This window comes from Heteronotia binoei, chromosome 13 (assembly GCF_032191835.1).
Source record: "Heteronotia binoei isolate CCM8104 ecotype False Entrance Well chromosome 13, APGP_CSIRO_Hbin_v1, whole genome shotgun sequence".
Lineage (NCBI taxonomy): Eukaryota > Metazoa > Chordata > Lepidosauria > Squamata > Gekkonidae > Heteronotia > Heteronotia binoei.
Window position 1 is genome coordinate 50,289,183 of NC_083235.1, and position 243,793 is coordinate 50,532,975.

Here is a 243,793-nt window from a genome sequence, read left to right on the forward strand (position 1 = left end):
CATCTGGGGCAGAGTCCATCCATCCATCAAGTGATAGAGCTTAGTGTCATCTGCATATTGATGACAACCCAGCTCATACTTTCAAACCAATTGGGTGAGGGGGGTGCATGCAGATGTTAAACAACTTTGGGGAAAGGATTACCCCCATGGCACCCCACATTCAAGTGGGTATCACAGGGACATCCACTCCCCTAGCACTACCCTCTGTTTTTGTTTTTGTTCTAAACTTGGGGTTTATTTCGAGGAGAGGCAAATTTGGTGCCTCTGCCTTAAAACACACACACTCTCCCCCAGATCACTGAATATATCACTTGCCATTGACTTTAATGGTCTCCATAGGATATAATGGACCTGAATAATTTGGTATTCCTGAATATTTCCTGAATCTGAATACCATACCAAGATTGGGATTTGGAAATATTGGTAAATACCAACTTTTTTTTGGTCCAATATACCTGAATAAAAAAACCCATGTTTTTTCTTGCATTCCCCTAGATGTAACCACAGTCTTCTGACATCAAGCAGTCACTATCCATGTGCCAGGATTTAGGATGGGTCTCTTAATACCTGACTGTAAAACGGGTGCAGCACATTGAGGCATTTGGGGGGAGGGGAAGCTGTTACGTGTGGGCATTTTGTGTTTCTATGGGTGCACTAACTTGCATAAGTACAAAGAGGAAGGTGTTTCTCTTCCTAGATATTTTTCAGAGAGTGAACATTTCCAAAAACAAGAAAACTTTGGTTTAGAATGTTGTTTGTTACTTCAGTTTAAGCCAATTGATTTGAATTTGCTTAGCTACAACGTTGCTTAGCACAACACTGTAAAGCTTCCTGACTGAACATCCTTTGTTTTGTGGTGTTGTTCTTTTTTTAACTATTGATATGGGGAAATAAATGTCACTGAAACAAAAATACAAGTTAGAAAGTTTATTCCAGAAAACAAAACAGAGCTATGGCCATAGGTAGACCCTCTAGGAGAGGATCTTGCCTTGGTACAGAAACCAGCAGCTTAAATGGACCTACATCAAAGAGACCTGAATACATATACGCAGACACCTAAAGGGAAACACATCTAAAGGGTGTAAATTAATAGAACTATATCTTGTTTATTGCTCCAGAGAAAGACAAGATAAGGGTTGTTTACAGCTGGTTCCCTGGGGTCAGGAATGTCTTACAGGGTGTAAAATATGCAAGGCACTCTTGGTACCTCTGGGTCTTATCTGCCCCCTTTCCTTCACACAAAAGCTTACATTCTGAATAAAACTTTGAACAAAGCAGGAGTCAAGTTGCACCTTTAAGAGCAACCAATTTTTATTTAGAACGTAAGCTTTCGTGTGCCCTTAAGCACACTTCATCAGACGAGGAATCCAGCACAGTGAGCAAAGCCATACATAGCTGAGCAGAGCCATACATAGCTGGTAGGCAGTGGCCCAGAATGCAACATGGTACAGATTTAAGAACCAATGACAGTGAAGTAAAATTATCTGGTTGGCAGTGGTTTAGAATGTAAAATGGTACAATGACAGAATAGTAAAATTAACAAATTGAGCAAACCTTTGATCTGAGTAGCATGAGCATGCGAAAGCAACAAAACAGCAGTATGCAGTAAAATTAACAAATTGAGCAAACCTTTGATCTGAGTAGCATGAGCATGCGAAAGCAACAAAACAGTATTATGTCAAAATGTGAGATTGTCTGTCAACAACGATGGGAGATGGGTTCAATATATGTAATGGGATAAGCAACCAAAGTCCCTGTTTGAGTGTGTCAATACAGCTAAAAGAGAAATACATTGGATAGTGATGCTCTTGTCCACCTAATTTACTTTTTAACATGTAAACATAATTCTAGTTTGCCAGACAAGCTTCTTAGAATCTGTTGTTTTGCCCTATAAAATAGCTTGCTCAAGGGAATTGAGGGTGGGGGGAGAGGGAGCAGAAAGGACAGCCTCACAGGCACTTGCCACAGGTTCAGCTTGTGCAGCCATCTTGGGGATTGCATAAGTGCAATTATTTTCATAACTGTCCTAATCAGAAATGATAGTGAGCTTTACACCAGACTACAGAGACAGCAGTCAGCAACAGGAGGGCAGTGAAGAGACTGGTGATGAGAACATGGCGGCAAATAGGGGAACTTGAAGACGTGAAGAATCCCCACTCTTGCCAAATGGTGCCAAAGGAGTGACAAGTGCCAAAAGCATATCTACTGTCTGTATAAATATTAGCAGAAAGGGAGGTTGCTGATTGACAAACATGGGTAAGGACAGTTAACTCACCAGCCTGAGCACTGCAGACAGGGATGAATGCTGTTTCCACAACTCTGGTTATTGCAACCAGTGTGTCCCACACAAAGCAGACCAGTGGAATCACTGAGGCAAGAGCCATCTACATAGAAAATATGATCAGGGTTAAACAGAGGAGTATTGTAGAGATCAGGACTAACAGAGGCAGTGTGAGTGAGAAGTTCAGAGCAGTCATGAGGACCGATCCAGGGGCATTGCTGGGGTTTTTGCTGCCCTAGGCCGCCTGCATGGCTGTGAATCCCATGGGGGGTCTGAGTGCGGCTGCATGGTTCCTTTCGTCGGCTTGGCTGCCAGGCAGGGGAAAGGCAATACAAAGAACAAACACTGTGATAAACAGACTACAATGTTTATTAACTTTAGAAGTCATGTTAATCTGTTGTAAGTATTATATTATAAAGAAGTGCAACTTTACAAAAAGACTGTCTCCCTTTGCAGGGGAGGTAGCTTCAGAGCGACGCTGTGCCTCCTTGTTCCTTTGCCTGGCTGCTGGGTGGGGGAAAGGACCACGGGACTGCTGTACCTCACTCTGATGCTGTCTCCCTTTGCAGGGGAGGCAGCTTCAGAGCAAGGCCACTCTCCTCTGAGCCAGCTAGGAAGCTGGGCTTGGAGGAGAGCACAAACTGGTGTGCAGTTCTGCCACTCTCAACTTCTGGAGCCTGTGACTGGGGAAGCTGAGAGCAGCGAAGTGGTGGGAGAGGGCGCCTGAAGGTGCACTGTAGGTGAGGTAACACTCGAGGTGGCCACCTACCTTGCCAACTCCCACACACTAGCCCTTCCTATCTCATGGGGTTTCCCGTTAGAAGGAAGTTGAAGAAACAAGAAGGGTTTAAAATATTATAGCAAATAAAGGAGAGGTTGTCAGCTGCTTTTCATAATGAGGTAGGCAGGTGGAGGAAAGATGTTGGGTTTTGCCTCACTTAGGAAGAGCTAATATGGCATGTAGGACAGCTATGGCTAAAAGGTGCCTAAGAAAAAATGTTAAGAGTAAGTTCAGCCGTGGCTGCCACAGCCATTAAGCAAGGATAGTAGCCAGCGGCCATTGGGTCCAGTGCAGAGCTGATGTAGGAAATAGCATTATAAGTATTGCCAAAAGGCAGTGCAAGGACTCCAGCAGCCTTACCTGAGGATTCAGGACAAAATTGAGTGAATGGTTTACCATAATCAGGCAGACCCAGGACAGGGGAGGAAGCAAGAGTGACTTTCAAGGAGGTAAAGGCCAGATGTGTGCTCCTCCTCCCATGGTAGTGGATCTGGAGAACAATCATGAGTGAGGAGGAGAAAGGGCTTAGAAATCACAGCATAATTGGCATTGCTCTGACATGCATAATTTGCTGCTCCCAAAAAACTCTGCAGCAGTTGCTTGGTAACAGCGTGAGGGAGAGACAAGATATCATCCAAAATTCAAGGAAGAAGTGGTTGTGCCCCTGAGAAATACTGTGACCTAAATAGAGAACTGTGGTTTGACAAAATTGCGGTTTAGAATGAGAACCCCAGTGGCCTTTTCCATGCAGGGCTTTCAGTATATAAATGGTATCAGTAATGCTGGCTTCCCTAGTATCGGAAGCAATCAGAAGATCATCAAGATAGAAATCATCTAAGTCTATCTTTAAGTATGTGGTCAGGGAATCTCAAAAATCTTTGGGAAGGTGAGTAAAGGTATATTGCCATCCTTTATAAAGTAAAAGCAAACAAGTGATAACTGTTAGGAGTGTAGTCTAATAAAAAAGAATGCATTAGAAAGGTGTATGCACTAGGACCCCTTTAGTTGAGTGTGGGATCAGAGTAAGCAACACTGGCACTGGGGAGTTGGCACGAAGCCGGTGCCCCAGTCCAGGTGCCTTTGCCCCCCCCCTTGCTTCCTAAATGAGGGTGAGCTTGGTGCCGGTCATCACAGGGCTTCCGGGTTCAGTGTGCACATGCCGTCACTCCATCCCTTGCATCTGTGCTTGGAAGCACAGACATGAGGAGCGGAGCGATGGTGAGCAAGCAGTATGTGTGTACGCCGAGCCCAAAAGCCCTGTGGTGACGGGTGCCAAGCTCGCTATTTCCCTTGCCTTGGAGGCGAGGAGGGGCAGGAGAGCCAAAATTGGCACCTTCTCCCCAGGGCTGTCCTCCAGGCAGCTGCATTATACTGCTAATGGGTGTGCCGGCTGTGAGAGTAAGTATAGTCACTGGGTTGGGAACTACAGGATGCAAAGGAATTACATAGTCATTTGAAGATCTTGAACAAAATGATATATGAGCTTCCCATCCTCAGTAACTTTGCCAGGTTTTTTGACGGGCAGAATCAGAGTGTTACAAGGAGAGCGGGTTTCAATTAGGTCTCCTTGCTGGAGAAGGGATTCTATTACAGGAGCTAAGCTGTCCTCTGCCTCCTGGGAGAGTCACTACTGAAGCTCTGAAGGGGGAGACTGTCCTGATTTCACCTGAATTAATACAGGGTCAGCACTTTTCAACATCCATCCAAAAAATCTCAAGGAACTTGGTTCAGTGGTTCCAATTGCAGCTTGGAAGAATTGGACCTTTTTTCCTCTCTTTTTTTTGTAGCAGGAACTCATTTGCATATTAGGCCACACGCCCCTGATGATCTCTGCCAAAGGGATTGGAACAGATATAACTGTAGTGTAGAAAATGGATTGTTTGGTGAGTATAGGGTGGTAACTGGAGGTATGTAGATAAGTTTGGCCAGTATTCAGTTTCCAAGTGGTGTTTATGTGTCCATCATGTATTTGCACTGTAGGGTCTAGAAAATGTATTTCAGTTTACACAAGACACTTGTTGGGATGCATTACATGCTTTTTGTGTCTTCACCGTCAGTGACATCTGTTTGAGAATAGTTAGAATTGAGACCTGTAGCACTTTAGATATGTTTAGTGATCAGCTGGTTTCCAGCATAAGATGGGTTTTGTTGCTTCCATTATGTATTTATATAGGGGTGTCTAGAAAGTATTTTTCTTTCCTGGATTATTTTATGGCTAGGTTGATGGTGGAGTAGAAGCTGCTGGAGGCCTGGTAAATTTCTCCAGTGCTTCTTTCCCATGTGTCCACCCTCTACTTTGCCTTTTGAAAGCTTCCATCCTAACATTCATGGTTGGTCTCTAAGGTGCTACTGGACTAAAATCTAACTGTTCTACTGCAGACCAATACAGCTATCCTCTGAAACTATCTGCTTGAGAAGTGACTGCAAGAACAATTACCTAAGTTCACGAAGTCACTAATAGAGTCTGCCTGAGCAGAGATACACCTTTTTAAGTTCTCTGAAGTCAGTGGGCATAGAAGAGTTTGGCTCATATTAGAATTGCAATATGTTTCAACTAAAAAAAACCCCTCAAGCTGATTTTTATATATAAAAAAATTACTATGTGCCTGTTTAAAATGTGGTGCCAGCAGCAGAAGTGATGGCTGGATGGCAGCAACAACAAAGTTTAGTTCTGCAAGAAAACCAGTGTGATCCCACAAATGGACATTTAATCAAAGCTAAGCACTTTGCTAAACAATCAGTTCCCTTCTTGCAACCTGCAAGCAGGATGTGAGTTGACCCAGCGGGTGTCTGAGCATCCCTAGATTCTTCACAATTCTGCCATTGCTGTGGAACATTAGAAAGTTTCTGTGGGTTGCAAGCAAGGCTTATTCTTCTTCATTATTCCTTCCCTCTTCCCAACAGTTAACTTCAAAAGCAAGGGCCAACAGTCCTGGAAAACACCCTGAGCATGCAGCATACACTCTGTGAGCTTTCTCCAAATCTACAGAGTGATGGCATCAGTTCAGGAAAGGGGGAGTCATCAGCATGGCAGTTCTGAAATGATCAGACAGCCACAAATGGTAACTTCAGTAGGGTTGGCCAGCTGGCCGCTTGGCTGGGCCAGAGTGCGCACAGTTTCATTCTAACACTTTGAAGCCTCCTCATTTTTGAAGCCAAGCCTAGTGGTTTTCAGGGGATGGTAAAAGAAAAAAAAAAAAAGCTTTAATTTCTGCCCCCAAGAATGTTGTGATTTACTAAGACATGAGAAGTTTGTTGCTGGAGGAAGAATAGTGCTGGCATGGCATATCATGGAAGACATGTCCAGAGCACGGAGCAATAGGTTCAGGAGGCTCAGGAGTATTTTGCTTATTATTGTTAGCTGTTATGATTTCAAGCTATCCATCCTATTCCTAAATTGCCATTTTTTTTAGAAATGTCATCCTATAGTTTATCATCACCCACAGCCTCCTCCTTCTGATTAAGTGCAGACATGTTTACTTTGTCAGTCATTCTCATTCCAAACAAGAACTTACTTTTCTTTTCAGCAATTCACTGATTCTGATCCATTTAAAAGAGAAAAAAAAACCAGATCTGAGAATAGTCACTTTTAACTATTTTGTGTACAATTCTAACAACCATGATCTGGGCCTGATATCTTTGGAGCTGCTTCTAGTGTTACGGTTGAATTAGCTGTCTACTGCGAATCACAATATTCCTGTACTTGGGCCAGTTCAGGAAATTTCCCAGCCAATAGATTCCTGAAGAACCCATTTTGCAGAGGATGGCACAGCCCCCTCTCTCAGGGTTCTGAAGATGAGCTGGAAGCAGTAAGGCTTAGAGAAGTCAGAGGCATGTTCTTCCAAGGATACTAGGACTCTGTTGCTGAAGATTCATACAAGCCTGGAGTTGGTGCAGCTCCTATAAATCAGTCCTGTGTCAGAAAGAATATGCTAACATTAGAATGAGTTGTGTGTGCAACTTGAGCTGGGAATAGTCTAGCAGCTATTCTGGACCATTGTTTGGAGATGAGGACCCTGTTGGTGAGAGTTCATACAAGCCATACATAAGTTTCATACAAACCATATATAGGTTTCTGAGGGGGCACTTTATACATAGATATCTAATTTTTATCCTACCCATCCTCCAAAGAACTCAGGGTAGCATATTCAGTTCTCCATTTTATCCACACAGCAATTCTGTGAAGCAAGTGAAAGGAAGAGAGATAGAAAGAGAGTGACTGGCTGAAGGTCACCCACAAAGGGTTGCTAGGTAGTGCCTAGCAACTAGCAGGAGAGCTGTGGGCCCAGATATGAGGGGGCATGTGATGCTGGCTATAGTGTCATGGGTTTTTTTTTTTACTGGAAATAACATAGGTAGCTGTAAGAATTGCCAAAAACACTATGCTAAAACCACAGAGTTTCCATCACTTCCTAGAGCTATCCTGTGCCACCTCCAGTAAAAAACAATGGCACAGTAGCCAGCACTGTAGTCAGTACTGAGATTTAAAAAAAATATATTCTGCCTTTGCTACACAGGATGTTGGGCAATGGGAGGAGAGATGTGGCATCTGCTGCCACCACTTAGAGAATGGAATCTCGCTTTTCCAGGTTCCGTTGCCTTGAGCTCAGTGGGGGTCCGCGGAGCTTGTCTCTTGCGCCCCCCCTGAATCGGGCTGTTGGAGAGGTGCCATAGATGTGGTACCTCTAGGGGAGACCCTGGAGGGGTTTCCTTTAGGCATGGGCCTTTTGCAGGAAGACAGGGATACAGTGGCGGCTGTTCCTGTCCTTCTTGTGTGCTCCAGTTCTCCACGGCCATGATTGCCATTACGGCAGAAAGAGGTGAACACCCGACCGCTTGCTTTCTTTTCTGCTAACAAGCCTTTGATGCATTGCTTTCCTACCTCAAACATGGCAATTCTACTCTGCAAGTAAGTTTGCTTTTCATACCATCGGCTAATTGGTTGTTTTACATAACAACAAACGGGTCAGTTCAAAGGAAGGGAGAGAGGTGAATTCCCCCCCCCCTTTCCCGTGAATCCGGCTTCCAAAAGATAAAACTTTGAATGCCAGCAACAATCTGAATTTGACTGAATATAGATACTTAAATCAACATGGATTATGATTGAATAAGTGATAAAGAGACTATTATTTGGTTATAATTTGGTCTGAACAAATGAAATATATTCCAAAGAGATTGGTATTTGTCGTCCGAGTGCAACTGAAATGGCAGCAATCAAGATATATGGCTGGTGGAGATTTGGAAGGATAGACTAACTGGATCTCTGAGTTACTTTTCAATTTTGATTATTAGACCGAGTTATTCTGTGGAGTAAAATGGCATCACAAAGCGAAATGTTTCATAAAAAAGATACAATGGATATCATATTTTCTCAAAAGCAGGACCTTGGTTTATTAACAGAGTTGATAAAAAAGCAAATGGGAGCTTTTATGTTGAAAGCTAGCGAAAACTTGACTCTTCATGGGCAGAGTGATAAAGAGATCTTGGTGATGTCTGTGGAGTTGGAAATAGAAAAAGATTCGTCGGGAAATGAAAAGAAAACTAAAATGGAACCTTATGGCACAGTTACTAAGAAGAACTGGAAGTTAAGGCTGTTTGAAGTTTTTTTGAGAGTATCTAATGGCGTGGGATTTTTACTATCGTTATTGAGAGGGGTGCTTGCATTAAGGAGAAAGGATGCACATTTCATCAAAAAAATCAAAATGTGGAAAACTTGCAGGAAGAATGGATTTTAAATTGTTTTCCCTCTCTGTAGGTAACTGGATAATATGGAACTTTCAGCAAGATATGTGATTTTAAAAGGCAAAGTGAGATCTTTGGGACATAATAGGTTTGTTCCTCTCTGATTAATATGGACATAAGAGCTATAGGATTGAAAAGTTCTGAAAAGAAATTTAGATAAATAAACAGTTAACTTGGATTAATTTTTTTGGGAAGACAGACAACACAATTGTAATCTGGTAGATATGCTCTTAATATGTTTATTTGGAGAAATTGCTTATATTGAGATAAACTAATATGCTCCTTGTTTACCATTTTTCTTATCTCTCCACTTTTTATGTTATTTTAAATTTGATCTTTTTCTCAATCCGTTTGAAATATGTAAATTAGAAGGATAAAGAAATATTTGTTTTTTATGCCTATCTAAATGATGGCATTGTTAAAATAACAAGTCAGTTTGTATTTTTAATATGGTTAAGCTTATCCAGTTAGTTCTGTGTTGAGACCTTGGTGATTTTCTTTTTTTATATATCTATGTTTGCTGAAGAAGAATAGTTCAGACTTGTATTTTAAGTAATAGTTTAGTAAAAAGTGTTCAATGGAAAATGAAGACGGTAGAATATAAGGGGAAAACTCAATACTTGCAGGTAGAAAGGATGAGGTATTTTGTCTTGAGGTAAAAATGTAACTGATATATTTGCAGCTTTCTTTGTTTCTGATCTCCCACTCTGTATTTCCCCCTCCCTCTTGATGTTTCTGTACTTGTGCTAATGCTTTTTCTTTTTGTAGTTAAAATTAATAAAAATTATAAAATCGAGAATGGAATCTCTATCACCCAGGGATCTTCATGGCAGTGTGAGGATTTCAATCTTGGAGGAACATGCCTCTGACTTCTGACACAGTCCAACATTTATGGAAATTAGCAGGTACATACCTGTATACCATATGCACCAGTGGTGGGAAAAATACAGCATGCCTGTCAAACATTAAAGGAAACACCCAAACTACTTGTGCTGTAAATATTTGCAACTTTCACATACTAATTATTTCAAAGAGTTTGCACTTATTTAGATGGTATCTTGGCATTCTGATATAACATATTGCAGTTTAAGAAAAAAACTGGGAAAGAACCTTAAAATTCTTTAGCTATGCCACTTCCTTCTCTTCTTCTCAATCCTGGTTGCTTACTAAAACCTGTTTCTCACTGCCCAGAGCTGGATTTATGCACAAACTAAAGGTCTCTTTACACAAGTTGTGTTTCACACCTCGCCTTCTGGACTCTCCTTCAAAATAAAGGCCCTCAGGTGGTGGTTGCTCAGGGTGGTGTCTGCTTGTTTTGCTGCCATGAAATGAAAGTCTCTTCATGTCTGACCAGGACTCACCTTCAAAATAGTTTTTTTTTGGGGGGGGTGTCAAATTGGCTGCAGAGCAAAGCAGGGTGGCAGGTGTAGCTTCAGCCTTCCTTTCCTCCCACCTAGAGATGCCAGCCTCCAGGTGAGACCTGAGGATTTCCCAGAATTACAGCTCATCTCCAGACTACAGAGAGTGGAGAAAAGGATGCTTTGGAGGGTCCAACTCTATGGCATTGTACCTCACTGAGGTCCCTATCCTCCCTAGGCTCTACCTCTGATTCTCTAGGACTTTCTCAACCAGGAACTGAGAACCCTACCTCACAAGTCTTGCCAGTGGCCAAGGGGGACCTGGCAACCCTACTTCCACCCCATGCCACATTCAAAAGCAAAAAAATGGCCCAAGAGGGTGTCTGTTTGTTACGCTGCCAGGCCCAGGTGTCTGCCCAAGACATGTGAAAACATTTGAGCAGACATGAGGAATTGGCAGTCATGCTCAGCAGCCAATTTGACTCCCTATGACTATTTTGAAGGTGAGCCTCTGTCAGACATGAAATTTGAGTTGAGTTGGAGGAACATCTCATGTAATGAGAATCCAGTTAAATATACTTTAGGGCCTCCGATTATGAGGGGCCTCTAAATATATATATTTTTTAAACTATTTAAGTTGCTAAAGTACCATTTGGGGGAGTCATTCTATGGGACCTCTTAAACTTGACATAGCTTAGAGCCTTGGCATGTCTTAATCCAGCCCTGCGTAAACACTGGGAATTGTAGTTTTGTGTGGTGAGCTTTTTAGCCCCTTGCTAGAATTATTTGGGAGGAGGGCACCCTGACTCTGAAAGTTATGTAAAGCCTACATATGAAGTGTAGATATTGCTATTATATTTAAGTGCATATATACATTCACACACATGCATCTCTTCTCATGCATATGTTTTATTAAATACAAACACATGTACATTTACTAGCATACATGAGTACATGCATACATACAACATAATTTTTTTTAAGAACATGCCTTATTCCCACACTCAGTCTTCCTAATTCTACCGTTGGACCCCAAGTTCTAGGAAGGTAGTTGTGACCTTCAGTCTAGTGACTTTCTTCCAACCCTGAGTAAACTAGAACAAAGAAATGAGCTCTCAATGCCTTTCACTCAGACGCTCCATATGAAATAAAATACAGTGAAATTAATCCCAGCAGGCACTCCTTGCAGTAGATCATAGAGTCATACAGGCTGCAATAGAAAGAATGACTGGGATGAAGGAATTGTTGAAATATTAGTAGGGGGGGGGTGGAGGATAAACATAGGTACTGAAAATGAGCACCTGGTGGTGTTTCTTGGTCTGGAAATTTTAAAGGCATTAATCAGATAAAATGTTAGGGTGTTATATAAAGTGACTTCAATGGTCATTCGTATAGAATGGGCTTAGATAAGAAGGTTTGAAAGGAAGTCTGATATATCACTTGGGAGACCACCCTAAAGGACTGGGTTTGAACATAAGAAGCTGCCTCATACTATGTCAGACTATAACTCTACCAAAGTCTACCATTAAAAAGGACTGGTAGTGGTTCTCTGTGGTCTCAAGCAGACATCTTCCCTGTCATCGACTGCCTGACCTTTTTAATGAGAGATACAAGGTACCTTTTGCATGCAAAGCTGATCCTTTGCCTCTCAGCCACAGCCTATCCTCAGAATTTGGTTGCAGGAGGCAGGCTTGAGCCCATATCTGCAGACCTCACTGGAGTACATTCACTCCAGGACTCTTCCTGGTCTCACCACTGGCCTTCCTTGGCCTGTTTTGTCATATTTTATGGGGTACGTGAGATTCACAAAAATGGCCCTTCGGTTTCCACCCAGTAAGAATGGGTTAAATGCCCCTTTGCCCGTGAAAAAGGGGAGATGGTGACAAAGTTCATGGTGCAGAGTAATCAGAGTCTCTGACAGGAATTGTTGTGGAGGGTAGTCATGTTGGCCTGTGGTAAAACAGCTTGAGTTGAGTCCAGTAACACATAAGAGACCAACAAGGTTTTGAAGCTTTCCAGAGTCAAAGTCCTCTGTGCCAGATACTCTCAAAAGCTCACCTCCCCACCCACCCCCCAAAAATCTTGTTGATTTCTGGGGTGCTACTGATTCAAATCTAGCTGTTCTAATAGGGAAGACAATCTTCCTGCTACTGTAATCTTCCTGTAACTACTGTAGAACAGAAGAAGTTTTGACTGTCTTGTCTCTATGGTATCTTTCTTGTGACAGAGGATGTACCTAAAAACAGGAGTGAGCCACTAGGTATGAGATTGCAAAGCATTTTGTTTGGGTGTATTATACTTCCTTCATGCTCAGGGGAAACTGGTGCTGCTGGCAGAAACTGGCTGCATACAGCACTAATTGGATGGTGCACATGCTGTCTCCAAGGAACCCCTCTATGGAGTTTTTACCCAGCTCCACCTCGATTTTTCTCTAAACATTTTAAAATAACTGTTAAATGTACAATTGTACATATGTACAACTGGCATCTTAAACAATAAAAAGCAACTCCGCAGTTGGAAGCCTTTGCAGGTGTGTGGGGTCCTGGTGGATGAAATTTTTGCCAGTTCCAGGCACACCTGTATATGTCAAAGAAGCCTTAGAGATTTATAGTGCTCTATCTGCCCCTTCTCCCTCCTTCACATGCAGGAGTAGCTGATTTTGCAGAGCTAATATGAGGCAAGCTCTGCTGCCGCCTGGTGGAAGAATGCCTGTTAAACTTACAGGAGCAAGAAATGAAACCACATATCAAAGGGAAGTGACGCTAATGCTCAAGACCAAGTGGATGCACATGCACCAGCACTATCAGGACTGTGGACCTGAGATGTGTCTTTTTGTAAGGTGCGTAACCTTGGTAGGTAAATAATGACACAACAAGAAAGCTCGTCCGTAAAGCCCAGCAATGTGATTTGAGAGGCCCATATCAATTCATTCTGCTGTAATAGAGAAACAGTCCACAAGAGGTTCCTTCTGCAATCTACAGAGTGGTTAAAGCTACAACCAGCATTACACAGCCCTTGTTAGCCCTTGTTAAGGAACTGCATTAGCAGATCACATTCCAATATTTGCTCACAGCTGCAGGCTTTCTTTTGGTAGAACTGTGTGCAAAATTAGTAGATTCCAAACTTTTCAGATCCAGAAAGTACTGCTCAACTTAAAGTGCATGTTGGAAGTCCATCTTTCTTTTGGTTTGGAAGTCCATCTTTCTCCTTCCCCTCTCTACTTTTCTCTCTTATCTTTCTCACTGGTTGCAATTCACTTTAGTCTGGGTCCTATCTCACTTGTGGGCCTTTGGAAGACCAGTTGAAGACCTTGGTTATGAAGCTATGGCTGTTTCTATAGCTTGCTGTATAGCAATATGTTTGTCTACCACATCCAATCCTCATTTAGTTGTCCAAGACAATTAGTGGATCAATTATAACGGACACAATGGAGATCATTGAGATTTACTCTTCTTCAGAATAAACAAGAGTCTAGTGGTACCATAAAGACAAATAAAATTGTATTCTGGCTTAAACATTTATAGCCTAGAATCCAGCTCTTCATATGGAATGCCGTGACCCCCCACATAGCATCAGCAACTGGAACTACATTACAACTAGAACTCTCATGAACAGCCTCTACATAAAGAGATTGCCTAAAGAGGAGCCACTGCATTGCATCTAAAAAGTGGGCTCTAGTCCTCGAAAGCTTACTTGATATCACAAAATTTATGTTTATTTTTGCTGTGATAGTCCCTCTGGAACTTCTTCCTCAGAATCTCAGCCATAAATCTAAAAGAGAGACACAGTAATTTGCATGAGAAGACATTTTGGTTGACTGAGACTCACATACATTGATTTCCCTTCGTCTGAAAGAAGAAAAAAGAAGAACCAGAGACACAGGCAATTAACAGTTTAGAACATCTGGTGAACTTGGCATTGTACTAGTAGCAAAGAATATACATTGAATTTTACAAGGCAGCTAAGCCTTGCCTCAGAACACACACAAACACCACACACAGGCCCAGGCACAGAAGTAGTTGTCCTTGATTTCTACAAGTCGCCTTGATACCTATACGCAAAAATCCCCAGGCAGCTATCATTTGTTTGTTTGTTTTTCCCTTGATAAGAATAGTGAGTAATCCTTCTCTCAAAGCTTTGGCAAAAATATACTCTTAGCCTTTATTTTATGTTCATCCCCATGATCTCTCTGGTTAATTGCAACCAGCAGTTTTGCAGTCACTTCTCTGTCAAGCTGTGTGTCTGTCTCTGAGGATAACACCCAATCCAGGACCCACATTAAATGCTGCTCTCGCTTGGCTTCAACTTAATAACAGTCAACCTGCTTTTGAAGCTATTTGTCTTCAGGACTTCAGAAGCTGGACAAATTGCTCTATGCCTCCCTCTTCCTCCCCTGTCAGTTATATCGATTGTCAGAAACACCATTTACTATGGAGAGGAAAAAGCATTGAGAAGGCTGTGCATGACAAAAGGAAAATAATGTGTGGTGTAAAGCAGATTTGGGATTATGTGTACACAGAAGCTACGGTTTGTTGCTTTAAAAGGAAGCAGAATCCTAATTCTAGTGAAGACAGTGACCCAAATCCAGTGAGAGAGTTCTACATGCAGAAGAAGGCTTCAACAGAACCCACCAATGTTGCTGAATTAGGTGCACATGCAGACTGCACCTAAGACCGGTACACCCAAGTGTATTGGCACAACTTAGATTTTAGGATAAGGTGAGATTTCCAAATTGTTCATCACCTCTTCATGTGCCCCCTTCCTCCCCCCCCCCAACCCGTTTGTACCTTACAGGACAACCCTGCAGTGCCACGGAGCCAATCAGACTCAGCCATGTGATGATGCAACTGAAGAAGTGAAAGCACCTGACAGCAACGTAAATTAATATGCAAACACCTTCCCAAAGGTGATGGCAAAAAAGGGGGTATATGTTTGGGGCATTGTTTTCTGCATTGTTCATGAACAACTGTGGATAGTTCCAGCTCTGTTCCGATAAAGATTAGCATGAAAGACAGGCTTACTGGGAATATCAGGAGCCAAAGTCAGGAACTACTAGAAATGATGCCAAGGAATCAGTAACCCCACCTTTACTGAGTGAGTCCAAAAATCTATCTAGCTAAGCATCTTGTTTCTGGCCAACAGTGGCTACTTGTGAGGGAGGGGCCTGTTGAGTGCTTCTCCTCTCTTCCTTGTCCTAATTGCACCGACATGGAAATGACCAGGCCCTTACTTTTTCATATCTTCAAGAGGAAGGATGCTTGGCTTGGTAACAATATCCCAGTCTTAGACTGTATTGTGTTCTCAAGAATGCAATACTGTCCCTAAAGGGCTGAGGAGATGGTTTGTGGTTTCTGGGGGAGGAAATTTAATGCAGGTTTGTAGCACATTTTTTCCCTTCCTTAGTTCTTGAATGTGAGAATCTTCAGTCCCTGTGGCTGAGAAGGAAATCCAGCCTGTCTTTCAAAGAAACAGGACTGTGTGGGAAAGAGGAAAGAAACAAAACCAAACCATCTGTAACTCCACCGTGATATTTATTCTGTTTCCTGAGTAGGCTGATGCCATGTGCAGTGGGCTGGGGTATATTGCAGAAGTCTCCTTGTTATGCTGATCATACAGTCAGAGGCTCCTTTACTCCAGAGGAGTCCTACAAAAGTCCATGAGCCTGCAAGATTGTGGCATCTATTTATTTTTTAAAAGAGCTTTAAATGGCAGCCACAGAGAAGGCATAATACTAGCTACTGAAAGTGAACAGCCAGGATTTCTGGAGCAGGGTATACATATTTCTATTGTTATCAGCCAGAGCTATTGCAAGACAGCTAAATTCACAACATTTTTGCAATTCAGATGGATATCATACTACAGTCAAAACTACTGCTTTACCCTTCTACCAGTTTTTGAATGTGCCCCCATGTAGTTTATGTGTCAAGTAGCTTCTTTCATACTATCAAAGTGTATTATTTTAAACAGTCATTCCTTCCTTCTCTCTATTATTTCTGTGGCCTACCCACTGTCTAAGAAGCTAAGCCAATGTTCCCGGCCTATGTTTTCTGCTCTGGAACCCCATGGAAGAAAACAAAACTGGAACGGAAGGTGTTCATAGGAATAACATTGAGCTGTAGAAAGTTTAAGTAGGCTCTTCCCTACGTCATATTTAATGATGCAGAAGATGCTATGCAACTTAAAAGAGGCATTACACTGTTCTAAAATGTTTGTTTTCAGCTTTAGTGGATTCCTAGAGCCTGTAAGCTCATTGAGAAACAAGAGGTGGGGGTTGGAGTCAGAAGGCGGCTCCCAGGTTAAGACAAAAAGAGGAATCCCATTTAAGAAGCAATGTAGAGCCCCTTAACACCAAGAACTCAGATAGCACACACACTGAACATAGCTGGGTGGTGCCTCTGCCATGCAGGTTGGTTAAGAATTAATGCATCAGCACACAAACATATCCTGCAGCTAGCTTCAAATCTTGCAGAGCTGTCAAATATCCCAGTGCAATGCTGCACTGTTAAGCTGCCTCATAAGTATCCTCAAGACCTACAGTCCCAGCTAAATCCCAGTGCTGCTTGATAGCCCGTGATAGCTCTGGATGCCAACCCTTCTCTTTATACCTTATACTCTACAGGCAAAGGCCAGACCTGTTCTGTACACTCCTGTTTGTGAAAAGATTGCAAACCCCTTATATTACCTCCCCAGGCTATTTTTGTGCACACTAGCTGTGTCAGTCTGAAGCAACAGAACCAAGACAATTTAATACTAGGTATAAGTTTTTGTGTTCAAGCACACTTCTTAAACTTCTAAACAAAGTTTGTTTGCAATCCTGAACTCACTATAAAGCAGCACCTAGAAAGTAACTAAATTACTTCAGAGTTAATCAAGTTACAGTCTCAATGGTTCCTCAAATAAATACCCATACTCTCACAAGTCACTTTGGTTATAACCTCACAAACACTTTCCAGGGAGTATGCCCCATTAACTGAATTGGGATTGACTTCCGAGTAGGCCTGTTTAGGAGTACTCCAAAGAGTACTATGAATCTGGAAGTCCCTAGTTTAACCTGTGTTTCTGCCATGAACTTAGTAGCCAAAGCCAAGCCATTCTCTAACACATACACACGTCCATTCAAAGCATATGCCTACCATCAGGAGTGGAAGTTTATAATTTACATTTATAGTGCAGGAATTATGCAGGGAAAAAAAACATATGCCCCTTTTAGATGGTGTATGCATCTGTCAACATCACACCAGAAGAGGTATTCCCATCTGGATGTGTGCAAGAAGGGGGAATCCCTCATCTGAGGTGGCCATTGCTATATGTCAGGGATGACCAATGGTAGCTCTCCAGATGTTTTTTACCTACAACTCCCATCAGCCCCAGCCAGCATGGCCAATGGCTGAGGCTGATGGGAGCTGTAGGCAAAAAACATCTGGAGAGCTACCATTGGCCACCCCTGCTATATGGGATATGACTGATGATCTAGGAAGCATTTAAGGGGTGACAGCCCTAGTCATATTTTATATCCAAGACAAGCATCTTTGAGCACACACTGAATGATTTTCCCTGAGCATGCCATCCCCCACACAGTTGGCACTAAGGTCTAGGTCTGCCTTCCAGCAGAGTTCCAGGACCTCTCTTTTTAGAAATAGGTTCTCCCCGACTTCCTTGGCACACTTAGGTGTGTGTAAGTCAAAGTCATTTTTACATTGATCAAGCATGCACTGGTAGTCTAATACCAGCAGTGAAAGTGACACCTGCCCACTTTTCTCCTCTGCATGGGCACCTGCAAGTCCCTATAAAGAGAATAATGTTACAATGATCTCTGTATTCTAAGAGCATTTATAATGGCAAATGCTCACTGGGGAATTAGGAGCTTTGCTTGCCAGGGACTCTAATAAATAATTATCTACCCAGTCTTCACTCAATAGCTTTCTCTCCTGGTCTGATGGAGGATCTTATTTTTTTTTTTTTAAAGAAAAAAGCCACAGGTAAAAAAGCCACTTAGCATGCTTGTGCAGTCACCGCTTCCTGTATTTCCAGTTATAAGTTACAGTTCTGATCTATGTGAGCAGGCCTCATTTTGGGCAGGAGCTCAAAGGAACAGAGCTCCAGAACCTCTAAATGTTATTGTGCTCTTTCTTTCTTTTCAACCCTCCCCCCCTCCCCCCAAACACTTGCTTCTGGGTTCCATTGTTCAAATCCCTGTGAGAATTTTGCTGAAGATTTGACAAATATTCTAATATCCCCCCCCACAAAAATGGGAAAATAACCAAAACATATAAAGCAGACAGATGGAAATCTTCATCATGCCGCTGTGGCCACGCAGAAGAAAGTAATTGTAAAAGTATGGTGGGAGTAAGGTTTTATTATGACAATTATAATTCAAGAGGCATTGTAAGGTAGATGCTGAGCTGATATAATTTAGTACACCTTCCGATGATGTCAGGGGTGTGTAGCATATGCAAATGAGTTGTGCTAATGAGCTCCGGCACCTCTTTTTATATTAAATGACCCCAGTATGAGAGGATACTGCTATTTGGCCAAGCCTTGATCAGTCTTCTACATACAGGAGGGAAGAAAACATAGATTTCTAGCATAGAAAAAAATACTTACTTTGATCCAAACATCATTTTCCCACTGAAGACTGCATGAAGTTGCGTTGATAGAACTGTTCTGCACAACATCTGTTGTTTTTTTAAAGTTAGAAATTTGACATGCCCACTTGAAAGACACACCACCAACATACACAAACACAATAGGTAGAAATGATGAGAAGCTAATAGGGCAGCAAATATTCAACTGGGTTTTTTCATTTTGATAGCTTTGACATCAGTGACACCGTTAAATATATATATATCAAAACTTACACAGAAGGGAGCTGAACCTGAAAGTTTGAGTTGCCTAAGGCTTCCAAGTCAGTTCATTTCTGAGGAATGATTTTAAAGAAGTAGTTGCTGGTCTGATGCTTAGCTAAGATGCCAGTCTCCAGGTGGGACCTGGGGATCTCCTGGAATTACAGCTCATCTGCAGACTACAGAGGACAGTTCCCCTGGAGAAAACGGATGCTTTGGAGAATGTTGTACCCCACTGAGGTTCCTGTCCTCCCCAGCCTCCCCCCCCCCCAAGTCTCCAGTAATTTCCAAATCTGGGGCTGGTAACCCTGACCCTCTCACCTGCCACTGGTCAGGGGGACCTGGCAACTCTAAGGCTACTCCATTACATGACAGTAACCAGAGCTGCTTGTTAGAGTTTTGGATAGGAGTGATGTATGCAAACCTTTGATCATATACTCCTCCCCTCCCAAATGGTAGGCATAAAGGAACACAAAGGAATCCCAGCAGGCATAGACACCATCAAGATTTTTGTGGTATGAACTTTTGAGAGTTGAAGCTCCCTTCATTGGTTTCTAAAGTGCTCCTGGACTCTTCTACTGCAGACCAACACGGCTACCCTTCTGAAGCAGGCATGGAATGTATCTTTCCTATAGCAGCCCTTAAATGACTTGATTAGAAAACTATATGGCTAGATTAACAGAGCACATGGTTTTAGGGCACAGGTTTTCTGATTAGAAATGATGAGAGGGAGATCAGGTCTACAAAATAAATATCAACAGAATAACAGTGACATCTATAGAAAAAAGGAGACTGTAATACACTCTAGTGTGCATAGGACATCTTCAAGGGGCAATAAGAATTTCCTTGGATGTGGATTATTATCTTAAGCTTCTAAATTACCAAATTCCTGAAGCATAAAGAGCTGCAAATTCTTTTATGCAGCAAAAGGAATATGAGTACCAAAAACCTGGCTCCAGAGTTACCTGAGCTCAACTTAGGCTTGCAATTGCGTGTGACGTGAGAAAATAGCAACTGAGTCTTACCAGTTTGGGCATGGCTTTGAATGTTTAAGGGGAAAAACCAGATTTGTTGTGAATGAAGTGATATTACCTAACAAGCTTCCATACTAAAGCAGCCTGTGAGTCTGAGTAAGGATGGGCTAGAGGGAAATATGGTTCATTTGTGGATTATTGGCAGGTACTTTAATATTAAGATTTGAAAAAAACATTAAGATGTAAGAGTGCCAGGATAGCATCTGGAAGACCCAGTATAACAGCGCGCCTCGCAGTCTCACTGGATCGCTTCTATATGCGGCTTATGGCTACCCCAGCCCCTCTTCAGCCTCAGTTCTTCCTTTTGAATTTTACCTCATGGCTAGGAAACTCAAGGGGTGGGTGTAATATGGATTTCTCAATACTAGTCTCTTCGGGGTTTTTGTTTTGCTCTCAGATGGATATAAACTCAGTTTGTAGGGGACCACAGCAGCTTGGATAGTTTTCCCAATATACTGGCACCAGAGAACTTTAAAGTAAACCACAGAAATTTATTAACGTACACACACCGTCTTCAACTGGGGAATGGGAAATATATACATGGGCTATATTGTATCTCAAGCAGTTAACAGTTTCTTCGTAGTTCAGGCTTTATAATATCAATTTCGCTTAGGTCTTTCAGATTTCACAGATCATATAGATGTCACTCCCCAACACTATTCTTGGTTGGCCTCTTGGGTGTAATGTGCCAAGTCCCTTAAGTCGACTGGTGTCTCTTCTCCCAGCCCTTCAGACTTCTAGACCCACATCTTTCCCTCAACCACCTCTTTAGCTCTTAAGAGAAGTGTATCTGCGTCTGTGACCTCTCAGGTCTTTTACTGTGACTCTTCTCTAGTCACACACAGCCCCTTGGCTGTCTTTATAGAGTGAACAGTGAGCTTTGCTTCTCTCAAAGAGTCTCCTCAGCTCCTGTCTCAGATCCTTCTCAGACCAACTGCTCTCTTCAGCAGTCTCCCTCAGACTCTGTCAGACACTAACTGCCCTCAGCCGTTAGCTGTCAATCACCTCTGAGAGTTCCGAGCACTCTGGCCCCCACCCTCAGATCATCTGATGCAGGCTCTATGCGTCCTTAGTTTTCTTGTTAACCCATTCATTACCGTCACACCCAGTTTCAAATCCCTACGGTGCCATGGAAAGCTACCAGGCAATCTTGGGTCAATCAAACACTTTCAGCCTAACCCACCTCTCAGGGTGGTTATTGTGAAGATAGAATGGAGGAGAAGAAAATTATGTAAGCCTCTTTGGGTCCCCATTGGAGATAAATGTAAAATATACTTGAAATGAATAAATAACTTTATTTTCATCTGTGTTTGTGTGAACAAATAGCTGCCAATCTGATGAGTGTATTTGTGGGCCCCACCTATAAGGAATGAGAGGCTATCTGTGATTGCTGGTTGTCTATTTTCCTGTTGTGGTACTCAGGGATGGTTCCCATCAAAAATCTGAGAAGTCCTTGCAAGTAGAGGAGGTCCATCAGACAGTGGAGAAGGTCCTTCAGGCAGTGGTGAAGCAAAAAAGAAAAATATACCCTGGATTTTTAAAATAGGAATGGCTGAGCTAAATCCATAGAATTGTTGCTGGAGGACTTGGATGCTGCACACTTTTTCTCAATAGGATGTGATGCCTCCAGCAAGAGAAACAGGAAATTCTTTCCTGTGACTGTTAATTATGTTTCTGTGACAGAAAGAATTTTTAAAAAGGATTGCTTGACTTCTATAATGACAACAAGGAGACCAGTGAGGCAACTGCAGCACAGTTCTGGTCATTTTGCACAGAGTGCCATCTTCTGTTGCTGACAATGCTGCAGTGAATTTTGGGAAACACAAGTCTGTGTTTCAAAATGTTAAGCAGCTTAACAAGCAACTGATAGATGTAGGCTGCAAATGCCATGTACTTCACAATCGTCTTAAAACAGAAAAGAGAGCACAGAGTTCTAATGCAGAAATCTTTGTCACACAAATGTGCAGCATGTTCTCCTGCTCAGCCAAAAGTACAGACTCCCTGAGGACCTTCTTTGTATTCACAGATATAGACTATAGAGATGTGATTCGGTATGGTCCAACACAGTGGTTGTCACTTATGCCTGCTGTTGAATGGGTTCTTCAGTGCTGGCCTGCACTTCCAGTCATGTGGGAAAGAAGAATGTAAAACAAAATTGTGTGGGAAGAACTGAGAAATCATCTCTTCTTCTGTGTTATATGTACTGTCCAGGGGCAACCCCCCTCCGGTCATCCCCATCCTTGACATTCCAGGACGATATGCAACAAGGCACCAATGCCTGCCAGGAGGATGGATGGATGGATGGATGGATGGATGGACGGACAGACAGACAGATAGATAGATAGATAAATTTATTGTCATTGTTCTCCACAAAAAGAGAGCAACGAAATGAGGTGCTCTTCCACAAACATACCAACACATCAAACACACATATTCATATTCATACCATTTAAATACATCTAAAACCATTTAAACCATTAAAACCATTTAAATACATCTAAAACAGATAAACATTCATAAAACCATTTAAACCATTTAAATACATCTAAAACAGATAATCCTTCATAACCCTGCATTTAACCTAACCACAGCACTTGGATAGAAACTGTCCTTAAATCTGTTTGTCCTAGCCTTCAACACTCTATATCGTCTACCTGATGGTAAGATCTCAAATAGCAAATGGCCCAGATGTGAAGGGTCCCTTAGGATCATTTGTATCTTCCTTTTACATCCCATATTATACAGATCCACCAATGAGGGGAGAGAACATCCGCAAATCTTTTGTGCTCTTCTCGTCACTCTTTGGAGCACCCTTCTCTCTGCTTCCATGCAGCTCCCAAACCACGCGCAGAGGCAATAAGATAAAATGCTCTCAATGGAACTACGATAAAAGGCAACCAGCAGACTCCCTGACAGTTGTAGTGATCTCAAGAGTCTTAAGTAGTATAGTCGTTGCTGGGCCTTTTTCTCTAGAGCTAAAGTATTTGCCCCCCATGTTAGATCTTGTTTCATGGTAATTCCCAGAAACTTCCATTCTGTCACCTGTTCTACCATAACACCATCAATAGGAACCTCCTATCTTGCCCTGTGAGTGAGACCACAGTCGACTGGTGAAGGCAGATGAAAGACAGGGAGGAGAGGGGAGAGTTGGAGGCCTAGAATTAAATGTTCGGCTGAGAGTACCATGACCCCAACCCCAGTACCAGGGTGGAGGTGCCAGACAACGTGGCAAAACTGGATAAGCAGGACACCCTGCCCAATGCTGAGAGGTTAGATGGGAAGTGGGACTCTTCCTTGGGAATGGATATGACTTCTGCCCATTATCCTCATTGCTGTAATGCTGCCTTGAGATTGGTGGTGGAGGAGGGAGGTGGGAGAGGAGCATGGGATTTAATCCCATTGGAAAGGACCAGTCAGGAAAGAAGAGCCTGGGACTCCTACTAAGAATGGTATCCAGAGAGAAAGGGAGTCCAGGTGCGTGTGAAAGAGGGACTGAGGTTATTCAACCCCCCTCCTCCCACCTCTTGAAGCTGTGTCAGCAGACTGGAAGAAATCATGCCCTAACACACCAGACTCCCTCCTTGACTGACCTGGGGTCCCCAGAGCATGACAACTTCCTACACAATTTGATGGCATTGTTTGGTTCCCTAGTGAAAAAAATTGGAAAGTGCCACATTAGTGCACAGAACTCCATAAAGTCTTGGGTGACCTTCATGAAAGACTTAAGGAGAGGAGACAGAAATGGTTCTATGGAAGATTGCTACAGCCATTCTGGCCAACATCTCTGCATCTCAAAGGGCAAAATTCCACACAGAAGCAGACCAGACATTCTCAAGATGCACTGACTACCTTGAGAAATGGTATAATTTTAATATGTCAATTTTCAAAGCCATGGCGCTGCTCTTTTTTGACAGCCCTGTGATGTGGGATCCATTAGAGAATCATGTCAAAGCCTTTAGTTTTGGCCCTGATATAATAGACACTGACAAGCTGTTTGACAATTTCTGCATTGTGTCAAAATGCCAAAAAGAGTTTTTCTCACAGGAAGAGAAGATAGACCAGAGATGGGTAAAGATGCCCAGGCAGATTCCAGACAGTGGTGACAGCCATCAGTTGAAGTTAGTCTTTTTTGCCCTATCTGTATCCAGTGCTTACTGTGAGAGTCTTCAGCTTAATGACACAGCTCTGGAGCAAGGAAGGAAACCGGCAGAGTGATATCCTTGTCAAAACAGAATTCTAATGAAGAATTCTGTGAGTTTATAAAGTCAAGACCAGAGTTGCTGGAAGCAGCAAAAAGCTAAGATAAATATTGCTTTACTTTCCAAAAGCAGCATAACCATGAGTTTTTCTTGTTTTGTTCACTTGTTTGTCAAGTGCTGTTTGCTTGGGGGTTTTTTTGTTCTAATTGTTAAATGTTTAAATTTAAGTATTTTATCTTAAGACTTTTTGCACTGGAAGGAGGCCTAAAAGCCTACAAGTAATGTAAAGTGGGGAAAAGGAGAGGGGGGTGGGAAGTGATATAAGGCAATGTATTTAAATTTGAATTTTGCCAGAAGTTACTTCAGAGGCAGAGGTGGGTTTGAGGGAGTGCCCTGAAAGTGATATGACAAGAAGAGGGTGGGCCTTTTGTGCAGTGCACTGAATGTGGCATAATCAGAAGGGGATAGTGCTTGGGAAGTGCTCTCACTTGACCTTTGAACTGGATGTGACATCACAGGATGTGACATCACAACAGTGATGTCACATCATTGCTAAGCACTACTCCCAAAATCTCATACTCTGGTTCCTCTTCAGGTCGCATAAATCTTTCGCCTTTTCCAAAATCTCGAGGTATTTCCCAAATTGGACCTGGCAACCCTATTTTTATACTTTGTTTTTCTCTAACCTAAGGAGTCTAAAATGGCTTACAATCAGTTTCCCTTTCTCTCCCCACAACAGTCACCTTGTAAGGTAGGTAGGGCTGAGAAAGTTCTGAGAGAATTGTTACTGGCCCAAGGTCACCCAACAGGCCTCATGTGGAGTACTGGGGAATGAAAACTGGTTCTCCAGATTAGAGTCCACTGCTCTTAACCACTACACCATGCTCTGCTACACCACACACAGAGAGGGAGGAAGCATGATACATTTGCTCTTTAGGTAAGCATATTAGCAGCAGGCCTTTCCAAGGAGTAGCAAAAGAAAGGTCCCTCTAAGGGACCTCACAGCTCAGCAGGTAGGGTTTCACTTGAGTGTCTCAATGATGGGTTGAAGACCTCTGCCCAAGAGTGCCAGGGGCTGCTGCCCATCTGTAAACCCATGTGTTCATCAAGCAGGAAAAAGAAGAAATAGAATTTTGTTAGGTCCCATGAGGATCTCTCGATCTGCAATTGTGCAAGGAAATATCATTACACTATTATCAATGATTTTCTAAAAGGTATTGATTCTTTTTTTCTCTATTGCTAAATGAACTTGAGAAAACTAGTCTGTCAAGAATGTTTGTTAAAAGCAGGTCCTTATTATTCAGGAAGAACATTATGCTGACATTAGTATGCAGATTTTTATTTTTTTTACAAAATAATTCTCTCCCCCAAGATAGAGAGTAACATCATGACCATATAGCACTAGTGAATGATTAAAAATTTAGATGACTGTCTTTGAAACAATAAAAAAAGCTTTGGAAGCTCCTTAATGAGCCGCTATCAGAAATAAAGCATATAAAACTTCAGAAAATGCCTCTGTGGAAATTTCATTGTCTTTGATGCTGTAAAATAACTGCAGGGTGGATTCATTTCAAGTTCTTTTTAGCCTGCTGGTGGTTCAGAATTATTGGGAGATATCTTTCTTAGCAATATGTGGGGAAAACAATGTCTTGGTCTCTTTCATTTATCAGCAATTTGACAGGAGTGCAGTTTATTAACTTAAAAAGAGACAAATACATTATCTGAAACAGAGAGACTATCGAAGGTATTGCCTCCTTTTCATACCAGTAGGAGCCCATGACACTTTGAACTTGCTCGCCATTAAATGTCTTCCTGAGTTGTTGAAGAGCCTTTAAAAAGGAGGCCCTGCACATTTATGATGTAAATTCGTTATTTTGACAGTCTTTGAAATCTGTCAAATTCACATCCAATTTAATGCATTGCAAAAACCCTCATCTTTTCTTTTAAAATACTTTTTCTTTAGAGATTTTTTCAAAGCCATTTTCATGTAGAAAACTATTGTTATACCTAATATATCCTGAAAGTGGTTTAGCAAGGAACTTACATGATTCTGTTTTAAGTCATGTCAGCTTTTAAAACATGCCATTTCTTCAAACAAGCTTTGACCAGCCTGTCTCTTTTCTCCCTATTAGTTAAAGCCTGCTTGCTATCCATAGATAGAATTAGCTACAATAGATAGATAGTTCTCAGGATTATCAGTTAAATAAAATCAGAACTTTGGGATTTATTAGACAGGCTAATCACCTAGAGATATCCGAAGTCCTTTGCAAGCCCAAAATAGATGTCTGAGGGCATATTGCATAGCTAAAGTCAGACTCTATATAGCAAACCACCACCCCCCAACTTCATCTAATAAATCCAGAGAGTTGTCCCTCATTGATCCCCTACTTACTTTATATAGACAGATGCTCACACTAAGCCATTTGAAGCCTTAATGAAGACAAGGTATACTCCAAACTGCTGTTAAAATGAAACTCACTTTTAATTTGAAGGACTGGATATTTATTCTGAAATTCTGTTGAAGAAGGAATCTGAAGAAATCAGATTAGTTCTGATTGAATACCAGACTCCCATCTATTTCAAATAAATCCCTGAGTCAAGCAAGCTTCCTTGGTTTGCTAATCCGCATTACACAGTGGATGCAAGCTCTATCTTCACTTCTTTATCGCTTTGCAAGATATTTTCAAATTGGTACAGAGGTCTTCATGCAGATCTCCTTCAAAGCTACATCCAGAGGAGGCTCTGTTGAGAGTTTCAGAAAGTGTTTACAGATGTGTTATCAGTTTTTTTTTAAGGGGGGGGGAGGGAGGAGAGAGAGCAGGATGGTGGGCAGATGGAACACATTTCTCCAGAGCAGTCACATAACTATTAATCTGTGGAAGGCATCACACACAGGAGGTTCAAAGATCTTCTTCTACAAAGAAACCAATTAAGTTGAGCTGGTACCTGTTCACTGCAAAAATCAGTGGCTGAGTGTACATCCATGTGTACATATATGCTGCAATGTCGAGGCAAAGACATGAGCTAATCTGCTGGGCAACTTTTTGCTTATGATCGGCCTTTCTCTTTTTTAACAATAGCATTCATTACACTTGGTGGTTATTTCAGATACAGCAGTAAGAAGGAGAAACCCTTTAAGCTTATCCTGTGATGAGGGGAGACGATTGGAAGGGGGTGGTTTTACAAAATCATCCTGCTGCCAATCCCCTTGTTTTCAGGCTTCAGAATGCTGCTGTTGCATACCACTTGAAGCGGTAAAACCTTGGCTGCTTGCAGCAATGGCCTTTTCCACATGACACTAGTCACCGAGTCAGACTTTAAAGCTTGAGTCTAAAGGGACTGAAATCGTAACTGACCTTTAGAAACCGAAAAGAACTTGTCTAGGATGGAATCACTCTTGGATTTCCATCCGAAGTTTGACCTAGAGAGGTCAGATGAGATATTATAGTGATACACACTTGATCTTCTACCCAAAGCTATTAATCTTCCCTGGCTTGAAAAAAAACGGCAGCTTGATTCACATAACAAGGCTTTGACCACCACATGCAGCTTACTAAAATCTTACAATGTATTCTGGGCCTACAGTGATTTCTGCTGCATCTGTCCTCCACTCACCCCCCACTCCAAATTACCGTCAGCTTCTGCAGTGGCTTGATACATGGGGAAAAGGCTTTCAAATAGCACCTGATCAGCACATTTTGATTGAAAATATCCTCCCCCCCCCACCAAACCACTATGAAATCAGGCTGAGGGAGAAAGGATATATATACTATAGATGGATGTCCCTATATTAGATCTATCTATCTGCCTGTCTGTCTGTCTGTCTGTCTCTGTCCGTCTGTCGTCCGCCTGCCTGCCTGCCTGCCTGTCTGTCTGTCTGTCTGTCTGTCTGTCTGTCTGTCTGTCTGTCTATCTATCTATCTATCTATCTATCTATCTATCTATCTATCTATCTATCTATCTATCTATCTATCTATCTATCTATCATCCAGGCCCGGGGGCTAGGGGTGCCTGCATCCCTAGGCTGAAGCCACTTCTCTGCCCCCCCATTGTTATTTGTGTGTGCGCAAAGCACGTGGATGCACCGATGACATCACAAGGATGTCACTGTCACCTCCCACCCCCTGATTTTGTCGAGGCCTCCTGAGGCTCAGGAGGGCAGTGAGTGCACTTACAGCGTGCAAACTGCCCTGCCTCACCACTTTGCCGCGGCCTCCTGAATGCCGAGAGACCTCGACAAAGGACAGCAGCGGCGCAGGCGTGGGGAGAGGGGGCACCTTGTGGCACCCCTAGGCCAAGTGGTGCCCTAAGCGGCCGCCTACTTGGCCTACTCCCACGCATTGGCCCTGTTATCATCTATCCATCCATCCATCTATGATCTATCTATTACATACTCAAGGGTCATGTGCAATGGTCAAGTCTTCTAGGGTTGCCAATCCCCAGTTGGGTTTTTAGTATCTCAATAAAGTATTTTCTTGCAAAAATAATAAATATTTTTGTTATTTTAAAATGTTTTTTAATATTATAATATGCATATCTTATAAACGGATGTGTTACCCCAACCGTGAATACTTCACACAAGCTCTCACACACTATAAACACACATTCATAACAATAAAATAAATTCCACAATATCTATGTTTTTCACAAAGGAGTAATAATCAGCAATCAAATAAGTGTGCTTGGTCACCAAAAGTGCTTGAAAAAGTTCATTCAGAAGTGCTTGGAACTGTTCATTCAAAGTGGACTTCTTATAGCCACCTCTGCTGGCTTTCATTTGATGCACCATTTCAGTACTTTCTCCAAGAGGGGTCCTGGAAGTCTTGCATATGATGTCTTATATCTTAAGCCGCATTCATAAAAGTAATGCTCAAAACAAGCACACAAGTCTCCTAGATGGCATATCCAACAAGGCACCATGGTCTCTAAACGGAGCAAAAACAACCATAAGACGATGCAACTTACAAATGACATACTGGTATATTATTATTATATAGAACTACAAGAAGATATAACAGTACAGTCACAGTCCATGAATGGTGAAATACAATTCCAGTCCAATGTGATGTTCTATAGATGCAGTCCCAGGATCATACCAAATACAAATAGAGAGTTCTTTTCCCTTTTTTTCCACAGGTACCAATGGGATTTCTCTAGAACAAGAGACAAGCTTCTATATAGAAGAAAGGGATCCCTGAGCCTGACTTGCTATTCGAATATAAGCAGTTTTGTGTATTCTTCAAAAGCCACATCCTTTTCCATTAGTGTCTCCTGCAAATTTTCTTCTGTTGGAACATAGTAGCCTCCAACAATAACACAGAGCATAAGCTTCATCAGCATCCTTAGGCTAATCATTGCAGGTTCCTACGTGTGTGTGTGTGAGAGAGAGAGAGAGAGAGAGAGAGAGAGTCTCTTTAAAGCCACTTGATTGTAACTACCCACATTTACAAATACTATATGGTAGTGGTGACCAAACGTGCTTAATGTAAGAGCTACATAGAATAAACATCAGATGTTTGAGACCTGGAAGACATGAATATCAGATGTTTGAGAGCCACAGGACAGGATGGACGAAAGGAAGGAAGGAAAATAGATGAGGGAGGGAAAGGTGGAAATAAAGCAACTTTAGCTTTAAATGCATTCTTCAGACTGCCAGCTGAAAAGAGAAATGGGGCAGTAGGGGCTTCGAGAGCCACACAATATATGTGTGAAAGAGGCATATGTAGCTCCCAAGCCACAATTTGTCTACCCCTGCAATATAGTATAAGTTCCAGTTGTGTGTGGAAATATACTATTAGTACCACTATTCATTGTGAAATCACCAGATCCTGCCTTATGAAATTTCAAGGCCCACACTATGAGTCTGAATGTTTGCAATGCTTGGGATGTGGCACCCATAAAATGCAAAACAGACCAAGCCCAGTTATAACTTCTTAACTTAGCCTCTTGTGCTGCATAGTAAACAGCATTTGAAACTGAAGAGCATTTCAAGAACACTCTCAGAGGTCAGATGTTCAAATTCCATTGGGTTACTGCAAGTTCAATATCTGAGGCTAATGTAGCTTTTTGGATCCTCACCAAACTTCCGTCTAATTGATACAACTTCTAGTGTGCTAGGGCTGCCAAGTTCCCAGGCCGGGCGGGGGTTCTCCTGCCCTGGAGGTTCCCAACCCACCAGCCCACATTAGGCCAGCGGGGGGATCCTCCCCCAATATCGCCAGCATGATGACATCACTTGGAATTGTTTTCTGTGGCCCCAGAAGGTAGGACCAGAACCAATGGGTTGAAATTAAATCAAAAGAGTTTCTGGCTCAACACTAGGAAGAACTTCCTGACCATTAGAGTGGTTCCTCAGTGGAACAGACTTCCTTGGGAGGTGGTGGGCTCTCCTTCCTTGGAGGTTTTTAAACAGAGACTAGATGGCCATCTGACAATAAAGATCCTGGGAATTTAGGGGGAGGTATTTGTGAATTTCCTGCATTGTGCAGGGGGTTGGACTAGATGACCCTGGAGGTACCTTCCAACTCTATGATTCTATGAAATGGCAGGGGGTGGGGATACAGATTGGCTGCCTTTGCCATTTCCCCACATTGCAAAGAGGTGGGAAAGGCAGGCCCGCAGCCAGTTTGGTGTAGTGGTTAAGTGTGCGGACTCTTATCTCGGAGAACCAGGTTTGATTCCCCACTCCTCCACTTGCACCTGCTGGAATGGCCTTGGGTCAGCCATAGCTCTGGCAGAGGTTGTCCTTGAAAGGGCAGCTGCTGTGAGAGTCCTCTCAGCCCCACCCACCTCACAGGGTGTCTGTTGTGGGGGAGGGAGATAAAGGAGATTGTGAGCCACTCTGAGACTCTTGAGTAGAGGGCGGAATATAAATCCAATGTCTTCTTCTTCTCCCCATTTAAACATCCCGGGGGGGGTGTTTAAATGGGGACGGGGAAGCAGATCGCCTGCCTTTGCTGTCTCCCCGCAAGGTGGGGAGGTGGGAAGGGAGCCCTGCGGCTTCCCTCCCCATTTAAACACCCCTCCCAGGGTAGGGGTGGGGGGAGGCAGAGCACCTGCCTTTGCCATCTCCCCACAAGGCGGGGAGGCAAGAAAGGTAGGCCTAAGGCTTCCCTCCCCGTTTAAACACCCCCAGGGTGTTTAAATGGGGAGGGGGAGGCAGATCGCTTGCCTCCCGTATTTTGGTTTTGCCTCCACTAAAAAAAAAAGTAGATCTGGCCCTGCCACATGGTGCAAAACATCACCACTATGTGATACAGAGAAGCCTCAGGGAGTGGGTTGGGCAGTGGTAACATTTTTATTTATTTATTACATCATATTTATATCCTGCCCTGTTTGCAAACAGACTCATCATCCCTGGTCCACATTCAGTCAAGGCACCCAGTAGCTAAGCCCTTCTGCTCAGCATGGGCAGGGAGATGGGGTGACTCAAAGAGCCCTGAGTCCACCTAACACTCAAACTCCAGCAGGGAAGAGAAGTTCACCATCAGGAGAGAATAAGTGAATGTGCTTTATGTAAAGTACCAGACTTGGAGACGAGCGTAGGGCAACATAGTTTATTCCATGGTACTATACAAGATGGAGAGAGAGAGCACGCGGGCCGGATCCCGCATATATACCGTTGCCGGACTATTCTCCCTGCTGGCCGGTCCAATGCCGGCCAGCCGTATTTCCCGCCACGAGCTGTGATTGGCGGATCGTTGCGCCCAGCGCGGAGGCACCTGGATGTTTCTCAGTTGCCTCCGCGGCTGATGTCATTCTGCTGTTGTGGCCCTTATGAACTGGTTGCGTTCTGCGAACGCCATACACTACACTCCTCCCCCCTTAGTTAGTGACATAGTCCTGGAGGTAGGCGGGAGGTCGGCGCTCCCGTGTTGAACGCCTGGGAGTGGCTTGTGGTGCCGGGGCTACTTCCGCCTCTGGGGTTTCCCCGGGGGGTTGAGCGTTGTTGGGTTGTGGGTCGGGGTCCGAGGGTTGGTCCGCCTCTGCTGGTGTGTGTGGCCGTGGTGTCGGTGCAGGTGTCATTGGGTGCCCCTCGGACCCTGTCCCCTCCCTCGTTTCCGTGGGTACCTCTGGGAGAGTCCGGCGGCGTAACTGGTCGATGTGCCGGTGTAGGATCTGGCCCCCCTCGGTGGATACCTCATAGTGGCGGGAACCCACGACCCGTAGTACCCGCCCGGCTACCCACTCGGGGCCTGAAGCATAGTTGCGGGCGTACACTGGGTCCCCTGCGAAGAACCCCCTAGCCGCTTCTCTGACCTCCGGTGACCCTCGCACGTCGGGGGCTCTGTCGGGGTTTAGCCGATCTAGCCTTGTGGTGAGCTTGCGCCCCATGAGGAGCTTGGCTGGGCTGACCCCGGTGACTGGGTTTGGGATGACCCGGTTGTCGAAGAGGAACGCGGCTAGCCGGTGGTCCCAATCGCCTTGCACTATCCTTCCCAGGGCCTCTTTTGTTGTTCGGACCATCCGCTCGGCCTGGCCGTTGGTGGCCGGGTGGAAGGGGGCTGACCGGATGTGTCTAATGAGGTACCTCTGGAGGAACGCCTGGAAGTCCCCCGAGGTGAACGCTGCCCCGTTGTCCGAGACTATGGTGTCCGGAATACCGTGGGTGCACAGGACCCTGCGTAATGCTCTAATGGCTGCTGCTGACGAGGTAGACCCTACGGGAACGACCTCTAACCATTTTGTGTATGCATCCACAATGATTAGGAAGATCTGTCCCTGGAACGGCCCGGCAAAATCAATGTGGAGCCGGGACCACGGTTTCCTTGTGGTCTCCCACCGTGTAGCCGGGGCGCTGGGTGGGTCCGGCCGCGACTCCTGGCATGTGCTGCATCTCCGGACCCAGTTCTCTATCTCCCCGTCCATCCCCGGCCACCATACGTAGCTCCTGGCCAGGGCCTTCATTCTCACTATGCCTGGGTGTGTTTCGTGGAGTGATTCTAAGACCCGTTTCTGTAGAGGGGGGGGACCACTACCCTGCTCCCCCATAGTAGGCACCCTTTGTGGGCTGTGAGTTCCTCCCTTCGCATTTTGTAGGGTTTGAACTCTTCCCCCATGTTCCCCTCTGGCCACCCCCTCACCACCCAGTCGAGCACCCGTGCTAGGGTTTTGTTTTTCCCGGTGGCTCTAGCCACCTCCGCCACGTGGAGGGGCTGCTCCGGAAGCGACTCGATCGACATGACCTGGTGTGCTGGGGCTGGATCTGGGCCTGTGTCAGGGAGCGGCAACCGGCTGAGAGCGTCTGCATGACCCATTGCCTTGCCCGCCCTGTGTACCAGCGTGTAGGTGTACGAGTTGAGGAATTGATTCCACCTCAACACCCTCTGGGACAGGATTTGGGGAGTTTGTCGGTCTGGGGCCAACAGACCCAAAAGCGGCTTATGGTCCGTCGCTATCGTGAACCGGCGCCCATACAGATAATCGTTGAATTTATGGACCCCCGCTACTATGGCCAGGGCCTCCTTGTCGATTTGTGCGTAGTTCCGTTCTGCCGAGGTCAGGGTGCGTGAGTAGTATGCGACCGGAACCTCCCGGCCATCCAGTAACTGGTGCCCCAGGACTGCGCCCACCCCGTACGGCGATGCATCGCAAGCCAAGATGACCGGAAGGCGCTCGTCGAAGTGGTGCAGCACCCCGTTGGAAACCAGAACGTCTTTAACTGCCTGGAAGGCGGCGGCTTGCTTCTTCCCCCACACCCATGGAGCTTTTTTGTCCAGTAATCGGTGTAGGGGTTCGGCGAGAGCCGCCTTGTGGGGTATGAACGTGTGGTAGAAATTGAGGACCCCCAGGAAGCTCTGTAGCGCCGCTTTACACGTGGGGGCTGGGGCTTGAACAATGGCCCTGGTCTTTTCCTCGGTCGGGTGGATTCCCTCCGCGTCCACTGCGAAACCCAGGAACTCCACCCGTGGCACCCCCAGCATACACTTCTCCCTCTTAACTTTTAGTCCAGCGGCTTGGAAACGGCGGAGCACCTCTCGCAGGCGGTTGCGGAATTCCTCAGGGTCCGGGGCGGCGATTAAAACATTGTCGAAAAACGGCTGGACTCCGGGGATCCCTTTAAGGAGGGCATCCATTATACTCTGGAAGATCCCCGGAGCCACGCTGACCCCAAACTGCAACCGGTTAACCCCGAACGCCCCCCTGTGGGTAACTATCGTCTGCGCCTCGGCCGTTTTAGCGTCCACTGGGAGCTGCTGGTAGGCTTGTGCCAGGTCCAGCTTCCCAAAAATCTTTGACCCCGCCAGGGCTGCCAGGACGTGGCTGACTACTGACACCGGGTATGGGTTGTCTTGGAGCGCTTTGTTAATTGTGCACTTGTAATCGGCACATATCCGCACGTCCCCATTTGGTTTGACTGGGGTCACTATGGGGGTCTCCCACATGGCGTAATCAACTGGCTCCAGGACCCCTTGGGCTACTAGGCGGTCCAACTCTGCCTCGATCTTGGGCTTCAAGGCGAAGGGGACCCTCCTTGCCTTGAGCCGGATCGGTCTGACCGTCGGGTCGAGCGGTAGGGAGATGGCCGGGCCCTTGTAACTACCCAGCGACCCATCGAATACGTCGGGGAACTCTCCGCACACCTCCCCGAACCCTCCTGCTGTGGCTGTGCGCGCCACCTCTACTCGGATTCCCAGGGGGCCAAACCATGCAAGACCCAACAGGGTGGTAAGCGGCCGCTTGACTACCAGGATGTCTAGGGGCCCTCTGAAGGACCCCCGCTCCACCAGCACCCATGCCCACCCCGCTATTTGGACCGTGTTTTGCTGGAAGTCCCGCAATATGAAATTTGCCGGTCGCAGCTGCAGCCCCTGGCCGGGGCGTAGCCTTCTCAGAGTCTCCTCCGCAATTATGGAGATGGAGGAGCCTGAGTCCACTTCCATGGTGCAGGGGGCCCCGTCTATGAGGACCGCCATCGTTATCTTGTTGGGGGTGGTCAGGGGTAAATTCAGTACCTGAAGTGAGGTGGAGGCTGTGGAGTGGGACTCGGCGGCCTCGTGGTGCGCGGTCGGCCGCGGGCGGTTGGGCTTGGCTCGGCAAGCTCGCGCGATATGGCCGGTCTTCCCGCAGCTCCTGCAGTCCCAGGTCCGGTACTGGCAGTCCCGCCGATCGTGGGGGTCGCCGCAGCTGGCGCATTTAGCCCTTTCGCTGGTGCGCTGACTCTGCCGTTCATGGGCTCGGGGGCGCTGTGGAGCTCGGGCGGCGGGTCCTGCGGCGCGTCGCATCTGGAAGGCTTCTCCCTCGTCCTGGTGCTCGGGGTCCAGCTCCTCGTGGTGAGCGGTCTCGGTCTTGGCCCGGGGAAACGTCCTGGCGGTCCTCTCTTACGCTACCGCCTCGCTGAAGGCGCCCTGGAGGGTGAGCTCTTCTTTGGCGAAGAGCTTCTGCTGGAGCCTTTCATCGCGGAGGCCCCACGTGAATCGGTCGGCCAGGGTTTCCTCCAGCTGGGGAAAGTTGCAGTTCCCGGCGAGCTTGCGGAGGGCCGCCAAGTAGTCCGCTGCTGACTCTCCTGCGGTCTGGTCCCTTCTGTGGAACGGGAATCTGCGAGCCACCCGTGAGGGCTGCGGCAAGAAATGGCCCGTGAGGAGCCGGATGATCTCCTCGTAGGATTTCTCCGCCAGGCGGGCGGGCGCCGAGAGACCCTTCGCGATCTCGAACGTGGCTGGCCCGCAAACGCTCAGGAGAACATCCCTCTTTGCTCCGGCGTCGGTGATCTTGTTGGCCCGGAGGTAGAACTCGACCCGTTCCGAGTAGGACTCCCACCCCTCTGGATTTGCGAGGTCGAAGGGCTCGAGGTAGCCGGTGATCCCGCCCTGGTTGGCCATGGTGGCGGCGGCGGTCGTGTCCGGTCGTTCGTTGCCCAAGATCTCCGTCGTAGCCGATGAGGCTAGGATCCCACCTTCGTCGCCACTGTAAAGTACCAGACTTGGAGACGAGCGTAGGGCAACATAGTTTATTCCATGGTACTATACAAGATGGAGAGAGAGAGCATGCGGGCCGGATCCCACATATATACCGTTGCCGGACTATTCTCCCTGCTGGCCGGTCCAATGCCGGCCAGCCATATTTCCCGCCACGAGCTGTGATTGGCGGATCGTTGCGCCCAGCGCGGAGGCACCTGAATGTTTCTCAGTTGCCTCCGCGGCTGATGTCATTCTGCTGTTGTGGCCCTTATGAACTGGTTGCGTTCTGCGAACGCCATACACTACACTTTACTACTTGGCTTTTAACAAGTGCCCTTCCTCTCTGAAAATACCTGACAATAGGGTATGAAGTAGGCTTCCCAACCCCCCTGCCCTGCTGGGGGACCCCTGAATTAGCAGCCTAATCCCCCGCTCCCTAAAAATCTGATAGCGGGGGTGGGGGGGTGGAGGTGGAACAGCATCGTGTCTCTTTCCCTGCCTGGCTTCAGGCTTCTCCATTCCTCTGAGTGACAAAGACCCGCCCACCGCCGGCCTGCTGTTCGCTCCAGTCCAGCCTCCCTTTGCGAGGTGCATGCTGGGACTTGTAGTCCTTGCATCCTCTTACATCTGCTGAGCATTATTCTCTATGTGGAGATTGATTCTCATAGGGTATAATGGGGAATTGATCTGGAGGTTTCGGGGGCTCTGGGGGAGCTGTTTTTTGAGGTAGAGGCACCAAATTTTCAGTATAGTATCTAGTGACTCTCCCCAAAGTATCTCCCAAGTTTCAAAACGATTGGACCAGGGGGTCCCATTCTATGAGCCCCAAAAGAAGGTGCCCCTATCCTTCATTATTTCCTATGGAAGGAAGACATTTAAAAAGGTGTGCGGTTCCTTTAAATGTGATGGCCAGAATTCCCTTGGAGTTCAATTATGCTTGTCACACCCTTATTCCTGGCTCCACCCCAATGTCTCCTGGCTCCACCCCCAAAGTCCCCAGATATTTCTTGAATTGGACTTGACAACCCTAGTATGAAGTTGGGCTGGGCTGGGCTGATATATAGCATTCTGATCCCATAGAACAGAATGATAACTCTTTATTAGCAGCCAGCAGTGCTTGTTAAGCTTTGGCGAGCCCCTATTGCTGTTTCTGAGGCTGGAGAATTCCACTACCACCACCACCCCCGATTGCCTTGGAGTTTTGGAAACAGTTTAATTAAGCAGAGACAGTTTGTCTGGAAATGTATGCATTCATGAACCACTACAAACTGCCACAAACAGCACCAAAGTTTGTGGAATGTGCTGGGTGCTCTTCCACGAACATTGTTTCATGAATCGGCCAAAATTTTATGATGTAACCCACCGTGAGCCTGTCCTATGGGAAGGGCGGGCTAAAAATTGAATAAAATAAATAAATAAATTCATGACAATCTTTAGTTTGTGAGCCAGTCTGCGCACATCCCTATTTATAGGTTACCACTTAATGTTTTTGACATTGGTAAGTATTTCATGTTTGGGACAGAGTGGGTATCCATGTAGATTCAAAGGCTTTCTTTCCCTTCCCATCAATTGCCCATATTCTTTGGATGCAGTCCTGAAATACCCAGAGTAGTTATGTTGAACTGATGTTATATTTATGAAAGATATGACATATAAATCAAAACTTTAAGTAGAGGGTTACCGAAGTAATTCTTCCAACCATTTGTGTGTAGCAATCATTTAGGTGATAATTGGGTAGGAAAAACCCAAGCCAAAATTGCTCCTAAAGATACTCTCTTTTCCATTTACTGGTTTTACATCCCAGGGCTGTTGAGGAGGACAAGAGTGCAGTCATACTTCAGGAACAATATTGTTTTGGTTTAGATATTCTACTGTACTTAGACGTTTACTGAAGAAAAACAAACAACCCAGTCTATTGTATGGGAAGAGGGACCACCCAAGAGGCTATAGAGAGAAAAGTGGGGAGGTTTAAATAAAATGTTTTGAAAATAATTTTCTTTAGGGTGGTTTGCAAAGAGATCTGTGCATTATTATCTCATTTTAAATTTGCTTTTAATGGGGGAGGTCATGCAACAGACACACCATTTTCTAATTACAGTTGAGCAGACAGGTCAACACCATGGAGTTTTCTGAAAGAGAAGAAACTTGGAAACTATATATGGTACAAATGATTAGTTGCTTTCAAAATAATGTACACCTTTAGTATAGAGGCACTAAATAGAGGAAAAAAACATTACATGGGGGCCAAAGTTAGTCAGAAGCAATAGGTCAGAATGTTTTTGCTGTTATTTAAAAGAATAACACAACGAATTAGATTTATGATGGGAATTTGCAAGTTTTTAAAAAGTCTAGGCAATTCTACTTATGCAGCTCAGTTAAAGGGCTGCTAAGTGAATTGGGACCTGGATTGTTCATGCCACTTTGTTCAGGCTGTTAAGTATACTGTATACTGTATAGCCCATGCCTAGTTCAAATTCACAAGACTTGACTACGCAAGACCAAGGGAGTAATCTTCCTAAATACGTCTAACTTTTCTGAGGTACACTCAGCACAAACACCATTACTTTTAGTAGAAATTGTATGGCTGAGTAAGGAATGGAATTTTTAAAAATATAATATACCATTTGAGGATACAAGGTTGAACTCTATTTTAAGGGGCAGTTCTGTGTCATCTGAAGTTCAGTTGTAACCACCCAACTTGTATGACTCAACTAGGCCTGTTCAACAGCAGCCACCCTTTGAAAGCCAGTGTGGTGCTGGTGCAGCAGTTAGAGCCTTACTGGGAGGCCCCGATTTTAATCCCCATCTTGCTGTGGAAACCCACTGGGGGATTTTGAGACAGTTACATACTTTCAGTCCAACTTATCTCACAAGGTTATTGTTCAATTAAAAAGGAGGAAAGGAGAATAATATATGCTCCTTTGGTCCCTATTGTTATTATGATGTTTTTACAATTGATGATTTTTACAATTTTAACTTGATTTATGTTATAATTTCGTACATTGTAACCCACCCTGAACCCATTTGCAGGGAGGGTGGGATAGAAATTAAATAAATAAATACTGTGGGGAAAGGTGGGATACAAATGAGGTAAATAAATAATAAATATAGTTGAAGATGGGAGGTAGGTAAAAGGTAGGTTGGTGAATGACTGAGAAGAAGAGAATAAGGCAGGGAAGGGGAGAAGATATAGGGATTACCAAGGGGAAGGAAAGAGGAAATAGTATGGGGTGGGGAAAGTGAGGTGCCCCCCGCCACAAGTCCATGAAGGTTCCCTAACATGCAAGTAGGCCTGGCCCAGTGGCTGGCACAACAAAACTGGGTCATACTTTTCCTAGGTAGAATCTGCCAGGGTGGAGGGTAAAAGCTGGGGAAGGTATGGCTTGAGGAGGGAAGGGACCTCAAAGGGGTATAATGCCATAGACTCCACCCTTCAAGGCAGCCATTTCCTCCATAGGAATTAGGGTTGCCAGACTCCAGGTGGAGGCTGGCAATCACCTGGAATTATAATTGATCTCCTGATGACAAAGAATAATTCCCATTGAGAAAATGGCTACCCTGGGGGATGGATGCTATGGCATTATACTCTGCTGAGATTGCTTCCCTCATCAAACTTTACCTCCCAAGGCTCTATCCCTAGATCTCCAGGAATTTCCCAAGCTGGTACTGAAAACCTAAAGGAGAGAAGGAAGCAGGAAAAAGGAAGAGTTTATGGGGGCTTTTATGAAATGGAACGAGGGAACAGTGGGGGACAGGGAAATTAGATACCTCCTCAAAGTCTTTGCGAGTTCCCACTTGTTAACATATAATATTAATAAAGTACGAAGTATCACAGTTCCACAGCATGCATTCTATTGGGAATCCTAACCACTATTTTTCCATATGTGTAACAACAGCTGCAGACTGAGAATTCACTTGATGCATCTGATAAAACAGATTCTAACCATGAAAACTGGAACTAGAATACATGTATTTTAAGCAGGCACAAGATTCCTTTATGGTTTTGTTGCAGCAGACAAACATGGCTGCTCCTCTAGAATCTGTCTTTTCTGGTCATTCAGTTTGTGCAAAGATCTCACTAGAACTTAGCCTAAAGGTTTGTTTTCAGCACAGGCTGAGTTCTGGAGGAAAAATATTTCTGGGCGTGCACAGAATTCTTTTCCCATCAGCGTTAAAAAAAACCCTACAGTTTCCTTTCTTCCCAGAGACTTTAATAATTCAGTAGTATACTAAGAGATGCGGAGAAAGTAGTGGAATCAAGGAATAATGTTTGTAAGTCCCTCCATAAAAATCAGTATAGAATAACTACAGAAGAACAGAAGAGAAGCCATGTAAGCCAATGGCCCATCCAGTCCAATACTCTGTCACACAGTGGCCAAAAACCAGGTTCCATTAGGAGGTTCACCAGTGGGACCAGGACTCTAGAAGCCCTCCCACAGTTGCCCGCCCCCCAAGCACCAAGAATACAGAGCATCACTGCCCCAGAGAGTTCCATCTATATTTTGTGGCTAATAGCCACTAATGGACCTCTGCTCCATATTTTTATCCAATCCCCTCTTGAAGCCCTCTATGCTTGTAGCTGCCACCACCTCCTGTGGCAGTGAATCCCATGTGTTAATCACACTTTGGGTGAAGATGTACTTCCTTTTATCCATTGTAACATGCCCTGTACAACTTTTGTGAGAATAAACTAAGAGGCTTGTTGAATCACACCAGAGATTTCTCTAGTCCAGTGTCCTGTTTCCCAAGCTAGCTAGCCAGCCAGATGCTTCTTGAAACACCATCAGTAGGGAATAAAAGCAACAGCCATGTCAAAAAATCCTCCCCCAAGCTGGCTTTTTCAAGAGTATCCTGCCTCTGGACATGGAGGTTCTAGTTGGTCCTCATACTAATGGCAACTCATGGATGTTTCAACCTCCATGAATCTATCTAATCCCCCTTTAAAGTTTCCTAAACCAGCAGATGTAACCTCACAGTAGTTTATTCAATGAATTATGTAGTATGTGACATAAACTGAAACTAAGGCAGGTTAATATAGATCACAATGCATGTAGAAAACTCACCCTTTCACTACTTCAGTAGGTCCCTAGGAATATTAATTTGACACAGACATTTTCTGTTCTACTATCAAGTATGTTTTAACTCCCCAGCAAGGATAGGGACATGAAAGAATGGGGCTGGAAAGCAGGGGGACAAACACAGAAGAACCAGATGGTGGAGGAGAGTGAAACAAAGGTATATTAAGTTTGTTGATGGACTTAGAAACATCTTATGATAGGAAAATGTTTTCCTTAGCCTCATAGTTTAAAAATAGCTTTCTTTAAAAATCACTGCTAACAAAAGTAGCAAACCATCATCAGTCTGCCTTGCTTTTCCCCTAGTGGCTGCAGTGGGAAACTGTACTAAAAGGACAAAAGTGCGGAATGATTCTAGCTTCATTGGGCCCTCAAGCTGATTTGGTCTTGGGAATTTTGTACCCCTGGTCCTCCGTCCCCAGTCAGCAGCCCAGGTCCAGTGGGGGGAGCTTTTAAGTTTGATAGCAGCCCTTTCCACACTTGGACCTCAGTTCAGGTTTTCTCTAGTTTGACTCATATCCATTTACCTTGCATTTATCTCTGGTTCTTACAGCATGCATATACCCCAGGACAATTGTGGAGCAACACTGGGGTGACCTCAATTATATGTGGAAATGAAAAAGATGGAGATAAAAAAGAGGGAGATAAAGATGGGTGATCTTTAGTGTAGTGTAGGATGTCAGTTCAGGGAGAGGGCTGGACCAGGATGAAAGGTCTAGTGCAGAAAGGCCCACCATGTGCTTTAGGGGAAGATGAATTCAGAGCTTTTTCACTCTGAAAAGGAATGAAATGCTGTGCTTCTGCTGAACCTTTCAGAAGAAAATCTCTCTCTCTCTTAGCCCATATATAAACTGTTTCTTCATCTGAGCATGTAAACAATTCCACAAAGCATAAGGTGCACATGTTCCTCCATTCTGCATTACAGTAGAAATGACAAAAATAAGAGCCATGGGTATTCCTGTTCCCTCTCTATCTGCTTTGCTTGATGTGTGTTATTCTTAAACTCATGAAACTGCCTTAGAGCAGGCCACACTCTTGGTCCATCAAGCTCTGTGCTGTCTACTTGAAAGACAGCCACTCTCTATAGTTTTAAGCAGAGTTTGCCAAATGGAGAGTGGCCAAAGACTGGAGCTGGGGCATTTTGTATGCAAAGCAAGGACACTGCCAGAGCACTCCCTCAAAAGTCAAACCCCGCCCCCCAGTTGGCAGGTATATCTGGTACTTTTCAGTCATATTAATTAACTTAGCGAAACTCAAGAAATGGCATGGGAGAATGGTATAGGAGGGGCTATGGTTCAGTGGCAGAGCATCTATTTAGCATGCCGAAACTTCCAGGTTCAAGAGCAGCCTCTCCAGTTCAAATGATCAAGATATTTGCCAATGATCCTGAAAAGTCACAGATTTGTCCATAGAGCATGACTTCCTTGCCTCCTTCCTCCTGCTGACAGTGTCAGATCCAAGTATATATTTGAATGTAGATGCTAGATATACCACGGTGAGACAAGCTGCTGGTTTAAGAACTCTAGATGGATTTAAAAACAAGAGATTAAAAAAAACCCAAATCAGGGCTTTTTTTGAGCAGGAACACACAGGAACATAGTTCCAGCTGGTTTGGTATCAGGGGTGTGGCCTAATATGCAAATGAGTCCTGCTGGGCTTTTTCTACCAAAAAAAAAAGACCTGAAAAATTAATGAGAAAAACATATTGAATGTTTAAAGAACATGTTTAAAATAAGGTGAAGATTGGCCTCTCCAAGTTAAGCAATCTCAGAAGTACCTTTTTTATAAGAACAGGCCTGGAGCTCACACCTGTGAGTTTGCATGGCTGCCTCCCAGGACAGGGATGGCTAAACAGACACAAGACATCTTAGATTAGTTTCTCTGCAGCTGGTCTAGAAAGGAAACCAAACACTTTTCTTGACACTGAACGAAAGCTGCACTACTCTGGATGAAAGTTACATCTGTTTGAGAGGGTCTGAATAGTGATTTTTATTTCAAAGGACTGGCCTTGCATCTCTGCCTGTCCTCAAAAAATCCTAGAAACTAAAGGAAAGTGGCTTGCATGAAATCTTTTGACATCAAAGTCAGTTGGACTCAAAATTACATGCACAAATCTTTTTTAAATAAAGAAAATTAATAGGGTGTCTTTTGCAAATCACCCCTCAGGCTCAATATTTTCAATGCCTTGCGTCTTAATAATCTCATAGTATTTGAATGGTAGAAGTACTAGCCGTTGCTTGGCTGACTGGTACTGACTGATTATGGTCATGTAATTTCTCCTATACTAACAGGTAGGGTACTATTCACACAAATTATACAGAAGAGGAGGCACAACTATGAGCATATGCTTTGTGTGAGCACCCCCGGCTGATGTCTTCTGCCATCAGCCCTCCTGCTACTGGGGATTCTGGTTCCTGACCAGCCTCAGAAATGGATAAGGAGAGGGATCGCATAATCCTGGTTCCTAGGGTTGCCAAGTTTGTGTTGGAAAATACCTCAAGACTTTGAGGGTGGGAAAGGGCAGGGTTTGGGGAGGGGAGGGGACTCAGCATGGTATAGTGCCATAGAGTCCAGTCTTCAAAGCAGCCATTTTCTTCAGGGGAGCTGATCTCTGCCAGCTGAAGATGAGGTGTAAAAGCGGGAGATCTCCAGGCCCCACCTGGAAGCTGGCAACCCTACTGTTTCCTGATTCAGTATAAGCTATGTTTATATGATCTGATGATATATTCTGATGTTTTTATGGCCTAACTAGATAAAATGGCAGCAACAATCAAAGTTTTTGATTGGCAGTCCTGTCAAGTTGGTGTAAGGAAAGAGGACAAGTGATTTTAAGTGGAACAGCAATTGGACTGAAACTTCCTCTGTTCTCTCTCACACACAAATACACATACACACACACCCCACACCTCCCAGAGATGTGTTTCTCAGTAGGACTTATTTTGGGTGACAAATCCAATGTGGGAAAAACATCAAGATGTTTTTAGCATCTCACCCTTCCTGTCTTTCAACTATGAAATTGCCCCGCCAAAGCAATTTTAGTGAAAGGCTCCACCACTATTACCCCAAGCTAGACAGACCACTCCATTACTCATAATCTTTCTGTTTTTTCTTTTGGAAAACTTTGGGCTCTACAATCCTGGATAATACTGCAGACAGTGATTAAAGCTTTATTGTGAAGTTACTGTTCCAGTATACAATGATCTGTAGTTTGATACTCTCTTAGTTTACAAAATACGCAATGAGGATATGGTAACTTACCATACATAACATACATACTATCATTTACTGGGTATGTGGCCACTTTTCCTTAATCCCTTTCCCTCCCATCATGTAAACACTGCTGAGTAGTGACAGTTATGAAGATACCCATAATGTCTAGCAATGACGGCATATTGACCAGACTGAAGCACTCCAGAACAAACCAAACTTACTGGATCTAATTCTGAATCTGTTCTGGTCAGAGATATGCCTGATTGCAATTTCTAAGTGGCATTTTACATTTTACTGTTCAAGTATTAACTACAAATGCAGAAAAATAAGGTAAGTATTAGAAGATGGATGGTACATCCATTTCTGCAGTTTCTAGGAGCTTTTGAATAAATTCTTCTTGCTTAGGTACTTGTTGTAATTTCCACCACCTTGCATACACTATCCTTGCTGCTGTTACTGCATGAATCAAAAACTTGATTATTGGTTTCGGTAACGAGTTCTGACAAATATTTAAAAGATACATTTCTGGCTTATGCTGTAAATTGATACTTTCTAATAAACTAAAAGAGGGCAACATACAAGAAAACAAAAAGATCTGGCAACCAATATATGATTGATTAAGTAATATATGAAAAATAGGGTATGAAATAAATTTTCTACAATCTTTATAATCGGGGAGATAATAATAAAGAAGTCTATGTATATAAGATGTATATGATTGGATAAAAGTATATTAGATAAGAGGTTGACAGGATGTGTTGCAACAATAGTAACCTGTAAGATGTAATTACAAGAAAGATGAAAATGTGAACTACAGAAGAGTATTAACAAAATGTTTGGATGATATAAGAGATGAAGAGAAAGAGTAAATATAAATATTAATGTTATAAAGATTATGAAATAATAGTAAATATCAAGTGATAAATGAAAGGAAAATGGAAAAGATATGTACTCCCTCCAACCCCCTTTTTCCTCTCCCCCCCCATATTTCTTCTTTCTGTCCCCATAACTGAAAATTTAATTTAAAAAAAAAGATGGATGGTACAATGGAATGCACAACTTCAAAATATGAACATATATGAACATTTGAAGCTGCCTTATACTGAATCAGACCCTTGGTCCATCAAAGTCAGTATTGTCTTCTCAGACTGGCAGCGGCTCTCCAGGGTCTCAAGAATGAGGATTTTCATGCCTTCTTGCCTGGACCCTTTTTGGAGATGCCGGGGATTGAACCTGGGACCTTCTGCTTACCAAGCAGATGCTCTACCACTGAGCCACCGTCCCTCCCAAAATGATAGACTCCACCTCTAAAGGTTCATTTGCACAAACCAGAGATGGTTTTCGGCAGGATAAACAAATGCTGCAATGAAATTCTACATAAATTTAAAATGTGGTAATTTAATTCAAACCTGAAAATTATCAAAATTCATAGTTTTGTGCTTTTGACATTTAGCTTTTTTATTTATTTTATTTACATTATTATTTGTAGTCTGCATTTCTCACATGGACTCAAGGTCCATGTGAGAAGTGCATACTATAAATAAGGCAGATTACACATAGTGAGTCAGTACAATCTACAAAATAGCATAATCAATAACAAAGGCATTAATATATTAGAAGACTGGAACCACCAGAAAGAACAGGAACATAGCATAAGTATTAACATGATACATTAAGTGGTACCGAAAATACCAATAGGATCCTACTTACAATACTCAATACACAGCAGTAAAGATAGTAAGTACTGACCATTTATCCAATTTATGAAATCATAAGTTTGTGAAATCATTTTGTGTTGTGCAGTCTTTTTACTTGTGCAGAAAAGCCCTCTTGAATAGGTCAGGAGAATGGGAGCTTTCCTGACCTCTTTGGGGAGGCCATCCCAAAAGGTGGGGTCACAACAGAGAAAGCGTGTGTACAGGCAGTTGTTGACTTTGCCTGTTTGCAGGCTGGCACCTGCAGAAGCCCCTGTTGATATGACTGGAGTTGTCATGGTGCAGCATAGAAAGATAGGTAGCCTCCTAAATAAGAGGAGCCAAAGCAATGAAGGGCTTTATATATGATGGCCAATACTTTAATCTGAGCTCAGTAACAGATGGGACAACCAATGGAGGCTTTGCAGAATGGAAGTAATAGGCATGCTCTGTCTAGCTCCTGCTAGTAGTCAAGCTATAGCTTTCTGAACCAGTTGGAGTTTTCGAACTGATTTTGAGGGGAGACCAATGTACAGTGCGTTATGATAATCTAGTCTTGTTACTGTGATGTGGATCCAGGTGGCCAGGTCAGGTGTGTGGGGCCATTTTACAGGCTAGGCTGAATCGGAAGAAATCTTTTTTTGTAGCTACATCAACTTGCTTCTCCAGTAATGAAGCTGGATCCAATATAACCTCAAGGTTTTTAAAGTGAGTCATCAAGGGTCAGCTGAATTCCATCAAAAGAACAATGTCCTTCAAGGCACCCTCCTTCCCAACCAGCACTACCTCTGTCTGTTCGAGGTTTAGGTTCAATCTGTTGACTTTTAGCCAGTTAACCACAGTGGCCAGGCAGCAATCCAGGACCTCTACTGCATCATCTGGAGATTTGGATATAAAGAGCTGAGTATCATCAGCATAGTGATGACAACCAATCCTAAAACTATGCATGATTTGTCCTAAGAGCTTTACATAGAGATTAAAAAGCACGGGGAATAGAACTGAAGCCTGTGGAACACCACAAGATAGGTTTCAAAATGATGACAACTGGTTTCCAGTGACAACCCCTTGAGTCCAATCCATGAGGAATAATTTGAACCAGTTTAGTGCAGATACCTGCTTCTGCCTCCAGGGACCTCAACAAAATGGCATGATCTACTGTATCAAAGGCTGCAGACAGATCCAGTAAGTGCAACAGAGATGTTTAACTTTTGTCTACACTCAGATGGAGGTTATCAACTAAAGCTAGAAGAGCTGTCTCTGCGCCATAGTTTGGCCTGAAACAAGACTGAAAAAGGTCTAGAGCAGAAAACTTGGAGATGGTTTGCTACTGCTGTCTCAATCACTTTCCCCTAAAAGGGATGATTAAAAACTGGGTGATAATTTTCAACATCATTTTTCTGTAGGGATGGTTTTTAAGTAGTGGCCAAATAACTGCTTCTTTGAGTGATCGAGGGAAGGTATCCTGAATTAATGATTGTTCTATAATAGATGTTAAGGGTTTGTTGATATGGTCCAGCCAGGATGGACAAGGATCTAGGGGTACAAGTAGTGGCCATCACATATCCTAGGATCTTGTTCACATCCATCATGGAAACTGCATCAAAATGATCCATAAATAGCCCAGGTGGTGTATTAAACCTTTCTTCTGGAGTATCTATGTTATAACTGACATCCAAATCAGAACATATTCTCAGTATTTTATCAGCAAAAAAAAATTGGGGGGGATATGTATTGTTTGTTCCTGGGTCATTAGAAACTCAGATTTAGGTAGCAGCACATGCTGCACTATCTTGAACAGTTGGGATGAACGTGAATATATCTTTGTATATATCTTTCCCTGTTTAGCAGGTCACTTAATTGAACACCATCCATTCATGGGAATGAAGGAGAATATAATGTATAGATAATTTTGCAAGCAAATGTGATTTCAAAGAATTTGCTTAATTTCTTTTTCTCCAAAATTCATTTCAGGTCCAATCTAAATACATGGTATCACTGTTGAATGTTATGTAGAGTCCATGTCTGCATTACTCGCTGACTGTGAGCACGTGAAATGCAGCCATCTAATGATGATTGCATGAACTGCCCTTTTCACCCTTCCTCCCAAACACTCCCAGGAAAGATATCACTGAAATATATGCAATATAAATGTGTTAGTTATGACATGTGTTAATAATCTGATTGGCTGTTTCTTTAACCCTGATCTGAGATTATTCAAACTCCATCCGTACTTTTGTTGACAGAATCTGTTCCTAATTGTAATGAGGCCACAAGTAACTTTATTCTTTTCTTTGGTTCTAATCTTTTTGAAGAACAAAAAGGAATATGAAAAGTAAACACCATATCTATTGTAAATTGGTGACTTCTGTATTAAAATGATCAAAGCATTTTTCCTGTACAATTGAAATACGGATGCAGAAGGGATTTTTGAACTTAAATAAATAAAAGATTGGGTTTCTTTGTTTTGTGACGTGAATACAGAAAGAGCAATCCACCTACTACACAGTCTGAGGCTCCATGAGCTAGTTGTTCAGAAGCAGTTCTCCTGTAGTTATGATGCAGATTCTTTTGATTTCTTATTCATGATGCCTTGTTGGTCTTATCTACACAGTAAACTTAGATGTAGTATGATTTTAAGTGGCTCTCACAATAAAAGCATACTAATTTTGTTGTTCTGGAAGCTTGGAATCTGTGGGCTTGCCTGGTGCCTGAAATTAGTGGGGCTGGAGGACTTTCTTGCAGGTACTCTAGGGCTTAGAAATGTTTACAGTAAGTTTCCAATCATTGTGATCTAAATTGGAACTAATGTTAGAATAAGACGTGGATGCCTTTGAAAAATATTAGAACAAAGTTTGAGTCTAGTGGCACCTTTAAGACTACCAAATTAAACTTTAATTTTACATAATGAGGTGTGCATGCACACTAAAACTTATACCCAGATTAAACTTTGCTGGCCTTGAAGGTACCACTGGATTCAAACTTTGTTCTATTGCTTCACATCAACATGGCTACCCACTTGTGAAAAGTATTGTTGCATTTTTTTCCTAAGCTTGTTATTTCCAAAGGTACAAGTCAAGATATTTTGAGGACTAGTTCAGGAATTCTACATTTTAGGGTTATAGTTTCAAAATATTTTACTATTCAGGATGGATGCCCACCAACTGTATTTGAACATTTAGCAACTTCACAGAAATGATACAAGCTTCCAAAAATCATAGTCTGCAATTTGGAGTTCTGTATAGATGGGACTGAGTCTTCCAAAGTTACAAATGGAGTCGGGGAAACCGCTGGGGGTTGAACAGAAGACAGAGCTTGCAGGGGCCCAGAATGTTCCGACATTGTTGCTTCCTTTTATAATTGTTTTTACTTCACTGGTCTGTAGTGTTTGTCATGTAAGGCTAGTTAATCTGAAGTTTATACACAGAATGCTTTCACTTGGAAAAATGGTATTCACCTGGAAATACGTCCTACTAAGCATCATGTGGCTTGCTTCCAAATAGAGATACATAGGCTTGTGCAGTGTGTTGTGGCTGTTTAGTGTCAGCATATGCTTGCTAGTAAGACTTCAGGCTGGAGTCTAATGCAACTGACAGTTCCTGATCTATGACAGTTACTGACAGCTTCCCTTAGCAGGTGCAAACCAGTTCTATCCAGAGGACTTGTGCTTAAGCAGAATGACTCAGCACTGTGTGCTGATTGGTGTTTGTATATAGCCATGTGTATATAACTGAGGAGAGTCTGTATAGTATATCCTCTGCTATCGTATGTATTGTCTGGCAAAGCACTTTGGTTCAGTGTATACCAGGACAATTATAACTTATATATCTGTAAATAAATGCATATAGTTTAGCACAAGTCAGTGTGCTGTATATTCTTAAGCCTCTTGAACTCAGAGCATACCAGCGAATACGCCAACTGTTTTCCACAGGTTTATGCAAGAGCAAGCAAGTCCCATGACAAAGCTGTATATGTCCCAAGAGGCCATGGGAATGCAGAAACATTGTAGAGTGTGCCACTGGACATAGATTCCACATTCCATATGCATACAGTATATGGGAAATCCTAGAGGCTCTCAGAAGCCAGAAGAGTTGCTGAATATGTTTTCTAATAGTAAGAAGGCAAAGCTCTTTTTTCTTTTCCTATGGGAAAAAAAATTCAAAATAAGAGACATGTTGCAAATCATGTTGCACTGTTGCAGAATATAGGTTGGGCTGTTGTTTTGATGTGGACTCACCTAGAAATGTTGACTGCCACTTCCAGTGATTACACCCTGACTTGGAGCATCCAGAAAAAGCTGCATCACATGATTCTACTGCACTTGTGTAAGTACCTCTGAGTTGCACTAGGAGTGACTACCTACTATGCCACAAAGGCTGTCATGGGGTGGAGAGGGGGCTGCTGAACAGTAGCAAGCAGCCAGGCCTAGGGTAATCAACCTCCAATGAGGCTTCCAGACATGCTCTGAGTAATATTAGATCCTATCCATCTGAAATTGTAACTCATTTCTCACACTGCAGAAGAGAAAGGTAATATGAGAGACGGGAGAGGTGATGTGTCCAAGGTGTCAAAGTGCATCCAGTGGCACAGCTGGAAGTAAGACATTGGCATCAGGCCCCCTGCTCCTATGACTGGGATCGACAACCAGCATTTGTGCTTCTCCTTTTTATTATGCTTCCTCCTCTGTTTTCCCCCCTTAATGATAGCTGCTGTTTGTTCCATCATACTGTGAGCAGCCCTACTAGATCAAAATAGCTAGTCATCTAAAAAAATCCCCCCCTTGGGCCTTTGTTCTTCAAAGAAACCAAGTAATATCAATTCTCTAAAAAGCTCAAAGGGTAAAGGCAAAGTATCAGGGTTGAGAAGAGCAATGGGGGTGTTTCTCCCAGTGGAGATCCGTGTCTGCATCTCTGTGTGGTTATTACAATACAATACAATAAAATAACAGCCCTTGTACTTAAAAAAATTCCTAGGTCAATTACTGTCATCCCAGGAAGATTTCCACGTGTTTATTTTATTGTTTTTAATAATTCTGTATAGCTACACATACACAAAAATGTGATTTTTACACTGTGTAGTGAATACTGTGTGAAAGATTAGAGGAGAAAGAGCTATGTCTAGAACACTGGGTTCTGTGACAGGTTGCATGAGGCCCCAGTTGATTGATTTCACTAGGATAGGTTTGCATAGCTGAGTGCAGGTTTTCAGGGGTGTGTTTGCCACTTTAAGGGAAGGTGACAGAAGAGATTGTTTCAGCCAACATTTTGACATTCAACCCAGTTCTAAACTTTTGGTCAGCTTGAGCAGGGATCTCTGAGGTATCTGGAACCCTCTGCTTAACTCACTTCCTTGTACTGATGTTATATTCTTCTCACCAACAGGATTAATTGGGAGGCATGGCTGTCCAAACTCTTAGGCCACCCACCATCACAGTTTAGAAAAGTTACTCTGCATTGAAGTGAAAGAAGAACATTGAAGCAGATGGTTTAAGTTGTATCCAGTCCCATTGAGCCGCCCTGAGCCTGCTTCGACGGGGAGGGCGGGATACAAATTAAATATTATTATTATTATTATTAAGAAACAGCTTTGATAAGTATCTTCTTTTTGAGGTATTGGCAGTAACTACAACAAACAAAGTGTGTGTGTGTAGTTGCATGGTTCAAATCTGCATTGAACTCTGGGGATGAAATAATTCTGTAGAGGGCCTATCATATTAGGAAATTTGGATCTGAAAATGGTACCAGATACTAAAACAATGAGTAGAGCCCCGTGGCGCAGAGTGGTAAAGCTGCAGTACTGCAGTCGGAGCCTTCTGCTCACAACCTGAGTTCGATCCCAGCGGAAGCTGGTTCAGGTAGCTGACTCCAGGTTGACTCAGCCTTCCATCCTTCCGAGGTCAGTAAAATGAGTACCCGGCTTGCTGGGTGGAAAGTGTAGATGACTTGGGAAGGCAATGGCAAACCACCCAGTAAAAAAACTGCCGTGAAAATGTTGTGAAAGCAACGTCACCCCAGAGTCGAAAACGACTGGTGCTTGCACAGGGGACTACCTTTTTACTAAAGCAATGAGCCTCAAATGATCCATGAAAGTAACAGTGCCATTCTAAGCAGAGTTATACCTTGTCAGCTGAAGTCAGTGAGTTTAGAATGATGCAACACCGCTGAGGATACACTAAAAAAGTCAAATCTTTGGGTGCTAGTTAATGCTGGTACTTCTAAACAATTTAGTTCACTGCAACAGGGCAACAAACATCCTATATGGATATTAAATGGGAAGAAACAGTCATGTCTAACAAGTGAACGCTCTTTGATCATCAGCAGTCACTCATTATTTACACTTCAAAGGAGGATGCTCCAGGAGGCTCCAAGTCAGTCGAACAGAGGGAAATGACTGGCTGAATGTTTATATCTTCAAGAAGTACAATGGTTTGTTTTTTTTAAAGGAAAGGAAGAACTACTCAACCTCCCAAAGGTAGCTGCATCTTGTGCTCAGACAATTTATGTATATTTCATTCTGTCTATTGCTCCATGGTTTTCCACCTTAATTGCTAATGTCGTCAATTAATTCTACCTCTGTTACCCTTTACAAAATTATCCCATAGCATATATATATTCACAAGCTCATACTATGGATTTATCAGATGGCTGTAGAATACAGACTGCTTTGGAGGGGAGGAAAGCTAATCATATTGTGTTTCAAACCAAAGAGCTCCTACAACTTAGTTGTACTTTTCTCTCTTTTTTTGCAATCCACTTTCCCCACCCATCACCCAGATAATGGGTTGTTCTGGAATTCTTGGCCCCTTGCAGAGCAAATTAGAAAGGAACTGGAATGAGGGGTGGAGAGGAAACGTTTGCCTTCATCCTCCTCAGTATCAAGGGGTGATGAGAAGAATACAACACAGACATTTGTTTTGCTTATACAAGCAAAACAGAAGGCAGGAAAAGATACAGTGTGGAATGTTTGGGTTTTAAAAGCCTTCAGGAAGATTTCCTAGAAGGTCAAGTTAAGTATGATGTGCCTCTCTAGAGGAAAAATGGCCAGTCATTCATATGTATGGCTGAAAGACGCAGTCCAGGTAAAGTTCAGAGCAAGTGAAGTGTAACAGATTTCAGCCACAAATTTCAAGAAGATATGTGTTAATTTTTGACATTTAGTTTCCATTTGCCTCTTTCCCTATATCTGTTTGCATGGTATTCTGGTACAACTGGACCGGACGACAAGTTAAATGTGTTATATTGGGAAGTTATCACTGAAACCCGTGATATGTAGCTTATCTTTTAAAACCAGCCTGGGGGAAGGAATATGGATCAGAGCTGTGGTTCTGATTGAGGGACGTTTTTCTCTCATCCTCTACTATTTCCTTGATCAAAATTTTCTAAAGAACCCCAAACAACTATAACTCTGGTTGTTGTAGATTTTCTGGGCTGTGTGGCTGTGGTCAAGATTATAGCCACACAGCCTAGAAAATCTACAACCAATGGACTCTGGCCATGAAAGCTTTCAACAACAAACTATAACTCTGTGGCCATATACTCCATTTTAACCTTGCCAAGGACCTTTAATTGACCCCGGAGGAAAGGAAATAATATAAAATGCCAGTGAGGTAATGGATTCCCTGAGAAACTATGCAAACCCTCAAGGCAAGGATTTGTGTTATTATTCCAGGAGATCACTCTAAAAGTAGACTAACACGATGCCTGGTGCTTGTGAGACAATTAAACATTTCAGTATCCTAAATAAATCTCTAAAATAATACTTAGCCATCAGATACAGCAACCCAGGTAGAGATAGGACCATCCGGGGGGGGGGGGGGGGGAATGTCGAGCTGAGCTGCTTCTCATAACGGGAGCAGGCTGGAACTTCTGTTCAGGGTAGTGGAAGGTGATTTACTGCCTACTTTTCTCAGTCAGAGATTAGTCCAAGATATGCACAGGAAATTTTGAGGAGATTTACCTTGGCTAAAAGGGAGTCCCGAGGGGGCTCCTTTGAGGCTTTGAGGGGTCTCTGGGAAGAGTTGCATTTTCATCATCTGCAGAAGTTTTCAGAGTCATTTATTTGACATAAGCTTGACAGGATCCTAACCTTCTTGGACATTGCTAAACATCTAAAGCTTTGTAAGACTGGTGGGAACTTGGATAATTGGAAGAGAAGGTACAGATGACTATCTTTCATTCCGGAACTATTTACAGCTTAATGGAATAAATTTAAAAGGTGGGAAAGGAAAGTCTAGAAAGTCTGGAAGAAGACAGGAGGAAGAGGTGAAATTTGGACTTTATAAATATAAAAGTGTTAAAAAGTGCTAAAAAGTGGAAAGGAATGTATTGTTTAGTCTACTTGCAGTTTTGAAAAAAGAGCACCATCGTCATAGAACTGCAGCACATTCAAGCAAGACAGGAAGTACGTCAAGTATCGTGAGATCTCCTTACCAGTGTGAATGAGACTTTGTGGCAATAAAAGCAGGAAGTAGAGGAAGGAAAACCTACTCTAGGAATTTACTACCATTGAGAAACATCGGCAGCCATTTCTGGGAGGTCAAAATAAAAACAATGTTTTTAAAGAATTTGGGACATTAAAAATTATTGGAGTTAACTGAGAAGAGGGTAAGAAGATAAATACTATTGGTTATATTATTTGTGCGGACCTTGGATGTTTTTTAAAAGGGGAAAAAATTGTAAGGAACAGTAAAAAGTTGCGACCACCATTTTGGAAGATTTAAAAACTTTAAAAATAAATATCTTGACTTTGGGAGCTCCGAGGATGGCAAAATTGGGCTTGTTATAAAGGGCAAGTCCTATTCTTTTGAATCTGATAGTCGAATTGGAAATTGGCAAGGTCCAAATTTTCGCTGTTTTTTAAATGTCTGAACACAAGAAGCTCCGTACAAGGCTACTTCATTGAAAAAAACGCAGGACCAACTGGAGGCAATAGAGGCCAGAATGATGAAAGGGGTGAGAGAGATGATAAATGAATCAAAAAAAGAAATTATTGCAGAAATTAAAAAAGACATGGAAGATCTCAGAAAGGAAACTGAGGAAACATCTAAGGAGGTAGAAGGCAGAATGAAAGTATATGATTCCACCTTGTTTAAAATGCAAGAAAAAGTGACAATCCATGACTTTCTCAATCTCAATCCATGCCCTTCTCAATCCATGAGAAGGGCAACTAGAATGATTAAAGGGCTGGAGCACTTTCCCTATGAAGAAAAGTTGAAACACTTGGGACTCTTTAGCTTGGAGAAACGTCGACTGCGGGGTGACATGATAGAGTTTTACAAGATAATGCATGGGATGGAGAAAGTAGAGAAAGAAGTACTTTTCTCGTGGGCATTCGATGAAATTGCTGAGCAGACAGGTTAAAACGGATAAAAGGAAGTACTTCTTCACCCAAAGGGTGATTAACATGTGGAATTCACTGCCACAGGAGGTGGTGGCAGCCACAAGTATAGCCACCTTCAAGAGGGGTTTAGATAAAAATATGGAGCACAGGTCCATCAGTGGCTATTAGCCACAGTGTGTGTGTATATATAATTTTTTTTGCCACTGTGTGACACAGAGTGTTGGACTGGATGGGCCGTTGGCCTGATCCAACATGGCTTCTCTTATGTTCTTATGACTGCAAATTGATGGAGACTCAGATACGTCTGAGAGGAGTACCTGAGAAGGAGGATGGTGATTTAAAAGAATATATAATAAAAATAATTGCAGAATTTTTAGAGGAAGACACAGAAGAGACTAAAAGCATGTATGACTATATGTATAGAGTGAACTCACTTTATGCCAAGAAAAATAACTTACCAAGAGATGTTGTCATAAGATATATGACAAAGGAAATGGTGGGAAGGATCATGAATAAAAACTTTGAAAAGACATTGATAGTGGGAGGCAGTAGAGTGAGAATCATGAAGGACCTGCCAAGGCAAGTGATAAATGATAGAAGAACATATAAAAAGTTGACAGAAAAATTGAGAGTCAATGGAATGAGGTTTAGATGGATAATACTTGAAGGTCTGAGCTTTGAACTCTAGGGGAAAAGAATCACAATTACAAATGCACAGGATATGCATAGATTTTTTGAAGAAAATAAAGAATTTGCACCATGATGGATTACAAATTATTGTCTTGGAATGTTAATGGACTAAATTCACCACAAAAAAGAAGAGCAACATTTCATTGGCTTAAGAAACAAAACTGTAATATAATTTGTTTGCAAGAAGTGCATATCAAACAAAAGGATTATAATTTTTTATGGAACAAACAATTGGGAGTGGAATTTTTTTCATTGGCTGAACAGAAGAAAAGGGGAGTGGTTTTTTATATTAAACAAAAATTGGAGCCAAAATTAGTGTTTAAAGACAAAGATGGAAGATTTGTAGCAGTAGAGACAATATTAAATGGGAAAAAAAATCGTTATTGGGATTGTATGCGCCTAATGGTGCAAAGGATGCTTTTTTAAAAGACATTATACAACAGCTCAATGAATTGACTTATGACCATGTTTTGATCATGGGAGATTTTAATGGAACAGTTAAGAACTCATTGGACAGGTCTGGAGGGAAAAAAAACAATAGTAAAGAAGGAAAATTGCCAAAGTCTTTTTTTGAACTGGTTAAACAAGAAAATCTGGAAGATATATGGAGGAAATTTAACCCTGAAGTTCAGGACTATACTTTCTTTTGACATGTTGTGGGGAACTAAAGATTTAGGTCTTATAACAAGGAAAATAGAGATTTTTCCTAAAATTGTTGCTGATCATAACCCAATAATGTGGATTACAAAACTGTCCAAGAAAGTGAGAAGATGGAGATTGAATGAAGATTTGCTACAGAATAAAGAAACAGTGACATACCTAGAAAATGAAACTAAAGCTTTTTTCCAAGTGAATGACAAAGAGGATATTGACTTTCAGACGGTCTGAGATGCCTATAAAGCAGTAATGTTGATTACTTTGAATAATAAAGATTAGAGAGTGAAAGAAAAATGGTTGTTGGACATTCAAAATGAAATAAAGAAAAAGGAAGGGGAGCTGAGAAAAAAACAGGGAAAAAGAAAATTTTAAGGGAAATTACAATATTACAAACTCAATTGAGACATTTGTTAAATAAAGAAGTGGAATGGAGTTTGAAAAGACTTCAGCAGAAATCCTTTGAGGGAGCAAATAAACCAGGAAAGTATTTGGCTTGGCAATTGAAGAAAAAGAGAGAAAATAGACTTATTAACAGAATTGTGGTAGATGGAAGAGAAGTGATTACTCAAGAGGGAATAAAAAGAGTTTTTTTTAAGTACTATGCCAAATTGTTTAAAGGTGTTAAAATAAAGAAAGAGAAGATGGATGAGTATTTACAAAAGATAAAAACAGAGCCCTTAACTGAAAATATGCGAAAAGTTTTGAATGATCCAATTGAAAAAATAGAAATTGAAGCAGCAATTAACACAATGAAGAATGGAAAAGCACCTGGGCCAGATGGATATACAGCTAAATATTTTAAAACTTTTAAAGATGAGTTAATACCAAAACTGCAGAAGTTGATGAATACGATAAGAATAAAAGGGAAAGTACCAAACACATGGAAAGAAGCTGTTATTTCGTTGATACCTAAGGAAGATAGAGACGTCACGAACGTAAAAAATTATAGACCAATTTCACTATTAAATAATGACTATAAAATATTTACAGAATCTTGGCAGAACAGCTTAAACAACATTTGATAAACTTTATAAAGGAAGATCAAGCAGGGTTTCTTCCCAAAAGACAAATAAGAGACAATATTAGAACTGTTGTAAATATTGTAGAATATTATGAAAGACATCCAGAAAAAGAAGTAGCATTATTCTTTGCAGATGCAGAGAAAGCATTTGATAATTTAAATTGAGGCTTTATGTTTGCAGTAATGGAAAAAATGGAGCTGGGAGAAAACTTTATAAGAATGATAAAATCAATATATTCTGAACAAAATGCAAGGTTGTGTATAAACCAGCTCTATCTACTGATGGACGGCCGGCCGGTCTGCGCCCCGGAAAATCTGGACCGGGCATTACAGGCCGTGGCTGAGTGGCTCAGACTGAGTGGGCTGAAGCTAAATCCTACGAAGACAGAGGTCCTTTGCTTGGGTCGCCGCGGCCCGGGGGGGGGGGATCCCCCTGCCAGCTTTTGACGGTGCGCCGCTGATGGCGGCAGACAGAGTCAGGAGCTTGGGGGTGCTGTTGGAGCCTTCCTTAAAGATGGAGGCTCAGATAGCAGCCGCTGCCAAGTCCGCATTTTTTCATCTTAGACGGGCAAGGCAGCTGGCCCCCTTCCTGGAGCGCGACGACCTAGCAACAGTGATCCATGCTACGGTCACCTCGAGGTTGGATTACTGCAATGCCCTCTACATGGGGCTGCCCCTGTCCCGGACTCGAAAGCTGCAGCTGGTGCAGAATGCCGCGGCCCGGCTGTTATTGGGTCTCCCAAAGTGGGGACACATTCGGCCGGGTCTTCGGACTCTGCACTGGCTTCCAGTGATGTATCGAGTCCGGTACAAGGTGCTGGTTATTACCTTTAAAGCCCTATATGGCCTGGGACCTGCCTACCTGAGGGACCGTCTCTCCCCATATGTTCCCCAGAGAGCACTGAGGTCAGGAACACAAAATCTCCTCTCTATCCCCGGGCCAAAAGAAGCCCGCCTGAAAGTCACTCGAGATAGGGCTTTTTCCGTTATGGCCCCCACTTGGTGGAATCAGCTGCCGGAAGAGGTGAGGGCCCTGCGGGACTTGGCTCAATTCCGCAGGGCCTGTAAGACGACCCTCTTCCGGCTAGCTTACACCTAGCCGGGATGGAGCTTGACGTAACTGGCCTGCCATCTGTTTATATAAAATGATATGTTATTGGTTTTAAGCTGCATTGTTTTTATGAATTGAAATGTATTGGTTTTAATGTTTAAATGTGAAGTATTTAATTGTTTATATTTAAATTGTTAAATTGTTATTGTTGGAAGCCGCCCTGAGCCACTCCTGGGAAGGGCGGGATACAAATCCCGAATAAATAAATAAAATAAATAAATAAAAAATAAACACAGATCTTACAGAAGATATGAAAATTAGCAAAGGTACTAGACAAGGTTGTCCGCTTTCACCATTGTTGTTTATAATGACTCTTGAAATATTACTGATGCAGATTCAAGAAGAAAAAGAAATAGAAGGATTAAGAATAAAAGGATTTACCTACAAATACAGAGCTTTTGCAGATGATATAATGTTTATAAATGAAAACCCCATACAAGTAACACCTTTGCTGTTAGCTAAAATACAAGAATATGGGGAGTTGGTGGGACTTTGTATTAATAGAGTAAAATCAAAAATTTTGTGTAAAAATATGCAGATGAACAAGCAACAAGAATTACAGAGACTAACGAGTTGTGAAGTCACCTCTAAGGTGAGGTACCTAGGGGTGGAGATAACAATGAAGAATATTGATCTATTTAAAAATAATTATGAGAAGTTATGGCGTAAAATGGATGAAGACATGTTAAAATGGAACAAGCTTAATTTGTCATTGTTGGGTAGAATAGCTGCAATTAAAATGAATATCTTACCAAGAATAATGTATTTGTTTCAAACTATTCCTATTGTGAAGGATGGCAAACAATTTGATAAATGGCGACGGAAAATCTCAGAATTTGTTTGGGCTGGGAAGAAACCAAGGATTAAAATGAAAATTTTGACAGATGCAAAAGAGAGAGGTGGGTTTCAACTACCGAATTTAAAATTATATCAGGAAGCAGTTTGTTTAGTGTGAATAAAAGAATGGATAATGCTGTTAAACAAAAAACTCTTAGTGCTGGAAGGTCACAGAAATAAATTTGGCTGGCATGCATATTTGTATTATGGAAAAAAGAAGATGGACGTTTTTTTCTCTCACCATTACATAAGAAATAATTTGCTAAATACATGGATGAAATATAAGAAATATGCAGATGAGAGAAGACTGTTATGGATAGTGCCAGCTGAAGTAATAAAAGTAACAGCTGAGATAGGTGAAAAAAGGTGGTTGTCATATAATCAATTATTAAAAATACAAAGTGGCAAAATAGAACTGAAAACTGCTGAAGAGTTGAATCATAAATATGATTGGTTTCAAATGCAACAAATAAAGAGCTTGGTGGAGAATGATATCAAAACTGAAGGAATAAGGAAAGAGCAAACAGAACTGGAAAAAGTTCTGCTTGGAAACAATGATAAATTAATTTCAAAAGTATATAAATTACTTCTACAATGGTCTACAGAAGATGAAGTAGTGAAATCACAAATGATTAAATGGGAAATTAATGTAAATAAAGAAATACAGATGGAAACGGGAATATTTGTGGAAGAACTCTATGAAACTTTCAACATGTCAAAGGATTAAAGAAAACTGTTTTAAGATGATGTATAGATGGTATATGACTCCTAAAAAATTGGCAAAGATGAATAACAAGATGCCAGACAGATGTTGGAAATGTAAAAAGCATGAAGATTCTTTCTACCATATGTGGTGGACTTGTGAAAGAGCTAAAATGTTTTGGCAGATGATTCAGCAAGAGATTTCTAAGATCTTGGGATTTGAGTTCAACAAAGTTGCAGAGACTTTTCTGTTGGGATTACAAATGGAAAAATTTCCAAAAGAAGATAGAACTTTAATCTGGTACTTGCTCTCAGCCGCTAGGACATTGTATGCGCAGTTGAAGCAAGAAAAAATACCAGAGAAATGGGATTGGATTATAAGAATATTAAGAGACTATGATTTAGAAGTTTTTAAGACGGAGTGGAAAAAGTTTAGAAGATATGTAGAAAAAGAGTGGAAAATAAAAGGACATTGGACAATTTTTGATAATGATTAAGTTTTAAAAAGAAGAATATAAATTTTTGTTAAGGGTACCTTTAAATATTTGCATTTTAAGTAAATAACACCAGTGGGGGTCAAGTAACGGGGGGAGGGGTGGGTAGAAAGTAATATATGGGGTAGATAAAAGAAGTTTTTAAAGATGTAAGATATAGATCTATTGCCATATGTTACCAAAAAATTGTTTTAAATCGAGATAGGACCATCCTCTACTGGAATTAACATAGCCACCAGAATTGCCTGTAACATTGCCTGTAAAATATTTACTTGTCACTGCAGAAACAGCTTGAATCTAAAAGATAAAAACAGCAGTCTTAGAAGATTATTTTAGGTTCATTTTGCAGTCTACTTTCCATCTTTAACAACAAAACATTTATTTCTCAGAACAGGCAACATACAACTGTTTGTTGACTTCCTTAATCTCCTTCAGCCACACTGCCTTTATCCTAACTGATTCTTTCCCTCCCTTCTCTTCCACACATTTAGGGTGGAATCAGAATTGCTGATTGCTGTGGTGGTCTCTCAGCTTTTAAAAAGCTCCCGCAGAGATGCACTGTGGCAATCAGATGGTGCCCACCTGGCAGCTGACGCAGCCCATGGCCACACACATGCTGAGAGGAGCATTCACACTGCTCGTGCCTGTGCGCAGCGCATCCATGGCTCACCCAGACTGATCACGTGGCTGGAAACATGCCATGGAGTTTTAATGTGGACTTTTAATGTGAGTGGGAGTTGTCCTACCACCAGGTAAGAATGAGCAGGACATGGGGAGCAGATGTGCATTTATGATTGCACACATTAAATCCAGGGATGGGAGTGCCTATGGTGGGCAAAAAAGCCTATCTGATCGCACCCTTAGTCTCTGCCAAACCCAATTCCCAGCCTCTTTCTGGATCTCACTTTCCTTTCTCTTCAGCTCCCTTCTTGAGTCTGCTCAGCCACTTCAGATACTTCTCCAATATGCCCCCCAGCCGTTGTCACTTTTGTGCCATCTATTTCTCTCTAGTCTTATCCTCCACTTCTTTTAAACTTCATTTCACCCACTTCATTTCACCCTCTGTGTTCTTTGTCAGATGGGCCTTTTCTTCCCCCTTTCTTTCTCCCTTCTGTATTGGAGTTTGTGTACACTAACTCATAGCTATGGGTGGAATAACACAACTGCTGATACTCTGAATTATTACAACTGAGTACATTTTAATTTTTTCTCTCTTTCATGCTTTTTCTAATTGACTGACCAGAACAAGAAGAAATTGAAAGCTTTTATGGAAGTATTCAGAAAGAAACCGATCACGCACATAAGCAAGATAGGCTAATAATTGTAAGTGACAGGAACACAAAAGTAAGAAACAGTACAATCAAATATCATCAGAAATTTGAGTAAGGACAAAATGAAGCAAAATGAAGCATAGAATTCTGTGAAGACAACGTTGTTCATTGTGAACACATGTATGAAGGACCATCAAGGGTTGATGCCTAATGGAGTCTGAGAATCTTTGATGACAGGCTGTTCAGACAGAATTCTGTCAAGGGAGTCAGCTAAGAAATGACAGTCGGGAACTGATAGATGAAGAAGGCACAGTTAAGCACTGTCTGTGGAGTTAGAGGATCAGACAGGATCCCCATTCAAGCCTAAAAAGAAAATTGCTTCTAGTTAAGAGAAGTAATCCCTGCCCAGTGAAAAGGGAGATAGCTCTTAAAAGAGGAGTGATCCCTGGTCTGTGTATATAGAAGGATTCTGGGAACTTGGTTGTATGTTTCTGCCTTCTGTATTTTAAGAGTCAGTGAAACTCAGAAGTCTATGCTTGTTTAAGCAGAAACTAAAAAGAAAGCCTTTCTCTTCAAAGTTTTAAAAGACCTTTTTGAATAGTAGAAACAATTACTTGTTGGCAACAAATTATCTGGACTTATTTTTATTATTGGTTCACCTCATACATCCTATCAATGATTCCAGCTGACCTCTAATGCCATGGACAGCTTCACTGGCTCCCAGTGGAGTACTGACTCAGGTTCAAGGTCCTGGTATTCACCTTTAAGGCCTTGAGCAGTCTGGGACCAATGGATCTGCAGGACTGTCTCCTCCAGTATGTTCCCAGGAGAGTCTTGCACTCTACTGATAACAACTTGCTGGTGATTGCTGGCCCTAGGGAGGTCTGTCTGTCCTCAACCAGGGCCATAGCCTTTTAGGTGCTGGCCCCAACCTGGTGGAACTCTCTGCCAAATGACACCAGGGCCCTGTGGGATCTTACACAATTCTGCAGGGCCTGGAAGGTAGATAAGTTCCACCAGGCTTTTGGTTGAGGGCAGCAATGGTTTCTATTGGCTGACACCCTCCTTTTGCTATGCCTCTGGACACTATGTCTTAAATTCTCCCCTCCCCCCACAGAAGACAGCTTGGTGTTCCAGAATGGGAATATAATACTCATAGGACATCATATGGGATCTTTTTACTCTTTTCATTTTGGCTTTTAATTCCTATGTATAATGTATTCTAGTTTCTAAAATTATGTATTGTTTTTATGGGATTATGCCCCTGCACATCACCCAGAGCCTGGTGTAAACTGAGATAGGGCAATTAATAAATCAAATCGTTGTTGCTGCTGCTGCTGTTAGCCTTTTTGAGCAGGAATGCACAGGAACACAGCTCTGGCTGGCTTGGTGTCAGGGGGTGTGGCCTAATATGCAAATGAGTTCCTGCTAGGCTTTTTCTTCAAAAAAAGCCCCGATAACAACATCAACATTAAATATAATGTTTTGTTTATTTTGAACTTTCAAAAGCCTCTCATTTGCCATTTCAGAAGTTGAATATAAGAAGGTGATGGGGGGGAGCAACTGGGTGGGACAGCCTTAGACAAACAAATAAGAAGAAAATAGATAAAAAGACTGCCCAGCAAGAAAGAAAACAGAAGGGGAAATCTTATGTGTGAGGGAGGAAAGAGGGCAAGATCGCCATAACATGTTTCAGGCAACCAAACTATCTATGTAGACATCACCGGATTACCAGTATGTAAATCAAACAGGTTACATAATAGAAGCAAAAGATGGAGAAATTTTGTTCTCTCTGCTAAAACAAGACAAGGATATGACTGTGGTATAGACCATGAATTGTTAATATTGAAAATCAGAATAAAACTAAGGAAAAACACCAAAACATTCATAGTGCCAAAATACCATCTAAATGACATTCTTGAAGAGTTTAAAGTTCATGCAAGGAACAGATTTACATTGCTAAATTCAAGTGAATAGGAACCAGAAGAACTATGGGTTGAAACCAGAGATGTTATCAAGGAAGAATGCACAAAGACTAGACAAAAGAAATGAAAAGCTTTTATGGATGACTGACACAACTCTTAAAATTGTAAAGATAAACAACCTGGAACTGGCAGCCCTAGTCAGGACTGGCCCCAGTGTGTTCCCCTTCAAAGGCCAAAATAGGTCTGCAAAGGGCCTCCTCCCACAGCCTTTTACTGACAGAACCAAGCCTGGCCATAGGGTTGCCAGGTCCAACTCAGAAAATACCTGGGGATTTTGGGGGTAGAGCTCGGAGTCTTTCCCATCCCCCCCCCCCAAATAAAAGTACAACAACACCATTCCCCTGAATACAGTCTTCATTTCCTCATCCTCCAGCAGCTGACTGTACTTCCACTAAATGAAAGAGCTCAGGGGAACCAATTTCAGATAGGAAAATGGAGATAGAAGTTAAACCCATCCTTCCCTGGCACTGCAGCCCAACCCATGCTCAAAACTAACAGAGTTTGAACTAATGATCAAAAATTATGATGGTAGGATTAAAAGCCTAGTTTCCAATCCACAAAGGATCCTAACTAAAACCCACTATAAAGGATCCTTACTTTATCAGAAAAAGTGGCAATCAGATATTGATGAAGAATGGTCAGAAATGCACTGGCAAAAAATATGGAACTCAACAGCTAGCACCTCAAAAAATTAAATATTAATCTTAATTTCTTTAAGATGAAGACCAGAAGGTATTATACACCAACCAGACTAAACAACATAAATAAAACACTTAGTCCAATGTGCCGGAGAGCCTGCAGTCACCCTGAAACATTTTTGGACTGCTGGTGGAGATGCAGATATGTACTAACATTCTGGCAAGAGATAGCACATATTATTAGCAAAATTACAGAACAAAAGGTTCCTTTCACACCTAGCTGGAGCTGAGGCCTGATTCACCACCAGTGAAACAGAAAAAAGTAATAATTTCCATCTTATTAGCTGCAGTAAGGCTCACTATAGCCACTACACAGAAATCCAAGTTAGGCCCAACACTAGACAATATGGAATGAAAAATATTGGACTTAGTTTATTATGGGGGAAAATAGCAGATGGTTTGACATATTTAAACTCTGGAAACCATCAAAACACATTTGTATCTACATGGTTCCCTGTGATTCAGTTTTTAACAGATAATAGTATCATCCCTCTAAACTGCAGTTATCATTAACTGGATAAACTTTTAAAGCTGAAAACGGTATGGCAATCACTCTCATACTTACTGTGTGATCAAATTTAGTACAACTGTCTCACTGACTACAGTTTATCTTGTACTCCTTCCCTCACAAGTTTATGCAGGGCTTTTTTTGGTAGAAAAAGCCCAGCAGGAACTCATCTGAATATTAGGCCACACCCACTGATGTCACCATTGTTTCACATAGGGCTTTTTTTGTAGAAAAAACCCAGCAGGAATTTATTTGCATATTAGGCCACACCGCTTGACACCAAGCCAGCCGGAACTGCGCTCCTGTGCATTCCTGCTCAAAAAAAGCCCTGAGTTTATGTATTAGTTTGTTGATTGTTCTCAAGGCATGGCTACATGTAATATGTTTTTAAAAGTCAGTTTTTTTTAAAGTGCCAGTCTGACATGAACCAATCATCTAGCCTGTTTGGTTTGTGCTGAACAGCCACAAAGACCCAACAAACAGGCTGGCATCATTTTTTTTTGTAAAACTATGTATTGTACAAAGACACTGTCAATTTTAAATCCTCTGCAGTAATTAGCATCACTACTTTGAGATAAATATCAAAGGATAGGGTTTATTTTTAAAGAAACACCATTTATTCATGGCTGATTTGTATTATTTGTGACTGATTTAATTGTCTATTTAAGTAATTGCTTGGTGAGCAGAGAAGACAGACCATAAGGATAAGTAGCATAAGAGAATTCAATTGGGCTGTGTGACAACACAAATGAGTAAAAATCCAGTTGTGCCATACTAGATAGGAAGAAATACAGTGAAGTAGCATGCCAAAAAACCACAAGCAAGCTGATGATCAGTTGAACCAATCAATGAAAAATCAGCTCCTTGCTTGCAGAAGGTGAATAGTATGTTAGGCCAAACAGAGGATGTTCTGGAATGACTAATCTGCTTTTTAGGGTCAACAAACACACTGAGAGATTCTTTGATAGTTTGATTTCCAGCTTCTCGGTTGAATCTGCATGATCTGTAGCTGTTGCCACCACACTTAGACTAACCAGACTCTTGTATACTTTCCAAAATTATGTAGAATGAACTTCTTCAACATGGAGTTTCTCATTCCCTATCTGACAAAAGGCAGCTGTCAAAATTCTCTCTCCTACACAACTGTTAAGTACATGGGGCTTTTGTGTGCTAACCAGATGTATTCTTTATGGTCTGACATTTTGGAAACCTGGGAAGTACATACAAGAGATTAGAGGCCTACTGGTTTCATAAAGACTTTTCCAGGAGGCAAATTACACTGTATAAAAGTAACAAATATGAGACAATCCTGATGAATTTTCAGCCTCTCAAGGGGACAGGTAATTTATAATCAATTAGACAGTTTAAACCCTAATATGTCTATTACAGACAGAACTGGCATGATTTTGAAAGGTGTGGTGAGGGCCTTAACTTTAGATAACTTTAAAAGGGGATTAGATAGTATTAATTGAACCTCCACAATCAGAGGCAGTATCCCAGGCAAACTTACTCCAAGGTGCCTGCTTTGTCCTGCAGGATTCAATATTACATCACTATGTACAGCATAAATACCTAAAGATGATGAAAAATTGAGCTGCACCTGGCAATGGGCCAGCATAACAAAATGTGAAAAAATGCCAGGTGATAGCTGACTGGTTTATTATCATACAAAGGCTTACACATTCCACCATGCAGGTTTTGTCAGGGAGAATCAGAGAATTCACCAAGTGCTATGCAACACTAGGTGAATTCTCTGATTCCCAATGAAGTCTGCACAATGAAACAGGTAGGGGGGTTTGTATGATAATAAACCGATCACCTATCACCTGACATTTTCCTCCTTTTGTTCTGCTGGCATAAAAATCTCCAATTTAAATCTGCAGGGAGATATGCCAGAAATAAAGTGATGTAATATCAAGTTGACCACTTGAAGGAGCAACACACTTGCAGAAGGGGAGGGGGGGACCCTAAAACAAAGGAACGTACACCCGAGGAAAATGAGAATGTGGTATGAAAACGCAGGAAAACCCCTAGATTAGATCAGAAGGAGAATGTGGGAAATCCCTAGATTAGATAAAACACTGGCCTGATCCTGCGGTATTATGGGTTGTATCCAAGCAAAATGTTCTATCAGAAAAACAGAACATCCCTGCCCAGTGCAGCTGTAATGTACTGAGTTACTAGACTTGTAGAAGGCAACATGCTTTATTGGCGAGTACATCACAAAGAGAACATGGCGGGGCCAGGTCCCTGATTACATACATATCCCAGAACAACCCTCTTACCTGGCCAGGACCAATCCTGGCCAGTTAACTTCCTGCCACAGATCTTCATAGGCAGAGTGTATCTTTGTCCTTATGTCCGGCGACCTGCGGTCTCCCACTGGTCACCTCTGCATGCACGCACGCTGTGTTGTACATTCAGGGACCGAATTGCAAGACACAACACTCCTCCCCCCCTAGTTCAAGAAACATAGTCTTTCAAGTAAGCCGGTGCCCTTTGTTCTCTGCTCGACCTCCTCGGTTTTATCTGGGGAACTGGAGTCGCTGCTGTGGCTGCAGGGGCCGCTGGTTCCTCATTGTGGGGCGAAGCCAGAAGAGTGCTGTCTGGTGCCTGCAGCCGCTCCAGGGCCTCTCCTTGCACCCCCACTGGGGAGGGGTTGCTCCAGCCGCTGCTGGGCTCCTCCACCCACAGAGCCAGCAACGCCAGCACTGGTTGGGTGGTTTCTGGTGGCTACGGCTATTACCCCGCTACTTGCCCCCCCGGTCTCTGCCTGTTCTTCTGGCAAGGTGTGGCGGCGCAGCTGATCAAAGTGCCTCCTAAGGATCTGGTCTGACGAGACCTCATAAGAGCGGGACCCGGTGACCCGCAGCACCCGAGCTGGTAACCACTCCAGCTCACTTGCAAAGTTATTCACGTAGACCGGATCCCCTGGAAAGAATTCCCTAGTGGTTTCTCTTGTTTCAGGAGAGCTGCAGAGGTCCGGGACCTGGTCTGGATGCAACCTATCTAGCCTAGTGGTCAACTTCCTCCCCATGAGCAGCTCTGCAGGGCTTAAACCAGTGACTGGGTTGGGATCCCATGGGTGCAAAAGACCCTCCGTAGGGCTCTGACTGCGGCCGTGGTGGAGGTTGGAAGGGAGTAGACCATATGTGCTGGATGAGGTACCTATTCAGGAACTCTTGGAAGTCCTGGGAGGTAAAAGCGGTCCCGTTGTCCATGATTATGGTCTCAGGGATCCCATGGGTGCAAAAGACCCTCCGTAGGGCTCTGACTGCGACCGTCGTGGAGGTTGAAGCTATGGGAATCACCTCCAACCACTTCATCTAGGCGTCCACAAGGATTCCATGGGTGTAAAAGACCCTCTGTAGGTCTCTCACCGCGGCCACAGTGGAGGTTGAAGCTATGGGAATCACCTCCAACCACTCTGTGTCCACAAGGATAAAGAATATTTGGCCCTGATATGGCCCCGCGAAGTCTAGGTGTAGCCGGGACCACGGCACACGATTGAACTCCCAGCGGTGGATGGGGGTTCTGGCCCTAGTTGAGGCTAGGTGGACATCCTTTGGGCCAGGGTCAACCAGGAGATGTTGCTCAGCATTTTGGGGGAGGGGGTATATGGAGAAAGGCAGTTCCTTAGATATGCTGGTCCCAGGCTGTTAAAGGCCTGGAAATGGTAATGGTTAGGCTGTGTGAGAAGGAACTGAGAGATCGAGGTTCAAATTCCCACTCTGCTATGGAAGTTTGCTGGGTGACCTTAAACCAGTTACACACTCCCAGCACAACCTACCTCTAGGGTTGCCAGTCCCCAGTTGGGGGCAGGAGATCCCCTGGTCAGGGTCATCAGAAAGGGGGGGAGGGAAATGTCTGCTGGGTACTCCAATATTCCCTTTGGAGATCAGGATAACAGGACATTTTTAATACACCATCTGACTGTTGCTTTGTGGGTTTAATCAATATTTTTGGAATTTAATGTAGATATTAATTTTTTTTATGTTGTAACCCACTTGTGGGGAGGGTAGGATAGAAAATGGCAGCAAGAGGATGGCAGAAAGAGCTTTTAATACATCATTCTTCTACCTTAATCATTGAAATACTACCATGCAAGTAAGTTTATTTTTTAATACTACCAACTAATGGATTTTCTACTATAACGGCAATTGGGACTGTTAAAAAAAAGGGGGAAGAGGAGGATATCCCCCCCTTCCCCACAAGGGAGACTTCAAAAAGACAAAGGACAAACTTAAGAATTCTCAATAACTTAAATTGGACTGAAAATAGGTATTCAAACGGATTTGGATTACAATTAAACAAGCTTTAATGAGAACATTATTTCATTACAATACGGTCTGAATAAAAGCTGGATATACCTTTAAGAGAAATGCATTTGATACTTGATCGGGACTGAAACACAACTGGAAGAGAAAAGCACATGGCTGGAGGAGATTTAGAAAGATAGACTATCTGGGACTTTGAGTTATTTTTTAACTTTGATTATCAGACTGAGTTATACTGTGGAAAAATGGCATTGTAGCTTGAAGCGCTTGATAAAAAAGATGTTATGGTTACCATATTCTCCTTAAAGCAGGAAATCTTTCTGATGGCAGAGTTGATACAAAACAGGGTGGAAACTTTTATTTTGAAATACAGCAAAACTGAAACTTTACATGAGCGGAGTGGTAAAGAGACCTCAGTGATGTCTACGGAGTTGAGAGAAGTGGACAAAGATCTGTTGGGAAAGGAGCCAAAAGAAATCAAAATGGAGACCTCATACACAGTTACAAAGAGGAGGCGGAAATCAAGACTGATTAAAGTTTTTACAGGAGGAAGTGACGGCTTGGAGACCTCATCACTTTTAGCAAAACAGATGAATGTGCCAAAGGGAGAAGAGGCAGACTTCATCAAGAAGATCAAGACTTGGAAACCTTTCAAAAAGAAGGGATTATAAACTGTTTCTCTTTTACATAATTGGTCAACATTGAATTAATAAAAGGAAACTGGTGTGCAACTTTGAAATGGCAAGTGAGGTTTTTAGAATCTGGATGTTTCTCTTCTGTTTGTTACTTTCATATTTGGATTATATAATTTAAAAGCTAAATAGAGCAATTTAATAGAGAGTGTGTTATAGAGACTGTATGATTTCTTCCCTAAGCAAAAATAAATAAGTTGGGAGGTGAGGCTGTTACTGCTTATCAAACTTGTTTTTCTTAGAGTAATATGAAAATAGGAGTTATAATCTCCAAAAGTTTTTAAAGAATCTTAAATCTTCAAAATAGACAAACAAGTAATTTGGGTCAATTTATAATAAGGTAGATAATATAGATATTTTATATTTTTAAAGATCTGCTCCTGATATTTTTGACTTGAGAATCTGTTTATATTGTAATAGACAAAGTATTGTGTTTTCTGTTTTTTTTCTTTCTCTTCTGCTAGAAATAATTGTTAGTATTAAGGATAAAGAAATTATATTCATCTTTTATGCTTATGTTTATTCCCAACATTGTCAAATTAACTAATTAGTTCTTATTTTTAATATTGGTACAGTATGTCACAGAACTGAGTACACTCCCTCACATTTTGTAAATATTTAAGTATATCTTTTCATGTGACAACACTGAAGAAATGACAGTTGGCTACAATGTAAAGTAGTGAGTCTACAGCTTGTATAACAGTGTAAATGTGCTGTCCCCTCAAAATTACCAACACACAGCCATTAATGTCTAAACTGCTGGTAACAAAAGTGAGTACACCCCTAAGTGATAATGTCCAAATGGGGCCCAAAGTGTCAATATTTTGTGTGGCCACCATTATTTTCCAGCACTGCCTTAACTCTCTTGGGCATAGAGTTCAGCAGAGCTTCACAGGTTGCCACTGGAGTCTTCTTCCACTCCTCCATGACTACGTCACGTAGCTGGTGGATGTTAGAGATCTTGCACACCTCCACCTTCCATTTCAGGATGCCCCACAGATGCTCAATAGGGTTTCGCTCTGGAGACATGCTTGGCCAGTCCATCCCCTTTACCCTCAGCTTCTTTAGCAAGGCAGTGGTCATTTTGGAGGTGGGTTTGGGGTCATTATGTTGGAATACTGCCCTGCGGCCCAGTCTCCAAAGGGAGGGGATCATGCTCTGCTTCAGTATGTCACAGTACATGTTGGCATTCATGGTTCCCTCAATGAACTGTAGCTCCCCAGTGCCGGCAGCACTCATGCAGCCCCTGACCATGACATTCCTACCACCATGCTTGACTATAAGCAAGACACACTTGTCTTTGTACTCCTTACCTGGTTGCTGCCACACATGCTTGACACCATCTGAACCAAATAAGTTTATCTTGGTCTCATCAGAGCACAGGACATGGTTCCAGAAATCCATGTCCTTAGTCTGCTTATCTGCAGCAAACCATTTGCAGGCTTTCTTGCGCATCATCTTTAGAAGAGGCTTCTTTCTGGGACAACAGCCCTGCAGACCAATTTGATGCAGCATGCGGCGTATGGTCTGAGCACTGACAAGCTGACCCACCACCCCTTCCACCTCTGTAGCAATGTTGGCAGCACTCATACGTCTATTTCCCAAAGCCAGCCTCTGGATATGACGGTGAGCATGGACACTCAACTTCTTTGGTCGACCATGGCGAGGCCTGTTCTGAGTGGAACCTGTCCTGTTAAACTGCTGTATGGTCTTGGCCACAGTGCTGCACCTCAGTTTCAGGGTCTTGGCAGTCTTCTTATAGCCTAGGCTATCTTTATGTAGAGCAACAATTTGCTTTTTCAGATCCTCAGAAAGTTCATTGCCATGAGGTGCCATGTGGAACTTCCAGTGACCAGTATGAGGCAGTGAGAGCGATAACCTGCTCCCCCTTCACACCTGATACCTTATACTGCTAATGAGTCACATTACACCAGGGAGGGAAAATGGCTACTTGGGCCCCATTTGGACATTATCACTTAGGGTATACTCACTTTTGTTGCCAGCAGTTTAGACATTAATGGCTGTGTGTTGCGTAATTTTGAGGGGACAGCACACTGTTATACAAGCTGTAGACTCACTACTTTACATTGTAGCCAAGTGTCATTTCTTCAGTGTTGTCACATGAAAAGATATACTTAAATATATACAAAATGTGAGAGGATCTACTCATTTCTGTGACATACTGTAAGTTTACTGGTTAGTTCTATCTTGTGGTTGGTTTTTTTTCTTTCTGCTTTTCTCATTTGTATGTACAGAAGATGAATAGCTTGAATTTATATCATAAGCAATAAATAGTAAAAAGTATGTAATGAAATTATTTCTGTAGATTTTAGGTCCCCCTCTGGCCTCTAATAACCCATTCCAGAGCAACTAGCCACTGTATTGTTTATATATGTTAGAAAGCTTCAGAGCATGTCTTAGACAAAGCCTTTTTCATGAGACCCATTCATCCAACACCTTTACAAGGGTCGTGGTCTTAGAAAGGGGGCAAGTTTACACAGATGCTAGCATCCCCAGGATATGCTAGCAGGTGCCTCCTAACTTTTCATAGGTCACCCCCATGCTGAAGGGACTCTTTCACTTTGAGTTTGTTTCAGTTGTATGATGGTGGTCTTTTCATCTCTTTATTGATAATACTGCTGGGTGGGGCAGTTAGCAAAATAGGCAGGTTTCATAATGCCTTTGAAAACCAGAGATTTGACAATGGCAGTTTTGTTCACTGAGAAACTGGTATTGGCATGTATGAAATAGGAATAGAAAGGAATGAAATCTACTAGGATGGTTAAATACTGCTGGAAGGTGTGAATTCAAAGACTAAGAACCTCCCCCCCCCCCCGCTCCCGCCACCCCACATTCAGCTGTAACAGTGCTGGGAAAGGAGCAAGACTTTCTCCGTAGACTCACACACCTTCTCATGATCATGATTGCAAAGGGGATTTGCAATTCACAATATTAGTGTTCATCTCCCTGGTAAAATACAAACTCTGTCAAGGAATTCTGCGAATCTTTATCTACTTTACAGCAGAGGTAACATGAGTCAGGGGATTTGCTGAAATAGTGTGTAAGCCTCAGGATAGAATTACACTTTGCAAAGAAAGGAGATGGTTCCCATTCCTGCATTTTTCTTGTGATATCAAAGTGCAGGCAGGGAAAGGTCACTTACTGTGAAAAACTGGTGGGTGGATGGGGAAACTTAACCCTTCCCCTGCAAATGCCTCCAAGTAATTTTTTTAAAATTCCCAAAGAACTCGGGAGTGGGGAGGAATTTGCACTATCTTGGCAAATACAGGTTTGAAAAAGCATTTGCTGAGATGTCTAGTTCCATCAAAATTCTGTCCTACATGCAATGAGCTGAAGAACAGCTACTAGATATCCTACACTGCATTCAGAAAACAGATGTAGCATTAGCTCTTCTCGGGTACACCAGGGAGCATTCCATACCATCATAAGGTGCACTTAAAATTGTTAATTTTGTTATTTTCACAGCTCATGGCTTAACTCCTAAGAATACAAGAAGAATCCAGGTCCATCTAGTGCTGTATCCTGTTTTCCAATAGTCTAATGCCCTTTTAAAGCCATCTGAGCTGGTGGCCATTGCTACATCATTCATTAGTGAGTTCCACAAATACATAATGCATTGTTCAGTGCATTTTTCATTTCTTTATGTTCTAATGAGCAAAGAAGCAAATAATGTGGACTTGCATGCCAGCATGTAAAAGTATATGTATATTACAATATTCTGCAAAAGTCTTTTTTTCCCAACCTCCCTCTCTTGCTTCCCAATATAAATCTACTTGACATATACTAGGGATGGCACAGGCTATGCACACCTGAAGAGCTTCCTAGCCAGCTTTCCAAAGCTGTGTTCCAGGATTGCCAAAACCTTTTCGAATGAGCCAAAGGGGCTTGAAAGAAGATGAAAAAGACCGTTCCTGAGCCAGCCATTGTTCCCATGACTGTGTGTTAAATTACAGCCCAGTCTGTTCACTTTGCATGCCATGGCACACAGGTGCAAGCAAAAGCCTTGGGCTTCACCACACTCCATTTTCCCAAAGTATCACAGTTACAGAGCTGGGGGGGGAGCATTCTTGTTTATGCAGCAGAAAAATTAGCACCTGCAACAGTTCAAAAGTCCTTTCCATCCTTTTGGTTTGATGGCTGGATGTTTCCTATCCTTGCAGGAAGAATTTCAGCTGCTTAGAGTTACAAGTTTGGGGGGGGGGGGGGGTTCAAGTTCACAGGTGGTAGGGAAGGGATTTAGAGCATTAATCTGGAGCTTCCCAGTTACCTATTTGATCTTGAGAAGTCACTGATACACAGTTCTATATAGGATTATCTGTCAGGGAAATCCTTAGGTTTGAAGAAAAATCTGGGTATGTTGGGAGAATGTGTGTATTTGAAAACACTTCTGGAGATATCACAAAACCAAAGTGTTGGAGTTTAGGGCAAGTATGTAACATTGGATGCAAGCAAGAGATAGAGGTAAAGGGAGGAGGTGGCAGTAAGTGATGAGCAGGATGGGGAAGTGATAGTCAACAGGAGGGAGAGGAGGACATAAAGGGGGATTTCCCCTCCAACATGAGTCTTTCTTGGGCCCCTCCTTGATTAGTTTTAATCAAAACAAATGCAATAAATCTGTGTAAATTCTTATCAGCTAACCATAAGAAGTGCTGTACTTCCAACTTGATAATGGCTCAAACACTATCCTGAAAAGCCAGCTGAGCTGAAACTGAAAGTTCTTATTGCAGTTACAGAAGCATTTCAAACTTGGGTTTTGAGTTTTTGACAATTCATTGGGGAAGAAGTTCACAGCTGGGGGATCAGGGCAGATTGACACATTTGCAATAAGTACATGTATAGTCCCCTGACCACATTAGGCACTAGGTGGGAGTTCTAATATTTAAATAAATCCAGATGGGCAACTGTGTTGATTTGAAATTATAGAACAAAGTGGGAGTCCACTTTGTTTGAGGAAATGGGCATGCACACAAAAGCTCACACTTCAAATAAAAGTGTTGGTCTTAAAGGTACCACTGGACTCTCACTTTGTTCTAATATTTAAATGCTACTGAACATTTTAAAAAATGTTAAGAGGGAAATATTCAAATATGCAGTTTCTCACTTGTACTCTGAAGTGGTATGACTTGCCTTTCCCAAATATAAAGAGCAATCCTGATTTGCTCAAAACAGCACTGTGTTATAGTGTTTCTAAGTAAGCTCCTTTGGAAATCATTATAGGACACCCAGAAAGAGATAGTATTGGATAGACACCCTGGAATACCCATAAGCACACTTCAGCCATGTATTTGCAGTGGTGCTGTAACATCACATGGGGTTATTTTTCCACTGGCACAATGCTGTGCATCAGCTGGTGTAAAGCAGTATGCCTCATTGTTGAGGTGTAGTTTTAGGAACACACCCTTAGTGGTTCTTTACTTGTCAACCAGCATTTGTATGGGAACAAAACATCTATAACCTTATAGTATTGTATGGGAACAAAACATCTATAACCTTATAGTATTGAGGTGGTTAGATATTCAAGTCTACAAGACTTCCAAGTATCCTGGGCTAAAAAAACTGAAGGAAGAACTATACTATTCTGAGTTCCTGGCAGGAAGGGCAGAGGAAGAAAGCTACATAGAACCCTTGGGTACAATCCTGTGTATCAAGTGGTGTGGGTAGTTGTGACACATTGCATTTAGTTCAGGAACCAGGAATGAAACCAAGATAAACATACAATTTCGTTTTATGGAATACAGCTAACATAAGAGAAATCAGATTCAGGTGGGGTAGTCATGTTGGTCTGAACACATAAGGCAAACACATTTGAATACATAACATAAGAGAACTCAATCTTGCTCAGGTTGTACTTTTATAATTTTTATTGATTTTAAGTACAAAAAGAAGCAGCATACGCATAGATACATAAAAGGGGGGAAGGGCATATACAGGATGAGAAAAGCAGAAAAAAAGAAAAGTACAAATATATCAGTTATAATTCTACCTCCAAATAAAATACCCAATTCATTCTACCTGCAAGTATAATAGTTATAATTCTACCTCCATGTATTTTACCATCTTTATTTTTCATTATAAAACATTTTTACTGAACTATTACTTGCAATACAAGTCTAAACGATTCTTCTTCAGCACAAATAAGTATAAAAAAGTCAGAGCAATCTCAACATGGAACTGGCTGATTTAGCTTAACCATGTTGAAAACACAGACTAGTTTGTTAGTTTAACAATATCCTCATTAACATAAACACATAAAATTTATATTTTTATCCTTAAGAAGCTAAAAAAAATACAACATAGTATTTTGTCTATCTCAATATAAACAGTTTCTCCAGGGGAGCGTATTAAAAGCAAATCTGCCAGATTACAAAATAACTGTGCTGTCTGCCTTTTTAACAATTAATCCAATTCTTATATCCCTATTGGTCTAGAAAAAACAACTTTAACCCAAAAATAAAAGTCACATATCTGTTCTTATTGAGAGTTCCATACCCAACTACCCACAAAGATAGAGACATTTCAAGAGACCCTTCTAGCTAAAAAGAAATCTATCTCCTGATTTATAACTAAAATGCACCTTCTGTCTCCTTAATACAGTCTGAGACCAATATCTTTATCCTTAACAGGCTAGAAATAGAACACAATAATTTATCTATCTTATTATAGACAACTTCTTCAAACAAACATATTAGAAGGAGAGCTACTAATTTACAAAATAATTATGCTGTCTACCTTCTTAACAATTATAGACTAACTTGTAGGATTCCCCATATCGATAGCAAACATAAAAAGCTAATATCATTATCTGTTAAAGACAAGTTTACCAATTTACCAAATAATTATGCTGTCTGCCTTCTTAGAAGTTGATCTAGGTTAACTATTTTTATATAAAATTCTTTTCAAAAACTTTTAGTCCTTTTGCTTTTATGTCCATATTATTCTAGACAAGACAACTTATTATAGTCCAAAAAAAGAAAAAAAATCTCACTTGGCTTTCTAATATCACATATCAGATTTTCTTGCAAAGTCCCTATCCAACTATCCACAGAGAGAGATCTAGTTCAGGAAGCTCTTCTTTCTGAAGGATTTCCATATCATGATTTTCTGGTTAAAATGCACCTTCTTAATGCAGTAATTCCTCTCGAAGAAAGTGGGAAAAATTCCACAGCCTTTGTTCCTCTCGACATAACTTCAGTCAATCTCCATTTCCGGTCTTTTTTAACTATGCCATAGGGTTCTATTTTGATTTTCTTTTGTTCATTTCCCAACAAGTCACTCTCCCATTTCAATTCCACAGATGTCACCGGGTTCTCTTTAGCACTCTGCTCATGTAGATTTGAGATTTCGCTAGCTTTCAGCACAAAAGCTCCCATTTGTTTGTTAACCAACTCTGTCAATAAACCAAGATCCTGCTTCAGAGAATTCAAACTGCTTAAAATATCTTTTTTGTGGAAGTTTTTGCTTAGCAAAGCCATTTTTCTCTGTCAGCAAACCCAGTCCATTAATCCAAGTTGAAAAGTAGCTCAGAGTCCCAGATAGTCCATCCTTCTCAATCTCCTCCAACTGGAGTTTTGAGTGTTAGTGTATTAATTTCAATCAAATGACAAGGAGAAATCCCTCTAACAAGTATCTCATTTTGTTCAGATCGTATTGCAGACAAATAATAGTCTCTTTAACAAATATCCAATTATAATCCAGGTCGATTTAAGTATCCATATTCAGGTTAATTCAAATTATTTCCAGTAGTTAAGATGTCCTTTAGCTTTTCGAGGCTTCATTCACAGGGAAATTGGAGGTATCGACCTCTTTCCTTTCCTTTGAACTGAAATGTGAAATGACCCATTAGCCATTGGCATTGAAAGCACACTTACTTGCTATGTAGAATTGTCATGTTTGAGGTAGAGAAGCGATAGATCAAAAGCTTATTGAAGAGAAGAGAAGCAAGCGTTGGGCGTTCACCTCTTGCTGCTGTAATGGCGATCACGACAGGGGGAGCTTTGGGGCATACAGAGAGAACAGGAACAACTGCTGTTGAGCCCCTCTTTTGCTGTAAAAGCCCCATGCCAAAAGGAGACCCCTTTAGGGCCTCTTTGGGGGTGTCACATCCATGGTACCTCTCCACCTGCCAGATTCAGAGGGGCCGCAGGCAGGAGAACCCATGGACCCTGCTGAGATCAAGGCGACATAGCCCAGAAGTGCCTGTACTTTTTAAAAATCATGTGATTTGAACTTTTTTTTTTTTGCCAGAATGCCCCAGTACTGATATTCAATAACTATTTACCACTCTGCAGGACATAGGGTGCCTTCCGTTTATAGCCACTACTGTTAAGTATGCACTGAGCAAAACAGAGGGTTTACGAATATGAGGCCCATTTTACTGCAATGTTATTTAAGTATTGCTTGTTGCAGATAGACCCAGTTTAGCTTGGGCTGGTGCTGTAAACTGCAGTAGCCAACTAGCCATGTTAGACCAAAATATCAGGCTGCTGGTTTCAAATTCATTGACTTCTGATTTGTAGACTTCATTGATGTAATTCCAATTAAATTGGTATAAAAGCCAGAACTGATAGGTAAATGGATGCAAAACAAGATTGCCAACCTCCAGGTGGGGCCTGGAGTTCTCCTAAAATAACTCCACACTAGAGAGATCAGCTCCCATGGAAGAAAGGGCAGATTCAAAGAGCAGACTCTATAGCATCATGTTAATCCAGTACCTTTTTGGCCCTGAACTTGTCTAGTTGGAGCCTCCATCTTTGAACAAAATAGATTTCAGACCCTGATTCTATGTAGTTTGTCATCAGAAACTGTAACATTTGCTGGTAATTTATGTAAGATTCTGAGTATATCTGCTTACCCACAGTTCCCACACTCAATCTATTCTCAACTGCTACACTTTGCCTCTCCAGTCTTTGTCCTAGTTTATCAGTAAGCTAAACTCTGCATACCAGAGCCCATACTGCGATCAGTACCATTGTCACACAAAAACTAAATAATTACCATCCGCCTTATATTTTAGCCTTGCTACAAATCCATGAAAACCCAGTTTGTTCTTTGCCAGTTGTATAGGCTTCCCCTCACCAAAGCTTGCCAAATAATTCCTCCACACACACTTGAATAACTCTTCAATGTGTTTGAAATTCAGATGCAAGCTTGTTTTTCTGTAGAAATGGCATGATTGCAAATGATCAGGGGATTAAATTTCACTTCAGTCAGCTCAAATGCAATCCAGTGGGAAATGAGGTCCCAGTGGAAAATATACGCAGAGTTCCTTAGCTTCCTGATATGAGTAACTTAGTTTTCTTTCCAGACTGAGGCAGGGGGGGAGAAAGAGGAAAATATAAAAGGGGGAGGAGACAGAACTTGGCCTCAAATGAAATATTTTCTTTTTAAGTTGAGCACTTGAAAATAGCTCAGAGGTAAGATTTGGATCATTATATATAATACCAGATACTGATGAGTAAATGAACAGGCCAGAATGTTCTCTTTCTGAAAAGAGAAGCCAAGGAATGAGTGATGGCCTGGAAACAAAATGCAGTCCCAAAGAAGGAGAAGATTTGTTATATTTGATCTCTTCAGTCATTGAAACTTCCTGATTAGCTCCTCTGGGACCTTCCCATTCTTTTCAGTCCACTGGGATAACACAGTCAGCATTGCAGGCAACTTCAGACGCATTATCTCTTCCTATGTGCTATCTACAATAGCAAGGGCTGATTCCAGTATAATATTTCCTGCTCACACTGTCCTTCTGAAGTCCTCCCATTAAGCTACCCCTGAAGAAGTGACAGGGGAAAGGATTCATTCTCACCAAACTATTCCACAAGTATGTAATAACATGAGCAAGGAATGCTACATAAGTATTTGACCTGGATTATTATTCAAATACACACACCTCCCTCCTCCTCCTTTTTTCTTTTGCTGCTTCTGTCACCTATGACGTGTGAATAATTTCCACAGTTTCTTCCTGTTAATAAGGTTAATTGGAAGTTGTGACTTCAATGGCATGCCTCCATAGTAATCCTTAGGACATTTTTCCATGTCCCAGGTAGGGAGCCCCTGCTGGCTGTTTCCATTAACACTCATCTGGGCAGTGGGAGAAAAATAGGGGGATAGGGGCCAGTCAGCATCATTGACAATGCAGTAATACAGACAATGCAATAATACTTGCTTAACGGAAGGAAGGAAGGAAGGAAGGAAGGAAGGAAGGAAGGAAGGAAGGAAGGAAGGAAGGAAGGAAGGAAGGAAGGAAGGAAAATAGATGAGGAGGAAGAGGTGGAAAGAAAGCAAATTTAACTTTAAATGTATTCTCTAAGTCACCATCTGGCTTGGCTTGGAGAAGTGATTTAAAGAGACAAATGCCTTCTCCAAGCCTGCCAACAGGGTGGTGGGGGCTTCAAGTGCCACATAAATATATGTGAAAGAGCCACATATGGCTCCCGAGCCACAGTTTGGCCACCCCTGCAGGGCCGGATTAACAATTAGGCCTAGTAGGCACTGGACTATGGGCCCCCACACCTTTAGGGGCCCCAGGCCAGCTTTCCCCCCAGTTTCTCTCCTGCTTGCAGCCCTTGGAGCCTGCACATGCACCCAGCAACTGAGCTACTCTTTGCCAGATTTGCCTGGTGAGGCTGCTGCTAGCGCCAAGTTTGCCTCTCCCCTGCAGAGGGCTTTTAAGAAAGTGCCCACAGACTGCAGCAGGGAACACCAGCAGAGGGGCAGGCGCTCTGTCTCTGAGATAATTTGCAAGGGGCCCCCCCGAGATTTTGACTGCCTAGGGGCCTCCACGGGGTTTAATCTGGCACTGCATATGTGAAATAATATCTCTTCCCATGCAATTGGCTACTGCCAGAGTCATAGATAAAATACCCAGCTTGATATTTAGCTGGGGGTGGGACTAAAACTAGCAGGAATCCTCCTGGATACTCTATTTTTATTTTATTATGTTTATATCCTGTCTTCCCCCTGACGGGCTCAGGGTGGCTAACAACAGTTAAAGGTTAAACAGTTAAACCCACCAGCTGAAATGCTCTAATGAGTACATTGATCAAAGAACTCTTGTCCCAAGCCTCAAGAGCTCCCTCACACTCTGGCTATGAATAACTGATTGAAGCTTCCTAGACAACAATTGAGGCTCTTGACTTTGCCAGAACCCCTCAACTCCCCTGTTTGATTCAATCAAGCTCCTAGGCCCAACTTCCAACCCAGTGCTGCCAGCTATTGTCAGTCTGGGTTCATTTCTATGACATCCCAACTTTTTAAATACAATTTGATCATTGGTTTCATCATCCACCACCATAGCTTATGGGATAACTTTAGCAGTTATCTTCAAACTCTCCAGTAGATTTGAAGTTTCAACCCTAATTCCAATACTTCCTTGTGGACGTAATTAAAGTTGTATAGAAACCACCCTCTCTGTCTCCTACCTTTGTAGGTGGTTTCTGGATCCTAGCAGTTATCCCAACCTTTACTTCCTCACTCTTGCTGAAATCACTGAACCTTCCCATTTTGGACCTTGCTCCTCACACCTTGTAGCTGGTTTTCTGGATCCAAGCCTGTTATCCTCAACCATATGGTTGGTTCACTTTCTAGACCCCAGTCTTTGGCTGAAATAACTGAGCTCTCCAGTCCTTAAAACCCTGAAACTTTATCATCAGACCTGCTTTTCATTACCCTCTCCTGAACTAGACTCTCTCACCCATCTATTCTCTTCAGGATCAGCCTTGTATGTCTTCCTTCTCCCTTTTATTCACCCAAAGCACGATTGGCTTGTCTAACTGCTACCTAGTCCCCCTTTACAAGGTGTTTCCCCAGCAAACAACACCTCATAGTCAGTAGGCTTGTGTAAATGTTTTGCATTTGTTATTATACTGTCTGTTTTTACTGTTATTGTCATCTCATTTTTTCTTTATCTTGCCAGGGGAATAAAGATCTTTCTTATTCAAGAGCTATCCCCCCCCCTCATTATTTGGATTGCGACCCTAAATTGGGATCCTAGTATACATAGGTAGAAGATCCCAAAACTAATTGTCCAGGTGATGTGTGTTAGATCTTACACATGGAAAGGATGCTTTGCACATTATAGCCTCTGAACAGGTACCTATTTAAATATTAGCACTGCTGGTGATGGCCTTGACTCTATGGTAAAACCACATTAACTCAATGGTTAAAAAAAAAACCTTTAGGTTTTTTTTTTGTCAAATAATAGTCAGTCAGTCAAAACCTTTATTGGCATAGGTGATAGAGTGTCATTGGTGATGTGATGATGTCATTTCTAGTCACACAGGAATGACATCCTTGTATTGCTGACAATGTCACTATGTCACTGGCACAGCCCTTCCTTTGACTGGTGAGTCTGCCGCTGGTTGCCACCCTCATTTTTCCACTCCCCCACCACTTTCCAGTCTGTCCCACTTTCTAACTGCTTCACTAAGGTTCACAATGTTGCCTTGTGGTTGTTCTGTATTTAACTTTTTGTGGCCTAGATTAGAGACCTGTGCTATTTGTAAGTTGTTAATGTTTATTTCAAATGTTGCATTGCCCATGGCAACAAGGATCTCTAAACCAGGGCTTTTTGTGTGCCAGAATGTACCAGTGCAATGTACTGGCATCTCTTACAGCCAGCAGGCCTTGGGCCATCTGTTCTGGAATACCAGCTCCCCCCCACCCCCCAAAAAACCACATCGCACTGGAAAGAGATACACATACACAAATGCCAGTAACCAAATGGCCACATCTGACCTGTCCTAAAAGAAGCTCCTAAAGCCAAAATACTTAAAAAAATATCTAGCAGTTGCAATTGGAGCACTGTTAGTCCCTTGTCCATTCAGGATTATTTGTTCCTCACTACCAGCAGAGGTGATTCACCAGCAATACAAGCTAGCTTGCTCACCATGCATAATGGTGAAGAGATTCCAGCCTGCTCATCTACCCACCATGAGGTTGTTCCCTGTCATTCAACACTGTCAAGCCTGTCCTACAATAGGTGCCCTGCCTCACCTCAAAGGCATCAAAGCAAGCATGGATGAGCCAAGCAAAGCCCAACCTCAAATTACTCAAAGGAGCAAGGAAGAGGAGGGAAGAGTGCTGGTTTACCTTAGTTTGCTTTTACACATCAGGAATCCATATTAGGTGCTCTTTTGTTGGGGATGGCATATCATGCATTGCTTTTACAAATTTTGAGAGCAGGTGTATGTTTATTTGGGGCTTCTCTTTTCCTTTCCCCCCTTCTGTCCAGGTCTCTCTGTGCCTTTAACAGTTGTGTGGGGAACAGAAATTCAGCAGGTGAAGCTTCTCACTGTTTACCACCCCAGCCAGGATTGCCAAGATTTGGTATATCATAGCAATAGGGTGCATGCGGGTATGGGCTAGTGCGGCATAATCCTCTTTTAGGCTTGAGCTGTTGGTGCTGGGGTATTTGCACTATTTTAATTAATTAACTATAGTCCTCCCTTCACACTGGGATTCAAGGCAGATAACACAAAGTGTGTCAATACTATTAACAGCAAAGGCAATGAAAAATTATTTGGGTTGTTGAACCAACCAGAAATTTTAAAAACAGAATGTATTATTTATTTATTGCCCTTGTATCCCGCCCTCCCCAAACGGGCCCAGGGCGGCTAACAACAGTCACAATTCGATGACAGGTTCACACTATAACAATAAAACATTATTAAAACATTAAACTATTAAAACAGTTTAAATACAGTTCAGATGGCGTTCTGTCTGTTTTGAATTAATTTATGATGATACTGTGGGGTAGATAGTACACATCCCCGTAGATGTTAAAAATATCTCCATTTAGTTATTAAAAGCCTGCCTGAACAGATATGTCTTACAGGCCCTGCGGAATTGTGATAAATCCCACAGAGCCCTCGTCTCCTCAGGGAGGGCATTCCAATTGAAGCAAAGCTTGTTAACATGACACACAAAATGATGCAAGAAATACATAGTAGGAGCCAACTTACCGCAAACTATGCACAGTACTATAATAATATAATTCAGCCGTTGTTTATTGATGGGGTTATGGTAGAACAGGTGACAGAATGGAAGTTTTTGGGAATTACTATGAAACAGGATCTAACATGGGGAGCAAATACTTTAGCTCTAGAGAAAAAGGCCCAGCAACGACTATACTATTTAAGACTCTTAAGATCACAACAACTGTCAGGGAGTCTGCTGGTTGCCTTTTATCGTAGTTCCATTGAGAGCATTTTATCTTATTGCCTCTGTGTGTGGTTTGGGAGCTGCACGGAAGCAGAGAGAAGGGTGCTCCAAAGAGTGATGGTGAGAACACAGAAGATTTGTGGGTGTTCTCTCCCCTCATTGGTGGATCTGTATGATATGGGATGTAGAAGGAAGATACAGATGATCTTAAGGGACCCTTCACATCCGGGCCACTTGCTATTTGAGATTTTACCGTCAGGTAGGCGATATAGAGTGTTGAAGGCAAAGACAAATAGATTCAAGGGCAGCTTCTATCCAAGTGCCGTGGTTAAGCTAAATGCAGGGTTATGAATGGTTATGTGTTTTTAGATGCATTTAAATGGTCTATGTATATGTCCTTTTGTGGGTATTGATGTGTTGGTATGTTTGTGGAAGAGCACCTCATTTCGTTGCTCTCATTTTCTTGAGAACAATGACAATAAATTTATCTATCTATCTATCTATCTATCTATCTATCTATCTATCTATCTATCTATCTATCTATCTATCTATCTATCATCTATCTATAATATAATATAATTATAATTTGTCCAGGTAATTTTGTGCAGTGTCCATGTAGGACAAGACTCTTGAATACTTCAATTTTGCATAGTTTTCAGAAAGCCAGGAAAATAGGAGCTTTCCTGACCATTCCAAAAGGTGGAAAACACAGCAGAGAAGATGCATGTAGAGACAGTTCTTGATTTTGCCCATTTGCAGAAGGCTCACTGACTTAAGAAAACAGGGGAACAACTGAGATAAAAACAGGGGTGAACTCAAGTGTAGCACAGAAATGAAAAAAAAATGAGATAAGAACAGGGGTGAACTCAAGTGTAGTGTAGAATATCAGTTCCGGGAGTGAACCAGGATTAAAGTCTAGTATAGAAAGGACCATAGTGAGCTCTATAACATGATCTGTCAGAATCAGTACCCCACCAGCACCATTCTAAATGTCCCCCACCCTTTTCTACATTACCCAAATTGGCAGTAAACTATGGGGGAGAGTAGTATCCTCCTAAGGGTAGGAGAGCTTAATAGCTTCAAGGAGCTTCAACTTCTACTGTAACCTTAACAGAGCAGTTGTTTGGAGTCCTAGGTGTAGTTCTATGTATATAACAATAAGCAGTCATGTATATAGCAGTATACATAACAGTAATGTATATAGATCCAAATAGACAGCCATACTGGTCTGAAGTAGTAGAACAAAATAGGAGTCGATTGCACCTTTAAGACCAAATTAGTAATGTATATAATAGTGTTGTCCAACAGGTGTAGTTCTATGTGCTGCTCTTAACTCTTATTCAGACTTTATAGTAAAGCATTAGGATTGCCAGTTTCAGAATGCAAATCCCTGTGGATTTCCCTTGGTTTTCAGAACCCTGAGAGATAATCCCAGATTGCCCCATTACCAGTCCTTCACCATCAGATACAGCTGCATTCCTGACATTCCAGTGGTCTGGCAATTAGTTGTAATTTCATGAGACTATTTCTTAATACTTGTTATCTCCACAGTAATAGATTTCACCAAGTGCAGTATTTTATGAAATAACTGAAGCCGTAATTGCCAATAAATTGCCTGCTACCCACGTTTCATGTCCAAACTATTCACATCACACCTCAACTTTCTAATGCAGGAATCAAGGAGAATACTTTGTTTTTTTAAAAAAAATTAGGAGCATTAGATCCAAATCAATTCAGTCTCTTAGGATAATAAAGGCTCTGAAAAGATGTATAAATTTAAATAGGTTTTGAATAAAAGTGTCATTTCAAACAGCTGCAGGGTTGTTGCTTTGAAATAAGCCATTATTTCCCACTTTCAAAAATTTCTGTCTTTAATGGGCAATGAGATCCAGAAGAGACAGAGTTTGTGATGCAAATGAAATTGGGGGTAGCGGGTGGAAGATATATGCTACAGGTAGGCACACATTTCTGCTGAAATTTTAGGGGCTTTACTGAGACTGAGGGCCAATTCATGCAGTGCTGTTAAACTAATATGCAATCTTTAAAACATATCAAAACCTTTCAGTGTGAGGTGAATCTGTTGTCCCTGGTAGAAACACAAGCAAGGGTACTAAGGCTAAAGCATCCCCCTGTTGTTGTCCCAGAACAAATGGTATTCAGAAGTATGTTGCCTATGAATATAAAGGTTTCCTTTGATGTTTATTGATGAATCTATCCTCCATTAATTTGTTTAATCTTTTTTCAAACCATATACCCTGGTGGACAGCTCTTCCTGTTGCAGCAGTGAATTGCATAGGTAAAAACATGTTATGTGAAGAAGCTTTCTTCTTTCTGTTAATACATTTCTGCTAGTGAATACTCTGAAGATTGAAGGGAAAGAGGACTCTATAAAGGAGAGATAAGATGTCACTGACAATTAGAGTAAATATTTCATTTATGAATGAAAGGAAATACTTCCTCCCTCCTCTCTTTTCCTCACAACTACCCTGTAAGGTTGATTAGGCTGAGAATGTACGACTGGCCTGAAAATTATGGGAGCATTTGTTTGGTTGGCAGCAGGATTACGCCAATTTCCACATTTGGAGAACCAGCTTTGTCTCCCTGCCCCCATGTACAGAACACAGAGACACAGGCCACCATTTGGGCCACAGGCCTCTGGTTCCCCCACCCCAACTTGCAATAATTGGGCAATAGGCTTTTGGACCCCACCCCCAAACACACCAGTCTAAATTTAAAATGGAGATGTAATTGCAATATTTCTTTATTCAAGGAGGCCCTGGATAATACAATAACCTTGCCATCTTTGTGGAACCATTTGTACTATTATCACATGCTCTCCCTTTTACATGTATCCTTAAATCATGCATGGACTCTCTAACTTGCACCCAGAACCCCAACCAAATTCAGTGTTGGGGGGTTTCCAGCTTCCCACTGGCTACCCTGGAAAACTGACACAGTTGACAGTGGTGGAAGGGGTCAGGACATAGGGATCTTTACCTGGATAGTATGCAGCTCAAAGACTCCCTAATAGACTACAAGTAACCATGAAACAACATTCCAAAAAAGGTTTAGAGCAGGAATGGCCAAACTTACTTAACATAAGAGCTACATAGAATAAAAATCAGATGTTTGAGAGCTGCAAGACATGAACGTCAGAGAGCCACATGATGGGAGGGAGGGAGGAAGGAAGGTATGTAGGGAGGGAGGTGGAGGTAGAAAGAAAGCAACTTTAAATGCACTTTCCAAACTGGCTTGGCTCAGAGAAGTAAGTTAAAGAGAAAATTGCCTTCTCCATGTTGGCTGACAGGGTGGTTGGGGCTTCAATATATATGAAAGAACCACATGTGGCTCCGAAGCCACAGTTTGGCCACCCCTGGTTTAGAATTTATTTTAGGAAACTATAGGGGTACAGGAATTGAAAAGGTATGACTGTTAGTATGATGGACCCCTGTATCTCCCCAGCTCTCAGATATTTCCCACCAAAACTACAGTTCCCCTCAGTAACTGAGTTGCCCTACAGTAGTGTGTATATATTATTTACTAAAACAAACTTAAACTTTCCTAGCCTTTTTTTAAGATATTGGTTTAGGCTTTTACTCAGCACAGAAACTCAAGGGAAAATACATGAGCTGTCTTGTCTTATATTTAAACCCTTTTTGAAAATGGCACTTGAGGCAGGTAAACTTTCAAAAACAGAACAAAGATTTTATTAAACAGGCAGGGAAAATATATATACTAGAAGGAGAAGGTATAGAGATTGCTGAGGTAAAAATTTCCTCATATATACAGATCTGAATTCTTAGAACATTCAAGAGAGCATATTTATAGTTGTTTCAAGGTTTTAGTTGTTTTCTCCTAGAGGTACTTTGCCTAGTATAGTTTAGCTCTAATACTAGGGTTCCCAAATCCCCCGCTAGGCCTGGAGACTCCAGATTTGGAGCCTCCTCCCCCCGCTGGCCATAAAAGGGAAAGCGGGGGGAGGGGAGGGAGGAGAACGGCAGCCAGAGCTCTTCAGTTTTCTCAGGCTGCTTCCCGCCCCCAGTCAGCTGGCCGGTGAAGGGAGGGGAGCCCAGCCACGCCCCCAAAGGACCATGTGCCTTTGCACCTCCGGAGGTGAGTGAGTTCTGTCCCCTGCATCAGATTTCCCAGAAACAGGGGGGGGGGGGTGGAGGGGGTGGAGAGGGAAACGTCTTCTCATAGGGTATAATGGGGAATTGATCTGGCGGTTTCGGGGGCTCTGGGGGAGCTGTTTTTTGAGGTAGAGGCACCAAATTTTCAATATAGTATCTAGTGCCTCTCCCCAAAGTATCCCCCAAATTTCAAAACGATTGGACCAGGGGGTCCAATTCTATGAGCCCCAAAAGAAGGTGCCCTTATCCTTCATTATTTCCTATGGAAGGAAGACATTTAAAAAGGTGTGCTGTCCCTTTAAATGTGATGGCCAGAACTCTCTTGGAGTTCAGTTATGCTTGTCACACTCTTGTTCCTGGCTCCGCCCCAATGTCTCCTGGTCCACCCCCAAAGTCTCCTGGCTCCACCCCCAAAGTCCCCAGATATTTCTTGAATTGGACTTGGCAACCCTATCTAATACAGTTCTTAACAAATGTTTCTTCTGGAGAATAGCATTTGCTTTTTTCTTCCTAGATGTCTCCCCTTAGAAATCCAGTTTCTCCCTTTAAATATTACAGCTTCCTAGTAACTCCTGAAGTTGTTCAAAGCTTATCTCTTTCTGCTCCAGACTCAGGTTCTCCTCAAAGCAGCCATATTCACTAGCACGAATTATTCTTCTTTTCCTAATAAATAATTGTTGTTGTTTAATTTATACCCTGTCCTACCCCACAAGTGGGCCCAGGGCAACTTACAATGTTAAACCATCAGACAATTAAAAACAATAAAACAATAAATGGCAGCAACAGATGATAACAAAAACCCATGCCTTGTGTCAGCCAAGGGATATCAGGTAGCCCAAGAAACTTCAGTGCCCAAATAACACCCAAAACAGCAAGGGCACTTGGAGGGGGACCATGGACAGAGAAGGCCAGAATGGTTGAACATTCACCCTTCCTGTTTGGAATAACTCTTCCTATTTGGCTTGATTGGGAGCTCTTCCACCTGTCTGCCCAGTCAACTCTTGCCAAATCTATTTCCAATAATATTGCTTGAGCAAAGCAGCACTGTAGATTTCTTGACTGAGAAACTGAATTCTCCCTCAGAGTAGCTAAAATATAGTAAAGACAAAGGAGACTCTCTTCTTTCTTCAGAAGAACCTTTCTGACTATCCCCTGTCAGAAAACACTGTCTCCAAATGTCTCCTCCCTCAGAAACCAAGCTTGGCTACTGAGCCAGAGAAATACCAAATGCAAAAGACTCTTTTCCCCTCTAGAACAGCTGTTTTTTATTTCTCTAGGATAGGAGTGTCGAACTCATTTGCTATGAGGGGCAGATTTGACATAAATGAGATCTTGTTGGGCCGAGCCATGTCAGGCTGAGCTGTGTGTGTACCTATTTAAGATTAGGTAGCAGAGATATAAACTTTAAAAAGACACAGACAAACTTTAAAAAGACACAGACAATTAAAGATTTAAAAAAAACCTTAAAATAAAGCATACTTAAAACATTAGCACTCATTGGTTTTAAAGGTGCTTTCTTTGTAACTTTCCCATGTGATCCAGGGAACTGGACAAAGGAAGCTCTGGCTCTTCCTTCCTTTCCCGGGAGACCAGGAGGGAGAGGATCCTCAGCCAATGGAAGGAAGAGAGGCTTGGCTCAGTAGCTCTGCTGTGCAATTGAGAGAGCCTAGCAAAGCAAACTCTTCCTCCCCCCCCCTTCTAGGAACAATGGACATCTAGGAACAATGGAAAAAATAGAGGTTTTGTTCTGTAGCTCCTGTGCGATTGAGCAAGCCTTGCGAAGCAAGCTGTTATGCAGAAGGAAGCAAGAGAGAGGGAGAAGGAAGCCAGTTGCTCAGGATCCTGATAGGAACCCGCTGGGGGCCTGATTTGTCCCTCAGGCCGCATGTTTGACACCCTTGATCTAGGAGCTTCAAAGCAGGCAGTGAATGACTCACAGGCCGTTTTCCCACTTAGCGTTTGCTCCCCTTATTCCCCGGCGCAATTATCTCCGGATCATTTTTCTTGTTTTCCCACTAGTGACTCTTTGCGGAGTCGCCTTCCCTGAAGCCCCGGCTCAAATCGTTTTCCCACTGGCATCGGCTTGAGTTCGATGCCCTGTCAATCATTTTTTTTTTAAGCGCAAGTCTGGTTGCGTAATGACGTACTAACGTACTAACGTACTAACGTAACATTGAGCTGTTCCCTCCCCTTCATTTCGTGGACAAACCGCATCACGTGTGCTGCTGCTGCTCATGGATTGGCTGCAGCTGTAGAGTCCTCCACAGTCCTTTATGTATTAACAGAAGCATTCCTAGCACTATATTCCCCCCCCCCAAATTCTGAATTTGCGAAATATCGCAATAACGAAGAGAGAGAAATCGAGGGGTTTGTGTGTGTGTGTGTGTGGCAGCTTCTTCCCTTCGCTCCCTCCCGGGTGGCGAAGCTGGGATTTCCTCCGCTCTCTTTCCCCTCTCCGGCTGGCGCTTGCAACGGGGGACCTGACTGATTCCTGCTGCCAGAGCCCCCCCCCCACCCCATTCTCTCCTTCCCCTTCTGTGGCGGGTGTGAAGAGCGAGCTCTGTCTATTTTCTAACCGAGCGGAATGTAGCCAGGGAGAAGAATGCAGGACTCCAACTTCCCATTTTATACATGGCGATTTTGTGCAGGTCCAGAAATCCTGGTGGCACAGCTGAGGGAGGCATTCCGTTTTTAACACACACACATGAACGCTTTGGCCCGCACCGGCACTAGATTCCCCCCCCCAACAATGGAGAAGCGCCGCCGCCGCCAAATGTCTCTGGGCGGCTGGGCTCCCTTTGCCAAGGCGGCGGCGGCAGCGGGAAGCCGGCGGGGTCAAGCGGGGCGCAAATGGAAGTGAAGTGGGGGGGTTTGAGCTGGGGAGAGTCGAAGCTGCCGGGGCCCCTCCGCCGGCCCGCTGAAACCGCCTCCTTCCCGCTCGCCCTCCCCAAACTAGACCCGAAACGAACTGGCTGGAAAAGGCCTGCTGGGGGGGCTGCCGCGGTCCCCCCACCGGGGCCCCTAAAGGGAGAAGAGGCAGGGGATAACGCAACAGCGAAATAACGCAACTATTCCAGGTTTTTTTTTTCCCCTTTGTTAATTTCGAAATATCGCTATTACGCAAAACTGTGAAGTTTAAAAAAAAAAAATGGCCGCGCCGGCACTTCGGGGAAGCGCCGCGAAAGGCTGATGATTGGCCAAGGGGGTGGATGGGGTGGGAGGACGGAAAGGGAGAGGGTGCCGCCCACAAAGCAGTCGATCCGGCGTGGATGGATTTCCCACAGCAAACTCCGCTGAGTGGATCCGGAGGTTTTCGGAAACTCCGGCAAAATGCTGAAAAACATACTCCGGCGTAAAATCCCTGTAGCGCCGGAGCAAACCGCAGCGCTGGAGCAAGATGTGCGAAATCCAAGAGAAGATCCGGAGGTAAATGGGGCGCTACGACGGAGCAAACGCTAGTGCGAAAACGGCCACAGCCATTTTAACCTAACAGCAGGAATGATGCCCATCAGCTGTTAGGTTCAACAGTCCATTTTGCTTCCCCTTGCTTTGAAGTGAGAGGAAGCAAAACCAACCAGAGAAATGGCTCACAGCCATGTAAGCCTAATAGATCAGCTGTTGGCTTGTACCACTCCGCTGTTAGGTTTAAATGACCCCAAACAGCCAAACTGAACCGGACAAAAGTCTGGTCAATGTTCAGGGAAGGTGCCTTCCCCAATGTTTGGGGACTCTAAAATGGCCTGAGTTCATGCTGAATTTTGGCTCATAAGCCAGTTTATGCCTATCCCTCCTCAGGTGGTCTCAGGGCTCTGAGCCACCACGTCCACATACATTGTTGAATGCTTTTGGGCTTGGGTCTCAGATTGTCTCAGAGCTTCAAACCACTACATCTACATACATCATTGCATGCTTTTGGGTTTGGGTCTCAGATGGTCTCAGAGCTTTGAGCCACCACGTCTACATGCATCGTTGCACATGGGTTTGGGTCTCAAGCGGTATCAGGACTTTAAGCTACCATGCCTATGTATAGCATTGAATGCTTTGGGTCTCAAGTGGGTCTTAGGGCTTCGAGCCACCATATCTACATACGTTGATGAACATTTTCAGGTTTGGGTTTCAGGTGGTCTCAGGGCTGTGAAAGCAGCTGTGCCTCCCACCTGATCCAATCATTGGGCTCCTTTTCCAGGCCACCATTGGAAACATTTCCACATCCTGACTGTCCGTTCTTCAGAACCTGCCTTTGGAGATTTGGGTATGTGTGAGCATATAGGGAATGCTTAACTTGCTTCTAGTGTCTGGCGGGGGGGGGGGGGCGGGAGGGAGCTGCCCAGGTGAAGTTTCCTGTGATTTTGGAGTCACTGGCTTGTTTCTGAGACATTGCATAGACTCTTGTAACTACAGTTGCCTTTTCCAGAGAGAGCACCTGGGAGACCTTTCTGTGGGTCTGTAAATTGGACCCCATAAATGTAATCCACGTTCAACTTGGAGAGATTGTAGAGGAGTGGCAGTGTGTGTGTAGCTTGCTGTGGGGGTCCATTCTACTGACATTTTTGAATTTGTACCTGATATTTTCCCAAAAGGTCTTTTCCTGGGGGCATCTTCTTTGGGGTGCCATAACTCAGAGACCCTAAATCCAATCTTCACATAATTTGGAGACCATGTAGAAGAACATCAGGGGGAGGTCCCCTTTATGCCTCTAGCTTGCACAGAGTACATTCTGTACTCCTGAACTTGCATCTGTCATTTGTCCAGAAAGCACTTTTCTGGGGGCACCTTCTTTGGAGGTTTGTAACTTGGAATCCCTAAGTCTAATCCTCACCAAACTTGGAGGCAAGGTAGAAGAGAGTCACCTGAAGATCTTCTGTGGGTTTGGTGTCTCTAGCACATCAGGAAAGCATTGTACCATGTCATGATCTTCACAAACTAGTTTGGTTCATATGAAGCCTTTAAAATTCATCTGAACCCTTTTTAACATTAAAACATTATATTTAATTATATACATTATATTCATTATATTAAATGGTAACCATATAAGCCAAGCTTGTTATTCCTAAATCTGATAAATATCTTCATTATATTGCATTCTGATTTACTGCTCAACCTCTGCCTATATGTATGGACTGATAAATTTTGTTTTGTTGTATCTGAGAGAGTGCGTGTGCACATGAAAGCTCATACACTGAATAAAACTTTGGTGGTCTTAAAGGTGGTCTTAAAATAAAGGACTCATACTTTATTTTACTTCTTCAGACCAACACGGCTACCCACGGGAATAAATTTATATAGCATATCAGTTCCATGTCTATATACAAGTAGAACATTAATATGTTCTGTAGAAAATACAGATTTCAAATTGACAGGAAGGAGGATGTCTTATGTTTGCTCATGTTTCAGAAGTTTGACAAAGCATTCTGCTGTTTAGGGTTTGTAGAATCTTTCAGGCTCAAGTGCCGTGTTCTATTGGAGAAAGTTTTCCTTCCAGACGTTTCGTTCTCAGCTGCGGAGAACATCCTCAGTGGCGTTGCAGCCGGAGCAGGCGCTCTGACCTTCTTGGCTGCTGTGCATTGAGTGGGAAAGATTCCCACTCAATGAGCCTGAAAGATTCTACAAACCCTAATGATGTTACCAGCCATGAAAACCTGAAATCTTTGATAACATTCTGCTGTTTCACACCCACTTTGGGCACTCTTACCAGATTCTCTAGGTTTTGATTCTGAGCTCCTATTTGGATTTTAATATCTGCTGTTCAACCTGTTAGGCTTCCTATTTGGACATGAGCAAAATCTTTTCTTTCTCACAGATTGAAAATTTTATTCAGTTGTTTCTATTTTTAAAGATGCTTTCCCTATGCAAAATCAATCTAAGCAGCCAAGATACCTTCTTGTTTGGCAGGACTCCCTGATGTTTGGGGTAAGCCAACATTTTCCCTCTTTCTGGGACTTCAGCTCAAATCAGCTTCATTGGTTATTAACCAGCTCTGCCTTCTCAGAGATCAAGCAAAACCTAAATAGTTATATCATTACAAATACTGATGTTAGATCTTTCTACAAACCCGCCCCCCCCCCCCCGCCCCTCTCTTTTTCATCCATCTGCTTAGGGTTTTTATTAAAGGCTAGGGTATATTAGCAATATGCAAGAGAAATGTGTTATTGTCAAGCAAGCTCCAACTCCACCCCCATTACTTTTCTCTGGCAGCAACTTCACATCTTTGTTCTGTTTACTCTAGCCTGATGTTTACCCAACTTTGAGCCCCTGGAGCCTCTGCCAATGTGTTTCATCACAAAACAGCAAAATGGTGCATCTCTTTTCAGGCTTGTCTAGGCCTCTGGTTCTCTAGCCCTCTGGCTTTTCTCTGGCTTAACTTGTCTCAGGCCTTCCCAGCCTAACAAATTCAGTTCTGCCTCAGGGAGAGTGCAGTGATAGTTCGGGTTTGCCTCAGTGAAAGAGCAATTTGAAGGGTAGCTCTGCCTCGTGGCCCAGCAGAGTGGTTTAACTTTCTTTTTAGAAGAAAACAGAGTACCCATTTAAAACTCGTGTCTCTGGTGATGAGCAGACCTTGCACCATTTAGGAGCATTGGCCCTGGCTCCTGGCCCCACTCAGGCTTCCCACATCGCAGGAAGTCTGAGAGGGGTTCTACTGCGACACTTGCGTAGCATGCTCCTTGCAAGGAGCGCGCTACACAAGTGCTAACCCCGGCCCCACTCAGTATTCCTGGGTTGCGGGAAGCCTGAGTGGGGTTGGGGGAGTGCTACAATGCTAGTATAGCATGCTCCTTGCAAGGCGCATGCTATGCAAGTGCTGGCCCGGCTCCTGGCCCCACTCCTGGCTTCTGACCCCCCCCCCCATGACGCTTGCATAGTGTGCTTCTTGCAAGGAGCGCACTGCTCAAGCAATGACCCTAGCCCCACTCAGTCTTCCTAGGTCACGGGAAGCCTGAGCAGGATTGGGGGCATCGCAAGGGAGAGAGGGGGCGCCCAGCAGTGCCCCCAAGGTGGCGTGGTGCCCAAGGCAGTCGCCTACCTTGCCTACTCCCTCATGCCGTCTCTGACTCCTGGAAAAGGGCAGGCTGGTCTGGTGGAGTCCTGGATGGAGTGTGTGTATGAAATGATCCAACCTAGTGGCTAGTCTGTGAAAGCCTGTTTGTGCTTGTAAGCCTTAAAGAGAATTCAAATCATACTTTGAAGCTATGACTAGCTTAAATTTATGTGCCTCAGTAGACCTTTCTTTTGACTGTCTAGAGCAGGGGTCCTCAAACTTTTTAAATAGGGGGCCAGTTCACTGTCCCTCAGACTGTTGGAGGGCCGAACTGCCATTACTGTACAAGGTCGCGGGCCGTCAGTTCTCCGTCTTCTGCATCTCTCTCCCTTCCCCACACCATACACCCCGGCCTGGGAACTCACCTCACCTCGGTATCACCTCACACTCTGTCTCCGCCGCCTCAGCCCAGTGCCGGAAGTGTGCATTGCTAACGCGAGTTTAGGTCGAACGTCACTTCCGGTCTGATTTTGCCATAACCCGGCAGGCCGCATAAACGTCCTCAGTGGGCCATAGTTTGAGGACCCCTGGTCTAGAGACTCGTGCTGCTGATCTATACAGCCCCGGCCTCAGTGATATCCATGTTTTTCTGGCTCACTACAAATCTTACCTCATGGCCCTGAACCTGAAGTCTTTACAAATGCTACCGTAAGGACATCTTGTAACTGAGAGTAAGGTTTACAATTTAAAACAAACCTTGGTCCACAAAATAATAAAACTGGCTGTGTGGATCCCCTGTTGGTAGAAAAAGCCTGTCACTCCTAACACCTCCATTCGTAAAAAGACTGCAGTAACGGTGTTTGGAAGAATGTTGCCTTAGACCAGATGTGGCCAAACTTGCTTAACATAAGAGCCACATAGAATAAATGTCAGATGTTTGAGAGCTGCAAGACATGAATGTCAGATGTTTAAGAGAAGGAAGGAAGACAGTGTCATGAGCCCTGATGAGGAGGAGCTGGAAGGGTTAACAGACCTGGAAGAGTTGCCAGCCAGTTCCTCAGCTGAACAAACAGCAGCTGGCCCATCAATCACTCTCCAGGCACCAGTGTCAGCTGTTGAAGATCAATCTCCTCCAAGCTCTCCTCCTCCCATCTCAAGAGTTCGAAGCAGGCTCCGGAAAGAACTTTCAGAGCAAAGATATGAGGCACGTCGATGCTTCAGATCTCTCAGCCCTGAGTTCTAGCAGAGTCACTGCCACCCAGGGAGCAGGCTGATTGAGACTCCCATATAGCTCCCACCCAGGACCTGGTAGCCTTGTGGAAGCAACAAGTCTATTCTCTGGCTTGCATCCACACTCCTTCCTGATCCTGACCTGATTTCCTTGGCACCCTGACCTTTTGGCTTTTGGACATTGACTTCTGATTCTGGTTTGTGATTCTGCATTGGTGACTTGGCTCCTGCTTGACTTTCTGGACTTTGACCTTGGACTGGCTTTGGACTCCTGCCTGCCTGCACCCTGAGAATGTGACAGACAGTGAGGGGAAGGAAGGAAGGAAGGAAGACAGTGAGGGGAAGGAGAGGTGGAAAGAAAGCAACTTTAACTTTAAATGCGCTCTCCAAGCTGCCAGTTGGTTTAGCTTGCAGGAGTGATTTAAAGAGAGAAATGCCTTATCCAAGCTGGTTGACAGAGTGGTGAGTGGTGTGAAAGAGCCACATGTGGTTCCCAAGCCACAGTTTGGCCACCCCCGCCTTAGACCCCCAATTTACTACCAGAATAACACCAAGAACTGTGTATAGTTCTTCAGTGTTCAAAGTATTTCATATTCATTCGTCATCCTTCAGTGGCCTGGGCCTTTATACCAAGTCACTGGACCCTAAAGGGCAGCTGAGTGGCCACTATGTGAAACAGGATTCTGGCCTAGATGTGCCAGTAGTTGGATCCAACAAGGCAATCCTCATGTCCTGCTCCTCAAATGGGCACATCCAGCTCCCGTACCCCACTCATCTTTACCTCATGCTAAAATGACTCTCGCACAGATTAAATAGCCATCAGCAACTTCCAGTGACTACCTTGGCAAAGTGCTTCCATGGCAGGTTTCCAGGCATCTGATTAGCTAGGCGTACCATGGAAATGCACGAGTGGTGTGATCACTCCACTCCGTTTCCAGTATGTCCTTTCCCCTCCAACCTTACTCCAATGTGCACTTCAGCAACCCCGTAGAATGCAGCCAGGAGAGCATGAACACTTGTCTGTTTCTGCACATGCACAGTGGGAATTTGAGGGGGAGGGAAACAATCCAGCCACGGGTCTGTGGTTGCAGTGCATTAGCAGTGTGGACAACTAACCACAGGCCTGCAGTGCTGTGATGCCAGCTTATGGGTGCTAACTGATGGATATAAACCACCCCAAACTCAAGCAGCTTATTTAAAGTTGAGAAACTGCTGCAGTATCTGATACTGCTGCCCATCTGATCACACCCAATCAATGTTTTGAATAGGTGCTGGGGTCATGAATTGGGGGAACAGGGACCAATTAAGCAAAGTTAAATCCCAACTAGACTGATGGATAATCTGCTGGATCATAGAGAAGTCTAGATGGAGGATCATGAAGAACTAAGGATAGATGGGAGTTGCTCACCCTCCTAAAGATGTTTTCTCCTAGGGGTGCTTTAGATTCTGCATTGTGTATGAACATAGAAACAGCTCTTGTAGCTCCATCCATCAGTTTTAGTAATACTCCAATGGCAGCCCCTTCAAGGAAAAGATGGTCTTGCTCTAGTTACCCATGCATTAGTGACATTCAAGCTAAACTACTGTAATATGTCTGTGAGAGGCTACCTTTCAAGAGTCTTTAGAAACTTCATTTGGACTAGAACATAGCAAGCCATTTTGTTAACAGGGACACATCACAATCAGCACATTTCCTAGTTCAGTGATCTCCAGTGCCTTTCCATTTGTTTCTGGACATAATTCCAAATGCAGTGTTGGCAGTCCCAAAACTCCTGGAGCCAGGAGGTTGATGGTGTACTCTCCTGTAATGATCAAAAGTTGAGGCCTAAAGAAGAAAAAAGAATGTAATAAAAAGAGAAAAATAATTATTCTGTAAACGAAATGGAATAACTTCACATATTTTTTAACATTATTTCTTGTATGATTTCTATTTTGATTATTTGTGTTTAGATCTAATAGATTTAGTTATGGTATTGTATTGTTTTAAAAATTAATCAGAATATTATTGGATTTTAAAAAAAGCTGAGGCCTTTCTTCAAAGGTTAGGAGGGTATCTACTAGAGAATGGACCACTGATATACACTACTTATAGAAGGGATATAAACCAAGCATAAATTTTGTCAATCTGTTGTGCACCAGATGAAATCTGTCCCATTCTGCTGAACTTTTGGGGTCTGAATTTTTCTTCTTTTACACATGACTTCCTTGATTCAAACTATGTTGATGTGTTTTATTACTTTTTATTGCTCTCAATGACTGCTACCATTTAATATTAACTGGTGTTTTAAATGTATTTTTACATAATGGGGCTTCTTCCCAAATATTTAGAATTGTAGCCGTAAGACCTGAGTAGGATTCTGAGTAGTCCTGTTTAGGATTGCTCTCTTAAAACAGAGTTATCCCCCCACCCCTTGTTCAATCCCCTGTTTTCACATTTGTCTCCTGTGGCATTTGTGCTGGATTATGGAATTTTAGCAAATCCCTAAAGCCAGTGGCTTGAAAAAGGCATCCATTTAGCTCTATCTAAAAAGGAAGAAAAGTTAGAAGGAGGAAAATCAAAGAAAATTTGAAGCCCAAAACTCAATTTGATTCATATACATCCGTTTAACAAGCAAACTCATTGATAAGCAAGCCACCTGATGCTTGCACAGCAGAAAAAGAAAACACCTGGATCTGCCCGTGGCATGATAAGCCAGTAGCTTTAATCTCAACCTTTTTTCCCCACCCGTTGCCTCAGATGACTGAAGTACACATTCTGTGAGACCCTCTGCTCCAGCCACGCTGGTAATAGTGACAAAGCTTTGATGTTCCACTCATTCAACAGAATGTTGTTTAGTTCAAAGCCAAGAACAGAGAGGCTTCTTTGCTTTTAAATTATTAGCTCCCTAAGTCTTCTGTAATGATATAGTTTGACTGAAGTGTGCAGTTTATTAACTACATAAAGATGATATTATTAGAGCAGAGAAAGGCAGTGGAAAGTTTTGCCTTTCACCTCAGCAGCAGGGGTTTTAAATACTTTGATCTCAATCTATGCTAAATGTCTGTATGAGAGAAAGCCACCAAAATTACCTTTGGCATCAGAACTACATCAATTATTTAGCCCTTTTTCTTACAAATTAAAGACATCTTCAACTTTTGACTTAATTTTTGCTTCAGTTTCCTTCCCTTCCTGGAAGACAAGTGGGAGGAGTTTAAAGTTGGCAGTCATTTTGCTGTGTATGCTGAGAACACCAACATTCTTTTTCTCGTGCCAACCTTCCTGAAACTTTCCTTGTCCCTTCTCAGGATGGACTATGGCCGTCAAGACCTTTGCTTGTTCCTTAATATGACTGCGATCCTGCACTTTATCTCTATTCACAAACACCTTATACGCCACATTTACCAAGGCAGACGTATCCTTAGTCTGCCAATCATCCAATTTCTGCAACTTTCTCTTAATGTCCTCCATCGCCTGTTCTACAAACATGGCATTTAGCATTCTACGATTCTCTACTGCTTTAGGATCCAAATTGCCAAACTTCTAAAACGCCTCCATTAACCGACCTAAGAAAACTGAGGGGGTCTTCATCCTTCCCCTGTCGTATTTCATACAACTTCCCAAGATTTATTTGCTTTGGGACTGCTTCTTCTATTCTTTCAAGCAGAACCTCTCTGTATCTCTAATGTCTTTCTCTATCTACAGCACTACGGTGACCCCATTGTTTTTTTTTTTTGTTATTTATACTTTATTAAGTTTTTCATAAAGCATATCACAGACATTCATTCCGTTGAACAAACAGCGGCACTCATCCTACACCTTGTGCACCGCCACCATATATTCTTCTAATCTGAACTGCCTGAACTTAATTGAGTTAATTAGATGCCGGCATGCCAATTCCCCAGCCCAAGCGGTGATCCCATTGTGGATCTACTATGGGCACTGTCTGGTCAATTGGGATTTGGTTGCCTGCTGCTGTCTGTGCTGCTTGGGTAATGGAACATGCCTTCTCTATAATCAGGCAGTGTTCTTCGGGGGTTAAAAGAACAGTCAAAAGCTGCTGGAAGTCTTTCCAAGTGGGCTCATGAGTGTTAAAGATCATAGTGAATGCCTCCTTCACTGCGTGGGTATCTTCGCTAAGAGTTGGTAGATTACGTTTCCAATTGTAAAGGTCTGAGGTAGTGAATGAAGCATACACAATAGCTGTTTGACCATTTTGCCCTGGGACCTCTCTCAAAGGGCAACAGTTAAAGCGGTCAGAAGGGAGGATCTGATCCCTTGGATGTAGGTGGGATGAAGCCTCAGATCCAGTCCTGTGCTGGTGTCCCTCAGTGGTGGAATCAGCTTCAACTGCTACTGCCTCACCATATTCTGGAGGGTTTTCTTGGGGCACTGCTGGAATTGCTGCCAAAGCATTTCCATTCTGGGCTAAATTCTGTTGAAAGGGAGCAACCTGAGGTGGCAGCAGCAAAGGAATAGGGGGTCCTGGAAGACGTAGTTGAGGATACAGGCTTCAAGTAGGACTAGCAGTTCCTCTCAACCCATCTAAGGGGTTCATATCGTCTTTCCCTGGAAGTGGGGGGGGGCGCTAGGGACATTGAGGTCTTTCAGGTTCTGTTCCCTTGGGGAGCATATTCCAGGCATACATTTAAAATTCCTAGTCAACACTTCAAAAATCTGCTTAGACTGAAAATCACACCCATTTAACAAGCCAGGAGATGATATTGCATACATCCAATAATTCACATATTTCAATTCATCTTCCTTTCCTTTCCTCCTGCACACATTGAACAAGTTACGTACAACATCAAAATCAAAAGATTCCTCTTCAGACCATTTTCCCCCTTTATCCAAGGTATAAAAAAGCAATTGAAGGGTACAATAATGAACTAAACGATTGACTGACCAGGTCAACAAATCTTCATCATTTCCCACAATTGTGGACCAATTCTTAACCATTGACTCCAAAGGAGTAGGGTCCCTTTGCTTAGAAACCTTAGAATCACTTTTCTTCTTGAAAACGTTTCCACCCATGCGGGTCAGCGTGTTAGCGCTCTTTTTCGGAGTCTTTATTCTAGACTTATTCACTGGCCCCTACCTTTTCCTCCACTAGCCCCTTTACTGGTTTTTCAGTCACTACTCACCAGCTGGCTTGGAGGACCCTTTCTGCGCAGTCTTCTCACCCTTTTTGCTGCCTGGCTCCAAAAAGGAAGGACAGCACTCACTTGGCTTTCCCAGAGACAGTGGGTGGGTCTCAGTCCTAGGGACTCAATGGGTCCTGGTGTGGCTGCTGAAGGTCCTGAGCGTCGTCCACCCATGCCCTGGTGCAGCTAGCAGTAAGTCTTGTCCCATCTGGGGTGCCAAAATTGAAATAATGCCCTCAGGGCACCAAGTTCTTTGACTTGTGTGGCTAGCCAATTACAGTCACACAGTGAGACAAAATCCAGACAGCAAAAAGAGGTAACAAAAGTTTTATTTGAATAAGGAACAAGGTTCAGCTCAGTTATTCACTGAGCTCCAGTTGTGTTCAAACTTTTATATTCTTCATTGTTCCTGCCCTTTATATCATTAATCTTACGTCATCAGGCATGCGCTCAAGGATTAACATTCATTAATCTTACATTTGACAAACAAGATGTTCCTGGCTTATTTTCAACTTTACTGACCTTCTCATTCACAGGTGTGTTGTCAAGACTTCCTTATTAAAAATGAAAATGTAACATCTTTCTAGACACTGACCTTCCTGCTAACTCCACTTGGCTACTTTCCTAGACATTCCATCTCTCATGAACTTATGACCTAAAACTCATATTACAAGCAAAACTTAACTTTATCTAGCAAAACTTAACTTTATATAGCAAAACTTAACTTTATATTGAATAATCTTAATTCTACATATATTATTATTTTTTTATTATTATTAATTTTTTATTTGTATCCCGCCCTCCCCGCCTGGGCAGGCTCAGGGCGGCTAACAACATTCAATAGAACATAATATAAATACAATAATTAAACCACATTAAACACATAAAACACATTAAAATTATAAAACAGCATAAAATTTTTTTAAAACAACACTAATCCAGCATATATAGTCTATAACATATATAATCTATAGTTTAACGACAGCAGAGATGTTCCGGGCGCTGTTACATATTTAAATATTTAAATAGTGGCAAGAATCATGAAGAATCACTTTATTGGATCCTCCGTTCAGTCATCCTCTGTCAGCATTCTGAGAAAGCCTGCCTGAAGAGGATGGTCTTGCAGGCCCTGCGGAACTGATCTAAGTTCCGCAGGGCCCGCACCTCCTCCGGGAGTTGATATATAAAGACATATAAAACTTGTTTATTAAGCATTCTGACAAAATATATGAAAAGAATTGATAAAAATACCACATCAGTCATTTCTTAGAAAAATTGAACTTCTATATGGACTTCTCAGCTTTTAAAATAACATAATCTGAAAGAGTTTATTTTTCAATCTTGAATGCTTATTCTTGTTTATTCTCTAATTGATCAGAAAGCCTTTATTTGATTTTTGAAATATTTAAATTTATATATTTACAAAAACTGTGAATAAAACACTTTTCTTCTTAACCACATGAGGGCCTTCTTTGTATAGAAATCATTTTTGTCTTTCCTCATTATCCTAATTAGTTGTCAGAGTTTGATAACTTACTTTTACCTAGGTCAAAGGTTTTAGACAAGAGTAATAAATTTTAAAAACATCTGTTCTCTTAGAAGTATCTTTATTTTGGCAAAAATCCAGTGTATTGGCCTTGGCTCTTATCCTAGCTTAATTGGCTGAAAAAACTTTTCAGTAACAAGGTTCACCTTTGCGTGTTAAAAATAATGCTGATTGCAATAGGGGTTTTTTTAAGTCCTTGCTACTATCATAGAGTCTAAATGGTCAAACTGCTTATTTATGCATTTCTTTAGCTAATAATCCTTTAACAATTCAATTTAACACAGTATTAAACATTTAGAAGCCTTGTAATAAACATACACTAGAGGAAAGCTATTCCACATTTGAGTGCTAATAAATCATATTAACTAGCAAAGCCTCTTCTGTTGTCTTCCTCATTCAGAAACTTTTAATTCAATATTTTTTAATTCATAATACTCAAACCTATTATTTTATGAACTTTCTCAGAATCTAAACTTTAAGCAACAAACTTCTTAGCTAATATTAAAATATTGTGAGCTTATAAAGCAACATTTTCAAAATTTAAACTTTAATTGACCTCAAACAAAGAAAGGGCATTTTGCCAAGTGAATTTTCTCTGTTCAGAAACTTAAACCATAATTTTCCCATTTTGACAGCTCATTAGCAGATTCAGCTGTATAGCTTGTAGATAATTAGTTTTGACAAAACACAGATTGCTTCTATCTTCTATTGTTGTCAGCTGCTTTCTGGAAGCCCAAAGCCTGCTCCAGGAGATTTCCCAAAGATCTATGAAACAACACTCATTTAGGCCTTGGCTTAACTCTACAACATTTAAAGGGATCTCACACCTTTTAAAGTGCCTTCCTTTCATAGGAAATAATGAAGAATAGGGGCACCTTTTTTTAGGACTCATAAAATTGGACCCTCTAATTCAATCTTTTTGAAACTTGGAGGGTGTTTTCAGGAGAGGCACCAGATGCTATGTTGAAAAATTGTTGCCTCTACCTCAAAACACAGCCCCCACAGAGCCCCAGATACCCACGGATCAATTCTCCATTATTTCCTATGGGAATAAGTCTCCATAGGGAATAATAGAGTTCACAGTAGCCATTTCCCTTTCCTCACGCCACTTTCTGATGATCCTGAAGTGGGCCTCCAAACCAGGGGATCCCCTGCCACCACTTGGGGATTGAGCAGCCAACAAAGAGGTACGTGGATAATGGAGCAGGGAAACAGGGGAAAAAACCCTCTGCGAAAACCAGCCTCACAATTATAAACAAATTTTGTGTTTCATTGACAATTCTAAAAATACAGATTCATCACAAATTTTCAATATAACAAGAACAGTGTATAAGGAACAAAGTCACTTCAAAGGCAATAATTGTCCAATATTCTTCCACAGCTGGGCGTTGGCAAAAATTCCAAAGGAAAAATCCTGTGTGGAGATCCACGCTCCAAAGAGTAATAATCCAGTAAGGCAGTTTTTCAAGGAGACCTATGCTCCATAAAATTCCTCTTCTGTACAGCATGGCACAGACAGTAGAACGCAACGCGGCAGTACTTTATCCAGCGTTCCATTTTCACTTCTACAAGCTTTCAAGAAAAATTACAGTCTCATTCAAATGCTGATGCTTACAGTAATTTCTGGTTAGTATGAATAATCTTATTCATAAATCTGGGGGTGGGGCGAAGCCTGTAAAACCGGGGGATCCCCCGCTGGGACCTGGGGATAGGGACGCCTAAGACCATAAGATCATCAGGAACCTGCCTCTATTATTTTAATTTGTATTCCACGAAATGTAAGGCAGTCTCCCACACCAATACTGATCAGACTCAGACAGACTAAGCTTGCATCATGGTTCAAGGCATTTGGCTAATGTCAGGTACAAATTGTGTGCGGGCGGGATGTTAGATAATAACCTTCAGCATTTTTACACTTTGAGGTGATATTTTCTGGTATGAATGAATGTTCAAAAGCCTTTTAGTTCAGTTTTCATTTAATGCTGAATTCCTAAGAATGTGTGACAGGAACTCAGTGCATATCCCACTGAACTCTGTGAACTACTTTGGAGAAATCCTATTTAGGATTTGGTTGTGCAGTTCTTACAGATCAAAGATCATATTCACTTTGGCCACCAAGCCTGCAGCTTTTTGGAGACATGGCTTCTGTGCCTTTAACAGTTGTATATTAAGATGAAATTCAGTAGGTGGAGCTTTTCCTGTCATGCAGACCCAAGTGATCAAACCAAGTTTCATCAAATTTCTGCTAGATCTGCTTAAGGTATTCAGATTGAGCAACAGAAAATGTGGATTTGAAAAGATTTGAATAAAAATCTGAAAAAGCTGGAAAATGCTGAATCATTGCCCTGTTCATTTATAGAAGATAATTGTGCCATCACCACCATTTTCTGCAGGTGCATTTTGCTCTGCTTTCATGAAGTAATAGCTGAACATATACACCAAAGGCTCAGCTCTAAATTTTTAAAAGAATGGGAAATTGGATTGCCATCTATCTTTAAATATTCCAATGCCATGATTATGCTGGGAGCTGAAAGTTGCAGAACCTCAAATTACATTGCTTACTGGATAGTTCGGAACAAACAAAGGTTTTTTTCTGTAACTTATGAATTTAATTGAAGATCAGTTTTTTAAAAATGTCAACCACATTTTGATCTAGGGCAAATTTGTTGACAGGGAAAAATTCAGATACTGAAAGTTTCGTTCAGAAAAATAGCGGTTGCAAGAAGTTCATATTTTTAAAAAATACCTTTTCACTAATAGAAGGGCAAACCCTAGCTTGAAATACATTTGGTTTCTGTCCATCTTCACAGCCATAAGATCTAAATAATATACACTAACATTAACCTAATATCCACAGATCAGATACTAATGTTATTGTAAGGAATGTAAAGGGAATATTCTTTCCTAAAAGCTTGGCCCAAAGTGGCATGCCTTGAGCCATCCATAGCCTGGGACAAAATAATGATAATAACAGTAAATATCCCCTCAATGGACCTTGAAAAGGTGACTCTATTTTTCCTAGATGAAGGGAGGTATTTGTGTGGAAAGCAAGTGCAGTCATGATACTGAGAGAGATGACCAGATGAACAAGGCTGTTAATTGGTTGAAGTACCTGGAGCTTACAGGATTTCTTTCTGGATTTTTGATGTGAGGTAATTGATATGCTGTCTTGCAGGAATGCCTACACCTGTATTCTATCTATATATTTATGAATAAAATTAATTCTACAAAAATACCTTGAAGTCTCCCATGGTCTTTTCCCCAAAATAAGTGCTGTTTTTGGAACTTCTGACCACTCCACACTTTTACAATTCCAACACAAGGGCTAATAACAGGAACTGTATAGTGTAGTGGTGTGGTATAGAAACTAAAAGGAATGTTGTAGCAGTGTAGTATAGAAACTACTACCTAACATTAAATATGCTCCAGACTAGATGTATCTGGTTTAGAAGCTCTTAATGTATCATGTTTAGAAGCTCCTGCTCTGCTTGCAATTTCTGTTTTCAAATTTCTATAGTCCAAAGCCTATTGTATTGTTCATTGGCTGCCCCATCCTGTTGATTGCACTTGAGTTGCACATAAGTACTCCACCTTGAGTCACAGAGAAAGGCTGATTAAAAAGAATAACTTTATAATAATATCTGTATGATTAATAACAGCAAACTGTGAGCCATCTGTAAGCTTCATAGACATGTCAGTGTACTCAGCTGCATTAGAGGAAGGTGCTTGGAGCTGGGACAGAACTGCTGGTAAGGTGAGTGTTGATTTGCTTTTCTAAAACTGCTGGAGAGCATTACCTAGAGTTGCTGTGGGAGGGAACTGTGTGAGTGCTTGGTGCCTGCTGGAGAGGGGTTTCTGATTGCTTTTGTGTGTCTTTTATGTAGCTGTTGCTGAGAGAGGAGAGCCTGTTTGCCTGGGGATGGTTGCTAGCCCCACCCTCTACTGTTGCTCTGCCTGTTGAGTCAGACGTGGGTGGGGGCTTGAGCCTTTAATTTGCAAGGCTCATACTTGCCAGAGAAAAGTTAGGAAAGCTAAAGCTCAATATGAGCTTAGACTGGCCAAAGATGCTAAAAACAACAAAAAGGGTTCTTTTCTTATATTCAGAGTAAGAAAAAGAGCAAGGACATGGTAGGCCCACTGCGAGAGCAGGAAAGTGAAATTGTAGCAAGTAATGAAGAGAGGGTGGAACTGCTCAATTCCTACTTTTCCTCAGTCTTCTCTTCTGAGGGAAAGTGTTCAACATGGCAAAAATAGAACATATAATGAGGGTATGGAGTTCCAACCTAGGGTCAGCATAGGGGTAGTACATAAACACCTCGTTTCTTTAAATGAAGAAGGGTTTCTTTAGAAGGGTTCTAAAAGAGCTTGCAGATGTAATTTCTGAGCCTCTAGCTATTATTTTTTGAGAATTCTTGGAGAACAGGAGTGGTGCTGGAAGGCTGAAGGCGGGTGAATGCTGTCCCTATCTTCAAGAAAGAAAAAAGGAGGATTTGGGTAACTACCCAGACGTCAACTTGACGTCTATGCCTGGAAAAGTTTTAGAACAAACCATCAAAGAGTCAGTCCTGGAACATTTAGAAAGGATGGCTGTGATTACTAAGAGCCAGCATGGTTTTTTCAAGAACAAGTCATGTCAGACTAACCTGATCTCTCTTTTTGAGAAAGTGACTATCTTGAAGGCTCAGGGGGATGCTGTAAACATAGTTTATCTTGATTTGAGTAAGGCTTTTGATAAGGTTCCACATACTATCCTTGTTGACAAGTTGGTAAAATGTGGTTTAGATCCTGTTACCATTAGGTGGATCTGTAACTGGTTGACAGATTGCACCCAAAGAGTGCTTGTGAATGGTTCCTCATCCTCTTGGAGAGGAGTGACAAGTGAAGTGCCTCAAGGATCTGTCTGGGATCTGTTTTGTTCAACATCTTTATAAATTATTTGGATGAAGGACTAGAGGGAATGCTTATTAAATTTGCCGATGATACTAAATTGGGAGGGGTTGCAAATACATTAGAAGACAGAAACAGGATACAGGATGACCTTGACAGGCTGGAAAACTGGGCTAAAACCAATTAAATTAATTTTAACAGGGATAAATGTAAAGTTCTGCATTCAGGTAGGAAAAATCCAATGCATGGTTAGGATGGGGGAGACTTGTCTTAGCAGTAATATGTGCGAAAAGGATCTAGGGGACTTAGTGGACCATATGCTGAACATGAGTCAACAGTGTGATGTGGCGGCTAAAAAGGTAAGTGCAATTTTGGGCTGTATTAACAAAAATATAGTGTCCAGATCACGTGAAGTTATTGTATCACTTTATTCTGCTCAGGTAAGACCTCACCAGGAGTATTGTGTTCAGTTTTGGGCACCACATTTTAAGAAGGATATAGACAAGCTGGAACAGGTCCAGAGGAGGTTGACAAAGATGGGGGGGGGCGGGTCTGGAGACCAAGTCCTATGAAGAAAGGTTGAAGGCGCTGGGGATGTTTAGCTTGAAGAGGAGATGGCTGAGAAGTGATATGATCACCAACTTCAAGTACTTGAAGGGCAGTCATATAAAGGATGATATGGAATTGCTTTCTGTGGCCCCAGAAGGTAGGACCAGAACCAATGGGTTGAAATCAAATCAAAAGAGTTTCCAGCTCAACATTAGGAAGAACTTCCTGACCGTTAGAGTGGTTCCTCAGTGGAACAGGCTTCCTTGAGAGGTGGTGGGCTCTCCTTCCTTGGAGGTTTTTAAACAGAGGCTAGATGGCCACCTGACAGCAATGAAGATCCTGTGAATTTAGAGGAAGGTATTTGTGAGTTTCCTGCATTATGCAGGGGTTTAGGCTAGATGACCCTGGAGGTCCCTTCCAACTCTATGATTCTATGATTCTGCTGTGAAAAACTCCATAATGCTATCTTTAGGGAGTGTAACGGATAGAAAAGGGCCATCTGTATTACTGTATTAATGTATTCATTTTTAAAGAACACTTTCAAAATTGTGCTAAAAATGATCTGTTCATTGTTGGGAGTGTAAGTGTGTGAATTATCAAGGACACCTAAGACAATTACACTCAAATGTACACATGGTTTGTATGGAAGTGCCGGATTTAGTTCCTCTCCTGTCTTAAACAGCTGATTTACATTATCACCAATTTTCTGATTAGAACTGACTGCATATACCCACATGTAAGGATCAGATTGGAGCAAGGGCAAGCCTACTAAAAATGAATCTGTGCACCATCCTCTTCAAGTTCTCCCCACGGAGCAATTGTGGGAAATAGTGACAGATCTATTTGAGTGGTCCACAGCAGGTGAAGACCATATGATTTGCATGTAGAAGGAAAGGCTCAGGTTCAGTTCCTTTATCTGGTCTTTAAAAGATTCAGGTAAAGGAAAAACCTCTGCATGAGTTCCTTGGTATCAGAGTATACAGTGCTAGGCAGGATTGCCCAGTGGTCTTCTAGGGTCATGTGTGTTGTCAAGCTGCTTTGCTTCTCTAGTGTTGGGGACTAAAAGGGGAAAGGGAAGCCCTTTGGAAAGCAACCACTCACCCTGCAGCCCTGCTGTCCACTCATGGCATCATTCCTGATAGGGAACAGTGATAGTGGAGAGAAAAACAATGAACAATGATTAAGACTGGATCACACTCAGAGTCATTAAAATTAGATTTTATTGATGACCCCTTAGAACAGACAAAGGAACTGCTTCTAATTTGAAGGAAATCACCAGCCTAGGAGAAAACCTGTTGTATTTTGTAAGACAAACACAGTGCTCAAAAATATTTCCAAAGAAGATGGAAACAAATATATGAAAATAGAGTGTAAAACTAGCTATGCTGGTTTAGATAAGGTGACAAGGTTCAATTAAACAAAGGTCTGTTTGGTGTCAGTGAAAAAACTCTGGTCGTTTTTGCACTCACCTTCCGCCGGCGCAACCCCCCTCTTCACCGCGCAGGATCTGCGCGGATTTTGCACTAAACGCTGCAGAGCAGCCAGAAAAGCCGGAAGCTCCCGTCGCAAAAGCCGCGCAAACACCAAACTGCTTTTGGGCGGTTTCAGTTTGAGCGGCTTTTGCGCCGGGAGCTTCCGGCTTTTCTGGCTGCTCCGCAGCGTTTAGTGCAAAATCCGCGCAGATCCTGCGCGGTGAAGAGGGGGGTCGCGCCGGCGGAAGGTGAGTGCGAAAACGACCTCTGTGATAAAGCGTTCAGAATGAATCAGTTCATACACAGCATCTTCATATTTCATAAGAATACAGGTCCTATCTGTACATCTCAAATTGGCTTTAGATCACTTTGCCATGACTCCACCAAATGAATTGTAGTGTTTGAACTCTGTACAGTAGCTATGCCTTTACCTTCTATCATGGGTGAAGCAATCTTTGAGGAATTTTCACATAGCTTTACAGCTGCCGGACAGAACCAGACTCAGTTATGCAACTGGCTCAGAAGTGATGCTGCTGGTTATACTGGTGATGTCCTCATCCAGCAGCCTTGGAAATGCTATTAAGATATCTCAGCACAACTGCATAGAACCATTAGCTAGTCCCAGGATTCAGGGGCCATGGCCTGAAGAATGATTCATATTACTAATAATTCTCAGGACAGGACTATCAGTAGCTACAAAAAAAAAAATCTTTGGCTTTGTTAGGATTGATTAATACACAAGGTAGCTAATGTGAATTACAGACTCTCCTACCAACACATTTCATCAGCCTTACAATTATCTAGACAGGATTGTCCAGAAGTTTTTACTATAATTTCACTGGACGCTAAAAGTCATTTATCAGAATGCACTTTCATTGTTATCTGGAACCATAAGTAATTGAATTAAGATATCTTTCCACTGCAAAATTTCAGTCTGGATCGATGTTAGGTACAAGGCTTGTAGCTCAACAGAAAGTGCAATGATGCTACAGTATTATACTGCTTGGATAGGAAACCACTAGGAGACACATGTAAATCTCCCTAAAAGAACAGCAAGGTATAAATATATTAATACAAATATAATAGTTCCAAAAAGCTAAGTAGGAATTTCTTAGGATATGCTTGGATGTAGTAAAGAGTTACCAAAAAGTAAGATAGGACAACAGGAGGGGGAAAAGTCAATAGACACTTTCGTAATCTTGAATTTTAAATGAAATGTATATTTGAATTCATTATATATAAGCTACATGGTTTAATGCTGGATGATTTACATTATGGTTCATCGATCAAATGGTAGGCAAGTTCAAAGCCAGGAAGAATTTAGACATTTTAATGAAGGTCACACCCAAACAAGCCTACAAGGCTTCTTGTTTTTCTTGTTTTCCCTTATTCTGTCTGGTTCTCCCATGGGCAAATAACTTCTTTTGTTGAATCCTTGGAAGCACAGTGGCTGTTCTCCTCTTCCTCCTCAGAGTCTATGGGGTAGATTTTGCTCTCCAAAGGGATGTCTACTTTTATCCGGAAGAAGCTGGAGTGCAAAAAGAAAACATACACTCATTGAGATATCTTCCATAATGCTTTCAAAAGGCGCTTTCACACATGCTAAATAATGCAGTTTCGATCCGCTTCAGCAACTGTTTGCAAGTGGATTTTGCCAGTAAAATCCAGTTGCAAAGTACATTAAAAGTGAATTGAAAGTGTGTGTGAACACTGCAGACAGTAGACAAGGTAAAGAGTTTGGTCTTGTTGTTAGGAAGCCATCAAAATGTAGCCATCTTCAATACACTAATCTATTAGATCTCAGCTTCTACAATTAATTTTTTTCTAAGCCAACTTAGAAGGCAATGGCTTGCATTTCGATCCTATAAAAGGTAAAGGTAGTCCCCTGTGCAAGCACTAGTCATTTTCGACTCTGGGGTGACATTGCTTTCACAATGTTTTCACAGCAGACTTTTTACGGGGTGGTTTGCCATTGCCTTCCCCAGTCATCTACACTTTCCCCCCAGCAAGCCGGGTACTCATTTTACCGACCTCGGAAGGAGGAAGGCTGAGTCAACCTTGAGCTGGCTACCTGAACCAGCTTCCACTGGGATTGAACTCAGGTCATGAGCAGAGGACTCCGACTGCAGTACTGCAGCTTTACCACTCTGCGCCATGGAGCTCTTTGATCCTATAGGTATTACTTATTTATTTTATTTAAATATTTATATGCCATCTTTACAGGTCTCCAAGGCAGTGAACATTAAAATATGAGAACATTTCAATCATTAAACTGCATTAAGAGCCAGTTTAGTGTAGTGGTTAAGTGTACGGACCCTTATCTGGGAGAACCGTGTTTGATTCCACACTCCTCCATTTGCACCTGCTTGGAATGGCCCTGGGTCATCTATAGCTCTGGCAGAGGTTGTCCTTAAAAGGGCAGCTGCTGTGAGAGCCCTCTCAGCCCCACCCACCTCCCAGGGTGTCTGTTGTGGGGGAGGAAGATAAAGGAGATTGTGAGCTGCTCTGAGACTCTTGAGTGGAGGGCGGAATATAAATCCAATGTCGTCTTCATCTTCTTCATTTAAAGTACAAATATATATAAAATATTTTTTAAAAAATAAAACAAAAATACACAGTTGAAAGTCCCCCTGATATCAGCATGGCTTTGAAGAGCCTGTGTGGCATAGCAATTAAAATGTTAGACTAGCAGATTGAGTGACTAAAGTTCAAATCCCCACTCAGCCATCACACTTGTTCGATGACCTTGGGCCAGTCACTGTAAGTCTCACCTACTTCACAGGGGTGTTGTTAGAAGGACAAAATAGGGAAGGGAGAACCAGATGTTCCACCTTGAATTCCTTGGAAGAATGCTAGCTTAAAAATGCACAAAATATATTTGGGATGCAGGTATTGCTGATTTTTGCATAAATAAACTATATAGCCTTGTGTGCTTCATCAATATCAAGCCACAGTGCTTCTGCACATCAATAAAAGCATCAAATGTGCATGGAGCACTGAGGGGCATGAGTGGAACAAGGTCATGCAGAGGGTTTGGGCAGAGAGGTTGTGGAGCACACATAATTGTGTAACTAAGAGAAAGAGAAGGTGAGCTGTTGTCATTCATCCCCTCTTCCACTCCTTAGGTTGGATCAAGCAGTAGATCTAATGGAAAGTGATTCTCATCTTCCACTGTAGACCTTTGTGAGGGAATCTTCTGTGGGGGGATCCTCTGCCCCCTAGGAGCATCTCAGGCTGCAGAAATCCAGGGGCATCTCAGGCTGCAAGTAGTTCCACTGATAGGCACCCCTTCCATAGTAGAAATTACCACTGGACCCAATTCCTTGGGGCTTAACTGGACCCAAGACTGATCAGTACTTTATGGATGTTATCTTCTTGTTTTCTTTGCCCAATGGTAAGAAACAAAGCAGGGACTCCCAGATGTGTAGTAGCCACTGTAATATTCTACCCTGCACATAATTTCCCTTCTTCATCGTTAAGCAAATACATGTTGTTATGTTCTCTTTGGGGAACCCTTCTTTGGTGTCTTGCAGGCCTTTATTGCAAAACCCAGCCATTCAGGGACAAACGGCATATGATGATGGAATTCCATCACTAGAATGCCCAGCATGTCTTAATTATAAAATCCAGCAAAGGTGAAGGGGGACATTAACTCTTCTACCCCCACTATTTCCCAACTTGAAGTCTCTTAATCATATGCATGACATTTTAATCCTGACTCCCCTCCAAGGACCTCAGGGCACAAATGTAGTTCCTTCCTCCACCTCATTTGACCCCAAAAGCATCCCAGTGAGGTACATTAAGCTGACAGAGGTTGAGTGTCCCATAGTCTCCCAGGGCATAGCAGTGAGGGACGTTAGAACTCAGGTCTCCTGTAATCTGACACTCCTACTATTGGCGGTGGAAAGTATCATCAAGTCAAAACAGACTTATGGTGACCATATTGAGTTTTGAAGGCAAGAGATGTTCAGAGATGATTTGCCATTGCTTGCTTCCGTGTAGCAACCCTGCACTTCCCTGGTGGTCTCCCACCCAAGTACCGTACAAACCAGGGACAATATATAAATAGCTTCTGCGTTATGCTGAAATTGGGCTAGTCTGGACCATCCAGGTCAGGGACAGCATAATATAGATATGACCAAAAAACCCCAGCACAACTGGGAGGCTGTTTTTGATCAGGGAACTAACGTGTGGGGAGACAGTGACCATATTCGCTCTACACCATAGCCTTACTCCATGTCTCCACCCCACCACTGCTGTTTAAGACCCAAAAATTATATCTGGAACTCCAGTCATGCATTCCTGGACGTTCACTAGCAGCCTTTTATAGTGTAAAGGGGTGGATAGACCTGTTCTGTGGAGGCCAGGTCTACCAATATAGTAGAAAGGGGTGAGTGAAATTTGACTTGATTTTGTTTTCTTTTATAATGTTTACATTATTATTAAAATATAGTTTTAAAATAATTTAAAAGAATTTATTCTGGGATTTTTACAAGGTTGTGGAAGTAATCTTCTAAATAACAAATTTATGTGATAGTCATATGTAGACCCACTCATAACTTTGATGCTACTAGCTTAGGGTTGCCAAGTCCCCCGTGACCTCCAGCGGGGGACTTTTTTCATGTGCACATTGTGTGCGTGGTGCAATGATGTCACCCAAAAGTGACATCATTTTGCCACCACTGCATGCCAGCCACTCTAGACGCTCTAGCAATTTGGGAGGGAAAACTCTATGGTACAATATGTACCATAGAGGTTTTACCTCCCAAATTGCTAGAGCATCCTGGAAAACCATAGTTTTCTAAAAAATGGCTAGAGCGGCCAGTGCGCGGTGTTGCCGGTGCGATGACGTCACTTCTAGGTGACGTCATTGCAGCAGCAATGTCATGGGAGGTTCCCCCCACCAGCCCAATGTGAGCCAGTGGGTTGGGAACCTCCAGGGCAGGGGAATCCCCGCCCAGCCCAAGGGCTTGGCAGCCCTATACTAGATTTTTTTTGCTCATGAGATAGAATTTCTGCTCACAACACTGTGGAGCTTAGATGGAACATTGTGATGAATCTTACAGGGAAAGGAACTCCGTATAGGCCAGGTTGGCAGCGCTAATTATTCTACTCCTAACATGATTGTAACTCCTTGGACAAACACATTTGAAGCCATACAGCGGCAAAAGCCACAGTAGAAACTTGGAATGAAAAAAAATTTCTGTTGCAGAAAAAAATGAAGCCTACTTTCCTGTCAAGACAGAGACCATCTTGCAGGAATCTTCCAGTCTGTTTCAGCTGAAGTCACACAGTTCCCTAGATTAACTCCACTGTTCTACATTGTTCCTTGATTTACTACAGGTGTTGGTCACCTCCCACATTAGCAGATATTCAGCAAGTTCCTCTACCTGGGCCTCAATTCAGTTGTGGATCTGATATGTGAGGGAGGAATTTGCTCTCACCTGGAAGATTCCACAGACACTAGCCAGTGGTTGGTTGAGAAGGTCAAGTGGCTATGGCCTGCGGTTTTCTATAAAAGTAGCTAGTGAGGAGAAGTGTTGTCTTTTCTCTTTTGCTTATTCCATGCCTCAATGGCACCAAGAAAGTATGTATTTTGCTTAAGGATTCTTTGGTTCCAGAATAAAATGTGCTATGTTAGGACTCCAGTAAGAGGTATCTACTTAGCATTCTTATTTTCTATTATTTTCTTATTGAGCCTGCTTTGGCAGGGAGGGCGGAATATAAATAAAAAGTTATTATTATTATTATTATTATTAGACATTTTTACTGCCACTGAACTCTATGCCTTGTTTAAAAATATATATTCAATTTCTTCAATGAAGCTCTATTTTACTTTATTGTGTGTGTGTTACTCAGGAAGTTTCTGAGACCAAATCTTGGTACAGATTGATGATGTTACTGCACCAAGGTAGGTCAGTCTTGACACTTTCCTACTTAATTCCCCTCCTGGAAGCTGCTTTCCTTTAAAAAAACAACCCCCCCTCAAAAAAAGTGGGTCTCTGTTACATGGGGTCACATATAGTGTTTAGCTAGCCTCTGGTCAGTTGTCAGTAATGCCTCAGTGACCATAACAGTCAACAGCTGCTAATGCACTGTAAAAGTAAAAATCAATTCTAAACTTTCAAGATGGCCATTTTACCAAAACTGCATGAGAATTACTTAATGTGAAACATCCCTTCTTGTTTTAAATAAGCTTCATGTTCAGGGCACATTACATGATCTCAGTTCCACATCTATTTACTAAACCAAAGTGTAGAAAATAAACTGGGAACCATTTTAAAAAAAATTGTTTTTGTATATTCAGGGTAATCATGCTAATTCTGTACATGATGCTAGAGAACTGAGTGGTGCAGTCCTCCACAAAGGCTAAAAGCCGTGAAAGGAATTGGGCCTGAGGCCATGGTACAAGGCAAGAAAAGTTTTATGGTACAAACTAGACGTCATGGTGAATGGTATTGATGAATGTGGCTCCTGAAGGCTATAAAGGCTTTAAAATAGGCATTAAAACATAGAAAATAATAACTTGGTGGAGGGACAGTGATTTCTAATCCTTTCCTGTCATTTCCTGCTCCCCTCCCCCCCCCCGCCATTTAAATCACATCTATTGGAGCTACTTGCCCCATGAGAGAAAAACTATAGGGACTATATGGAGACGTGTATTTTCCCCCATGTGGCAAAGAAAGATGTCTATTCTAGGAGGTTCTCAAAATTGTATTGGGTGTTCTGGAATAAATGTTCCCATCCTCAAGCTCAAAATTAGCTAGTTACAAGGCAAAGCCAAAGGGAATAAGAAGTACTTACTTGGACATTTTTTTGTGCTTTTGTTGCAGTTCTTGTTTCAGATCATCTAATGGCTGCACCTCCCCATGAGTCACTGCAGAGCACTTGGGGGACAGTGTGGCAAAAGCTTGTGAGTTCAAACATCCACGTTTCAAGAACCTGCTGAGGGACAAGTTTGCCCAGGATTTGGGTGGCAGTTTGGTTTTGGAACTCACTGGATCCAGGGAGCAGGTACCTGATTCAGAATCCATGGAGATCTTGGTGCTTTCATTGACGGAAGGAAAGAGGTTAGAGCTGGTCTCATTGATGTCCCAGTTCTTATCCATGGCCGAGGTGTTTTCTAAAGCTACATTAATAGGAGAGGGGCAGCTGGGGCTGTTTGGCAGAGTAATGTGTTCAGGACATTGAAGAGGAAGCTCACTCAGGACATGGCAGGAGGGAGGAAAAGGCTTGGAAGGAGATGGATGATCAGAAGTACCAGTGTAAACATCCAGGTGGGGAACTGGAGCAGTAAACTGGCACAGCTGCAGGAAAGAAAAAAAGAGCATATACAGCACAGGAAACAGCAGGGATTTCTATGAGGCCTTATGGCCAAAGCGCAATACTATTCCTTCACTTTTGGCCATCTCACTATTGACACCTGTCTGTTCTAGTCCAATACAGGGCTTCTCTCTGCCTTCAAGAAAAGCACTGGTCCCAATATAGATCTTACAGCTTATGGTTCTCCACTGTGAAAATGCTGATTATTTCTTGCCTTTGGCTCACATACAGTTAAATAGAAGTTACAAATGCAAAAGGACGGGAATACACACAAAAGAGGTTAGGGTTAGGGTTTTTTTGTCATTTAAAAGTTTTATTAAAGTTTCAGAAATTAAATTAGGGAAGGGAAAAGAGACAAAGAAAACAATGGGGACAAAGAAGACAAAGAAAAGAAAACAAGACATTATTAACACAGACTCAGCTAATATATAGAACCTAAAAGATTACTCTACATATGGACATCACCTGATGGGCAACCCAGAAATCAGATTGATTATATACTCTGCAATCACAGGAGAAGAAGCTCCTTACAGTCAGCAAAAACAAGACCTGGAGCTGACTGTGGCTCAGATCATAAGCTACTCATTGCAAAATTCAGGTTTAAACTGAAAAAAAATGGGGAAACCATTAGGCCATTCAGGTTTGACCTTGATCACATCCCTTATGAATATACAGTGGAGGTGAAGAATAAATGTAAGGAACTAGAGTTGGGAAACTCAGATGCTGAAGCTCAAATACCTTGGCCACCAAATGAGAAGGGAGCACTCACTGGAGAAGACTGATGCTGGTAAAGACAGAAGGCAAAAGAATAAGGGGGATGGCAAAAAGTGAGATGGCTGGACAGTGTTACTGATGTAACTGACATGAATTTGAATGGACTTCGGAGGATGGTGGAAGACAGGAAGGCCTGGCATGACTTAGTCCATGGGGTCACAGTCAGACTCAACTGTGTGACTGAACAACAAAAAACATATAGAATATACTAACGTAATAAAATATTTTTATAGAAGAGTAGGTTTTCACAACACATTTTTCTCTACTTTAAGGTGTCTCAAAGAGGCTTAAAATCACCTCTTCCTTTCCCCACAACAGGTGCCTTTTGAGGCAGGTGGAGCTGAGAGAGTTCTGAAGGAACAATGACTGCCCAAAGATCACCCAGCAGGCTTCTGTAATTGATATATTGATGTAACATTAAGCTATAGTGATGTGTCAATTACCAGTTTAAAAAATGCAGAAGTCTTCCAGTGACATGGGGTGGAATGGCAGACAGGAAAGAATGAGAAACAGAAAAGGATGCTGATGTGGGTGAGGTTGTCTGAAAACATGTGCACCTTCTTATCCACACAACATGCAAAGACATTTTGACTGTGATCTTTCTTCAAAAGATCATGCCAAACCAAATTTGTATTATGTATTTGTGTTCTGCCTTCACAAGTGGACTCGTTACCAGTTTACAGCGTGCGCAGGCACCTGCTTAGCTGTTTTGGCCAGGGCTTATTTTGTAGAAAAAGCCCAGCAGGAACCTATTTGCATATTAGATCACACCCCCTGATGTCACCATTGTTTTGCACAAGGCTTTTTTGTAGAAAAGTCCAACAAGAACTCATTTGCATATTAAGCCACATCCCCTGACACCCAGCCAGCTGGAACTGTGTTCCTGTGCATTCCTGCTCAAAAAAAGCCCTGGTTTTGGCCCTTGGAACTGCTTGGGGAGGGGGGGGAGAGCTTTGCACCACAGCCCACAGTGAATCAGGACACTGCAGCATTTTAAAATCACCTTAAAATGGTGATGATGAATTGATACTGGCTATAATTTGTTCTTTTTGCTGGATTCAGCAGAGGGCATCACTGTCTGTATCTGTACAGGGTAGCAGAACCCAGCTCCCCTTCACATCTGCATAAAGCAAAAAAGCCATCCTTCCTCTTCAGGTCAGGCAGGCTGTAACTGCAAAGGAAGAGAATGTGTGCACATGTTCAGTAGGGCTGCCAGCTCCATGCTGGGAAATTCCTATAGATTTGGGGGATGGAGCCTGGGTAAGGAGAGGGAAGGACATTAATTAGATATAATGTCATAGAGTTATAGGAAGTGATCTCTCTAGTCTGGTGATCACTTGTAATTCTGGGAGATCTTCAGGCCCCACTTGGAGGTTGGTAACTATATTGCAATCCTACCTGAGTGCCTGTAGCTACCCTTGACTTTTCCTATGGCAAATTACGTGGAGTCAACCTTGAGCAAGGTTTCGGACTTTGGGTGTGTGGGGGAGGGGGGGAGAGATGGTGATGTGAATCAAATAGGCCACCCATCTAAGAAAATATATCCACTTCTGTGACCAAAGCTTCATTTTATGCTCAGAGGAAAAAACCAGACACTTTTATGATGATACATGGGGAGGGGGGGCCGGTTCTTACTTTGCACACTGTAACCTAGGAAAGCAGAAGTGGGACAAATAATATGGGGTATTTTTATTTATTGATTTCATCCTACATTGCCCAGAGCTTGTGTCAGGCTCTGGGTAATGTACAATAAAGGCATGCAGTCATAAAACAGATTTAGAAAAACATAGAATCATAGAGTTGGAAGAGACCTCCAGGGTCATCCGGCCCAACCCCCTGCACAATGCAGGAAACTCACAAACACCTCCCCCTAAATTCACAGGATCTTCATTGCTGTCAGATGGCCATCTAGCCTCTGTTTAAAAACCTCCAAGGAAGGAGAGCCCACCACCTCCCAAGGAAGCCTGTTCCACTGAGAAATCGCTCTAACCATCAGGAAGTTCTTCCTAATGTTGAGCCGGAAACTCTTTTGATTTAATTTCAACCCATTGGTTCTGGTCCTACCTTCCAGGGCCACAGAAAACAATTCCACACCATCCTCTATATCAGGGGTGGCCAACGGTAGCTCTCCAGATGCTTTTTTGCCTACAACTCCCATCAGCCCCAGCCATTGGCCATGCTGGCTGGGAATAATGGGAGTTGTAGGCAAAAAACATCTGGAGAGCTACCGTTGGCCACACCTGCTGTATATGACAGCCCTTCAAGTACTTGAAGATGGTGATCATATCACCTCTCAGCCTCCTCTCCAGGCTAAACATCCCCAGGTCCTTCAACCTTCCCTCATAGGACTTGGTCTCCAGACCCCTCACCATCTTTGTCGCCCTCCTCTGGACCCGTTCCAGCTTGTCTGTATCTTTCTTAAAATGTGGTGCCCAAAACTGAACACAATACTCCAGGTAAGGTCTTACCAGAGCAGAGTAAAGTGATACCATCACATCATGTGATCTGGACACTATACTTCTGTTGATACAGCCCAAAATTGCATTTGCCTTTTTAGCCACCGCATCACACTGTTGAGTCATGTTCAGCGTATGATCCACTAAGACCCCTAGATCCTTTTCGCACATACTACTACTACGACAAGTCTCCCCCATCCTATAACCACGCATTGGATTTTTCCTACCTAAATGCAGAACTTTACATTTATCCCTGTTAAAATTCATTTTATTGATTTTAGCCCAGTTTTCCAGCCTGTCAAGGTCATCCTGTATCCTGTTTCTGTCTTCGTTTGTGTTTGCAACCCCTCCCAATTTAATATCATCTGCAAATTTAATAAGCATTCCCTCTATTCCCTCATCCAAATCATTGATAAAGATGTTGAACAAAACAGGTCCCAGGACAGTTCCTTGAGGCAGTCCACTTGTCACTCCTCTCCAAGAGGATGAGGAACCATTCACAAGCACTCTTTGGGTACGATCTGTCAACCAGTGACAGATCCACCTAATGGTAACAGGATCCAAACCACATTTTACCAACTTGTCAACAAGGATAGTATGTGGAACCTTATCAAAAGCCTTACTGAAATCAAGATAAACTATGTCTACAGCATTCCTCTGATCCAGCAGGGTGGTCACTTTCTCAAAAAAAGAGATCAGGTTAGTCTGACATGACTTGTTCTTGAGAAGACCATCCTGGCTCTTAGTAATCACATCCATTCTTTCTAAATGTTCCAGGACCAACTGATGGTGATTTGTTCTAAAACTTTTCCAGGTATAGACGTCAAGCTGACAGGTCAGTAATTACCCGGATCATCTTTTTTCCCCTTCTTGAAGATGGGGACAACATTCGCCCGCCTCCAATCTTCCGGCACCTCTCTTGTTCTCCAAGAATTCTCAAAAATAATAGCTAGAGGCTCAGAAATTACATCCACGAGCTCTTTTAGAACCCTTGGATGCAATTCATCTGGCCCTGAGAATTTAGTTTCATTTAAAGAAACGAGGTGTTTATGTACTACCCCTATGCTGATTCTAGTTGGAACTTCATACCCTCCTTATATGTTCTGTTTTTGCCATGCTGAACACTGTTTCCCTCAGAAGAGAAGACTGAGGAAAAGTAGGAATTGAGCAGTTCCCCCTCTCTTCATTACCTATTACAATTTCACTTTCTTGCCCTCGCAATGGGCCTACCATGTCCTTGCTATTTTTCTTACTTTGAACATGAAAAGAACCCTTTTTTGTTGTTTTTAAATTTAAATTTTAAAATTCAACAAGATAACTTTTATAAAAGTTAAAAAGGCCAAATTAAAAATAGGTCCCAGATGACATCCCTAAGGTTTGCATCTGAATTCTGGCCTGCTTGGCCACTTTATGAGCAGGCGAAAGAGGAAACACAGGTCAAAGTTTGGGGTGTGTGGAGATGGTTCCAGCCACAATAAAGAACCATTGCTGTCCTCAACTGAAAGCCTGGTGGAACATTTCTTCTGTACAGGCCCTGTGGAATTGCTGCACCTGTGATTGAAATCAATGTAAAGTATTTCATTTCACTATAAGGGTTGTGATTACAGATGCAGAGCCAGGGCTGGCACTAGGCTTTTTGACACCCTAGACGAGGCCCTCCCTCTCCACTGACAGGCCTTGCCCCTGACTTTAGGGTTGCCAAGTCCAATTCAAGAAATATCTGGGGGCTTTGGTGGCGGAGCCAGGAGACATTGGGGCGGAGCCAGGAACAAGGATGTGACAAGCATAATTGAGCTCCAAGGGAGTTCTGGCCATCACATTTAAAGGGACAGCACACCTTTTTAAATGTTTTCCTTCCACAGGAAATAATGAAGGATAAGGGCACCTTCTTTTGGGGCTCAAAGAATTGGACCCCTTGGTCCAATCGTTTTGAAACTTGGGGGGGTACTTTGGGGAGAGGCACTAAATACTATACTGAAAATTTGGTGCCTCTACCTCAAAAAACAGCTCCCCCAGAGCCCCCGAAACCTCCATTATAACCTATGAGAATCGATCTCCACATAGGGAATAATGATGTGCTCAGTTTCCTTCCCTCCCCACCCCCCACTCAGTTTCTGGCAACTCTGAAATGAGGGATTGGCCTCTCTACTCACGAGTTGCTGCCAACTTCTTCAAAGTAACACAGACACACCATCCCATGAGGAAGCCTTTCAATTGGAGACTGAAGCCTCCGGAGGTGAAAAGACACATCATCCTCTGGGGTCGCGGCTGCCCCCCCACCGGCCAGCTGAATGGGGGCGGGAAGGAGCCTGGGAAAGCGGAAGAACCACCACTGGGACCTGGGGATTGGCAAGCCCACCTGACTTCCTGCTCCACTGCCCTGCCCACCTTGTTGGGTGTGGCTTGCTGTGCCAGTCAAAGGAGGTGCAGATGAGTGCTTGGGAGCGCCTGCCTCCATGGCATGTGTGTGTGTGTTCTGCCTCACCCCCCTCAATGGTGCTCAGTGGTGCCCCTCACTGGGCCTCCCACTGTAACAGCAGCTGCATGAAGAAGAACCTCCACCACCTTTCTCGCATTCTCACCACCCAGGCCTCTCCCTGGGGAGTCCTCACAGCCACTGCCATCTCCCTTCCCTCCAGTATGGCCTGCAGGGGGGGAGGAGGAGGAGAAGGGGAGCTGGGAGAGCCCCACAAAGACAGGCTGGCCCCATGAGGTGTGCAGCTCCCCCAGAAAAAGCCACTCTTCCCCAGCCACTGTGGAGGGGAGCAGCAGCAGCCTCCTATCCTGAGCAGCAGCCTCTGCCATCTCATGCTCAGAGCAACCAAGCCCACCTCCCCTGCTCAGGGACCGGTGGCTTTGCACAGCTCTCTTTCCTTTTCTTCATTGGCAGAGGGTGGGTGGCCAGGCACCACCTAAGCTGAAATGGGGTGCTGGGAGCATTGCTATAGCAAAGGTACAGCCACCACCCCAATCCCGTGTGGCTGCTCTTAGTACCTCCTCCCCTGGCAGCTGTTGCTGCACTGGCCCTCCCCACACCCCCACCAATCATGTGGGGGGCACCCAATTTGACACCCACCCAAAGGGCTGCTGCCCTAGGCAACAGCCTAAGGTCACCAAGCGGGTGCACCAGTCCTGTACAGAGCTCCTATTTAAATCACAGGGATTGACATTCCACTTTGGGACCTGACATGGTCAGTCTGTGCTGGTAAAGACCAGGAATTCAGTTACCTCTGCCTATACCTTTAATTGTGAACAGCTGACACAGAGCAGAAATAGCTCAATGCTACTTGGTGAAGCTCCAATATTTGTACACAAGAAGACAGATTTTTTTGGACATATTGTACTTTTTAGGATTACCAAAATCTGAGATTACATTCTGAGATAATTTTAAATTGAAGTTCTATGATGAAATCCTGAGGAAATTATGAACATATGAAGCTGCCTTATACTGAATCAGACCCTCGGTCCATCAAAGTCAGTATTGTCTTCTCAGACTCTCCAGGGTTTCAAGCTGAGGTTTTTCACACCTATTTGCCTGGACCCTTTTTTGGAGATGCCAGGGATTGAACCTGGGACCTTCTGCTTCCCAAGCAGATGCTCTACCACTGAGCCACCGTCCCTCCCCTAAAATTAATGTTTTTAATAACATTCAAAAGCTGCACATGACTTTTGTAACCCTAATAAACTGGGTATTTTTCTATTGCTTCTAATTGATTTTTTAATGAACTAGCATGCCCCATGAGATCTAATTTTCACATTCTTTTCCATGTCATAATAAAACACTCTGCTGTAATTACTAGCCTGTGCATTGGTTTACTTACATGTGCTATATGGAATTGAAATGTGATTAGTGAGAACCACTTGATGATAATGGTAGAGATGGACTTTTAAGCCTACATTTTGAAATGTTCATAACTCAGCCTTAGTCTAGGCTCACTGTGTAATTTTCACCAACTCATTACAGCTTTTTCTAACCTACCTGTCAGGGTTTGAGATATTTATTTACTTCATTTGTACTCTGTCTGTCTCTGTCTTTAAGGGACTTAAAGTGGGGAAAGGGACCCAGTTATATGCTTCTGCCCAGGGCCTACAAAAACCTGGAACTGGTCCTGCAGGGGTGTTGAAAAATCTCTACCTTTTGGGGGGATTCACTCCCCAACTATCCAGAAAATGTGTTTTAAAAAAGAGAGAGAGACCGAAAGAAGAAAAGCCTTTTAAAAAGCCAGCCTGATGTTCCAGAAAGGATAGAATGTGAAGGACAGCTGTGGAAAAACCATCCCACTCAAGACCTTGAGAGAACTCAGAAATGTTAGAAGGTATTTGGGAAGTGTGGTAGGTTTACAAATTGCGCCCCCCCCTCATTCTTTGCATGCTTCCTTTTTTCTCTAAGCTTTGCGTCCACCATATTTTACTTTGAACAGCTTATATTAATTATCCACTCTATTAAGACATACTTCCTTTGGTTACCTTTCATCCTCATCTCTAAGAATTGTATGAGTGAATACACAATTTGATTCTTATACTATAATGCACAAGAGGTTGTTCCCTGGGACCACAGGGGAGAAAGGTTAAGATAACATCCCACAAGGGATTAATAGGAAGAAAAGGACATAAAGATTTGTTGCATCAGCAATGCAATGTTGCACAGATATTTCTCTCACCATGTGATAACTGACACTCGTTTATCAGTGAGGTGATTTTTAGGCAATCAAACCTGGTCCTAGATCCAAGCGACACTGTACTTTTCTATGAGTTCATTACATGCCCTACAGTAAACATAACTATGCATTCAGCTAATTTGATTTCTTGCCATATGATCATGGGGTAGGTATTGTAGAAAATTCAACTGACAAGAGGGAAAGCGTTGCTTCCCTGCAGGAAACCTACAATTTTATACGCTTATGGGGCTCGATGGGATTGACTTGTTAAGTCAACGTGTATAAGATCAGGTGGTATGTGCACTAAATAAGGAGCACTTGAATACTACTTGGCCCTGTTATTGCTGTGTGGGAATGGAATTAATTAAACCTTAGTAACTATATTTCTAAAAGGTGGTGCCCTGTAACGGATGTATTTAAATTGGTTACAACTCTGTCAAAACAAAACTATACTTTTTCTAGCTCACTTGTAATGTCTTGCCAGCATGGTAGAATGGTTCAAGTGTTGGACTAGGATATGGGGGAGCCAAGACTGATTCCCCACTCCACCATGCATGCTCACTGAGTAACCTTGGCCTAACCTACCTCACGGCATTGTGAGTATAAAATGAAGGAAGGGAGAATGATACTGTAGGTTGCTTTGAGTCCCATTGGGGAGAAAAATGGGTTATAAATATCTAAATAAGTATTCTACATACATATTTTAATAATGTTTTAACAGTGATAAACTATTTGATATAATGTGAACAAGTCAACAGCATGAAAACAGAACTGAATAAAAAAGCAAAGACATGACACAAAAGCACAATGAAATTTTCACCTGCTAACTTTATTGGACATGAAGAAATAAATGAAATGAACTGTGACAAATCCAAGTGTGAATACAAACAAATAAAAAGAACACAATTCTCAAACTCATGGAAACCACAGCTTCTCAGTTAACCAGGGGGGAAGTCTAATTCATGCTGGGCGTTTAACCGAAAGCTAAAAATAATGACACTATAAAACTTGCTGGTATATTTTATCTGAAAAAAGCAAAAAATAAAATATTTGAGATTTGAAGCCAATATATGATTTCTGTTATGTTGTATCCTGTAGCCTAGTGGTTTTCAAATTACCTTCCTTGAGGGAACCCTTTCTACACTGAATTGTTGTAACATGTAGGGTTTCCATAGTAAGGAATTCTAGGATATGTTCTAGGAGGAGATATGCTTCCAAGTGACAGTTTGAAAACCACTGCTTCAGTTTATTCCATTCTGTTCCAGTATTAGTCTTGATGAAACAGGGAAGCACAACAAGATGGGGTGTGTTTGCATTTTGCTGAATTAAAATCTGTAATGGCATTTTCAGACATGAGAAGTTTATACAGGTCTGCTTGTGGAACTAATGCTTAAATTATAGCACAATTTTTTGATTGTATTTATCTGATCTTATAAAAATCACTCCAAAACTGCTTTATGATCACATTCTTTGTATTTTCTCATGGTCTTCCTGGCTACTAGGACACATTCTTTGTATTTTCTCATGGTCTTCCTGGCTTCTAGGACACTGAGATTATCACAATGATTCACAAAGGTTTTCTGATCTTTTGCAAGAAAAATGACAAAATGATAGTGAAGCAATCCAAATAAAACCAAAGAAAGATGGATCAAATAATAGAGATGGAAGCTGTAGAACTGAACTAGCCTGGTGGAAGAAGAACTTGCAAAGTCCCTTCCCGCCCCGCTTTGCTTGGATTTGTTGTGATTGAGCTTTGAAAGCAGTCCTTTTATGTTTGCAATGTCAGTGACACTGGGTTCTGCTGGGCATTCTGCACACAGTAACTGGTTGTGTTGGGCTTGCAAACACCCCCCCCCCAAAAAAAAACTTGGATTCCTTGTGACATTGTGCTCTGAGATCAGGCCTTTTAAGTTTGCAGTGCCATCTTTTATGGATGTTTTTCACTCTGCTCATGATGGAGACAAAACGTCAGCCATCAACTGTTTTTGGTTTTGGGGTAGGGACATGTGTGGGTATATCTGTTCCAGACAGCAGACTTGATACTCATTGCCAGACAGGTGTCATTGTCCCAGAGCACACAAAAGACACCTGCCTGGCAAACCAAGACCCAGCTCTGCATCTCCAACTGATGTTCACAGACTTTGATACTAGAAATATATTTCTCACATATGAAGGCCAGTGATGAAGAGAAAGAAATCCACATTCTATTTTCCAACTTGCCAGTACTCTTCTCCTGCCAAGGCCTTCCAGTTCCACTTCCCCTTTCCTTATCCCACCAGAAATATACATTCAGTGCCTCTTCTTACAGTCATTTTATAGAAACACAGGAAGGTCCTACTTGTATTGGTTTTAGCCTGTGGCAAACTGTAAGCCACTGTGACTCACAAAATGCACCCAACTGGTTTGCCTTGGGTTGGAAGCAGAGACAACACAGGCTTGGCTGCTAGCTGTAACCATCACAAATGGCTCCGAGAAGTGGCCATAAGAGAGCTGTGCTGTGCTAAAAAAATAGCAAAAAAATTGCCATTCTCAATCCTTCCTCCAGACTTCCTCACACTCTTGAAGAGGCATTATTCCCCAGTTTGGGAAAGTCTTTTCACAATGAAAGCCAAGTGGCCATCTGTGTTAGGAAGAGGGGTGTCTTCTGTTTTTTAGGAAAGTGGATGTCTTCCATTTTTCAGCATATATTTTATTTATTTTATTTATTTTTATTTTATTTTATTCGATTTATATTCCGCCCTACCCCACCGAGGTGGGCTCAGGGCGGCTAAACCACATTTTAATGCAAAACCACATAATTCTTGAAAAATCCTGAATACCTATGGCATCCCCATTAAAATAATAGATGGCATAGTGCAGGGTTGGCCAATGTTAGCTCTCCAGATGTTTTTTGCCTACAACTTACATCAGCCCCAGCCATTGGCCATGCTGGCTGGGGCTGATAGGAGTTGTAGGCAAAAAACATCTGGAGAGCTACCGTTGGTCACCCCTGACATAGTGCCAAAATCAGTTAGATTTTGTGGCCAAATAATACTGAGCATGTTCAGTAGCAGCAATGGAAGCTCTCTATTAGTTGCCCCCAGTTGGTATCAGATTAAACCATTTGATGGAAACATAGAATAAATCTAAATTAGTGCAAAGAGGCTGAGAGACCATGCCATGGGCTATTTTGACAAGCTGTCCTAAAATAAAACTGGAGATCAGGGTCACCTTAAACAGTTATAACACTTATTCCAGCATATGCCATAGAACCCATGTTAGTCTTTAAGATGTCACTGGACTCATGTTTGTTTTGTTGCTACAGCCCCAAGAGAAAATGGCACTAAGTGGCACGTATTGACATTACAGTCATTACAACTCAGCCACACCCCTACGTGATACTCATATCTTGCTCAGAAGGACGGACATTTGGGCAGCTGAGTGCTTTAGATTTCTTAGAAATTTTCAGATTTATCACATATGTAAGATATACTTATGTACTCCATGCTAATGAAATAGGACTAAAAACTGCAACCTCTTAACAATCACTACAACTGCTTAGAATCCCTGCATCACCCACAAGCATACATTAAAAAGTAGAGGGGGCATCTGTCTGTCCTACATGTAGGTATGACAAAGTGATTACAGAGAATCACTTAGTAACTAATCTGCACAAAGTTCTTGCTCTTTTGTAGAAATCCATTTTTCATTATGTTCTCTCTATCATATCTGAACATTGTTACAGTTCTTTGTCTACAACTAACCAAAAAAAAAATAAACCTCTTGGCAATGGGCAGAAGCTATATCAGGAAAATAAATTCAGTTTTGCCTTCAGCCTCATAGCAAAAAATTGTTTAGCTTTCTTCCTCCATCACTTGCAGGCAGTGAGAGAAGAAGCAGCCAGTTGCCATGGTATCTAGATCTTTGAATTTTTGTTCTGGGAAGGACGTTTTAGGCAGTTTACAGAAAACATTGTTTCTTTTGCTTGTAAAATGAGCCCATTTGATATGGGAGAAGTCACTCCAATGCTCACAATGCAACTCTTCTGCTCATTTCTTCTCTCAGATTCTATGAGCAACCAGTTATGAAGTGACACTACTGTGAATGCCATGGCAACAACATACTCCTGTCCTAAAGGGAGGGGTGTCTGAGAAGGCAGAAATGGATCACTAATAATGAAACACCATTGCCACCTTCAGGTAGGATGGGAGAAATGCGGCCTAAATTCAGCCAACACCCACACAACTGTGCTTAGCCTTTTCCCCTGCCATGTGATTTACAGCCCGACTCTCCATAATGAACCAGGACTGCCTATCTTTGCATGTATCTACGATCCAGCTTGCTCAGAACCTGAGTGATATCCACAAAGAGTTCTGCGTCCCTAGCCGCCTCTTCTTCTTCCAGTAGCCTCACAATGACAGGGCTGGGGCTAGAGCGGAGTTGTTTGCGAGCAAATGGATTAGACGAGCTAAAGAGAAACAGAGGGAAGAGGAAGAGAGAGAAAGAGAGGGTTACTGTGGATGGCAGTGAATAACAAGTACATCTGAGGCCAGGAAAGAGAAACAGCAAAGAAGCTTTATGTCACAACACCTATGTACAAAAGCAGCTGTCCTATTCCCTGCACTTGTTTATTTCTTTAAATAGCAGAGATGAAACCGAAGGTGGATTAAATTAAAAGAGAGACCCCCAACTTTGGCTAAGGCTGGGACTTCTGACTTGCCTCTCTTTCAGCTTGGGGTAAAGGCAATTCCAATTTTTTTACAGTGCATATGTTACCAATGTTCACTAATACACCAGTATTACCTGCCTCAAATGTAACATATGGACAAGATGTATGTACATGGGTATATATGCCACAGTCTGCAGTGTTTGACTGGGACAGGATCCCCAAGATGTGCTCAAATTGAAGTTTACAGATGTATGAATAAGTGTACATGCTGTCTACTTATTACATATTGTTGGAAGGGAGTCAAACATCAGGGCACAAGCAATGTGTATGTTTGTCGTGAAAAATTTGGAGCTGCTGTAAGTGCTTAGGTTCTCAGCTCTGATGGAAGATGGTCATTGTTTTATCTGGCCTGAACATTAGCCAAAACAGCAAGCAAGGAGCTTTGGTTGAAACATCCTGGAATTCCTTGACTGGGCAATAAGAAACTAAATATTGTGAGACAATCCCTGAATGCTGGTTTCATAAATATAACTTTGATTGCAACCCTCTGGAATAAATGAACCCCCTTTTCAAGGTATAAGTACTAATTCTATAGAACAGGGGTGGCCAATGGTAGCTCTCCAGATGTTTTTTGCCTACAACTCCCATCAGCCCCAGCCAGCATGGCCAATTGCTGGGGTTGATGGGAGTTGTAGGCAAAAAAACATCTGGAGAGCTACCGTTGGCCACCCCTGCTATAGAACTGTGTTCCCAGATCCTCAGCAAATCTTCTAATATTCTGTCACTGCTTTTATTAACGCTAATTGCTGGATGCTGTGGAGCATAATTTGTCCTCCAGTGAAGCTAAACAAACAGGCCCTCAGCTTGCAAACACTCTCAGACACTTCCATGCATTCAGTGGGCTGTATCCTGCCACTACAATAAGGAACGCCAGAAGCCTTTCTCCAGTTTAAGTGACTCTTCTTCTTCTTCCTCATGTAGAGCTGCTCTGTAGTACCCTCCATACTTGTAAGCCTTTCCAACATGAAACTGAGAAGAACATTTTTATTTGCAATGAGAACACAGCCAGCTCCTTTGCTGGAGGCCAGTGTGATCTATACACAATGGACAAGGGCCAGAAAGTCTATTGTGCTGTACTAAAGGATCCTTTTTATGAGTGCACCTGCTCCATAGCCATCTAGCAGTAAGGGCTTCCCAGTTACTGAGCAAGTGCAATCAGGCAAAACATTGCATAGAAATACAAACATAAAAACATATATATTCCCTACAGTAAACATCTGACCATAACTCAATTAACATTTGTTTGAACTAATCACCTGCTGGCTCACAGAGTATCCACTAACTAGCTTCAATGGTTGTCTTTGAGCCTCCCATCCTCTTTCCTTTGAAACGCTTCAACCAAACTCATGTTGATTTTTGATGCAGTAAATTTAGTACAAGTTTTAACATCACCATGTGCCAAATGTTTATGCAAATGTACATGGTTAAAAACAACAAATCCTTATTGCAGTAGAGCTGCCCATACCATTTCAAAGCTCACCTAAACTATTGGATCACCTTTGGGAAGCGTCTGTTCTCAGTCCTCCCCAAAGATGTAACATGAGGATAATAAAACACAGCCTAATCTACAGGATTGTTTGCGAGTTTGAAGCTCTTAGTGGAAAGTGCTAGATGAAGACTAAGTATTATTATTGCTCTGCCTTAGTTTCAAACTGGGCTACCCTGGATGGTTTCTATGACAACTCAACCAATAAAGGTACAAGGTGCAGCTGTTTCTGTTCAGCTGAGTTTTAACTGAGAAATGTCTCTAGGAAAGGAAAAGATGTAAAGGAGGCAGAGCAAGAAAAAGCAGCAGTTGTTGTGGCAAAGGGTTTCTCTACAGTGGCCAGCACTGTTCTTTGCTGAAAGCAAGTCTCTGCAAGCCTGCTCCCTCCAAAAGGTACTCATCAGCTTCTATGCCAGAGATCTTTTCAGGGGAAGGCCTCCTTTTAATTAAGCAAATATCTAAAGCACAGCCCTTTTTCACACAGGCCCTGACACTTTGTTTTTAGTGCCCTTATTTAAACCAAGAGCAAATAACCCCCAATTAAACCCCAACCCACTTGCCTTTTTTTAACTGATGGTTGTGGCTCAATTGCCTTGGACAATATTTCCTTGTATATTGGAGACTTCAAATAACGACCATAAGAATCCTACTGGGGGAGAAGAAAAGAGAAAACTGGTAGTTATGGGCTTACAAGCAGCCTTTCCTTATAGCTGTTGTGAAGTCAAAGAAGCTGGGCTGGCAAGACCATCTCATTCAGTAGCACAAGAGAATATCTTTTTCTCTGTGTTCAATATGCATTAACGCAAACCGCTGTTTACATGAATTTCCATGTGGCTACAAATCACGACAAAGCCAATGAAGTCATTTTGTCAGATGCCAAGGAGCACAAGAAGGTCTGAGAATGAGATTGCAAAGAGGTGGAAATGGCAAAGGCAAAGGCCATTCAGGTTAAGCTTTCATGTTCAAAATCTGCCTGAGGCAGGGGGATGAAGTCTCATGAGTTATGAATGAAAAAGGACTATTTTTATTTCTGAAGTTAAATAAACCTATTGTAGCCTAGCGAAAGTTCTGAAGACTAGGTCAGGCCTTTGGACACTTTGTGCCGTGTATGCACCCCTTCTTCTTCCACCATGCTTAGATTTTATAGAAGTACCTTGTCCTGCAGTACTAAAGCTTCAGTTCTTTCATCATTAACAGGCAACCTTTGCATGATCAAAATCTGGCTCAAGTCAGCAAATCAGCCAGTTCTCCAAAACTAGGGATGATGCAAATTTCTCAGCAAACCGGGCCAGAACTCAAACTTATGTTTGAAACTCACATCAGACTGTGGGCCAGTCAGAGATACATTTGTATTGCATCAAGCAACTCAAACAGCTGCTGAACAAATTTGCAGCTGCCTGTGTGTCAGAAGTTTGTCTCTGTTCAGCAGTCAGTTGCAAAGAAAGAAAGAAAGAAAGAAAGAAAGAAAGAAAGAAAGAAAGAAAGAAAGAAAGAAAGAAAGAAAGAAAGAAAGAAAGAAAGAAAGAAAGAAAGAAAGAAAGAAAGAAAGAAAGAGATTATTTCTCTTCTCTCCACTCCAAGCTGAGCAGGGGAAAAAGAAATGCTTCTGACATTGCTTTTGTTTTAAGTTGCTGGCACCTATATATAAAGTTGCACCCATTTCCCCCTCAGGACTTGTGAAAGGCCCCCCCTCCCCGGGGGCCAGTATTCAGTAAAAGCCCTAGCTCCTGAGTTTCCCATTATGCAGGGGAGGAGAAAGAGTTATTTTCTTTGGGGAGAAGATACATCCCCTGTTAAATATGCTGCATCTCAGCAAGTCTGGGAGGCAGCCAAGTTTCTAGGATAGGAGATCAAAAGAACCCCAGTTACAGTTTATCAGCTGGGACTGGGTTCCTAATTTCCCACTCAACCCCCTAAAAACTTTGCTGAGTACAAAGGAAAACTTCCCCCACAGGAGATTAGAAGTCAGTTGTTGGTAACTGCAAGTAACTTGCTCCTGCAAATACACACAAACAGGCTGCAAATAGCCTGGGAATTATTTTGTTGCCTGATCACCCCTGAAAGTGAGCCAAACAGGTGTTCAAGCATCCGTACCCAAGACTAGATTACTTTCATGTGTACTCTTTGAGTGCATATAGACATATAGATAGATTCACATACTAACATGCAAAATATATTGAGAGTGTTTTTTCCACATGGGTTTTAGAGCATTGTGACGGACTCAGGCCCTTAGCCTGAGTAGCTGAGAAACAAACTTGCAGCGATTGGCTGGAACATTGCCCAAGCAACAGAAAAGTATCCTTTGGAGGTTTGCTCAGCAGAAAATCACTTCAGGATTTTTAGTCTGAGCCAGGGGGTCTTCGAGTGAAGTCTTCAGTATACCAGTCTGAAGTGAAGACAGTGGGCTTAGGCCAGGCAGTTGTAAAACCAACTGGACGAGGGGCTGAGAGCAGCCAGAGTGGCTGAGCTCCTTGTGGGAGACAGAGCTGAGTGGACTCTGTCTGGAAGAGGGAGTTTTCAGACGGTTTGAAACTCTCTGAGGGAGATTTTGCCAGCGCATCAGGCAATCTCCAAGTACAAACTAGATTACACAATTACACACTGAGGGGAGAACTGGATTCTGGGGGTCAGCAGAGGTACCCAAGACTCAGACCAGAGGACTAGCTGTGGGGCTGAGACGCATCGGTATTGAGGGGTGCAAGTCCTGGAAGATAGCTAGTGTAAAAGGGTCTGTGAGGGAGAATACTGACACCAGTCAGGAGCTCTGTGTGTGTGTGTGGAAAGAGTGATTGAAGTTTGTCATTTATATGATTTGGCACTGCCTTTTAGGGTAAAACATCTGAAGAAACAGCATTCTGAGTGCCCAGAAGGCACAGACAGCCTGTGTGAAGTAGAGTGTAGTGGGACTCTGAAACCTGCCTGGTTTATTGTTTATTTTAAGGCTCATCTGCCGAAGTCTTGTTATATTTTTACCTCAGCCTGAAAAAGTCTCTACTCTCTGTAATTATTTTATTCTGCCAACCAGCTGCCAACTGATTTGCCTTTTAATATTGAACAGTTATAAGCAATATTATTTCATCCCCCTCCTTGCCTTTTGTTACCTAATAAATATTTTGTGGTTGTTAACTTTAAAACCATTCTGGTGCCAATTATTACTAGTTCTGACAGGATTTCTGTGAGTCTGACTGAGGGAAGGTGACCAGGGAGAAATTTAAAGTGGTCGCCCTCCTGAGTAAAGTCTCTGACCGACTCCCTCACAGGCATTCCCTAAAGTAAGTACAGTACGTACATCTGGAAAACATGCATTCTGGATTTATAAACAAAAATAACAAACCTTTTTCATAAGCATATAAATATGAGTTTGTGCAGCATCTAAGACGTAGCGATGAGGGTGTTTGAGGCCTCTGACTGTGATGCCCATGGTGGTACCATCAATATTGATCCAGCGCCTTGCTCCTGGTGCAAGGAAGGTTCTGAAATTGAAAATAAAGGGGAGGAAGATATATATGGGAAGAAAGAATGTATGGAGACCCTTCCAATTCCATGGAATTTACAATGGAGAGCAACACACACACTTCACATGTACACCAAAAATCGTGCAAGTCTTTTTGGTGGCTTCAGCAGATCTTTCAGTCAGGATATTCTAAATCCTTCTTAATATTCTAAAGCCTCCTCCTCATTTAGCTAGTTAAATCTCCAACTCTGAGGAGAAAAGAAACAAAACTAATGATGAATTGCTAAGTTCTCTATCCTATATTCCCAGGTAGGTATGCATATGATTACATTATTAGGATAACATTATGTAGCTATTCTTCACATTAAGTAGCTTTTTGAAGTCACACATTTGCAGCAGAGATCCATATGCTCAAAAGCTGCAAACTGCTTGACAAAGGTGTTTAAAATATTGGTAAGTCCAGGAACAAAACTTCAAGCTTGCATTTAAGTTTTGTTTTTTGTTTTTTACAAGAAATAGTATCAAAACAAATGAATGGTGCTGATCAAGTGCCTGTGCCAGATGTGGTGGTATCACTCCTGAGAGATCACGGCCTGGGGTGCTACTAGATCTGCTTCTGAAGATGAATGTCCAAGTCTTCCAAGTATACACAATACCTGTAACCAATTTTGGCTGAATCACCAGATACAGCTCTTCCTTGACAAGCATGATATAGCCATAATTATCCAAGCTGTGATATCCTCTAGATTAGATTACTGAATCTGATTTAAATGCGGCTGCCCTTGAAGATAGTACAGAATCTCCAGTTGGTTCAGGGCACAGTAACAAGGCAATGTATTAGACCAGTGACTGAGATTGCCCGTTTGTTTCCAGACAGAATTCAGTATTAGGGTTTGTAGAATCTTTCGGGATCAAGTGCCGTGTTCTACTGGAGAAAGTTTTCCTTCCAGACGTTTTGTTCTCAGCTGCGGAGAACATCCTCAGTGGCGTTGCAGCCGGAGCAGGCGCTCAGACCTTCTTGGCTGCTGTGCATTGAGTGGGGCCAGGGCTGCTGGAGAGCTGCTATTTCTAGGCTGGAGGGGGTGTGATGAAAGGGCAATTGGTTTGTGGATGTGTTACCACCCATGAAAACCTGAAATCTTTGAGAATTCAGTATATTTGTTCCTACTGTTTAAAGCCCTAAATAGAGTGTGAAGGGAATGAAATGACTACCTGCTCCCACTTGAGCCTACCTAACTTTTAAGGTGCTATTCTGTGCAGGGGTCATTTTGTAGAAAAATAGATGGTAGAGCTCATTAGCATAACTTATTAACATATGCTGCCCCCCCAGCCAAAAGCAACCCGATGCAAGAAAGGAGAGCCCCGAGCGAGCAACACCTGCTTGCACTAGCTAGAGATCCAGCCAGCCCACAGGCCTCGCTCACCTGGAGCTCTCCTTGGCCAGCTGCCCACCAGTCAAAAGGCCAGCAAGGCATAAGAAGTGGAGAAAGAGTGGTGTGGGCTTCTCCAGGGGTTAATGAGGGCTGCTGGGGGCATACCAAAATCCCTGGTGGCTGGCTGGCTGCCCACTCTCCGAATCCAGGGATTGTTATGCAGCTGCAGAAGGGGAGTCATCAGAAAGGTTCTGGAGCTGCACTCCTGTGAGCTCCTGCTGAATCTGAGGCCTAATTCTGTGGGCCTTTATCTTCAACAGTGAGGTAGATTGTCAGGGCCTTTTTTTGCTTTATAGAATAATCTTTGTTTCCAAACAACAAATTTTCTAATTTCTTGTACCAATTTATTTACTTATTAATTTATCTAGATATTTAACTTTATTAACTGCAGATTAGGAAGCCGGATGACTTTGTTGACCAGGATATTAAACTTTTAGACTTACATTTTATAGCTACGGGTTTTTGTTTAGTTTGCAGCTATATTCTCTATTCATGCTTATAAAGCTGATTGACTATTTTAATTGTTAAGATATTTTATTATGCAATGTGATTTCATGTGTTTTACTGAAAACCACCTTGAACTAAATGGAAAGATGGACTATAAATATTTTAAATTAATAATAAACAAATAAATGGGGATAAGGTAGCAGGAAGTTTATTCTAACATAGTTCTATGCTCACTTGTAAATTTCCTGTGCTTTTTCCTTCACCTTGGATTGATCTCCATACTTCAGATCTTCACAAGCTTCCCAGAAGGCCAGGTTCTCCCCTGGATGCAAAGAGAAATGAGCTTGTTGTCCAGTACAATAAACTGAAATAATCTAATTCTAAGTAGGTCTGATGTAGAGGACAACTGTTAATAGTTTTCTGAAAGAGGGAACTTCAGCACATGCAGCTTTTCTTATTCCTGAATGATAAGATGCTCTTCCCAGTGTGGTATAACCATACTAAGATCCAGGAGGAAAGGAAAGGAAAGGTCCCCTGTGCAAGCACCAGTCATTTCCAACTCTGGGGTGACATTGCTTTCACAACGTTTTCACGGCAGACTTTTTACGAGGTGGTTTGCCATTGCCTTCCCCAGTCATCTACACTTTCCCCCCAGCAAGCTGGGTGCTAATTTTACTGACCTTGGAAGGACGGAAGGCTGAGTCAACCTTGAGCCGGCTACCTGAAAACCCAGCTTCTGCTGGGGATCGAACTCAGATCGTGAGCAGAGCTTAGGACTGCAGTACTGCAGCTTTAACATTCTGCACCACGGGGCTCCAGGAGACCCAGATTTAAATCCAAGGGTGATCATAGATCAGCCTAACCTGCCTCGCAGGGTTGTTGTGAGCATAAAATGGCGGTGGGAGAAAACTGAGCTCCTTGGAAGAAGGGCAGGATCAAAATGTGCTTCATAAATAATAAACATTAGTTGGGCTGTCCTGTCTAACTCACTCTGAGTGTGGAATCTGTCAGATACAGATGATCTGTAAAGTTTAAACACTGAGTTTCCCAGCCAAGCCATGTTACATGTCATAGAACACCTTTGTTTGTACCACTAGATGGCTTAGAACACACTTGCTTCACAGGAAGGCCAAATGTTTTAGTCTGTTTGTGAGTATACACCTCTTACCTCAGATCACCTCATGTACTGTAAGCAGAGGAAAAAGAAGGTGTTTTGTTTGGGGGGTGGGGTTTGCCAATGAAGCTAATTTCAGTTAACCAAGTTTGACAGGGTGCCCCAAAACAATGCAAAAGGGAATTAAAAAGGTGGGGGGAAAGACACAACTTCATACCCACCGCTGAACTCTTTCTGCAGGAACAGCCGGAAACTTCTGCGGCCTTTGTAATCCCTCATCAGCTCTGCAAAATTCAAGGCCCATCTTTCTACCCGTTTTTTGGTGGGAGTTTTTACCCTGTAAAAGTTTTATAACAAATAGGTGACCTTTCTCTGAAATATTCTGTGAGATTCAAGTTGTCCATCCATCCTTGTGTGTTTAGAAAGTAGAAGCCCCCTCTCTACTTGGTTGTAAAGAGAGTTTTCCATTTCTTTCCAATATACCATATTGAATTCCTAAGATCAGGTCACTAAAAATAGCTGATAATTAAGCATCATTGTATGTGACTGGATACAACTTTGTTTTGCAAGACAATGCTTCACTCACTTGGTATTTCTGATTTTCACTGTCAGAGAAGAAAGTCTAAATCCTCATTACATTTTTCAGAGCTTACACAGCGTGGCAAGATACATCGCTGTAGTTCCAGTTCCAGTCAACAGTACAACATCCTTTGCTCAGCTCTTAGGGCACCACAAATGATGCTTAAACTGGCTCTTGTTTAACTTGGTTTGTAATGTGAACATAAAACCTGGTTTAAGTCAGGACCAGGGGTTGTTTTGTAGGGAAAAAAGGTGCAGGAGCTCAGTAGCATATCTATTTGCATATGCCCGGAGATCTGTGTGCAGCGGGGAGAGAACTCCCAGCTCCATGCAGACCCTGGCTGGAGGTTCAGGAGCAGCCCTGGTCAGGATTATCCTCCACTTAAAGAAAACTATGCCCAGCGTATCTGGGCATAGCTGGTTAAGAGGAGAGAAAAATCACATCAGTGTAGCTGCCAAGATTTCACCCTGGCGCCTCTTCTTTTAAAACTGCCAAAGGACCCCAAAAGGGTGCTGTTACTTCATCTCCGAATGTTGCTGTCTTTCCCACGACACTAAGCTCTTGGCTGCTGATGTAGGCAGGAGACGGATGAACAGTGGAGCATCCTGGCATGAAGCATGCGGGCTGTGTCTCCTGTCCATGCCTTGAAACTTTTAAAGAGTTGAGCATCTTCTCTGGGTGAAGATAAATAAGGCTTTTAAGAATTCCACAGTAGTTCAGTAGCCCCGTAAAAGACTAACAAACATTTTCTCAGCATGAGCTTTCTGCGACTCAGAGCTCACTGCCTTAGACACCTCACTGCTCACTTCTAAACAAGATTCCATCAGCAGCTATAAATTCCTCAGAGTACAGATGTCAGTCAGTGTACCTCATAAGCTGAAGGGAAATGCCATACATACATCTTGGCATTGAGCTCCCAAAAACCAACATCATCGGTGATCCAGGGGTTGCTGGGGAGGCATCCTGAAATGATGGGATCACTGGGCTGGAATTGCTCAGAGTACTTCACTAATCTGGAAGCATTGAAGCAGAAAAATGGATGGTCATCTGTAGGCAATTATTTCAACCACAATGGAAGGGAGGAAATAAAGGAAACTATGACACAGGTCTTGGATGACTTCACAAAACAATGAGCCTTTTAGCACTAATGTGATTCAAATTACACTGCTTGCAATTTTCCACATATCCTACTCCAACATGGCATGGAGAGAACCTGACTGAAAAAAATTATGGTTTTTTTCCCCTAAAAGTACTCATATATAAAGATGCACTGATTTCCACCAATCCCCATGACTGCAGATCCCTCTAGGCTGTTCCTGAGGGTCCACTAACTATTACTAACCCACAAGAACAACATTTTGGAACAGACAAGGAAAAAACCTGACCTAATAAGAGGCTGATTCTCAGAAAGCAGCAAAGCCTTTTCACAATGTGGAAATCAGCATTAATGTCTGCAGAGTGAGCTGCACTTAAAGACACAGGAGAAGAAGGAGATGATGAAGAAGATATTGGATTTATATCCCGCCCTCCGCTCCGAATTTCAGAGTCTCAGAGCAGCTCACAATCTCCTTTACCTTCCTCCCTCACAACAGACACCCTGCGAGGTGGGTGGGGCTGAGAGGACTCTCACAGCAGCTGCCCTTTCAAGGACAACTCCTGCGATAGCTATGACTGACCCAAGGCCATTCCAGCAGCTTCAAGTGGAGCAGTGGGGAATCACTCAGAGCGGCTCACAATCTCCTTTACCTCCCTCCCTCACAATAGACACCCTGCGAGATGGGTGGGGCTGAGAGGACTCTCACAGCAGCTGCCCTTTCAAGGACAACTCCTGCGATAGCTATGACTGACCCAAGGCCATTCCAGCAGCTTCAAGTGGAGCAGTGGGGAATCACTCAGAGCGGCTCACAATCTCCTTTACCTCCCTCCCTCACAATAGACACCCTGCGAGATGGGTGGGGCTGAGAGGACTCTCACAGCAGCTGCCCTTTCAAGGACAACTCCTGCGATAGCTATGACTGACCCAAGGCCATTCCAGCAGCTTCAAGTGGAGCAGTGGGGAATCACTCAGAGCGGCTCACAATCTCCTTTACCTCCCTCCCTCACAATAGACACCCTGCGAGATGGGTGGGGCTGAGAGGACTCTCACAGCAGCTGCCCTTTCAAGGACAACTTCTGCCAGAGCTATGGCTGACCCAAGGCCATTCCAGCAGCTGCAAGTGGAGGAGTGGGGAATCAAACTCGGTTCTCCCAGATAAGAGTCCATACACTTAACCACTACACCAAACTGGCTCTCAGGGCTGGTTGAAAAGTTAGCAACCCTTTGCAAAAGATACCTTGAAAAGGAGTTCAAAAGTGGGTTTTTTTTTCTTTTAGGAGGAGGAAATCTCAGTTCTCCTACCCAGCAAGGGAGGGAAAGACCACCAACTCCTCTTGCAGTAGACTTTCTCCTCATCGCCTTGCCCTGCTCTTCCCCTGCCAGCCATGGGGCAACGTTGGCTCCTTGTCTGCCTGGGGCTGCAGCAGTTTGCCCCACTGCCTGGGCTGCCTTCCCCTGCCTGGTCTTCTCCTTCCATGCCCCCACAAAAGAAGGAGGAAGAGCAGGTGGCTGCCAGCCTCTTCTCTGCCACTGACCCCTTCCTCCCCCATCTGACTTCTTCCACTGCAAGCTCTTCCACTGCCACTGCCAGGCTTGTGTGGCAGTTTCAGCTTCTTGCTTGCTTAGGCTTGTGGTGACTCACCCTGGCCTGCCATCAGCCAGCCTGCCCACACTCCATAAAGGAGGAAGGAAGAGAACAGGCAGCTCCCCACCCACCCAGCTCACAGGATGAGGTGACTGTAGTTCACACCTCATCACAGTAATGCAAATATCTGTATTGAGTAACTGTATTACATTCTAAATCATGAATTGGGAGGTTAAGACTTCTGGGTCAGAAGGTTCTGCTCAAGGCAGGCATCAGTAAGGTCATCACAACTTTTAAATACATAATCATTGAATTTGTGGATAGGTAACTGATAAGCATGTAGAATGTCAGAACTTACCCTCCCAGAGAGACAGAACACTTTACTCTGGTCTTCCTCAGAGACTGCTGGTAGTACATGATCTACAAAGACATTTTTGTGTTAGTAAAACAGTAGACATTTGAACTATTAATCCTTCGGCTGGCCCATTTCTGAATTGTTTCTTTATCAACACAGTGACTGTTTTACTAAATTAGATCATATTTTCATCCTGGTCCTCCTTCAAGGAGCTCAGGGTGATGTACATGGTTTCTCCCACTCCCTTTTATTCTCACACCTGTGAAGGTAAGTTAGGCTGAGAGAGGCAGACCAGATTTAGAACAGTGAGCTTCATAGGAGAGCAGGGATTTTATAATTTTATGCCCCCCCCTGCTCCAAGTTCAACCACTACACCCCACATTGATTTCAGCCATAGTTTGCTACTGTTTATAAAGATTTTTAATGTAATGTGCAAACAGTTTATTTCAGGGCTTTTTTTGTAGCAGGAAATCTTTGCATATTAGGCCACACACCCCTGATGTAGCCAATCCTCCAAAAGCTTAAAGGGCTCTTAGTCCAGGGCCTACTATAAACTACAAGAGGATTGGCTACATCAGAGGTGTGTGGCCTAATATGCAAAGGAGTTCCTGCTATAAAAAAAGCCCCAGTTTATTTGTTTTGCAGAGATCATCTCTTTGTGTAAAGGAACACAGTGATGCACTTGCAGGGAATTTGGGGGGCTATTACTTTCAACTTAGTGCAGCTATAGAAAAATAGAAGCCTGGATAGTCATTCAAAAATTCAGGAACCCACACAAATAGCTCTGACATCAGCAGACACATGATGCTTGTCAAAGCCAGGTCCCATTGAACAGACAATGCCATGAAATAAAATTAGCATGCTAAATTACAACTAAATTTGTGAGATGGGTTCTCAAAATGGACAAAACATCAACTGCCTATTAAAAAATACATACCATGGGAAAACAGAAATGAATGTGTAAGTGCAAAATCTATATTAGAGCTTAGTTATACATCATGATTAGGGGAAAGGATGTTTTTATTAGGGCTAGACATTTAGAATTATTGATGCAAATAACAATAATACATATTTATTATGAAAGTGAAGGAGAAATTACCTCTTTCCTGTAAATATCTATTGTTTTTTTCTGTAAAACAAAGAAACACAATGGAAAAAAAACAATCTTGGAAGGGATATTCAAAACTTCAGTTGCAAATTCAGACTAGCATCAACCCCAGCTCAAAGCATACAGTGATGTCAGGAATTTCCACCCATCATGTGATTTGGTGAGGTTTATTCAGCACTTGCTTCTTCTCAGCCTGTGTATGTGTATGTGTGTGTGCGTGCATTTAATTACAACGTTATTCTAATAGAGCTAATATAGATTCACTTAGGAGACAGAGATTAGATCATTCAGTGTTCTTTAAAGGCAACAGGAATTGACACAATGCAAAACATAAATAAAAGCCTCAGAAATAATTTCTGCTAATGCCATGATTTAAATAGCTCTGATGATGTTCCATGACATCCAGGAGCCAGTAAGCAACTGAAAGCTAGAAATTAACTCCAGGCTTTTCTCAGGCTCCCTCTGAAGTTTCATTTGTGATTTTGTTTGGAGGGGTAAAAAATGATGGTGACAACAGGGAAATCACATGGAGCTCAGGCTTTCAGGGAAGTCCCTACATTCTATGGAGGCCCTTTTACTCCTATAGCTCTCCTTCGAAGGCCCACTAAATTCAGAAAGGAGAAGCTACCTACACAGCATATGCAAGCTAATATGTGAAAGAGAGCCCCAATGCCAGTTTTATCTGGTTTTAGTACAACTGCAGCAAAGAAGTGTGAGGGGGAGACACTGCATCATCCCTTCCTCCCCAACTTTTTCTACTCAAAATCATCATTACCCAAACTGCCTTTTCCCCTGCCTGGGTTCCAGACAAATGGTTATGAGAGGCAATTTCATGCAGAAAATAGTAGACATTACTTCTTATGCATGCTGAGGTAGAACATGTTTTTGTCTACCTGTACAATCCTAAAGAAAGTTATGCCTTTCTAAGTCTATTGAAGGCTTAGGATTGCACTGTAAATCTCTAGTAAGCCACTGAATTTTGGGTTTTTATTTATTAAGACAATTCATTATCCAATTAGTGAGGCCACAGTCCCAATTAAACCTCATCAGAGTTCCTAACAATCAGCCAAATGACACCTCCTAAAAGTGTCCCTACTTCACAGACAATAAACTTGTACCATTATAATACTAAAAGGCAGCAAAATAAAAATAGACTTATCCCAGACTGGTATATCTTAAAGGCGCCATACAGTTGCCTAAGGAGAGCAGCACTGTTATGAACAGGCAAAAATGAGGTGTTATGGTGCATTAATCTTCTACTGAATAATTGCACATGGACTTCACAGACAGGAAGGTCAAATGAACATCAGAGAATAATAAACTAGGAAGAAAGAGAGGAAAAAGAAAAGAAGAAAATGATTAATTATTTCAAATAATAAAGCGGGCATCATATTTGCTCTTTAGAACTAAATGGTTTCATCCATCTATCTACTTTTGCTTTCTAATTTTACACCATTCAGTTTTTTTGCTACTCTCTCATTCTCTGTTCACAGTACAAAATACAATTGGTTTATTGTTGTCAACTCATGTTTCCACCAAATTGAATTAACTCAAGATCTTGATAAACATGCAAGCTGTTTACAGTGTTTTCATCTATCAGTACAATAGCTCGTGGTTATAGTTCCTGCTCTGACTTCATTCATTCATTAAATGGATAGCATGCTGTTTCATCAGTCTGGCATTCAAAACAGCTTACAACAATAAACACAAAGCATACAAAATCTTGAAGTATAAAATATAATTATAAGCATAAATATAAGCATAAACATGAAAAAGTGTGGAATATATTGATCTGTAAAAATCCATAATAACATTCCCTGTGATATAACTTCACACTCCAAATGCATCTGAAGAAGCAAAGGCTGTTTGATTCACAACAGATTATGCTGGAATAAACTTATTTAGTCTTTAAGGTGTCTCTGATCTTCTGTTTTATTTTGCTGCAGCAGACCAACATGTCTACCCAAATGGAATTCAGAACATCCTGGAAAGTTGCTTTAGTGTTTCTAATTTGGGCCACAGAAAAACTAACCAAACACATCTGGGAAAAGCAAGTAGTAGGTTTCCTGATGTGCAGTTCAACAAAAAGTGTGTCTAAACTAGATTTGTGGTATTCCTAACAAGAAAATGCATGTTGTCCTAAATCCATAGTCAAACAAAGGAAAGAGGTAAGTAGGAAAGAAATTTCCTTACTTGACTAACATGTTGCAACATGAACAAGCATACTTTTTCTTGTATTTAGCTAAGGATGTGTACCAGGAAAAATGGGATTTTCAGACAGATTTCAAGGAGGGCATAAATAACAGTATTCCAAATTATTCAAGTCCCATATTGGGGATTGGGGTTTTTTTGGGGGGAGTGCCTGATATTATTTGGGCCTATTGTTCTCTATAGGGATATTTCCAGAGCAGTTGTCTGTTTTTGCACAAGTGACATCAAAATTGCAATTGAATTAACACTGTCCTTTCACTAAACTTCCCCCCGCTCAAGTTTCATGTAAATTGGACCACAGGGTCGATTGCTATGGGTCCCTGAACAAGGTATCCAAGTCATCCTCCATTGTTTCCTATGAGGGAAAAAATCTATGCTTTCTCCAGGTGAAAGAGGAAGCAAGCACTGGTCAATTGAACAAAAGATCAATGTGGCACACATACATACATGCATTCATGCAAGCATGCATATATACATACATATTTACAAGAAGCAAAGCTGAAAAGCATTGACACATTTCACCTTCCTCACCTTCCTTTACCAAAATATCGCCACAAGCAGGTCTTTTTGTATACCTGCCTTTTGGTGAATTCCTAATAAAATGTATGGAGTTGCAAGAAGTACCTTTTTAAAAGAAAGCCCATCCCAACTTACTCCCTGTTTTGGTCTACACTCAGATGTATGAATGTATTACAAGTGGTTGTTATGAGGCTTGAAGAATTTAGCTTTCCTTTTCAGTCTCCACAGCAACCAAGTCCACTTGGCCACAGCAGTTATCCACCTATGACAGCTGGAATACTTGAGAGAGCCCTCACATGAATGAAAAGTGTAGTAGACCAGTGTTCCCACTAAGCTGAGTTTGCATCAGCTAGCTCACATTTTTTTATCCTCCAACTCACACATTTCTGTCTTAGCTCAGGAAGGATGGCCCCAGAGCAAACTAATATACACAGTAGCTTGCAACTTTAATGCCAGTAGCTCATGAAGTAGAATTTTTGCTCACAAGGCTCTACAGCTTAGAGGAAGCATTGTTGGGACCTACTGAGATTGATGAAAACAATTGCCCCAAGGAAGACTTTGGTTTCTCACACCAAACAACATCCAAGCTTTACCTTTAGCAGGGAGGCCAACTGACCTGTAACAATGGTCTTGCTTAGTCTCTTCTGTCCCTTCACTCTCAGTAAAGTGATATGGCACCTGGCCAGAATGCACTCTTGGCCAGTCTTCCAAAGAATTATTCATTCTCAGACTAGTTGCTAGTAACAGCGATCTAACAAGGATTTAATTTTCATTGAGAACAGACCTTTGGATTGTGTCACTTCAAAAACAAGTCAGGGATGCAGACTTCTCAATTTCCTGGGGTGGGGCGAGGGGCTGAACCTGGTCCAGGCCCACACTTAGTAATCTTTATTAAATTATTTAAATATGCAATTAATTATATTTCTAAAAACCATAAGCCATCATATGGGTTCTTTTTTAAAAAATCACTCATAATAGTTTGAAATCTCAGTTAAAGAGGACTGTGGGGAAGCATGAAGTCTTTCACTGAGACAACTGGAGTAACTATTTCAGTTATCTTTTCCTCACAGTTTTGGCTGAGTGCATAACTGGCCCAAGGTCACATAGTGTATGTTGTGGCTAAGTGAGGATATGAACTCTGGTCTCCCCAGTCTTGGGTTAGTGCTCTAATAACTAGACCACTTACATACTGGATACTCGACATTAATGTCCAGCTGCATCTCAGAATCTACAGTAAATGCTGGTTTCTCAGATACCCTGACCTGAAATTATGGGATCATTTTAGGGGTCCCAAATCCCCCGCTAGGCCTGGAGACCCCCGATTTGGAGCCTCCTCCTCCCGCTGGCCATAAAAGGGAAAGCGGGGGGGGGGAGGGGGAGAACGGCAGCCCTTCCCACCCAGCCCCGATCGCAGCAGCCAGAGCTCTTCCGTTTTCTCAGGCTGCTTCCCGCCCCCAGTCAGCTGGCCGGTGAAGGGAGGGGAGCCCAGCCACGCCCCCAAAGGACCATGTGCCTTTGCACCTCCGGAGGTGAGTGAGTTCTGTCTCCTGCATCAGATTTCCCAGAAAGGGGGGGGCGGGGGGGAGGGGGGTGGAGAGGGAAACGTCTTCTCATAGGGTATAATGGGGAATTGATCTGGAGGTTTCGGGGGCTCTGGGGGAGCTGTTTTTTGAGGTAGAGGCACCAAATTTTCAATATAGTATCTAGTGCCTCTCCCCAAAGTATCCCCCAAATTTCAAAACGATTGGACCAGGGGGTCCAATTCTATGAGCCCCAAAAGAAGGTGCCCTTATCCTTCATTATTTCCTATGGAAGGAAGACATTTAAAAAGGTGTGCTGTCCCTTTAAATGTGATGGCCAGAACTCTCTTGGAGTTCAATTATGCTTGTCACACTCTTGTTCCTGGCTCCGCCCCAATGTCTCCTGGCTCCACCCCCAAAGTCCCCAGATATTTCTTGAATTGGACTTGGCAACCCTAGATCATTTGTTTGGTTGAAGTAGGCTCCAGGACAACAGAATCGCCTAAATTTCTATATTTGGTGAGCCAGGTTTATCTCCCTCCCACCCCCTTGTTCAGACACAGTGAGATAAAAATAGTAGCTATTTCCATTTCTTTTTTCTCTAAAGCTGCAAGTCTCAGGATACCCAAATCACCTTAATGTACAGCATTTAAGCCACAGGCCTCTTCTTCCCCCATCCCTCAACACAGATGGCTAAAGACAGTAATATCCACATGTCCTCCATTTCTTTTTTCCCCCAAAGCTGCAAGTCTCAGGATACCCAAAAAACCTTAACTTACAACATCTGAGCCACAGGCCTCTGCCCCCCCCCAAACATATGTGGCTAAAGACAGAAAAATTCCCATCCCTTCAGCTTTTTTTGCTAGAGCTACAAGTCCCAGATTACCAAAACCATCTTAACTTCCAGCACATTGTCAGTTTTGATTATCTACAGGTTGAGAGTTTTGTTGTTGTTCAGTCGCAGGTTGAGAGTAGGGGCTTCCAAAGATCCCAAGGAAAAAAATAACGTAAGGCAATGGAAGGGTGCTCCTGAATGGCAAGTAAATGTCCCAAAGTCCCAGAGGAAGAAAGTGGAGTTGGCAGCCTCTGTGCAAGTGGAGAGGATGAGACTGCACAAGTTTATGGGTGTTTTTACATTCAGTTTTAGAGTCTTCAAATCACCTGCCACCGTTCCACTTTAATTATTTTCCTTTTGCATTTGTGGATTTGCTCTGCTCATTTTGCATAGCCAAAGTTCTATATTGCCTGCTGAAAGCGTTTCAATTTGGGGGGGGATCAGAAGGCAGCTGGAATACCAGTGCTTAGTTAAATGTATATGATTGCTTGGAAATCGTGTCAACACTGCAAAAACAATACAAATTTAAATTACAAGATGAGGCAAGCAATGATATGTAAAAATTTCAAGTGCTATCAGTTCTCATGCAAATTACTGCACCTTGTGGCTTTTGGCGGAGTCTTTTAAAACGTATGAAAACTTCTACAATACAAGTTTGAAACAAATGTAGATGCTTCGTGTAGCAACGATGCAAAACAGTTCTGAGAATGTTAAGTAATGTAAAAGGTGAGTTTCCAGTGCGGTGATAGAGAGTCACAAACTCAGTGTAAAAATGCCCAAGGTCTATGCAGTTTCATGATGCTACCTGGCAGCCCAGGGAGACATGGCCCCCACTGAGAAATCCCAGGGGGGTTCAGCCTCACCCCCCTAGTTTACACCTCTACTGCAAGAGGAAGTTTACATGATAAGAGCACTCCCCACACAATATTTTTTTCATCTAGAAAAGTACAATATTTGGGGAAAGACTAGACTAGGACTATTTTCCCTATAACTGTTTTATGGGCGGGGGTTGTTTCATTTTATTTAATGAAAGAGCATGTGAGCCTTTAGCTGCTGTAGAAAGACTCAGGTTTACCACCTCCATGAAATCTAGGCCAAGAAAGCCACGTGTGTTAGCATTCTAGATTTAGGAGAAGAAAAGGCACAGATCTTCCACTCAGTTGTGAAGCTGAACTACTTTGTTTGAAAGAAATTTCCAGAAGGGTAGCTGTGCTTGTCTGTTACAGCAAAGCAAAAAATGTCTTGTGGCATCTTAAAGGCCCTTTTGTTTTATTCTTTGCTAGTACACTAAGCTCAGTGATTGATATGAATGCAGTGCTTTCCAAAACATGTTTCTGTGGTACTTTACACATCATGATCACTTTCGCCATTGGTTGCTGGACTGTGCTTGGCTGAGACTCCTTTAGGCCACAAACACACATCTACCATGCAGGTTTACAGAAGCCCAACATTTGCTGAAGAACATATTAAATACTGAAGGACAAAACTTACCTGGTTTACCTTAATGTCATTGGGATCATAGACTCGGTTTAGCCCATACTCAAGTCCATCTTGCATCCCTGGCTGTCATAAACAAACCCCACAACATACAAAAAAAAATTACACGTTTGCACCAATTTAAAACATAAATATATCAATGTATCTAAATCTCGATGCAATCCCATCTGTGTGAGAATTTCACAGATCTGGGACAACCAGATTCAAATCCCCATTATGGATACCAGCCTCCAGGTGGGACCTAGGGATCCCCTGGAATTAAAGCTCATCTCCAGATTACAGAGGTCAGCCCCCTTGGAGAAAATGGATGCATTGGAGGGTGGACTCTATGGCTCTGTACCCCACTGAGGTCCTTGTGCTTCCCAGGCTCCACCCTCAAGTCTCCAGGAGTTTCTCAGTCTGGATCTGGCAACCCTACCCCCCCCATCATGTGTTGGTGGCAGGGGGGGACATGGCACCCCTAATCCCCGTTCTGTCATGGAAGCTTATTGGGTGACTTACAGCCAGTCACATACATTCTGGCTAACCTACCTCACAGCATTGTTGTGAGGATAAAATAGAGGAGAGAATTTAAGCTGTTTTGGTCTTCATTGTGGAGAAAAGCACGATATAAATGAAAAAATAATAAATATAGCTGAAGGTGGGAACAGATAAAAGGTAGCTTTGATGGGTGGTAAGGTGAGAAGGAAGCAGGGAAAGGGATACCAGGAGGGAAAGGGAGGGAAGTGTGGGGAGGTTCAAACAGGAGCAAGTGATGTGCTCCCTGCAAGTCATCATATGTTCCCCACCATGCAACTGGGCTTAGCCCAGTCCAGCGGACAGAACTGTGCAGTTTTCTCAGGAGGAAGCTGCCAGGAGGAGGGAAAGAACAGCTGAACACAGGGGGGCAGAAAAAAGATAGGCTGGCTGGTAGATGGGTGGGAAGGAAACAGGAAAAGGAACGATGCTATGGGGGCATTCGAGAAAGCGAAAGAGGACACAGCCTGGGAGGAGAAAATGAGATTCCCCACCCCACATAAGTCTTTGTGGGTCCCCCACTTGTGCTCCCATTTGACCTTGTTTCTACCGTAAGAAGCATAAAAAACACCCTTGGCCAGGGGAGCAGAATGAAACAGAGAAAATCCTGCCCAATGAAGGATGCCACATCTTGACATAGCAAACAAACTAAACCCTTCCTCAAACCTAATATTTACGCAAGGCCTTAAGGACCTTTATCTTCTTCCCTGCCCTTTGTTACTTCCTTTATGTAAAATTTTAGATTGTAAGCTCCTCAAAGCAGGAGTCCTGTCTTATTCCATTCTGTAAAACACCTTGCATGTTTACAGAGTTATATAATAAACATAATAGCATAGCACAACTGCATCTGGTTTAAGCACAACGCAGTCTTGATCTAGTGTCTTAATGACTCCTGAAATTTGGTCATCAATAATTAAAGCTCAGCTGGAGGTCTGCCATCTTAAAGGGCAAAAAGAGGAGAAGGAGCTCAAGAATGCCCAAATTTGACTTTGGTGTGATCAAAAGAGCAGCAGCAGGGAAGATGAAGTGGAACCAAAGACACTTTGCAGTTAGTATTTCAACCCACCCACCCACCCCCCAAAAAAATTATACTCCAATTATAGTCTGACATTTGCCAGAGGTGTATACCTTCTCTGTATGTTAACTGCTGGACTCTCACTTGGTCAGATTGGCAGGATATAGTTCCTGAAACTTGTACCCACTGGTAGCCTAGTGTTTTTTATGTCACAGTAAGAAGAATCATGCAAACAGCCCTAGACTGGTAAATATATCTGCACTTACAGGTGCTCGATGCACTAGCCAATATGCCTTTTCCTGACAGTCCATAGCAAACCGGTCTTCCTTCTTTCGTTCTTTTCCTGTCCTACAAAGCCAGAGACATGGTTACATTTAAACAAATCACAGCACAGGGATACTCCCCATCCATGGAACTATTTGCATATATTTGACCCCAGTTCCTACAAGCCAGCTAAGCACTTGCCATGAATTTCATTTTTAATGCTCATGATCAGCAGTTAGCCACTACTTCAGGTTTTACTGTCCTTGGATATACTTAGCCACAGTTTTTCATCCTTGTTCTAATGCACACATTAGGTTACCAACCTCATGGTGGAGGCTGGAGTTTGCCTGGAATTACAGCTTCACTAGACTAGTGAGATACCCCTGAAAGGAAGGCAGGTTCAGCTCTCTAGCCCAATCCCCTGCCACAAAGGAGCACTGTACCTCTATCAGTCAACCCTCAAATGAATCTATACAACCAACCTTTCAATGTACAAACAGCACAAACAGTGCAGTGAAGAGACCAAAAAGCAACAGCTCTGGAAGATGGAAAGAAACAAACCAAGTCCCACCAAAGTGGTGATAGGAAAGCAAACAAGCCATGATCACTGGCCAACCTGATCACTGGGATGAGGGGGGATTCTTTCCCAGTCTCAGATATGAGAGTAAGTTAGCCTTGAGTGGGAACAAAACCCATTCAACTGAATAACTCTCCCAAGGGAGGCTTGAGTGGGAACAGAACCCATTCACTGAATAACTCCTCCAAGGGAGAAGCCTTCATCCAGCCCCAAGCTTCAAGAGATGGTTGTCTCAGTTTGGCTCAGAGGGCAAACCCCGCTACATAATTCAGTGTTCCACAGAGGATACGTAGGTATTTAAGAAGAACTGAATCAAAGTACTCCCCTGTTTTGTCAATCCAGATGCCAGCCCCATATAAACTTTGAGCAGCCACCTTGGCGTTAAACAGTTTGATGGTGGCTAAAATATGCAAAGCCCCAGATTAATAAAAGAAACAACAGATGTTATTTGATGCCACTGCAACCAGTCTTTTAAAATGAGCAGTTTATACTGACAAGTTAATGTGTGGTCAAATCAGGCACCTATGAATTTAAAATGGGGGACTTCTCAATATCTTTACCTTGAATTTTTCACATAATGTACATGAGATCTGCCCCCCCCCCCAAAAAAAAGCTGAATTTTTTTTTATATAGTTAACTATATCAGTAAGGTGAGTTTTGAACCTGGCATTTCCCAGCTCACCTGCTTGGCTATTATGCTACATTTGGGGTGGTCAATTTCCAATTGGGAAACTCCTGATGATTTGGGGAAGTGAAGAAGACTGTAAAAGAAGACCACAGATTTATACCCCACCCTTCTCTCTGAATCAGAGTCTCAGAGCAGCTTACAATCTTTTTTATCTCCTCCCCCCACAACAGACACCCTGTGAGATGGGAGGGCCGGGAGAGAGCTCTTCCAGAAGCTGCCCTTTCAATAGGCTTCCCAACCCTCCCGCCCTGGCGGGGGACCCCAGGATTTCCACCCTCTTCCCCCTCTCCCCACAAAAAAGGAAGCGGGGGGAGGGGGTGGAAACGGCACCGGGGAGCATGGCCAGCCGCCCCATCCCAGAGCGGGTGAGGCCGCCGCGCCGCTGCCGCCCCCTCCCTGCCCACCGCAGCTGCTCCTCCAAGATGGGCCCAGGCTGAGCCCATCTCAGAGGAGCAGCCAAGAGACGTCAGCAGCGCAGGGAAGGGCGAGGCAGGCCAGGAGCCCTTCTAGGACCTGGACTCGTGGCTCGCCACGCCCCCAGCCCGCCTCCACCCCCCCTCCGATTCCACGGCAGAGCGGAGCGGCGAGGCCGCCGCTGCCGCCTCTTCTCCGCTCGCCGTGGCTGCTCCTCCGAGATGAGCTCAGGTTGAGAAGAGGCGGCAGTGGCGTCGCCCACTCCGAGACGGGGCAGCTCGCCACGCTCCCTAGCACCGTTTCCCCCCTCCCCCCTAGCTCCACCCCAGTGTCTCCTGGCTCCACCCCCAAAGCCCCCAGATATTTCTGGGGTTGGACTTTGCAACCCTACCTTTCAAGGACAACTCCTACAAGAGCTATGGCTAACCCAAGGCCATTCCAGCAGGTGCAAGTGGGAGGAGTGAGGAATCAAACCCAGTTCTCCCAGATAAGAGTCCGTGTATTTAACCACTACACCAAACTGGCTCAGGCTGAGGGACCTCATCATGGTACAATGCCACTGAGTCTACTCTCCAAAGCAGTAATTTTCTCCAACACAGCAGATCCCTCTGTTCTGGAGATCAGTTTAAATTTCAGGAGCTCTCTAGGCCCCACCCAGAGACAGGCAGCCCTAACTTGTTTGATAGTTAGGTGTAGTGGTTAAGTGCGCGGACTCTTATCTGGGAGAACCAGGTTTGATTCCCCACTCCTCCACTTGCAGCTGCTGGGATGGCCTTGGGTTTGCCATAGCTTTCATAGGAGTTGTCCTTGAAAGGGCAGCTGCTGTGAGAGCCCCCTCAGCCCCACCCACCTCACAGGGTGTCTGTTGTGGGGGGAGAAGACATAGGAGATTGTAAACTGCTCAGAGTCTCTGATTCAGAGAGAATGGTGGGGTATAAATCTGCCATTCTTCTTCTTCTTCTAACTACCTCAGCTCGCAAACGTCCCATTGAGAGTGTCCAGGTGTGGCAAGACAACCCTGCACTCACAACTACCGAGGCCAGCTAAGTCGGAGGACTAGCCTGCATTGAGCCCCTCTGAGGTTAGGGAAGTAAGGGAGGCTAGGTGGAATCTCCCACCAACTGCTGTGGGTTTCCCAGAGGCTAGTGAATCTGGTCAGATGCCCACAGCAACAACAGCAGGCAGACAGGATGCCTGGGGAGGCAAGCCAGCCTGTGGCTGCACCATGAGTGCTTGGCATTATTAGCAGCCAGAAGGTGGGCCAGCACAACTGGGCCAAGCCAAGGAGCAGCCAGACTGGCTAGGACATTGATGGGGAAGGACTATGGGCCAATCAGACTGGCAGAATTGGCCTGGGAGGGAACCAGGTGGGCCAAGGGAGAGGAGACTCAGGACAGATGCCCATTGAGAAAGGAGTGCACACCTCTGCAGAGGCTCCTCCTAGCTCATGAGGTATTGGAAGTGCCTGGGTATGACCAGCCTTTAATAAGTAAACTAAGATCATATCAGGGAGGAAAGCCAGACCTGCCCAACATAGCCAAGGAGAGGAGGCCAGCTAGAGAGAGTGTGCCCTGAGGTATGGTCATCCTCCTCCTCTCCAGATTATGAGACTACTGTATGCTCAGTGCTGACAGCAACAAAAGTGCTCCTGGAGGGCATGTCAGCCCAGCCCAGCCCAGCCGAGGCAGAATTAGACAGGGGGACACTACAAGAATGCCTTGAAAATAAATTTCAAGAAGCCAAATAATCAGAGGAAGGTGGAACTGCATTTCTAGATAGCTAATTGTCTTTCAAGCAGTCTGTGCAAACTATCACCCATTTGGTTAGTTGTACATAGATCTGTAAATCAATTTAATGATGCTTCCATGTAAGAGCAAAGGTCAGCTCAAGAACTCTCCTTTTAAAAAGTGCGAAGGGATTAAAATGAGAACCAATGACTTGCTTACTGCTCTCCCCAACACCCAAGCAAAGCAAAGCGAAACAAACAAAAAACACACACATTCAGAAATGTCTCACCTATATTGTTCCTTGGCTTGCATAATAACAAAGTCCCATTTGTGGTTGATTTTTTTGTTCAGCATGTTATATTGTTCCTGGAAAAAGCAACAGCAGCAAGACACCAGTGAAGGCAGTAGGTTTCCGTTATTCTCAAGGTGTAGAATGTGACAAAATGTCACAGTATACAATTCTGTGTTAAGCATAGATCAAACTTGCAAGATAAGATATTAACATAAACCACAACGGTCATGAATTTGAAACTGTACATTATCTGAAGCAGAGCTCTTGCTAAACATGGTAGCTGTGTGTCAAGCTTTGCTTCTCTAAACTTTTATTCAAGGTATGAAATTGAATAAAACTTTGTTGGTTTTAAAGGTGCCACTGGACTCTAAGTTTGTTCTGTTGTTTCAGACCAACATGGCTAACCACTTGAATCTATCTTCTCTAAATTGTAGGTCAACTTACTTTGCCCCCTGATGCCATTATACTATATGCAGACAAGAGGCCTGAAACTCTCTTTTGGGATCAGACCAAAGGTACATCTAAAACTGTGGCTGACCAACTGCCTCTGAAAAGTTCAAAAACAGGGAATGAGGTCAACTGTTGTAGTTATTTTATCCTCAGTATCAACTATATATAGGGAGATTCTATCACAAAAAGCTATTGCTTGACCTAGCCTACATGAAATTATTTACTCCATTTCCAAAGTCATCTAAGTGAATGTCATCACCACATCTTTTTGGCAGTGAATTTCATTCACAAATAATATGCTTTTTGAAGAAGTACTTTCTACTGCCCAAGTCACTGAGTAACCCTGAATTCTACTGTTATGAGAATTCCCAGTCCCTTTTCCACAGCACTGGGTAGTGAGGACAGGGAAAGATTCAGCATAATGATTACAGGAAATGTTGGTTTGTACTATTGAAGGAAATCTGACTTGGGGGCTCTGTTTTTATTGGAAACTCTGAGATGCTGATAATATGTAGTCCCACTCTTATTCTGATATTGCAAGGGTAACTATACCTGATTTGAAACTGGATTCCTGGTATTGATCACCCAGTACTAGCAACATACATAGACAACAACTTGCCCAAATTAGAATACCTTGTTACCTTTTCATATTCTTCTAGGAGTCCTTTCTTTTTAATATTTTTCTTCGCTAGGTAAATTGCTGGAGAAGGAGAAAAAAGCAAATACACTGTTTGCTTATTTCAAAAAACAAACTTGCATAATTAATGAGATGATCCCTTTGGCATAGGCTTGCTAGTCCCCAGATCCCATTGGGGAATTCCCTGGTTTTGCAGGCTCCTCCCCATCACCAGCCAGCTGGCTGGCAGGGGAAAGCCCTGCCCCAACAGCCACCATGTGTCTTTACACCTTGGCAGACTTAGAAGATGCTTGCAACCATTTGTGTTTTGGAATGTATGTGTGCCTTTAAATCTCAGCAGTAGAAAAGCAGGGGGCAGGGTAAGCAGGCAGAGCCACTAGTGTGTGAAGCTGTGAGAAAAGCAGTGAGCAGAGCCCCTCTGTTTTTGCATTCACTTCAGAAGTCATTTCTGTAGAAAAATGAATAGGAGATACCGGGTATGTTGCCTTGAGCTCAGTGGGGGTCTGCAGAGCTTGTCTCCAGCGGCCCCCCTGAATCAGGCGGTTGGAGAGGTGCCACAGACGTGGCATCTCCAGTGAGACCCTGAAGGGGTTTCCTTTTGGCATGGGGCTTTGCAAGAAGCCAGGGGTATAGCGGCAGCTGTTCCTGTCCTTCTTGTATGCCCCGAAGCTCTGCCGACATGATTGCCATTATGGCAGTAAGAGGTGAACACCCAACCACTTGCTCTTTTTTTTCTTAACAAGCTTTCTGATGCATCGCTTCCCTACCTCGAGAACGGCAAGTCTACTTGGCAAATAAGTTTGTTTCCAATACCACTGGCTACTGGGTCATTTTACATAACAACAAACGGGATAGTTCAAAAGAAGGGAAAGAGGCGAATTCCCCCCTCCCCAACTTTCCCGTGAATGAGGCTTCGAAAAGACAAAGAACAACTTTGAGCATTGGCAACAATTTGAATTAGACTGAATATAAATTCAAATTGACCCAGATTATAATTGAATATGTGTTAATGAGACTATTATCTGGCTATAATATGGTCTGAACAAAAACGAGATATATTTTAGAGAGATTTGTCTTTGCCGCCTGAGTGCAACTGAAATGGCAGCAATCAAAACACACAGCTGGAGGAGATTTGGAGAGACAGACTAACTGGGTTTCTGAGTTACTTTTCAACTTTGATAAATAGACTGAGTTATTTGGTAGAGAAAAATGGCATTACCAAGCAAAATGTTTTATAAAAAAAATACAAAGGTTACCATAACTTCTCTAAAACAAGATCTTGGTTCATTAACAGAGTTGATAAAAAAAAAGCAAATGGGAGCTTTTATGTTGAAAGCTAGCGAAATCTCAAATCTACATGAGCAGAGTGTTAAAGAGATCTCAGTGTCGTCTGTGGAATTGGAAATGGAGAGTGATCCGCTGGGAAACGAACAGAAGAAAACCAAAATGGAACCTTATTGCGCAGTTAAAAAGAAGGACCAGAAATTGAGACTGATTGAAGTTTTTTCGAGAGAAACAAGTGGCGTGGGATCCTTACTATTTTTACCGAGAGGGATGACTGCACTAAGGAGAGAGAACATAAGAACTTAAGAGAAGCCATGTTGGATCAGGCCAATGGCCCATCCAGTCCAACACTCTGTGTCACACAGCGGCCAATATATGTGTGTGTATACACACACACACACACATATACACACACACACACACACACACATACTGTGGCTAATAGCCACTGATGGACCTCTGCTCCATATTTTTATCCAGTCCCCTCTTAAAGTTGGCTTTAAGAAGGTACATCTCAGCAAAAAAATCAAGATGTGAAAGACTTTCAGGAAGAAGGGTCTTTGAACTGTTTCTCTCTCTGTGGGTAATTGGATATGGAATTCTCAACAAGAACTGACATGTGATTTTAAAAGACCAAGTGAGATTTTTGGGTCATATTAAATTGTTCCTCCTAGAGCAATATGGATATAAGAGTTAAAGGACTGAAAAGTTTTGAAAATAATTATATATAAATAAGTAGTTAACTTGGATCAATTTTTAAGAAGGCAGACAACACAATTATTCTTTAATCTGGTAGATCTGCTCTTAATATGTTTGTTTGGATAAACTGTTTATACTGAGACAGATAAATTACTATGTTTTTTTCTTGCTTATTAATTTTTTTCTCTCTCTACGTTTTATGATATTTTAAATCTGATTTTTTTCTTTCTGTTTGAAATAAGTAAGTTAGAAGGATAAAGATATTTGTTTCTTATGCTCATTTTAATGACGACATTGTTAAAATAACAAGTTAGAATTTTTAATATGGTTAAGCTTAGCCAGTTAGTTCTGTGTTGAGACTTCTCTGACTTTCTTATACTTAAGTGTGCTGAAGAATAGTTTAGACTTGCATTTTAAGTCATAGTTTAGTAAAAAGTGTATAATGAAAGATAAAGGTGGTTAAAATATAAGGGGAAAATTTAATACTTGCAGGTAGAAAGAATTGGGTATTTCATTTGGAGGTAGAAATGTAACTGATATATTTGCATTTTTCTTTGTTTCTGGTCTCCCACTCTGTATCTACCCCTCCCCCTCTTTAATGCTTCTGTATTTATGCTTATGCTTTTTCTTTTTATAGTTAAAATCAATAAAAAAGTTATAAAACGTGAAAAATGAATGGGAAAGAGTTAACTAGAACCTTATTATGGAATGGAGGAAAACTACACCCCCTAGGCTGCTCTCCTTTCCTTTTCCTGTCTGAAGAAGCTGGTTGAAATACAGCAGATTGTTACATTCAACAACTCCCATGAATAAATTGCCCCAGTGAGATCACAAAAGTGTGGGCTTGCAAACTCTGTTTATATTGGCTGCTTTGTGAGTTTTTGTGTGTGTCCCTTTAAAAAGCCATGCTTTTAAATACTTCCAAAGCCTGATAAGGGGACTTGTGGGGGTATGATAAATTTCACTTTCATTTAGTGGAAGTGCAGCTGCCAGGATAGGTGAAAAAAAAAAGAGGATGAGGAAATGAAGGTTGTATTCAGAGGAACTGCACTGCTGTATTCTTATTTATTTAGGAAATGGAAAAGTCTCCTGGCTCCTGACTCAGCCCTGGCAACCCTACTTTGGCAGAAGAAAACAAATATCCAGCACAACCTTTTTCCATAGGGAGACCCTGCTGTGGGCACACCCATAAGACATTTTTCAGGGGGAGGGGTATATGGGAAGGAGGAAATAGGCTTTTTATTTGGGTTGAGGTTTTGCTCCATTCTTATTCCTTACCTATATCTGTGGAATGAACTAAACATGTGCTTATTAAAATTGGTTTGTTGACACTTGTGTCTCAGCAGCACACGCCCATGGCAGCAAGTACAGAGAAAGGTGAAGCTGGTGAGAGCTGAAATATCTCTGACAGTTTGAACCACAAACCAAATAAAGCTGACACTTGGATGTGGGCCCACTTAGTCCCAACATTTTTCTTGTGGAAATGTATTATTTTCTGTTTAATGCTGTGGGAAAACCAGTGGGGGGGGGGGGATGCTTTCAGAGTGCATCAAACCCAAGGCAAATTCCCTGTGTTCAAATGGCTATTTCTGGCCTTCTGCAACCTGACTTCTGTAAAATGGAATTCTCAAATCTTGATAAAAGTTGTTGTTTTAAAAGTTACAAACTCCTCCCCTTTTCCTATTCAAGCACAATTTTCTAAGCATGCCCTGATTCAACTAGAAGGCAAATTCAGCCTTTGAGTGCAAGTCTTAGGTCAAAAACAGACAATGATGCAGTCATTCAGGCATTACCATACACATCTGCCTTGCTATGGATGACTGTGTGTGCAAATGAGAATCGGCCTTCACTTCTTTTAGGTTTCATCAAGAAGACAGAGAATGCCTCACAAACATTATTGCTTACCATAATCTGTATCATCTGCTCCCCATCTCTGCGTTGGCCAAAAGTAGGGTGTCTGCAGAAAGCCACACAGAAACAAAGTTATCTTATCCCCCTAAATCATACCTGCTGACGTAACAAGGAATACTTTCAACACTTAATCCTTTACTTATTTTAAAAGGTACATTTAAAACAAAATATTGGTGCTTTACAACATATTATAAGCTTAGGCAGCTCAGATCGTACTAGGCTTTGCATTTATCTGTTGGTGGTCCTGCTGGTGGAGTTGCCCAGCAGCACAAGAGTGGCAGCCTTCTCCCCTAGTTGTTATAGGCTTGTTTAAAAAGTTCGGTTTTACAAGCCCTGTGGAATTGGAAGAGATCCCGCATGGCTCTTATGACCTCAGGGAGAGCATTCCACAGCACTGCTGCTGCCACTGAGAAGGCCCTGGCCCGTATAGAGCCCAGTCTGACCTCCCTTGGTCCAGGGATGAACAGTAGATTTTGAAACTGGATTCCTGGTATTGATCACCCAGCACAAGTAACATACATAGACAACAACTTGCCCAAATTAGAATACCTTGTTACCTTTTCATATTCTTCTAGGAGTCAATATATTATATTAAATTATATTAGACACTATGAAAAAAAGGGAGGTTACAGAGATGGTAGTACAAAAACTTGTGGTAGTACAAAAAGATAATAGAGAGTGCCATGCATTACACCAGGAAAAAGTCAGGGTGCAGATTTGTAGTGGTGCAACATGAAAAAAGAGAATATACTCGGTGGGTGGATCTCTTTGCCTTTGATTAGATGTGAAGAGACAGCCCACCAACGAAGGGAATTCCTTAACTGTGGATCAGCTAGCTCTCAGTGTCAAGTGGCAAAGAGAATATACTCTGTAGAGTAAGGGTCAGACTAAAGAGTGACTTACTTTCATAGGAACTTGCCCCACCACTCAGATCATCTTTGCAGGTCCTGTGCTATAACACCCACCATCTGACTAACAGAGGGTGTATCAGGAGATATAACGCTTTTCCATTAGTGGTGTTGGGGTTCTAATATTCCCTCCTTAAGGAGATTTGCCTAGCTTCTTCTGTAATGAGTAGCAGATTATAGGGCAAAATCACATGTAATTGTAAATCAACCATCCTTTGTGGTCATCAATCAATTTGAAAACTTCATACAAATGTACACGTGCATACCCAAAGCAAGAGAAGGGCTTAAAAGTGCTCTAAATTGCATGCGTGAACTCAAGGACCTTGTTTTCCATGGAAATTCCTGCCCCCTGCAGCATATTTTTCATTAATAAATGTTGTTATCTATTGTTATTTGTTCTGCACCACTGCTGTATCTCTGTGAAAGTTTCACTCTGCTTTCATCTTTCATTTGCCGCAACAAATTACAAACACAAACACACATCACACTAGACTCTGCTTCTTGTTTTGGCTATTGCTCTGCTCACCTGAAATCTGTAGAGGCTGCTGTCTGATCTGAGAGTGAGATTTCTGGTTTCTTGAAGAGGATAGATATATCCATACTTGATAGTCATACTTCCCAGGTTTAGTGCCTCTATAAAGGAAAATATTGACTGCTATGGCTGGTACACACATAGTGAAGCCAAATATTTTAAAACAATCCACTGTTTAACAGAGGAGAATTCAGATTTAAAAAAAAAACATTTCCAAGTGCCAAGTTTTATGTCTCTTCCTACCTTCACCACTAATCTGCAGGCGCTGCATAATCCAATTGCATATATCAGAACCTGCAAAGCAAAGACAACAGCACACCTGTAAAACAGAGGTGCAGGAGTTGCACAAAGCTTCACTTTCTGACCTGCTAATAACAGTAATCATCTTGAATATAAACCTTGAGGAGGCTACAGTTCCAAACATATAAAGCACCGCACTAAGCCACTGACACACTAAAACCAGTTAAAAGACAAAAGTCTTTTTAGAGAACTAAAGGAAGTCTGGAAAAGGAGCTGCTGCTCATGGTGTCTGCAGTCATCCCAGTTTAGTTTCTAATAAAAGGTTTTAATGTTACCCCCAAAACAGGCAACATCTGTTTGTAGAGTTGTAGGTGAGATATGTCAATGTACATACCAGGAAAGGAAACAGCTTTCAGACTGCAAGGATGGATGAAGATAGATAATACTTCATCCTAGCACATACATGCATACACAAGTGCTTTAAATTTGAAGCACTTCTCTGGATGAGGGAAGAATGGCTTCATGATTGCCACTAAGGGTGTGCATACACAAAAAATGGGATTTTTCAGATTCAGGTATATTGAACCCTGCCAAAATTCAGGATTTCAAACCCCTCACCCTGAATTCAAGTACCAGTATGGTATTGGGATTCAGGCTTTTGGGGGGGACAAATACAATAAAGAACACAGAATAAAGCACTCAAGGAAAAGAAAAAAATGACCTAAAGCAGGGGTGTGGAACTCATTTGTTAGGAGGGCTGGATCTGACATAAATTGGACTTTGTGGGGCCAGGTCATGTGTGTCATAAAATGTAATGGCAGGTAGTGGAGATATAAACTCTATAAAGGACACAGATAAACACAATTAAAGTTATTTATGACTTAAAAATACAAATATGCTTAAAACTCTTGAAATATTTTGTTTAAAATGGAAAGGTAGAGGAACAGGAGGGTTTGGCAATGCAGTTTTAAAAATAAAACATCAAGAAAAAGGACAAGGATACAGCAGAAACTAAAAATATAAAATGCTCTCAGCCTGGGAAAACATGAAATGGTTGGGCATTGCAAGCTTCTCCCCACCTCCCCAACTGGCAATGGCTCTCCAGTGTAATATCTCCCTTTGGCTGTGGGTTCCCAGGTTAGAGTAATTAGGCATCAGTTCTCAGGTCCATTTAGCAGAGACAAAGCTGGCTCAAAGCATCAACCCTTTATTTGTGAGGATGCAACTCAGCTGGCCATAGGAACGTTGAGAAGTTAAACTGAGCTCCACACTATTGAAACATATTGCAATGCAGACAAAGTTGAAAGGAAAAAGTGGAATGGATTTTCCATTAAGGTTTCTGTGCCCAGAGACCTTAATGGAAAATCCACTCCACATTTTCTTTGCAACTTTGCTTCCTGCTGCAGCCAGCAAACACAAGGGAGAAAGAAGGGAAGTTCAGCAGCCTCAGAGTTTCAAAGGGTGAGGACAGGATGGGAGGAAGAGGGAGAAAAAAGCCCCTCAGGCCTGATTGAAGCCCTGGGCGGGCTGTGTGTGGCCCACAGGCCAGACATTTAACACCCCTGCCTTAATGAAAAATTCATGCCACATTTTCTTTGCAGCTTTTCAAGCCCAGAAGAGCTTTCTGCTGCAGCTGGGAAAAAAGTCCCCCATCCCCAGGAGCAGCATTTGGGGGCTGGCTGGCTGCCACATAAGCGGGAAATTGGTAAAAGCTACTCCCTGCTTTGTGCCAACAGACATTCTGAATGGGATCCAAGCTAATATAGAGTATGTACAAAAACAGAAAATAAGATTATGAAATAAAATCAGCAAGTAGTCAACATTGTGTGAGAATACAGAGGCTTGTTCTTGTCCCAACCTATTGATTTGTATTAATGTTGAAATAGTCTCTGAAAGCCATCGATTTCCCAGATTTCATTTTCTTGACTGGCTGCATCCTTAATCAATGGATATATGGGGAAGGTGAATGCTTCTGTTCTGTATTTTAATTCTGTAGCCATCTTGATAGTAAAAAGGTCACCTGGAGTGTGAAACATGACTATAGGCTAAGATTGTGTTTTCTGCAATAAGAGTCCTTCCCAGCAAACTACATAGTTGTAGCTCTTTTGTTGTATGGAATTTGTCACTTTCTCAGTACTCTATTGTATGGCCAACACAAACCAGTAAGAGATAGATCCATCTATATCTGATTACCAGCCATCTCTCATCTTTTTGGTTTCTGACACAATATTCCATGAGTCCTTGAGAGTTCAAGAAATTTTCAATAAGACATTTTCCTACAATCTCATGGTCATTTATTGATGGTAGACAGCAACATGGATCCTAATTTTGGGAACAGCTCCACAAGCATTTTGAATGAGTCCACACAAACTGAGTAATCTTGAAAAACTTAAGGTTGCAAGGCTGCCACGCCCAGCCTGTGGTGCAACTGGGGCATAGAGAGCTAAGCCACATATGAGGGGGCGGCACCAGGGGCGTGGCCAGTGTTAGTTGGCTCCCTAAGACCTTTCAGCCTGGGAGCACTCCCCCCCCCCCCCCGCGAGAGGCATGAAGTTATGACAAGGAAAATGCTGGCATATTCCATAGAGACCCATGTATCCCGAAAACAAATCCCACTCCCGGTGCAGCCTTGAAACCCTTTAGGGAACCAACTAAATGGTGCACCAATCCCCGCATGCCCTGGACAAGACGAGCTCCTTCTTCAGTACCCAATCACAGCCCCCCCTCCTACAAAGCCCTTTGCACCGGCCCCGCACAACTCTTTAGGTAGGGCGCGCATGCGGACGTAGAGTGAGGGCCAGTGCACTTTGGTGGTGGACGCTGCACAGTGAGGGCACTTAGACAGTACAGAGCAAGCTCTTTGACTTGCGGGGAGGAGGGTGAAGTCTCTCCTCTGTGGCTAACCTTTCCTGTTTCCAAGTCCCAACAGATACCCGGCCTCCGGGGGTTCAACATACAAGGGTGGTCGCACATGGATAGGTAAGTATGACTGCGCCCTCCAAAGATGCTCCCCTCTCCCTGCTTGAGGCAAGGGCAGCATGGCAATGTCTCCAGCACTTGACCTGGGTAGGGAGCTCAGGCAGGGGGTGGGTGCTATGGCCCTCGTGTGCTGCTGGTGCCCCCCCTTGGTCTGTCATCTGCCTTCTTCCCTCCCCTGGCAGGGCACCGGGGGGGGGGGGCTGGCAGATGCTCCAATTCCTGTGGGGAGGTGAGTCGGAGACTGTCCCTTTAAGAGAGTCTCTGGCCGAAACACAGCCTCATGCTGCAGCTGCTACCCCTTCAGGTGCTCTTGGCCTCTGTCTCTGTTTTCCAGCTGGGGATTCAACAGAGAAGCTTCTGTTTGTGGCGATTCAACCCCACCCCCCCATCCCGCTCTACTCAGTCAGCTGTTCCTGCCCTTCTCTCTGAGTGGAGCCTCGTGCCCTGCAAGACTGTCCAAGTCGCACCCAGGATGTTGTTGCATATGGTTCCAGCACAAAAAAGTCTGAGATGTGCCTTACTTTGTCTCTCCTGCTTGGTATCTGCTGCACATTCCCTGTGCCCCTCTCCCTCACCACCCCCTCTGCCACTCTGTCAGTGGGCTCCCCAAGGGAGTGTCTGGGAGGTTTGTTTCTTGGGGAGTGGGCTTGCTTGTTTCTTGTGGAGGGGGAAATTATGAGGCACCTTGCTGCCACAAGGCTAGACAGGGGAGGGGGAGTCTTTGCCTCACTCATCCCATGGGAGGGAGGGTAGCCTTTGGCCAGGTGGCGCACATCAGCCTGGTTGGCCCAATAGCCTGCCCAATCCCACAGGGTTGTTGTGCTCATGGCAGAACCCACAGCGGGGGTGGGGGAGCACTAATGGAGTGGATGCATGGCCATTACCGCACATTCTGAGATCTGCGGCCCACAGAGGAGGAGTTCCATGCACACAGCAGGGGGTGTCAGGGCCACACGGAAGGCCTCTGTGGCCATGTGGGTGGAGCCCTGGCAGGAGGCAGACTTGCATTCTTCACCAGGAGAATGCCCATGTCCCGTGCTGGCATGCATGGAAAGCAGATGACTGTGGCTGCCTGCCTGTGATTGGCTCAGTTCTCTGTCAGGGGGTGGGGTGGGAAAGGCAATTAGCCTCTCTGGGGCTGCCTCTCCACAACCCTAAGTGTCAGGTGCCACAGTGCCTGCACCAGGACTGGCCAATCTGGGGGGCCTGGGATGCCGCTCCCCTCCTGCTGCCTCCGCCTTGCCCCCCCCACACCAGGAGTTGCAGTCCAGTGGAGTTGCCATGGCAACCGTCTCACATGCGGTGAGCTATGCTTCTCTCCCCCCCACCCCGGCTCAAGTGGAAATAAGCCCTTAGGGAGTGAATGAGCAGCGCCTCAAATACGCCACAGTCAGCTGCCACAGAAGTTAGGATTGGGCTGCCCATGGCTGAAGATGCAAAAAAATAATTACATTATTTAGTTAAGTAATTCCCTCTTTTAAGCATAGTTGCTTCCACTTGGGAGACTGTAGAAAAGGAATGACTGAACAAAGTGCCTTTTGCTTCATTTACAGCCTATTTAGTTACTTCCTGAAGCCAAGTCATTCCTGAATCTATCCATAATTATCAGTTTTTCCCAATTCAAGCACTGCTTTTCATTTTGCAGGGTTGTCAGCTTTTAAACTTGTCCTTCTACATGTCCCTTTTAATACTGGTTTGATCTGCAACGATTATCTGGCAACACTATTTAGTTCCATGCTGTGAAAAGCTTCAGTGGCTCATTTCCCCACATTTAAAAGGTAAAGGTAGTCCCTTGTGCAAAATTTGCATTAATTGATTATAATTGTATTTTTTTATATTATTGCAACAGCATGTTTGCAAAATTATAATTAATAACTCAGAATTAATCATGGATTCTGGAATGCTATTACTGCCAAAACAGGAATTAACGAGGAAGAAAGTGGGAAATGCTATAAAGTAGATCTGAAAAAGAAAAGATAATTGGTTTTATTGTATTTTTTGTTGTACATTGCCTAGAGCCCAGCATTTGCTGGGATAAGGCGAAATAATAGTAATAACAATAACAACAACAACAATAATGGAATGTACCAGGATGATAGGGATGCCATATGGATTCCTTGTTAAAACTGTACATATAAGTTACAGCAACTCCAAACAAAACAGCTTGTATGGAAGCTACACATACTTAGAAGAAGAAAAAGACTGCAGATTTATACCCCGCCCTTCTCTCTGAATCAGTCTCAGAGTGGCTTATAATCTCCTTTATCTTTCTCCCCCACAACAGACACCCTGTGAGGTGGGTGGGGCTGAGAGATCTCCCAGAAGCTGCCCTATCAAGGACAACTCCTACCAAAGCTATGGCTGTCCCAAGGCCATTCAGCAGCTGCAAGTGGAGGAGTGAGGAAACAAATCCGGTTCTCCCAGATAAAAGTCCACGCACTTAACCACTACACCAGCTGGCTCTTACTTACTTTAAAGAACAAGCTCCTCCACCTATATTTGCCTTGGCCCTTGGGAAGGGCATATGACAACACAACATGTCCTATAGGGGATTTTGTTTTGGAGAAGCAATGTCTGAGGGTATTTTGAACACTTTGGTGGCCTTGATTGGGCAGGAAGACAAAACATAAATTCTGTATCTAAAATAAAAATTTAACACCTGGAAAATATCTACCTTGTTAAGCCAAATCAACCCTGGCGATCAATGGAGTGACAGATGTTGCAGTCAGATCGCCCTCACATCCTGCCTGCTATAGCATCTGAAAGACTCATTTTACTGCTTCTCAGTTTTAAGGTTTTGTTTTAACTTGTGTCTTGATGTAATCTCTTATACTGAACATATTATGACAACTGTCCATCCTAATACTTATTATAGTATAGATTTTATCTTCTGTGCTTAAGCTTTTAAATTCTTGGTTTTTTACTTGGTTTGTGACTGTAAATAAATTGAACTGAACTGAACCTTGTTAAGCCCAAAGTCATATGTTTTGGGTTTGGGGAATTTTTTGGATACTTGGTTATCCAACCTAGGTATGAATGAATCTTCCAGTTTGTTTCAGTCTTAAAATCAGCTACTGGGAGGCTGAGGAAATACTAATCATAATAATCATCCAGAGTGAAAAAAGTCAACCCTAAGTTCCTATTTGCTCAGTGGCGGGGCAGGGTGGGGAAGAGGCACATACAGGCTTAGAACCTATGTCCTGCTTCCCATTAATCGCTCTTCATCCACTGAGACAATCAAGGTTTGGTTTGGTTTTTTTGTAGCAGGAACTCCTTTGCATATTGGACCACACACCCCTGGTGTAGCCAATCCTCCAAGAGCTTACAGTAGGCCTGCAATAAGAGCCCTGTAAGCTCTTGGAGGATTGGCTACATCAGGGATGTGTGGTGGCCCAATATGCAAAGGAGTTCATGCTACAAAAAAAGCCCTGGAGTCTGGAGACAATCCTCCAGTATAGAGTGTGTTCCTCTGCCACTAGGTGTTTTCTGTTCATTGAAGTCACTGGGCTTGTATGAACAGTGCCCTGCACTGTGGAGGAATAGCTCCAAGATGAAGGATCACCTCTGCAATGGAAAACAACACTGTGCAAGTGGAAGCAGCACAGAATCGTAAGCCATAGGTACCCCCATGTGGTTCCTGTTTGCTTCTTTCCTCAGCTGGGCAGAAGGCTTGGTGCAAGGGATAAACAGTAGAAAATTATTTACAACATGCTCTGTTCTTTTTAAGCAGGTGAAAAGGTGATGCCTTGAATGAACATAGCTGGCAGGCACAAAGGGGGAATATAATAGTCATAAGCACACTGTAATGACAGATTCTATACATCAAAGCACTGCTACCTGCCTATTTCTTATTCAGTGTGTTTGAGGGAGGGAAATTTACAGTTATAGAAATAGGTAGGATATTGTGCTCTTTTTCTGTGAATCAAGTATAATGGAAAATTTCCTTGTCATGATTTTCCATTCTTTGTGTTGTCAGGATGACAGTCCCAGCTGCCTGGAAGAAACCTCCTCTTGGCTGGAAGGACTGGATTGTTGTGACCACCCTCCTAACACTACAGGGAGAAATAAAATTATTATTAACTGTCACTGCCCTTTTATTTGTTTGTTTATTTATTTAAAACATTTTCCTTCCCAACCAGTCAGGGTCCACAAGGTGGCAAACATTAGAACATTTAAGAAGTTAAAATATAAAATTAAATCAAATAAACACTAGAAGGAGGAAATGCCAGATGAAACAAAAAAAGTGTTCAACTGCTGGCAAAAGACACCAGTAGAGAGAGAGAGATGAATCTCCCTTGGGAGGGAGTTCCAAACTTCTGGTGCTACAACAGAGAAGGCCATTTTTGGGGTTGCCACTCACCTACCCTCAGATGGTGGGGCAACTGAAGCAGGGCTTCCAAGGATGACTGGAATGAGGAGAGAGGTTCATATGGAGTAGGCAGTCCTTAAGGTATTTTGGTCCCATGCTATACACAGGGCTTTAAATACCAGTATCTTGAATTTAAATAGCAGTACCTTGAATTGAGCCCAGAAGGAAACTGGAATAAGTAGGTAGAACAATATTGAAGTGATATGGTCCCTACAACCCACTCCAGCATTGTAAGGACCCCACCACCTCCTCCAGTTGAGACACCCTTGGTTAGATATTTTGGACCTAGTTGTTTTAATAGGCACCCCTTTTACAGTCTATATGCAAAAGGGATCTGAAACCTGAGGAGTTTCAAAGGCACCTGGTATAGCCATGGTACTGGAAAACTGATTGGCATTACAAACTAAGTGTAATCTCTGTCAGCTCAGAGTTCTTATAACAAAAGACTTTCAACAGTGGAATATGCCGGCATACTCCAGAAGGATCTGCCCACTCCAAGGAAGTTGCTATTACATTAACCAATGCCTGGTTCCTCTTTTTATTTTATTTTTTACTCAATAAAGAAGGGCACTCAAGCCATTAATTTATGCTTCATCCAGTTTCAGGAGCTATCTTGACTCACCCAATGTTTTGTGTCAAAGTAGATCTGGCTCACTTCAACCTAATTAAAATTTGTTAATCATATTATATTATGTTAAAATATGTTCATCACCCAAGATTATTGTGCCCGTGAAGATTCAGCTCATAATGGCCTAATCAAAGTATTTCCCCACTTTTTCCCAAGAAAGTTTAACAGCACTTAGCTTTAAACCAGCCAGTGAGATTCAAACTTTTTATCTTGACCCAATCCAAAACCAGGATAGTCCAAATTCCATCTACTCGGATATAAACAGACTTACAAGGTCCTGTGTTATTCCTTTCTCGGACTCAAAGTTAATCAGTTTGGGTAACAGAACTCTGGCCACATTCTGTAACAACGGTAGCTCCCAGACAGCATTCAAGAGTGAATATAAGTGGCTATTACATAATGTATGCTATTGTCAAAGGTCTCTTACCAGTCATAGCATGTGGGATGTTAGAGATCATGACCCTCTGAGTGATCATTTTGATGCCAGAATTCAGATCCTGCATCTCCACTAGCAGAACTTCAAGCTGCAAATTATAGCAAATGCATGTTATGAATGAAACAGAAGGGAAATAAGAAAAACAGCTTGAGTGTGAAAACTAAACACTTAACATAGGAATAAAAAAAAAAATCTGCCAGCTTTATTCACCCTTACTGGAGAAACAAAATGGACTACATATTGTAGATTCTATTGCACTACATCCATGCTGAGCCCCCTCCTCATACTTTACCTCATACCATGCAGTCCCTGCCCCCAAATCTCCAGGAATTTCCGAAGCAAAAGTTTTGCCCTCAAACCAGAATGTCCCTGCATGATGTCCCCAGCATGATGGCATCAATTCCACATGACATCAATGTAAGCCAAAATGCCCTCAAAACGAGGTTGGGGAATTGACAGGTGGGCACCTGGCTTAAAAAGGATCTTGAATCTATGTATACAGGATACACGTCCAGAAATTATTGCTTAAATTTACCAAAAACACTAATTAAGTAAAATAATTAAAATTTATTCCAGAAAAATATAGAATCACACATACAAGGTAATGAATACATACAACACACATACAGTCCTAATAAAAATAGAGAGAAATCCCCCAGTTCTTCTGACCATTGCATTAGTTTCAATTTAGGTCTGTCTTAGTTTTGTTTTGTTTTTTGGCAGCACAAGAAATTTTTTATTTATTATTTTTGAAAGTACATCAGTAAATGGTATTATAAGAATTAAACAAATTAAAAAAAACAAATAGCTGCTGCTTGAGTCACATAAATACAGGGCTAACAATGATCTAATATGCCAGATGCAATTATGAAATATTTTGCTGATATTCTTCTCTTCCAACCCCAAGATGTTGAAAATAGACAACAAATTTAATACCATCATATCTGAATTTCCATCCCTATTTTCTAGATGCTGGTTCTTGGGCCTGTTTTCTACCAGTTTCTTCTCTGGGATCTTTACCAGTCTCTGAGACGTCGTCAGTTAGGGAATATTCACAGATTCATTCATTTGAGCTAGTTTAGACCTAATCTAGTTTAGACCAATAGCTGTACTTTTTGATTTCAGACATATCTCCTTACTCTTATCCCAATTATCATGAAAAGCAAACAGTGTCTTATCCTGCTGGACTGTAATGCAAGGAGAATTCTCTGGAAATACGATGGACTGTTTAATATCTCAACTTGTTTCAAACCCAGTGTCAGGTTCTGTTCAGCTTTCATCTACTCAGCCTCTTTGATTTGAATCAAATAAGGAGTTTATTGAAGAGATATATGTTCACAGCAAGACATTCTTGTTAGAACTGACCTCATAGGATAGGGCCAAATACTTATACATTAGGCATGGCAGTTAATGACATAAGCAATCCAAGGTGCAAAAAAAATATATGGCAGTAAAGCATTTGAAATATATGTACACAATTTTTTCCCACAGTTGCTATGTGTCTTTTCTTTGGGAATGAAACTCCAAAGCATTATTTCCAGCAGTTCTGATAAGGCACCTGTTTCTCAAGGTCAGAGAAACGAGAGGCCATGGCTCTCCAGTGAATCTGTTGTACACTCCATTCCATTCTAAAATTACATGCATTAAACAATGAGCAAAGCCAGGTAAACCAAATCCAGAACTGATCAGCAAAATGCATTATAGAAGGCAAAATCATGTTACATATATCCAGATCAACATTGGAGATTAGCTGACATACGATCATTGCCAAGAAACCCTTGACACCCAGGCTATGTGGTAGAATGTTTACCAACAAAGCCAAATGATTACTAGCCCATCATCTAGTTTTCCATCTTATCAGTCCATTCTGATAAGAATATATTTCCAGAACCATCATTTGTGTTTCATATTGTAGAACTTTGTTGTCTTGCACCCCATTCATTATTGTTCCTATTTGCCCAGCCATTTGTCTTGGTTATTTCTCTGTTTAACTTCCGCTACACTCTCTCTTGCCCTTGCTGACAGATTGCAAACTTACTGAATATTCAGTACCAATTTTACATAAATTTTCTGCAATGTATTGGCAATTAAATGAGTTTGTTTCACCAGGAGGCTATTATTCTATGAATTATTGCGTTTTCTGCAAGGAGAAGAAAGTGATGGTCCTACCAGACAAAAATACCTATTTAATTCTTTAGATACACTATGTACAATGTTTTCCTTGAGTTCTGAAGCCTTATCCATTAAAGGGGTTAATGACTGGAATTGATTACGTAAAGACTGTATCTACAGGGCAAAAAACAGTCCTCTAGCACCTGGAGCTCTTTCTCTCTCTTCTCTAGCTCACCATGCAGCTACTGGTGGCTGCTTTAAATAGAGAGCTGGGGGCCTAAAAAATGGGCTGCCACAATGTGCCTGCCTCCAGAAGAATGACTCAGCCAGCTAGAAAGGTAATCCTTAAAAGCTATTTTCAAATGTATCCACAATATTCAAGCAGGACTCAACTGCAATTATATATAAATATAAAAAGATAACAGATGAGGGAAGAATGTACAGTAGAGTGTAAGGAAGTTCAACAAAGTTCTGGTTTTCCCCACAATAACTACTTTGATGCTTTTGTTGTTGTTGTTGAAATATCAAATACTTTTTTTAAATTCCCTTTTTGGTGCCCTATGCACATGGTGAGTCTGGTGACTGGGTGACCCAGCACTGGTTTTACAGCTCCTTGATATTACAGGTCCTTGATATTATTACCCAGCACTGATTTTACAGCTCCTTCTACTATTCCTGTCAGCCTGCTTAATGGCATGCCATTGGAGTGGATGACCTCTAAAAATGCTTTCTAGCACTAAAACCAATTACTTTATAGACAAGAGAACAAAATTCAGCTAAAATGAAAATAGGGATGAAAACCAGAATAGTCTTAGGCAGGGGATATACTTCTATATTTCAGGTGGCCTGGAACCAGTTTGATATTTCATTATGGAAAGGGTAAAGGAAGATTGGTGATATATGGTAACTACCACACAGATTGCTAATTTACTTTAAAATTAGGAGCGAGTTTACAGACAAATACATCAAAAAGTTAAAACCAAGTATTTGTAATTTCAGCTGATTCAACTGAAATCCAAGTGGATTAAATGGTTTGTGATGTGCCAGATGCTGTATTGTCTCCATGTACCTTGTGCTCTGGAGCTCTCATGCTTGGCTAATACAGACTTAGTTTGCGTGTACAACATGTGAATGATCTAAAGGTTGTGTGTACACTGGCTGGATCCCATGGAGCTTTCCACTGACAAGAAATTTCTCATCAGCAGAGAGCAACTATCTCACCTTAACTTTCCCACTGAAACCCAAAATGCCTAATTCCCAATTCTGTTTCTGGTATTCTTGTGTCCACAAGGAACAGCAAGGAGCACTAGGAGCTGCAGCAGCAGGATGAGGGAGGCAAGAAAGTTAAGCTTTGAAGATGGAAATCCTTCCATCAGCAGAAATGCTTCATGGGAGCCATTGTTTTGATATTGAATTTCAGAGACCTTGGGACAGCAGCAACAACCTTCTGCCCCAGGGCTATCCCAATCTTCCTATGGTAGCAAAGAAACTTTAAGCACAATTCTATCTGCAAATGTTTGCCATTTCTTCCCTACAGAAGAATCTCAGTATAAATTACTGCATGTGTAGAAACAATAGTCGTGAAAAATAAACCTTTCTCTGTTGCCTTCACCACCATTGTATAGGCTTTCAAATGGGCTCTATATTGCGTTTAATCCTGGTCTTACACTACCTAACCCCTTCCCTTTTATGACCCTCCTGTAGAAAAACAGGACCACGAACTGTCCATTGTTTTAGTGAACTGATCAGTAAACCCAATCAGGTTACCAGCATCAGAACCTGAAAAAGCAGGGAGCTTCACAATGAAGTCACCAAGACAATGTTCATAGATAAACGTGCAGTGATACAGCAGTCAATGACCTGTTGTTCCCTAAGAAGTCCATCACAGATCCACCTTGTATTATTTGTGCAAAACTCACCTTTTATTTGGCTACTGGCCCATTCCCCCCTATAAATGATTACCCACTCTTTTCTCCCGCATCTTCTCCATTTGCATTTGTTTAGATGAAAATCCAAAATTTATATGCAATAATAGTATTTCAGCTATCTATCTGCCTCCCAATTACGGTAAGCAATAAAACTTGGCACATGCATACTGTCAAGATCAAACCATGCTTTTAAGGTTAGTTCATTAATTAACCCTCAAGCCTTGGGTTAGAAAAGTAATCTGCTGCTGAAAGTGTATTTCCACATCACCCAGGTCAAACCCACCCCAACAGTAACAGACTACTGTGCATTGTAAACCAAGTTCTACACCCCATAGCACAAAAAGTCTACAAATGAACACTTAATGGATTCAGCCAATACACAGCATTCATATCAACTTTTGACACATTATAATTATCCCCACATTGCTGCCTAATGAGGCATATTAGACACTGAGGTAGCAAATGGGTAACAATTTATATTTTAAGAGTCCTGTTGAACAAAAAAAATAGAATTTCACAACAGTCTCAGTCATGAGCCATAGTTCTGAGGATAAAGGTCAAGTTCAGACAGAATAGTTAATGGGCTTTCTACAAACCCAATTCTCTTTTTTGCTTAACCTCCTGTCTGCAAGAAAAAGTATAAAACATGTCAGCCCCATTCTATAATTACATTTTTCCTGGTGGTCCCTTTTGATTTTCTATATGTGCTTTCTGGGAAATCTCTGGGTACTTCTGTGACGGAACCGGCCCGATTCTGCCTTCAGACCCGGTCCCGTCAGCTCCCTATTGAGTCGCCAACTCCTGGAGGGAGCTATTTGGAGTGTGACGGAACCGGCCCGATTCTGCCTTCAGACCTGGTCCCGTCAGCTCCCTATTGAGTCGCCAACTCCTGGAGGGAGCTATTACTCCTCCTGCCCCTTGGGCTCGCTGCCACCACCTGCTCAGTCTAGGGGTTCAGATTGAGAGGAACAGGACTCCCAATCCCCCTCTCCAGCTATGAGGCCCAGCCTCAAGGTCCTCTGCCACCCTGCACTTGGGTTTCACAGAGACCTCAGCACTTCTTTGGGGCACCCCTGGAGGATTGGCACCTTATCCAACTGCATGCCTTCCCCCTCCCCCGGGGCCCCCTTTTATAACGCAGCATGGTCTAAGCGGTTTGGGGATCTATGTGGTACAGAGATGGACTGCCAGCATTTAAAACAGTAAAAATATTTAATTAAAAGAGAAAAAACAAAGAACAGAAGAACAAAACAAAAACAGTTGCATTTAAAAAGTTAGCACAGCACAGCACCCGTACAGCAAACAGCCTGACAAACAAAATGTGGTTTTAAACGCGTCCTATTGTCCCTGGCCTAAACACGCCCTGCCTTTTTGGATGACTTACTTGGTCTTACTGCCTGGAGGCCTCATTTTCCTGACTAGGCCGCATGCACAGGCAGGAGCCCCCACACTGGCAACCTCTTCCTTCGAGCTGCAGCTGAGAACTGAGAAACTCCTCCTCCTAACTCACATGCAGAGAACAAAAGAACTTCCTGCCTCTCTAGGAGACTTTCCCCCTAGAGTTGTTGGTTTGGCTCTGGAAGGGAGGGGGGGAGGAGGGGAAGGCTAGGCCCAAGCCTGCTTGGCAGTTTAGCGATCCCTCCCAATGAAGCACCAACATGGATTAAAATGGCGTTTCTCCACACGTCCCCCTCCTTAAATTCTGAGCCGGAGGGGTTGCCTCCTACAGAGGTGACCCCGTAGCAGAATCCAACCAAACAAGGAGAAACCCATTAATCAAAATATTACACAAACATTCAGGTATTTCTCCAATACATGAAGGCTGACATCTTAAGCATCACCATCCTTTCTGGACAGAAAGTCTGCGATCACATTGTGGCATCCAGCAATGTGCTCGATCTTCATATTGTACTCCTCCATTTCCCAGGACCACCTCTGGAGTTTGGTGCTCTCCCTCCATTGCCGCTGTTGCTGGGGTGAGTGGCCCATCAAAGGAGGAAAGTCCTGGCCCCACATATGAGGTTGGAAACTGCCCAGTTCCCACACAGTTGCTTCTTCTTTATCCCTCATTGGTGGAATGTTCCCTCTGTCCACTCTGACCTCCCAGAAAACCACCTCTGGGGCTCCAAACAATTGCTGTCCCAGCTTCTTTTTGTCTCCTTCCTTCCTACCTATATGCAACACCATGGACCTCACAGAGAATGGCTGTGGTATATTCACCTGCACCACTTTAACTGCCTTTCCTGTCTTCTCCATAGCCACCACATAAGTAGCATCGTCCAGGTCATCCACAATCACATGGGGTCCCCCCCATTCCACTTTCCGTTCACCAGTATGAAGGGGCAGGAAAACCATCACCCTATCCCCTGTCTCAGCTTCTGAGAACTCCACTTTCTGGTCCCTTGCCACCTCACACAGTGGTTCCAGCCTAGGGTCACTTTGAACCTCAGACAGGAACATTCCTGGCTCCCCCAGACTTCCTATCATCTGTTCCTCCAAGCCACCCCTAGTCCCACTGTTTCCAGGACACTCAGCCAAAGTTTGATCTGGGTTCTCCGCCCCCTCAGTTGGTTTTTCAGTGTCAGCCAACTGAGCTCCTTCCTGCCTGGAAGGCTCCACAGCATCCTGCTGCCCTTGCGGAAATTGGCACCCCTCTTTCCATTGGGCACACCCTCCTGCAGGGCTTGAGACAGGCTGGTCCTCCCCCTCCCTGGTTGGTGGTGAGGTGGCTTCCCTAACGTTGCCTTCCTCCCCCCACCTTCCCCTGAGGGTTTGGCTTGGGTTCTCAGTCCCCTCAGTTGGTTTTTCAGCACTACCAAACTGACTCCCCTCTTGCCTGGAAGGTCCCACAGCTTCCCAGGACTCCTGTCTGCCCTGCTTCAAGACAACCTGTTCCGAGAGAGTCTCGGACGATCCCACTTCCTGATCCACAGCTACTTGGTGAACCGGTTCCAACCTAAGACCGCTCAGGACCCCCTTCTGGAACCGCTCCCGTTCCCCCAAGCCTTCAGCTATGTGCTCCTCTGAGCCCACATTAGCCTTGCTGCTCTCAGAACCTCCTGTGAAATCTCCACTCTCCACCTCTGTCTCTTCAGGTTGCACATCCTTTACGCTAGACAGGTTCCCTTCCTCGCTAGGAACATCCACAGCCTCTTGCTGCACTTGGGGAAAGCTACACCCCTCTTCCCCTTGGGAACACCCTCCTCCAGGGCTTGAGACAGGCTGGTCCTCCCCCTCCTGGGTGACTGCCCTCTCTTCGTCCTCAGTAACCTGGGCTATTTCCCCCTCCCTGGTTGGTGGTGAGGTGGCTTCCCTAAAGTTGCCTTCCTCCTCCCACTTTCCTCTGAGGGTTTGGCTGCGGGTTACAGCATTGATAGAGTACTGGCCAACCAACAAATCCCGGCCCAATAACACTGGAACTGTTTGTTCCTTCATTACCCCACATTCAGAATAGGATTTACCTTCTTGTGGAGCCAAACCCCTGAACTGCTTTCGGGAGTGGTCTGGCCCCAGTTTAAACCTTTTAAATACAGTGGCTTTATAGGCCGCAAAAGTTATCCCCCCATCTTCCATAGGCATGCTGTGATAGATGGCTGAGAGTTCTCCAGTCAGGATGCTACAGAGGTAAGACATATAGTCTTCCTCTGCAATCCCCCACTGTTTGGCTGCCTTCTCAAAGTTGGAGAGGTATATGGAGGGGTCTTGTCCCTCTTGGTACACTGCAAAGTCTTTGGGGGTGACTTTGATCTCTTTGCTTAGTTCAGCTTCCAGACGTAGCACCTCAAGCTCATGGCGATGTTGCTCTTCCTGCTCCCGTCTGCGGATCTCAGCTTGTCTCAGCTCCCTCTCTGCTTGTCTTTCCTCTCTCTCTCTTTCCTCCTGTCTGCGCATCTCATCCCTCTCTCTTTCCTCCTGTCTGCAGATCGCAGCTCGTCTTTCATCCCTCTCAGCTTGTCTTTCCTCCTTCTCTCTTTGTCTTTCCTCCCTCTCTCTTTCCTCCTGTCTGCGTTCTTGGTACGCCTCGATACGTATTCTCTTCAGTTCCAACTGTAGCCGCAAAATTGCTTCTGACTGGGTAGGGGGCACTTTTGCAGGTGCCCCTGCATGCTGATGATGCTCCAACAGGAGGTCTTTCATATCTACTACAGTCATGTTGTCACACTCCAGCTTGTGCTTTGCACACTCTTCCTGGAGCTGTGGCTTTGTCATCTGCAGGATTTCCCGCCTCTTAGCACGCTCCATCCTAACTAACTAAACTGTCCCTATTCCAGTTGACCCGAAAATAAAACCAAACCTCTGTTGCTTCCTCTGGGTGCTTGCACGTATCAAAAAAAAAAAATTCCTGGCCAATCAAGTTCTCTGTTTGTTCTTATACCACCGCTGCCGCCAAGTGTGACGGAACCGGCCCGATTCTGCCTTCAGACCCGGTCCCGTCAGCTCCCTATTGAGTCGCCAACTCCTGGAGGGAGCTATTTGGAGTGTGACAGAACCGGCCCGATCCTGCCTTCAGACCCGGTCCCGTCAGCTCCCTATTGAGTCGCCAACTCCTGGAGGGAGCTATTACTCCTCCTGCCCCTTGGGCTCGCTGCCACCACCTGCTCAGTCTAGGGGTTCAGATTGAGAGGAACAGGACTCCCAATCCCCCTCTCCAGCTATGAGGCCCAGCCTCAAGGTCCTCTGCCACCCTGCACTTGGGTTTCACAGAGACCTCAGCACTTCTTTGGGGCACCCCTGGAGGATTGGCACCTTATCCAACTGCATGCCTTCCCCCTCCCCCGGGGCCCCCTTTTATAACGCAGTGTGGTCTAAGCGGTTTGGGGATCTATGTGGTACAGAGATGGACTGCCAGCATTTAAAACAGTAAAAATATTTAATTAAAAGAGAAAAAACAAAGAACAGAAGAACAAAACAAAAACAGTTGCATTTAAAAAGTTAGCACAGCACAGCACCCGTACAGCAAACAGCCTGACAAACAAAATGTGGTTTTAAACGCATCCTATTGTCCCTGGCCTAAACACGCCCTGCCTTTTTGGATGACTTACTTGGTCTTACTGCCTGGAGGCCTCATTTTCCTGACTAGGCCGCATGCACAGGCAGGAGCCCCCACACTGGCAACCTCTTCCTTCGAGCTGCAGCTGAGAACTGAGAAACTCCTCCTCCTAACTCACATGCAGAGAACAAAAGAACTTCCTGCCTCTCTAGGAGACTTTCCCCCTAGAGTTGTTGGTTTGGCTCTGGAAGGGAGGGGGGGAGGAGGGGAAGGCTAGGCCCAAGCCTGCTTGGCAGTTTAGCGATCCCTCCCAATGAAGCACCAACATGGATTAAAATGGCGTTTCTCCACAACTTCAATGGAGAGTCTATGGTGAAAGTAGTTAAACACAACTGGAGTCTAAAGGGCTAATACAGGAAAAGGGACTATGGTTAGGATGGTATTGAATATTCAATGGTTTCAATGTTCACATTGAAACTATTCATTTCAGTTGAGTGGAATTCCCCCCTCTCAAAAAAAGAATCAGTTAGGTTATAATTTGAACTTATCCATTCCCCCCCTCCATGTTTCCTGGATTGGTGGTCCCAACTAACTATCACATTGTAAATTAAATAATGTTACAGCACTATGTAGCCAATCAGATTTGGCAACATGATGATGTTACAGAAGACAACTGATGGTTATTTCAAAGAAAAATTAAGCATCTAATGAGAAATAACAAAAATGAATGGAAAAGACATACTTTAGCACTGTCCAAAACATTCAAAGGGAAAGGGAAGTGCTTTCTGCTCAGCCATTTTCATAACACATCATAGCCTTTCATTAAATTGTAAATTGGCAATTGCCTTTATGTAAATGTATATTGTAAACTGCAAGAATGTTTGTTCTACATTATAAACTATGTAGTGCTAAACACTGAAGATAATGAGACATCCTGCATTTATTGCATCTAGTTTTCAGAAGTATATTCTGCAAAGAGTTTCAGCATTGTTCAGAAACAACTTCACATAACTAATTTATTCTTTAGTAGAACATGGTTCTCTTCTGTTCCTAACCTCAGTGTTCGTCCCTCTTGGTTTGCACAACCTCCAGGTGGGAGCTGTTGTTCTCCCAGAATTACTTCTGGTCTCCAGATTAGAGACATCAGTTCCCCTGCAGCTTTGGAGAGCAGACTCTATGGCATCACATTCCTGCTGAGCTCCCCCCCTCCCCAAATTTCACTGTCATTAGGCTATGCCCCTAAACCTCTAGGAATTCCTAAGCCAAAACTGGCAGCCCTAAGGGAACAAGACCATTTCTTCAGCCTGTTGCATGAATACAGCTCTGCTCACAGAAAAGAGCAACTCTGACCCCTTCCCCCTGCAACAGCCCAACCCATGTAGCAATTAGCACACAAGAATTCCTCCACCCCAGGAATTAACTTTCCCAGAATTGGAAGGGCTATGGAGGAGAAGCAGAGGAGGTCTGCACTCCTTGCATCCACAGATCATTAGATCCATCTCCATGTGATGCTTTAGCACTGTGGTACAGCACTACTTAGTACTAACATCATAGAGCCTTTTCAATGTAGTGTTCACTTGTATGGCCCTTGAACAAAACACTGCTGGAACAATGTTCATGACCACCCCCACCACATGCTGCATAACCCCCTGCCAGGTGTCATTACCGTCCTCATCAAAGATTCTTTCAGCAAGGGTAAGGAAATGTCAGTGTAGTTTGGGGAGCAGTGTTTAGAAACATACAGACAGTGAATTAGGACATGCTGGAGGTGCTGCTGCTCGTGAAAGTGAGACAGAATGATAACCTTCCCACCTGAGCACATTAAGTGCCTGGACCACTAACTGTCCACTGTTTTAGCAATCTGACCAGTGAACCCACAACAGGTTACCAGCTACTACCATAATGCACATGATGCACATGATTCCTACCGGTATTGACATGGAAGCAAACTTCAGCTTTGTGCATTAATGATAGCTTCTGAATCATGTGCATTATGGTAGTTATTCCTCAATGTTACAAAAGAATATATTAGTCTGGCTTTTCTTTCCCAAAATGATGGAGCCTGTATAGTAAATGTGCAGCAAACTGAGGAAAAAGTGTTCCCATCCACTGCCACTACTTGCTATCTAGGAGCAGAGCAGGCTTTATGCCTGCAGTGTCTTGGTGAACTCATTGTGATGCTCGCTGATTTTTCAGGTCTTGATGCTGGTAACCTGTTGTGGGTTCACTGGTCAGATCGCTAAAACAGTGGACAGTTAGTGGTCCAGGCACTTAATGTGCTCAGGTGGGAAGGTTATTATACACAGCTCATTTTGAGGCAAGAATATTAGCTGACGAAAAGCTTCCAGGCCCAATTCATAGAACTGATGCTTGCTCCAGTCCCTTACTGCCTGCAACCAACATAACTTACAACAGCAGTCTCCAACAGGCAGCTTGTGAACTACTGGCTGCTTGCTGACTGCTGCTGAGTAGCCTGTGCATCCCTCTAGGATAGTGGTTCCCAATCTTTTTAGTACGGTGGCTCATAAATCTAAATTTACCTTGTACAGTGATCCCTCCAGGGCTGACCCAAGGCTTTTCAGTGCCCTGGGCAAACTATGACCTTGGCATCCATTTATTCCAGCATTCCATTTTCTACAGTGCGCAACCAGCTGTTTTTGAGAAAACAACAAATATCACACTAAAGGAGCAGCTGCAACCACTATCAATGCCAAGCAAATGGAAGTTCATCTCCTCTCCCTCAGTCAGCTGGGCCAGAGCTGTGGGCTGAGGATGGACGCTTGGGGTGTGCTTGATTGTGGAGATATGTGAGGGCAAATGGTGGTTGGCAACAAGTGGCTTGGAACAGTACATCTCCCGAACTTCCAGGTTACGTCATCTTGCCTTCAGGGGTGTCCGCAGATCGTCCTCCTGCGGCACCTTTTAATCTTCCTTGGAGGAAGACCCTGAAGGGGTTTTTCTTTGGCATGGGGCTTTTGTGGGGAGCTAGGGGTACAGTGGCAGCTGCTCCTGTGCTTCTTGCATGTCCCAAGGCTCTGCCACCATTATAGCTCGTGCAGCAGCAGAAAAAGATGGACGCCCGACTGCTTTCTTTCGCTCTTTTCAGTAAGCCTTTGATGTATCGCCTTTCTACTTTTAGCGTGACAATTCTACTTGGCAAGTAATACCACTGGATGGGTCGTTTTGCATAACAATCAGTGGCTAGCTCAAAGGAAGGGATAGAGGCTGATTATACGCCTACTTCTCTTGCAAATGAGGCCTCAAAAAGTCTATGAGCAATCTTAAGTATCGATAATTACTTGAATTGGACTGAATATAAATACTTAAATCGACCTGGATTATAATTGGATATATGTTAAAGAGACTATTATTTGGCTGCAATATGATCTGAACATAAATGAGATATATTCTAGAGAGATCTGTTCCTGTCGTCTGACTGCAATTGAAATGATAACATTTGAAGTCTCAGCTGGAGCTGATTTGGAATGACAATTTAACTGGATCTTTAAGCTACTATTCAACTTGAATTAAGAGATTGAGTTTGCTGACAGAGAAAAATGGCACTGCCAAGCAAAATGTCTTATAAAAAAGATATCTTATGGAATATCACTTCTCTGAAACAGGATCTTGGCTCAAAAATACAGCTAATTAGAAAGCAAATGGGAGCTTTTATACTGAAAGCTAGCGAACTTTCAAATCTACAGAAGCTGAGTGCTAAAGAGATTCTGGTGATGTCTGCGGAATTAGAATGGGAAAGTGATCCGCTCCGAAACAAACAAAAGAAAACCAAGATGGATCCTTATGGTGCAGTTATAAAACAAGACCGGAAATTAAGACTGAGTGAAGTCATGCTGAGAGGAGGAAATGGCGCTGAATTCTTCTTCCCATTAACGAGAGGGCAGGCCACATTGAGAAGAGAGAAGGTGCATCCCGGTCAGCAAATTAAGATGTGAAAACCTTTCAGGAAGAAGGATTCTTGAACTTTTTCCCTCATTGTGGATAGTTGGATATGGAACTCTCAACAAAAACTGGCATGCGATTTTAAAAGGCAAAGTGTAAGGTCTGGGTTACACTAAGTTGGTTTTCTCTGGTATAATATGGATATAGAAACTAAAGGAATCCAAAAGTTTTAAAATTTTAGGAAGAAGGATGCCTGAGTTCTGGTTTTCCTTGTGGGTAAAAAAATATGGAATTAATAATGAATCGGTATGTGATTTTAAAAAACCAAGGGAGATTCTAAGGAAAGAAGGGTGTTGTTAAAATTTTAGTTAAACATACAGTTAATTTGGATCAATGCTAAAGAGTGCAGACAACACATTTATTTTTACATAGCAGATTTATTCTTAGTATGTTTATTTGATGAAATTGCTCATATTGATATAAGAGTTGGATTAATTGTTAAAAAGGCAGATAGCACAATTATTTTATAATCTGGTAGATTTGTCTCTAATATGTTCCTTTGGAGAAACCGTTTATATTGAGATAGACAAATTATTATGTTGTATCGTTTTTAATTTGTTAAGGCTAAAGATATGATTTTATGTGCTTATTTCAATAAGGATATTGTTAAACCAACAAATTAGTTTGTACTTATAACATTGTTAAGCTAAATCAGACAGCTTTGTGTTGAGATGGTTTGAAATTTTTTTTTTCTTTATATATACCTATTTGTGTTCAAGAAGAATTATTTAGATTCATATTGCTAGTATTAGTTTAGTAAAAAAAATTCTATAATGAAAGACAAAGATGGTAAAATATAGGGAGAACTTTATACTTGCAGGTAGAATGATCTGGGTATTTTATTTGGAGGTAGAATTATAATTGATATATTTGTACTTCTCTCTGTTTAGTTTTTTTCCCACTCTGTAAATCCCCTTCCCCCCCCCCCTTTTTATGTATCTTTGCTTTTGCTCTTTTCTTTTGTAGTTAAAATTAACAAAATTATAAAATATGGAATAGGGCATCTCCCATAGCAGGTGGAGGGCAGCGTGGCACTGCAGGGGACTGGATAAGAGGTTGGTTGCTGAAGGAACAACAGACACAGGCCATACATGCAAATACCTCTTTCTATTCTCTTCTGGTTTTTCCATGGCATGCTGGACAGCTCCCATCAACTCTCCAACCTCCCCTTCCCTTCTTTCAGATGCTACCATGAAGTCAGCCAGATTGCTTTTTTCCTCCTCATTATTTGTCACAAAGATAGAGGGGAAGATGAAAATGTGAGAAGCTGGCAAGCAGGAAAGAAAGATATAAGTGCAAAAGGCAGCAGCTGCCACTTGGGAGAGCTGCAAGCCAGTTTCAGAGTCTTTGTGACCCACTTTTGGGTCCTGATCCATAGCTTGGGAAATACTCCCCTAGGAGACCCAAGACAAGACCACTAAAACTGCTCTGTTATTGTTGTTCCCCTCCCACAGCCTCCAACTCTTAGCAGCTTCCAATTTGTGCCCTGGTGATTTTTGCAATCAGCTACTTGAGGCTACAAGCAGAATGTTTCCCTATCCTCTAATACTTTCTCTGACTCCAAGGACACTCCACCCACTCGCTTGTGTTAGTAGGGCTATAAAAGCTTCCCATTCCTGGTCAGGTGTGGTCTTTCCCTGGACAACACTCATTTTTAGGCCCTGGAAAAAGCTGGAGACCAAGGCCGGGTCAGTGCTGCTATTACTTCTTGATCCGACAGCAGTGTTCCACACAGTCAATCATGATCTTTTGGCCCATTCTCAAGTCTAGCTCCAGCTTGGTGGAATGAGCTTCCCCAGGCATGCAAGATGGAGTTCTTCCACCACACTTTTGAATGAGGAGGCAGGTGTCATTTATCCATCAGTTCCCTCCTGTTGCTTTCTCTACAAATGAGCATACATGTAGAGTCGATCCCTCAAAAGCTGAAGATAAGTTATGCCTTACTAGATCGACTAGAACATATATTAATTTTAGTCACCATCTCTGTATTATTAGATTGTGGTTTTAAATGCTGATAGTTTTTAAATTTGCTTATATGTATATTTTATTTGTTATGATTATGTTGTAACCCCTCCCTGAGCCTGTTCATGGGAAGGACAGTCTAAAAATTTGTTATTATGTTGTATCCCACCCTCAGCCAGTTCGCAGGAAGAGTGGGCTAAAAATTGAATAAATCAAATAAAAGATGAAAATCTGAAAGACCCATAACCAGCTTTTCCGATTATTGAAAAGGATATGCTGGCATACTGGGCCCAGTTTGGGGCAACAGCACACAAGCAGATTGTTTTGCCAATCAAAGCCTTTTATTAGCTTTGTAACAGGAAAAAAAAATAGACAAAGTGAGTGTGCCTGCCTTTTTTTCTTGCAAAGTCTAATATTAGTATGGTATCCATGTAACTTTAGACTGATAGGATAGAAAGGTAAATCCCCTGTATTGTAGCTGTAATCCAACTATTAGTCTTGAGGGCACAGACCTGACCTTGTCTTTCCTATTAAACTGGGGCGGCGGGGGGGGGGGGGGGAGAGATCACATAAGATGAGCTCAGGTGAGCCAAAGAGGGAGGTGAGAAGAAATTCCTGCTCAGCCCCAAGGCAGGACAGCAAGGAAGCAGGAGGGGGATGGGAGGACCAGAGGCAGGGTTGCCAGATTTGTGTTGGAAATACCTGGAGACTTTAGGGGTGGATCCAGAGAGGACAGAGTTTGGGGAGAGAAGGGGCCTCAGCATGGTACAATGGCATAAGAGTCCCCCCTTCAGAGCAGCCATTTTCTCCAGGGGAGCTAATCTGCCAGCTGGAGATAGTTGCAAAACAGGAGATCTCCAGGCCCCACCTGGAGGCTGGCAATCCTAGGTGTATGCAGGGTTTGATCCTCTGCTTTAATCACCTTGCAAAGGTGTGGTAGCAGGACTGGAATGGCCCCAAGGCCAGAAGAGTAGGACCAGAGTAATTAAAAAGTGCATCTCTTGACTGAGCAGGGGAAGAATTACAGATTGTGCTACAGTGGCACAACAGAAAGTTGAAAGGGAGCCAGTCTTGGGGGGAAAGTGGTGGAACCCTGCTCCTTCTCATGTTGAGGGAATATACCTGATCCCAACTAGGACAGCAGAAAGCAGGAAGTCTGTGTCAGGATGACAGGAGGTTCACAGCATTAATGTGAATAAGTAATCATGAGGGTTTGGGTGCACCGCCTACCTGCCTGTCCAGTGCTGGATTCCTTCATGCCCTGGGGATTTATACTTGTTGCTTCCCACCTTTCTGGCTCTCTAGGCTGCCTATGGCCCAGCATCACAACAGGAAGTTACTGGAACAGGTAATTACTAGAACTGCTACATGTTGTTACTCTGAAATGATGGACAGTTTTTGTTTTTCAGGATGGTTTCTTTCTACTGTAAACCATCTTGAACACTGTGAGGAGAAAGGTGAAGAAATAAATCTAGAAATAAACAAATACAAAAGTAATCTGTCAATTTGTCAGCATGTTTGCCTCAAAATTCATTCGTCTTAGCAGGATCCAGTAAGTCATTCTGCTGAGGGTCTGCAACAATCGGTCTGCTAAATGGGAAAAAAATATTGGAGAAAAATTATGTTTGAGAAAAGCAGTGGGCAGCAAAGCAGGCATGCCTTGTTGTAATGTGGTCAATGAGTGACAACTTTATTTAGTGAATGAGTGTGGTATTTCAACCTGTTTTGTGTAAAAATATGTTACTTGCCTTTAAACTGATATGTTTATGGCATTTTATAGTGGGCTATTGAATACCCAGCTTCCTGGGGGGAAAGTGTAGATGACTGGGGAAGGCAATGGCCAACCACCCTGTAAAAAGTCTGTTGTGAAAATGTCATGATGCGACATCACCCCAGAGTCGGAAATGACTGGTGCTTGCACAGGTGACTACATTTATCTTTTACTGAATTGACATAAGTATAAAAGGTAAAGGTAGTCCCCTGTGCAAGGACCAGTCATTTTTGATTGCAATCTTAAGTGAAGCTGCACTCTTCTAAGTGGGCACAGAACACTAACTTTTCTCAGAATTGCACTGCCAGTGAGCCAACCCCAATGTCAACCTTTCCAAAGGGCAGATGGAAGGGAATGGTCCGAGTGGCACAGTTTACATGGAGATCTGCCATGCAAAATCCCCAGCAACTTATCACATCTCTCCACAGTGTTCACCAGCTTTTTACATGCCTGGTTTGGTAGTGCTCTATAGAACAATCAGCAAGAAAAGCTCTTATGTGGACATGCTTTAGGCCACTTATTCATGGGAATAAAAGCCAGCTTACAAGTTATACCTCACCATGAGGAGGCTGGTTGAAATTGCTCCACGTGGCAGCTTTTATCACTTGGTGATTCACTCATGGGCAATGAATGTCCAAAAAAAGGTGTGTGGCAGTGAGGTGACACTTTGTATGGTGAGCCAATGCAAATGAATAGTTCTCCATATCTTCCTTACCCTCTCTCAGCACAGGAAGGAGACAACATTTGATGGTAAAGCACATGTGTTTACACACAGTCACAGATTTAGGGAGCTAGAGTTTTCTGTGCCTGAGATCCTGGAGGACCACCACCAATCAAAGCAGCCTATAGTGTGGTAGATGGACCAACGGTATAAGATGAGTTTACCTTGTTGTTATGTCATCATGTCCTATAACTGACAAATGCCGCATATTTCACAGAACATCCCCTTTTTCAGACCACTGCAGCTCCAATGAACTAAGCAAAACAGAAGCCCAAGTTTTGCAGCATCCTTTATAACTTAAATGTTGATCCTGCAATCCTGTCACATCCTCTGTTGGTGGCCCTCTATCCCAAGGTAACAATATGGCCCGCTAGAACATCAATTTGATGCCATTACAGTACAGAGCATAATTTTACAGTAGGCTCACCTTTTTAGATGCTATTTTAAAACCTTTTAGACAAGGGTAATGGAAGGCTACAAGCGTAGATGTTGTAGTGATGTTACAGGAGCTCAAAAAGACAGAAGGGAGACCCAACAAACTCTTTTACATATTACTGCGGGGAGACTCACACAAAAAAGAAAGCATAGCCCTCCACTATCTCTGAGGAATTTTAATAACTAAAATGCACTTATTCTCTTTTGCTTTATAATCAAATAGGCAAGGCAAATATATTACTGTGGGAAAACTGGAGTCTTGTTTCAATGAAAACAGCTTCCTGTAATGCAAATGACATGTAGCACATTAACTGATCTTCTATTGTGATCTTTCTGTCCTCTGTTGAATTTGCAGGCATATAAATCAAAAGGGAATAAAAACTAGGTCTTTATTTTTTTAACAATAAATCATATGCTTTAGGTAAAACAGTTTCAAAGGAAAATATTTTGGAAGCCTCCTTTGAGTATGAAAAGCACAAACACTGAAAATGGATGACAAATATTGTGACACAGAATAAATTCACACTTCCTCTCATCTCTCCTTTTCTCACTTGTAATCCTGCCACCTCCTCCTGTGTTGATGCTTAAGCTGAGAGACGAATGTGTACATATGTTGTGCTGTTCCCAAATGTGCAGAGTTTAAATGCAGCACACAGACCTGAAATGGGCAGCTGTATGTGTTACCGGCAATCCAGCTAATTCTGATTACCAGGATAAGCCACAGACAAAAAAGGCAGAACACTCTTGGGAGAAAAGCTGGGTTAATACCTTCCCTATTAAAACTCTGTTCACATGCTGTGTGCTATTAAAATGCTCTTTATGTGGACCCATGCAGGAACAAAGGAAGACCTATTTCTAAACACAGCTATCTGTCTTCATTATATCTGACAGACTTGTGTGCATAAAGTGCAGTCCAGTCGTAGATGATATGGGAACCCCAGAAAGGCAAGTAAGAAGCACAGGTGATTTGCCTTCCTCTGCAGTCTTCCTTGATGGTCTCCCTTCCAAGTACCAAACCTGCTTAGCTTCTGAAATCTGACAAGATTGAGCTATACCATGCTGCCTTCCCTCCCCCTGATAGACTTAAACAATTCTAGAAGCACATATATCCCAACTGAATTATAAGCAGGTAGGTATCAGAGTTTGCGCCATATTTTGAAAAAGACATCATAGGCAAGTCCTTAACGGTGCATACTTAAATAAACAAATACTTAACAACACTTAATATGGATTAGTTACTCCCTGAAAGAAGGTGATGGGTGGATTTTCCTCATCCTTCCTATGCAAGCAACTGGGTCAAGTTAGGATTCCAATCCATGTGAAAGGTAGTGAGTACTGGGATGTTAATTATTCTAGATTGACAATCTTTGTGTGCAAACATCAGATCTTGCATGTCTATGGCCAGGATCCACAACAATGATGGACTGCTGAGGCGCTTTGGGAATGGAGAGAAACTAACCAGATGTAAACCAGAATGAACAGTACAATCCTATGCAAAATTACTCGCCTCTAAGAGCACCTTTAACAAATAGATATAAAATAGTAAGGAGTAAAATTTGAATTAATACAATATATTCATGCTTGTAACCTCCACCCTGGCTCAGTTTCATTTCAAGCAGTTCCTACTACTGCCATTTGAACAAGGCTATGTAACAGGTTGCTTTCCTTTGGAGATTCTGGAAATCACAGGGTTTTGTCTCTAATTGCTTTAGAACAAAAGAGCAGAGAAAGAAAACAATCATATTTCAGTGTTAAACTAATGGAATCACAACATTCTTAGACAATAATTCATTCTAAAAACTAACAAAGGCACACCTATCATGATATAATCTCTGTCACCTGCATACAGAATGTCTATGACGTGTAATTCTTGTCAAATGATAGAGACTTTACAGATGCATTCAGGGTTCCTCCAACAGATGCTCCTGCAGAGCTGTTTACCAGATAAATTTAAAAAACGATAGAGTTACCTTTTTCAGGAATGCCATTCTTGGCCTGTGACGCTGGCCTTGATCTATGTTTCGTCTGATGGTCATTGTGCTCTATTTACTCAAGACAAAAGCTACGAAGGAAGATTTTTCTTTAAAAAAAATTAGACTTAACCAATAGCAGAGAAGGTGGAGGTGGTTGCTGCTGCTGCCGTTACTGGTTTCAAGCAAACTGCATTAGTGGAACTCCCCAGTCTAGAAAATAAAGGCAGTGGTGGAATCAGACACTGCTTTGCCATAACCAATCACTGAGAAGAACAGGGATGTTATTTGCATAGCTTCCAGAGCCTTTCCAGTTACTAGCATTAGAGGGAGCCTCGCTCATGTGCTGAGGGCTGACAGGCTCAGAAAAGAGTATGTATCTTAAGCAAATCCCTCAACATTCGAAACTATCCAAGGATCAGAAGTTGTTAGAAGGGTTAGAAATTGTTAGAAGGGTAATCCTCATAACTGGCAAACAAACAGACTTAAAGGGAATCTCCTTCCTTTCTTCCTATTCAAAGTCACTACATATATCTGGTGATGCTGAGTTTATTTAGAGTCACACCTTATTCATTTTATAGACTTGGGGCAGGTAACAATAAAAAACCAGCCAAATGAAAGACATAAAACCTGTATTAAAAACTGTGCACTCCATATCTTGCTAAAAGATCCTCAGGCATGTCTCCAGTGAGAAGTGAAACCCATTTTTGGAAGCTGGGCTAAGAGTACCTCAGTCTTGCTAAATAAAGGTGGGTTTGTAACCTACCAACCTTAGCTCCAGCTGACACTTTATACAGCTGTCATGTTTGCCATGGATGCACTGAGGTTTAACTCGTGTCACAACAGAAAAGAAACATGGTCCACATGAGCCAAAGGTCTACCACAATGCTGCTGGCATTCACTATGACTTTCCCCTGTGTTTGGAAATACACATCTCCCTTTTATCAGAGGGGAGCAGCCTCCCAAAGTGGTGTGTCTCAAGATTCCACCCAGCTCTGCCTTATACCCCCTTCATTCTACCTCAAACAGCAGGATGGTAAGCTCCAGGAAATAGCTAGGGAAAAAAAGGAACAAAAAATGGAGCAGGGGGAAAGGTTGGTTGATTGCCTCAACAGTGGCTGGGAAACCTTACACAAAAAGGCATAGCAAGTAGAGCTCTTCTGGTATATTCACCCCCAGTTTCACTGGGATGCCCTGTCATGGCCCACAATCACTGCTGCACTCTGCAGCACCTGCTATAGGAGCTGTATCAGCTACCGGGGTCTGTGGCAAAACAAGCTCCCACACAGGGATATTTCCTCTCTTCTTGACAGTGCTGCAAACCATCCAGCTAAGCATATGCAATATTAACGACTGTGCAGCCAGCCAGGAACCCACAGAAGCCACACAGTTTATCCAGCAAAGCAGCCTGTCCCTCCAGGAACAATACCCAGATCTGTAATCCTGGGTCAGTTACTTGTCCTGTAAGGTAAACTTGGTGTTCCTAGGACACCAGCTAGCATCCTGAACATGGCCTATGCAGGGGACAGACCATGGCTCCAGGGACATACCTTTGCACCTTCAGCTGGTTCGATATTCCTGAAATGCAGTCTCTGCTGCACCCCTGAGGGCAGGCATGCACTTCAAAGCAGACCTCCTTTCCTCCTCCTCTACTGTGGATCAGTGACAGTGACAGGCCCGATGATCCCAGGGTGGCCATCAGAAATCTCACTATTATTCCCTTGAAGGAAGCCCTAGATATGCTAGTAGTCAAAAGGGAAGGAGTCTGTCAGGTCATTCAGCTTCCCAGAATTATTATTGTATGGCAGTGCATGTAGTATAGCCAAGAGATCCTAAGGTTGTCTGGTACCAAAAGTTTGAGCTTTTAGCATGATGCACCACTAGGTAGCAAGCTAGGCTTGTTTTAAGGCAAGAGACTTTCTGAGGTGGCTTGCCATTGCCTGCCTCTGTGCCATGCCCCAAATACGAGCCAGGCCAATGCTGCTTAGCTTCTGAGATCTGATGAGATTGGGCTAGCCAGGTCAGGGCTAGCTTCCCAGAGTCAGAATTGAACACTACCAGCAAACTCCAACTTCTCCCCAAGGCTGGTGAATGTACTTCCCACACGTGCTGAGCACTCTAGTTCAGCTTTGTTTCAACAGATGAACCTTAAGAAAATAAGAGAAGCCATGTTGGATCAGGCCAATGGCCCATCCAGTTTAACACTCTGTGTCACACAGTGGCAAAAAAAAACCCAGGTGCCATCAGGAAGTCTATCACTGGGGCCAGGACACTAGAAGCCCTTCCACTGTGCCCAAGCACCAATACAGAGCATCACTGCCCCAGACAGAGAGTTCCAACAATACGCTGTGGCTAATAGCCACTGAAGAATAAACTCAGGTAACTATTACAGGGCCAGGCAGTTTGCATAAATCAGCTGCTCATTAGAGACACAGGGTCAAGATGGGGGAGGGAGAGACTAACAGTATTCCCCAAACACTCATGTGATAGGCCTATACCCTTATGCCCATGGAAAGGAAATCAAGGAGCCACAACTTTTGTGACGATAACAGGTAGTGAAGTCAGTTCCCAGGTAGCGTTTGGGGTTCCCGGGTTTTAGAGGGCCCCCACGCCAGCCAGCTCACCATCGGATGGGGGAAACCTGCCCCAACAATCGGCAGGGGCCCCGTTTGAAAAGAGCGGGCGCCGCCAGCTCCCGCCTTGCAAGAGATGATTTGCTTCTAGCAGGGCGGGAGAGCGGACAGCGCCCGCTCTTTCCACGCAGGTGCGGCCAGCTCCCATCACGCAAGGCGGGGAGCGCCGGGCGCCAGCTCTTTCCAAGCGGTTGCCGCGGCGCGGGCTCCTCTCTGGCAAGAGGCGGTTGTGCCTTTTGCATGGCGTGAGAGCACACGACAACCATTCTTTCCAAACGAGCGTCGCCGGCTCCCACCTGCCTTTTGCAGGGCGTGAGCTGGGCGGGTTCACCGTCCAAGCGAGCCAAGCAGCCGCTTGGGACGCCAAAGTAGAGAAGGGCGTGCCTTTCACCGTTGCTGCCTCGCAGGGCTACGTCCCGCGGCCTCTGTCAAACCCCGCACAGACGCGGGAGGGGACAAGGGCGCTTTAGGACGCGCTTGGTTGGTCCGCCGTCACGTTATTCCTTTCGAGCCGCGTCTCGCGTCACGTGGTCTCCTGGAAGGGGCGGCGCTTGGCTGGCCACCCCGCCCCACTGGTGATGCGCAGTCGCAGAGCAGCGCAGGGCCGCGGCGGCCGCTCCCTGGCTGGCAGTGCTCGCTAAGATGGCGGATTTCCTGCCGTCGCGGTCCCCGCTGTCGGGCTGCTTCCCCGGCTGCCTGCTCAACAGCAGCGAGGCCGAGCAGCAGCGAAAGTCCAAGGAGATCGACAAGTGCCTCTACCGCGAGAAGACCTACGTCAAGCGGCTCGTCAAGATCTTGCTGCTGGGCGCGGGCGAGAGCGGCAAGAGCACGTTCCTCAAGCAGATGCGCATCATCCACGGGCAGGACTGGGACCGCGCGGCTCGGGAGGAGTTCCGAGCCACCATCTATAGCAACGTCATCAAGGGTGAGTGAGGGGGCAGCCCTCGAGGGCGAGGGGGGCGGGAAGCCGAGACCCCTTGGGGTGGGGGAGGGGTGAGCCGTGAAAAGCGAGGGGAGGAAGAGGCGGTTGGAGGGGGAGAAACTGAAGAGGCCGCGGGGCACGCTCGGGAAGGCCTGGCTGCCGCTGCTGCTGCGGGGGGGGAGGCAGGAAGGACCAGGAAGTCGCCGGAGAGCTCAAGGCCGCGGAAGTCGGATGTGGAAGGAGTAGAGGGCGGGCTGTGGGGAACGCTTGGGTGTGGAGAGACAGGCAGGGGACCATCCGTTTGTGTCAGGCTGTTAAATGTTTCTGTTCCTCCTGGCTCAGCGCGGGATCCCCTCCCTCGTCGCAGTGCTGCTGCCCTCCCCCACGTGTGTGTGGTGGTGTGCTTTTCGGAGGGTTTCCTCGCTGGAGCTGTGGCTAAGAGGGACTCAAAGTAGGGTCGGCTCTAATGTGCAACATGGTGAGTAGGGGCAGGAGGGCTTGAGTAGGAAGGGAGGGTTAGAGTAGGGGTTGGGCTGGGACAGAGAGCCTGCAAGGATGACATAGGTGGATGGTAGTCGCAAGCGTCGTGGTCTTTTCTGGAATGGCAGCTTGGGAGTGGATGGGTAGCCAAATGCCAGAAGATGCTTTCGTATGCACGGTGTTATTTGATTAAGGAGGGTGTAGCTAAGATCTTAGGGGTTTCCTGTTGGAGCTGCTGTTATGGTATGTCATGTCAGAGGATAGATTTATAAATCATGACACTGGCACATGTAGAGAGAAGAGAATGACCAGTAGGCTATGGAAGTAGGAGTTACGATGGCTAAGTGAACACACTGCAGCTAATTGTGGCCAGGAGAGTGTAGCTAGAAGATTATGAATGTAAAAAAAGGAAGGACTTGATCATGGAGTTGTTGTTTTTTTTAATTTGGATGCAGTGGAAGGTTTACAGGCATGAGTTGTGCATGGCTTATATTTGGTAATCAAAAGGATGTCTGAAGCCTCAAGGGTCCATGGCTCAGTAATAAAGCATACAGTTTTGCATACAGTAGAGCCTAGGTCCAATGGCTGGTATATCTAGCTAATGAAACTTGGGTAACAGCTGCTGGGAAAATCCCTCTGCATCTGTGATTCTGGAGAACTGTCATCAGTTGGTGCAGACAATACTGAGCTTCAGTTAAGTTTATTGTTCCACAAACTAACTTTTTGCAGCCATTGTCAGACTGCATCATGAGAAATAAGACTTGGAGGGAAAGGAGATCAAAAGATCCAAGATAATGGGGTGGAAACTCAGTAAGGGATGCACAAATGATGCCCTGTATTAGAGTCAGATGCAGTCTCAGTAGAAGGTGCAGTCAGAAATTGCATTGTGTTTGTTTGCCATTTTAAACAAGTGTTATCAGTAACAGATTGCTAAAAATGTATTAGCTTGTTTGGTTTGTTAGTTGCATACAGACAGTTGTGTCAGATTGTAATAATCTACAGGGCTTTTTTGTAGAAAAGCCCAGCAAAAACTTATTTGCATTTTAGGCCACACTCCCTGACACCAAGCCATCCGGAACCACGTTCCTGTGTGTTCTTGCTCAAAAAAAGCCCTGATAATCTGTAATTATTATATTAGGTGAAAAGATATGAAAACGGGGGCCAGAAGAATAAACAATGAGAGTTTTCAGGGGTTATGCAGTTGGGAGGCTATGATGAACATGTTACAAGGAATGTTAAATAAATGTTCTCACAAGGAGATGAAACATAAGACATTTGTTCTGAGCATGTAAGGTTTTGGATACCTCTTTGTCATTGCTTAAAGTGTTTTTATACTTTCCTGTGGTACAGAAGCAAGTTAAGTAGACTTATGTTCTACATTGACCATTCTTTTTGACACTACAGATTAGATGCCATCAAAATTTACTTTCTTGAGTTCAACATTGCAAATTGTTAGGTAGCAGTGAAAGTGAAAACGAGACTCAACAGGTTTAAACTGGAATCTTACTGTATACCATGTCACTATTTGTAGCTCAAGCCAAGCCCAATTTTTTTCGGGAGGGGGAGAAGAATACAAGCTAGCTGACATGTGAAAACCCACTGATTTCCCAAAGAAATACGTTATAACACAAAAACTGTCCTTTACAGTGGTCTGAAAGATACTCAGGTCTCTGGCTGCTCCTGGCCACATAATACTCCAGGAGAGATGAACAGCTTTAGAGTGGATTAATTCTTGGTACATTTGTTCAGTATATAGTCACTTGTAGCCCTATACTGTGAGAGCTAGTCCTGTTCTCTGTTTCTCAGGTACCTGAAGCTACCATTGTACATATCCAAATATCTTTACTTGGGTCTCTGAATTGAGTTTGGGGCTCTGATATTGTTCCAGACTTCCTAGAGATGGTTACTATTTTATACACAACCATGAGGGTTAGAAATTCTCTGAAGCTTATATATAATTGGTCACATTAAGAGTTCTGTCCTAGGAAAATCTGCCTTCAGGGTAACTGTTAAACTCCCACACAGATTGCATGTTTCTCTTTCATGCATGCAAGTGCCATCAGGATGTGCTTATGTTATAACCAATTTAATTGCTATCATTTGGTTGCAGCTTTTCCCAACCCAGTTATAATACTTGCTAATCTAAGGATGTAGAGACAATATTACATGACTGATCTTTTTGGGAATTAAACAGTGCCACTTTGAATTATTGATAACATGGCATCGTTTGTTAGTTTGTTTAGAAGAATCAAAGAAGAAAAGTTTTTTTTGTACCCTGTTTTTCTTTACCATAAGGAGTCTCAAATGAGGTTACCAGGATTAACTTTGTTCCTGGAGGGGGTGTGTGCTGGAAGGGGCATGGCAATCCTCAATCTGATGTCATCACACAGAGTGATGTCATTGTGCCCCATTGCAGATCCTGCACCCCTCCCCCTTTCTCCTACCATTAAAAAGGAAATGTCCCTTTAAGAGACTGGGAGGAAAAGTGGGGGCCACCAGCTCCTGCCCTGCAAAAGGCAAAAAGCTGGCTGGCATGGCGGGGGGGAGCTCTAAAACCTGGGGACTGGCATCCCTAAAGCATCTTACAATTGCTTTCTCTTCCTCTTCTCACAATAGTCATCTTCTGGGTTGAAAGAAAATAGAGACTGTTACAAAATAGAGACTGAGGAATTGCTGTTTCATCGTTATGCCCAGAGGTGGCCAAAATGTGGTTCGGGAGCCAGATGCGGCTCTTGCACACATATTGTGTGGCTTGCGAGGCCCCCACCACCCCATCAGCCAGCTTGGAGAAGGCATTTGTCTCTTTAAATCACTTCCCATGCCAGCCAGTGGTCTGGAGAATACATTTCAAGTTAAAGTTGATTTCGTTCCACCTCTGCCACCCTCCTTCCTTCCCCCATCTTCCTTCCTTCCTTACAAACATCTGATGTTCATATCTTGCAGCTCTCAAATGTCTGACATTTATTCTCTGTGACTCTTACATTAAGCAAGTTTGACCACCCCTGGTTATGCCTGTAAATGCTTCCTTTTTTCTTTAAAAATTCTTACACTAGAAGACTCCCCAAAACAACAGAAAAGCTCTTTAATTAGTTATCATTATTTTCTATTTTGCATTAAGAACAGCATTCAGTAGTTTCTTGATTGCATACTAAGACTGCATACTAACATACAATATGCGGCAAGGGAGAAAATAGTTTCAAACTGTATATGTATAATTACTGTCTGATATTGGACAAGCAACATCATATAATGGAGGGTAGCTGTCAGTTTCAAGTACAATAGCTACATTCACATCTAGTAGACATTTTAGAAACCAACAAGATTTTGGGGGTATAAGCTTTCAAGAGCTGAAGCTTTTTTCATCAGATACATGCATTAGAAGACTCTTAATAGTATATATGTATTTTAAAAACTGTAGATGAGGTATTTGTTTACACCACAGTAGTTCAGAGTGTTCAGGCACCATGCATGTCTTTTACCTTGCATCATGTTATAATCTTGCTGTAATCCTTAGAACAAGATTACAGTAGGATTATGAATGTGAAGCACCTTTAAAAAGTTATGCCAGTATCTCTCTATATCAAGGAAAGATGCTGAGACTGAGAAAAGAGCTTGCCTTGGTTAACCTAATGAAATTGTAGATGGTTACCACCTGATTCATAGTTTTGTCCTTAGCCACTGTATTGCATCAACACTCCTTGGTGTTTCATTTCACCTTAGTCTTGTAGCCATTAAAACACTTTCTGCTTTTGATTTTATTTTCAAATTAATGTCATGGTATGACATGAACAAGGTCTTCCTGTGGGAGCTGCATCATCTAAACTGAAGTTGTCATGATCTCACATGAGGATTTTTATAGCTGTAGTTCCCAGATTATATAACTCTGTTCCTTAGAAGTTTAGAATGGTACCACCTTTGTAGGCTTTCGATTGAATATTGAAAATGTTATTATTCTGTAAGGCCTTTGAAAATGGATTTAGGTTGATGATTTTTATGCTTTATGATGGCGCTTTAAAAAGGGTTTTTTTGTGGTGAGTTTGATTTTTTTTACTTTTATGCTGTCACCTGCTTTGGGTATCATTTTAAGAATATAAGAACGTAAGAGGCCTGCTGGATCAGAGCAGTGGTCCGTCTAGTCTCACACAGTGACCAACCAGGTTTTCTAGAGCACAGGTGCCAAACATGTAGCAGGCCTGTGAGCAGCTCGCTGTCATCTGCTTCCTTCTTGCTTCCTTCTGCATCACAGCATGCTTTGCCAGGCTTGCTCAATCACACAGGAGCTACAGAGCAAAGCCTCTGTTTTCTCTATTGTCTGGCCAGCACATGACGCAACTTGTGTACAAAAGCTTGCAATGCCTAGCCATTTCATGTTTCCCCCTAGGTCTTAGTCTCAAAGCATTGACCAGGAGATTTCTGTAATGAATGTCAATAAATCAAAAGTAGGCTTGCAATTTTCAGACACACACCTGAACAATGTACTCAAGATAGCTACAGCACAGACATTGTCTCCATATTTTGATACAATAATTCAGAGTAAGAGGTGTCAGTTATCAGAAACCGTTAAATAAACAAAATGTTGCAAGAGTGCTAATCTTTTAAGCATTTTTTTTAAAAAATCTTTGTGTTTGTCTGTGTCCTTTATAGTTTATATCTCCGCTACCTGGCATTACATTTTATGACACACATGGGCCAACCCAACAAGGTCTCATTTATATCAGATCTGACCCTCATAACAAATGAATTTGATGTCCCTGCTCTAGAGGGCCAGCAACAGGGCATAGTGTTCAAGACCGTCCTTCCCTTGATGTTGCCTCCTGGCTCTGGTGTTCAGTGGTTTCATGCCTCTGAATGTGGAGGTCCTCCTCAGTCACCTTAGCTCTAGTAGCCACTGATAGACCTATCTTTCATGACTCTATCTAATCCCATAAGAGAAGTTCTTGCAGTGTTAATATTTTATACAGCTCTCTTTCCCAGTTGTTTATGCTATGTAAGGGTGCTGAGTTGATGTTAATTCCTAAAAAAACATACAGCTGTATTGTATCTATCTTAGCCTCTCTCAGTGCCTGGAACTGGTATGTTTGTATGTGTTGAAGTCTAAATACAGGGCTGCCACTTTCTGGAAAGCTAGGGAAAGTCAGGAAAATGGAAACTGGTTAGGGAAAGTCAGAGAAATGGGTCAAATGTCAGGGAAAATGTGATTAGGACATACTTTGGAGATGCTGCTGCAGGAGAAGGACAGCCTGCACTTGTGGCAGTTGAAGTAGAGAAGTGACAGAATACAAGTGTAATGTAATGTTGCACACACATTCCATTATTTGATTAAATGAGTTTGAAAATGCTTGTGAGTGATGGTTGTTAATAGTAAAAAAGAATAAAATGAGGATGTAAGAGAGAGCATTATTTTATGGAGAAACTGATTAACTTCTTGCAGATTTTTTTTTTAATCTAAAGTCCGTTTTAGTTGATTTGAAGATGATAGGTTAGCAAATAGTGCTTTATTTCTTCTGGCCAGCTGTAAAGTCCAAGCATGTCATAATACTGCTCTCAACAATACATTTGAGAATGGTTTAGAATTATGTTGATAAAAGGGGAAAAAACTATTTACAAATGTTAATTTTAAATGTTAAGTTAAACACTCTGAAACATACTGTTTTATGTACAGATCTCTTTTCACTAGTTGTACACAAAGGAAAGCATTTCTGTCATGAAATAAACATTAGGTGTTCACATTACACGAAGAAGAGGACAGAAATAGTCAACAAATGAAAAGTATCAAGCCAGTTTTCCATGACATTCAAGAAAGCAATAATTTCAATCTATTAAGCACTATAGCTAGGCATGTTTCTTGTAGGCCACTTGAAAGCCTTATCCTGAAGCTGATGGAAGTATTTTATGTTTCTGTAAAATATACTAAAGTACTAGTAGTCTAAGCCTGTAGCCTTCACAGAATAGTACAAACTCAGTTGTTAAAAGTATGTTTTTTTATAAAGCACTGAACCAAAAAAAGGGCAAAAATAGGACGGGCAACTACTTGGGACCCAAAGAAATTGATTGAGTCAACGTGACTCAGTCTGGGCCTTATTAAGAGCACCCACTAGCCAGTTACACAATTGCATGTAAGCTGAAAATTGTCCACAGAAATCAAAGATTTCTACAAGTACTGTATTTATCTTATGTACAAGGTTTAAAGTTAAGTATTAAATGTGTGTTAGTGGACAGTTTCCTAGCCCTACACACCAAATAGACAGCACATTGAGGTTGTGACTAGAATTATATACATGACATGAAGCGGTGTCTCCTGAACCTGGAGTGGAATTAAATGAAAAACTGGCAGATGAATTTTGCTACTGTTGGATTTCACAGAGAACAAACACCTTCCATACTTTGTAAAGTAAAGTTTGCAGAGAGGAGTTTGCTGCTGTTGAAATTTATAGAGAACAAGCTCTTGCTCCCTCCTCCCCAAACATAAAGCTTGCAAATGGGTTTGTCTGCTTCTGCTAGATTGTAAAAGTAGTCTGCAAACATTTAAGCTGCACCTCCTTCCTTGCTGCTGATCTGCAAATTATGCATTCTGGAACCCAGAATGTTCCTGTTCCAAGAAAGTCCTGCTTTCCAGACAGACTGCTGAGTAGTTCTGTTGAAGGCTGCAATGGGAGCTACCAGGGCTTTTTTTGGTAGAAAAAGCCCAGCAGGAATTAATTTGCATATTAGACCACATCCCCTGATATCACCATTGTTTTATATGGGACTTTTTTGTAGAAACAGCCCAGCAGGAACTCATTTGCATATTAGGCTGCACCCCTGATGCCAGGCCAGCCAGAACTGTGTTCCTGTGCATTCTGGCTCAGAAAAGTCCTGGGAACTACATTTTAAAAGATGGCTTTTGATATAGTTTTTATGCAGTGGCTGGACGTCCTATGTCATGCTGAATTATTTTGTGGCCATCGTCAGTTGCTGCAGATAAGTCCAAACGTTGTTATAAAGTGTGCTACAAAACTTTTGAGTTAAGTAATATCGAAATTAGAACTATGCAATCTCATACACAAATACCATCACATAAGAAGAACTTGAAAATTAAATAAAGTTAGCAGTCCATTGCAGTGTGCTTTGGTTCAAAACCAAGTACAAGTTCAGTCAATGAAAGCACAGGAGAGGAAGAAGGAAGCTCTGAAAACACTGAAAAACATGTTCAGGAAGATGAAAAATGCAAAGAACTGCCTGCTGTACAAACTAGTATGGCTGCCTTTGTAATCAAAGACTATGTTAAGACAGGAGAGGGCCTGTGGACTTTGCACCTAGTGAAGAAGACATCATTTAACTCTTGCAGCAACATCAGTGAATTGTTGGAGACATCAGTTTATTCAACTGAATGTTCTCAGATAGCCTGATAGTTTCATCTTGAAAAAAACAAAAGCAATGTATGATTAAGTTTTTGGTTTGGTGCCTTTTGTTCTGTGACGTTCTGCTGAAACATGGAAAACAGTGTCATAATTTGTTACCTGTTTTTGAAGCTCTGAATACAGTGATTCAAAAGGGTCCGATGTATTTAGTGGTTTGTTTTTGGGATTAATACTGTCAAAACATTTCCACAGTACCTGACTGGTTTTTTTAATTCAAAATGCCACTACTAGAGATCTTCTTCAGAAGTTTCAAGAAGATATGTCATCTTTACCAGTTGCAGAATTACTACAGGTATTTATGGACAGGTGAAATGTAAATCACCTGTTTCTGGATTGGGGGATGAAAGGAGAAATGAAAGCCAACTGTGACTGGAAAGGAGAAGAATATTAATTGATTGACCTTTGGACATGTAGCCTTCATGTTGTACTTGGGTCATTTAAAACTGGATTTCATGCAGTGAAACGGGACCTTAATTCAGCTTTGCACAACATATACTATCTCTTCAAAGGTTCCCCAGCTAGGTTTGTATCATAAACTGCTATAGCAGAAGGAACATAATTTTCCCAGAAGTTTTGCTCCACTAGATGGTTGGAGAATGTTATGTGTCTTGAATGTTACATATACTTGTATATGACAGTGTCAGAAGGTATGAGGTAGAAACAGAGCTATCTAACAGTAAACCTGCAAGTTGCATAAAATCTGCAGTGCAAGATCCACTCATGAAATGTAAAATGACATTCATGAGAACAATTGCTGGAGATTGCAAGCCATTTCTATAGCTGGCACTTTATTTGTATGAAGAACTTTATGAGCTAATCAAGAAGCTAATGATTTGTTGCATAAAACCAGAAAAGCTGCAAAAATTGTCATCTGGTTTGCAGTTGTTAACAATTGACATGCAGTTGTCTGAGAACTTGCTTGACACAAGCAAGGTCAAACTTGGCTTTGCATTAAAGAAGCTCTTAAAAGAAACTAAGTGAACGTCAAGTGGCTGAGTTTTACCTAGAATGTAGGTAAAAACATGCTAGTAGCAGTTGTTGAAAAGTTGGTTGAGATAAGTCCTTTGAAGTTCAATATGGCTTGTGGTTTCTCAGCATTAGATCCTGCTATCATTATACGCAAACCAAATGTTGGGATCACCCAAATAGGGACAAATATTTGAACTTCTACATGCAGCAAATCAAATCAATGACACATAATCTGAAAAAATCAAAGGAGCAATACAGTGCTTTAACCACAGCTGCCCCAATGAATTCAGAACTCATTTTTAAGCATATATGGTAGAACATGATGATGAAATTGAATTGGATACATTTTACGGTGATATTTTGATGGACAACAAGAATTTCTCAGATCTGTGGAATGTCAAAATGTGCCTTATCTTGTCTCATGGTAATGCTTCAGTTGAAAGCAGATTATCAGTTAATAAGTCAATTTTAATAGAAATTTGCATGAAGAAACTGTCAACACCAGGTTTATGATGCTATCCTTAGTTCTGGAGGACTTGAACCTATTGTAATTGATAGGAGTATGTTGCAAATGACATAAGCAGCAAGAAAAAAAAACTGAAAGAAGAAGAAACTTGAGGGAGAAATTAAGCCAAAGACAAAGAAGAAACAATTGATCAGAAACTAAGAGATCTGCAAAATAAAACTGTAGAAGTGATAGCTACATACTGTTATTTAATCTTTTTAAAATTTATTTATTTATTTATGATTTATATCCTGCCCTTCCCATGAAGTGGCTCAGGGCGGCTCACAACAAATAGTCAAACATAAAATTAAACTAGCATTTAAATATATAAGCATTTAAAACATTTAAAACATTAAAAACATTAAACATTACAACAGTATGTATAACAGGAGTCTGGTAAAGCTACATTAGTTTCTCATATCAGTTAGGTGTAAGCTAGCCGGAAGAAGGTTGTCTTACAGGCCCTGCGGAACTGAACAAGGTCCCGCAGGGCCCTAAAAGAATACTTGTACTCTACTTTTTAACTTTATTTTAATTGAAATTTCTCAATCATTTTAAAGAATATTTATTGATGTTTATTTTATACAATTTTTAGTCTAGCTTTAAAACAAGATCAAAAATATTCTGTCATTTGTTAATGATTAGAGCAGAGGTTTGTTACGAGTGCTGGATCTGACATAATTGTCACTCTTTTGGGTTGGGCCATATGAGCCATAAAATGTAACACGGGGTACCAGAGATATAAACTTTATAAAGGAGATAATGCCCCTGTATAAATCGATGGTGCAGTCTCATTTGGAGTACTGTGTGCAGTTCTGGTCGCCTCACCTCAAAAAGGATATTATAGCATTGAAGAAAGTCCAGAAAAGGGCAACTAGAATGATTAAAGGGCTGGAACACTTTCCCTATGAAGAAAGGTTGAAACACTTAGGGCTCTTTAGCTTGGAGAAACGTCGACTGCAGGGTGACATGATAGAGGTTTACAAGATAATGCATGGGATGGAGAAAGAGAAAGAAGTACTTTTCTCCCTTTCTCACAATACAAGAACTTGTGGGCATTCGATGAAATTGCTGAGCAGATAGGTTAAAACGGATAAAAGGAAGTACTTCTTCACCCAAAGGGTGATTAACATGTGGAATTCACTGCCACAGGAGGTGGTGGCGGCCACAAGCATAGCCACCTTCAAGAGGGGGTTAGATAAAAATATGGAGCAGAGGTCCATCAGTGGCTATTAGCCACAGTGTGTGTGTGTGTGTGTGTGTGTGTGTGTGTGTGTGTATATATATATATATATATATATATATATATATTTGGCCGCTGTGTGACACAGAATGTTGGACTGGATGGGCCATTGGCCTGATCTAACATGGCTTCTCTTATGCTCTTATGATTTCAGATGAATGACAGTAGCAGGCTTGATTGGATTAGGTGTGACATGCAAGTGGGGCAATAGACGTGGAGCTACCAGTGTTGGTAATGAGACAGGAAACCTAGGTCAATTCCATCGAGGAGGATTCAGTCCAGTAGGATGCAAAGAATAAATGGACATAAATTTGACATTAGAAACCACAACATTCAGTGCATTTACAGAGGAATTTTAAAGGGAGATTAGAAAGAGAGACTGTTGAATTGCAATTAATAATGATGATCAAGACAATACATCCTCCTGGACTGAATTGAGAGCCGTTTTTCTTGTCTTATTACCAATGTGTACTATTATCATTTGGCATCTGAAATAATTCCACTCTTCATGTTATAAAGACCAATCCAGGTGTTCTAATTCCTAATTAGGGTCTTTTTGAAAGAAAATAAATCAATATAGGAACAGAGAAATCAATTTTTTTAAGAAAACTTTTCAGAATAAGCCAAAATAACTTCCTCAGTGTACATTGTGCTTGTCAGAAGAATTCACCCACCCTGCCTCCCTCCCTCTGAAGAAGTGTGCTTGCACACAAAAGCTTATACCTGGAATAAAATGTTGTTGGTTGGTCTTTAACCTTGTTATGCAACTACAACTTTGTTTTCTCTCTTTCTCTTTCCTCCCTGTTCCTTCCTCCCAAAAGAGGAGGAGCATCTCTGGAGAAGGAAGCAGAAGTTCAGTGTATGTTGGGGGAGGGGCTTGTCTTCATATCTCTCCCACATGAAGCAGGAACCAGCCATGAAACTGTGTGTGTGAGAGAAAGCGAGGGACTGGGGGAAGGAGGCAAGAGGCAGGAAACAGGAAGCAAAAAAATGCTGAGGGAGCTGGAGGGAAAGCAGGCTACCCTGTGGCTGCAGCAGCAGTCTTGGAAGGGAAGCAGGAGAAAGAAGTTGTTTGGGGCTGGATTTGAGCCCTGCGCAGGGTGGATGCATCTTGTGGGCTGCATGTTTGACACCCCTGGAGAGATTACGTGTTTGAAGTTATATTTCTGTGTACTTTTTAGTTTATTTTCAAAATGGGTGTGTTCAGTTAACAATCAGTGTTTAAAGAAGTTCATATTCAAGTTCTTATCTTAATAAATATTTGCATTTCAGTACTTGTATAAATCATTTAATCATACCTTTATTTAATGTAATATAAGCTATGCATTTTTTAATTTGGGGCTGCTTTTGAGTCGTGTTCAGGGAAATCATCAAAAGTTGGTCAGGGAAATGGAAAATAAAATTTTAGTGGAAAACCTTTTGAAGTATCCAGGGGGGAGGGGAGGCAAGGCAATTTTCTCACCCAATTTTAAAGATCCCCCCCCCCACTGTTCATTTGCAGTTCAGTGGGGTCTTATGCTGTGCAGCTATAATCTGGGTGGTGCCATTTGCATTGCCTTAGCACATGATTAAAGAAGATGCATGTTCCCGCCAGTATTTTGATGTGGAAAGATGCTGGCATTTTTGTGTGCTAAATGGATCTACTGTTTGCACTGAGAAAACTTTATTGGGTCTAATGCCAAGTGCCAAGATGATTATAAAACTAATGAATTTTCAATTTTGTTTAAGGAATTAGAGTCCTTGTGGATGCTCGAGAGAAACTTCATATTCCTTGGGGAGATCCTGCTAACCAAAAGAATGGTGACAAGCTGATGGCTTTTGATACCCGCTCAGCATTGGTGGCACAAGGGATGGTGGAGACCACAGTTTTTTTACAGTACCTTCTAGCAATAAGAGCCTTATGGGCAGATAGTGGTATACAGCATGCCTACGATAGGCGCAGAGAATTTCAGCTGGTAAGATGCACAGATTTTTTCTTAATTATGTTCTTGGTATTCTTAAAAAATAGCAATTGAAACTATGGTCTGTTTCTTTACTATTATAAAAGCAATTAGACTTTCTTGGAATAATAAATGTAAGTTAAGATGTAAGAAAAGTTATATAGCCTAATCAAGCTTGATTTTCTTCCAGAAATCATTTTTGTGGAAGATATTTTTTTACAAGGCCAAGCAGCAGAGCAATAGCAGAGCTTTGCATATGAACTTACACTTAAGAGTGTATAAAGAGTGACTTTCAGGTTCTCTTTAAAAATATACTTGGGTTTAGTTCAGGAAAAAAATCTGTGTCCCAGTAATTATTAAAGGAGGCCACAGGGCACTCTCAGGTAATGATCTATGAATCCGGGTGCGAGGGGTTGTTCAGAAGTTCTGGGTACATTTGGAAATTTAGGATTAACCCTAGCCAGCCACAGGAGGTGGTGGCGGCCACAAGCATAGCCACCTTCAAGAGGGGTTTAGATAAAAATATGGAGCAGAGGTCCATCAGTGGCTATTAGCCGCAGTCTGTGTGTGTGTGTGTATATATATATATATATATAAATTTTGCCACTGTGTGACACAGAGTGTTGGATTGGATGGGCCATTGGCCTGATCTAACATGGCTTCTCTTATGTTCTTATGTTTTCCAATATGCAGTGGGTTCTGGCAGCAAGCAAAGTGGAATTGTTTCAGTTTCATCCTGATGATTAAATACTAGACCCCAGATTCCCTTTCTGGCACTTAAAGTGGCACTGGGTTAGAAGCTGGCTGATGGCTGTTGGGCACAAGAGTCTCCTTGAATGTATGACTGACATTTCTGAGTCATATGTGTATTACTTAAATATACCTGTATAAACAAGGTTCCTGTGTCTGGGGTGTGTTCTAACTTTTCCTTGTTATGCGCCTACTTGCCATCTCAGATCCTCCTAGGCCATCTCCTGGTTGAACCCTTCCTTTGAATTCTGCTGCTTTTTCAGTAGTAGTTCCAGCATTGTGGGACACCTTCCCCAAGAGTCCCAGAGAGCCCCTATGCTGTCTGCCTGCTATAAGAAATATGAAGCTGTTCTTTGGAGGTGGGCATTAATTTCATCTGGAGGGTAGTATTTTGAGGGGAAAGTGAATAGTTGTACCTCATCTTTTGATTTCACTTGTCTCTGTCAGTGAAACGTGAGCTATGTTGTTAAGATTGTAATAAAAGGTAGCATATATTTTTTAATTAATAAGGGAACTTTGATCTGTATTTGGGGTAGTGGATTGTAGGTTAAAGAATCACAGATGCATCTTGCTTAAAAACCTACTATATATGATTGATGTTTAAATCTAGATTCTGATGGGGAATGTGGGACCAATATAAACAGTCAAACATGTGTTGTCAGACTAAAGTGAAGAGACCCCCTCTAAGGAGGGGTAGGGCAAGGTAAGCAATTAAAGCATCATGTTCTGTGGTTTGCATATAATCTCTAATGTTACTTCTGTGCTGAAGTGATTAGCACAATCCTGTGTGGAGTTCCTTCAATCTTGGTCTGCTGAAATAAGCGTATTTAGATTGGAGGAATTTTTATGGGACTGCCTACAGGCTGTACGTTGCTGGTATATTTTTGTCAGACTGCTGTCACATTAAAGGAAATGAGTTTAGAAATGCTTAAAATTAAAATATCCTAATCAGGACAGCCAAGCTAGCCCAATCTCATTAGATCTCAGAAACCAAGCAGGGTCAAGCCCTGGCCAGTATTTAGATGGGAGACCTCCAAGAAATACCAGAATTGGGACATGGAGGTAGGCAATGGCAAACCATCTCCGAACATCTCTTGCCTTGAAAACCCTACAGGGTTGCCATAGGTCAGCTGTGATTTGGCAGCACTTTGCATCATCAAAATGGTACAATACTTAGAACAAATGATCAGGATGATGCGATTTCTAAATGACTGAAAAGATTTATAGTTTGTTTGTCTGTGTTCCTGAAGCAATATATAATTGAATCTTACATATTCTTATGACTTTCATATATTCCATAATGCTGAATAAAGTTTTGATTCTTGACAGTTCAAATCCACTGTATTCTATACCTCTCAGCCTTTGTAGTCGGAGATGCATATTTCATCTCCCCTCCTCTGAATATTTTGGGTTGGACCCAAATCCCCCTTCCATGAGTAAAAATGTGTGTTTGCTTGCACAAAGTGGGTTGAATGACCTTTGCCAATTTCCCTCACTGCCAACCCCCATATCATGCTTCATTCTGCTCTGAAGAGTACCTCAACCCCAGGAAATAAAATGAACTACAGTGATAGAGAGATGTTTACTAGCAAATATCCACTCATTGCTGGTAGTGTGTGTACGTTACGTATTTAATTTTCTTTCTATTTCAGATATTGTTAAGCAGTGATGTGGGTTTTCTGGGAAACTTTTCTGATGCTCTAAAAATAAGATGTTATTTGTTTGAAACATTTTTTTTTTACTCCCCCTCATATATTATTCCTCAGCAGGCACACCGAAGATCTCATATTTATTTGGACGTTTCAGTGTTTTCCATGGTAGACTTTGCTTGGTTTGGGTTTCTTGGTAATACAGCAGATGTGGAACACAGAATAAACTCAGCTGTTTCTGACACTTGAGACACTGATGTGTTAGGGCGGTGTGCAAAAGCTAATTTGGTCTGCTTTATTTAGTTTTAATAATTTCTGTTCCACATTCTCCACCATTGGTACCTGATGGATTACCGATAGTTAAAACATAAAAACAGTCACATATTAAAATAGTTTTTTAAATGTTCTGGGCTGACAATGGTTGTTTAGCTCATGTTCTGTTAAAGTGGAAGAATATATCCCTATCATTGTGGAAGCATCAGAAAATACTCAGTTCAAAGCAAAAGTACCGTTGTTGAAAATAATGGCCAATAGAAGTGATGGTGTATATTAGCACATAGTATGAGGCAGATGCATCTAGTTTTCCAGAATGTTTGCCATGATAATGTTTAGACACCTAAAATAAATGTTCTGTACAATATAAAACTTGTAATTAGTCTTTTAGATGCCACAAATCTTTCTGCTTCAAAAGACAAACATGATTACTTCTCGGAATGTATGTACCATATGTCATTTAAAGCTATGTTCCACTGATATCACTTGCAAGCTTGTTATACAACCTTAAGGCTTTTTGTTAATTTGTCTTTAACTCTAAGCTGATGTGAGCTATTTTGAGATGTGAATAATAGGTCAAGTTGTAAGGGATTGTTGTGTAAATATGCTGCAACCTCAAATAGGTTATGTAAATATATATTTAAAGTGACTCAAAAGGTTCAAAATGACTCTCAGAGAATGAAAATACGATGAATAACTGAACCAAAGATTAAACAAAACTGGCCTGATGCATGCATGCATTATGTAGATTAGTTAGCTGTTTAAATGAAAAGATGTGGAGACTTCATGGCTGGTTAGTGTTTCTCTTTTTGCTTCCACCACCACCACCACTTTTTCCTTGCGTCAGGTGTACGAGCACTGCTTAATATGCTTGAGTGTCAAAGTATTTTCTTAAGGTGGATGATACTAGCTAGAGTATCGCAAAGAGGGCTTCCAAAGGCTTGCTTGAGATTGCTGATGCCAAAAGGTGAAGCATAATAGTGAACAGCTTAATGCATATTGTTTCTGATGGTGGGCAGCCTTCATGTGACTGTTGTGGGCAGCTGTGTAGCAAAGCATATTTGCATTTACACCCTTGAATGGGTAGTTATTAGATCTGGCTTCTCTATAAACTGCCATAAATCTGCTATGATATGCTGAAATCTGTTGGTCACTGGACTACAATGCCTGCTCTGGATTGACCTGAGGCCAATGAACTGGACCATCAGGAATTTTTTTCCAGGCACTGTCCTCTCTTTTTCTTTACTATGCTGGGACACTGTAACATGGTTTTTTTAGAACATCGTCCTTAAGGGTAATTTATTTTATAGTATCAAACTTAGTTTTGTTGCTGTGAATTTTATATGTTGAAACCTGCCCTGAGCCTGCTTGCAGGAAGAGCAGGATAGAAATTAAATAAATAAAAATAAACAAAATGCTGTACATATTAATTATGGGATTCCAGGTTCATCGGTCGCTTTACTAGAGGTTTGTGCCCAGGCCAGGAACCAGCTGAGTAGGACTTGTGACTGTCATCAAGGATTGATATTACTAGGCACAAATTTTATAAAATACTTCCTTGAAAATACTGGCATGGTGTCCAGCAAGGCAGAGCAATAAGCTGTGTGTTTCCACAATAAGTTGTGTCTGTGGGTATCTGTCACATAAATAGAACTGTAGAGACTGGCCAAAGGAAGCTAGGTCAAGAGGACAGTCAGACTCAGGTTTCTGATACAGCTCCACCAAGCACCAAATTTAAGCAGCACCCTACAAGTAAAAAATGCTGCAGTGTATCTCAAGACGCCGGCACCTTCTTAGTGCAGAAATGCATTTTGAATTTGAGGTTAAATATCTCTAGTCTAAACATGAGTTACTATCTAATGCTGTAGATTTATGTGCATCTTACGTACAAATGTACATCGGGATGGATTGGATTTAAATCAATAGTCAGGAAGACATAGTTTTCCACATAAAGGTTCATTCTTGCTGGCCATGATATTTGCAATCCAGATGAAGGTTTCATTTTAGTATAATAACTTATGAGATTAACTAATGCTTCTTATTCACCACTTAAAATAGATAATTATGGAATCATTGCAAGGTGAATTATCTCTGGTTTAGTAGGCTGATAATTCATATTTGCAGAACTTGCCTCCTGTTTATTGGAAGAAGAAAAATAATAATTAACAATAACCATTTATATTGTTTTATTTACCTAAGACGTGTTATAGCATATGTATTCTTGTATTTGCTTAAACATTTTCAGGAATATTCTGCTCAAAAAGTTTCACTTTCATTTGTACTTCTTGCCCCTCCCTCATCACAACTAACTTTTAACATCTCCCCCTTTTCCACCCCAAACATTCTTATATTCATTGAACTTCTTGAAACTTCACTTAAGAGAGAAAGGGTTGATTCTTTGTACATAGATTTGTAGAGAAAAAATGGGATTAAGATATTTTTCTCAACTCTTTGTTTATTTTGTAACGTTTTTGCTGTGAAGAAAAGGCATGTGATCTCTGCAGACACAAATTCACCATTTTGAGAACTGTAAAAGCAAGCATCTGTGATAATATATTCTAGATAAAAAACGCTGTGCGATAATTTTACAGAAACCTCTGGAAGAGCATGACTTTGTGAATGAATTGATGCAGTAGTCCCCAACCTTTTTGGCACCAGGGACCGGTTTTGTGGAAGTCAGTTTTTTCAAGGAGTGGGGGCGGCAAGGGTTTCGGGGTGGATGGACAAGTATCACCTTATTTTCCTCGTCCTTTTCCTGGTTCATAGTGCATCCCCCTTCGAATAGCTATGGAAGAAAACTGATGCGGGGGGGGGGGGAGAGGAACAGTTGCATTTTGCTTCTGCCCTCCTCCTCCCCATTTTTCCAAAGCTTTGCCCTTCCTGGCTTCTCTCTTGCACAGGAAAAGCTTTCAGGACTAGGTTGATGGGAGGGGAGGGAAATAACCACTTTTTTTAAAATTACGCCTTTTAAAAATTACTCCCCTCCTCAACCCTTCCAACTGAGCTAGAGTTTCACTGCATTTTCCGTGTAGTCCTAATTTACTGAATGTAAAATCAGATCTCTCTCTCCCTCGGTGTGTGGGCCAGGCTGGCTAGGCTCTGCGCCCCCTTGCCTACTCTCAGGGGTCATTTTGTAGGAAAAAAGGTGCCAGAGCTCATCAGCATAACTCATTTGCATATGCCACACACCCCTACCATCACCAGGTGTGCATCTCTGCCATGAAGTTTATTAGCTTCCCATGAACTAGTTTGTTCCCTTTCTGCCTAACCTAGCTCTCTTTTCTCCCATTTCCTCCATGTTGTCTCTTGCTGTACTGACTAAGGATGCCAGTTCTGGGGTTGAAAATTCCTGGAGATTCTGGGGATGGAGCATAGAGAGAGTGGGGGTTGGGAAGGGAAGAGACCTCAGCAGGGTATAATGCCTTACAATCCACACTCTCATTTTTTCCAGGTGATCTGATCTCTACAATCTTGAGATCTGCTGTAATTCCTGAAGCTCTCCAGGCTCAGCGTCTTATCTGGAGGCTGGCAAACTCACATGCCCTTACTGGCCGTGAACGAACATCCTTCTCTACTCCAACAACTACTCCACTCCCACAGTAACAGTGGTACCAATACTTCCCGTGACCTCTCCTCTCTGTTCCATTCTCCACTCATTCAAACATGTACTCATACACACACACACAAACAGATAACTCCCTCCTTCCCCCACTTCCACTCTGCACACATTCAAACGTATATTCAATCAAATGCACGCACAGATGGCTCCCTCCTTCCCCACTTCCACTCTGCACACATTCAAATGCACATTCAAGCAAATGCACACACAGATGGCTTCCCCCCCCCCCCACTTCCACTCTGGGCTCATTCAAACATGCTTCCACTCATTCAAACACTCCTTGTGGGCTGCCCGCCCTCCAAGTCTGCATTCTCTGTTGCCGTGCCCCTGCCCCCCCAGCCTCCCAACTTGCTTGTGGAGCACCTGGGCTTCATCACGCTCCAGACCCGCCACCTCTGCTGTACTGCCTCCAGACTTGCAGGGCACCCGGCCTCTACGCCATTGTGCCTCAGACCCTCTGCTGCCTCTTGTGGGGCGCCTGGTCTCCACTCCACTGCACCCCAGGCCCTCTGCCTCCAGGCAACACTGGAGGGCAAAAAAAGACCAGGGTGGGGTGGCTTGGCTGAGGATGCACCTCTCGCTGGTTGCAAAAAGGCAGAGGTTGAGTTCGGGTCTTGTCAGAGGTGAACCACTTGTTGAATCCTGGTGAGCCCGCATCACACATTTCGCTGCTGCCTTGCCAGATCAGTGCCAGTCCGCAGACTGGGGGTTGGGGATCCCTGGATTAATGGAATTCATTTACCAAAAATTTAAACAGTGCATGAATATACCTATCATGCTATGTAATTAAAAACTAATCCTTATTTCATGATGAATAACCTTTGGACTATAATGTATCTTAAATAGAAAACTACTTTTAGATAGATTTCTCCCTCAAAAAAGCATTTTATTATATAAAAAATCAGTTTTAAAAAATCACTGCTTTTTATCCACTCTGATGTTCATACTATGTACATTTTGAATAAGTATAGCATTAGCTTAAGTATTTCATTCTATAAAACAGAATATCTCACAGGAGATCTTAAACATGATCCCCTGAATTTTCAGTTTTTCCCTAGACTAGGGGCAGGGATATCCCCTCCCTTGTTTTTCCTGGCCTCCCTTCTCTGTGTGGGTTACAGTGTATTGCCTTGAAATTACTTCCTGGGCTGGTAATCTGTATTCATGCTTCACATACCCTTTAAAAATGAGAATATATTGTTACAGTCTTTATATACATATATGAGACACGCTTTTAAATTTAAAAAATCTCACTTTGTGTAACAAGGTACTTAAATATTTCTTATCTCTTCTTTGTGTGCAGAACAAGTATGAACCAGATTGGTACTGCAGACTGAGAATTATCTAGCTGTGCAAACCTTGATTTGCTGAACCAAAACAATGCCTTGCAATCTCAAGCACAGTACATTTTGGTTAGCCTTGTTCACACATTCAGCTTTAGTCTATATTTCACTAAAGCTGTCATCAAAGAATGAGAAACGTAATGATATGCCATTGCCTGCAAAATATAGGCAATAAAACCAAGGAATTTTATACAACTTAGTATCGTGTTAAGGACTAGCTCAGCATAATCATTTCTGAACTATTCAGTTTTCCAGGTGCAATTCAGTGGCTCCTCACATGGCAGGAATCTTGATAGATTTGTATTTTATATAGTTAGATTACACCCTGTACTGATAATTTCATGGCCTTTTGACCTTGTTTATGTTTTATACATCCTATATAAAAGGTCTGCCTAATGAGAAGCCCCTCCATTGCATCTGAAGAAGTGGGCTCTATTTTGGAAAGCTTATGTAAGAATAAAATTTAGTTAGTCTTTAAGGTGAAGCACTCCTGTGTGTTTTGCTAGAACAGAATAACATGGCTCCCCCTGTGGAATAAAACAATAGGAGTTGAGGGAGACACATACTAATTATTGGGTATATACATTACATTACTTTTTGAATAAAAGCACCTATATCTTTAGGAAGTGACTTGAGAATGCTATTGGAATAGAAAAGCAGTGTTGTAATTTGTTTTCATTACAGCAGTAGCTACAAAACCTTTTATTTGACCCCTTGGGATTTTAAATACTTACACAGTATGCAAAATCTGCATGCATTACACAGTTTTTACATTTGGTTGGATCTTCAGAACTATTTGGGGAGCTCTATGAGGGGAACAGAGCTTTCCTGCCTTCTCTGTTGCAGCCCTGTGCACTCCTGGAAAAGCTGCAGAGAAGGCCCTCTGGAATGTCATGCAGTGGGATGTAGGGAGTTGCAGCTGGGGGAATGGATCTGTCTGCAAAATGAGCTCTGGATCCCACCCATAGTTTTATGAAGGACGTTGTAGTCTAGATAGGTGAGGTTTGTATTTGAATAATACTGCTGCAGCCTTTAACAGTAATGCCTTACCTGAAATACATTATGTCAGAAACCATCAATAAGCATATTCAGATCTAGCCGTGGGGGTGCTGTTCCTCACTTCAGCTAACATAGTACCTTCATTGAGAAAACATGACAATATCAGCGGTCTGGGAGGAATTCAGATCACTTTTATGTCTGAATCCTGTTTTCTTCTGTGGCATTGCCTGTAAGGCTTTATCAGATTCTCAAAGACAGGAAAAGGTGTGTTCAACTAGAATCTATAGGCAGTTTCTCTTTTTAAGAAAAGCATTAGGGAAATATCTGTCATCCATACTGTCTTCATTCTTTAGTGTCATTTTGTAACATTTTAGTGTCACTTTGTAACATTTTACAAGAAAGCTTGAGTTGCACTGTGATGGGGGGGGGGGAACGACACCGGTTTGAATAACTGCTCTGCCATGGAAGCTTGCTGGGTGACCTTGGGCCAGTCGCACATGCTTAGCCTAATTTGCCTCCCAAGGGTGGTTGTGAGAATAAAATGGAAGAAAAGGGAGCAATAGTAAGCTGCTTTGAGCCACATTGTACATACCAGTCTTGCTCTTGCAGAGTTGCTACTTTCTGAAAAGTCAGAGAAGTGGGTCAGATGTCAGGGAAAGTTTTACTTTTGAAGTGCTGCTGCAAGAGAACAGTCTGCACCTGTGGCGAAGTAGAGAAGTGTCAGTGTAATGTAATGAGGCACACATATTCCATAATTTGATTATATGATTTTGAAAATGTTTATGGCTGATAGTTAATAAAACACAATAAAATTAACTTATAAATTAGCATTATTTTATGGAGAAGCTGAATGGCCCTGGTCTGACCTACAGGCCCTATTCCATCCTGACCTCAAAGTTTTCCCAACACCTGGAGGATCTTTTTTTCCTCCCTGTTCAGTTGCCGCCACCACCTGGTCTTTGTAGGAATTTCCCACTAGGAGTACCAGGACACCCAGCTTCCCTTCCGTGTTCTGAGGCCTTGTCTCTGTGTCTGCTGCTACCCAGCGCCTGGTTATCACAGGGGCAGCTTACTGCATTGTGTGCCACTGGGGGAATAGACACGACAACTGACTGCCTTGCCCTTGCCGTCCTCCTGGCACTCCTTTTAAAATAGCATGCCCAAGACAGTGGAGGTCTAAGTGACACAATTTCATCTTAGAAAAACAAAAGCAATATATGTTGAAGTTCTGGTTTGATACCATATTTCTCTGACCTTCTGAAACAGCTGAAACAGTGCCAATATTTTTATCTGTTTTGATGAAAGTTTGAATAAGGTGATTCAAAAGGGTCAAATGTATTTAGTGGTTTGTGTTTGGAATGAATGCTGCCAAAAAATTTCTACACATTAGCTGTCCTGTGTTTTTCTTCAAAATACTACTACTGGAGACGTTCAGAAGTTTCAAGAAGATATCTTCTTTAGCAGTTGAATATTTATGGGTGGGCCAAATATAAATCACCTTTTTCTGAAAAAAAGAAAAAATGAAAATCAGCCGTGCCTGGAAAGGAGAAGAAACTGAATTGATTGACATTGAATGTGTAGTCTTCATCTTGTACATGGGTTTCTTAAAACAGGATTGCACTGTGTGAAATGGGACTTTGATTTAGCCCTGCACAATAGGTATTATTTGTTCAAAGGTTCCCTGGCTAGGTGGACATCTGAAGTGTGTGTGGAGGGGAGCAATATGGAGTGATTTAAACTTTAAATACCTTCCTTTCTCTCCCTGAGTCACAGGGCAGTGGCAGCACGGGTCTGGGAGAGAAGGGAAAGTATTTAAAGAGACTGTGTTCCCTTCTCCCTCTGACGTGTGCTGCAGCCATGTGACTTGGGAAGGAAAAGGAAGGTACGGAGCCAAATAAATTCAGCAATACCAGTTATCTCCCAAATCCCAATATTGATTCAGTACTATTTGGGAATATTTTTATATACCAATGTTTTTCAAGTTTGGTATACCTAAACCTCCAAATACCAAATTTTTGTGCACACCCCTAATTACGGTAAATTCAGTGTGAGCTGCAGAAATATAAATCTGTGGAGCCAGCAGTTCAATGAGCTAAGAGAAGTAAATTTTATGGTCTTGGTTCTGCTCTCTGTATTATGTGCAGAAAAGTACATTGTTCATAGATGCTCATGCTTCCCGGTGTGGAAATAGCAGCAGATGCATGGCAGTTATATGAAATGATTTCAGTGGAATCTGTCTTGACTGAATCTGTCTTGACTGAATCTAATGGACAAGATTCAAAAATAACCAAAACCACAGGGCACTTGAGCAGTGTAAATATTTTATAAGGTAAGCTAGTGAAGCTATTAGGTCCAGATTGTGGGGTGAAAGTCCAGAGTTCCAAATACAAGCTATAACTATCATATGAGGCAGGCTGTATTGGCTGTCGCTACCACCATGCCTACATGCTGTCTGAGGAACCTGATTGTGCAGATTTTTTTGTGTTGAGACAACTGCAGCTCAAAGAGCAGCAAAGCAGTGAGCCAGTAACACCCCCCACCCCCAATCTTTTGCTGGCCTGAGCAGAGGCAAGCTGCAGGTGCTGGCCAAGATCAGAGGAGAGAGATTCTAGAAAAATCTAGTTCTGATGGCTTTGTAAGATATGACTCTGTTATGGCTTAGCTTATAAAAAAAGCATCTGGTGTGGCACACAGGAAATGCTCAAAAGAGGAAATGTGATAGTGTAAGCAGAAGTAGCATGAGCACTTCTTATTGATTTAATGACGTTTTTACAGGAGAGGAACTGCATTCCCTGTGGTTAAAACAGTTGTGCTTTAAAGACTGTTTGCCATCACTTTACAGTTGTATGTTACAGAGCTTCAAATGGCAGACTGAAATAGTGAATAGGAACTACAAGAATATCTTAGCTGCAGGAAAACAGAAGATAATGCTGCAGTTTAATAATGAGGGGGGGGAGGGCTTAATAGTCCAAAAGTTCAGACAGATTGGTTTGTTTAGAGCACTTAAGTCCTGTCTTTTCACTTTTAAAAAAGGCTCTTGCTCAAGCATAAAAAACAAACCTCTGAAAACAAAGTGCAGCCAAAACTTCCAGAAAAATGACTGCCACACAAGGAGAAAAAGCCTCTCTTCCTATTACTAATATCCCATCAATAATTCAGCAGAATACCTTCAAGCAATATTACTTTATTGGCTGAAGAACAATTAGGAAAGTGTTGGCCTTTCTTCTAATAAGCCATTTCAGAAGGCTGGGTCCATCACTGCAGAAGCCTGCAACCAGGCAGAGGATGATTACACACACCTGTATAGGATGGCTTGACAAGTAAGAGCTGTTGCGCGTAATCAAGCTGGCACAGGGGGCCATGTATGTTTTTCCTTACAACGGCAACCTTGCCTTTATTTAGTTAGTTTATTTGTCCACTGCCCTTTCCTGCGAACAGGCTCAGGGTGGATAACAGCATAGTTTAAACTATAGTTAAAACAATACAGTACAATATAAAACCATAAAACAATATAGACCATAGGTGACAATATTTCTGCTCCATCCTACAGGTCTTTAAACTGGCAAGTCTCCCTTGCACAAATTGGCAATTGCAATTACAAAAAAAGATCAGCAAAGGGAATAGAGTTTCAGATAAGATCAGCTTATTTGTCATCTTATTCCAGTAGCAGAATACCCACATTCCCAGCTCTTATCCTGCAGATACATTTCTCATACTAAGCACACTTCTTTCATATTCTGAGCAATAGTACCTGCATCATGATTATAAAGCCAATGTTTTATTCCAGATCAGTAGTTCTTGTCATATCAATCTGTCACCTATCTGTTTCCTAAAACTTGAGGGGTAGGGGTTGGAATGTTAATCTTGTCCTAGCTTTCTTCTAGGAAAAGTGATTTCCAGTTTCATGTGTGTGTTTTCTTTGCTTATCTGTCTGGCCATTTTGGGTATTCCTCAGATATGCAGCATAACAACTTTGTAAATAAACAAAAAGGGAAAAAACTGAATGAGGACTGAAAATGCTCTAGAGCAGGGGGATCAAATATATGGTCTGGGGGCCGGATCAGACCCCCGGAGGGCTATCAGGCTCAAAAACAAATCTGCTTCTTTCTCCCTCTCTCTCGTTTTCTTCTGCATCATAGCTTGCTTTGCCAGGCTTGCTCATTTGGACAGGAGCTAAGGAGCAAAGTCTGTTTTCTCCATTGGCTTAGGCTCCTCCCTTAGGGGGGAGGGAGAGCTTGCTTTGCCAGGCTCTCTCAGTTGCACAGCAGAGCTGCTGAGTCAAGCCTCTCTTCCTTCTATTGGCTGAGGTTCCTTCTCATCCCCAGGGGAGGGCAGAAAGGAACCAGAGCTTCATTTGCCCAGTTCCCTTGACCCCATAGGAGAGAAACAAAGCACCTTTAAGGCCAACAAAGTTTTATTCATGGTATGAACTTTATGCCTTGCTATAGAGGGGGGGTGGGTTTGTTGGCTTATTATGCCAGGACTTTCTGAGATACAGCTGGGTTTGCCTCTCCTTTTTAACTGTATCATGCCTTCATGATTCAGTCTTTCTCAGTAGGAAAGCAATGTGAACTATTTAGATGAGGAGTAACAACAAACCCATGAGGTGGATTAGGTTGAGAGTGTGTCCAGAGCAAGTTCACCCAGCACATTTCCTTTGTGTAGCGGGGATTTTTAACCTAAGCTTCCCAGATAAGTTTGCTGATACTGACCACTATATATTGCTGTTTCTCTCTTCTTGCTGTCTCTTTCTTCTTCATAGGAGTTGAAGTTATGGGGAAGACTATAATTTTGTAGGCAGACACATAGCCCTCACTCTTTGTCATGGTGCCTTTACATGTTCTTGACAAAAGCTCACAATGCCCAGCCATTCCATGCTTTCCTCTAGGTCTTAGGCTCAAAGCATTGACCATGACATTTCTGTAATGAATAACAATAAATCACAGACACACCTGAACAGCATACTCAAGGTTGTTACATCACAGACATTGTCTCCAGATTTTGATGCAATATTTCAGAGCAAGAGGTGTCAGTTATCAGAGACTGTTAAATAAAATATTGCAAGAGCACTAATATTTTAAGCATGTTTCATTTTAAGTTTTTTTTAAAAAAAACCCTTTGTGTTTGTCTGTGTCCTTTATAAAGTTTATATCTCTGATACTTGGGATTATATTTTATGACACACACACATATGACCTGGCCCAACAAGGTCTCATTTATGTCAGATCCAGCCCTCATAACAAATGAGTTCGACATCCCTGCTCTAGAAGATACTGAGTGGTAAAAGCCTTGAGAGTGTCAAGAATCCTGAAGGCAGAGATTGTAGAGATGAAGATAGAATTTCTCAGTTGTGACTTTCTGTTCTCTCTCCCCTTTCTTCTACCATGCCTAGCCAATTCCCCTGTAGCATCAGCTTCTGGCCTTCCATTTTGGTCCTATTCTGAAGTGTTCAACAATATTGGAAATTCAAATTTTCCTTTTGTTCAAATGCAAAGCAGTGGAAAAGTAATATCTGAATTTCTGAATTTGAGTTAAAAACTAAACTAGCTCATGTAATGGGTATTTATGCTATGTTTGTAAATAGTTAACTTCTCTACCGTCTGTGGCCAGAAAATATGAACTCTGGGTGAGTGTTCCACAGCGCTGTGTTATTTTAAACTATATTTTTAAGGATAATATAAAAATTATAAGAGAAAACACTAGTCAAATTTCATTACAGAAAATGTCCTCTATGGTAGTAGACCAGGCCTTTGGAGAACAGGTCTACCCTTCCTTTGCACTATTTTGGTAGACCTGGCCTTGGACTGTTGCCCTGTGCTGAGCACCACCACCACCATCATCATCCTTGATTAATCGCTCTATTCCCAGGTTTCACCAGGTTCTGGGTGATGTACAACATGTATTATAAAAGCAACATATACGCCATCACTTAGGGGGGAACGCTGTTCTGGGTGTCCAGGTAAAGCAGCTTTTGTAAATCGATTCTCAGTTCTGACCCAAAAGACTAACTTTAAGTATTTGAAGGCAAATATCAAGTTTTTGTGAGTTTGTAACTTTAGTAGACTTGTTTGGAGAATGCTTAAACAGCTCTGGATAATGACCCAAATCATTGAAAGGGGCGTAAACTTCCCCTTTCTTCTGATATTTGTATTTTGGGTGCCCTGCTGGATCTGCTGTTAAATTGAGATGAGATTTGGTATAGGGTGAGAAGCTGTGAAATTCATTGGCTGATTGGATGCTACCACTAATGTTGTATATCAAAACATACATGCTGCATGTTTTACATTTCCTGGCTTTGGAATACTTGATCCCTCTAGTTTAATGTTCACATTTAATAGCAAGCCTCTTTCAGATAAGTATTTGTCTTGCCAGATGGTCTGCAGAATTAGTTTTTCCAAAAATGGGAATAGTGTGTGTTGTGTTGTGTTGGATAACTTAATTTTGCTGTTCATTTGAAAGGAATCTCTTCCTTAGAAGTGGAAAATTAGGATCCTGCTGAACATTGGAATCTTTCACATTTTTGAGTAATTTTCATAACACACTGGTTTTTCCTGCAGGAAAAGTATGCCAGTTTATACTACACAAATAGTTGCTGTTGTTGCCTTTTAGCAAACTGAAACTGGTTTCTGTGATTAATTTGACAGATGTCTGACTAATGGAAAGAAGCTAGCTTTGTATAAATCCAACACTGAAGGAGAAAATACTGATCTTTCTTTGGATGTGTCATCAAAGATTTAAACTCAGTGTTTCCTTTCACATAATGAATCATAAACTAGCACTTGTCTAGCAGTGCTAACATCCTTGCTTTAACTTCTTTCATTAGATCACAAGACTGCAGAGAAACACATGCTATCTACATGTAACCTTTCTGAAAATAGAATACTTGCTCTCTGTTACATACATCCTCTTAATCAACATTTGTGATTTACTTAGATATCTGAAGGCAGTCTGAGCCCTGTAGCTGAGCTTGGCCCTGGATAACTGTGACTTGAATTCACCAAGCGAGCAGATGTTCCATGACCATTCAGATGTACTGGCTGAAGGCCAGCAAAATGACAGAAGGCCTATTACAGCCTTGTACCAGAGGTGCCAAGATGTAAGGCTAGGGTACAGTCTGTGTACACAAAAACATGTATTCAGTATCATTTGGGGAAATCTTATAATGGAAACTGCTGAGTTAAAAAATCTATTGCATGGTTCCACGTGTTGACATTTCACTAAAAGCAGTCCTACAGTGAAAGTAAGCTGTCAATTTTTTCATGTGCATATTTCACTCTTAAATTGCTTGTGGTTTTTCTTTTTTCTCTTATTCAAGTATGAGATTCCAGGTTTTGAAGGACTTTCGAGATCAAAACCAGTCCATTGAATTGAGCCTGGAAACAGACTGGAGCCGGTACCACTGTTGTGTTATATGGGCACATCTCCCATTTCCATAAGCCGCACTGTTGCATTTTTCACAGGCTGAAGATTCCAGGTTACCCCAAGGTCTGACTTACTTAGGGTGTGTTACAATAGTCAGTGTGTAGGTTTCTTTTCCCCAAGGGAGTTTCAAAAGTAACTTGTGATGAGGCATTTTGGAAGTAGAGTGCAACATAGGTACTTATGTAGATAGACGTCTGTTTTCTGGATTGAGGCAACCATTGTTAATCTTTGTTAAACACTTTTGACACAGTAATTGCCACAACACGGGGGTGGGGTGCGGAATTAGTTCTCCAGTGGACTACTTGTGTTTCATGTACTTGTTTCTCACTAGATTTCATGGATTTTTGTACTTCAGGAGGTCTAATGAACAACTCCATTTCTAGCCCTCCCTCCACTGCACAGCAAGGCTCAGGGTGGGTTAGAACAATACAGATAAAACAACAAATAATAATTAAGTGTAACTATACAATCGTTAAAACCTATAACAACACTAACAGTCAAGATTTCAATCAATTACAAACGTTAACAATTAACACTTCTGCTCCCAATAGAAAACTCTACATATTTGTGCCAGTAGATGTTGATTTAAATACTGAAAGTGGACGAACAAGGGCACAAGCAGAGCAGCGCAAAGCAAAAACAACAGAGCAGGTGGGGGCCAATATTAATGAACTACTCAGCCATAGGCCTGGTGGAACATCTCCATTTTTCAGGTTTGGTGAAACTGCATTAAATCTCTCATGGCCCATATACCACTTGGGAGAGCGTGCCATCAGGCCAGCACCAGACCTGAAAAAACTTTGGCCCTGGTTGAGGCTAAGCGATGTCCTTCGAGTCGGGAAGTGCTGGGAGATGGTGATCTATGGAGTGAAGAGCTCTCTGAGGCACATACCAGGGGAGGAGAAAAGGAGGAGGAAGAGATTGGATTTATACCCTGCCCTTCACTCAGAGTCAGAGCTGCTTACAATCTCTTTTTGCTTCCCACAACAGACCCTGTGATAGGTGGGTCTGTGAGAGCTCTTCCGGGGACAGCTGTGAGAGAACTTGTGACTTACCCAAGGTCACACCAGCCAGCTGCATGTTGGAGAAGTGGGGAATCAAACCCGCTTCTCCCAGATTAGAGTTCAAGCTCTTAACCACTGCACCAAACTGGCTCTTGAACAGTCCTGAAGATATGTTGGCACCAGACCCCATAGGGCTTTGGAAGTTTACACTAAAACCTTGAACTTGATCCTGTATTCTATGGAAGCCAATGCAGCTGGCAGAGCACAGGTTGTATGTGGGCTCTTAATGGTGTGCCTGTGAGGACACACACTGTTGCATTCTGGACCAGCTGGAGTTTCCAGATCCATCTCAAGGGTAGCCCTGCATAGAATGAATTATGGTAGTCCAGCCTGGAGGCGGCCGCCATAGATCACTGTGGCTTAAGTCATGGGGAGAGAGGTGGGGAACCAGTTGCCTGACCTGATGAATATGGTAGAATGTTGATCTGGCAACATTCCTTTTTTGGGCCTACATTGAAAGCAAGGCATCCAGAATCATGCCCAAGTCCTTCACTGTTGGCATTGGTGTCAATAACGCTTTGTCAGGAGTTGGGAGTTGGATCCCTAATGCCATCCCCCTTGGCTCAAGCAGAGGACCTCTGTCTTCGAGAGATTTAGTGTCAGTTGGCTCTGTTTTAACCAACCAGCCACAGCCTCCAAACTCTTGGCTAAAATATCTGCAGCAGTAATCAGCTGTCTGTCTGTCCTATCAACAGATACAGCTTAGTGTCATCAGCATATTGGTGACAGCCCAGCCTGAAGCTCCGGACCAAGTGAGCAAGGGAGTGCATATAGATATTAAATAACATGGGAGAGAGAATCACACTTTATGGGGTGGTGCATACCAAAGGGTGATACAGTGAAACTCTTCCCAAGTGCCATCCTCTGTCCTTGACTGTGGAGAAATGAAACAAGCCACTGCAAGGCTGTCCCATGTATTCCCATATTGGTAAGGTCGTGGGTCAAGAGATTGTAACTGACCATGTAAAATGTTGCTGTCAAGTCAAGCAATAACAGCAATGCTGACCCACCTCTATCCAGGTGTCTGTGGAGATCATCCATGAAGGTGAAGGAGCTGTCTCCATCCCATAAACCAGGGCAGAAGCTGGACTGGAAGGGATCAAGGATAGAGAAGTCTTCCAGAAAAGCCTGGAGCTGTTCTGCTGCTGCTCTCTCAGCTTCCTTACCCAGAAATGATAGATTCAAGACTGGGTGGTAGCTGGTTGGATCAATCAGATCCAGGTTTGGTTTTTTAAGAGCGGCCTCACCTTTAAACTCCCTGAATTCAGGGACATGTTGATAATATCTGCCAGGGGGACCTTAATTCCATCACCACTGGCTTTCATTAGCCATGATGGGCATGGGTCCAGGAGGCAAGTGGTGGGCTTCATAGCACCCAGGATCCTGTCAACCTCTCCTGGGGGATGGTCCATTACTGGACCTGAAGATGGCTAAGAGACCTCCAGTTCATGTACTGTATCAATGGTGGCCAGCAGGTTCTGGTGGAACAAGAAGATTTTATTCACAAAATAGCTCTCAAAGCCCTTAAAGCTAATTGCCAAATTGTTATCTTTTGGGGTTCCCTGTGGGTTATTTTAAATAATTGAGCTGGGCAAGAGCTAGTGGATGCAATGAAAGCTTCATAGAATTCCTTCTTTGTGGTTTTCATTGCCATCTCATCTCACGGGATTTCATAAATGTCTAAGAAGTCCTTGGCAGCTTTGTCACAAATCCGCAGCTACACTTGCTCTAACCATCTCAGCTCCTTATTTAGCAATAAGGATAATTTGTTTCTTCTGTACACCACATTTTATTGTCTGGGTATCTTTAATTATTTTTTTCCAGCTAGAACACTATACCCCTCACAATTATTTGTAGAATTATATCCTGTAATTCTCCCACTGCAACTGGGAGGGTGACCATGCTGTGGGGGAAACTTCAATCATTTCCCCCTTCTTGCTGCAGCTCCTTTCAGCTCTCAGCCCTTTGAGGTTCTCCTGATCCTTTGGAATGGCTTTTCAGGAGATGTATTGAGCTGCAGCAGGAAGGGGGAAACACAAAAGGATCCATTCAGTAAGAGGAGTTTTGTTGGTTCTTTAACCACTCCACAGTGGTCAGTTGCTTGCATTTGGTGTACTAATCACTGCTATCCTGTTTGACCTGAAGTTGCAAGGCAGTCTAAGATAAATATGTAGAAAGTAGGTATTATCTTTTAATTAGTTTTTGTACTACAATGGCAAGTTATGAAAGTTTGTGGCATGCTGCTATATAGCTTATCCAGATTTTGTTTTTTGTCATTGATGTTGTAAAAACATGGTTTGCTGTGTGGCCAATAAATCCATCATTTAATGCCATCCTTGGTCATGAGAAACCTCAGCTCAGCACCGTCTGTCACTACAGATTTCTTTATGACCTCAAGCAAATTACAGTGCTTATTTCTTCCTTTTCAAATATTTGTGTGAAGTTTAGTACAATTTCTAATGTTTTCCAGCTTACATAGGAGTGCTGAACTTATGAGGACCAGATCTGAACCACATAAATTATTGAAATGCAGAAAAGTACTAATTAAATACTAATTAAGTTAACATTTAATGAAGATATTAACATTCATTAATTGTGTTTTAGCTAATATTTAAAGCAGCATTTTTATTAACTGAAATACCTGCCCAGTCTGCTATAATTCAGATGTGTGCGGCTTTGCATATTTTTTCTGTCTAGGACCACATAGCCAATTTTTAATTATGCACGGGGAAGGGAGAGATTGATTTTTTCCTTCGCAAACTTGCACTTGAAAAGCAGCCAGCTTCACAACTTGCTACTTTTGAGTTCTTCGGCCATTTCCGTAATCACAAGTGCTGACTCTTCTCTCATCAGAGCTGACCCTGCAAAAATGGATAGGCTCAGGCATCAGGTGCGTTAATTGAGAGTCCAGCCAGGAGGAAGCATACGGAAGTGAGGCCTATATTCATGTGAAAGCACATGGGGTTGCGTTGGAGTTTCTTCCCTATGGTGCAGATCACATTCCCAGCTTCCATGGCTCTGCTGGTGGAAGCAGCAGGCACCTTGCCCATCCCTGGCCAGCTGGCTGCCCCCACCATACTGATTGCTTCCTCAGCACGAGAATACAGCAGCATGCTGCTTTCTCATCCTGATCAATCCTGTCCGCACAATAGGGAAGGAGGCAAAGCATGCTTGTGCCTCCTGAGCGAGCTAATGGTACTGTGGTGGCAGCCAGGTTGACTGGGGATAAGGTGAAGTAGTCTTAACAGCTGGATGTGTGTTGTTTTGCAGGCCACCTAAGTGCCCTTAGAGACCCTGAGGCTGTCCCTGGACCTTATGTTTGGAATCACTGGTCTAACATCTATACATTTTGGGGCAGGGGGGGCTGTAGCTAGACCCAGACATAGAAGGTGGACTAAAGATTATGCTGCCATCATTTAAAATGGAAATGGGCTGTTCTGAAGGCATCCCGTACACTTCCTTATTGGAAGCACACTAGACTTGGGTTTAGCTATCAAGGATATGAGTTTCACTTAATATTGTAACTTAGCTATCAGTTTATCATTTAAGCACTTAAACATTAGCAAGCTATGTAGCCAGCTTACATATTTTTACGTATTATCAACTCTGCAGCTGATGTTAAGAAAACAAGTTAACATGCTTCAGTGTCCATCTTCTATACAGGCAATTTAAAAGTAAGGCCTGCAATTGAAAACACTTTGTTCTGCAAGCATAGACGATCCCATAATGCCCAGACAATTCTTTGCCAGTTTTCCAACCTGTGGAAAGTGTTTAAATGTTGACAGAACATACACATTAATAGATCCTATCATTTTATCGCTGAAACTTGAAACTTATGATGCTTTATTACATTCCTGTTAACTCTGAGGTGTCAAACATGCGGTCTGAGGACCAAATCAGGCCCCCAGAGGCTCCTATTAGACCCCCAAGCAACTGGCTGTTATCTGCTTCCTTCTCCCTCTCTCTTGCTTCCTTCCTCATCACAGCTTGCTTTGCCAGGCTTGCTCAATCACACAGAAGCTACAGAGCAAAACTTCTGTTTTCTCTATTGGCTGAGGTTCCTCCCTTGGGGAGGAAAGGGGGTAGGGAGAGTTTGCTTTGCCAGACTCTCAGTCACACAGCAGAAGTACTGAGCCAAGCCTCTCTTCTATTGGCTGAGACTTCTCCCCCTCCTGGTTCCCTGGGGAAGGAAGGAAAGAGCCGGAGCTTCCTTTGCCCAGTTCCCTATAAGCACCTATAAGACCAATGAGTGCTAATATTGTAAGCATGTTTTAAGTTTTAAAAATTGAGTTTGTCTTTGTCCTTTATAAGGTTTATATCTCTGCTACCTGGCATTACATTATATGACACAAGTGGCCCGTCCTAACAAGATCTCATTTATGTCAGATCTGGTCCTCATAACAAATTAGTTCAACACTCCTGTGTTAACTAGCACAAGGGGGAACCCCCAAACACTTGCAGGGGGCATTTCTTTCCCCATTTCCTCCTCCTCTTCCGTAGCCTTTCCCATTTTTCTGCTTTCTTCTCTCCTTTCCATCCACCTGCCAACTTATCTTTAACTGTCCCTCTCCAGTTTTCTTTCCCTCCCTAACCTGGAAGCCTCTACCTAGGAAAAATGTGGCCCAGTTGCATGGTGCCAGTCACTGATCTGAGCCCTGTTACACAGTGAGCAACTTGCAAGGCCTTGTGGAGGGGCACATTTTCCCATCTCACCTTCTGCACACTATGTCCTCTTTCCCTCCTCTTGGCAACCCCCCCCCCCTTCTCATCCTTCTCTACTTCCTTCTCTCCTTCTCACCCACTGACCTACATTTTATCTGCCCCCTTCTTTAGCTACATGTATTTTTTATTTACTTCCTTTACATTCCACCTTTGTCCACAATGGGGACCCAAAGCAGTTTCCATCATTCTCCTCTCCTCTGTTTTATCTTCACAACAACCCTGTATGGTAGGTTAAACTCTGTGTGTGTGTGTGACTGGCTCACAGTCATCTAGTGAACATCCACAACAGAGTGGGGATTCAACCTGGGTCTTCCAGATCCTAGTCTGAAAATAACTACTATACAACCACTGACTTTTGAGAGATGGCTGCTGTTGAACATTAGTGAGAAGCTGGGCCTCAGTGACTCATGGAGCCAGTGGTCCTTCTTCAAAGTCCAAAACAGCATGGAAAGGGCCCTGCCTCTCCCCCTGCCTTCTTCCGACAGAAATCCAATTCTGGAACACTGGCAAAATGCTTGTGGTCGCTAACCAATGGCCACTAAAGGTGCCTGCTTCTTAAAGTCACAGGTATTCCTTTTATCATTTTGGGTTCTCTAAAAAACATTTTTGTTGTTTGTTTTTAGAGTTAATTTTTTTCTGCAAACCTGGGGCATTTCTCAAGTGTATAGAAAGGTATGTCTTACCTGTTCACAGTTCCAGTATCTGGATTAAGGTATCCTCAGATTTGGCCAGATTTGAGAATTGGAATATACAAATGGAAACCCACACAGCCTTGCGGGGAGCATTTCATTTTGCCCTCCCCCATGTCCTCTTTTCCTTTCCTACAAGCCCTCAACATGGACAGCATTTAACAGCACAATTTTCAGAGCACAGTTTTCTCCAGGATGGGCTGGATCATAGTCTGATTCTTTGAGAAAGCAGGAATGGGAAACAGTTATACATGTTGATGTATCTGTTAGAGGCTACATACAACATATCCATGGTATATGCTTTAATTTACGGAATATGGAATAAAGAACCGTCAGGACTGAAGTGGCCAGGTAGGCAGCCACCTAGGGCACTTCCTGGCCTCAGGGGCAGCGGGGCACCCCCACTCCTGGTGCCCCTTCCCTGCTCCCTCTTTGCCTACCTGTGGGCAGCGGTGGCTTGGAAAGGGCACCAGGGTTGGCAGTGCGGCAGCAGATGTGCTCAGAGGCAGAAAAAAAAATTAGTTTTCCTCCCTGTTGTTGTTCAGTCCTTCCAATTTAATCTCTCATTCTCTGTTCTGGACTTAAAAGATGCTTAATTCCCAGGGCTTTTTTTCTGGGGGAGCACAGCAGAATGGAGTTCTGGAACTTCTTCATGGAAACAAAATTCTCGAAAAAAGTTTAGAAGCTCATGAGGGGAACCCATGTGTTTCTCCTTCATTTCCCTTTTGAGAGTTCCGACACGTCTTTTTCCAGAAAAAAAAGCCCTATTACTTCCACCCTGACCACAGAAAATATTTGCATTTCCAATGTGCTGGAGCCTTCTTTGAGTATACAGTCTTACCTTTTGGCCTTGCCATTGCTCCCCAGGTGTTCATGAAGTGTATGGTGGTGGTGGTCCATCACGCATCTTAAGTCAACAAGTTGCGTGTATTACCCTATCTAGACGACTGGGTCTTAGTTGGCACATCTGATAGTAACCTCCACTCCACATACTCAGTTGACACTGGCCAGCAATTTTGATGAATCTTGCCTTGCTCCCTCCCATACTAGATTCTGTGGCTGGTAGGGCTTTTCCACCATGCCAGAGGGTCTGTGCCCTAAGGGCTTTGATAACTTGGTTTTAACACTAGAATCTCCCTGTGGGAGATTCAAAACCTCATGAGTCTCATGGCAGCCACCACTGCTGTAGTGACATTCGCTAGAATACACATGATACCATCACAACATGCACTCAAAACATGCACTTCACAGTTCCAAGATCAGTAGTCTTCTCCCTTAGAAGGTGGACCTTAGATAACAGTTTGTTTACGGGTTGTATTTACCATCCATCACTGTCACCACAAATGCTTTTATGCCCCCCACCCCACCCCATTCCACTAAAACACAAATTCCTCCTCGAAATCTGGGCACACAACACCCAGTTATTTTCATCCCCCTTTGTTGGCTTTACACTTCTGTCGCAAGAGATGAACATCCCATTTTGAGCCACTCATGACCGTCTACATGGGGGTCAACTTTTTGCCATGACATTCCCAGGGTGTGCCTCATTGCTTGGCTCATGAACTCTCCTTAGGCCTTTCTGTGAAGACTCACACTGTGTTATTGAATGTCCAGAAACTATCCACCAGGATGTTCTAATACCATAAGTGGAGAGCCTTCTCATTCTCAGTTACCTTCCTAATATCCTAGATTATCTACATTTTCTAGCAAAGTCTAAGTTAGCATTGACTTCTATAAAAGTTCAGATCACAGCCATCTCTGCCTTTCATGACCATGTTTAGTGTCACTCAGTTTTTCCCCATGACCTGTCAAAAATGTTCCTCAAGGGCCCGAAGAGTCTGTTTTTCAAACATCCTACTATTGTTCCACAGTGGAGTTTATCCCTTGTTCTGGCCCAGTTTATGCTGCAACCCTTTTAACCACTACTCACCTGCCCTTTTCCCTTGCTGTCTATGAAGATGTGCCTCTTGGTAGCCAAGAGGAGTAAGAGTAAGTGAGCTAGAAGCTCTTTGTGCTGACAAACTTTTATCCAGTTATTTTTAGCAATAGAATAGTTTTGTGCCCAGTAATACTGGGCCAGTATTGGGTTTTTGCAGAAGGTTTTTTTTCAGTTTCCACCTATCATAAACACTAACGTTCCTTCATAAAGGTTCAGACCTATTCATTTGCTGTGCTGGCCCTCATAAGGACAAAGGGGCCTCCTCTCATACTCTGTCCTGCTGCATGAATACAATTAAACTGTTTCAAACAAGCAGATGTGCGATGTCCCTTGACGATATCTCCAAGGCAGCTACGTGGTCTTCATCAGAGACTTTCATCCAGCACTATGCTGTGGATGTGAATGAACAAAGAGAGTCAGCAGTGAGTCACGCATTCTCTTTTTGACTGACTGGCTCACACTCTTCTCCAGATAACGCCTGCTTGCCTACTCCCAATGTGGTACTGCCTGGAAGAAGGACAATGAAAACAGGGTTACACTTACCTGAAACTGTTGTTTGTCAAAAACTTCCATGCAGGCGCACATTTCTTCTCTCCCGCCCTGCTGTGAGCCCTATACTTCTTTTTTTCTGTGTTCCATGTCAGCTCTAACAGGAGAAACTGAGGGGAAATGGTGCCTCTCCCCTTGGTGTGCTGAATTTGGTGGGAAGACACTGTGTCACACACCAATGGGCAAGGTCACCCTTCTCAGTCTTTTAAAACTAGAAATTTTTTTCTCTGCAGCCAGCCTGCACATATGTATTTTCATTGTGCACAGAATCTACACAGAAAATTTTGACAAACAACAGTTACAGGTAAATGCAACCCTGTTTTTCTTCAACAGTTGAGTAAGTAGTAGACTGCCATATTTGTATTAAGTATTAGATATTTGTATTCAGTCATTATTGGAATTCATCTTGATAGAGATAAGGCTCTTCAAAAGCTAGGTAGGTTTTTTGGTAAATCCTGATGCTTTTAATTTTCATAGTTTTAATAGATTCTCTAATCATGGCTCTATATATTGTATATAATACGTACCATACCTGTATATAATACTAGTCTACACCACATATAATACCTCACCCCCGTATCTATCATTGCCATTTTTCTTAATAAGACAAAACAAATTTGAAAGTGGAAAACAGTCATTGAAGAGAACAATGAAAAATGGTACTGAACCAATTTAGATATATTGTTTACCAGTCCTTCAACCATGATTTGGTAAGGGAAACCTTGTAGACAGGTTTGTAGTGTCATTCCTCACACCCTCCCAGACTTGTCTCAGCAGTGCATGGTTTGTCAGCAGAACCAGGCAAACCATAGTTTCTGGAAATCAGTTGAACAATGCTTTCTGCTTCTAGTTTGTTGGGTTTCAGTTGTAATAGCAAATTATTGTATGGAAGGGGAAGGAGGACATACAGAGATTAAAGTGTCCAAGCCATGGATTACAAATTTCTATCAACCTAGTGCTAGTACTACTACTAGGGCTGCTCATTTCATTTGCACAAAAGATGATTTCAAGCTATTCATTTTTATAGCAACCAAGTCTATCCAAAAAGACAAGCTGTGAGGTGCAGAGTTTTTGTAAACATACACTGTGAATGAATAACATTTTGCTTGTGAAGTATTTGGCTTATCAAGATTCCTAGTCAATTTCTGGTGAAAGTTGAGTCTTTTTGATTAGGTTGTCCAGATTACTTTTTCTAGGCACAGTGTTCTTTGAACAAAATAATCATTGTTAAGGAGATTGTGAGCTTTTGGCATGGAAACATCTTGGCATCAGTCCAGTTGCAGTAGTGTACTATATGCATGCATGGAAAGGCAATTTGAAAAGTAGTAGAAGACACAGAACAGTTTATCCAGAAGTGTATCTTGGAGCATAATTCATGAATTCCAATAAAGATGCACTATTACAAGATTGATTTGATCAGAGTGTCATTTCACTCTTCTCTGTGAAACTTGAGAGGACTTTTCCTTGAAATTGAATTGCCGTTTCCTTACAGCCTAGAGCTGCTTACATTATAGAAATGGAAGTTTCTATGTCTGTGTTTCATATGAATTTCCAGTTATTAATGGACATCACATTGTCCCACTATGAGGTAAACTAAAACTTGAGTTTTTAAATAACATTGTCAGAAGAGCATTACAAAACTTGGACTAACTTTGGTTTATGGTACTTGGAAGCAGAGGTTGTAAACTTCTGGCTTGCACTTATGGGTGCAAATCCATTAGAGCTTTTACAAAGATGCTACATGTGGTTGATGTTGGTCAAAAATCCACCCAGGCTATACTTAAATTCTTTCACTCTTAAGGGAGGGCAGTACTTCCCGGCTGCCCTCAGATTATTTCAGGCCAAATCTTTATCGCAGCGTTTGTATGGGACAGTACTAGTCCCACAATCTTCCTGTTTTGCTCCATTAGAGATAGTTTAATCAAAATTTTTAAGAGCAGCGTTTCAGTTGCCCAACTGTGTCTTTAACACAAATTTGCATTTAGAATCTGGCCTGATCACAGTAGAGGCTAGAGTATGCCTTGCCTCTATTAATCTCTGACTCAAATTATATCTCTCAAGGTTTAACACTTTTAATTCTTCGGGATTGCTTTCTATCTTCTCGGCTACGGGCAGTGCACCACCAGATGATGAAAGGTTATTAAATATTAAACGGCAGGCTGATATCAATAAAGCACCAATTTTTTTTACCTCAGAGAACTCCAGATACGTTGTAGCCCCAGTAGTTTATCTTTTGTTACTGGAGATTCTGACTCATCGAAGGGCATTTTCTCTAGCCAGATGGTGAAATACTTCCCTCCATGGTGGTAGAGGGGCAATGTAGAAAGGCTCCTAAGTCAGTGAGGATTTGCCCTTGTGGCACTAGTGTGGTTTGCTTCACTGCTGGTTCTATCAGGAAATTTGCACAGCAATAACACCTGCTCTGACCCTGAGTTTACTAGGATGCTTCTTATAGGGGCCAATCCACAGATTACAGCTCTCGGTGTGAGGTTTTTCACAGCTGCCTGCAAAATCCACCAGGAAATTTTATGTAGCACAATAGAATTCTAACAATAATAATTATTTTTAACTTGTAAATATTGTATACATATAATTTGAATATCTTATATATATATTTAATATCAGACTAACTTCCTGTAATTTATCTGTAATTCAGTGGTACTGCTTTTATGTGACTTGTGCTGGTCCTTGACTATATCAGAAAACTGAACTGAACAAAGGTGCTAAGCAGGGTCATTTCATAGAAAAAGAGGTGCCAGAGCTCATTAGCACAACTCATTTGCATATGTCGCATACCGCTGACATCACTGGAAGGTGTACTAAATTATATCAGCTTAGCAACTGCCTTAAAATGCTTCTTGAATTATAATTGTCATAATAAAACCTTATTCCCATCATACTTTTTAAATTATTTTCTTCTATTGACCACAGTGGCATGGTGAAGATTTTCATCTGTCTGCTTTATATGTTTTGGTTGTTTTTCCATTTTTGTGGGGAAAATATTACAAAGTTTGTCAAATATTAGTTCAGCAAAATTATCACAAAGGGTTTGAACAATGGAGCCCAGGAGCAAGTATTTTTTTTGGGGGGGGGGGCGGTGGGGGAAAGAAAGAAAGAAAGCACAATAAAATGTAGAGGCTCCGGAGCTCTGCTCCTGTGTTCTCCTGCCCAAAATGAGGCCTGGTGTTAAGGTCCCTTGAAATCTTTGAATATAAGTTTACCTCCCTCTGTTGAATTGGGACCTTTAACTTGAGAATGTCACTGGATTCCATAGTGTTTACCTTAAAGTGAGTGCAGTTAGTGATGGAGTGCAGTGCTCCTACACTGGCCATGTTTTATAAAAGTAGTTCTCTTAATTTTAAATAAGTATACTGTCTATTTAAATTAATAGTTGCGTTTATTTTTCTTTTTAGGGAGAATCTGTAAAGTATTTTCTGGACAACTTGGATAAATTGGGAGAACCAGTAAGTTTAATCTCTTATTTGGGTTTTTAAAAGTAATATTATATGCTGAAGAGTCTTTTAGTTTGAATTTGCAACTTCTAACAGTTGAAAAGTTGTATATTTTGTAAATTGAAATGACAAGCTACTTTTGTAACATTTAGTAGAGCATATCAATGACACACTTTTTCCCCTTTTATTAGGATTATCTTCCTACCCAACAAGATATTTTGCTGGCACGAAGACCAACAAAAGGGATCCATGAGTATGATTTTGAGATTAAAAACGTCCCTTTCAAGATGGTTGATGTAGGTGGCCAAAGGTCAGAGCGAAGACGTTGGTTTGAATGCTTTGACAGTGTCACTTCAATACTGTTCCTGGTTTCATCAAGTGAATTCGACCAGGTACTTATGGAGGATCGGCTGACAAACCGCCTTACAGAGTCTCTGAACATTTTTGAAACTATAGTCAACAACCGAGTTTTCAGCAACGTCTCCATCATTCTCTTCCTAAACAAGACAGACTTGCTTGAGGAAAAAGTGCAAAAAGTTAGCATCAAAGACTATTTCCCAGAATTTGAAGGGGATCCCCACTGCTTAATAGATGTCCAAAAATTCCTGGTGGATTGTTTCCGTACCAAGCGCAGGGATCAGCAGCAGAAGCCCTTATATCATCATTTCACCACTGCTATAAATACAGAAAACATCCGCCTGGTATTCCGTGACGTCAAGGATACCATCCTTCATGACAACCTTAAGCAGCTCATGCTACAGTGATGTGCAAAAAGACTTTGTGTTAGTCGTTTACAGCAGGAGTTGGAGGAAAAAACCCCTGGTCTTGTCAGACCTCAGTGTGTGGATAAAAGCTGCTGCTGTTCAAGTTATTGCCAATTTCTCTTGAAATTTGGGCTTTAATCTCTTCCACTGTAGTTTCATTTTGAATCATTTTTAATTTCTTAACAGACCTCAAGTTTTTAAAGCTAACTCAGAAATTTTAACCTCTTCCATCTTCCCAAACTGATAAAATGTGTATTCTTGAAATATCCTGTAATATCTACAGACATGTGGTTAAAATATCTACAGACACAATATCTACAGAACCCACTTTGAAAACTTGATAAGTAAAGAGGTCTGGTGATATGTGAAAGGGCTGTAGGAAAAATGTGATACATTTGTACTTGCAGGCAACTTTCCAAGTATGGCCTTTTTTCCTCCAGAGATTGTTCTGCATGGTGAACAGCTATGCTTTTTAAAATAACCAGTCTGTATTTTAAGTTTACAAATGCATTTTTGCTTCCATGCCAATAGGAGATGCTCTCAAATGGTACCAGAAAGGAAATCAGCTGCCGTTTACTACCACTGAATATGTCAGATGGAATCAGTCATGCAAAGGGATGCTCTGATCTTGATTGGTCATTGTAAAATCATAACGGTTTAACAAAATGCTTTATGCTTTACAGTTTGGAACTAAGCTAACCTAAACCACGTAGTTGCCTACAGCTTTGGAAATATCCATGAGTTATGAATTATCAGTTGTACCCTTTTTCCTTCAGTAAGTCTAGACTCTGTGTCTTGGGTGATACATGGAAGAAGCTAACAAAAAGGTTTTTTTCCTGCTAAAGAGTACTTGTGTTTATGGATATCAGATACATGTCGAAGTAGCATAACAGTGTTGAGAGTAGACACAGCTGTATTGTGTTGGCCATTGTATTGGTAGCCAAAAAAGGCTACACATCTTTGCAGAAAGAAAAGAAGCTTAAAGCAACTGAGTTACATCCCAGATATAATGTATTGCCGAAGTATGATTTTTATAAAAGTACTCCCATCAGCTATGACAGACCTATGACTCAGGCTTGCAAACAAATACTTACTGAAAATAGAACAGAGTTGTTGAACTAATAACTGTTTTCATCTCATTTTTGAGGAAGCTGGTGGTACCAGAGGTGACTTATGATTTCTCAGGTATTGGTTAGAAGTCCATTTATTACCAGTCACTCTTTGGACTGTAGTTTAATTAATGGTAAATTTTCACAGGTATTATACTATGCTTTAAAGACATCTGTAAAAGGGATTGACACTTTTTTCTGATCCAATGCTTGAATGCCATAAATATCTAACTGTTAACATGACCAGAGATTAGCAGGGCAGTTTCTGTTTTCTGTTGCATAGGCCAAAGTTTGCATTTGAGAGTGATAGAAATGCATTAAGGGCTACTATTATGGAATTTTTAGAATGGATGGAAGTCAGTAAAAATCTCAATATTTTTGCAAAACATTTTACTTTTGCCATATGTTAGATGAAGGTAGTTTTAAGATCTTATGCCAGTTGTGCATTAATGTAATAGGCTTGACTTTCTTCAGTGGGCCTAGTCCAGCATCAGTAAGCATTGTAAAGTGATTCAAAATTCATTAACCTAAAGTGCCTCTTAATTTGTTTTCCTTGCAGTGTCCTTATGAGAATGTCAGTTTCCCAGTGAGTGGCTTTTGGAATGGGAGATATACAGTACGAAGACAACTCCATTCCCCAGGCTCTGCAGAGAGACTGCCATTAGCTTTACCCAATATGCAATTAAAACAAAAAAAACCCAAAACTGAACCAGAATCCTAATTGTTCTACTGGTGCCATTTTTGTCACTTCTGCATTTTAGAATTCTATCAAAATGCCAAGAGACAGAGTCCTTTTTACTAAATGTGTGTGTGTACTGAGCAGTAGATACATTAACAGAATTGTCAGTTGGAGCCATCAAAACTCTTGACTGATGTGTTAGTTGAACAACAGTTGTTTCATTGGTTCAGTTTTATATATTGTGTGGGGTGGAGATCATGTAGAGTAAAGACATTTTCCATTGTACTCTAGAAAGATAGTTGTAAGCAGAGAGTGAAGGGATTGTTTTCTGAAGAACAAACCTTTGCTTTAGCATTATAACTAAGGAGATTAAAGTTTGGGGGTAATTTACATATATGGCAGTATGATAATGTATCTGTCTCTGGCACCTTTTTAAACAAACAAACAAACAAAAAATTTGGGGTTGCTGCAAGTGTAAATAGAGAATGGGGGGTTGCTTAACCTTTTTTTCTCCAGTAGTTTTCCCATTCAAAATGCCACCATTGTTTCTCTGTGCCAGAGAAAATATGAATACTAGTATCTATTACATGAAATCAGTATTTATGTCAGAAATTTAGCAGAAATGTTATGTCTTTAAATGTCAGACAATCACCACCCCATATTCAGCAGTGGTCAGTCTGTGGCTCAGGAGCTACAGGTAACTTTTAGACAGGTATTTTATGGTTCACTAACTAGTGCACTATGTAACTTCCATGGCACTTAGGTGCCTTTTGTGTTTTTCCCACATACTTGGTCATTTTCCTCTCTTCATGCATCAGCTATAACCTTATAATCCTAGCTTCTGCCCTGATGGCCTATGGAGCTGAAGTAAGTGTGTGAAAGATCTCACACCCTCTCCCTTCCCTTATCATGAGTGTATGGAAATGGAATGAGGTGAATGGAGGAGCCAGTTCAGCAGTGGTATATACTTTAGCTTGCCTAATGCTGCTCATTAGCAGCCACCATTTTCACTGCTGCCCCTTATAACTTTGAGTAGCATGATCAAAAGAGTTCCCTGTTATTGCCCATGCACTTTTGCCTTCCTAATTTTCTTGTCCAACTGACCTCTTTGGGAGGGGGGCGGGTTGCCCTACCTTTCCTTTTTCCTCTTTACTTGGGAGGTCTACAGCCATTGCTACCTGTGAAAGAAGAGCTCTGCAAGAAAGAAACACTTTCCTCACTGTTGGGTCCTGTGCCTGTTTACTTGGCAGTAAGTCCCATTGGTTTTAGGAGAGCTTACTCAGCATATGGTGTGAATAATATTCAGTCTTTATGGCTTGAACCTATGCCTGTTTGGGTTGCAGCCCAATCCTGTGTTTGCTTACTGGCAGTAAATCCTATTGATTTCAAAAGGGCCTGTATGCTGGGGTGCATGTTCAAGTGTGAGACTGCATCCTCAAGAGTATAAGAGGCCTCCATGGTAGGAGGTAGCAGTGTAAGGGGGAAGGGGCTGATGTCCAGAAGATGTAATCAGCAGATAGGCTGTTCGCTTAATTGTGTTACATCTGTGGGCACGCACAAGCATAAGCAGGCTGCTTTTCTCACTCGAAGGGCCAGGACCAGGGTCAATGTTTGATAGACGTTTAGATTTACATGGATTTTTTACCAGCTTTTGCACCAAGCTGGAAAAGTTCTTACCCGTCGCTCCATTCCCCACAAACAAGCCATGATGAATCAAGTATGATCTTAACGTTTCTGTACAATAGAGTATTGCCCCAGAAAAGCACTTGTATGTCTTGTGGCTTTACAAATTCTGAAAATTGTAATTTAAACTTGGGAAGCTGACAGATTTGGCCATTCTAGCTATACAGAATGATTGTCCCATAAATCAGAGAAAGCTGCTTCTGCTTCTTTTTTTTTTGCCCTGATAAGTGAGCAAGTTTGACTGTGTTGGATTTGAGACACTAGACTGAGGAACTTGAAGAAACAATTCGATTTTCCTGTACTCTCAAGGTGTCTGGTATTCTGGGAACTTCTTCAAGTGTCCACACTCCAGAAATGCTCTTACCAGAGCAAACACAGGTTACCCAAATGTATTTCTTGCTAACAGGAATAGCTTGCTCAGTCCTCTAAATTCCACCACTTGAATCAATTTATAGGATATTCTTAGGTTATGCCTTAGCCTCTTGGTGAGTTTGAAATACCAAAGTGTATTTTCAGATACCTCTTCCAAATAAAGAGCTAATTTGCCAGATGTTAAAAATTCTCAGAAAAGTAATTTTTTTTTAAAAAGTTTCTGTTAAATATTTTAACTTTCACAAATTCAGGGTGATTTTTTTAAAAAATCTTAAATTTACTGTTAGGGTTTTTTCAGACTACAGTGCCTATGAATTTTATGGGAAGCAATTTTAAATCTGAAACAAAACAACAAAGGTAATTATTTAAAAGTAAAGTGGTTTGTTTGTTTTTTTTAAATGTAGGTCTGTTGATTGAATCCTAAGCATTCTTTTGGATCCTAAGCATTTCTGGTGCTTTTGGTGGCAGAAGAGGGGGCAGCAATTTCTTCTTCCCACTGTATGGTCCTGTGTTGTGTTCCTGTGCTGTTTCTGTAGGCCCCTTTACCCTTCAAGGGGCTAAGTAGATTAGAGTACGAGTTGAGGGTGCAGATGAGTCCAACTCATAAGCTTCACTCTGCCAATTACAGTTACAGTCCAACACCTTAATCTTAGGCTTGGGTGGGGTTTGCAGAGTTTAAACTGATTTCTCGAAAACAAAGCCCTATTTTCTCACTGGGAAATAAATTTTGGTGCAAGAGGGAACTAATGTCATCCTACTGTTAGATTCTGTGCAACATTCATCCCACAAAAATAATTTGAAAGAACCCTTGAGATAGAGAGAAGGGGGGGAGCTTGGGGCAAGGGCAGGAATTTCCAGGGTGGGCATTTGTGAGCATGGTCTCTCTGGATGTGTCTCTCATAACCCAACTGTGGTGATAACTGTAAGGTTAGTTTAGAAACTAATTTTAAGAACCCAAGAAGCAAGGTGGTGGCAGAAGGTCCCTTTTCTAACTACAGTGCTTCCTGATCCAGATTAATTAGTTTTCTTGTATGCTAGTCATAGTCTCCTGCTAATTTTCTACAAGCCTCAATGAAGGTACTATGACATAGCCATCTCTACAATCAATGTCATAAGGATTACATAGCATTGTAATAGTGCCATCTGCAGTTTCTTTACCTTATACTTGAAAGCAAATTATTGCCGCTTATTGAAAACTTTCCCGTCTGTCCACAGCAGTGAAAGCTTGTTTTCTATAAAGCCTTATCTAAAAAATATATATTTTTAACAACCTCACAAACCTTATCTAATGAAATCAAGATTTGTATTAGCTTTGTATAAATGAGGGGCTTTACTTTTTTATATACATGTTAACTTCTGTAACTTTCCAGGGATAAAGAGAATCTCTTAACTTTGTAAATTTCCCCCTTGCCTTAGTTCAGCATTGGCAATAAATTATTTCTAAAGGTTTTAAAGGCATAATTTTAAGAAGGTTCGATTACTAATAAGATGATGAAAGCCTGTTTTAGTTGTATATTTTTCTGTACATATTTTGCAGAAATGTTGCCTTCCAGCTATTAATATTTGCCTTGTGTAAAATAAATTACTGACAGTAAATAAACAACATAAAACTTCATTCTGAAAAGGAAATTTTGTATCTTTGTACATCTATGCCATGACCTTAATGGCAGTGTTGCCAATATCAACAACTGACTGGTTTTGAAGTTTCAATTAAAATATTAAATCTATACGCATTCTCAGTGCATACAACCACTTGGGAGATTATGTTTAAACTTCACAGAAGTACAGGAGAAAGTTCTGGATAGTCTTAGCTAATATTGCACATGTTTCTATTGCACATGATTCCGGGGGAGAATTTAGAAGAAATGAACTTGTTTGGGAAATCCTATGTGAAACATTGGAACTGTCTTGCTTTTGAAGTATAGGTGTTCCTACATGCGAAATACTTCCCCTGGTTCCTCAATAAAAAGTAGAATTATACATCCTGTTAAATTTCAAATGATAGGCATTTTGGTCTGTGGTAGAACAGCCATATTCAAGTCCAATAGAATCTTTGAGACCAACATGGTATTTGGGATATAGGTTTTCAGGAGTCAAAGCCCTTTGTCCTTTCTGGCTGCAGACAAAGAAGCACAAGCAGAGTTCCACTTGCACAATAGATTTTTCAGCCTCTCCCTGAAAAAAATCTGTTCCTAATGTGACCTTTCCAACTGAATGCTCCAAAATACTAGATCCATAATTATTCTAAAGGTGATCCTTAGATGTGGATAATTTTACTTAAAACCTAATATCTGAAATTCTGCCAGGGGAATGTTGCATGAAAATTTGAAAGCTAGGCACATTGTCCTGTAACCAAAGAGAGGGTCAGATGCAATTGAGGCAAAGGAAGGAGTTTTTTAAGTGGGAGAGTTTGAAAGGACAGGATGATTTATTAGTTCCAGAATTTGACAGTCTACTTGATAGTTGAAGGCATTTTGTAACTAAAAAGATAAAGGTGGTCCCCTGTGCAAGCACCAGTCATTCTAACTCTGGGGTTACTGTTGCATCACAACGTTTTCTCGGAAGACTTTTTACGGGGTGGTTTGCCATTGCCTTCCCCAGTCATCTACACTCCCCCCCCCCCAGCAAGCTGGGTACTCATTTTACTGACCTCGGAAGGATGGAAGACCAAGTCAACCTTGAGCTGGCTACCTGAACCCAGCTTCCCCCAGGATTGAACTCGGGTCGTGAGCAGAGTTTGGACTGCAATACTGCAGTTTACCACTCTGCGTCACAGGGCTTACAGCTTCTAAATTCTATGATCATTGCAGAATCTGTAGGTATTTGGTTTGAAAGACACAATGCCACATATCCAGTTCCTGGGTAAATAATTTTCTCAATAAGCCCATTAGTTTATAGGAGTGGTTTCCTAATATGTTGCATGTTCTGCAATAAGTCACTAACAGTGCAATCCTAAGAGCACTTTCATGGGAGCAAGCCCCATTGAATATACCTTAGTAGAATTCAGAGTAGACCTGCTTAGGATTGCTCTGTAAGAAGTCTTTCTGAAAGCTGTTCTGGAACTAAGATGTCTAAGATAAACCCTAGTTGCAGACATGCCTTCATCTTTATCAGTGGAAAGTATTCGGGTGACAGCCTGAACAAGGGTACTCTTTTGACCTAGAAAAGCTGTTTTGAACAACTTTGTAAAATTGATGATCTTTCTCATGGAAATGCATCCATGTGACTGATCTGAAGTGGGCTCACTTTTTCCAACAAGCCCACATGCTCTGAGTGAAGTTTCTCAAGTCTTCCTTCCTCTAAAAGTGACTCTGAGGTTGCTCAATAAGCAGAGGCAGAAGACCAACATTTGTAGCAAGGCTCAAAAGGGCGTCTTTAGAGTAGATTTCTTGTGGCTATGCGTGCTTCATTCCAGTCGGAAAGTTTTGGACAAAAGACCTAGGGTCACTGAAGACAAGGAAGTTGCCCAGTCTCTAAGACCTAACTTTCCATCATGCTTCTGTTTTGACATATACCCTGATTTCCTAAACAAGGTTCTGGTTCATAAGCGCCAGGGCATCCCTTTTTTTTTAAAAAAAAGTGCACTTAACCATTTAAGCAGTCAAATGCTCAGGATTCAAGTAGCCCCACCCCCAGTTGTACCCACAGAAGCAATTGTCTGAAAGCTGCAGTCTTTATATACATGCAACCCAGTTTCCTGCTGTTCAATCAGAAGTTAATGTGAGCTGCAAGTGTTGCCAGGTCTATGTCTAGTCCATTTCTTCCAGACAGGCCCTTTATGAGTAACAGAGGAGAGGTTTTGCTTCCCAGTTGTTCTAGGCTGTAGCAGTTTAGACATTTTAATTAAAACCTACTGGGTGGAAAAATCTTGCTTGGGGCCAAATGCTCCTAGAATTATTTTTAAGTCATAAATTGGCTCCTTTAAGCAGACTGTTCAACCGTAGTAACTCATACTGAGCTACTAGAAACACACAAGCATAGCCAACTCATGACGGGGCAGGGACGAAAGAACAAGCATCTTGTTGGACCTTGTATGTAACTGCCCTGGCAAAATGCTGTATACAGCAGACTTCTGTCTGTACAAATATCACAAATTCCAAACTCTTTCATCTAGCTATTGACTTGCTGGAGAACCTTTTCAGTTATTTATCTCACTGTAACTCCACCAACACTTGAGAGGTAGGAGAGAGACTCTTGAGTGAAAATCATCTTACACCAATGACTAGAAATGGCCTTTAAGAATTGGCTGCATTACAGTAGGGGCTTCTGCATCTCATTAGCTGGGGTTGGAGTTTAATGCTAGTGGCCAATGTAGGCCCACCTTCCTCTGCTCATGTGCACATATCAGGTAGCCTGATTAGTGAATACAGAGAAAACAGTTCAGATTTCTGGAACAGAAAAGCAGCAGAGGCCAATAATATACAACAGCAAGATCAGGATGTTTCTGTGCATGCCATTTTGTGGCCTGTGTTGTGCTTGGCTTATCAATTATTTTTCCATTTGGAGGAGAGGTCTGCTAAAATTGAGGCTGATACAAGGGTACTCTGTGCTTCTATGCAGGGAGG

The 243,793-nt window shown here is 42.4% G+C and overlaps 2 protein-coding genes across 2 annotated transcripts; one reads left to right on the forward strand and one right to left on the reverse strand.

Moving 5' to 3' along the window:
• Nucleotides 1-111,685: 111,685 nt before the first annotated feature.
• On the reverse strand, nt 111,686-190,426 carry RGS9 (regulator of G protein signaling 9). Its single transcript, XM_060253392.1, has 19 exons — nt 190,060-190,426; nt 170,202-170,298; nt 161,802-161,852; nt 161,553-161,659; nt 160,113-160,164; nt 156,229-156,287; nt 155,135-155,211; nt 151,442-151,523; nt 149,648-149,710; nt 143,054-143,083; nt 141,958-142,019; nt 139,818-139,931; nt 138,560-138,675; nt 137,459-137,546; nt 135,225-135,363; nt 132,451-132,536; nt 130,026-130,143; nt 117,290-117,792; nt 111,686-112,013 (listed from the first exon to the last, which is right to left on the reverse strand). Exons 1-19 carry the CDS (start codon nt 190,123-190,125, stop codon nt 111,872-111,874), a joined length of 2,052 nt encoding a protein of 683 aa, XP_060109375.1. The 5' UTR covers nt 190,126-190,426; the 3' UTR covers nt 111,686-111,871.
• A 2,854-nt stretch (nt 190,427-193,280) lies between these two features.
• GNA13 (G protein subunit alpha 13) lies at nt 193,281-240,843 on the forward strand. The gene is made up of 4 exons (XM_060251989.1): nt 193,281-193,617; nt 205,940-206,166; nt 234,583-234,633; nt 234,813-240,843. The coding sequence occupies exons 1-4, from the start codon at nt 193,335-193,337 to the stop codon at nt 235,383-235,385; spliced, it is 1,134 nt and encodes a 377-aa protein (XP_060107972.1). The 5' UTR covers nt 193,281-193,334; the 3' UTR covers nt 235,386-240,843.
• The last annotated feature ends 2,950 nt before the right edge of the window (nt 240,844-243,793 follow it).

What these genes read in the sequence shown, in the direction of transcription:
- RGS9 (XM_060253392.1), bottom strand. Translation starts at nt 190,125, where the DNA reads ATGACCATCAGACGAAACATAGATCAAGGCCAGCGTCACAGGCCAAGA. An exon ending in ATGATCCCAATGACATTAAG is followed by an intron (nt 143,084 to 149,647) that starts GTAAACCAGGTA and finishes TTTGTTTTACAG; the next exon opens with AAAAAAACAATAGATATTTA. An exon ending in TGGGAGCTCAATGCCAAGAT is followed by an intron (nt 138,676 to 139,817) that starts GTATGTATGGCA and finishes AAACTTTTACAG; the next exon opens with GGTAAAAACTCCCACCAAAA.
- GNA13 (XM_060251989.1), top strand. Translation starts at nt 193,335, where the DNA reads ATGGCGGATTTCCTGCCGTCGCGGTCCCCGCTGTCGGGCTGCTTCCCC. An exon ending in CTATAGCAACGTCATCAAGG is followed by an intron (nt 193,618 to 205,939) that starts GTGAGTGAGGGG and finishes ATTTTGTTTAAG; the next exon opens with GAATTAGAGTCCTTGTGGAT. An exon ending in GGCGCAGAGAATTTCAGCTG is followed by an intron (nt 206,167 to 234,582) that starts GTAAGATGCACA and finishes TTTTCTTTTTAG; the next exon opens with GGAGAATCTGTAAAGTATTT.